This window comes from Eleutherodactylus coqui, chromosome 9, assembly GCF_035609145.1.
Source record: "Eleutherodactylus coqui strain aEleCoq1 chromosome 9, aEleCoq1.hap1, whole genome shotgun sequence".
Taxonomy (NCBI): Eukaryota; Metazoa; Chordata; class Amphibia; order Anura; family Eleutherodactylidae; genus Eleutherodactylus; species Eleutherodactylus coqui.
In genome coordinates, this window is record NC_089845.1 from 138,291,924 (window position 1) to 138,535,716 (window position 243,793).

General features: G+C 46.2%; 1 protein-coding gene and 2 pseudogenes across 1 annotated transcript; 2 read left to right on the forward strand and 1 right to left on the reverse strand.

The window, feature by feature from the left end:
• Window positions 1–55,804: 55,804 nt before the first annotated feature.
• Window positions 55,805–59,625, reverse strand: LOC136578709 (perilipin-2-like; annotated as a pseudogene).
• A 3,832-nt stretch (window positions 59,626–63,457) lies between these two features.
• On the forward strand, window positions 63,458–71,644 carry LOC136578859 (perilipin-2-like; annotated as a pseudogene).
• A 51,005-nt stretch (window positions 71,645–122,649) lies between these two features.
• Window positions 122,650–242,978, forward strand: SLCO5A1 (solute carrier organic anion transporter family member 5A1). Its single transcript, XM_066579040.1, has 10 exons — window positions 122,650–122,772; window positions 130,668–132,085; window positions 187,844–187,976; window positions 195,111–195,337; window positions 198,962–199,126; window positions 215,848–216,046; window positions 219,267–219,426; window positions 226,860–227,101; window positions 233,825–233,889; window positions 241,870–242,978. Exons 2-10 carry the CDS (start codon window positions 131,110–131,112, stop codon window positions 242,334–242,336), a joined length of 2,634 nt encoding a protein of 877 aa, XP_066435137.1. The 5' UTR covers window positions 122,650–122,772; window positions 130,668–131,109; the 3' UTR covers window positions 242,337–242,978.
• The last annotated feature ends 815 nt before the right edge of the window (window positions 242,979–243,793 follow it).

The following is a 243,793-nucleotide window of genomic DNA, read 5'->3' on the forward strand; positions in this document are numbered from 1 at the left end:
ATGGGATATATATGACTTTGACCTGATGATGGTCCAGCTCAACATCAAGGTGGAGAGATTTTGCTTCTTATACTAGGGGGACAGCCCCCTAGCAATCGATTCTCAGTCCATCCTTTGGAGATTCAGGTTGGCCTACATATTACCTTCAGTTTTCATGATGCCAAGGGTATTGAGGAAAGCAATGGTAATAACCATCATACCATTCTAGCCCAGGAGATTTTGGTTCTATCAGCTCATGCAAGAGTCAAGGGAGTTAGTGGAGGTGCAGCACCTGAACCAGATGGGCAAAGGATGGGAGAGCACGGGGACTGTAAGATGGATGCCACAGGTGGCTCTGTAATGTCTCCCAACAATGGCAGCAAGGTGCCTGCTCCGTCACCGCACAGTAGTGCAAATAATAGATGCAGTCTTAAAATAAATAAATCTTGGTATTTGTATAGCGCCAACTTATTCCGCAGCGCGTTCAGGTAATTATTATTTATTACCCCCCACCAAGCTGGGTTCTCATTTTTCTGACCTCGGAAGGATGGAAGGCACAGTGCAACCTTGAGCCGGCTACCTGAATCACCAGGGATCGAACTTGCAACCTTCAGGTCGTAGGCGAAAGCTTACACTCTGCACCAGACGAGGCTCAGAGCAGTAGTTTATGACGTGACGCCAGGACTTCACGCAGAACTGTAAGAGTCAGGTGTCAGGAAACGCAGGTCCTGGTAGCTTTTAGTAGTACATGTTAAGTGCACAGTTTAATGAAGCTTTTAAGTAATCAACAGAATAAAACAATGGCAGTCTTGAGCAGAGCAATTAATGTTGCAGTAGACAACACTGTGTAATACAATTGAATCCTGAACAAACAGTTCTATCTTCAATGTTCTCTCTATGAAAACTAGAAATTACAATAATTCCAACAGTGGGAATTTCTGTGTCAAGTTGTTGATGCATTTTTAAGATGAAGATTTTTGTGGACCTTTGAATATCCCTGGTTTTTACTTCACTGGTTGTTTGTGTAACTCACTGTTTAGGTGGACTGGGTCCCAGCTTTTCTCCTCCTCACTGCGGTCACGCTAGGGAACTGATGAATCCTAGATGATCGCTCTGCTGACCTCCTCTTACACGTCCTTCTCAGCAGACTCTTCTCCAACTCCTCCTTCACTTCCTGCACTCACTCTCCTCTCCCTCAGCATAGAGACTCATGGTGTAGTTTCCTGCTCTCAGCTCCACATACACCCCTTGACCAATCAGTAGGGGCATTACATACAGCCAATAAGCAGCCAGCTGATGCTAAGCTATTAAGCTTAAGGGTAAAAGAAGGTTTTTCCAACATAAAAGGTACTTTCTAGGTTTCCTGGAAGCATATAGGCAGGTGTGACAGGACCATTAATGTGTTGCTATTCTGGAGGAGCCTCTGGGCCACTCCAGAGGCTTACTCCAAGCAGAACCTGGTGTCTCTGGGAACACAGCTCTGCTCGCATCATGGTACCTATGAGGTAGAGGGATCTCTGAAGCAGTATTAAACAATACAGCATTCTACAGTAGATTCTACAAAGATTATATGCAAGACTCCATAAGGTTTTCCTAGCCTTGTACATAAGGACAGGGGTTTACCCTGAGGATTTATTATTTTGCAATTTTTGTAAAGTGGACTTGATAAGGTGCAGAGTATGACCATTTTGTATGCAAAAATTGCTGTGTAATTTTTGGTAGTGAAAATTCTGCATTATTTCCACATGTAAATGTGCCCTAAAGATGCAGCTTAAGCTGCAGATTCCTGCTTCATAGCCCATATGTATACATTCAGATTTTGGTGCAAAACTTTCTGCTCCTTTGAGTGTCCTGCAGAAATATTTCATCTTTGTGAAAGGTTTAACAAAGTTCATGGGTCTGTTCAATTTTTGCTTCTGCACACTGTTCTCTTTGACATGCAAGACGGCCCAAGTGATATTAGTCTTGTCACACCTAACAGAACTTTAAATGCACCCAAAAAAAACCACACATGCAACATGTATCATTAACACAATATATTTGGCTGAAAAAAATGCCCATCCAGTGAAGCCTATTAGCCCCCACCATGTTGATCCAGAGGAAGACAAAGCTAATGAGGTAGAAGCCAATTTTTCTCTTTGGAGGGAAAAATGTTTCCTTCACAAGTCCAAGTCTGGCAATCAAAATAATCCCTGAATCACCTATCTTTCTGAAGGGACATGTGAGAGAGATCTCTTGGGCTCTGAGATTTATAGTGTCATTTTTAGCATTTTACTAAACTAAATAACCATTTCCATAACCTCTTATAGTATATGCAAATGTACTACTCGGTCTGCCTTTGAACCCACTCAAGCTCTGATATGTCCTTGAGTACTGGTGCCCAAAATTGTAGAGAGGAAGAACAATGTTAGTCATGTGCCCTTAGATCTCTTTTGATGCACCCTACGATCCCCTTTGCCCTGGCAGCAGCTGCCTGACATTGTTTGCTCTAGTTAAGCTTAAGAGTTAACTGGAACCCCCATGTCCTTTTCCATGTCAGTGCTACCCAAATGGTTTCCCATTTAGTGTGTAATGGTGACATGTATTTCCTCTGCTCATGTGCCTAACCTTACCTTTATCAGTGTTACGCCTATTACTTTCTGTTCAAACCTCGAACTTATCCACATGCATTTACAACTGCAGTCTGTCTCTTACCACATTGTGTTAATTACTTTACATAGTTTTGTGCCATCTGCAAATATTTTACAGTGTAAATTGCTCTAACCAGTCAATATATTAAAGATAAAACCCAATATCTGCTTACAGGAAACTAGAGATGAGCGAACACCAAAATGTTCGGGTGTTCGTTATTCGGAACGAACTTCCCGCGATGTTCGAGGGTTCGTTTCGAACAACGAACCCCATTGAAGTCAATGGGCGACCAGAGCATTTTTGTATTTCGCCGATGCTCGCTAAGGTTTTCATGTGTGAAAATCTGGGCAATTCAAGAAAGTGATGGGAACGACACAGCAACGGATAGGGCAGGCGAGGGGCTACATGTTGGGCTGCATCTCAAGTTCACAGGTCCCACTATTAAGCCACAATACCGGCAAGAGTGGGCCCCCCCCCCCTCCCAACAACTTTTACTTCTGAAAAGCCCTCATTAGCATGGCATACCTTTGCTAAGCACCACACTACCTCCAACAAAGCACAATCACTGCCTGCATGACACTCCACTGACACTTCTCCTGGGTTACATGCTGCCCAACCCCCCCTCCCCCCCACAGCGCACACCAAAGTGTCCCTGGGCAGCCTTCAGCTGCCCTCATGCCACACCACGCTCATGTCTATTTAGAAGTGCGTCTGCCATGACGAGGGACCGCAGGCACACACTGCAGAGGTTGGCACGGCTAGGCAGCGACCCTCTTTAAAAGTGGCGGAGCGATAGCCCACAATGCTGTACAGAAGCAATGAGAAATAGAATCCTGTGCCACCGCCATCAGGAGCTGCACACGTGGGCATAGCAATGGGGAACCTATGTGCCACACACTGTTCATTCTGTCAAGGTGTCTGCATGCCCCAGTCAGACCGGGCTTTTTAATTCATAGACACAGGCAGGTACAACTCCCTATTGTGAAGTCCCTGTGGACCCACAGCATGGGTGGGTGCCAGGAAGCCACCGGCGGTACACAGAAATATCCCATTGCATTGCCCAACACAGCTGAGGTAGTAATGTCGTGCTTAATGCAGGTGGGCTTCGGCCCACACTGCATGCCCCAGTCTGACTGGGGTTCTTTTCAAGTGTACAGATGTAGTAAAAACTCCGTGTGCACCTACAGCATGGGTGGCTCCCTGGAACCCACCGGCGGTACACAGAAATATCCCATTGCATTGCCCAACACAGCTGAGGTAGTAATGTCGTGCTTAATGCAGGTGGGCTTCGGCCCACACTGCATGGCCCAGTCAGACTGGGGTTCTTTATAAGTGTACAGATGTAGTAAAAACTCCGTGTGCACCTACAGCATGGGTGGGTGCCAGGAAGCCACCGGCGGTACACAGAAATATCCCATTGCATTGCCCAACACAGCTGAGGTAGTAATGTTGTGCTTAACCCTTTCCAATCCAATTTGTATATGGTTTTCCTAGGGGGCTTACTCTTTTTCTGCCGTTATACAACGGCGCTATATGCTGCCAGTACTGCATGAGCTGACACGTAGGATAGGCTCCGACAGCAGAGAGGCTGGCAATATACAGTAAGAGAACCCCGACGGACGTCTACCAACAACGGAGCTGTACAGCCTTAAACCCTAATGTCTTCACAGGTCAGACAGTGGACTGGAAAGGGTTAATGCAGGTGGGTTTCGGCCCACACTGCATGCCCCAGTCAGACCGGGCTTTTTAATTCATAGACACAGGCAGGTACAACTCCCTATTGTGAAGTCCCTGTGGACCCACAGCATGGGTGGGTGCCAGGAAGCCACCGGCGGTACACAGAAATATCCCATTGCATTGCCCAACACAGCTGAGGTAGTAATGTCGTGCTTAATGCAGGTGGGCTTCGGCCCACACTGCATGCCCCAGTCTGACTGGGGTTCTTTTCAAGTGTACAGATGTAGTAAAAACTCCGTGTGCACCTACAGCATGGGTGGCTCCCTGGAACCCACCGGCGGTACACAGAAATATCCCATTGCATTGCCCAACACAGCTGAGGTAGTAATGTCGTGCTTAATGCAGGTGGGCTTCGGCCCACACTGCATGCCCCAGTCTGACTGGGGTTCTTTATAAGTGTACAGATGTAGTAAAAACTCCGTGTGCACCTACAGCATGGGTGGGTGCCAGGAAGCCACCGGCGGTACACAGAAATATCCCATTGCATTGCCCAACACAGCTGAGGTAGTAATGTTGTGCTTAACCCTTTCCAATCCAATTTGTATATGGTTTTCCTAGGGGGCTTACTCTTTTTCTGCCGTTATACAACGGCGCTATATGCTGCCAGTACTGCATGAGCTGACACGTAGGATAGGCTCCGACAGCAGAGAGGCTGGCAATATACAGTAAGAGAACCCCGACGGACGTCTACCAACAACGGAGCTGTGCAGCCTTAAACCCTAATGTCTTCACAGGTCAGACAGTGGACTGGAAAGGGTTAATGCAGGTGGGTTTCGGCCCACACTGCATGCCCCAGTCAGACTGGGTTTCTTTATAAGTGGAAACAGATGCATTTATAATTCCCTCTGGACCCACAGCATGGGTGGGTGCCAGGAAGCCACCGGCGGTACATAGAAATATCCCATTGCATTGCCCAACACAGCTGAGTTAGTAATGTCGCGCTTAATGCAGGTGGGCTAAAAATTAATTTGATTACACTGTAGGCGAGGGCCCACAAAAATTGCTGTATCAACAGTACTAATGTACATCAGAAAAATTGGCCATGGCCAGCCAAGAGGGCAGGTGAAACCCATTAATCGCTTTGGTTAATGTGGCTTAAGTGGTAACTAGGCCTGGAGGCAGCCCAGTGTAACGAAAAATTGGTTCAAGTTAAAGTTCCAACGATTTTAAGCGCATTGAAACTTATAAAAATTGTTCAGAAAAATTATTTGAGTGAGCCTTGTGGCCCTAAGAAAAATTGCCCGTTCAGCGTGATTACGTGAGGTTTCAGGAGGAGGAGCAGGAGGAGGAGGAGGAGGAATATTAGACACAGATTGATGAAGCAGAAATGTCCCCGTTTTGGATGGTGAGAGAGAACGTAGCTTCCATCCGCGGGTGCAGCCTACGTATTGCTTACGTATCGCTGCTGTCCGCTGGTGGAGAACAGAAGTCTGGGGAAATCCAGCCTTTGTTCATCTTGATGAGTGTTAGCCTGTCGGCACTGTCGGTTGACAGGCGGGTACGCTTATCTGTGATGATTCCCCCAGCCACACTAAACACCCTCTCCGACAAGACGCTAGCCGCAGGACAAGCAAGCACCTCCAGGGCATACAGCGCTAGTTCAGGCCACGTGTCCAGCTTTGACACCCAGTAGTTGTAGGGGGCAGAGGCGTCACCAAGGATGGTCGTGCGATCGGCTATGTACTCCCTCACCATCCTTTTACAGTGCTCCCGCCGACTCAGCCTTGACTGGGGAGCGGTGACACAGTCTTGGTGGGGAGCCATAAAGCTGGCCAGGCCCTTAAAGACTGTTGCACTGCCTGGGATGTACATGCTGCTCGATCTCCGCACCTCCCCTGCTACCTTGCCCTCGGTACTGCGCCTTCTGCCACTAGCGCTGTCGGCTGGGAATTTTACCATCAGCTTGTCCGCAAGGGTCCTGTGGTATAGCAACACTCTCGAACCCCTTTGCTCTTCGGGAATCAGAGTGGGCAGGTTCTCCTTATACCGTGGATCGAGCAGTGTGTACACCCAGTAATCCGTTGTGGCCAGAATGCGTGCAACGCGAGGGTCACGAGAAAGGCATCCTAACATGAAGTCAGCCATGTGTGCCAGGGTACCTGTACGCAACACATGGCTGTCTTCACTAGGAAGATCACTTTCAGGATCCTCCTCCTCCTCCTCCTCCTCCTCCTCAGGCCATACACGCTGAAAGGATGACAGGCAATCAGCCGGTGTACCGTCAGCAGCGGGCCAAGCTGTCTCTTCCCCCTCCTCCTCATCCTCCTCATGCTCCTCCTCCTCCTCCTGTACGCGCTGAGAAATAGACAGGAGGGTGCCCTGACTATCCAGCGGCATACTGTCTTCCCCCGCCCCCGTTTCCGAGCGCAAAGCAGCTGCCTTTATGGTTTGCAGGGAATTTCTCAAGATGCATAGCAGAGGAATGGTGACGCTAATGATTGTAGCATCGCCGCTCACCACCTGGGTAGACTCCTCAAAATTACCAAGGACATGGCAGATGGCTGCCAACCAGGCCCACTCTTCTGAAAGGAATTGAGGAGGCTGACTCCCACTGCGCCGCCCATGCTGGAGTTGGTATTCGACTATAGCTCTACGCTGTTCATAGAGCCTGGCCAACATGTGGAGCGTAGAGTTCCACCGTGTGGGCACGTCGCACAGCAGTCGGTGCACTGGCAGCTTAAAGTGATGTTGCAGGGTGCGCAGGGTGGCAGCATCCGTGTGGGACTTGCGGAAATGTGCGCAGAGCCGGCGCGCCTTTACGAGCAGGTCTGACAAGCGTGGGTAGCTTTTCAGAAAGCGCTGAACCACCAAATTAAAGACGTGGGCCAGGCATGGCACGTGCGTGAGGCTGCCGAGCTGCAGAGCCGCCACCAGCTTACGGCCGTTGTCACACACGACCATGCCCGGTTGGAGGCTCAGCGGCGCAAGCCAGCGGTCGGTCTGCTGTGTCAGACCCTGCAGCAGTTCGTGGGCCGTGTGCCTCTTATCGCCTAAGCTGAGTAGTGGGCTGACGCTTGCCCACCGCTGTGCTGCCACACCGCGCGACACCGACTGCTGGCGACATGCTGCTGCTAACACATCTTGATTGCGAGACAGAGGAGGAGGAGGAGGAGGAGGGTGCTTTAGTGGAGGAAGCATACACCTCCGCAGATACCACCACCGAGCTGGGGCCCGCAATTCTGGGGGTGGGTAGGACGTGAGCGGTCCCAGGCTCTGACTCTGTCCCAGCCTCCACTAAATTCACCCAATGTGCCGTCAGGGAGATGTAGTGGCCCTGCCCGCCTGTGCTTGTCCACGTGTCCGTAGTTAAGTGGACCGTGGCAGTAACCGCGTTGGTTAGGGCGTGTACAATGTTGCGGGAGACGTGGTCGTGCAGGGCTGGGACGGCACATCGGGAAAAGTAGTGGCGACTGGGAACTGAGTAGCGCGGGGCCGCCGCCTCCATGATACTTTTGAAGGACTCCGTTTCCACAACCCTATACGGCAGCATCTCAAGGCTGATGAATTTTGCTATGCGGACGGTTAACGTTTGAGCGTGCGGGTGCGTGGCGGCGTACTTGCGCTTGCGCTCCAACAGTTGCGCAAGCGACGGCTGGACGGTGCGCTGAACTACACTGCTGGATGGGGCCGAGGACAGCGGAGGTGAGGGTGTGGGTGCAGGCCAGGAGACGGTAGTGCCTGTGTCCTGAGAGGGGGGTTGCATCTCAGTGGCAGGTTGGGGCACAGGGGGAGAGGCAGGGGTGCAAACCGGAGGCGCTGAACGGCCTTCGTTCCACCTTGTGGGGTGCTTGGCCATCATATGTCTGTGCATGGTGGTGGTGGTGAGGCTGTTGATGTTGGCTCCCCGGCTGAGCTTTGCGCGACAAAGGTTGCACACCACTGTTCGTCGGTCGTCAGGCGTCTCTGTGAAAAACTGCCAGACCTTAGAGCACCTCGGCCTCTGCAGGGTGGCATGGCGCGAGGGGGCGCTTTGGGAAACAGTTGGTGGATTATTCGGTCTGGCCCTGCCTCTACCCCTGGCCACCGCACTGCCTCTTGCAACCTGCCCTGCTGATGCCCTTGACTCCCCCTCTGAAGACCTGTCCTCCTGAGTAAGCGTTGCACACCAGGTGGGGTCAGTCACCTCATCGTCCTGCTGCTCTTCCTCCGAATCCTCTGTGCGCTGCTCCCTCGGACTTACTGCCCTTACTACTACCTCACTGCAAGACAACTGTGTCTGATCGTCATCGTCCTCCTCACCCACAGAAAGTTGTTGAGACAGTTGGCGGAAGTCCCCAGCCTCTTCCCCCGGACCCCGGGAACTTTCGAATGGTTGGGCATCAGTGATGATAAACTCCTCTGGTGGGAGAGGAACCGCTGCTGCCCAATCTAAGCAGGGGCCCGAGAACAGTTCCTGGGAGTGTTCCCGCTCCTGAGCAGGTGTCATTGTAGTGGAGTGAGGAGGCTGGGAGGAAGGAGGAGCAGCAGACAGAGGATTCGGATTTGCAGCAGTGGACGGCGCAGAACTGCGGGTTGACGATAGGTTGCTCGAAGCACTTTCTGCCATCCAGGACAGGACCTGCTCACACTGCTCATTTTCTAATAACCGTCTCCCGCGTGGACCCATTAATTGGGCGATGAATGTGGGGACGCCAGAAACGTGCCTCTCTCCTAATCGCGCAGCAGTCGGCTGCGACACACCTGGATCAGGAGCTCGGCCTGTGCCCACACCCTGACTTGGCCCTCCGCGTCCTCGGCCGCGTCCACGTCCTCTAGGCCTACCCCTACCCCTCAGCATGCTGTTTTACCAGTGATTTGATTTCACAGGCAGCTAATAAATTGGCGCAAGACTGCAGGCCAAATATAATTTTTTCCCTTTTTTGAAAACGAAAGGCCCCACTGCCTCTAGTGAATGTATAATCTAAGTTTAATAACTGTGCTGTTTTCCTGCTAATGTGTCACAGAACGTGAGGGTAGCAGAGTTATTAACTGTGGCAGAGCAGGTATTTTTTTTCCCAATTAAGGAAAGCAAATGGCGAAGCCAGCAGTAAACCGTAGCTGGGTGCGTCTGATTTTTAAAGGTTGCACACGCAGCCGACACGTGTCCACCGCCCTTAGGACGGACAGAGGCAGGACAAATAGAAATATTTTCCGTTTTTTTGCACCAAAAGGCAGCACTGCGTATATTCAATGAACATGAGAAGTTTAATAACTGTGCTGTGTCCCTGCTACGGTGTCACAGAACGTGAGGGTAGCAGAGTTATTAACTGTGGCAGAGCAGGTATTTTTTTTCCCAATTAAGGAAAGCAAATGGCGAAGCCAGGAGTAAAACGTAGCTGGGTGCCTCTGATTTTTAAAGGTTGCACACGCAGCCGACACGTGTCCACCGCCCTTAGGACGGACAGAGGCAGGACAAATAGAAATATTTTCCGTTTTTTTGCACCAAAAGGCAGCACTGCGTATATTCAATGAACATGAGAAGTTTAATAACTGTGCTGTGTCCCTGCTAATGTGTCACAGAACGTGAGGGTAGCAGAGTTATTAACTGTGGCAGAGCAGGTATTTTTTTTCCCAATTAAGGAAAGCAAATGGCGAAGCCAGGAGTAAAACGTAGCTGGGTGCGTCTGATTTTTAAAGGTTGGACACGCAGCCGACACGTGTCCACCGCCCTTAGGACGGACAGAGGCAGGACAAATAGAAATATTTTCCGTTTTTTTCCACCAAAAGGCAGCACTGCGTATATTCTATGAATAATAACTGTGTTGTGGCCCTGCCTATACAATTCTTTCCCTGCAGTATCAATGGAGGGTGCAATGCTCTGCAGAGGCAATTTTGAGAAGTAAAAAAAAATGCAGCACAGCTAACAGCAGCCAGCACAGTACTGCACACGGATAAATATGGCCCTAGAAAGGACCGTTGAGGTTCTTGAAGGCTACACTCACTCCTATCACTCTCCCTGCCTATGCAGCACTTCTGTCCCTAATGCCGGGTGCAACGCTCTGCAGAGGCGATTTTGAGGGGAAAAAAATTGCCACTGCTAACAGCAGCCAACACACAGCTATCAGTGGCCCTAATAAGGACCTTTGGGGGGTCTTGAAGCCTACACTAACTACCAATTCTTTCCCTACAGCAGCTCCGGTACAAACAGCACTGTCCCTCATCTAACTCACACCGCATCTGAGGCGAACCGCGGGAGGGGCCGACTTTTATATTCGGCGGACACCTGATCTTCCCAGCCACTCACTGCAGGGGGGTGGTATAGGGCTTGAACGTCACAGGGGGAAGTTGTAATGCCTTCCCTGTCTTTCAATTGGCCAGAAAAGCGCGCTAACGTCTCAGGGAAGGAAGTGAAAGTAACCCGAACACCGCATGGTGTTCGTTACGAATAACGAACATCACGAACACCCTAATATTCGCACGAATATCAAGCTCGGAAGAACACGTTCGCTCATCTCTACAGGAAACTCATTTCTCCACCAGTTCAAACACCACGCTACCTACCCCCCCAGTATCCAAGATTTTATTCAGCAAACACGCCAACTAAAACTAAAGGTGTAACTATCTGCTTTAGCAGATCAGTTCCTTTCTCGCATTCCTCAACAACCGCGGACCCCGAAGGCTGTTACCTAATCTTAACGGGCTCTATTCAAGATGTACCAACAACTATAGTTTCCTATTACGCCCCAAACTCGAGGCAAATCCAATTTTTCACAAAACTATTCGAAATAGTGGAAAACATTAAAATAGCCATATGCACAAGAGAAATATTGCTAAAAGCCAGCTGTTCCTCACCACAGACATGCTAAAGACACTTGTGGTCGCCCTCATCTACTCCCGACTCGACTGCTGCAACTCGCTATTCATTGGCCTACCCTGCACCAGACTCGCTCCACTCCAATCCTTAGTAAATGCGGCAGCTAGGCTCATTTTTGTATTAGCCGTTACTCAGACACCTCTGCACTATGCCAGTCACTGCATTAGCTGCCCATTCACTGTAGAACTAAACTCCTCAATCTCACCCACAAAGCTCTCCACAGCGCCGCTCACTGTACATCACCTCCCTCCTGTCCGTACACCACCCAGCCCGCACGCTCCGATCCACTAACACACAGACGAAACACCCCTCTAATATGAGCCTCACATATTCACCTACAGGACTTCATCAGAGCAGCACCCATCCTCTCGAACGCTCTACCCCAAGGCATCCAGACAATTCCTGATGCACAAAATTTCAAATGTGCCTTAAAAACTCACCTCTACAGGGAGGAATACCAAATCCCCTGACCTAGTCCCCCTTTCCCTACCTATGGCTCTCCACACCTTCCACCCTGCCTATCACATACAACCTCTACCCTGCACCTCCTTACTGCCCCACCCAGTTTGCTCTCAAATAATTGATTTCCACATGAAATTCCCATACTGCCTGTGTTCCCCCATGCCTCATCCTTCCCTTGTACCTCCTGTACCACCACTACCCCATTTGTTTCAAACTGATTGTATATCACATGTAATTGTTGTAGTGTTTGGGTTTCCCCCATGTTTGAAAGCGCTGCAGAATAAATTAGCGCTATACAAATAAGAAATATTATTATTATTAAAAGCATTAAAAAAAAAAAAACAGTACATGAAGAAAATGAAGCATCAATACATAGGGAAATGCATCACCTAATATACATCTATATTACATCTACTGGTGGAATCTCTACCATCATACCTCAAAGATGATACTAATATTTTGAACAAACTTAATGGGTTGCAACTTGAAGATGACATGCTGATGGTGGTCTGTGACATTGAGTCCTTATATATATTTCTATCAATTCAACATCACCATTGCTTGAAAGCTGTGGAGTTCTTTCTTCAATGGTCCAATATTGATAATGGATTTGGTGAGTTTATCCTGTGTCTACTAGAGTTTATTCTTAAAGGGGTTGTCCCGCGCCGAAACAGGTTTTTTTTTTTTTTAAACCCCCCCCCCCCCCGTTCGGCGCGAGACAACCCCGATGCAGGGGTTAAAAAAACCACCCGCACAGCGCTTACCTGAATCCCGGCGGTCCGGCGTCTTCATACTCACCTGCTGAAGATGGCCGCCGGGATCCTCTGTCTTCATGGACCGCAGGGCTTCTGTGCGGTCCATTGCCGATTCCAGCCTCCTGATTGGCTGGAATCGGCACGTGACGGGGCGGAGCTACACGGAGCCCCATAGAGAAGAGGAGAAGACCCGGACTGCGCAAGCGCGGCTAATTTGGCCATCGGAGGGCGAAAATTAGTCGGCACCATGGAGACGAGGACGCCAGCAACGGAGCAGGTAAGTATAAAACTTTTTATAACTTCTGTATGGCTCATAATTAATGCACAATGTACATTACAAAGTGCATTATTATGGCCATGCAGAAGTGTATAGACCCACTTGCTGCCTCGGGACAACCCCTTTAAGCACATTTTTAAAAACATTTTTTGAGGGGCCTTTTACCTACAGCTCTAGGGTATTGTGCGCCTTCATATGTTAATTGGTTCCTGGTGCTGTTGGAGAGGGCCATTTTCATCGAGGAACCACTGCCATTAATATAACAAATCCATGTATGGGCTAGATTCATAGATGATGTGCTATTTATATGGCAGGGGACAGTGGAGGAATTGGATGGATTCATGTCGAGGCTTAAAGGGGTTGTCCCGCGCCGAAACAGGTTTTTTGTTTTTTTTCACCCCCCCCCCCTGTTCGGCGCGAGACAACCCCGATGCAGGGACTTAAAAAAAAAACCGCACAGCGCTTACCTTAATCCCCGCGCTCCGGTGACTTCTTACTTACCGGTTGAAGATGGCCGCCGGGATCTTCTCCCTCGGTGGACCGCAGGGCTTCTGTGCGGTCCATTGCCGATTCCAGCCTCCTGATTGGCTGGAATAGGCACGTGACGGGGCGGAGCTACACGGAGCTGATCTCCGGCACGAGCGGCCCCATTCAGAAAAGAAGAAGACCCGGACTGCGCAAGCGCGTCTAATTTGGAGCTTAGACGCTGAAAATTAGACGGCTCCATGGAAACGAGGACGCTAGCAACGGAGCAGGTAAGTGAAAAATTTCTTATAACTTCTGTATGGCTCATAATTAATGCACAATGTACATTACAAAGTGCATTAATATGGCCATACAGAAGTGTATAGACCCACTTGCTTTCGCGGGACAACCCCTTTAATACCCAGCTAAGCATTACAGCAGGCTTGCGCATAATTGTTTCCTGGCTCTGCTGTGTCCGTTACATGATCACCGTCATCCCGCCAGAGGGAAAGAGTATACATATATACGCTGCATACGGTGTCTGTCTGGTTTTTCACCTCACCATTTTAAAGAATTGAAGCAAAATACTTAAAGGAGATGTCCCGCGCCGAAACGGGTTTTTTTTTTTTTAAACCCCCCCCCCGTTCGGCGCGAGACAACCCCGATGCAGGGGTTAAAAAAACCACCCGCACAGCGCTTACCTGAATCCCGGCGGTCCGGCGTCTTCATACTCACCTGCTGAAGATGGCCGCCGGGATCCTCTGTCTTCGTGGACCGCAGCTCTTCTGTGCGGTCCACTGCCGATTCCAGCCTCCTGATTGGCTGGAATCGGCACGTGACGGGGCGGAGCTACACGGAGCCGCTCTCTGGCACGAGCGGCTCCATAGAAGACTGCTGAAGACCCGGACTGCGCAAGCGCGGCTAATTTGGCCATCGGAGGCCAAAAATTAGTCGGCTCCATGGAGACGAGGACGCTAGCAACGGAGCAGGTAAGTATAAAACTTTTTATAACTTCTGTATGGCTCATAATTAATGCACAATGTACATTACAAAGTGCATTATTATGGCCATACAGAAGTGTATAGACCCACTTGCTGCCTCGGGACATCTCCTTTAAGGCCTACCACTGGCTTTTGGCCACTTGACTGGTTCTTTGCTGTGAATTCCAGTAGCTCAGTCATACACACCTAGGTCTCACTACAGGCTTGCGCATAATTGTTTCCTGGCTCTGCTGTGTCCGTTACATGATCGCCGTCATCCCGCCAGAGGGAAAGAGTATACATATATACGCTGCATACGGTGTCTGTCTGGTTTTTCACCTCACCATTTAAAAAAATTGAAGCAAAATACTTAAGGCCTACCACTGGCCTTTGGCCACTTGACTGGTTCTTCGCTGTGAATTCCAGTAGCTCAGTTATACGCACCTAGGTCTCACTACAGGCTTGCGCATAATTGTTTCCTGGCTCTGCTGTGTCCGTTACATGATCGCTGTCATCCCGCTGTGAGGGAATATGTATATTTTGCCATATGTTTTTTATGCTTTTATACCTGTATGCAAGTTCTATTCAAAGTTAAAATGAGAAAAACTTATATGTCGCCTTACATCAGATATTCCAAAAGTTTGCAAGGCTGAGAGAGATGTGTCCAGAAATTCAGAGATGATACAGAACCGAACACGAAGGCCGTGTGCTTAGCTGTCTTCCCACATGCGCCGTATCAAGATAACGACTGTTTAACTACGTATATGACTATCAGTGCCTCAGCCAGAAATCCGGACTTAACATATATGGTTATGCGGTGAATTTGAGCCAATGAGCCCATCACCCATTCCTAGTGATGAGACCAAAGGGTATAAGATCCCATGTAATCTGTAATAAAGCGCGCAGTCATGTCCCCGTGTGAGGAACTATACCAGACCTCCGTGTGTGGTGTCTCTTCTTTACCGCTGGCAGCGGGGCATTGGGGTGGGCCTGATTGGTGCTGTACGCAGAAATTTCCCTGACAAATGGCGCCCAAAGGTGGGGCGGTAAAACCGGAGCCGTGCAGCGCAGTCCACCCGGATCCACGCCACGGGGAAGCCGTTCTGCTGCAAACAGAGCCTGATCAACTCACAGAACTCCAGGTAAGACCGGCATATATTTATGTTGTGTTTTACGCTGAGTGTCTTGCAGCAGGAGGGACTGTGTTTTGTGACCGGACGGGTTGGGTTAAGAGTTCTACACGGTAACTCGTGAGCTTCGGGTTTGCCGTCACGGACCACTGACCGTGATAAGCGCACCAATCGCTCACCCAGGAACTAGTCTGTAGTCTATTTGTACTCTGAAGTCCGTAGCGTTTTAACGATAGTGGAGATTGTTGTATCTGCAGAATTTTTTTTTCTCTTTTTCTTTTCATTTGGTCTCACAGACGAAGGAACCCTCTGTTTTGGTTTATTTAGTTGTTGATGGTTTAGCTGAGAGGGATGCACTCTGTGAGATAGGTCCCATAGACGAAGGAACCCTCCGTTTTGGTTTATTTAGTTGTTGATGGTTTAGCTGAGAGGGATGCACTCTGTGAGATAGGTCGCATAGACGAAGGAACCCTCCGTTTTGGTTTATTTAGTTGTTGATGGTTTAGCTGAGAGGGATGCACTCTATGGGACTGGTTCCATAGAAGGAGATGCCTTCGGTTGTTTTGCCATATATAAGGGGCTGACAATTCGGGTCAGAAGGATGCACTCTATGGAGCGTGTTATTATTATTGTTGTTCTAATATGCGTAAGACCTTATTAAAGAAGACGGAGCCCTTTATGGGCCGCCGCCGTGCGGATCAATTGATGGAGGAGAGACAGTAGGAGAGACAAGGGTCCCAATTTGTAAACTGTAAGAAAACTCTTATGAAAATGTGTGACATTGACCCGCATGGTAGATTACAATATAGGGACTGGGAGGAGGTCTTTACGACCAAGGAGGGCGCCTTGAAAGACCAAGGGTTGCTAGAAAGTGCTGAAGTGAGAAGCAGAGAGACAGTCAGAGAAAGTTAAGTATGTACACGTATTAAGAAAGTATCTGTAAGTGAAATGTTGGAAAGTACAGTAAGTGATCTGGAGGGTGTCGGGAGAGTGTCTATTGAAGGTTACATTGGCAGTTAGGTAGGGAGAGAAATATGGGAAACAAGCAAAGTCGAGAGGAAAGTTACAAAGCATGTGATTTGTTGGCAGAGAGAGAGAGAGGCAAAGGTGTATAATACTAGATAGATAATAGATATAGATGTATGTGTATATATGTATATATGTGTGCAAATGGTTAACTGAGCTTGCTTTTAGAGAAGGATTGTTTACTTGAAGCTGCAGTGTCTTAGTCTAGCTTCTCAAGGCAGAGAGATAACAGTTATTTTGCAAAGGTGAGGGCTTTCAGCTCAGGGTCAAATACTGAGAAAGAAAGACAAGGGGGGCTGAAAGATACCCACGTATTCTAAAATACTTCAGCGTTTAATATAGCATATAATAGCTTCAGTAAATAAGAAAGATAGAATGTCTCAGTCACTCAGCAAATTTTTTTTTTTACATAATTTGTCAAAAATAGCGCTCATTCACAATCTCATCTCAATAGAATCATATATTTTATAACATTATAGCACTCACCTCAATGTTTTTCAACTGATGTATGTATGTTTGTCACACTTTTTGTCTGTGCATCTGTATGTACTGGTACACCTTCAATGGGGGGTGATGGGGCAAACTTGAGCACATGGATGGATGAGAGTTAATGACCCATGTTCAGGCTGTGATGAATGTAAAATGTGTGATGCAGATATTGACTGGGGATAATAGCCCCCCCCCCCATGCATAAGACTTTACTTGGTTGTGATGTGGATGCTTAGACTGTGGAGCGTAAATTAAGTTGTGAAAAAATACGCAAGCAGCCAGTATCGAAGGGGTGGAGCTAGATGATGTAAAAGTACGTAATGTAGGTCATCCCTCTTGTCCACAAGGGAGGGGGTGAGAATCTTGAGCAGCTAGTAAAAGCTTTTTTGTTTTTTTTTCTCTCTCAAATTTGATAAGACATTGCAGGCAGGATCAGATTAATAATGAATTTGCTTAAAGGATATCACATTTCCAATATTAATAGATGTTTGTAGATTATTCTGCCCCGATGTAACTCATGTCTCTGTTATTGGTGCTAACATCTTACAGGCCTTATCTGCATCCATCAAATCTTTTTACAATGTTATACTACCTTGAACTCGGTTACTCTTGTTCCAATTGAGTACCCTGGTTCAAAGGGGGGGAGGAGAAGGCATAGGTTATCTAGGTATTGCAAATCAGCCATTTTTAAATTTTTTTTTGCAACAAGGTTCTGATCTTGTTGAAATAGAATATATCAGCCTGATTGTCTAGCATTGATGCAACAAGAAAATTTAAGTTTTAAAAAGTTACTGAAAGCCCTTGTTAACAATGCATATTTTGAGTTGTTTTTTATAGATGGTACCCAGGGTGATTGACAACTCCACACTGGATATGCAGTGGTCACACAACAAGATGTCCTAAAAGCAGAATGCCTCCGCATGTCGCAGCACAAGAAGCGGAACTGAAAGCCCTCACTGAGGCGTGTAGAGTGGCGAAAGGTAAGACGGCAACCATTTACACTGACTCCCGGTATGCATTTGGCATAGCTCATGATTACGGCCCAACATGGAAGGCCAGACAGTTTTTTACCTCAGCAGGACAGCCAATTAAGAATGGTGCAGCAGTGCAGAGTCTCACAGAGGCCCTACTTCTACCTAACAAAGTGGAAAGCTCACACCAATTCCTACACCGGAGAAGCAAGAGGCAACACCATCACAGACCACATAGCAAAGGCAGCGGCCCTCAAGCCATGGAAGAAAAGAAGAATTTAACAATAACTTTGGACTTTGACTAAACTTTGGACATTGACTAACAACTTTGGACTTTGATAAAAACTTGGACTTTGATATGCTAAAGACTTTACAGTTACAAGCCAGAAAGGAAGAAAAGGAAAAATGGACTAAAACGGGACAGCGTATGGCGAACAGTCAACAGCACTTGCCTACCACAGTTCCTGTGCCCCATGATGGCCCAGCTGATGCACGGAAAGACGCACCTCTCAAAGCAGCAATGATGTCGACGCTTGAATAAGGACGGGTGGCTCCTGGGTTTTCTGTAGCTGCTGCATCATTTGTCCAATTTTGCATGATCTTTGCCGTAAGCAACAGGGCAGAAGTAAATTTGCCACATAACACTTGCCTAGACCACTCTACCCATTTCAGGGATTGCAAATTGGCTACACTCAGCTCCCACCTGTTGGGAAGTATGAATATGTGCTTGTTGTTGATTTCTTTTCAGGTTGGAGAGACCTACTCTGTTACCAAAGTAAATAAGCAGGTAACCGCACAGAAGCTCATGAATGAGGTAATCTGCAGATATGGGGTACCGGAAGTGATTGAGTCAAACAAAGGTACACACTTCACAGGTGAAATAATGCAACACATCATGTCTGCTTTGGGTATATTCCAGGCTTTTCACACACCCTACCATCTACGGAGTAGTGGGAAAGTAGATCCAAAAGGCAATGGAGGAAACAGGCAAATTTTGAATTGAGTGTCTTTCATTAGTTTTTCTTTTTCTCCGGAGGATACATGCCACAGTAGCTGAGTTTGGGGAATGATTTTCTTGTTAATTTTGTCATAGGCCTCTCCAAGGAATTGTCAATAATGCATTCTGCAGTCTCTGCTTTTCTCCCAGGTCCTACAGATGAGTGTCACAATCTGAAACCAGGTGACAGGGTCTATGTAAAAAAGTTTAAGAGAGAAACCCGGTTTGAATGTCCCTACCAGATGTTGCTCACCACCCCAACTGCAGTCAAGCTCGAAGGAAAGCCCACTTGGATCCACACTTTGCACTGAAATAACTCATGATCCTGCATATCCTTTACATGCTATAATGTGGTACAATTCCTCTAACACACACCTTTGACTACTGTACACTAGCCCCCTGTTTCAGGGATCAGAACAAATTAATACAATCAAATGTGCAATATGAAGAGTATATTGAGGGTGAGAATCCAACACTGCATAGTGCTAAGAGAGAAGTTGACGCTCCAGGTGCTAACTTTGATCCACATGTATACATAAATGCAATAGGAGTGCCAAGGGGGGTGCCAGATGAATTTAAAGGAGATGTCCCGCGCCGAAACGGGTTTTTTTTTTTTTAACCCCCCCCCCCCCCGTTCGGCGCGAGACAACCCCGATGCAGGGGTTAAAAAAACCACCCGCACAGCGCTTACCTGAATCCCGGCGGTCCGGCGTCTTCATACTCACCTGCTGAAGATGGCCGCCGGGATCCTCTGTCTTCATGGACCGCAGGGCTTCTGTGCGGTCCATTGCCGATTCCAGCCTCCTGATTGGCTGGAATCGGCACGTGACGGGGCGGAGCTACACGGAGCTACACGGAGCCCCATAGAGAAGAGGAGAAGACCCGGACTGCGCAAGCGCGGCTAATTTGGCCATCGGAGGGCGAAAATTAGTCGGCACCATGGAGACGAGGACGCCAGCAACGGAGCAGGTAAGTATAAAACTTTTTATAACTTCTGTATGGCTCATAATTAATGCACAATGTACATTACAAAGTGCATTATTATGGCCATGCAGAAGTGTATAGACCCACTTGCTGCCTCGGGACAACCCCTTTAATTCTAGAAATCAGGTTAAAGCAGGTTTTGAGTCCTTATTTGCTATTGTCACTGTTAATCATAATGTAGATTGGATGAATTATATCTATTACAATCAGCAGAGGTTTGTAAACTACACCAGAGATGCTTTGCAAGGGTAAGCTGACCAGTTAGGGCCCACTGCATCCATGGCGTTCCAAAATAGAGTGGCCCTGGATATGATTTTAGCAGAAAGAGGTGGGGTATGTAATTTCCTGTATGTGTATTATCCCTTTGATCAAAAAGAATATGAGTAAGGGACTGGATAATGTGACACCAAAATTTCCCTTGTTTGAAAAAAGATGAAGAGCAAGTTCCGATAATGCCAACCACGTACATTACCAGAAAAATGGAGAAATGTACTAGTACTGCGCCTGCCCGGTCTCATAAGATGAATTGTCAGTAGAATTCCCATTTGCCTAGGGATAGTGCAGAAGACCTTAGGTTCGAGCGAGGGCACACCCTGTGGGGTGTTAACTTGTACAGATAGATGGTATGGATGCCCGGATATAAGCCCAGGGTGTGGGCACAGGTCGAGCTCCTGGTCCAGGTGTATCGCAGCCGACTGCTGCGGGATTAGGAGAGAGGCAAGTTTCTGGGGTCCCCAGATTCATCTCACAATTAATGGGTCCAAGGGCGTGGCCTAGCGGGCAGAGAGAGCAGAAGCACGGAGCCGTTGCTCCTGCAATCCGTGGCAGTTGGAGGGACTTTTCGGGTTCATCTAACTCTCGGACGCCCTGCTCAACACCAGCATTAGCTACTCTGACCGCTGGGGAGCAAAAAGAGACCTCCCGGTCCCCCACCGGGGGAAGCAATCCGCTGAGGCCTAGCTGCTGACCGGAAGCAGGGGCCTAAATTTTCGCGGCTGGAGCAGAGACGCGGGACGCAACCGGACGACCCGACCCCATTCAAGCAGCGCACCCGAGGAGGCATTCCGGGGAAGCTTATCAGCCTTGAACCGACAGGAGGGGGCAGGTGCAGACCGCCAGGAGAGCCAGATAAAAGACACTGCGGAGGACGGGAAGCGGGCGCAGGATAGGAGAGGCCGTAGCCTTCAGCAGCGGCTGCAAAGCACTTGGCGGACCGGATACATCCGGGGGGACCTAATTCGTTAAACAGCAAGTATTGCCTGATACTGCAGCACGGTCCCGTAGCCCCCCCCCCCAAACCCCCGCTACCACGACCTTCCCGCCATTCCCCGCTAACAAGAGGAGCGGCCCCCCCCCATACTCACACCAGAAAAGAGAGCACCGGCCCATCCCCCCAGCCTGATAACCAGAAGAGGACGGGTGCCACTTAACCCCTGACTCCCTGGGAGCTGATACGGTACAGAAGGGAGGGAGAAAACAGCTTCATCCATCCTGTGCTGGGGAAACATTAACTTACTGCCAAGTCATTACAGGCCCATCACAGGGAACCCCTGCATAACCCTGCAAAAAACGCCCCTCAAATCGCACTGATAGCGCATAGTGATAAGGCCAGTGCACACTCGAATCTGCAAGGGTGTAGCTATCTGATTCTAAGGACTTTCAACTACCTGCAGCTCACCCAGAGCAACCTGGTTGGCCCTCTCCACCTCCCAAACTCGGAAGACCAGCCCCCATTTTGCGCAACAGAACAATCTCGTCACAGGCCTAGCCTGAATTTTTTGCGGAACTCTCTGAACAGAGCTCTACAGCGGACTACAGATCGCTAACCCCCCTTTAAGGGCCAACAAGATTAACACTTTCCCCGACAAAAAGCCGGAGCATTAAAAACATACTACTGCTCCCCCCGATTTCTAGGAAAAAGGCGTCCCGAGGGCCGAATTAATCACCTAGTTAGCCCCTACGGGAAAAGCAAGCCCTCCCGGGAGCCCGGACGTACAAAATCGTCCATAAAGTGGTATTATACTGCGACCAAGTCACCCACATAGGACGCCGAGAATATTTTACCGCCAACAGCGAACAAAGTTCCAGACCGCAAACAACTTCCGCCCAAGCAGCGGCACAAGCCCCGCACAAATAATGTCCACCTAGTGGGAGTGCATCGCGTGAGGGGGCTCCATCGTATTACTCAAAATCACTTCTGACAAGCCAACCTCATAGCAGTATGGGGAAGAACAATAGAGACAGGAGCAGCGACATACTAGATACTCCTCGTCCAACCAAAAGCCAAACCGACATGCAAAGATTCCTGAAAGAAAGAACTTCAAGATCACCTCATCCGACTAGCAAAAAAGCGTTGAACCTCCCAACATCAACACCCCTCAGCACTGAGAGAGAGGAAGAAGCCTCTTCAGAGGGAGAGGAAGGCGAACAACTCTCACGAAGTTTCATGAGAGATCTTATTACAAATGCAGTAAGACCCATCATGTCCGACCTCTCAGACATTAAAGAAGATTTAAAGTCAATGAGCGGAAGAGTAGAGGCATTGGAGACTTCGGCAGCAAACATATCTACACACTCTACTGAACTGGCGCAGGTAGTAATAGAACAACACCACTACCTAAATCAAGCCCTTACTATGCAAGAAGACCTGGAAAATCGAAACAGGCGCAACAATATAAGAATAAAAGGCGTACCAGAAACATGGGCCGCTGAAGCGCTTCCGAGGGTCGCCATGGAAATATTTGTTCAGCTCCTTGGCCACGAGAGAGCCTCACGAATTTCAATTGAGAGGATCCACAGGTCCCTGAGACCCCCCCCCCAACTGGAGCGGATCCACCCAGAGACACAATTTGCAAGCTCCTGACCTTTCCGGACGCGCAAGCAATCCTGGAGGCGTCAAGAAACACTAAAGACCTGCTCTATGGGGGGGCAGCAATTCACCTATTCCAAGACCTAGCTCCATCTACTTTGGCCAAACGCCGCGCTTTGAGGCCCCTACTAGAAGCTTTAAGGGCAAGAGACATAAGATACTCGTGGCTGTTCCCATTTGGTCTAGGAATTAACCTCAGAGGACGCAGAATTAACATCCGTACACCTGATGACCTGCAGAGAAGCTGGCATATTCTTGAAATAGAACCGATTGAAGTTCCAAACTGGCTCCCTCTGCCGGAACTCCCGTCCTTTCCCTTGCTGACCCCCCCGGGTACGGGACTCCCCACGGCGAGCTCCAAATCCCCGAGGGGCAAAAGAAAGAAAAGTAAAGACGGAGTATCACAAGAAGACACCTGAAGTAGAGGACATTTCCACTCCCTTTGGGAGAATAGTTTAAACGACCTCTGACTCGCAGAGGATCGCCATCCCGAATATCTGAAGTTCGGTTACCTCATGGTTTGATATATATTGTTCGAAACAATGGAGACATTGTAATGTTTATAATCTCTTCCTAACACTCTCCTCCCCCTCTGCTAACCCTCTTTGGTACGGTGGAGTTCGCCCCTCACCTGGGCAGACCCCATCTGAACTTGTTAACCACTAACAAATACCCCACATCTCTATTACTGAATCGACTCAAAGAATTACCTTAGATACCTTCGTATCAATCCCTGAACCCATTACTGAAACCCTTGGGACCTCACGGGGGTTGCCCGGTACAGAATCGGTGCCCTAATACACCCCTCCCTCTAATTTTTCCACTTATTACCTTACCCCTCTTACCTTCCCCTTCCCTTGCGTTTAGGACGCATTCGCACTTGGAAACCAAAGACTGGTTGGGCTCGGTAGTGCTCTCACTCTCTCTGTCTTCTTTCGTTTCCCCAACAGGCAAAACTTCCACGTGAACATCTTGCGGGAGTATGGCATCGGTGCGCTTCGCGACCTTCAACGTCCGGGGTCTGAACTCCCCAGGTAAGAGACATAACATAGCGCACCTATTAAAACAAAAGAAGCCTAAGATTCTCCTACTCCAGGAGACACATTTTAAGGGAGACAGGCACTTCCCACTCCCGGGGTTGGGCTTCCAACAACACTTTCACAACAACCATCCAAACTCAGCCTCTAAAGGGGTGGCTATCCTTTTGCACAAATCTATCCCTTTCAAATTAGACAACAAATACATAGACGAGGAGGGAAGGGTTATAGTAGTTAAGGGCACAATAGGAAATACTAAACTAACTATCGCAAATCTCTACGCCCCTAATAACGATCAGGTACCCTGGCTGGTCAAACAGCTCGAGATCATCAAACAATTTGCGGAAGGCCATATAATTTTAGGGGGGGACCTAAATGTCACCTTAAATCCCCTTCTCGACTCCTCAACAGGACGCTCCCAGACCCCTCAGGCTAAGCTTAAAAAGTTACACCGGTCCCTACAAGACCTGGGAGTACTAGACACCTGGAGATACCTTAACCCCGCAGACAAAGATTTCTCCCACTTTTCATCAAAATACTCCTCCTATCAGAGATTAGACTATCTCTTTGTCTCTGCCAACCTGGTACCTCACCTGAAAAAAGCCCACATAGGACCGGTCACGGTCTCTGACCATGCTCCGGTCTACATAGACGTCCACATCCAACAGGTGACCCCCGGGGAGTGGAGATGGAGATTGAACGACTCACTTCTCACCCCAATAGAGGAGAAAACCAGACTAGGAGATTTACTAGAAGAGTATTTTATTAACAACATGGAGGGCAGCGTCGCGGCCCCTATGGTGTGGGAGGCGCACAAGGCCTACGTAAGAGGCCTGCTCATAGCGCTGGGCACAAGAGTTAAGCGACAAAAAGAAATAGACTCCCTATTATCGCAGATCGCAAGGTTAGAAAGTGTCGCAAAACTCTCCCAGTCCAAAAACAAACTCGAGGAATTAACTTCCTTGAGATACAACCTCCGCTCATGCCTCACTGAAAAATTCAACAAAAAACACATGTATCTTAAGCAGGCCTTCTACGCCCATGGGAACCGTGGGAGTAAAATAACAACAGCAATGCTGAAAAAAACTAAGACCCGTAATGCAATCCTCTCAATAAAGACAAGTAAAGGAACCAGAGTGACCACCACCAGCGACATAGCTAAAGAATTCACCCAATTCTACTCCCGACTGTATAATCTGGAAGATTCTGAGCCCTTCTCCTCTAGTCAGGGCTCCCCGGATAGAATAGACGCGTTCCTGAGGTCCTTGGACTTGAAGAATCTTAATGAGACAGACGCTATCACACTTTTGTCCCCGATCACGAGCAGGGAGGTAGAGGAAGTCATCGATTCCTTCTCGCAAGGGAAAAGCCCAGGTCCTGACGGTCTTTCTTTAAATTATTACAAAGTTTTCAAGCCACAATTATTACCCCGACTAACGGAGACTTTTAACGCTCTGTTGAGTGGGGCCCCTCTTGCCAGACAGACACAAGAGGCACATATTACCCTTATTCATAAGGAGGGTAAAGACCCCGAACAATGCAGTAGCTTTAGGCCAATATCGCTCATCAATCTGGACGTCAAGATCTGGGCCAAATTGTTAGCTAGAAGAATAGGAGACTTCATCCCAAATCTGATCAATCCAGAACAAACCGGCTTCGTGAAAGACAGGGAGGGTAAAGAAAACTGCCTGAGACTGCTCCATGCCTCCAAATACGCCCGTAGTCAGAAAATACCGATGGCCTTCGTCAGCACGGATGCCGAGAAGGCCTTTGATAGGGTGAGCTGGATCTTCATGGAAAGAGTTCTATTACGTCTTAAATTTCCCCCAGCATTTATTTCGGCTATTTTTTCCCTATATGCAGCTCCCCACGCCAGATTAAAAATTAATGAGACACTATCTCCCACGTTCGAGATCCGAAACGGGACAAGACAAGGGTGCCCGCTGTCTCCCACGCTTTTCATCCTCACGATGGAACCTCTCCTACAGTGGGTGAGACAAGACCCGAATATAGCAGGTCTCCGTATAAACTCGAATACATTGCATACGGCAGCATTTGCGGACGACGTGATGTTTGTAGTTACCAAACCCGAGAGGAGCATACCCAGACTCACCTCACTACTGCGTGATTTTGGTTCCCTGTCAAACTTTAAAGTAAATTTTGCCAAATCCATAATCTTAAACATCTCAATCCCGGAACCGCAGTGCTCCCAGTTGAGATCCAGCTCACCCTTCAAATGGTCAGAATCAGAAGTAGACTACCTGGGGATTAAACTGACCAAGAGAACAGAAAACCTTTATGCCCGTGACTTCCAGCCCCTAATTGACCAACTCAAAAGACTACTGAGAACGTGTGACCTACCCTCCCTCTCGTGGTTCGGGAGAAAGAATATCTTAAAATCATATATCCTCCCTGTAGCACTCTACAAAATGCGGATGATTCCAATACACCTCCCGACCTCGTTCTTCAAAACCCTGCGCTCACTATGCACGAGCTTCGTCTGGAAACAAAAAAAACCTAGGCTAGCATATAACCTACTGACCAAGAGGAGAACGGAGGGAGGTATAGACTTACCGAATTTCCAAGATTACTTCCACTCAGTACAGATTAATTACTGGCTAGAGCTGACACACCCTACCAGAGATCCCCTGCTTCAAGAATTAGCGTATGCCTCCTATGGGGAGTCGTTGGTGGTGGACCTATGGACTCCTAAGAAGCCCAAATACAGGGCAAAAAACTTTGACCCGCTTATAAGGGGACCATGCGAAACGTGGGACAAATTCAAAGGCGAACTAGCCCCAGACCCCTCCCCTTTAGCACCAATCGGTTGTCTGATTAGACTGCTGGGAAAGGAACCTGACCCGTGCTCTGTAAGCATCTGGAAGCAATTTAAGGGAACTAAAATAAAGGACATACAGCTACTGTCTCATAAATCCACAGAAGATATAATCACAACACTAGCCCCAAATAACAAGCTCTCCTTTCTACAGGTATCGCATGCTAAAAAAGCATTAAACGAATTTCTAGCTAAATTCAGTTCATCCAGACCAAAAACCGTATTCGAAAAAACTACTGAGGTAAATAACGCAAAACAAAAAATCTCTTATATCCGCAAGAACTACATAGCCCCTCCCCGAATATCTAAGCCCAGCTTTATAACCTCTTGGGAAAAAGAACTAAAGATCTCCCTTTCAACAAAAGAAACCCAACTCATCCTGAGAACGGCTTACGGACTAACCCCCTGTGTCCTAATGCAAGAAAGCCACTATAAGCTTCTCACAAGGTGGTACAAAACCCCCCAATGGCTTAAAGACTACAATTTAGCGCCCAACAACACATGCTGGAGATGCAACAACGACATCGGATCCTATCTCCACATCTGGTGGGAATGCCCGAAAATAACACCCTTTTGGGAGGGAGTAGAGGGTGACTTGAGAAAACTTTCTACCAATTTCAAAATTACCCCGGACATAATCTTTCTCTGGAGGCCCTCCGCAAGCTTCCATCCCCACAAGCACAAATTGTTAGCCCACCTACTTGACGCTGCAAAAGCATTAATCCCACTTCACTGGCTGCAACAAGTTCCCCCTTCTTTAAACCAATGGAGAGATAAGGTAGATTTGATATGCGATCTAGAAGAGCTGACAAGCTGGTCTAGGAACACGCAGGAGGACTTTATCCTCACATGGTACCCCTGGAGGGAGTTGAGGAGAGGCTGCCAGCAGACTTAAACCTCCCTGGGTTGGGAGACCTGAGAGGGGGCACAGCCCCGGGAGTGACAGGCCAAAAATGTCCCCATTGAGAGGATGGGAGATGATGTATAGGGTGTGCAGGGGAGGCTATCGGACCTCGGACGCTGGAAGCCGGTCGTAAGAGGGAAGCCGCGCTGATGTGGAGGACTCCGTAGACCCGTGGTAAGAGAGAGAGAGACAGCTAACGACACCAGGGCGGAGACTCAGCGCCAAAAACCCCTCTGCCCGGTGACCCGACACCCCTATCTCTACCCCCCCCCCCCTTTCCAACCCCTCTTTTCCGTCCCCCCCCCCCCCCTCTCCTGTCCACTATTATGCAGAATATGTTAGAGCACGTTTGGCTAAAGTTTTTCTAGAGTTTGTAGGATCTAAGTTTGAGCGGGGACCTAGTCCCCCTCGGGGGCCCCCCCTCCGCACCCGTAGGCGAGGGGGAGAATCCCGAGCATATTTTCTAGGAACCTGGTAATATGTACTGTTGCAATTGATCACGCAATTTGACTGCTTAACCACGTTTTCTTTTCCTTCTGTTACCATAACCCAGTATTTGCAAATACTTTATACATTTGTAGTGCTATTAAAAACCAAAAACTTAATAAACATGATTTAAAAAAAAAAACAATTAATGGGTCCACGCGGTAGATCTTTATTAGAAACTGAGCAGTGTGAGCAGGTCCTGCCGTGGATGGCAGAAAGTGCATCCAGCAAACTATCCACCGTCACCACCCAGTCTTCTACGCCGTCCACTGCTGCATCCCTGAATCCTCTCGCTGCTGCTCCTCCCTTCTCCCAAGCCTCCTCCCTCCCAGCAAATGACACATTCAGAAGAGTAGGCAGGCTCCCAGGAACTGTTCTCGGGTTCCGGCCTTGAGTGCGAAAAATGGATCCTCTATCACCTGAGGAGTTTTTCATGACCGTTACCCAACCTTTGGAAAGTTCCCGGGATCCGGGTGAGGAGACTGGGGACTTCCGGCAACTGTCTCAAGAGCTTTCAGTGGGTGAGGAGGAAGATGACGATGAGACACAGTTGTCTATCAGTGAGGCAGTAGTAAGGGCAGTAAGTCCGAGGGAGGAGCGCACAGGCATATGATGGCCAAGCACCCCACAAGGTGGGACGAAGGCCGTTCACCGCCTCCGGTTTGCACCACTGCCTCTCCCCCTGTGTCCCAACCTGCCACTGAGATCCAACCCCCCTCTCAGGACACAGGCACAACCGTCTCCCGGCCTGCACCCACACCCTCACCTCCGCTGTCCTCGGCCCCATCCAGCAATGTCACTCAGCGCAGCGTCCAGCCGTCGCTAGCGCAACTGTTTGAGCGCAAGCGCAAGTACGCCGCCATGCACCCGCACGCTCAAGCGTTAAACGTGCACATAGCCAAATTGATCAGCCTGGAGATGCTGCCGTATAGGGTTGTGGAAACGGAGGCTTTCAAAAACATGATGGCGGCGGCGGCCCCGTGCTACTCGGTTCCCAGTCGCCACTACTTTTCCCGATGTGTCGTCCCAGCCCTGCATGACCACGTCTCCCTCAACATTGTACACGACCTCACCAACGCGCTTACTGGCAAGGTCCACTTAACAACGGACACGTGGACAAGCACAGGTGGGCAGGGTCACTATATCTCCCTGACGGCACATTGGGTGAATTTAGTGGAGGCTGGGACCGAGTCAGAGCCTGGGACCGCTCACGTCCTACCCACCCCCAGAATTGCGGGCCCCAGCTCGGTGCTGGTATCTGGGGCGGTGTATGCTTCCTCCACTAAACCACCCTCCTCCTCCCCCTACGCAACCTCTGTCTCGCAATCAAGATGTGTCAGCAGCACATCGCCAGCAGTCGGTGTCGCGTGGCGTGGCAGCACAGCAGTGGGCAAGCGTCAGCAGGCCGTGCTGAAACTACTCAGCTTAGGAGAGAAGAGGCACACGGCCCACGAACTGCTGCAGCATCTGACAGAGCAGACCGACCGCTGGCTTGCGCCGCTGAGGCTCCAACCCGGCATGGTCGTGTGTGACAATGGCCGTAACCTGGTGGCGGCTCTGCAGCTCGGCAGCCTCACGCACATGCCATGCCTGACTCATGTCTTTAATTTGGTGGTTCAGCGCTTTCTGAAAAGCTACCCATGCTTGTCAGACCTGCTCAGAAAGGTGCGCCGGGTCAGTGCACATTTCCGCAAGTCCAACACGGACGCTGCCACCCTGCGGACCCTGCAACATTGGTTTAATCTGCCAGTGCACCGACTGCTGTGCGACGCACCCACACGGTGGAACTCTACGCTCCACATGTTGGCCAGGCTCTATGAGCAGCGTAGAACTATAGTGGAATACCAACTCCAACATGGGCGGCGTAGTGGGAGTCAGCCTCCTCAATTCTGTACAGAAGAGTGGGCCTGGTTGGCAGACATCTGCCAGGTCCTTGGAAACTTTGAGGAGTCTACCCAGATGGTGAACGGCGATGCTGCAATCATTAGCGTCACCATTCCTCTGCTATGCCTCTTGAGAAGTTCCCTGCAAAGCATAAAGGCAGACACTTTGCGCTCGGAAACGGAGGCGGGGGAAGACAGTATGTCGCCGGATAGTCCGAGCACCCTCATGTCTATATCTCAGCGCGTTGAGGAGGAGGAAGAGGAGGTGGAGAGGGAGGAGCCTGAGGAGGAGCAGGGGGTAGAGACAGCCGGGCCTACTGCTGAGGGTACCCATGCTGCTTGCCTGTCATCCTTTCAGCGTGTATGGCCTGAGGAGGAGGAGGAGGATCCTGAAAGTGATCTTCCGAGTGAGGACAGCCATGTGTTGCGTACAGGTACCCTGGCACACATGGCTGACTTCATGTTAGGATGCCTTTCTCGTGACCCTCGCGTTACACGCATTCTGGCCACTACGGATTACTGGGTGTACACATTGCTCAATCCACGGTATAAGGAGAACCTTTCCACTCATATACCCGAAGTGGAAAGGGGTTCGAGAGTGATGCTATACCACAGGACCCTGGTGGACAAACTGATGGTAAAATTCCCATCCGACAGCGCTAGTGGCAGAAGGCGCAGTTCCGAGGGCCAGGTAGCAGGGGAGGCGCAGGAGATCAGGCAGCATGTACAGCGCAGGCAGGGGAACACTCTCCAAGGCCTTTGCCAGCTTTATGGCTCCCCAGCAAGACTGTGTCACCACTCCCCAGTCAAGGCTGAGTCGGCGAGAGCACTGTAAAAGGATGGTGAGGGAGTACGTAGCCGATCGCACGACCGTCCTCGGTGACGCCTCTGCTCCGTACAACTACTGGGTGTCGAAGCTGGACACGTGGCCTGAACTCGCGCTGTATGCCCTGGAGGTGCTTGCTTGCTTGCCCTGCGAATAGCGTCTTGTCAGAGAGGGTGTTTAGTGCGGCTGTGGGATATCATCACGGATAAGCATACCCGCCTGTCAACTGACAGTGCCGAAAGGCTTACACTCATAAAGATGAACAAAGCCTGGATTTCCCCAGACGTCTCTTCTGCACCAGCGGACAGCAGCGGTACCTAAACAATACGTAGGCTGCACCCGCGGATGGAAGCATCGTTCTCTATTACCATAAAAATCGGGGACCTTTTAGCTTCATCAATCTGTGTATTATATTAATCCTCCTCCTCCTGAAACTTCACGTAATCACGCCGAACGGGCAATTTTTCTTAGGCCCACAAGGCTCAGTCATATTACTTTTGTAAACAATGTTTATATGTTTTAATTCTCATTAAAGCGTTGAAACTTGCACCTGAACCAATTTTTATTTTAACTGGGCTGCCTCCAGGCCTAGTTACAAATTAAGCCACAGTAACCAAAGCGATTAATGGGTTTCACCTGCCCTCTTGGTTGGGCATGGGCAATTTTTCTGAGGTACATTAGTACTGTTGGTACACCAATTTTTTGGGGCCCTCGTCTACAGTGTAATCCTAGTAATTTTTATGGGCTTCGCCTGCACTCATGGTACAGTAAGGTGTGTGGGGTTGGCCTACACTTTTGCTATATAAATGTAACTGGGGCCTTGTCTATACTGCAACTACTGAAATGTGAAAGAGACTGTTATCTCCCTAAACTGCTGCAACGGGAATGTTACTGTGGCCTGTCTTGACTGCTACTACTACTGAAATGGAACTAATACTGTGCTCCCCCTATACTGCTGCTTCGGAATTGTTATTGGGGCCTGTCTTGACTGCTACTATTACTGAAATGGAACTAATACTGTGCTCCCCTATACTGCTGCTAGTGATATGTTACTGGGGCCTGTCTTGACTGCTACTATTACTGAAATGGAACTAATACTGTGCTCCCCATATACTGCTGCTAGTGATATGTTACTGGGGCCTGCCCAGACTGCTACTACTACTACTACTACTGAAATGGAACTAATACTGTGCTCCCCCTATACTGCTGCTAGTGATATGTTACTGGGGCCTGTCTAGACTGCTACTACTACTGGAACTAATACTGTGCTCCCCCTATACTGCTGCTTTGGAATTGTTACTGGGGCCTGTCTTGACTGCTACTATTACTGAAATGGGCGGTTGGGCAGCATGTTACCCAGGAGAAGTGGCAGCGGAGTGTCATGCAGGCAGTGATTGTGCTTTGTTGGAGGTAGTGTGGTGCTTAGCTAAAGTATTCCTTGCTAATGAGGGTTTTTCAGAAGTAAAAATTGTTGGGGGGCCCACTCTTGCCGCTATTGTGGCTTAATAGTGGGACTTGGGAACTTGAGATGCAGCCCAACATGTAGCCCCTCGCCTGCCCTATCCGTTTCTGTGTCATTCCCATCACTTTCTTGAATTTCCCAGATTTTCACAAATGAAAACCTTAGCGGATCATAGGCCCCATACAAAAATGCTCGGGTCGCCCATTGACTTCAACGGGGTTCGTTACTCAAAACGAACCCTCGAGCATCGCGGGAAGTTCGACTCGAGTAACGAGCACCCGAGCATTTTGGTGCTCGCTCATCTCTAGTAAAGAACATTAGGAAACCAGCCAGGAACAAGAAAAATCAGCTAGGAACAAGTCTTTAAACGGGAAGTTTATTGGATACTCACATTAGACATTAGTTTCCTGAAGGGCTTAAATATGAAAACTGATTTACTTTATATTTGTTAGGATGAATCAATAATTTACTCTTTGTAAAAAAATAGATTTATTGATAAAAAGGTTTTTTTTGCTAATCAGTTATAGATATATTTTCTTATGTTATGGTAGTTTTATATCAATTTAATAGTGAATCTACTTATAGGTATGGTCTATGTATTATATATTATTTACCTATTTGCATCATTTGGTTGCTTTTGATCATGTAATCTAGATGATAAATATTGCCTTTTTGTTATGAATTTTCTTTTTAATATTTATAATGTGGTTTCTATGTACTTACATTTTACCTTTATATTTTTCATATCAGTCAGTTGAGAATATATTTGTCGTCTGATCCAAATGAAACAGCATGTGTTTCTGGATTTTTATATAGATCCCATCCATTAAACGTAATGGAGGCTAATACAAACTCATGATCAGGAGTGGATAGAAACAGGAAGGGTTAACTATCAGCTGTTTTTCTTGTTTTTAATCATATATGTCTTTAAAGAAGTTAAGCTCATTGTAGCAGTAAGGTGACCAAGGTCCGGGTTAGGAACAAACCGTGTCCGGATTTTACTCTGATAAATGTGGCACTAATACATTAAAGGCAATAGATTTTTTTTACTGGAATCAGCTCTTCTTTTCTATTTTGGATCATACGATTATTAATTAACTAAGGATTGGGCAGAGAAACTGAACACAGGAAGAAGCCTTGCCATTTTTTAAAAGGAATAACACAGAGAGTGTGGTGATGAGCTATATTTTCTCTTTGTTCACTATAGATGTGTGGGACTGACATTTTTGGTGGGACTAGAGTTGTCTTTATATAGTATTTACGTGATTTCTATGCAGCTGGTATCCTTTTATAACAAAATTGACACAAGCAAGATATACCTTGTTTCACAGACATATTGCAATAAAATTTGGCACCCAACGTGGGGCTCTGAGATGTATCCTTCATCCTGCTGACAACCTAGTGACACTCCGCCAAACAGCATAGACAGATTTCTCGGAGCTCTATTAAAAAGGTGAGAATGTATTTTTCTTACATTTACTATTTATCCCTCCTGAGAACTCCTTCACACTCACGTTTTTCTTGCATACATATAGTTATATTGTGCCGGCACCAGAGGTCTTACCCAATTACAACACAACACTGCCAAGAGCGGTGCAGTATAGGTATGTGGTGTAAGTTGTGCGGCTAGATGTTTTCCAATTGCAACCAACCTGAATCTTAAGTAGCAGGAAAACGTCAGATTGTTTGAAAGAAGGAAGGGGGACACAAAAATAACAATTGTAAGAATGTTTGGCAGTTGGTGGAAGAGATTGCAGAAAAATGTTGAAAAAGGCTGGTATGAAACCAGAAAGTTCTTTAGATGTATGGAAATGGCAAAAATTCAATTGTGAACAACGGGGGTGGCTGAGAGACAATAGCATTGCGGAAAAGTGGATGAACGTATCTGAGGAATTGACAAGGTGTGGATTTAGGGAGTATAATAACAACAATAAACTGTCTTATGAATGTTTAACAGTTCAGACAAAAACAGGAATAAACCCCTGTGCCCCTCACAGTTAGGTTTCAGTGTTGACACAGACAGACTCTACTGCACTTGCACTCATTGCAGCTAGCAGAAATACCCCGGCCAGAGAACAACCTGTCTAACCTGTGGGGGTGGGGGATAGAATACCTTTAAGCTATAATATGTATGGCCCAAAATACCCAAGGTAGGATTCTGATAAAAGTGGTTAAGATGGTTATTTGAAGCTTCCATTTTTTATGGGTTTCAGCTATGCATATATTTTCTATAAAGTATGCTTATTATGTAGGTTTGTTGTAGATTCCATAGGACCTTGAAAACATCTGGGCATAGTTCCATTCTTGTTTGAGGCTTAAGTCTTGTGATCTTGACTCCCTCGCAAATGGTAATTGGCGATTACCGGGAGCATTGAAGCATTGTACACCTCTAAATCAAGTTACATTGCTTCTGCTTGATTTTGAAGGGGGAGGTGGAGAAAAATTTTAAATCATAAGAGGAATCAGAACAGGATGCATAGCACCCACATAACTACATTTCCCTCATGTAAAAGAGGAGCCCATTGCTAACCCAGATTTTTTTTTTTTTTTTTTTTTTTTAGTAGATGGCTGAAGATAGCAGGAAAAGGGCAAGTTCTAGACTGAAAATTCAGTGGTCACGCAGAATGAGTTAACTAAAGCAGGACCACTTCCACGTCGTCTGTCTGCACAGGAGGTAGAATTGAAGGCACTGACCGAAGCATGTAGAGCGGCAGAGGGTAAAACGGCAAATATATACAGATTACAGGTATACTTTTGAAATCGCACATGATTATGGTTGAATGTGGAAAGCAAGGGCTTTCCTCACAAGTAGGAAATCCATTAAGAATGCTCAGACAGTGAAACAATTCATAGAAGCTCTTTTAACTACACAGCAGGAGATAATAAAAGGTAAGAGCACATACCAAAGAGGACAGACTAGAAGCAAAAGGGAAACTGTGTATATGATGCTGCCAAGTCAGTGGCAGTAAGATCTAGGGTAGATGGTTAAATCAACATCCAAGCTGTAACCCTGGCTCCTTCAGTGAGCTTTGATCTGCTCCAGTTTCTTGAAAACCAGGCTAAAGTCTGAAATGAGCAGCTGGACAAGGGCAGGGCAAGACAGACACTGGCCTGGGGGGGGGGGGGGGGGGGGAAATTAGTGATTGTCTCGCTCATGCCCTCTACTTGCTGATGGCCAACTGTGCAGACAGAAAAACAGTCAAAGACTGATGTGTGTAGCCTTCTGTCTCAACATTGGATTGCCTATGGATTCAACGCTGTTGCAGTCAGGTATACCCAAGCATATATGACCTGTGCTTTACACAACACTGGGAAAATAATGAGACACCACAAAGACGCACACATAGGCTGCTCTACCCCTTCTGAAGGTTGCAGAATATATCAGTATGTCCTTATCTGTATTGACATCTTTCTTGGGTAGGTCAAGGCCTGTCTGGTGTCCAGTGGCACTGCAAAATCAGCCAAGAAATTGTTGAACTAGGTATTTGCTGATGTAGGGTTCCAAAGACAATAGAAAGTGATGGTGATACCCACTTTACATGGGAGATCATGAAAAAAAGGGTTTTTTTTTGAGAATACAAGAGGCTTTTTACACTCCAAATACTCAAAGCAGTGGGAAGGTAGAGGATGAATGGAACCCTCAACCAAAATACAGAGCACAATGGCAGAATCAGGAAAGCCATGGATCGAGTGCCTTTCCATGACATTGGCATGTACCTGACCAGAAACAATCAGGATCAGCATTCAGAACAGGGCAAGCCTTTCTGCAGGTGTTGCAGATGCAGCACGATACCCACACTGGGTATGTCCAGGCCCTACAAAAAAAAAAAAAAAAAGTAGACAGGGATCCCTGGGGATATAGAATATGCTCAGATAGGAGGGGGGAGGGGGGAGAGAGGAGGAGGAGAGGAGAAGAATGCAGAAAACAGGTCTAAAAATTACAAGTACATATGTTTTGTTGCAGGCTAGATCAAAAGATACGGATTACTTACCGGTAGTCCCATTTCCAGGAGTCATCACGACGGCCCCATTACATATGGAGGTTGCCCTCTGACCCAGGTAGGGACAGGAAGAGTTTAAAAGCACCTCCCCCTCCACCATGCTTTAGTGACTTACAAATTATTACGGTGGACAATGTTTACTAAACCAAATTTTACCTTTATTCGGTCATATTTACATTGAAGAACATAAATTATTCTAAAAGGGAGGGAACTATGGGCCGTCGTGATGACTCCTGGAAATGGGACTACCGGTAAGTAATCCGTATCTTTCCAGAGCGTCATCCCGACAGCCCCATTACATATGGAGTATACCAAATTATACGTGGCTTTAGGGCGGGACTACTGCCTGAAGGACTTTTCGTCCATAGCCTAGGTCTTTGTCCGACTGGACGTTAACCCTGTAGTGTCGGATAAATGTATGTATGCTAGACCAGGTGGCTGCTTTGCAAATTTGCTCGGCAGACGCCTGGCCTTTTTCTGCCCAAGAGGAGGAGAGAGAGCGTGTGGAGTGGGCTCTAATTTTCCCCGGAGGATCGAGATCCCTGGCTTTATATGCCTCTTGGATGGCAGTCCTGATCCACCTTGCAATGGTGCTCTTAGATGCCATCTTTCCTTTTGCCGGCCCCTGAAATTGGATAAAGAGGGTATTATTTTTACGGAAAGAGCGGGTAGCCTCTAGATACGCTAGAACGGCTCTCCTAACGTCTAGGCTATGAAATTCTCGTTCTTTTTCATTGCTGGGATTTTGACAGAAGGAGGGCAGAGTGATCGTCTGCTCCCTATGAAAATTTGACACTACCTTCGGTAGGAAGGCTGGGTCCAATTTGAAGGTAATTCTGTCATCTTGTATTACCATGTATGGTTCAATACAGTATAATGCTTGTAATTCCCCTATTCTCCGAGCTGAAGTTATAGCGACTAAAAGGGTAACTTTTAGCGTGAGTAGTCCCAGGGAAAGTTGGGAGATGGGTTCAAAGGGGGGTTGGCAAAAACTATTTGGGACTATATTTAGGTCCCAGGTAGGGAAAGTTTCTCTAACAAAGGGTCGAAGTCATTCTGCCCCTTTGAGAAACCTTCGCACCCAGCGGTGTTCTGCCAAAGGGAAGTCTAGATAGGACCCTAGTGCTGCTGTATGAACTTTAAGGGTTCTAGGGCTAAGGCCTTTCTCTAGGCCTCCCTGTAAAAATTCCAGGATTACAGGTATGTCAATCCCTGGGATTTTCCCTGGCTCTATTTTGCAGAAGTCTGTGAACTTCCTCCAAATCCTATCATAGATGGCTGTAGTGATAGGTTTACAGCTTTTGTCAGGGTGGTAATTACTTTACGGGAGAGTCCCTTCCCACGCAGTATCATGCTTTCAGCATCCATGCTGCTAGATTCAATTTTTCGACCCCCCGGGTATGTTAGCGGGCCCTGGAGCAGGAGATCTTCCACAGCTGGTAGTAGGAGGGGACCCCGAATAGTCAAGGCTTTTAGCAGGGGATACCAGGGCCTTTTGTCCCACATAGGGGCAACTAGTATGACTGACACCCCACTGGTTTGGATTTTCCTGAGGGTGTGGGGGATCAGTAGGAAGGGGGGAAAGGCGTAGACTAGGTCCATGTCCCAGCTTTGGGACAGGGCATCTACCCCGCATGGATTGTCTCTTGGATTCAGCGAGTAAAAGTCCCGGCACTTTGAATTTTTCCTCGTGGCGAACAGGTCTATCTGCGGTTCTCCCCACTGGCAGATTAGTTGGTCGAAGACTCGCTGGTTCAGCCCCCATTCTCCTGGAAGGATGCTCTGTCTGCTCAGGAAGTCGGCAACGACGTTTGTGGACCCTTTTAGATGGATCGCTGAGAGAGACAGCACGTTGGATTCCGCCCAGCGGAGTATCTTTATCGCCAGTTGTTGCAGGTGTGGGTGTCGCGTTCCCCCCTGGTGACGAACAAACGACAGAGCTGTCATATCAGTCAAAATTTTGATATGCCTTCCTCTTACAAGGGGTTCTGCTGCCTGAAGGGCCTCCCAGATTGCCCTTAATTCTCTGAAATTTGATGAGCGCTTAGCTACTTGGGGTCCCAGATTCCCTGTAGATTTAGGTCGGCTACTTGCACTCCCCCTCCTGTTTTGCTGGCATCTGTTGTGATGGGTACAGTAGGTTCTTGCGACCAGGAGGTACCTTTGCTTAGGTTCCTCTGCGAGGTCCACCAGCGTAGGGACTCTGACGGACAGGCTCACCTTTTTATCCAGGGATGTCTGCCGTTTGTCCCAGTTGGCAAGGATGAATCCTTGTAGTTATTGAGTATGGGCTTGTGCCCATGGGACTATCTGAATGCAGGCTGTTAGAATGCCCAGCACGTTCATTGTTTCTCTGATAGAAACCGTCGTAGCCTGACAGAGGGAGGTTACTCTTTGGATGAGGTCTTCCTTCCTAGATGATGGAAGCTGAGATTCCTGGATGTGGGAGTCTAGTAATACCCCCAGGTATACCTTCTGTGTACCTGGGTTCCGGTCGGACTTTTGTTTGTTGACTATCCACCCTAGACTGTTTAGGGTAGACATGACCATGGATAGGTCTATACGTATAGTCTTTTCTGTCCTTGACACTAACAAGAAGTCATCCAGATATGGGAATATACAGATTTGGTTCCGTCTGAAATAGGCTACCATTAGAGATGAGCGAACGTACTCGTCCGAGCTTGATATTCGTGCGAATATTAGGGTGTTCGGGATGCTCATTACTCGTAACGAGTACCACGCGGTGTTCCGGTTACTTTCAGTTTCCTCTCTGAGACGTTAGCGCGCTTTTCTGGCCAATTGAAAGACAGGGAAGGCATTACAACTTCCCCCTGTGACGTTCAAGCCCTATACCACCCCCCTGCTGTGAGTGGCTGGGGCGATCAGATGTCACCCGAGTATAAAAATCGGCCCCTCCCGCGGCTCGGCTCAGATGCCTTGTGAGTTAGCTGAGGGACAGTGGTATCGTGCTGGAGCTGCTGTAGGGAGAGCGTTAGGAGTTAGTGTAGGCTTCAAGAACCCCAACGGTCCTTCTCAGGGCCACATCTAATAGTGTGCAGTACTGTGTTAGCACTGTATTTTTTTATTTTTTTTTCAAAATTGGATCTGCAGAGCATTGCGCCCTGCAATAGGGACAGAAGTGGTGGTTAGGCAGGGAGAGTGTTAGCAGTGAGTGTAGGCTTCAAGAACCCCAACGGTCCTTTCTAGGGCCACATCTATCCGTGTGCAGTACTGTCCAGGCTGCTGTTAGCAGTGTTGCATTTTTTTTTTTTTTTCTCAAAACCGGCTGTGCAGACCATTGCACCCGGCATTAATACTACAGGGATAGAATTGTGTAGGCAGGGCCAGAAGACATACATTATTCATTGAATAGCCGCAGTGTGGCTTTTCCTTTGAAAAACAAGGGAAAAAAATTCTATTTCACCTGCCTCTGACAGTCCTCAGGGCTCTGGGTACGTGTGTGCTGCGTGCAGAACGTTAAAAAAAAGCAGACGCAGCCAGCTACGTTTTACTGCAGGCTTGCGCCAATTTTTTTCCTGCATGGGAAATCCCTGATCTGCTGTAGCGAATAACTTTGCATCACTGCAGTTCTCTGACACATTTGCAGGGCCACAACACAGTTATTAAACTTAGTAGTATTCATTGAATACACGAAGTGTGGCTTGTCCTTTGAAAAACAAGGGAAAAAATTCTATTTTGGCTGCAGGCTTGCGCCAATTTTTTTCCTGCATGGGAAATCCCTGATCTGCTGTAGCGAATAACTTTGCATCACTGCAGTTCTCTGACACATTTGCAGGGCCACAACACAGTTATTAAACTTAGTAGTATTCATTGAATACACGCAGTGTGGCTTGTCCTTTGAAAAACAAGGGAAAAAAATTCTATTTTGGCTGCAGGCTTGCGCCAATTTCTTTCCTGCATGGGAAATCCCTGATCTGCTGGAGCGAATAACTTTGCATCACTGCAGTTCTCTGACACATTTGCAGGGCCACAACACAGTTATTAAACTTAGTAGTATTCATTGAATACACGCAGTGTGGCTTGTCCTTTGAAAAACAAGGGAAAAAATTCTATTTTGGCTGCAGGCTTGCGCCAATTTCTTTCCTGGCTTGGAAATCACTGGTAATACAGCATGCTGAGGGGTAGGGGTAGGCCTAGAGGACGTGGATGCGGCCGAGGACGCGTAGGCCCAAGTGAGGGTGTGGGCACAGGCCGAGCTCCTGATCCAGGAGTGTCGCAGCCGACTGCTGCGCGATTAGGAGAGAGGCACGTTTCTGGAGTCCCCACAATTATCGCCCAATTAATGGGTTCACGCGGGAGACCTTTATTAGAAAATGAGCAGTGTGAGCAGGTCCTGTCGTGGATGGCAGAAAGTGCTTCGAGCAAGCTATCATCCACCCAGAGTTCTGCGCCGTCCAGTGCTGCAAATCCGAATCCTCTGTCTGCTGCTCCTCCTTCCTCCCAGCCTCCTCACTCCACTACAATGACACATGCTCAGGAGCGGGAAGACTCCCAGGAACTGTTCTCGGGCCCCTGCTCAGATTGGGCAGCAGTGGTTCCTCTCCCACCAGAGGAGTTTATCGTCACTGATGCACAACCATTGGAAAGTTCCCGGGGTCCGGGGGATGAGGCTGGGGACTTCCGGCAACTGTCTCAAGACCTTTCAGTGGGTGAGGAGGACGATGACGATGAGACACAGTTGTCTTGCAGTGAGGTAGTAGTAAGGGCAGTAAGTCCGAGGGAGGAGCGCACAGAGGATTCGGAGGAAGAGCAGCAGGACGATGAGGTGACTGACCCCACCTGGTTTGCAACGCCTACTCAGGACAGGTCTTCAGAGGGGCAGGCAAGGGCAGCAGCAGGGCAGGTTGCAAGAGGCAGTACGGTGGCCAGGGGTGGAGGCAGGGCCAGACCGAATAATCCACCAACTGTTTCCCAAAGCGCACCCTCGCGCCATGCCACCCTGCAGAGGCCGAGGTGCTCTAAGGTCTGGCAGTTTTTCACAGGGACGCCTGACGACCGACGAACAGTGGTGTGCAACCTTTGTCGCGCCAAGATCAGCCGGGAAGCCACCACCACCAGCATGCGCAGACATATGATGGCCAAGCACCCCACAAGGTGGGACGAAGGCCGTTCACCGCCTCCGGTTTGCATCGCTGCCTCTTCCCCTGTGCCCCAACCTGCCACTGAGATCCAACCCCCCTCTCAGGACACAGGCACTACCGTCTCCTGGCCTGCACCCACACCCTCACCTCCGCTGTCCTCGGCCCCATCCACCAATGTCTCGCACCGCACAGTCCAGCCGTCGCTAGCGCAAGTGTTAGAGCGCAAGTACGCCGCAACGCACCCGCACGCTCAAGCGTTAACCGTCCACATAGCCAAATTTATCAGCCTTGAGATGCTGCCGTATAGGGTTGTGGAAACGGAGGCTTTCAAAGCTATGATGGCGGCGGCGGCCCCGCGCTACTCAGTTCCCAGTCGCCACTACTTTTCCCGATGTGCCGTCCCAGCCCTGCACGACCACATCTCCCGCAACATTGTACGCGCCCTCACCAATGCGGTTAGTGGCAAGGTCCACTTAACTACGGACACGTGGACAAGCACAGGCGGGCAGGGCCACTACATCTCCCTGACGGCACATTGGGTGAATTTAGTGGAGGCTGGGACAGAGTCAGAGCCTGGGACCGCTCACTTCCTACCCACCCCCAGAATTGCGGGCCCCAGCTCAGTGGTGATATGTTCGGCAGTGTATGCTTCCTCCACTAAAGCACCCTCCTCCTCCTCAACCTCTGTCTCGCAATCTAGATGTGTCAGCAGCAGCAGGACGTCGCCAGCAGTCGGTGTCGCGCGGCGTGGCAGCACAGCGGTGGGCAAGCGTCAACAGGCCGTGCTGAAACTACTCAGCTTAGGAGATAGGAGGCACACGGCCCACGAACTGCTGCAGGGTCTGACAGAGCAGGCCGACCGTTGGCTTGCGCCGCTGAGCCTCCAACCGGGCATGGTCGTGTGTGACAACGGCCGTAACCTGGTGGCGGCTCTGCAGCTCGGCAGCCTCACGCACGTGCCATGCCTGGCCCACGTCTTCAATTTGGTGGTTCAGCGCTTTCTGAAAAGCTACCCATGCTTGTCAGACCTGCACGGAAAGGTGCGCCGGCTCTGCGCAAATTTCCGCAAGTCCCACACGGACGCTGCCACCCTGCGCACCCTGCAACATCGGTTTAATCTGCCAGTGCACCGACTGCTGTGCGACGTGCCCACACGGTGGAACTCTACGCTCCACATGTTGGCTAGGCTCTATGAGCAGCGTAGAGCTATAGTGGAATACCAACTCCAACATGGGCGGCGCAGTGGGAGTCAGCCTCCTCAATTCTGTACAGAAGAGTGGGCCTGGTTGGCAGACATCTGCCAGGTCCTTCGAAACTTTGAGCAGTCTACCCAGGTGGTGAGTGGCGATGCTGCAATCATTAGCGTCACCATTCCTCTGCTATGCATCTTTTTTTAAACATTAGATTTTTTTATTAATTTTAACAAACATACAAGTCATTGGTACATAGTAGCATAAGAGATTTGCACATAATCAACGAATATTTAGTATCACATTCAGACTGTGCTATTTGTGTTAGTATTTTGATTAAGTTACTTTACTACAACAATTGGTAACATTCCACAACTTTACAATCAAAATATGTAACTGGTATGGTAACCACTCTGTGCTATATAGGATAGTACTCTATTGAGATTTTATTGCACATTCTTATATTGTGGTTATGGTATAGTCATGTACTATTTTCTATAACTTACACTTAGCGTAATCGTTGTGTTCCTCTAACAACCTGTATTCCACACATATTTTGCAACGAACATATAACATATGAACAAACTCAGTAACAAGGCTTCACGCATCTGTATGATTCAACTGTTACTTTTTTAAGGATATTCTCCAAGTCTCCCAGGTGTCATTAAATTTTTTGGTGTTCTTATTCCGGAACGCCAACCATTTTTCAAAAATATATTGTTCGTCCATACGTCTTTTAAATTCTTCTATGTCTGGGGGTAATGGATTTTTCCAGTGTCTTGCTATTATGGATTTGGCGGTCATTAGGGAGTGAGCAAGTACATATCTTATCTGTTTAGGAAACGTTTCCAAGCCCATCAGCAATATATACATTTTGGCGTCTTTAGGTATGTAGCACTTCAATGTGCTTTGTAAGAACATGGTTATGTTTTCCCAATATACTTTTAGTGTTGGGCAGGACCAAAAAATATGTGATAATGTGCCTTTTTGGCCGCAGCCTCTCCAGCACAAACCATCTCCCAGGTTCGATCTATTGTATAAAAGTGATGGGTTGTAGTACCATCTTAGGTTAATTTTGGTTTGTACTTCTAGTATGTTAAGTCCCATAGTGGATTTTGTCATTAACGTATTCGAGCTGGACCATTGATCCAGAGGTATCTTTTCTTTGAGTTCTAGTTCCCAGTTGGACATGTATGTTTTTTTTGCTATTGCTTTGTTGTTGGTTAGTATGTCATAATAGTCTCTTGTCTCCGATTTACCTTCGAGAGGGTTTGTGAGAATTTTCTTAATGATTGTGGTCGGGAGTTTTACTTTGTGTAAGGGTTTCTCTCTTAAGAGAGAGCAGATTCTAAAGTATGTAAATTTTTCGCTCTGCGGGAGGCCATAGACAGTACTTATTTCTGTAAAGCTTTTAATTTCTCTCTTGGATGTTAAGTCCTCTACGTATCTGACTTCTCTAACGCTCCACGGTTTCATATCACAGTTAGGTAAAAATAGATTGAGTGTCTCGATAGGTATGCGGGGAAATTCCGTTTCATCGGATATGCTTATTTTTTTAGTGAGTTCTTTCCATGTTTGGATCGCGGCTTGTAATGTAGGGGGAATGTTTTTAAGTTGGGTGTCTATGCTTTTTGGGAATATTAAACCGTCTATTGAAGTAGCAAGCATTAGTGCCTGTCCAGGTAGATCATTTATATAGCTTTTTTCTACATTGGGCCAGCCTACTGTGTTGTTGGTCCTGATTAATTGTCTAGTTTGGTTTAGTATATTAGCTTCGTAGTATGCCATTAGATTTGGTACTCCCGCTCCTCCCTTTTTCCGGTGGAGTGCTAATATTGACAGGGCTAAACGTGGTTTCTTTCCACTCCATAAAAAGTTATTTAGTTGTTTTTGGAGTTTAGAAATTGTAAGCTTGGAGATAATAAGTGGTAAGGTTCTAAAATGGTACAGGACTAGTGGGAGGACTTTCATTTTGTAGGATGTGATCTTGCCCATCCACGACAGTTTTAAACCTGATAAATGGTCAATTACTTTCTGGGTGGAGTTAAGCAGTTTGGGGTAATTTTCTAGTTCTATGTCTCTGGTGGATGGTGTCAACGTTATTCCCAAGTAGGGTATGCCTTTTTTTTTCCACTCAAAGGGAAATTCCGCCCGTATTGCATTTTCTAGGTTTGTAGATACCCCCAGACCTAGAATAAGAGACTTGTCTATATTCAACTTGTATAGAGATACATTACTAAATTGGTTGATTATTTTACATGCCATTCTTAAAGATTCTAGGGGGCGGGTCAGTGTCAAAATGACATCGTCAGCGAATAATCCTATTTTGTATTGTCTGTGATTTATTGGGATTCCCTTTATTTCAGAGGAGGTGCGAATTAGTTCTGCTAGTGGCTCTATAGCCAGCACGTACAAAATAGGAGACAATGGGCAACCCTGCCTTGTGCCATTCGAGATTGATAGGGGGACCGACAGGGTACCATCCACCAAAACAGTGGCTGTGGGAGCTGAATACAGGGCCCGGACGGCACTTATCGTGTTTTCTCCAAAACCAAATTTTTTCATTGTCTCAAAGATGTACTCCCAATGGACTCGGTCAAATGCCTTTTCGGCGTCCAGGGCCAGCATTATTGACGGCACCTTAGATGTTTCTATTGAATGTATTAGATTTAGAATTTTCCGTGTGCCGTCCGAGGCCTGTCTCCCCTTTACAAACCCCATTTGGTCAGAGTGTATTATGTCTGGGAGTATGTCCACCATTCTACGGGCCAACGTTTTAGCGTAGATCTTAGTATCGGTATTAAGTAATGATATAGGACGGAAGTTAGTTGGTGTATTTGGTTCCTTTCCAGGTTTTGGTAGGACTACAATTGTGGCCTGCAGCATCTCTTGTGGGAAGAAGCCTCTTTCCTTGATCTTGTTAAATGTGTTAGTGATATGGGTTGAAAGTTGGGGTAAGAAGTTTTTATAGTACTCTGCTGAATACCCGTCCGGCCCAGGGGCTTTCTGGTTCTTTAGGGATGCTATGGTGTCTATTATTTCCGAGACGGAGAACGGGGCGTCCAAGAGGTCCGTTTGTAAGGATGATAGCTTCGGTAGGTTAACCTTTTGCAAGAAAGCATTGATTGATTCCTTGTCTGGTTGTTTTGTTTGGGGATCATTTTTTAAGTTATAAAGTTTGCTGTAGAAAGAGCAAAAATTGTCTGCAATATGTTTGGGGTTCGATAGTTTTTGTTTTTTGTCCTGGAAATTCCAAATGTAGGGGATATTTGCTTTTATTGTTTTTCTTTTAATCAGATTTGCCATCCATTTGGATGGCCTATTAATTGCTGAATAGCTGTCCGCTCGCTGAGCAGTAATTTCTCTGTCAAAATCCCCTAGTAATGTTTTCCGTAGGGCCAGTCTCAATTTATGTAATTCGGTATGTGTGTTTTGGTCTGGGAAAACTTTTAAAAGGGATTCCTTCAGTTGTATTTGGGTTAGAATTTCATCTGTTTTTTTTGTTTTATCTCTTTTGTATTTGGAGCCTAGTTTTATTAAAATTCCTCTTATGTATGCCTTATGGGCGGTCCACACCATTGCTGGGTCTGTTTGTGGGATGGCATTGAATTTAAAGTATTCAGTTAATGCTTCTTGTATTTTTTCCCTGTATTTGGGAATGCTCATTAAATAAGTGTTATTCCTCCATGATTTAGTCGGTGCTCCAAGGCCCCTTACATTCAGTGTTGTTATGATTGGTGCGTGGTCGGACCAAGTAGCCGTCCCAACCTCCGCTTTTTGTATTGATGCTAAGAGTTTCCTCTCAACTAGACATAAGTCTATGCGCGAGAAGGATCTGTGTCTATTTGAATAGTGTGAGTATTCTTTTGCAGAGGCGTTGGAGCACCGGAACGTATCATAAAGCGCATTTTTGTGTAGCCATTCTCCCAGGGTGGCATTTCTTTTAAGTTTTGGGTTTGTAGTGTCGAGTTCTCTATCAGGTACTAGGTTGAAGTCACCATTTATCATTATTGGACCTTCCGCTACTTGGTTAATTTTTTTTTTGAGTTTGTTAAGAAAATTAATTTGCTTTGAATTTGTTACATATGTGTTTACTAAGGTTATTTTTGTATTCCTAAGGGAACCTACTAAGATTAAATAGCGACCCTTCGGGTCACCAATCTGTTTATCGATGGTGAACGGAGCTCTGTCTCGGAATGCCACCATCACACCCGCCTGTTTTTTTGGGGCACAAGCAAATAAGACCTGCGGAAACATTCTATGGGACATTCTGCTTTTATCTACTTCTAACAAGTGGGTCTCCTGGATACACATAATGTCAACATTTTGCATAATTGCCTCTTTCCACGCAGATCTTCTCTTGAATGGCGAGTTCAAGCCGTTGGCGTTAAGCGATAGGACTTTCACCGCCATGTGGATGGTGGGTGGCGGCAAAGTTGGAGACTTGGGAATTCCTGTGATGCGCGAATGCCTGAGGAAACAAAATAACAAAAAAAAGAGAACCAAACAATATCCTCATTTTGTATAGGGCCAGAACACACGGATGCGTTTGGCGTGAAAGTCAGAATGTTGAGGATTAAACTGACAAATACAGGGCAAGTTAGAACTTGCATTTTTCGGTGGGGGGAGAAAAAGTTCAGCCATCTTGAGCAGGCACTTCATGAGACGTTGTTTAGTATCTATTGGAGGTGAGGTCTTCTGAATCATTGCGGGGGTGAGGAGCTCCGGCTGGTGTGATGCTGGCGTCTGTTTTTTTCTGTGTTGGCGTTTGTATAGGATAAATTTTGCAGTGTAATTCCCCAAGAGTTTAGGGTGTCTGTCGCAGATTTAGGGTCTTGGAGGATATGGGTCCTTCCTTCTTTTGTAACTATAATTTTTGTGGGAAATCCCCATTTGTACTGGATATTGGCTTTTCTTAAGGAGGCAGTGATCGCTGCGAAGCTTCTCCTCGCTTCCAAGGTGGATTGCGATAGGTCAGCGAATATTCGCAATTCAGAGTATGGGTTTGGCAGGGGTTGGAGCTTTCTTGTTGCGTTCATTAGGGCTTCTTTTGCGCCAAAATAATGAATTCGAGCTATAACGTCTCTGGGGTATTCCTCTTTAAGGAATTTTGGGCGCGGTAATCTGTGGGCCCTATCTATCTTGAATTCTTGCATTGGCGTGTTGGGAAGCATGGTCTGCATAAATCGTGTAATGTAGTTTACGATTTCCGCATTGGAGACATTTTCGGGTATCCCTCTTATTTTGACGTTGTTGCGTCGATTTCTATCCTCTAAATCGGATAGTTTGAGTTGCAGTTTGTTAACTTTTTCTTCTAGATCGTAGTGGGAGTCGATTAATGAGTTATGCGAGCCCACCACTTCCTCCAGTTTTTTATCATGTTTTTCTATTTTGTTGTTAATGTCCCGAATGGAGGAGTTTACTGTCGAGGTTAACATTGAAATGTCTGCTTGTATGGTGTTTCTCAGCGCCAACACTATTTCCTTTATATACAGCTCAGTCACTGGTTTGTTTGATGCAGTGAGGTTATCTAATTCTTTGTCGGCTCCTTTTTCATGGAGATAATCAGCTCCTGAAACACTTTCAGCATTTTGAGACATCTTCTGCCTCTGTTTTTCTGGGCTGCTTGTGGGGGTTCTTAGTGTGTGTGTAAGAGCCCCCTTGGCATTGTTTTTCCCCCCATTCACTGCTCTGTCTTTTGAGCCTCCCATTGTGGCTGTGTTATACTGTGAGCCTCCCGCAGGGTTATCTGTTTCTCTCTCCTCCGCTATCACATATAAGTGTTCAGCCTCCGGATCACTCTCAGCAGTCTGAGATATTCTCAGCTTCTGCTTTTCTGGGCTGCTTGTGGGGGTTCTCATTATGTGTGGCAACGTGGTCAGCGCCATTTTGGGTGCAGGGGGTCCCTTGGCAATGTTTTTCCCCCCATTCACTGACCTTTCTCTTGTGCCTTTCGGTATAGCTGATGTGTGCTGAGAGCCTCCGGTCGCTCCGGCAGAGCTGTCAGATGCAGTCTCCTCCGCTGTGGTTTCTAGTGCAGAGCGGCTGTCAGTCACTTGCTCCCAGTCCCTGCGGGCTGCTGGCAGGATCTCCTGTGCGGCCATTGCAGAGGGGGACCCACGTGCCACAAAGAAGGACTCCAGCTTTGTCGGCACTGGTTTTGAGCCTCTCCTTCTTGCTGACATGCTGTCCTGGTAGGTTCGTTTATCTGCTTTTGCGGTTTTCCACCTCCAACAGTGCTTTTTATGGCTAGAAGTGCCTGTTTCCAAACGGAGCCTAAAGATTTGCTGCCGTTCCGGTGCCTCTCCAAGCCACGCCCTCTGCTATGCATCTTGAGAAGTTCCCTGCAAACCATAAAGGCAGCCGCTTTGCGCTCGGAAACAGAGCCGGGGGAAGACAGTATGTCGCTGGATAGTCAGAGCACCCTCCTGTCTATATCTCAGCGCGTTCAGGAGGAGGAGGAGGAGCATAAGGAGGAGGGGGAAGAGACAGCTTGTCCCACTGCTGACGGTACCCATGCTGCTTGCCTGTCATCATTTCAGCGTGTATGGCCTGAGGAGGAGGAGGAGGAGGAGGATCCTGAAAGTGATCTTCCTAGTGCGGATAGCCATGTGTTGCGTACAGGTACCCTGGCACACATGGCTGACTTCATGTTAGGATGCCTTTCTCGTGACCCTCGCGTTACACGCATTCTGGCCACTACGGATTACTGGGTGTACACACTGCTCGACCCACGCTATAAGGAGAACCTTCCCACTCTCATTCCCGAAGAGGAAAGGGGTTCGAGAGTGTTGCTATACCACAGGACCCTGGCGGACAAGCTGATGGTAAAATTCCCATCCGACAGCGCTAGTGGCAGAAGGCGCAGTTCCGAGGACGAGGTAGCAGGGGAGGTGCGGAGATCGAGCAGCATGTACAGCCCAGGCAGTGCAACAGTCTTTAAGGGCCTGGACAGCTTTATGGCTTCCCAGCAAGACTGTGTCACCGCTCCCCAGTCAAGGCTGAGTCGGCGGGAGCACTGTAAAAGGATGGTGAGGGAGTACGTAGCCGATCGCACGACCGTCCTCCGTGACGCCTCTGCCACCTACAACTACTGGGTGTCGAAGCTGGACACGTGGCCTGAACTAGCGCTGTATGCCCTGGAGGTGCTTGCTTGTCCTGCGGCTAGCGTCTTGTTGGAAAGGGTGTTTAGTGCGGCTGGGGGAATCATCACAGATAAGCGTACCCGCCTGTCAACCGACAGTGCCGACAGGCTAACACTCATCAAGATGAACAAAGCCTGGATTTCCCCAGACTTCTCTTCTCCACCAGCGGACAGCAGCGATACGTAAGCAATACGTAGGCTGCACCCGCGGATGGAAGCTACGTTCTCTCTCACCATCCAAAACGGGGACATTTCTGCTTCATCAATCTGTGTCTAATATTCCTCCTCCTCCTCCTCCTCCTGCTCCTCCTCCTGAAACCTCACGTAATCACGCTGAACAGGCAATTTTTCTTAGGGCCACAAGGCTCACTCATCTAATTTTTCTAAACAATTTTTAGATGTTTCAATGCTCTTAAAAGCGTTGAAACTTTAACTTGAACCAATTTTTAGTTAAACTGGGCTGCCTCCAGGCCTAGTTACCACTTAAGCCACATTAACCAAAGCGATTAATGGGTTTCACCTGCCATCTTGGTTGGGCATGGCCAATTTTTACTGAGGTACATTAGTACTGTTGGTACACCAATGTTTTGGGGCCCTCGCCTACAGTGTAATCATAGCAATGTGTATGTTCTTCGCCTGCACTCATGGTACAGAAGTGTGTGTGTGGTTGGCCTACACTTTAGCTACATAAATGTAACTTGGGCCTTGGCTATACTGCAGCTACTGAAATAGAACTAAGACTGCGCTCCCACTATACTGCTGCTTCGGAATTGTTCCTGGGGCCTGTGTAGGCTGCTACTATTACTGAAATGGAACGAAGACTGCGCTCCCACTATACTGCTGCTTCGGAATTGTTCCTGGGGCCTGTGTAGGCTGCTACTATTACTGAAATGGAACTAAGACTATGCTCCCCCTATAATGCTGCTAGTGATATGTTAGTGGGGCCTGTCGCTAATGCTACGGCTGAAATGTTACTAATTCTGGGCTCTGCCTATACCGCTGCTAATGGTATGTCTCTGGGGTGTGGAAACAGAGGCTTCCCAAAGACATGATGGCGGCGTGGCCATTTCCCACCAACGCTGTTACTGTTAAGGTGCATATAACCACGGACACGTGGAGAGGACACGTAGTGCCTCAAAAACATCCCCCGCCACGGCCCACTTAATCCTGCCCACATTCCGAAAACCAACAAAATAAAACCGCGCTACTAGGTCCGCAGTCACCACCACATTACCACCAACGCGGTTACTGTTAAGGTACATATTACCAGTCTGACTGGGGCATGCAGTGTTGGTCGGAGCCCATCTGCATTAAGCATGACATTACTACCTCAGCTATGTTGGGCAATGCAATATTTCTATGTACCGCCGGTGGCTTCCTGGCACCCACCCATGCTGTGGGTCCACAGGGAAATTATAAATGCATCTGTTTCCACTTGTAAAGAACCCCAGTCAGACTGGGGCATGCAGTGTGGGCCGAAGCCCACCTGCATTAAGCACGACATTACTACCTCAGCTGTGTTGGGCAATGCAATGGAATATTTTTGTGTACCGCCGGTGGGTTCCAGGGAGCCACCCATGCTGTCGGTCGACAGGGACTTCACAATAGGGAGTTGGACATGCCTGTGTCTATGAATTAAAAAGCCTGGTCTGACTGGGGCATGCAGACACCTTGACAGAATGAATAGTGTGTGGCACATAGGCTCCCCATTGCTATGCCCACGTGTGTAGCTCCTGATGGCGGTGGCACAGGATTCTATTTCTCATTGCTGCTGTACAGCATTGTGGGCTATCGCCCCACCCCTTTTAAAGAGGGTCGCTGCCTAGCCGTGCCAACCCTCTGCAGTGTGTGCCTGCGGTTCCTCCTCATGGCAGACGCACTTCTAAATAGACATGAGGGTGGTGTGGCATGAGGGCAGCTGAAGGCTGCGCAGGGACACTTTGGTGCGCTGTGGGGGGGGAGGGGGGGGGGGGGGGGGGTTGGGCAGCATGTAACCCAGGAGAAGTGGCAGTGGAGTGTCATGCAGGCAGTGATTGTGCTTTGTTGGAGGTAGTGTGGTGCTTAGCAAAAGGTATGCCATGCTAATGAGGGCTTTTCAGAAGTAAAAGTTTTTGGGAGGGGGGGGGGGGGGGGGGGGCCCACTCTTGCCGCTATTGTGGCTTAATAGTGGGACCTGTGAACTTGAGATGCAGCCCAACATGTAGCCCCTCGCCTGCCCTATCCGTTGCTGTGTCGTTCCCATCACTTTCTTGAATTGCCCAGATTTTCACACAAGGAAACCTTAGCGAGCATCGGCGAAATACAAAAATGCTCGGGTCGCCCGTTGACTTCAATGGGGTTCGTTACTCGAAATGAACCCTTGAGCATCGCGAAAAGTTCGTCCCGAGTAACGAGCACCCGAGCATTTTGGTGCTCGCTCATCTCTAGCTACCATCTCTATTACTATTTTTGTGAACACCCGAGGGGCGGTGGAGATTCCGAATGGAAGGGCTGTAAATTGATAATGCTGGATCCTGTCACCCTCCCGCAGAGCGAATCTCAAGTACTTGTGATGGACTGCAGCTATTGGGACATGGTAATATGCATCTTTGAGATCTATAGTGCACATTACACTATCCCGGTCCATTAGTGAGACGATAGATCTCACTGTTTCCATCTTAAATTTTTTGTATGAAATAAATTTATTTAGGGCTTTAAGGTTAAAGATAGTCCTAATGGAACAGTTTGGTTTTTTGATCAGAAATAGGAGGGGGGGGGGGGGGGGGCAGGGGAATAGAATGCCTCACCCCTTTTATGATCAGGGACTTGTGCAATGACCCCTAAGTCCTTGAGTTCCTGTACACCTTTTATGAGGTTCCCTTGTTCCTGTAGGGGCCCAGGGGAGGTTATGAGGAATCTCCTAGGGGGTAGAGAGTGGAACTCAATTCGGTACCCTGCTTCGATTATTTGGAGTACCCAGGGGTTAGATGTTATCCCCTGCCACTGGCTTAGATAGCACGCTAAACTGCCCCCGTTTGTTCAGGAGAGAGTTGAGCTTCCTTACCCTGACCTCCCTTGGGGTACGACCCTCTTCCAGTCTTCCCTTTAACTTCGGGAGGTGGCTGGCGTGTCCTCCTTGGAAAGGATGGTTTCCTGAAAGGTTGTCTGTTGGGAAGGGTCTTGCTCTTGTCGCCGACTTTCTCTAGGATTTTGTCCAGGACGGGCCCAAACATGTATTCCCCTTGGAAGGGGATGGCGCAGAGCTTGTTTTTAGATGTTATGTCTGTGGCCCATGTCTTCAGCCATAATGCCCTTTTTGCTGAATTACTAAGGACTCCGGTTTTTGCACCGTATCTCACTGTCTCCGCTGATGCGTCAGCCAGGAAAGCGGTAGCAATTTTTAGGAGGGGAAGACAACTGGCTAACTCCTCTCTTGGGGCCCGATCTTTGATGGAGGCTTCCAGCCTGTTTAGCCATAGCACCATGGATCTGGCCACAGAAGTTGAGGCTATGTTGGCCTCAATGGTAAAGGGTGTTGCCTCCCAGGCTCTCTTCATTAATCCGTTGATCTTTTTATCTATCGGATCAGACAGCTGAGAAGTGTCCTCAAAGGGCAAGAGGGTTTTCTTGGCCACTTTTGCAATTTGTATGTCCACCTTAGGGGTCTCCCTGTACAGGTGGACATCAGTGGCGAACGCGAGCCGGTTTCGGATTTCTCTTGAAACCGCTATTCTTTTTTCCGGCTCCTGCCATTCGTCTGCAATTACTTGTTGCAGGGTCTGATTGACCGGGAACATGGTCTTTCTCCTGGACCAGAGGCCACCGAACATCTCATCTTGGATTGTCCTAGGCGGGTTATCCTCTTCTATTTGCATTGTCTCACTCACCGCCTTGATGAGGTGCGCAATGTCGCTTGATGAGAAATAATATTTTCTCTCATCTTCTATAGGAACTGGTGGGTCCTCTAATTCTCCTTCAGACAGGAGCTCCAGTGATTCACCAGAGAGTGAGCTCACCGATTTGGTCTGCCTTGGCCTTTTAGGGACCCGTGACTGACCTGGCTGGGCCTGGGGAAGGGACGCCATGGAGGCCTGCAATTCTTCCCTGATCATACAGCAGGTGTCAGATTTAAACGCCGCTTTTTCTTCTGCAAGTATTTTCCCCATGCATTCCTCGCATAGGGGCCCTTTATAATTTTCCCTTGAGCCTTTTGCTGCAGAGGATGCATTTTTTTTACTTTTCTTGGGTCCGTTTTCTTTGGCCCTTCCTTATCCATCTACCCATGCAAAGTGGGGGAGAGGGGAGAGAAAAAAGGGGAACATATATGCATCCGACTTGGTACAAGTGGCAATTTTGTGCATTTCCTTTTGGCATATAGCCTACTTACAGTTTGTAGGGTATCAGTCTCTCCCTCTCGTGCTGAGCTGTTGCAGGTAGACACTCACATGCACTGTCTGGCAGTCAGCAGGATCCTCCATGGAGCTTAGCCTGCTTATATGGGGAGGATTTTTGAATTTGGCGCCCATTTCTGGGTTCTCGCCGGTAGCCACACCCCCTACGTTGAGTGCATGTCGTCACCACGCCAGGAGGAACTATCCCATTGCGGCAGCCCGAACATACGGACCCCGCAAGGGAGACCAGCGCTGCTGAGGCGACTTACGGCTCTGTCGGCGGCGCAGGGACTCGGAGTATGCGGCCCCGACCTCTACTCCTCCGGGAGGGGAAAAAAAAGGGGGGGGGGGTGAAAGCGCACAGTGAAACACGGTAAGTTTTCCTTCTTTCCTTTACAGCTTGTTTGGAGCTTGTTCATCTGTCCCACCGTAGGGACAGGAAGACACTAAAGCATGGTGGAAGGGGAGGTGCTTTTAAACTCTTCCTGTCCCTACCTGGGTCAGCGGGCAACCTCCATATGTAATGGGGCCGTCGGGATGACGCTCTGGAAAACACGTTGCTGTTATGAGCAATAAAAAGTGTCCTAAATATGGCTGAGCAAGCCATTAGTCACTGCTCAAATATATACACCACCACTATTAGTCTGAGTATCTACATGCTCTGGTGGCATATTTATATGCAACCTTCCCATTCCCATACTATTACAACCCTGTTTAGTTCTTAACGTTGATGACAAACACTTTAGTAGATACTAGTAACCTGATATGGACTTTTATTTGCAGGTGCCAGGAATTCGTAAGTGACAGAACAGTGAAGGCTCAGTCACAGGTGTTTTAACTTGGTTTTTTTGGGCGTAAAAAGATTGCATTACATAGAACCAGTGCTTTTCAATAGCCACACATGTACGAATTTTACATTTGGAAGATAGTCTGTGCCGCAAATTACAAAAAGAAAAAAAAAAAAAAAAAAAAAAAAATTGCTGCACAGACTATCTTCCAAATGTAAAATTCGTACATGTGAGTGTGGCTATTGAAAAGCACTGGTTCTATAGTGCAATCTTTTTACGCCCAGTAAGTGGACATCAGTGAAGAAATCTTTAAACATGTTATACCCAATGATGTTTGGGTAGCCCCCAGACCACAAAGTGTGAAAATGCCAAAAGAGCTACTGCACAGGGAAACTTGTGTACTTTATATAGGGAACAAACAAATTACCCGACAGCATTGTGGAATAAGTTGGCGCTATAACCCCCCTTACTTTCCCACTAGCACCCAAAAGTCATAAGCCTCCAAAGCGCCTAGGTCAGGTATTACCTATATGTAACCCTTGTCTCATTATCTGGTTTTGACTTAGCCTTTGTAAAAACATTCCCATAGAAGACAAATCCTCAATACATTACGATTATGTACACAAGGCAGTAACAAAGGCAAGTCAATCTAGGTGCTTTATTAATACAAAAGTGCATATAAATTGTGAGTGTACATATTGGTTACATATCAATGTAGTTCCATTTGGGTAGTTCTATAGAAAAGCAAACACCTAAAAATAAGACAAAGACCGCTTACCTGAATCCCGGCGGTCCGGCGTCTTCATACTTACCTGCTGAAGATGGCCGCCGGGATCCTCCGTCTCCGTGGACCGCAGGGCTTCTGTGCGGTCCATTGCCGATTCCAGCCTCCTGATTGGCTGGAATCGGCACGTGACGGGGCGGAGCTACACGGAGCCGGCATTCTACACGAGCGGCCCCATAGAAGACTGCAGAAGACCTGGACTGCGCAAGCGCGGCTAATTTGGCCATCGGAGGGCGAAAATTAGTCGGCTCCATGGAAACGAGGACGCCAGCAACGGAGCAGGTAAGTATAAAACTTTTTATAACTTCTGTATGGCTCATAATTAATGCACAATGTACATTACAAAGTGCATTATTATGGCCATACAGAAGTGTATAGACCCACTTGCTGCCACGGGACAACCCCTTTAAGTAAAGCATTCCTTCACCTGAAGCCTTTAATGCTCCTTAAATGGCAGAATGTCTGCCATCAGATTCTTGCTCCTCTTTTAGTCTACCAGCCAGTTGGGGGTTGAAGCCCCCTACCAGCCAGTTTAGGGGAGAGTTGTTCACCAAGAGATCCAGCACCTCCTCCAGAGATCCCTTAATGTTTGAGCTGCACCTTAGTGCTGGTTAAGAGGCAGCAAGGAAGGTCTGATAGACATCTGCAGCAGTGGTACTCACATCTTGAGCTTTCTTCTGAAGGGTTTGTGGCAGACCTTGGACACCGGTGACTAGAGACAGACATGTGGTTTGTAGCCAGTGACTACGATTGCGGGCAATAGCCAGAGTGCGAGATTCCGTGTGCGAGAGAGAAATATACATGTGAGATTTCCAGGGCTCAGATGATGCTGGCATACACTGTATGGGGATTGGCATTGCCTCAGTGGTTTCAGGTCCCCACTAGCTTATTGTCTTGTGACTTTACTCCACTCCAGCCACTTATTGTGGATCTTTTCCTGTGCATTCTGGATTTTCTGACTAGCATCATCCATGTTCTTTCTTGCATATTCAATCTAGAGAGAATAGGGTAATATTAAATTCACCATATGTTTAATGTATTGATGGCATCTTCCACAATCTCTCCCATAACTTCATATGGTTTATGCATCAGTTACACTAATATGTATTTATCCCCTCAATATGAATTGGAGCAAGCTGTTAAGTTAATTATACCTGCTATATGGTCACCTGTCCATGCCATCTATGCAAGTTATGGTGCCTGTTGAGACTGCTGCACTGCTTATAGAGTTAATTGATGCCCTATGTAATATGGCATATTTTAGTAACAGACTCAGTAGGCAAACCTATGAAAGAGCAACTCTTGACAAGACTAGAACTCCAGGGTATATTTAGGACTATTCAACAAAGGTTACTCTGCAACTTAATTTTATACCAGCACAACTAAAGCTTCTGCAAAAGCAGATTTCTCTTGAGTAGAAAAATGTAGCTTGGAAAGAACTTCACCAGACTGATATCTAGGACTACTAATTTTCATTACATGTTAACTGTTACATTGCAGGTTAGATTAAAATGCTTAAGGAGTTTGACAGATACTTTAGTCTTAGTAAAGCCATAACAGATCCCTCAAGCAGATTTACTCACCAAGTCACTGATCTGGAGCTGAGCAATGGCTTCCTGGCTTTTGCATTTGGCATCCTTGATCCAGGTCACAGCTTGTTGATAAGCACGTCTGCGGGCCTTGGTAGAGAGGGATCCCAGGCGGACATAGTAGCTGGCCTTATTTTGAGATAACTCAAAACCTTCTAGTTTAGAAGCTTCCTTAGCTGAAATTAAGAGACATTACAGTTATGTCTATATAGATTCTTCAAGGGCTCCATCACTATACAGATTATATAGTGTTCCCACTGTATAGGCCTTCCATAAAAGTGTGGGAGAGGCAGGTAACCTTTACTTCTTGCAGAGACTGGGTTTAAAAGAAAAAACAAACAAAAAAAAAAAAAATGCACCAGTGTTATGTTCACAATAATGAATTTCTCTTATGAAGTCCCCCCCAAAAAGGGAACCTGGACTAGAAGGCCTCCTGGGCTAAGGCGATGTGGCACTAAGGAGAATTCCACATTTAGCTCCAACAGAAGGTGTTGTACCCCTTGCAATACAACCATCAGTATTTCCCTTGTATTATGAAGTATGGTCTCCACTTGCAACAAAGCTCAAGGTCTTCCAACTGGGTTGGTTTCTCTTACCCAACTCTTCATCTGTCGGTGGCAGGCATTTCTCCAGAAGAGATTCAGACCTGGATAGTGCAGCATCCACATGATTGCTCATCAGCTCCACTACACTGCTTCCCAGGACTGTGCTAATGCTGCCATTTACTACAGCCTTAGTCCTCTCCACACCATCCTGAACAGCTCCCTTGGTTTTATCCACTACTCCTGTGATCCTCTGAAGAATGGCATCCTTGGCCCCAACAACTGCTTCTGAGGCATTAGCCACCACCTGCCAGAAGAGACATTAATACCCATGAGTGCCAACCCAGCAACCCACCCCATTATTGCTCACACTGCACTGCTATTACAGAGTAGGTTAGTTTATGGGACATTTATAAGGTCCCCAGGATTTAATAGCTCACCTTTCCAGAAGGCTGATGGAGAATAGGCAGCTTCTCTTCCATCTTATCCAGGCCAGCACAGGCCATGTTGTTAGCCAGAGCAACTGAAGAGAGAAAGACCATCAGTTTGAAGGATAAAGCCATGTATTGATGGGCTACAAGTCAACAGAAGTCCTGGAGAATAATGCTGGGACTGTTTTAGGACATTACATTTAGCTACTGAGGAAGGAGGGAACAAGCAGCATGTCTATTGCAAAGCCCCAATATGGCAGAAGTCAGAGAGTTAGCGGTTTCTTTCTAAGCTTCCCATCCAACACTTTCCCCATCACTCACAATTCTTAGAGAGCCATCATTGAATATTCCCTCTGCATGTAAATGCAAGAAAAATCTGTATTTCTGAATAGGTCATCTGAAGGCAGAGAAGCAGAGAAAGTCTAATCCAACATCTCAGTCATCAGCGATGAGACCCTTTTTCCATAGACCACCTACTTTGAGGCTCCAGTCGCTGTAGGAGGGGCTCAGCGCTGCTCATAGCCACAGAAGTGATGCTTCTCACACTTGTCTCTGCGACGTCACATACAGATTTCAGGTAGGGATGGTTGTCTTTGGTGGTCACATAGGTCTGGTGTCTACCAGATCATAAGTGGAGCTCACCAATGGGAGGTTCACCAACCTTACCAGCACATTCTACGGGGGAAACAACAAGACATACTAAAGTACAGGGAGGGGTTAAGAGCCTCAACCAGATCTTAATCAGACATTAGGAGGAGGTAGTTCTATCTTATACAGTTGAATAACCATTCAGATGAATTTTCTGAGAAATCTGAATAAAAGCCAGTGTGTGAATGGCAGAGCAGATCACCTGGGCATATGCCAATTGCTGCAGGCCTGAATACCCCTTTAACTCCTTCAGGACCAAAGGATTTCATTTTTCCATACATTAAATGATGCAACTAATTTTTTTTTTTGTAGCACATAGAATTAGCCACAGGTTACACCACAAACCACATAGAGTTGAAAGTGGCTTAAAAGCTTCCATTAGTCTAGCATCAAAACATTTAGCGGAATTCTACAACCTCTGACTTGCGCGAGTTCAGTGGTCTGATTCCAGAGACTAGTGCGCTGTGCAGTGTAACACAAGGCAGTGGTAGCAGATTATACACCTGGATGGAGAGCTCTACTCCAGGAGGTTAATGCTTTGTTCACAGGACAAAACTCCCTGTGCTGCATCTGCAGCCGACATTCCACAGCAGTCCCACCATTTGGGGCAAATATTGACATGAAATATTCCCCCATGTGAAGAGGTAGAATCTGCTGCTATAGTTAGAACACTGCAGATCCATAACCCCAAACTCACTCTGCCAGCCGAGTCTCACAAGGGTCAGTCAGATAACAGAAGTTGCATTTCCTCACATGGAGGTTTCTCAGCAGCTGAAGAAACTTCTACCTAGTGGATGTGCTCAGCTCCCCCCTATTATATAAAACAGCATGAGGACCATCACCAACAGTCAGTAATATCCCCATTACAGAACACTCAGTACTTACCTGTTGCTCCATCTCACCTGGAATCAGCTGCAAAATGGAAGTCAGTCAGGCAAGAGCTGATAACCCATTACTGGCAGCAGTAGCCACCCCATACCTCCATGTGCCACAAGAAGCTGCACCAGCCCATCCTGCACCAGCCCATCCTGCACCAGCCACATACCTCCCGATTCATGATGCCCAGGAGCTCCAGCAGAAGTAAGGAATGATGGCTCCTGTGGAGTCCGCGGACTTATATCTGCCTAGCCACGCCCACTGGGTAACGCCCCTGGTGGGTCTGATGTCACGGGAGGGGCGGAACCTCCCAGGATTATAGGACTCTGCACATAACAGGAAGGGCTTATTTAGACGACCGTATATGGGCTCGGTTTTCACGCCGAGCCGATATACAGTGTCCTTGTCTGCCGGGGGGGGGGAGGATGGAAGAGCGAGGAGCAGGAACTGAGCTCCCGCCCACTCTCCGCCCCTTGCGACTATTTGCAATAGGGGGGGGCTAGATGGGGGCGGAGCTAAGTCCTGACGCTGAGCTCTGCCCCATCCCACCCCTCCCATTGCAAATAGTGGAAAGGGGCGGGAGCTCAGTTCCTGCTCCTGGCTCTTCCATCCTCCCCCCCTGCAGATAAGGACACGTATATTGGCCAGCGGGAATATGCGGCCGATATACGGTCGTCTGAATAAGCCTGAAAGGTGAGGTTAAGGCTACATAGGACTCACTCTGTGAGGCTTTTTTTCCCCACAACCGTACATTGGCCTGCTGTTTTCATGGCCAGCCGATATACGCCAAGATCTGATACATTGGATTCCAATGTATCAGATCACATAGCCGTATTCTCGTGACGTAAAAGCTCCCAACCGGCCAATATAGCACCGGGCGTTTTTATGTCAGATCCTAAAGATAGTCCAGGAACTATCTTTTGGGCCGTAATATGTCGGCCGCTGTATGGGCTCCTATGGGAGCCCATGACATCAGCCAGAGGTATAAGGGAGTTTAGCAGCGTGGCTGCTAAACTCCCTCCCTCTGCTCTGCTCCCCACTCGCTCTCCGCCCCCTCCCCACCCCTTGTCTACAGCCAGCAATGGGAGGAGGCGGGACGGGACAGTGCTTAGCTCCAGCCCACCCTGTACCCTCCGTTTGCAAAGAGCGAGTGGGGAGGAGAGCAGAGGTGAACCTTCGAGGGGGAGGGAGGGGGAAAGGGGAGATGACATGGTAGCCTTGGCGTATAAGCGCCGAGGCCCATGCCGTGGAATGGGCGCATAAACGTTACATCTGTGCACCCGTTCAAGAGCTTTATTGCCACAGATGGTAGCATATATTGGCTGACCGATATACGCTCGTTGGAAAGAAGCCTAACACTGTGACTTCACAATGCCTTTGAACTGAATGAAGTCACAGTGCAAGTTGTAGGTTTCCAAAACCTCCATGTCACAATCGCAAGAAATCCATTCTCAATGCAGTCGCAACGTTTTAGCAACCTAGAACTTTTGAGTTATATAAAACGGACTTAGGCTAATTTCACCTGGGCAAGTGCGATATTGGGCCGTGAACCACGGCCTGATGTTGCATTCGCCAATCTGTGATTTCCCCACAAATAAGAGGCATTTTAGTATCAAAAACATCTCTCATGACTTCAGGGAGGTAGCGATCCACCGGCACGGGTGATATTTCCTATTGTTCCTCGCATTGCGTCACACTCACATGCACTTAGTATGTGGTGCGATTCTGTGCCGTCCCCATTGAAAACAGTAGATGATGCAATGTGAGGGCACGCCCAAAGGACATGAAGCGATTTTGCATGACTTATTTAAAAGAACAGGGTTTGTATGTGTGTGAGATATATGCATTTCGCAATGCACAAATCTCGCGTGAGAATCTTGGCCGTGTGAAACCGGCCTTACAACATATGACAGATATGTTTGGGGATGTGGAGTTACTTTGTACCTCACCAGCTACTGGAGGGAGATGAGACATGCTGGGACTTTTTCACTCCACTTAGAATTTTATAATTCTAAGTAGTACCATTGAAAAATACAACTTATCCCGCAAAAAGCAAACCATCAGACATCTACGTCAATGGATAAATAAAAAAGTTCATTTTTTAAATGGGAGGAAGCAAAGCCGAAAATGGAAAAAGGGGCCGCGCACTTAAGAGGTTAAGGATGCAACAGATTTAAAGCTTATTCAGACGACCGTATATCGGCCGGGTATTCACGACGGCCGATATACGGCATCCCTCTCTGCAGGGGGAGGAGGCTGGAAGGGCCGGGAGCAGTGCCCTGAGCTCCTGCCCCCTCTCCACCTCCTCTCCGCCCCGCGGCACTATTTGCATTAGGAGGGGCGAGACGGGGCGGAGCTAAGTCTCAGAACTTAGCCCTGCCCCGCCCCCTCTCCTTGCAAATAGTGCCGTGGGGCGGAGAGGAGACGGAAAGGGGGCGAGTGCTCAGTGCACTGCTCCCGCCTCTTCCAGCCTCCTCCCCCTACAGAGAGGGATGCCGTATATAGGCCGGCGTGAATACCCGGCCGATATACGGTCGTCTGAATAAGCCCTAAGGCTGCTTTCACACAGCTGTGAAAATCATGCAACATTTGTGCGTTGCAAGACAAATCTTGCACGGATATGTATAATTCTTTTGAATTGAGTCATATACATCAGTTTTCCCCAACTCCAATCCTCGGGGACCTCCAACAGGTCATGTTTTCAGGATATCCTATAGTAAGAACAGCTGCGGCAATGTCCGAGGCACCGACAATAATTACATCACCTGTGTAATACTGAAGAAATCCTTAAAACATGACCTGTAGGGGGTCCATGAGGACTGGGGTTGGGGAACACTGATATACATGAGTAATTTTGGGAAACAATGGTAAACACTTGCCGATCCTCTAACATGGCTGAAAGCCGCACCAAAGGATCACAACTGTACTGTGGTGATGGGAGGCATTTTTGACTCAAAAATGCCTTGTATCCATGGGTACATTGCACGTTCACAAGCGCGACATTGGGTCAACTTTCACACTCCAATGTTGCATTTGGCCGCGTGTATGTAGCCTTATCCACACCATGTGACATTGGATACATTTGGTGCATTTTAAACTGTAGAAGGGGGGAAAAAAAGTCTACCTAAGGGTGCATTTAGATGACCGTATATCGGCCGGATAGTCACGCCGGCCGATATACGACGTCTCTCTCTGCAGGGGGAGGAGGCTGGAAGAGCCAGGAGCAGTGCTCTGAGCTCCCACCCCCTCTCTGCCTTCTCTCCACCCCCTGCACTATTTTCAATGAGGCGAGGTGGGACGGGGCGGAGCTAATTCTCAAAACTTAGTCCCGCCCCGCACCCTCTCATTGCAAATAGTGCAGAGGGGCGGAGAGGGGGTGGAGAGGAGGCGGAGAGGGGGCGGGAGCTCAGAGCACTGCTCCCGGCTCTTCCAGCCTCCTGCCCCTCAGAGAGGGATGCTGTATATTGACCGGTGTGAATACCCGGCCGATATATGGTCGTCTGAATCCACCCTAAAAGTTGCATAAAATTCCTGTGATGATAAATTCCCTCTAGGGCCTTTTCACACAGAATGGAATATTCCGCCTCAGTCTTGTGGAATCTGCCCCCCTGAGGGATATTCAGCAGCAAAATTTGCATTGCTACTGTGCAGACTTTGGTGTGCAACTGAAAATGACAGAATTCTGCCTGCAACTCCACATGAAAATTAGCAGAATATGTAGATCAGTATTTTCTGTGTACCGCATGTTTTACACGCATGAAAAATAGACGGGACACGTACGCCCTTGTGCATGTACCCTTATCCTGGGAGACTCTTTGCCTTCCAATTGACTCCACCCATCTGGTGACATCACAACTACCTGGAGCATCACCTGGTGGGCGTGGTTAACTGCCTATAAGTCCACAGACTCCCTAGCAGCAGTGATTCTTTTCTTCTACAGCTTCTGGTTGGTGAGCGGCTTGTAACAAGTAAACAGGCCTTGGCTGAGTGCCTTGTAGGTTATTACTAATAGTATGGCAGAAATGGTGGAGCAGCAACAGGTAAATACTGACTTTCTGTAATGGGGATATTACTGATCGCTGTGGATATATTCCCTTCGGTGAGCATTTTGACATTTATGGTATGTTCCTATGCAGTGTATTATAATAGCAGCAAAGTGCATGAAGTTGAAGAAAACTCTTCACTGTGCTCCAGAAAAAAGTCTACACTTAGGCCTCATGTCCATGGAGAAAATCAGGCCCGCTACGGATTCTCCATGGAGAATCTGTAGCGGGTCCCTCCTGCCCCGCGGACATGAGGCATAAAAATAAGAATTAACTCCCCTCTCGCCCTCTCTGGATCTCCCCTTCGCCGCGGCTTCATCTTCTCTCCGTCGCGGCCGGATCTTCTTTCTGCGGCCCGGCGGATGCGCAGGGCACGTCGGTTGCGTGCCCCGCGCATGCGCCGGCCCGAAGAAAAAAGATCCGGCCGCGACGGAGAGAAGATGAAGCCGCGGCGAAGGGAAGATCTGGAGCAGGTGAGTAAATTCCGATTTTTGGTCTCCCGCGAATCCGGACAGCTTCCATAGGCTTCAATAGAAGCTTGAGGGAGCCGTCCCTGCGGGAGACCCGCACAAAAATGGAGCATGGTCCAGATTTTTCCATGGCCTTTTTTTTTTTTTTTTTTTTTTTTAATCACTTTTATTGACTATCCGCGGGTATTTATCTACCTGCGGGTGGTCAATGCATCCCTATGGGATGTGGATCCGCGGGCAGGAGAAGAGTTAAAATCCGCTGCGGATTTTAATTCTTATTTTGCCCGTGGACATGAGGCCTTATAGTACCCTGTGGTGCAGCCCTTCTATCTGTAGCACATCAATTTATGCTGTGGGCCTCACCTGTTCAGGTGAGCTGTGAAACTTGTAGTGACTCTGAAACCCACAGTGACTGTAGCTAAAGGCTTCTATACCGCAGTGCAAAAGTACAGTAATAGTTAATGCTTATGTAGCTGCCCAGAGCTGTAGGCCACTTCAAAATGTCTTGTTTGCCATATGCACTCATATTGACGGCAACTTCTGTATGAAGGATGTGTGGTGCACCTCTGCAGCACTGAATGTGTTAACCGTCTGATGTGAGGTGTCTAGCAATGTATGCTTTTTGGGATATGTGTTTTTGCAAGGTGTATGAGTAGAGTGAAGTCTGTCATTCTGCAAGTGGCTGTTGGCAAGTCAGTCAGTTCTTGGCCTAGTCTGAACCAGTCTGAGGGCCAGGACGCTTGGCATATCTGGTATCTTTGAAGTGCCATCCATAGAATTCCCCTGTGCCGTGGAAGTGAGAATAGAAGCCAAAAGGTATTACCGTCCATCCTGTATATCTCTTATCCTAGGAGCCTCCGGGGTAGCTGCAAGATCCTGTGAAAAGACCTTCCGCAGAGTTGAGTTTCTGCCGTCTTGTGAGGGAGAATGAGTTTCTGCATTATCCCAACTACGTTGTATTTGCACATGTGGTGACCCGAGTTGGAGGCCTGCCATGATGGGGGTGACCACGGGAAAACCATATGGAATGTGGCACTGCGATCTCTTCAATCAGCAGAGCCAGCCTGGCCTAGCCCAGTTGCTCGCAGTACATAAACATAGTATTAAAGAATATGAATGTCGTGACTCCAGCACCTCTTACGCTGCTATTCACATGGCATGAAATAACTGGTTCACAGTCCAATAATTTTTCCAGGAAATCAACCGGAGGTGCACTGTTGTGCTTCAATCACAACTTTTCAGCTCGGATTCTTCAAGTAGTAAATTGTGCAGATGTAGTCTTTACAGATATTCACTTCTTTCACGCCTTTAATATTGCAGGCTTTCTAGGACACTTTCTATGAGACCCCACCACCAATTGCAAAAATAAACAGTCAAAAATTCTCAACTGAGTGCTTCTGTTTAACAAATCTGGGTTTTCATGGCATGCATGGTGCTAGAAAAATGTGCTAAATTTATTCTGTGGGTAACTGCAGGTAAAGATTATTTTTGACACTACAGAAGGTATAGCACTGTCTAGTGGCCCCTTTAGACACAACCATTTGCTCAAAAGCCATCTTTTGAGCAATAATCATTCTGTCTGAATGCTCTGCCATTGTGCACGGTTCGTTCACCGCTCATTTCTAGCCAGCTAGAAATGAGTGAGCCTTATGACTTTCTCAGTGGGCGGCACTGATATTCTTTCAGCTGGTATCCCGCTGGGACTTCCAGCAGGATACCAACTGAATGCTTTGAGAGCAAAGGAGCTGTCAGTGCTCCTGATGTTTCTTGGAGCTAGCAGCTCAGCGGGACACTGCGAGAACAAAGCAGCTGTTAGCATATACAAACTAGCTGTATTGTTCTCTGGGCTAGCATGGCAGTCTCCCATTCCACCTGCACAACTCTTAGCTAATTAGCTGAGTTATGCAAACATGATCGCTCAAAACCGTCATTTAAACTGTCGTTTTGAGCGATCATCGCTCTGTGTAAATGGGCCTTTAGCTATAAAAGCCTTGCAATAACATTTTGTGCTATGGAGGGCTTTTATGGCTTTATACAGTGCTATACACAAGTGTTCAAGACTAGTGTTGAAGGAACTGAACCAGTAAAACGCTTTCAAGTCATAACTTACTAAAAGTTCAGGTTGGCAAAGCTCAACACAATAGTGTTCTACTGGTTTGGGGTGTTCAACACAAATTGGCTCACTATCTTTCTTAACAAAACCGCCTGTACCTAAGAACATTATTGTGTGCTAGTAGTCATACACATTATCTACAAGTCATCTGGCTGACGCTCTTAACCCTTCCCTGGTACTTCAGTGTGTCTTGTTCTCCCCTTAGAATGTGCTGGAAAGGTTGGTGAACCTCCCATTGGTGAGCTCCACTTATGATCTGGTGTCTTCTGCCTACGTGACCACCAAAGACAACCATCCCCTATCTGAAATCTGTATGTGACGTCGCAGAGACAAGTGTGAGAAGCATCACTTCTGTGGCTATGAGCAGCGCCGAGCCCCTCCTACAGCGACTGGAGCCTCAAAGTAGGTGGTCTATGGAAGGAGGGTCTCATTCAAGTTTTCACTTTCACTGATGGCATAGTCGCCCAACACCTGTGTTTATTATTCAAGGCACAGAATTAAATTTCATATCTATTAACCCACTAAGGAGCAAGCACTGTAAATATACAGCGCTTGGTCCCAGGCTTAAAGCCCAGCCGTATGCAACATTACAGCGGGGATTAAAGCCTCCTGCTACTGCAATCAATCAGCACAACAGGTTGTCAGCTGTTGGTCACAGCTTATAACACGGAGGAGGAGGGAGAAGTGGGTTTTAACACTTTCTGCCTCCTCCTTTCTTTAGTACACATCACTCAATGAGCGATATGTACTAAAAAGTAAAAGTGGAATTGTTCTATGGGAGCCAATGGCCACGTGACCACTGGGACTTTCCTGCTACAGCAGAGCTGCTGGGATGTAGAAGTCCCTGATCATCTGTGCCAGTGACTATTTTCACCACAAGGGATGCTTCTCCCTGTAACTGAGGCTGCTATGGATACCTCAGCTACACTGGAAAAATATCAAATTAAAAAAACAAAACATGTGAATGTCCCCCAACGGTCTAATGACATCATGGGGGACATAAATAGTAAAAAAATTGTATACAGAAGTAAAGAAACTACAGAATAAAACAATATATACATAAGGAAAATAACCAAAGCAGACTCCAACCAAAGGTCGTTGCTATATGTGCCCTGTAACTGAAAACGGCCTGTTCCCATACTTTTTTCTTTTTTAGTGGATTTATGCTGAAATAAACTGTAGCTGTCTAGTTTAGAATGGCAAGGCAACCTATCATACAGAAAGCTTAAAGAATGGCTGTAACACCTTAACTTATGCCATGATATTGGCCTTCCTTTAAGGCCTTTTCAATAGGGTGTATATCCTGTGTACTACATGAACACATTAGTCTAGAAGTTATTCACCTGGACAGTGGTCTGTATTAAAGGGGTTGTCTCGCGGCAGCAAGTGGGGTTATACACTTCTGTATGGCCATATTAATGCACTTTGTAATATACATCGTGCATTAAATATGAGCCATACAGAAGTTATTCACTTACCTGCTCTGTTGCTAGCGTCCTCGTCTCCATGGATCCGTCTAAAATCGCTGGCAGCTTGCTTTTTTTAGACGCGCTTGCGCAGTCCATTCTTCTCCTTTCAGCACGAGCCGCTTCAGTGTGCTCCCCGCTACAGCTCTTCTGCGCATGCGCAGACGAGCTGTCACTGCTCGGGAGCGCGCTGGAGCGGCCATTCTGTACCATCCTCTGTTAGAGGAAGGTGCAGAGCCGCCCAGCTGTCCCGCCGCCCTGCCGCCCAGGTAAGTGATGGGCCGGGAGGGGGGGGGGGCTGTCGCTGTGATGGGGGGGGGGGGGGCTGTCGCTGTGATGGGGGGGCCTGTGATATGGGGGGGGGCCTGTGATATGGGGGGGGGGGGCCTGTGATATGGGGGGGGGGGCGGCCTGTGATATGGGGGGGGGGGCGGCCTGTGATATGGGGGGGGGGGCGGCCTGTGATATGGGGGGGGGGGCGGCCTGTGATATGGGGGGGGGGCGGCCTGTGATATGGGGGGGGGGCGGCCTGTGATATGGGGGGGGGGGCGGCCTGTGATATGGGGGGGGGCGGCCTGTGATATGGGGGGGGGGAGGCCTGTGATATGGGGGGGGGGAGGCCTGTGATATGGGGGGGGGGAGGCCTGTGATATTGGGGGGGGGGAGGCCTGTGATATTGGGGGGGGGGAGGCCTGTGATATGGGGGGGGGGGGAGGCCTGTGATATGGGGGGGGGGGGAGGCCTGTGATATGGGGGGGGGGGGGAGGCCTGTGATATGGGGGGGGGGGGAGGCCTGTGATATGGGGGGGGGGGAGGCCTGTGATATGGGGGGGGGGGAGGCCTGTGATATGGGGGGGGGGGAGGCCTGTGATATGGGGGGGGGGAGGCCTGTGATATGGGGGGGGGGGAGGCCTGTGATATGGGGGGGGGGGAGGCCTGTGATATGGGGGGGGGGGAGGCCTGTGATATGGGGGGGGGGGAGGCCTGTGATATGGGGGGGGGGGAGGCCTGTGATATGGGGGGGGGGGAGGCCTGTGATATGGGGGGGGGGGAGGCCTGTGATATGGGGGGGGGGAGGCCTGTGATATGGGGGGGGGGAGGCCTGTGATATGGGGGGGGGGAGGCCTGTGATATGGGGGGGGGGAGGCCTGTGATATGGGGGGGGGGAGGCCTGTGATATGGGGGGGGGGAGGCCTGTGATATGGGGGGGGGGAGGCCTGTGATATGGGGGGGGGGCCTGTGATATGGGGGGGGGGCTTGGGATGGGGGGTGGGGGGGCTGCGCCGGTTACCTGCTGCCTGGCGGTGGGTGACTGGTCGGCTGTGTTCACTCCAGGGGTCCGGTTGGCGGCTGCGGGGCGTCTGGTTGTCAGGGAGACACAGCTGGTAGCGTCTCGGGAGCGCGCACGTCGGGCTACAGCAAGCGATGGGAAAAGAGCTGGCGGCCATCTTGGGAAAATTTTTATAAGTTGCTGGAACGGTAAGTACAAACCAGCTAGAAAAGTCATTTACAGGGGGGCTTAGTAATGTATGCTTAATTAGGGGGACTGGGCAATAAAAAAAAAATCCACTCCTGCCTCAAGACATCTCCTTTAAATTTGGTGGGGGAGGAATCACAGAATGTCCTAATTTGCTCCAGGTCACAGATGAGTAGAACATGCACTAGCCGCTGTTTCCACATAGACAGGGTGTCAGGGTGTTTTTAAATGGGAGTTGCACCTGTGAATCGTACTTGCATCTGAATGTGGCCTTAGATGAGCAGTTCCTTCCCTCTGCAGTTACTTGGCTATAAATGACTCATGTCCTTTAGACAGCAAATCACAAGTCCCTAAATGCTGTACTATGTAATAATATTGATGAGTTGTATCATAATAAAGGATACTCTTTCTCTTCAGTCGCTCTGGCTAACAACATGGCCTGTGCTGGCCTGGATAAGATAGAAGAGAAGGCCTGGATAAGATAGAAGAGAAGCTGCCTATTCTCCATCAGCCTTCTGGAAAGGTGAGCTACTAAATCCTGGAACCCTATAAATGTCCCATAAACTAACCTCTGTAATAGTGGTGTGGGGTGGGTTGCTGGGTTGGCGCTCACGGGTATAAATGCCTCTCCTGGCAGGTGGTGGCTAATGCCTCAGAAGCAGTTGTTGGGGCCAAGGATGCCGTTCTTCAGAGGATCACAGGAGTAGTGGATAAAACCCAGGGAGCTGTGCAGGATGGTGTGGAGAGGACTAAGGCTGTAGTAAATGGCAGCATTAGCACAGTCCTGGGAAGCGGTGTAGTGGAGATGATGAGCGATCGTGTGGACGCTGCACTATCCAAGTCTGAATCTCTTCTGGAGAAATACCTGCCGCCGACAGATGAAGAGTTGGGTAAGCAGAAGGGCGCTCTCTGAAGCGCACTTGGAGATGCTGGTGCTGTCATTGCAGGAGGTACAATACCTCTATGCATAGAGGTGCAGTGTTGAGTTCCATATCGAACCAGCCTCTGTCCATGAGGTCTTCATGTGTTACATTTGAAAACCTTATAGGATAATCATTAGGCTAGCAGGGCATTTGCCACCCAGGCTGTCAGACCCCTGATGAATGGCTGTCCTATGGCTAGGTGTTCATTTCAAGAACTAAAGAGCCTTAACAACCCCTACTCTGGCAAACTTGACAGCAAGCTAATTTACTGCTGCTCTTTAAATGGCTTTAACATGGTCACTAAAGTTATACCATCCTCACTGCCACCACTAGTACCAAATACTTGTATTGAAAGCATGGATCTGTATAGTGATGGAGCGTTCGAAGAATCTATACAGACATAACTAATGTCTTGTTTTAGCTGAGGAAGCAACTAAACCAGAAGGCCTTAAGTTGTCCCAAGATAAGGCCAGCTACTATGTCCGCCTGGGATCCCTCTCTACCAAGGCCCGCAGACGTGCTTATCAACAAGCTGTGACCCGGATCAAGGATGCCAAATGCAGAAGCCAGGAAGCCATTGCTCAGCTCCAGATCACAGTTGAACTGGTGAGTAAATCTCTTTGAGGGATCTGTTATGGTTTGACTAAGCTTCAAACATCCATCAAAAGTTTCTTTTATCATCTGTAATATCGCTTAGTTTGCAGATTAGACTAGGTATATATTTAAGACTAGTCATTTTTGTTTGAAATGCAAGATATACCAAGAGTTCCACTTATCTATATTCAGTTCATAAATTTGCCATCTTCACTATCTAGTGGTAAATGCTTTTTATGCAGAAACTTCAACTGAGAAATGCTGCAGTAGTTTCAAGATGTTCCTCCCTAGATGGCATTTTTAGGGCACCATATGGGGGGGATGTAATATCACATATAGAACTTTAATAGATGTTCCTTTAAAGGCGTCTATCCAGGAGAAAGCTTCTATAACTTGTATTGTAAAGGGAAAAATGCACACTAGTGTAACTAATATAAACAATATGAGGTCCATGTATCAATGGCATCCTCCGCAATATCTCCCATGAACACATGGTGAATATAACGTTACCCTATACTCAAGGTGGAATATGCAAAAAAGAACATGGATGGTGCCAGTCAGAAAATCCAGAATGCCCTGGAGAAGATGCATAAGAAGTGGCTGGAGTGGAGTAAAGGCACAGGACAAAATGCTGGTGGGGACCCTGAAAGCACTGAGGTAATGCCAATCCCCTATAGTGTATGTTGGAATCATCTGGACCCTGGGAATCTCACATGTCTATTTCTCTCTCTAGCACATGGAATCCCACACTCTGTCTATTGCCCACAATCTCAGTCACCAGCTACAAACCACATGCCTGTCTCTGGTCACCAGTGTCCAAGGTCTGCCACAAACCCTTCAGAAGAAAGCTCAAGATGTGAGTGCCATGGCTGCAGATGTCTATCAGACCTTCCATGATGCCTCTTCCTTCAGAGAAATGTCTACTGGCCTCTTAACCACCACTAAGGAGCAGCTCACAAACATGAAGGGGTCTCTGGAGGAGGTGCTGGATCTCTTGGTGAACAACTCTCCCCTAAACTGGTTGATAGGGGGCTTCTACCCTCAACTGGCTGGTAGTGAAGAAAAGGAGCAAGAATCTGATGGGGGAGACTCTGCCAAGAAGGAGTATTAAAAGCTTCAGGTGAAGAAATGTTGTCCTTAAAGGTACAAAATCCAACCGCACATCGCCATTCCACTTCCAACTCCTCCTCCACTTCATCTGAGGGCTGGTAACAGCAGGAGCAGAACACATGACAGTGGAGGGGATATGTCTGTAACATTGTCTTTCCACAAATGTAGCAATCAATATTTATAACCACTATGTAGACCTACTGTTCTTGTGCACTTTTGTATTAAAATATCTGCATCAACTCTTCAGTGTTGCTGATTTGTCCATACTGCTGCTTGGTGACAAAGCAAGGTATAAACTAACTTTGTGCTCAATGTGGTTCTAACTGAGAACTTGCAGTAGTATTCCTACAGGAATACTGGTAAATGAAGCAGGTTAGATATATGGGTATTATCTAAACCCAACAGCCTCAGATGCCAGTGACCTACTGTATGGCCACTTACATGCTAGTGACTATCTTGTCTTACCCTGACTTGAGGTCTTGTGGTGACACTAACCATTTCAATCATTTTTAGAATTTGATGTTTCTTGGGGGCTTACAGTTTCTGCCATAATACCACAGCAATGCAGATATTGCCCATTGATGGGGAAAATTCCCCTAAGGTGAATTCTACCATGATAATATAACTTCCTTGTGATGCTTACTATGTTTACATAGTAAAGACTTGCACCTATAAAAGACTAAATCACTTGAGCTGTTGTATAATACACCGCAGTACTTGGTAATTTCTTTTATTTTTATTTTTTTCTTGTGGCTAACTATTACAGCAAACTTTCAAGACTACTTAAGCCTCTTCATTAAGCTGCTATGACAAACTGGCTGAAGAAACAAACCAAGAACAGATGTGTCCAGATTCCTTTACATTAATAAAAGGACTAGCTAAGGACTCGCACATAAGGGCACTTTGGTCCATAAAATGCTCTTTGCTACTTGTGCATGTTCATACACTGTGTACATTGACAAAAATGCATCTGTCTTCCACATGCAGGAAGGCCTGAGTGATATTAGCCTTGCCATAATCCTACAGAAAACAGTGTACAAAAGAGAAACTGCAGTAAATGCACCCATGGACGTGAAGGGACCTTTCAGAAAAGCAGAAGATTCCTGTGGGATACATAAAATTCTGCATGTGTGCTACGAAGCAGAAATGTGTAAATTAAGCGACATGTTTTAACATAATAGAAATGCTGTGAAAACCGTTGCCGCTATTTCCACATACAAAGTCACAATCTACACAATCGCTATGGAATTTGACTGGAAATCAGCTGTGCATCTGACATGCATATGGTACAAGATAGTGCTAGATCTTGGATCTAGCACTATCTAAGGAATAGTGACTTTCCTCTGGCCCCCTTTAAGAACTTGGTTTACTGGGAGCCACAACTACTTCTTACTAATCTTCCTTGACCTCGCCACTGCGTTTAACACTGTCCATGACTTCCTTTTTGCTATAGCGGCCTAAAGGACACTACTCTTTTCTGGTTATCCTCCTACCTCTCTGACTGCGCTTTCAGGGTCTGCTTTGTGGGCTCTACCCCCCCCCCCCCCCCCCCCCCCCTCTCGCTGTTTTTTTTTTTTCTCACAGCCCCAATCAGACAAACCATCTGCAGATTTGGCCTCCAATACCATATCAATACCATATCTATACCGCTCTTACCCAACTCTGCACTATTCCTCCAAACCTCACCAGCTTTGTCTGCTGTCTCTAATACAGTGTCCTCCCCCCTTTTTCTCAGACAAAGCCTCTCAAATTGACTACCTTGCTTTTCTGCCTTCTGGCAGAAGCATACCAAACCTGATCTAATCCCACACACATGCTCCCTATGGTTCCCAACACTTTCTATTTTGCCTATTGTATACATCTCCTGTATCACCCTACCATGTTCTAACTGTATACAATATGTAATTGTCATATTGTTTTTGCGCCCCCCCCCCCCCCCCATGTGCTCTGAGAGCCCTGCTGAATAAGTTGGCACAATATAAGATTATTCTGTTGTCCATAATCAAATGTAAACCTAGAGCCCCAGTGCTGCAAGGCAGTAGTGCTAGCCATTGAGTTACCAAGCTTCATCATAAAAGTCCCCTTTTGGTACCCTTCTATGTAAATTGACATACTGGATCATAGGAACTTTTTTTTTTAAATCTCTTCTGATCAACTTATTTCTTTGCTTGTTCATTTTATATTGCACCTGTGGAAATTCCATAGAGACTTTCCACTTCGTGGATATCCAGTAAAGATGGGGGACTTTTGGCACTAGCTCACAATGAGACTTAAAGCAAACCTGGATGATGGGTGTGACTGCTTATGCCAGATGAGTAGTCTCTAATCTAAAAAAATATTTTTTTTTTCACTAGACCATTTTGGAGTCCTGCTCTTGCTTTAATTGTTCAGCAGAAAGGCTGCTAATAACTGACTTGGAAATCTAACTTGGCACTTTGTAAGGAGACAAATTTGTGTTTGCTATTCTATAACAGGGTTTACCCCCTCCTGTTTAAGTCTTGATTTGCTATTGTAAGTTTTATGCTGGTTTGAGTAATGTTGCTTTAAAAGGGGAGGGATCGCTGGGGCACCAGAGGTAGACGTCCCAATGGCCATTTTGTAACGGCGTAGTGTGTAAGAAGCTGGGCTGAAGAGCAGCTGGATTTGTGAGGAGCTCCTTTGTTCTTGCAGTGAAGAGGTCTGGGTTGGATGGCTCTTACACCATGGCCACTTCACAGCTTATCTAGAGAAAACCCCAGACGTGTAACCAGGAATGATAAATGTGCTGACGTTCCAATACTGGAGGTTCCAAACTCCTGCTATTGAGCATGCTCTCATGCTGGGACAAGTACGAAGAGTCCTATGAGCCAGGCCAGATGCTTGGTTATGCAGCGTGGCATGTTTCTAAAGCCAATTATACTGTTATACAAGTTGCTCACTCATGAAGATTATTACTGTATCATACAAACTAATCAGATTGTTCCGATGTTCAATAAAACACACTTCTGTTTAAGCCCCAGGGCGAACAGACATGCATTACTTGCTGCCTCAACCAATCAAAACCCATGAGACCAATGGTTCTTTGATGGTCTAGCAGCTGTTCACTGGACCTGCGCAGAGTGGAGATGTCCTGCTCTGACTCCAGAGACCCCCAGTGGCTGATACCCTAAGATGAGAGGGTGACAAGTGGCTCCAGACTAGTCCCAATTCTACAACCTGGAAATTACAGTGCACATTGAAGTGGAAGGAAACTTGCCTACATATTTTGGTGTCCATCATGCAAAGTGATAGAATAATAGTCTACAGCATCACCTATTGGAATGTTAGCTACCCTATGTATCAATATCTGACCTTTTAACAGGCCTTGCAATAGAAGTAGGGATACAAGGCTTTTTCTGGCTTCCTCCCATACTCCAAAAATATAATAGGTGGCTTTAGAGAGTGAGCGTCATGGAGATGACCTCTGTACAGTGCTGCAGACAGGTGCGTAACTGCAGAGGATGTGGTTGCACCTGGACCTAGTAGCCCTCGGCCTCATGTCCACAGGCGGGTCTGATTCCGCATGAGGGAGCTGTCCCTACTAGCGGCTGTACGTACATGCTGATGTGTGGAAATGCTGGCCGTCGCACATGCACAGTACTTTCTCACCCCCCCCCCCCCCCCTTTGTTTTAAACTCCTGCTTTCCCACGGATCGGATAACTTCAATGAAAGCCACCCACGTGGAATCCACACTAAAATAGAGCATGCTGTGATTTGTTTTCCACGAGCAGAATTCGGAAAACCTATCCACATGTCTAAATTCAAGTGCGGACACCCATTATTCCCTATAGGCAGCTTGAACTGCGGATCTTCCATGCAGATTCTACAATTCAAATCTGCCTGTGGACATTGGGTCTTAGGGGGCCCATAAGGCCTCTCTTCTACATTTAAGGATCCTGGTACTATGAATAAATCATTATAGTTGTGGGCCCTGTTACACATCTTGCATTGGAGCCCAGAAGCTTCAAGTTACGCCTCTGGCTGTAGAATACATATGCACCAAATGAATAAGGATGTTTTTAAGGGAACCTGTCAGCACTTTTATGCCTATGAAATTGCCTACTTTAAACTACTAAGTTACAGCTCTTTCCAAAGACCAGTTTGCAAAGGAAAGCATGCCTGCAGAAAATCAGTTTTGAAAACTCCCACACCAGATTCTAATGTATGCAGTCCGGTGAGCAGAGTTTTTGCCATAAACCCCACATCTCCATTATATACAATCTCACATCTGCACTGGAAGTTCGCAGACTGACACAAGGGCAGATCATTTATCGCTTTTCTGAGCAGATTTGTCACTCCTAGAGATGTGAAAGCCCGGAGAAAAAAAGAAAAATTACATTTTTTTCCAAAGCCATTTCTTTCTTGGAAAAATGTTTTTTTAAAAAGTGTTCTTTTCCAATGATGATAATATTCAAACTATATAACATAAAAAATATTGTTTTGGAAAAAAAACTCCACATCACAGCAGCAGAGTTGGGTGTGTTCATGGCAAAGGTGGTATTATTGTATCTTGTCACCACCGGAAGTAGTGGTGGAGACAAGATTGACAGGCTAGTGAAGCCCCCTGTTCCTAATTGGCTGCACGTCTGGCTCTCCTTCCTCGGCCTCACAGTTCCTGGCACTCACCAGTCCAGTCTAAGTTGAGAGTGTCCCGCTGCCTTTCACACAAGCTGCAGATGTGAGTGTGCCGCTGCCATCAGCTGCTGCTGTGGTGGGGCTGTTCCTGCCCCCGCTCTGACTGCAGCCACCAGCTGTGCCCTCCTAGCAGCACTGCTGTGGCTGCATCTCCCCTTACTGGCGTCGCTAATTTTATCTTCCACCTCTGCTCCCCTTACCTGCCCGCTGTCCCTCTCGTGGTTCCTGGCGGCAGTCTCCCACCATCGCTACCCTTTTAACTTTTCTATTCACCTAAATCTGCCATAGACTGCAAGTATTCAGTCAGGAGGATGAGCTGTGATCTCCTCTATTATAGTAGCATAGTATATTAGGCTGAATTACTATTATAGTAACATACTATGTTAGGCTAAATGAAGACAATGTCCATCTAGTTCAGCCTGTTTCAACCCCCCCCCCCCCCCCCACACACACACACACACACACACCTTGTTGATCCAGAGGAAGGCAAAAAAAAAAAACCAATGAGGCAGATGCCAATTTAGCTCATTTGGAGGAAGAAAATTCCTTCCCAACTCCATAATGGCAGTCAGAATAATCCCTGAATCAATGTTGGAGATCTACCTAACTGCAAGACCCGGATCGACCCCGCTGGTGACCTAATGCCTATATCCTGTAATATCATAGCACAGTTCCACTGTCTCACTGCTCTTACAGTAAAGAACTCCCTTCTGTGTTGGTGATGAAACCTGCTTTTTTTCTAGCCGTAGCGGATGCCTTCTTGTTACCATCGCAGTCCTAGGTATAAACAGATCATGGGAGAGATCCTTGTATTGCCCCCTAATATATTTATACATAGTTATTTGGTTGCCTCTTAACCATCTTTTTTCCATGGTAAATAATCCCAATTTTGATAGCCTGTGTGGGTATTCCAGTCCTCTCATTCCGTTTATTAATTTAATTGCCCGTCTTTGAACCCCCTCCAGCACTGTAACATGTTTCCTGAGCACCACTGACCAGAACTGTACTCAGTATTCCATGTGAGGCCTGACTAGTGCCTTATATAATGGAAGAATAATGTTCTTGTCCTTCGCCCCTATACCTCTTTTAATGCACCCAAAGACTTTATTGGCTTTTGCAGCAGCTGACTGGCATTGATTGCTGCAATTAAGTCTACAGTCAACTAGTACCCCCAGGTCTTTTTCCATCTCACTTTTCCCTAGCAGTACCCCATTTAGTGTATATTGGTGACATCCGTTTCTCCTGCCCATGTGCATAACCTTACATTTATCAGTATTGAACTTCATTTGCCATTTCTCAACCCAAGCCCCCAGCTTATCCAGGTCCAGTTGTAGCCGCATATTGTCCTCCTTTGTATTATCTTGTATAGTTTAGTATTGTCTGCAAATATTGATATTTTACTGTGTAGTCCTTCTATCGGGTCATTAATAAATATATTGAACAGAATAGGATCGAGTCAGTTTTTTACACAGATACACACGTTTTCTCCCCATCTGAGCTGCCTCAATTTATATATCAACCTATTATGCGGCACGGTGTCAAATGCTTTAGAGAAATCCAGATATATAAGATTAATAGACTCTCCCAGGTCCAACCTAGAACTTACTTCATCGTAGAAGCTGATCAAATTGGTCTGACATGATCGACCCCTCATGAACCCATGCTGGTGAGGAGTTATACCATTGTTTGCCTTGAGGTATTCTAGGATGGCATCTCTCAGGAACCCCTCAAATATTTTTTTCAATTATTGAAGTGGCACTTACCGGCCTGTAGTTACTAGGTTCACTTTTAGACCCCTTTTGTATATTGGGACCACACTGGCAATGCGTCAATCTAGTGGTACAACCCCCGTCTCAATGGTGTCCCTAAATATAAGAAATAGCGGTCTAGCTATCATGTCACTTAGTTCCCTTAGAACCCTTGGGTGTATTCCATCTGGGACCTGTGATTTATCGATTTTGATCCTTCTTAACCGGCTTTGCACTTTCTCCTGTGTTAGGCATGCAATACTTAGCGGGGGGTTCGTTTTATTCCTTTGCATCTCATGACACAGTTCTTTTTTATTTGTGAATACACTTGAGAAAAAGCTATTTAATAGGTTTGCCTTTCCCCAATCGTCTTCTATGGTTTCTCCTGCAATATTTCTTAAAGGGCCAGTGCAAATCCTTTTACCATTTATATAATTGAAGAATAGTTTAGGGTTATTTTTGCTCTCTTTGGAGATCAGTCTCTCTGTCTCCTCCTTGGCAGTTTTAATCTTTTCTTTACATAATTTGTGTTTTTCCCTGTATGTTTTTAGCGCTTTTTTTTGCTGCCTTCTTGTTTTAGTAATTTAAACACTTTCTTTTTTTCGTTTATTGCCCCCCTTACAGTCTTGTTGAGCCACATTGGTTTCCTTCTATTGTAGTTCTTTTATTTTTAAAGGGTATGAACTGCTCACATGAGGTGATTAGGATGTTTTTAAACTTTTCCCATTTGTCGTCTGTACAGTTATTTTTGAGGACGTTGTGGCAATTAATGTCCCCAAGAGTAATTCTGAGCTCATCAAATTTTAGGGTAAAGAAACGAGATTGCTAACCTTCACTGCATCCAAGTGGTGTCCGTTTTGTACAGGCATGTGTCCACGGAGCTCTGGCTTTACTGCTAAGTCACAGTGGTATAACGAACAAGAAAGAGTTGAAGTCGGCTTTATTTGGTGCTTTACGCTGATTTTTTTGGCCTTAAGCACTGAATAAAGCAAGTTCTTTTGTCACATGAAGCCAACTTCAACTTCAATTTTTTTCTTAAACAAATTTTGTTTTACTGAAGTTTAGTTTTTTTGTCGCTCACTGATAAGGCTTCTTATTGAATGACAGCTGGAATTTAATTATATTGTGGTCCCTATTTCCCAAGTGTCCCTCAACCTGCACCCCCGTCATCTGCCATCTTTGCAAACTTGTCGGGGTGTACCAGTTTAGAACTACCTGTTTCTCTTTGCTCTACCCCTTCTAACTATCACTCAGCAAGCTGCCTGCTCCCCCTGCTCTTCTGAACTACGACCCTCCCCTGCATCTACCCCGGTGAGTGCCTGCTCAGTGAGCAGCAAACTCCTTTACATGTTGTCAATGGATCTCAGTGTTGCCAATTCATTTAGATCCAGGATTTGGGCTTCCAAATGTGTGACAACCATTCACTGGTGCAGCCATTGCCACATTGCCATCATTGGCTCTCCACCTGTCTCCTGTCTTCCACCCTCAGAAATCCTTCCAATCTGCCCGCAGTGACATAATGTCAACCGCCTTTTGGCCATGGAGAGACCACTGGGGGACAGCAGCCGCCTTCAGCCCGCCTTCCTGGAACTCTAACCCGGCATGGGGGCCCTGGATTTTCCACATCCCGCTTCTCACAACCTGCATTTTCACTTGGCTAAGCCCCAGCTCCTGGAGCCTCACACTAACATGACCAGCTGGGTCCGTCCCCATGGCCAGCACCTGGAGTGTTTGAACTTAGAAACAATTTCAAGATTTTTCTTTGAAAGCTCCAGGGGACGTCAGCGGGGGTAGCTGCGAGTTCTCCCCAGCCTCCTGATACTGCTCCCGGCCACTGGTGCAGCCATAACCCCATTGCCATCACTGGCTCTTCACCCGTCTCCTCTCTTCCAGCCCCAGTAGTCCTTCCAATCTGCTTGCAGTGACATTTCGTCAGCCCCCCTTTTGGAAATGGAGAGACCACTGTGGGACAGCAGCCGCCTTCAGCCCACCTTCCTAGAACTCTAACCCGGCATGGGGGCCCTGGATCTTCAACATCCTGGTTCTCACAACCTGCATTTTTACTCAGCTCTGCCCCAGCTCCTGGAGCTCCCACTGGCATGACCAGCCGGGTCCATCCCCATAGCCAGCACCTGTTGTTCTTGGACTTAGAAAAAGTTTCAAGATTTTTCTTTGTCAGCTTCAGGGGACGTCAGTGGGGGCAGCTGTGAGCTCTTCCCGGCCTACTGATATTGCTCCCGGCCACTGGTGCAACCATCACCCCATTGCCATCACTGGCTCTCCCCCTGTCTCCTCTCTTCCACCCCAAGTAGTCCTGCCAATCTGCCCATTGTGACGTTTCGTCAGCCCCCCTTTTAGACGCGGACAGACCACTAGAGGACAGCAGCTGCCTTCAGCCTGCCTCCCTGGTACTGCAACCCGGCATGGGGGCCATGGATTTTACCTATGCCCGTTCTCAGAACCTGCATTTTCATTCGGCTCAGCCCCAGCTTCTGGAGCTCTCACTGGCATGACCAGCCAGGTTTGTCCCCATGGCCAGCACCTGGAGTGTTTGAATTTAGAAACAATTTCAAGGGTTTTTTTTTGTCAGCTCCAGGGATGTCAGCGGGCGCAGCTACGAGCTCTCCCCAACCTCCTGATACTGCTCCCAGCCACTGGTGCAGCCATAACCCCATTGCCATCACTGGCTCTCCCCCTGTCTCCTCTCTTCCACCCGCAGTAGTCCTGCCAATCTGCCTGCAGTGACGTTTTGTCAGCCCCCCTTTTGGGCATGGAAAGACCACTGGGGGACAGCAGCCGCCTTCAGCCCACCTTCCTAGAACTCTAACCCGGCATGGGGGCCCTGGATCTTCAACATCCTGGTTCTCACAACCTGCATTTTTACTCAGCTCTGCCCCAGCTCCTGGAGCTCCCTCTGGCATGACCAGCCAGGTCCGTCCCCATAGCCAGCGCCTGGAGAGTTGGGACTTAGAAAAAATGTCAAGATTTTTCTTTGCCAGCTCCAGTGGATGTCAGCAGGGGTAGCTGCGAGTTCTCCCCGGCCTCCTGATACTGCCCCCGGCCACTGGTGTAGGCATAACCCCATTGCCATCGCTGGCTCTCCCCCTGTCTCCTCTCTTCCACCCCCAGTAGTCCTTCCAATCTGCTTGCAGTAACATTTTGTCAGCCCCCCTTTTGGAAATGGAGAGACCACTGTGGGACAGCAGCTGCCTTCAGCCCACCTTCCTAGAACTCTAACCTGGCATGGGGGCCCTTGGATTTTCCCCATCCCCGTTCTCACAACCTGCTTTTTCACTTGGCTCTGCCCCAGCTCCTGGAGCTTCCACTGGCATGACCAGCCGGGTTTGTCCCCATAGCCAGTGCCTGGAGTGTTTGGACGTAGAAAAAATTTCCAAATTATAATATATTAATATTAAAATTGCAACTTTTTGACATTATAGTTCTGGAGCAAGCCAGATAAATGTGCCCCATTAAGAAGAATTACATGAGAAATAGGTGGACTTTATTTTGGACTTTGCTCCACTTATGCCATTATTTTAGTTCTTTTTTAACTGTATGACACGAATAAGGATTTTAGGCCTTATTCACAAAGGTGTATGCAATTTTGGTCTGTTCTTGAACAAGAATAGGACATGCAGCAACTTTTCTAAGTCGGACTGTCTGTCCGAAAGTAAAATCAGTCTTGTAAATTAGCCTATTCAAGTAAATGGGTCTTTTTCCCGTGCGCGTTCTGTCCATCTTAGAATCAGACAGAATTTATACGGGAAAATCGCCCTTACATAGGGACTTGTATCACATAAACTACTCCATTATTCTGGATCAACAGTAAAGTCATAACAAGTAATTGTAGAAAGTAATAAGCTGAAAAAGATGATGGTCTTGTGTCTATTTGCAACAACAGGTTTTATGCATAGAAGTGTATCAGGCCATCCTAAACCTTTGTAGGTACTAGTGTAGCATATATCGACTGGAAATATGGGTTGGCCGGCCTCAGCTACAGGTATACCCAAGTCACGCAAATCGGGAGCTTTTGAGTGTGACCTGGGTGTTATCTGTAGCTGAGCTCGGCCAGCCCATACGTCCGGTGGAGACATACTACACCAGTACCACCTTTGCACACCTCTGTTTTAATATGTTTGCATAAAATGTTTTTGTTCTGTCAGATTACAATGGAAAATGTGTAGAATGCTCCATCTGATGCCATATTACAGAGAGAATCTCCCATAAAAGCATTTATGTACAAAAACAATATATAGCGGTATAGCCTCCCTATAAGCTTCATGCATATTGTTCTGCTTCAAACATGCCACCTTACAAAAAGTTCTACAGGATTTGTCTTACAAGTCTCTTAAAAATGAGAACAGTTGTATTACTTGTATGACAAAATATGTCCTGTATATTTAGAATATTGTCTTTTTTTTTTCCAGTTAAGCTTTATCAGTTTAACTTCGACTCAGTGAACTAAATAGCAGAGAGCGAGCACGCAGTCAACTCAATGAGAAATCCCTGCTATTGCGTGACATTCTCCACGAATACATGATTCTAAGAGCCCTGATTCTTAATCTGCATCTACTGACCACCTCTCCCAATGTTTAATCTAGCCCTTTCCAGCTAAATTGTAAGTCAAATAAGGACACAGCCTCCATTAAATATGAATCATCAGAAGCACATCTGTTAAATGAAGCATAGACCTTATATAAATGATAAACTAGCAGCTGTGTCTTCACTACTTGGGTATAAAATTGTGTTGAATAAGAATAGCCAAAGTACTTACAGAGGGAGCCGAACTTCTGGATAAAAAACTATGGCAATTTTTTTCAGTTCTAAGAAGATATTTGTAATTGAAAGTATATTTTAATAACATATAATGTCTATGCAAAAAAAGTCCAGCTATATACAATATTAATCAACTGATTAACTGTACTCGCAGAAAATCCTCAACAGTCGGGCAAGGCATCTTTCTCTACTCAAAACACTAAATTAAAATATTTAACTTTATTCAGTATATGAAACCAAATGTCCAATGATGGTATTACAGGGGTTTTTGCCATCAAATACATTTCTCAGCTTTCCACATACTGTGTAAGTGGAGGTTTAGTCCATAGTTGGAGGGCAAATACAGACATCTTGGAATTCAAAAGTTGGTAAGAATTCAGAAGTTGGTAAGAATACTCATACTGCTGTCATTCTCAAACATTCAATTAAGCCTACATCAATATAATCGTTGAATCCCTAGGGAATGAAGCAATTCAGGTGACAATATTCTTTTTTTTTTTTTTTTGTAAATCAGATTTTATTAAGATTTTTTAACAATACAAGGTTATGTCCCCTGACAGGGGGTAGATTTTCATTAGACAATAAACATAATATGATGCACATATTTGTGGATCTCCGATCGTCGGAAAGTTGGACTGTTTTAGCAAGGAGATCTTCCCTTATGTCTAATCCTTATATATTAACTGTTGAATTAAACCTTTTGAAAGAGAGAAAAAGAGGGGGGGAAGAGGGAGGGGGGGTATGTCCGAGGGGAAGAGGGGGAGGGAAGGAAAAGGAGGGGGAGGGGGATATAGAAGCCGACGACATCTGCTCACCCCACTGATGTCCACCATAGAAGGCCCGTCGGAGTCGGGTTGACGTTACCAGGAGCGATCAAGCCAGTCCCAATGTCCGAGGTCTCAACCAGCCTTGGTCCCCATTCCACCCCATAGGGCTGGAGGGGGATGCGTCTATCCTCTTAGTTTCCTCCATGGGTCCCATGTGATAATAAAGTCCTCTTGTGTGCCTCTATTCCAGCTAGAGAGTTCCTCCAGGTTGCAGATTGAGTCCACCTTCATTTGCCACTGTTTTAGTGTAGGGGGTTCTCTTTGGAGCCATTTAGTGGGTATTAATGCTTTTGCTGCGTCAAGTAGAAAAGCGATTAATTTATCTTTTCTGGGATGAAAATCCTGGGATGGCTTCCAGAGGAAAATCATTTCCGCTGAGATTGTCAAATCTGTTTTGAGGGACCGTAGAACTTTTTCAATGTCTTTCCAGAAGGGGGCTATCCTGGTGCATTCCCACCATATGTGCTTAAATGAGCCTTCCTCAGTGTTGCATCTCCAACACCTGTTGTGTGGAGCAAGCTTATAGGCGAAGAGCCATTGAGGGGTCTTATACCAACGTACAAGGAGCTTGTAATGGCTTTCCTGTAAGAGTATGCACTGAGATAGGCCGAGTGATGTTTGTAGGATCACTTTTATGTCTGTTGGGGATAGGGATATGTTTAATTCTTTTTCCCACGAATTTAGGAAGTTTGGTTTGTATTCTACTGGTGTCGAGATAAAGTTTCTCCTTATGAAGGAGATTGTCTTGTTCCTCGGGTAGTTCCCCGTTACTGATTTCTCGAAGGGAGTAGCAGGTCTAGTAGATCTGTATTTCTCCTTGAAACCATCCAGAACCTTGACGATATGAATTCTTTGTAGGAAGGATAGGGATGTTTGTGGAATTAATTCCTGTATAATTTCGGGCGTTTTTTTGTGTGCTAAAGCTTGTAGGTCTGATATTCGCAGGTCCCTGAATTTTGCCCACAGGCTCCTAGTTGCTGAATCTGTGGGTATGTTAAAGGAGATGTCTCGAGGAAGCAGTTAATTTTTTTTTTTGCCCAGTCCCCCCCATTAAACATACATTACAAAGCCCCCCTGTAAATGACATTTCTAGCTGGTTCGTACTTACCGTTCCAGCGTTTCAGCAAGTTATAAAAGTTTCCTCAAGATGGCCGCCGGCTCTTTCCCCGTCGCTCGCTGCAGCCCGACGTGCGCGCTCCCGAGACGCTACCAGCTGTGTCTCCATGGCAACCGGACGCATCGCAGCCGCCGACCAGACGCCCCGCAGCCGCCGACCAGACAGCAGGTAACCGGCGCTAGCCCCCGGCTCCCCAGCGCTAGCTCCCCCGGCGCAGCGACAGCCCCCCCCATCGCAGCGACAGCCCCCCCGGCCTAGCGCTAGCTCCCCCGGCGCAGCGACAGCCCCCCCGGCCTAGCGCTAGCTCCCCCGGCCTAGCGACAGCCCCCCCCGGCCTAGCGACAGCCCCCCCCGGCGCAGCGACAGCCCCCCCGGCCTAGCGCTAGCTCCCCCGGCCTAGCGACAGCCCCCCCCGGCCTAGCGACAGCCCCCCCCGGCCTAGCGACAGCCCCCCCGGCCTAGCGACAGCCCCCCCGGCCTAGCGACAGCTCCCCCGGCCTAGCGCTAGCTCCCCCGGCCTAGCGACAGCTCCCCCGGCGCAGCGACAGCTCCCCCGGCCTAGCGACAGCCCCCCCCGGCCTAGCGACAGCCCCCCCCGGCCTAGCGACAGCCCCCCCCGGCGCAGCGACAGCCCCCCCGGCCTAGCGCTAGCTCCCCCGGCCTAGCGACAGCTCCCCCGGCGCAGCGACAGCCCCCCCGGCCTAGCGACAGCCCCCCCCATCGCAGCGACAGCCCCCCCGGCCTAGCGCTAGCTCCCCCGGCGCAGCGACAGCCCCCCCCCCGGCGCAGCGACAGCCCCCCCCGGCGCAGCGGCAGCCCCCCCCGACCCATCACTTACCTGGGAGGCTTCTCGGGGCGGCTGGGCTGGTCTTCTCCGCTGGGCAGCTCCAGTTTCTGCACCTTCCTCTAACAGAGGATGGTGCAGAATGGCCGCTTCAGCGCGCTCCCGAGCAGTGACAGCTCGTCTGCGCATGCGCAGAAGAGCTGTAGCGGGGAGCACACTGAAGCGGCTCGTGCTGAATGGAGAAGACCGGACTGCGCAAGCGCGTCTAAAAAAGCAAGCTGCCAGCGAATTTAGACGGAACCATGGAGACGAGGACGCTAGCAACGGAACAGGTAAGTGGAATAACTTCTGTATGGCTCATATTTAATGCACGATGTATATTACAAAGTGCATTAATATGGCCATACGGAAGTGTATAACCCCACTTGGTTTCGCGAGACCACCCCTTTAAGTAATTTTTGGGCCAATCTCAGTGGAATAATGGGAGAGGGTCCGGGGGCCAAAGATGTTTTCAGTTTATCCCACGTTTCGCAGGGCCCTCTAATAATTGGTTAAAAGCTTTTGGACCTGTACAAGAGTCTGCGGGGGAACCATAATTCCTCTAGGAGAGACCTACCATGTGAGAATATTGCTAAAGAGAATAACATTTTGTCTTTTGTTGGATGAGTCAGGTCCATCCAGTATTGAATTTGGGTGGCCTGGTAGAAGTCGTGGACGCACGGCAACCCGATCCCCCCCCCCCCCTCTTCACGTCTTTTAATCATAAGGCTGTATGCCAGGCGGGGTCTTTTTTGCTTCCAAACAAAGTTGGAAAAAGTCGCTCTTAATGTTTTGAAAAATGTTTGAGGTAATGCAATTGGGAGCATTCGGATTTTATATAGTATTATAGGCAAAATGTTGGATTTTATAATATTTTTTCTTCCGAACCATGAAAGAAATGGTATATCGTACTTTTGTAACAGGTTTCTTATATGCGTCAGGAGCGGTTGGAAATTAGCATTATATAGGTTTTCTGTTCTCCTTGTAAACTTAACCCCAAGGTATTCTATGTAGGAATCTGACCATTTGAAGGGTGAACTGGCTTTCAGGGAGTCGCAACTTGTTGGGGGAACTGAGATATTGAGCATAGTTGACTTAGAGAAATTAATTTTGAAATTTGATAGTTCTCCAAAGAGATTCAAGACTGAAACCAGGTTAGCTATTCCTTTTTCTGGGTCCGAGATGATGAACATAATGTCATCTGCGAATGCAGCAGTTGTTAGAGTGTTGGATCCAGCTTTGAGACAGTTTATATCTGGGTTCAGTCTTACCTCCTGCAGAAGTGGTTCCAGGGCCAATACAAAGAGGGTGGGTGATAACGGGCATCTCTGGCGTGTTCCATTGCGAATATTAAAGGGTGGGGATAGAATATTATTAATTTTTAGTCCTGCATGGGGGTCTTGATATAGTGAAAAGATTGCCGAGATAAACTTGGGAGGGAAGTTAAATTGGGCTAGGACCCTCTCCATGTAAAGCCAGCTCACCCTGTCAAAAGCCTTTTCGGCGTCAGTCCCAATCAGGGGGACAGGAATGCCGTGGGCTTGGGTGCCTCTGATTGCGTGTAATATTCTGAGGCAATTGTCCCTCCCCTCTCTCCCTTTTATAAAGCCTGCTTGTTCTGTTTATTAAGTGGGGGACTAGACTTTCCATTCTGTTGGCTAGGAGTTTTGCCCAGAACTTTACATCCACATTGATAAGAGATATGGGTCTGTAATTGCCACACATCTCCGGATCCTTTCCCTCTTTGTGCAGTAGAGTAATGTGGGCCTCTTGAGCCTGTTTGGGTAGTGTGTCGCCCATAAGGAGAGCATTGAATAGGTCTTTTAATTTTGGGGCTAGAATTGGCTTAAAGATTTTGTAATAGTCGATCGATAGACCATCCGGGCCAGATGACAATATTCTAAGATAATAACGCCTTTCTCATGGCTGACTTTGGTTAAAGAACTCAACTGGACCCATAAATTCAGGCACACTAAGCAACTCTGGTATTAGATTGCCTGGATAACACTTAGTGTAGGTGGAACCAGAATACATGAGGAGGTACAGTTGGTAGGGGCAACAACAACAAAAAGTCAATAGTTATATTTAGGGTCTGAATGAGTTTTAAGCTATAGTCTAGAGTCTGATTGGAGGGTCTGGCCTGGTTTTCCCACTAGTAATCATAAAGCTTGATGTAAATGGTTATACAAAGTTTGAGAAACCTTAACAAGCTGAAGTCTTTACTGTTTATATTCACTTCTTTTTCTTTGAACTTTTTTCATTCAGAATTTTCTAACTTGTAAAGAATATGAATAATAACTCTAAGGGCTCCCACACACTTGCGTTTGCGTTTTTTGTTAACGCGATTGTCAATGGGACTTTCTAATGTTAAAAAGGCAACGCAATGCACCAAAAACGCAGTTGCGTTGCATTGCGTTTTTTACAATAGAAAGTCCCATTGACAATTGCATTAACAAAAAACACAATCGCAAGTGTGTGGGAGCCCTAATTTAGAGTAACAGAGGTGGTGTTTGTAGTGATGGGTAGAAGGAGAAAGAGGAGGAGGAGGAGAAGGGAATGACATTGGATAGGATATATCAACTATCTTGAGTAATGTAGTGGGTGAACAACCAAGAGTCCTCTTAGTATGAAATCCATGGTGAGGACGAAATATCTTCTTATAGATATCCCGCAGTGGAATTTTATTAGTAACACCAAACTTCCATTAATGGAGGATAAAAGAAATGAAGTCCTGTCTCTTAGGAGGCAAGGGAAGTCCCCAACTGTGATAGTAATGAAGGGGGCAATGAGTAATAAATAGAAGTTCAGTTTATTACTACCAAATTTTGATCCAGAGGAAGGCAAAAAAAAACCCAGAGAGGTAAAAGACAGTTTCCTCATTTAAGGGAAAAAATGCCATTCTGACCCTAAATCAGAATAAACCCCTGAATCAACATCCCTTCAGAAGTAATTAGTGACTCTAACTTGTAATTGTAATGCTCAAGAAAGGCATCCAGGCCCCTCTTAAACTATGTTAGCATTTTTTTTCATCACCGCATCCTCGGACAGAGAGTTCCATAGTCTCACTGCCCTTACAATAAGGAACCCCCTTCTATGTTGGTGTGAAAACCTTTTTTCTTCTAGACATACAATAGGGCCTAATACTGTCTCCTGTGAAACCCCACTAGTAACTGTGACCCAATAAGTGTATGCACTATTAAAAATCACCCTCTACTCTGAGCCAGTTACTTACCCACTTACACACATTCTGATCCAGACCAAACATTCTCATCTTATATAACTTTTATGCAGCACAGTATCAAATGCTTTGGAACAGTCAAGATATACAAGATACGGTAGTGGCCCAGCACATGTTTCCTGGCCCCCTCCATAATGTCATACATGTATGTCTTATGTAGGAGCTCTGTGTAAAACTGTCTTGTCATTTTGTAATGTGTATTGCGCAGCTTCAGCAAGTGAAAGGTTCAGTGGAAAAGTCTGCAGATTGCATGTGAATGTATCAATCTATGTCCTGTCAAGTAGTATGAGTAAGATGATAAATGTGAGTGCTTGAGAGAGGGAAAAGGAGTGGTGTTCCATTTCTTCTGGGTTCCTGATAAAGAGTGCCAGCTACATGGGGGTACCTTTAACCCTCATGTAGTGAAGAATGGAAGAGGAGAAGAGGTTCCCTGTATGGACTATTCCAGCATGAGAGAAGAGTGAGCCCCAAGTGGAGAGAGAGCATGAGCAAACAGTGAGTGTGTTCTTCCCAAGGCCCAGTGCAGAGGTACTCGTCTTTAATTCACACAGCCGAGCGTCCTTAAGTCTGGGACCGCCGGGTAGAGCTACTTGTCTTCAATTGTTCATGCCAAAGCGTCTTGAAGTCTGGGACCGCTTGGTGGAGGTACTCCTAATCAAGTCTGTCTTACTACCTGCACTTGGAACACTGTTTATTCTGATCTGTATTGTGCAGTTTTATTCAAGTAAAGTTTTGCCAGGCCCTGACAGTTCCCAGGGACTTGAGGTACGTTATATCTATCTGCGGCTCATTTATTCTCTGCCGAAGGTCATTCTGGTGTGTAACGGAACGGTGGCGTTACCTGTGTCAACTATCATCCCTGTTTGCATGTTTATTGGGCATTCCTTTCCGAGGGGTGTTCGGAAGATGCCCAGCGCTGCCCTGCCCGAGGCTACATGCATCCCTCCGGGAGGGAGTGTGGTAAGTGCCGCCATGACAATCCAGCCCCTTGCCCTCCCTGCTCCTCAATGTATGCCCTAGTGTCCGGGGTCACCCTATGGAACAATGACTCCTCCTGGTCCAGTCTAGAACTTATCTCCTTGTAGAAACTGATCAGATTGGTTTGACAGGAGTGATCCCTCATAAACCCATGCTGATATGGAATTATACAGGTATTGTCCTTGAGGTACTCCATGATAGCATCTCTTAGAAACCCTTCAAACGTATTTAAGATGTTTTTAAACATTTACTATTCATTATCTGAACTATTTTTGTGGACATTGTCCCAGTCGATAAAGTTAAAGGGGTTGTCTCACGCCGAAACGGGTTTTTTTTTTTTTCCATAGGCCCCCCGTTCGGCGCAGGACAACCCCAAAGGATGTGTTAAAAGAAAAAAAAAATTATTACTTACCCGAATCCCCGCTCTGCGACGTCTGCCTTCTTCCTTCTTCTTCCTTCACCAAGATGGCCGCCGGGATCTTCACCCACGATGCACCGCGGGTCTTCTCCCATGGTGCACCGTGGGCTCTGTGCGGTCCATTGCCGATTCCAGCCTCCTGATTGGCTGGAATCGGCACACGTGACGGGGCGGAGCTACAAGGACCAGCTCTCCGGCACGTGAAGAAGACCGCACAGCGCAAGCGCGTCTAAAAAAGCAAGAAGAGGACAGAATTAGACGGATCCATGGTGACGGGGACGCTAGCAACGGAGCAGGTAAGTGAATAACTTCTGTATGGCTCACATTTAATGCACGATGTACATTACAAAGTGCATTAATATGGCCATACAGAAGTGCTGAACCCCACTTGCTGCCGCGAGACAACCCCTTTAAGGGCATCTCTGAGCTGATCAAACTTTACCTTCCTAAAGTTTAGTATTTTTGTAGATCCCCGATAAAACTCTCTATTGAAAGACAAGTGAAAATTTATTACACTATGGTCACTATTTCTCAGGTGCAGCTCAACCTGCACATTTGTTGTTCTGTAAGGTCTGTTGGTTAATATTAAGTCCAAAATGGCCATCCCTCTAGATGGGTCCTGTACACGTTGGGAAAGGTAATTATCTTTAGTTAGTGACAGAAACTTGTTACAGGCTTCAGTTTCCCAGTTTATATCTGGATACTTGAAGTCTCCCATTATAATAACGTCGTTGTGATTTGCCTCTTCATCTCTTTGCCTTAGTGATAGATTTTCATAGGGAAAACCCCTATGAGAATTTTAATATTGTTTTTCCCTCCATGTACTTCCACATGCTCACCTCCCTCCCATATATCTTCCTATAGATAACTGTAAGTCTGCATGATGCGGGCAGGGAGTGGTTAGTGTGGCCAGCCTCTTTGACTTAAAGCTCTGTTCCAGCTCCCTACCAAGTCAGACTTCAAAGCATGTTTCAGATTAAAACAATCAAACTACCAATGACCATTTGTCTGTGAGTATGTATGTTTGTGTGTTTCTCATGCTCCGCCCTTGGGGACATCATTGCAGGTTCTACAATATATATAAAACACAGAGCCTGACAGACAGAAGAACAGCAAATTTAGGGCTCTTGGAAAGGAAGGACAAAAATAACAAAATAAGAATACAACTAAGCTGTTATTATCACCAACCTAACACAACCACAGAGATCCGGTGGGCTGAAGGACCTGCAATGACATAACTGCTGTGGGAGGAGCCATTGTGCAATTTGGTAAAAGAGATCCAGTGGGATGAAAGACCTGCGGTGGGAGGAGCCATTGTGCAGTTTGGTAAAAAGGATTTGGTGGGCTGAAGGACCTGCGTTGACATTACTGCTGTGGGAGGAACCTTTGTGCAGTTTGGTAGAAAGTACTATATACTGGATAAGCTGACAGCAGCTACCAGGACCTGTGATAACGTAACCATTATGTGATCACCTGTGTAGGTGGAGTCAGGGACCACATGACCAGGAGCTGATCACCGTATTCTGCAGTCTGCTTAGCTGGTGATGTCTGGAAATCATCATGAATGTACCATAGCTGTGTGTGTGATGTGTGTGAATCAGGATGGATGTAGTAGAGCTGTGTGTGTGATGTGTGGGGATCATAATGGATGTACCATGGAGCACAGCTGTGTGGCGCATTGCGCCACCAGAAACACTGGTGCTATAATTTCCTAATAATTACTAGTAAGCTGATTACATAGTGCTACCCTGCTGGAACCCCAGCAACCAACTGTTATCTTTGGGGAAAACTGTTAGTGTGTATTCAGCTTCCCTGTTGCATCAAAACAGGGAGATTTAAAAAGGTTGTCAGAGTTGTAGGTTTTAAATAAAGCAAGTTTCCTATGCAGTAAAATAACTAGCAGGAATATAATCTGGGTCTCTCCTGCGATGTCACGATGACAACCTCTTTAAAGTGAATCTGTCACCATGTTTTTGCAGTCCTCACAGAGCACCATAAAATAGTGCCTGTCACATTGATTGCAGTGTAAATCTGTGCAGTGGTTTTGGAGAAACTTGCATTTTATTAGTAGCAGCCAGGCACAGAAGTAGTCCTGCATATTCATGAGCTGCAGGGTATCCAATCCCACCCCGCCCTCCAGCCAATGATTAGCAACTCTATCTCTATGACCAGTAATAAGCAGAGAGATTTCAATCAATGGCTGGTGGGCGTGGCTAGCCTTTAGTTCATGAATATGCAGGACTACTTTAAGTAGTCCTCTATGAATTTGCTGATGCTAATAAAATGTAATTTTCTCCAAAACTACTGCACAGATCCTCACAGCAGACATATCACTGCAATCAGTGTGCCTGTCATTACCAGATAGGGGTTTTCAAAAGTTGGTGACAAAATCTCCTAAAGCATTACTTTGTTATCATTGAAATCAATGCATAATGCAGGACAGAACCTATGGAGACAGAGACACTTTTAGTAACCACTCCATTATGGCCAAGGCATGAGGATGCTGAATACATGACCCCCTATATCAACTCACTACTTCATAATATGTTAGATAAAATAGATTTTGTAAACTAGACTCCCCATTAATGATTCATTACAACAAGGAACCCCTCCTTCTGTTATCTCCTTATACGTTTGGAGTCAGAAAAGCAAGAAAATGGCACTGAAAGTGCAGCGTCCGAGGAGCTGGCCCTGGCCTAGGAAACAGTGAGGATTAGATGTAGGCCTTATCACGGTGGCACTACTGTCTCCCACCTGGAGGGTAACCAGGGACACGCAAATGGACTAAGGGCAGGCTATTAAATAGAGGGTAACCGGAAACTGTAGGGCAAGTGTCAGCAAAGCTAAAGCTAACAATGAATTGAGGCCAAAAGCAATAAAAAAGGATTTGGGGGGTATGTCAAAAGCAAAAGAAAAGTCAAAGATGCTATTGGATGCTTACAAGATAAAAATGGTGAATTGGCTAAGAATGATGTTGAGAAGGCTTTTAAAGGACTTTTAAATTCCTATTATATATCTGTTTTCTCTAAGAAAGTAGATGGAACATTAACTGATCTTCCCTGTGCTATTGGGGGAATAAAATAATGCAGGCTATCTGTAAGCAGAAAGATGGTTAGGGAACATTTAGCTAACTTAAATGAATTCAAGTCTCAAGGTCCAGAGGAATTACATGCTGGGATACTAAAGGAAGCAGCAGAGGTAATTGCTGAACCACTCGCCATAATTTTTGAAAATTCCTGGAGAACAGGAGAAGTCCTAGAAGATTGGAAACGGGCAAATGTTGTCCCTATCTTCAAAAAAGGGAAGAAGGTGGATCCAGGAAACTACAGGCCTGTGAGCCTGACTTCTATACTGGGAAAGATCTTTGAACAAATTATTAAACAGCATGTATGCAAGTACTTGGATAAAAATGGAGTAATTAACCAGAGCCAGCATGGGTTTGTAACAAACAAGTCATGCCAGACTAATCTAATTTCCCTCTATGATAGTATAATTGACTGGGTTGATCAGGGAAATGCGGTGGATATAGTTTTTCTTGACCTAAGTAAAGCATTTGACAAAGTATCTCATACTATACTTATTGAAAAAATGACCAAATATGGGATTGACAAGGCAACTGTTAGGTGGATTCAGAACTGGCTGAGTGATCGTACTCAAAGAGTGGTCATAAATGGCTGCATATTCAAGTGGAAGAATGTATCAAGTGGAGTACCACAAGGCTCTGTTCTAGTCCTAGTGTTGTTCAACATTTTTATAAATGATCTGGAGGAGGGAATTTATGGGAAACTGATCAAATTTGCTGATGACACAAAGCTAGAAGGGATAGCTAACACTAGGGAAGAGAGAGAGTATTCAAAAAGATCTAGAAAAGCTTGCACAGTGGGCAGCGACTAACAGAATGGTATTTAACAAGGCGAAATGCAAAGTCCTACATCTGGGCAAGAAAAATGAAAAAAGCACAAACAGAATGGGAGGAATTGAGCTAAGCAGCAGCACATGTGAAAAAGACAGGTATACTAATAAATCATAGACTGAACATGAGTCAACAATGTGACGCAGCAGCAAAAAGGCAAACACAATTCTGAGATGTTTTAAGAGAAGCATAGAGATCATGTGAGGTCATTATCCCCCTCTACTCTTCCGTAGTCAGACCTCATCTGGAATACTGTGTCTAGTTCTGGGCACCCCACTTTAAAAAAGACATAGACAAACCTGGAGCAAGTTCAGAGAAGAGTTACCAGGCTGGTGAGCAGTAAGCAAATCATGTCCTACGAGGAACGGTTAAAGGATCTGGGAATGTTTAGCTTGCAAAAAAGAAGGCTGAGCGAAGACTTAATAGCAGTCTACAAATATCCGAAGGGTTGTCACAGTGCAGAGGGATCAGCCCTATTCTCATCTGCACAAGGAAAGACCAGAAGCAATGGGATGAAACTGAAAGGGAGGAGACACAAATTAGATATTAGAAAAACTTTCTGACAGAAAGGGGTTCACGAAACCAATGGTCTATCCATTCAGCCTCTTCCATCTCTTCTTGCAGTTAGACTATAGGTGTCTGTGTGCAGGCCCACTTCAGTCCTGTGAAGACTCCAACAGACTAGCTCACTCTTCACTCAGCAACTCTCACACTGTGCCCCTTCAAACCACATATATCAAACCAGGTCACATGACAGACAAATAGATACTTTTCCAGACATAACCCAGACTGTAACTTATTCAGTGCTGCAGCTATGCAATACACATCATATTCACTCACATGAAACACATTGACAATACATAAACACAAGACTACATAGGCCATTCAGAAACATCCAGAAACTTCCATACATTAAACTCTGTACACTAAAAAATAAATTCCCTTTTATATATGCTACCTACATAATGCCACGTAAGCTGATTTTCTGCACTCCAGCAACAGGCTGAGGCAGAAATGTTCTTCAGGAGCTTTCAGTGAGGACACTGTAGAAATGCAGGTTGCTTAAGCTCATGTCCTCAAGTGTCACTGCGGAGGTTTTCTTCACATCATGTTTGTGAACTACAGTACATTTAGCTTCTGCACTTGGAAGGCTCCTGGCATATAAACCCAATGCATCTCTAGGGCTCCATTTACCCCGCATATGCCAAAAACGGGGGCATATTTTGGGATGATAAGTGGAGTCAACCCTTTTATTTAGCTGTATAGAACAGTGTACAAGATGATGTTGGCCTTTTGAAAGGAGCACAGTAAAAAAAAAGTACATGTGTGCTAGGTTTCACTTTACAAAGCTGATTATTGGCAACCTCCTTGGCAATGCATGTGCTTATATGTTTACAAGGTGGCACATGATGGCGCTATAGCAGTATATGTCTGGAAATCATGCAGACTTGCCCTGACCTGCAGAATACCTGGGATGTATGACCAAAAACTGACTGATGACCTGAAAACTTCATAGATATCATCCACCCATTCTACAGATTATCTGACATCTATTACCTTCTGTAACCCTTACGTTTATATCATTTACATAAGAAATGCTCATGAAGAGACTCTGTCACCTACTTTTAGCCCCATGAGCTAAGCTTATGGGCTGTAAATAGGTGACCCACTGAGTCCAGGGGTGTAAATGTTATACTTACCTTTCCCGTCGTGAGCACTGAAAGCCACCTCTGCAATGCATTGAGCGCCGCTGCTAAGCGTCCATTATAAAACTAGAACAGGCCGACTGCATAGCACGCAACTCAATGCATTGAGCGGAAGCTGTCAGTGCTGACACCGGGGGAACGACAGGGAAGGTAAATATAACGCCTACAATCCCGTACTCTGGGTCACCTACTTTTAGCCCATAAGCTTAGTTTACAGGACTAAAAGTAGGTGCCAGATTCTATTTAAGCAGGTGCTTTCCCCCCTTTTCTTGGGGGCATAGGATATTGTAGTCAAATTTATTAACAATATTTAGAAGTACCGAGTCATTGCAGTGAATATACCACAGTGACCTCTCAAAATGTAGTTTATTAAGTCACTAAGCCTAAAAAATAGGCTCCAGGACTGCAGTCATAAATACATACACTTTTTTGCAAAGAAAGATAAATAACAGTGGAAGATCAATTTTATTTTGCACATTAGGCTGCCTGTTCACGGGCGACTTGGCATTGTGAGATCCGTGGCGATAAATCGCCTGTGGAGCTTGCATGACACGCTTTCTATAGGCTAACTATGGAAAGTGCAGCCCGACGTCCACGAGTGGAGAACAATAGCGATTCTCCACTCGCAGGATTCAAATTGCGGCATGTTGCAGTGAGCCTATCTATTAGATAAACTCACTGCGGAGACCTGTCAGTGCTCCTCCTTCCTCCCCCGCGGCGGAATATCGCTAGGGATATTCCGTCATGGCCGTGGACAGGCAGCCTTAATATTGTTAAGTGAGATGATTCTTAAAGATTAGTTAAATCAGAAGTTCCCAAAGTGGTCCATATGGACCCCAGGGGTTGATTTTGACTGCATGGGGTCCATTTTAGCAAGAAAAACATTTGGGGGGTGCACGAGATGTAAATGGGGATCCACATGAGCGGACTCCATTTAGGCAGGTCGTCATCATTAACATTTAGGCGTTCTGTAAATGACATAATCCACCTCCCACAGATTGTACATAATACTTATAATAGACATAGAAGTTACTTACCTCTTTGAGATTTCATAAAATTGTTTATGTAGAGTTCACGCAAAACTTCCTGCGTCCTGGCGATGGACACAACAGACCCGCGCAGTAGATATTTACCTATAAGGTTTCTAATGCGTATCGCTTTCACCTGATCCGCCAGAACCCAAGACATTTTGCGCGAACTATACCTATCAGCTTTGTGGTGTGCTATCTTCATGTGCGAGTTTTTACAAGTTTTCATACCAGCAGCAACGCATCGCGCCGTACCTGTGGCTTATCCTGCATTATGGACTATCACAAGAAAGTTTTTGATAACTTTTTCATCTTCATACCTCGTGGAAAGGGGTTTTAGCGCGGTCGCTAATCTTATGAAAAAAAGAAATCAATTGCGAATCATTGGACGTGCAGATGTGAGACTAAACCTCACTAATGTGAAGCCAAATATTGACCAATTGCTCTCGGAGCATCCGGCTCATCCCTCCCATTAACAGCATTATTTGTGTACTGATTTTACTAGGTTCTGATTTGTTTCGTCCCAAACCCAAATATTTTCAATAAAGATCTGTATACAAATTGTACATGTTGTTCCTTTATTACAATTGTCCACTCTATCTAAGTGAGCCGCTCTGTGTCAGCTGGGAAAAACCTATTTGACTTTAATAAGTTAAGGAAAATTCACTATTAGGATGGTAGGGGGTCTATGGAAAACAAAAAAAGTGGGGCAAAAAAGTTTAGGAACCTCTGGTCTAAATCATAGGAATGAAAGACTATTATAATACCAATTATTGCCATGAGATGGCGATATAGAGACACTGGATTTATAATTCTTGTTTATGAGATTGTTGTAGACTTTTATTGCTATCTCTGGACAGCTCCTTTAAATCAGGGCATCTAACCTTGCGGCATGGGAAATGTATGACCAACCGCAGTGCTTCATGTCATAGCTTCAGGTCTCACTAAGGTGGATCCTACTAGAGAGAAGAACATGGCTATGAAAACCAAAGACTAATAGGGTTGTATGCAAGCTTAATGTCAACAGGGAAATTAAATTTAAAAAATCTGCACGGGTCTCCCACATGCGTGATCCACACCCATAGGGAATCATTGGGCACCTGCAGGTAATAAAATACCTGTGGATGTCATTTTACCCCGGTGTGTGGATCACATGCGCGGGAAAGCACCCGCAGCATGCTCCATTTCCTGCAGATCTCCCACACGGACGGCTTCCGCAGGCCTCCATTAAAGCCTATGGAAACTGTCCAGATCCGTGGCATGTCTGCAGCTGTCACTGCGTCTGTGCCGCAGACCGCGGGAAAGCAGGGGATATTTTTTAAAAGCACAGTGCATGCGTGTGGCATGTCAGCCGGCGCACCGAGCTCATCCACCGTGCAGAAGAAAGAAGATCCGTCCGCAACAGAGGAGAACTCCGCAGTGTTCGGACAGGTGAGTATAATGTATTTAAAGGCCTCATGTCTGTGGGCCGTGTGGAATCCGCTGCGGGCCCAAATTTCTTCATGGACATGACGCCTAAGAGTGGCTTTGCAGAACAATACAAAACATTGCAGTTGAGCAAATAGGTTTATTAATCCCATGTATGTCATGGAAAGGGGGTGATTAAGGCAAAAATACTGTATATTTTTGGCTTTTAGATGGCTTAACTGACAGCCAAACTCCTGCTGCGACGGTGGGGATCCGTAAGAACACAGATCAAAATCAAAAAAATCATTATGTTCTTAGGTCTAAAAAAAGACCACACCCTTAACCCCTTCCCGCTGCAGGGCGTAAGTTTACGTCCTGGCAGAGGGGTACTTCCCGCAACAGGGCGTAAACTTACGTCCTGGAGATAGCGCGGGATCACATAAGATCCTGCGCTCTCTCGCAGCGGGAGCCGGCTGTCAGTCACAGCCGGCATCCCGCTGCAACAGCGGGGGGGCATCGGAGATGCGCCCCCCGCTATTAACCCCTTCCCTGCCGCGATCTAAGTAGATCGCGGCAGGGAAAGAGTTCACAGAGGGAGCGCGGCTCCCTCTGTGTCTCTGGCCGGAACTCGCGATGTCATCGCGAGAGCCCGGCCTGTCACCATGGCAACAGGATGCCAGACACTGGCGTCCTGTATTGCCTGTGCCTATAATCGCTGTACAAGCGATAAGGCATGGCAGAGCAGTAGCTCTGCCATGCCTTATACCAGCGATCATCAGGGCAGTGGTTAAAGTCCCTCAGAGGGACTCAAACAGTGTAAAAAAAAAGAAAGATTAAAAAAAAGAATTTAAAAAAATGTAAAAAAAAGAGTTAAAAAAACCATTTTTTAATGCCTTTTCTCAGATTAGCATAAAAAAAGGTTAAAAAAAAATAAAACCCCACATATTTGGTATTGTCGCGTCCGTAACGACGTGTACAATAAGTTGCACATGCTTTTGACTGTGCACAGAAAAAAACGCAAAAAAAAACGCTAAAAAACTGAGGCAAAATGCTAATTTTTAGCATTTTGCCTCACTAAAAACGCAATAAAAGTGATCAAAAAAGCCGTATGTACCCCAAAATGGTACCAATAAAATCTACAGCTCGCCTTGCAAAAAATAAGCCCTCATAGAGTGCCGTACATCAAAAAATAAAAAAGTTACAGGACTTTGAATGCAGTAATTTAGAAAAAAAAAAAAGATTACCCAGAAAAAGGGTTTTTATTGCAGAAAAGCAGGAAAACTTAAAAAAAATGTAAGAATTTTGGTATCGTTGTAACCGTACCGGTCCGCAGAAAAAATGGAATGTCTCATTTATGCTGCATGAGTACCGCTGTAAAAAAAAAAAAAAAAATCTATGGCAGAATTGATGCGTTTTCTCTCCCTGCTATCATTAAAAAAAAAAAAAAAGTTTTACAATATAGTCTATGTACCCAAGAGTGGCACCGATAAAAACTACAGTTCGCCACGCAAAAAACAAGCCCTCATACGGCCGCGTCGACGGAAAAATAAAAAAGTTATGACTTTTGATAAACGGAGAAGAAAATCCGCCAAAAATTGTTGCGTCCTTAAGCCCAAAATAGGCCATGTCATGAAGGGGTTAAAGGGGTTTTGTCATTTAAAAAAAATAAAATAAAAAAAATCAGTCCTTAGCTATTCCTTCCCCATCAGTCTTCTTACTGCATCTTCTCCTCGCTGATCTTCTCCAGTACCCCGGGTCACCTCACCGCAAGCCATCCGAATCCTCTCCCTCTTGTTATGATTCATCCATTCTCTGCATTCTCTTTCCTGCAGGTCAGTGTAGGTTGTGTCACTAGTTCACTGCCTAGCAAAGAATGCCGATCTATTGCCGAGACTGTGCATGTGCGCCTTCTCGCCGCAAGTGTCTATATACTATTACAGTGAGAAAGCACACATGTGCAGTCTAGGCAATAGCTCGGCACTCCCTGCTAGGCTGTGAACACTACGTCACTAGTGACCAGGTACATTGCCCTGCAGGAAGGAGGTTGCCTGTGAATGGACGTTTGTCACCAGAAGAAGAAGAATCAATTGACTGGAGGTGAGGTGACCCGGGGGCCTGCAGGAGCCAGGAGAAGATCGGAATAAGTTATAAGGAGATTGACGGGGAAGGAATAGGTAAGTTTAGAAATTTTTTCTAATTACAGTATCCTTTTAGGTACTAGGGCTTTTAGTAGAAGCATCTCTCTCTGTTTCTTCTTTCTCAATATGCAACTCCTTCCTCTTCCTCCCCATAGAGTTCTATGGGAAGCATGTCACCCAACCCACAGTGATGCTGGTAACATAGTATGTTAGGCTGAAGGGAGACAATGTCCATCTAGTTAAGCCTGTTTCCAACCCCCCTTGTTGATCCAGAGGAAGGCAAAAAAAGAAAACAATGAGGCAGACATCTGTTTCTCCTACCCCTGTGCATAACCTTACATTTATAAACATTAAACTTGATTTGCCATTGGTCTGCAAATATTGATATTTTACTGTGCAGTCCCTCTATCAGGTCGTTGATAAATATATTGAACAGAATGAATTAGAAGGCCATTGTGGCAGTACTGTACTGGCCAGGACTTTCTCTCCCACACTTCCCATGCTGCCTTGCGTAGCCCTCCTCCAATCAGCTGAGAGGCAGAATCTGAATGCTCGTCACTATGTCACATATAGTAACTCGAAAAGAGTGTGGAAAAATACTGGTGTGAAGGTGCAATACTCTAAGATACTAGAAGATTAAGGTCCAATGTGTGATAGTGAAAGCACTTCTTTTTTATTATTTAACAAAATAAAACCAGAAATTGAAAATGCGTTTCGGAGACGAACCCCTTCGTCAGTTTGGCTGGATTGAACACTGAGTGATATGTACAAATAAATAGTAGAGGAGTGATTAACAAGGAAAGGGAAGTGAAGGTAAAAAAAAGAAGAGGGGAAGGGTAAAAAAAAACAAAATTCATATGCATGATGAAATCTTACGAATGTATCAATAAATATGATAAATATATAAGAAGAACATAGATATGATAAGTGATAAAATATCCACCCTCCTTTTTCAACTCTTTTACTCACATGTAGAAACTAGCCATGCCCCCAAGTCACTGTAACTAGAGAAGCTAAATGCCTAATGACAGGCAAAGGGTTAAGAGGGGTTACTGGTGCCCCATTCCTCTCTTACTAAAGCAGTTTATAGTATTCATAATGCCTAGAGATGAGCGAGCACCAAAATGCTCGGGTGCTCGTTACTCGAGTCGAACTTCCCGCGATGCTTGAGGGTTCGTTTTGAGTAACGAACCCCATTGAAGTCAATGGGCGACCCGAGCATTTTTGCATGGGACCTATGCTCCGCTAAGGTTTTCATTTGTGAAAATCTGGGAAATTCAAGAAAGTGATGGGAACGACACAGAAACGGATAGGGCAGGCAAGGGGTTACATGTTGGGCTGCATCTCAAGTTCCTAGGTCCCACTATTAAGCCACAATAGCGGCAAGAGTGCCCCCCCCCCCCAGCAATTTTTACTTCTGAAAAACCCTTATTAGCAAGGCATACCTTAGCTAAGCACCACACTACCTCCAACAAAGCACAATCACTGCCTGCATGACACTCCGCTGCCACTTCTACTGGGTAACATGCTGCCCAACCGCCCATTTCAGTAATAGTAGCAGTCAAGACAGGCCCCAGTAACAATTCCAAAGCAGCAGTATAGGAGGAGCACAGTATTAGTTCCATTTCAGTAATAGTAGCAGTCTAGACAGGCCCCAGTAACATATCACTAGCAGCAGTATAGGGGGAGCACAGTATTAGTTCCATTTGAGTAGTAGTAGCAGTCTAGGCAGGCCCCAGTAACATATCACTAGCAGCAGTATAGGGGGAGCACAGTCTTAGTTCCATTTCAGTAGTAGTAGCAGTCAAGACAGGCCACAGTAACATTCCCGTTGCAGCAGTTTAGGGAGATAACAGTATCTTTCACATTTCAGTAGTTGCAGTATAGACAAGGCCCCAGTTACAGTTATGTAGCAAAAGTGTAGGGCAACCCCACACACCTTGCTGTACCATGAGTGCAGGTGAAGCCCATAAAAATTACTAGGATTACACTGTAGGCGAGGGCCCAAAAAAATTGGTGTACCAACAGTACTAATGTACCTCAAAAAAATTGCCCATGCCCAACCAAGAGGGCAGGTGAAACCCATTAATCGCTTTGGTTAATGTGGCTTAATTGGTAACTAGGCCTGGAGGCAGCCCAGTTAAAATAAAAATTGGTTCAGGTGCAAGTTTCAACGCTTTAATGAGAATTGAAATGTATAAACATTGTTTACAAAAGTAATATGACTGAGCCTTGTGGGCCTAAGAAAAATTGTCCGTTCGGTGTGATTACGTGACGTTTCAGGAGGAGGAGGATGAATATAATACACAGATTGATGAAGCTGAAAGGTCCCCGTTTTTTATGGTGATAGAGAACGATGCTTCCATCCGCAGGTGCAGCCTACGTATTGTTTTGGTACCGCTGCTGTCCGCTGCTGGAGAAGAGAAGTCCGGGGAAATCCAGGCTTTGTTCATCTTTATGAGTGTAAGTCTGTCGGCACTGTCGGTTGACAGGCGGGTACGCTTGTCCGTGATGATTCCCCCAGCCGTACTAAACACCCTCTCTGACAAGACACTAGCCGAAGGACAAGCAAGCACCTCCAGGGCATACAGCGCGAGTTCAGGCCACGTGTCCAGCTTCGACACCCAGTAGTTGTACGGAGCAGAGGCGTCACGGAGGACGGTCGTGCCATCGGCAACGTACTCCCTCACCATCCTTTTACAGTGCTCCCGCCGACTCAGCCTTGACTGGGGAGTGGTGACACAGTCTTGCTGGGGAGCCATAAAGCTGGCAAAGGCCTTGGAGAGTGTTCCCCTGCCTGCGCTGTACATGCTGCCTGATCTCCGCGCCTCCCCTGCTACCTGGCCCTCGGAACTGCGCCTTCTGCCACTAGCGCTGTCGGATGGGAATTTTACCATCAGTTTGTCCGCCAGGGTCCTGTGGTATAGCATCACTCTCGAACCCCTTTCCTCTTCGGGTATGAGAGTGGAAAGCGTCTGCCTTTATGCTTTGAAGGGAACTTCTCAAGAGGCATAGCAAAGGAATGGTGACGCTAATGATTGCAGCATCGCCACTCACCATCTCGGTAGACTCCTCAAAGTTTCCAAGGACCTGGCAGATGTCTGCCAACCAGGCCCACTCTACTGTAAAGAATTGAAGAGGCTGACTCCCACTATGCCGCCCATGTTGGAGTTGGTATTCCACTATAGCTCTACGCTGCTCATAGAGCCTGGCCAACATGTGGAGCGTAGAGTTCCACCGTGTGGGCACGTCGCACAGCAGTCGGTGCACTGGCAGATTAAACCGATGTTGCAGGGTCCGCAGGGTGGCAGCATCCGTGTTGGACTTGCGGAAATGTGCGCTGAGCCGGTGCACCTTTACGAGCTGGTCTGACAAGCGTGGGTAGCTTTTCAGAAACCGCTGAACCACCAAATTAAAGACGTGGGCCAGGCATGGCACGTGCGTGAGGCTGCCGAGCTGCAGAGCCGCCACCAGGTTATGGCTGTTCTCACACACGACCATGCCCGGTTGGAGGCTCAGCGGCGAAAGCCAGCGGTCGGTCTGCTCTGTCAGACCCTGCAGCAGTTCGTGGGCCGTGTGCCTCTTCTCTACTAGCTGAGTAGTTTCAGCACGGCCTGCTGACGCTTGCCCACCGCTGTGCTGCCACGCCGCGCGACACCGACTGCTGGCGACGTGCTGCTGCTGACACATCTTGATTGCGAGACAAAGGTTGCGGAGGAGGAGGAGGGAGAGGAGGGTGGTTTAGTGGAGGAAGCATTCACCGCCGCAGATACCAGCACCGAGCTGGGGCCCGCAATTCTGGGGGTGGATGGGACGTGAGCGGTCCCAGGCTCTGACTCTGTCCCAGCCTCCACTAAATTCACCCAATGTGCCGTCAGGGAGATATAGTGGCCCAGCCCGCCTGTGCATGTCCACGTGTCCGTTGTTAAGTGGACCTTGGCAGTAACCACGTTGGTGAGGGTGCGTACAATGTTGTGGGAGACGTGGTCGTGCAGGGCTGGGACGGCACATCGGGAAAAGTAGTGGCGACTGGGAACCGAGTAGCGCGGGGCCGCCGCCGCCATCATGTTTTTGAAAGCCTCCGTTTCCACAAGCCTATATGGCAGCATCTCCTGGCTGATCAATTTGGCTATGTGCACGTTTAACGCTTGAGCGTGCGGGTGCGTGGCGGCGTACTTGCGCTTGCGCTCAAACAGTTGCGCTAGCGATGGCTGGACGCTGCGCTGAGAGACATTGCTGGATGGGGCCGAGGACAGCGGAGGTGAGCATGTGGGTGCAGGCCTGTGTCCTTAGAGGGGGGTTGGATCTCAGTGGCAGGTTGGGGCACAGGGGGAGAGGCAGTGGTGCAAACCAGAGGCGGTGAACGGTCTTCGTCCCACCTTGTGGGGTGCTTGGCCATCATATGCCTGCGCATGCTGGTGGTGGTGAGGCTGGTGGTGGTGGCTCCCCGGCTGATCTTGGCACGACAAACCTTGCACACCACAGTTCGTCGGTCGTCTGCACTCTCAGTGAAAAACTGCCACACCTTTGAGCACCTCGGCCTCTGCAGGGTGGCATGGCGCGAGGGGGCGCTTTGGGAAACAGTTGGTGGATTATTCGGTCTGGCCCTGCCTCTACCCCTGGCCACCGCACTGCCTCTTCCAACCTGCCCTGCTGCTGCACTTGCCTCCCCCTCTGAAGACCTGTCCACAGTAGGCTTAGCAAACCAGGTGGGGTCGGTCACCTCATCGTCCAGCTGCTCTTCCTCCGAATCTTCTGTGCGCTCCTCCCTCGGACTTACTGAAATTACTACTACCTCACTGATAGACAACTGTGTCTCATCGTCATCGTACTCCTCACCCACTGAAAGCTCTTGAGACAGTTGCCGGAAGTCCCCAGCCTCAGCCCCCGGACCCCGGGAACTTTCCAAAGGTTGGGCATCGGTCACAACAAACTCCTCCGGTGGGAGAGGAACCATTGCTGCCCAATCTGGGCAGGGGCCCGAGAACAGTTCCTGGGAGTCTGCCTGCTCCTCAGAATGTGTCATTTTCATGGAGTGAGGAGGCTGGGAGGAAGGAGGAGCAGCAGCCAGAGGATTCAGAGTTGCAGCTGTGGACGGCGTAGAAGACTGGGTGGTCGATAGATTGCTGGATGCACTTTCTGCCATCCACGACAGGACTTGCTCACACTGCTCAGTTTCTAATAAGGGTCTACCGCGTGGACCCATTAATTCTGAGATGAATCTGGGGACCCCAGAAACTTGCCTCTCTCCTAATTCCGCAGCAGTCAGCTGCGATACACCTGGACCAGGAGCTCGGCCTGTGCCCACACCCTGACTTGGGCCTCCGCGTCCTCGCCCGCGTCCACGTCCTCTAGGCCTACCCCTACCCCTCAGCATGGTGTATTATGAGTAGAGCAGAAACTGAACGCTGTAATTAAATGTTCCGCTTATTGGCCTGTGGTTGGAGGCTGACTTCACTTACGGAACACACAGCAGAGCCAGGAAACAATTATGCGCAAGGCTGGGTATTAGTGAGCGACTACTAGTACCCCCAGCAGACACGCAGTAAACTGAAGACGGTCATAGGCAGCCCAAATATAGTATTTTTTCCCAATTTTTGGGAAAAAGCCCACTGCCTATATAGCCTGTATATGGATTTCCCTGTTGGAGGATGACTGTGGTTATTGAAAGCACAGTGCAGCCAGAAAAAATTATTCACAAGGCTGGGTATTAATGAGCAACTCCTAGTACCCCCAGCAGACACGCAGTAAACTGAAGACGGTCACAGGCAGCCCAAATATTGTATTTTTTCCCAATTTTTGGGAAAGAGCCCACTGCCTACATAGCCTGTATATGGATTTCCCTGTTGGAGGATGACTGTGGTTATTGAAAGCACAGTGCAGCCAGAAAAAATTATGCGCAAGGCTGGGTATTAATGAGCGACTACTAGTACCCCCAGCAGACACGCAGTAAACTGAAGATGGTCACAGGCAGCCCAAATATAGTATTTTTACCCAATTTTTGGGAAAAAGCCCACTGCCTATATAGCCTGTAAATGGATTTCCCTGTTGGAGGATGACTGTGGTTATTGAAAGCACAGTGCGGCCAGAAAAAATTATGCGCAAGGCTGCAGTAACACCCACCTGGGTAATAAGTGAGCGACTACTACCCCCAGCAGACACGCAGTAAACTGAACACGGTCACAGGCAGCCCAAAGATTTTTTTTTCCAATTTTTTTGAAAAAGCCCACTGCTTATATAGCCAGTATACCTCTTTCCCTGTACTGCTGTCCCTGCCTCACCAATACTGCCCCTATACTGAGTAAAATGACTGCAGACTGAGGACACTATGGTCTGCACGCCTGATATACAAAAAAAAAATTTGCTAAACTGCTAAAACCAGCCTCAACAGTACTGCACACGGTCAGATATGGCCCTAAGAAGGACCGTTGGGGTTCTTGAAGACGAATATAACAGCCTAACACTCTCCCTATAGCAGCTACAGCAAGACGGCACTTTCCCTAATGTCTCTCAGTGTGCATCTGTGGCGAGCCGCGGGCGGGCCCAGTTTATTTACTCGGGTGGCACCTGATCTCCCCAGCCACTCACTGCAGGGGGGTGGGATAGGGCTGGAACTTCACAGGAGGAAGTTGTAATGCCTTCCCTGTGTTACTATTGGGCAGAAAACGGCGCAAAATTTTCTGGGAAGAAAATGGAAGTGACTCGAACACCGCGTGGTGCTCGTCTCGAGTAACGAGCATCTCGAGTACCCTAATACTCGAACGAGTATCAAGCTCGGACGAGTACGCTTGCTCATCTCTAATAATGCCCCATACAATAAACTAAATGCACTTTTTCATCCTCACTGCAAAAGCTAATTAAAGAAAAAACAAAGCCAAAATACTTTTTTTGTTCATTTTGCCTTGCAAAAAAATGCAATAAAAGTGTTGAAGAAGGTCATATGTACCCCAAAATTGTACTAATAAAAACTGCAGCTTGTCAGGCAAAAAAACTATTAAAAAAATATGGGTCTTTGGATATATATTTTCAAAAAAGGGCTTTTATTGTGCGAAAGTTTAAAAAAAATAATATATATATATATATAATTAGATAGATAAAAACAAAAAACAGTTGCAGAACTGATGCGTTTTTTTTCACCCTGCTCTTCCACAAAAATGTAATAAAAGTTATACAATACATTATAAGTACTCCAAAGTGGTAAAAATCCAAACTTCAGCTTGCCAGGCAAAGAACAAGCCCACATATGGCCATGTAGATGTAAAAATAAAAAAGTTATGGCTTTTGAAAAGTGGAGATGAAAATCCCCAAAAATTGGCAAGTCTCTCTTTCTCTCTCTTTCTTTCTACCATTCTCTGTCTCACCTTCTACCACTTAGTCTCTCTCTCTCTCTCTCACGTTCAAACACTCTCTCCTCTTCCCCCCAAATTCCGGCTTTTGGGTCTGCTCTCCTAACAAGTTGAGAGAAAATCCGCACGCATACACAATGTTATGCATGTACTGCTGATCACACATAGAAATAGAGCAGGTATACACAGAATCTGTACTTCCTACTCACACATCTGAGCAAACCGGTAAAAGTCCATGCCTTTCAATGCCAGCCTATTATTGCATATCATCTGCTTTTTTTTCCATGACATATTGGACTATTTTTTTAATTTCTTTTTTTCTCTGACTTTTTCCCCCCATTTTTTAGTTTTATTACAAAAAAATAAAAAGATAATTTTTGTTTTTACAGTTATTTATAAAATTAGTATATTCACCTGAAAATAAAGTATGGGAATGGGTTCCTCATTTTGTTTAGGACATTTTGATATATAATTTGTAAAGTTTTGGATTACGCATGCGGCGATGGTTTTGGTTGCCGTCGGTGGTGGGTCATTTCCTTTTTTACATATATATTTTTATTTTATTCTGTCATTTTTTTTTTAATTATATTTGTAACAATTTTTTACAATCTACGCCACGCCACCCCTCCCACCCCCCTTCCATGACATCATATAAGACCTCTGGGGGTCATATTTTTTTTACACTTTCCACTGTAACTGTGGCATCCATAGGAGCCCCAGGTACAGGGGAAAACATCCCCCTGTAGTGACAATAGTCACTGGCAGAGCTGATCAGCGTCTGCTAAGACCCTGTAGCTCTGCTGTGACAGGGAACACCTGGCGGTCACATGATCGCCGGGCTGAATAGTGGAAGTAAAACTTCCGCTTTTTCTCTTTTGTACATAGCACTCATTGAGTACTATGCAGATGATAAATTAGTAGTGTGGATTGGACGATGTGGCATGGTCAGGGTACCATGTTTCAATGTAATTAGCAGCACACAATTTGCCATAGCTTAAATGACTGAGATCAAGAATGTTTGAGCTTGACAAAAACCTCACAGGTCGAAATGTCACACTGTTTTATGGAGGAATAAAGGATATTTCACTTTTGCACTACTTATGCTGCCACCTTCTTGGATTATTGGTGATTGAGGGTCCTAAGTAACATGACAAAGAATTTGTTGAGTCAAACATAAGGACAATCATTTTAGTCTCTGTCTTCTCTGGTTGTGGTAACTCATCTTTTGATTCTGGAATTTTTGTCGGGATCTGGTCTAAATAACATGGCTTAGGCCTTTAGTGACCACCTCATTGGCTTTTTATGTCCTAGCCTGCTGGGCTTTTATCCCTAGGGAGGTAAAAAAAATGCTCCCTGCGTGGATTAAAACCCTGCAGTCTCTGGACATGACAGTTCCATGCTGCCAGCTCCCTGAAGTAGCTGATAACCAAGAGCTGTCATCTTGGGCCGCGGGACCCTCCCCTCCGGTCATGCGATCAGCGCTATCGAATTGATAGCGCAATCACATAAAAGTAAATACAGAGCTAAAAAAATTTAGATTTTCAGCTTCCCTCGTGGATCGCATCGATGAGGGGAGCTGAAACTACTCACCCCCATCCTCCGCAATGTCCCGCGTTTATCTGGTCCAGAACAGAGCCCATTCTGTCTTCTGCGCATGAGCACCAAAGGAAAAATAGCAGCGCATGTACAGAAACCCAGGTTGGTGTGAGACATTTAAAATCTCCTGGCCCCTGGCTACGGAACATAGTTGTGAGGCAGGAGATATCACTGGGGACCGCGGTCTCGGAAAAGTGAAAAAAAAGTTAAAGTTTCAGCTGCCCTCGTGGATTGGATCATTAATGGCAGCTAAAAATACTCAACCCAGTCCTCCGTGATGTCCCACATCGGTCTGCAACTGCCACTGGCTTCTGCGCATGCCGATGTGGCTTTCAGTACCACAAAACCCAAACGGAGTTATTCTATATTAAAGTGACACATCGGATTTCCAAATTTTGGCTTGTTCATTAAGGCGCAAACAGGCTTCGTCACTAAGGGGTTAGGTCTGTTTCTGTGGACTAGTTTTGTTCCTCCATTTTCTTGGGCTATGCAGTATAAGTCCTTGTCAGGAAATGGTAAGTCCAGAATAGTATAAGGGCTCCTGCACACTTGCGTTTTTTTCACGTGATATAGCTGCCTTTTTTTCATGAATATCGCTGCTTTTTTTTCCACGCAATTGTCAATGGGACCTTCTAATGTTTAAAACTCTTTGCAAGTTGGTGCGTTTTTAATATTAGAAAGTCCCATTGACAATCGCATGAAAAAAAAGCAGCGATTTTTTTTAACCAAACTTTGGATCCTTTGTGCAGTGGCTCTGCTTTGGTATGATGGTTAAAGTCTGTTTCCTGATTTTGTCGCACATCTTCCATGCAATGGCCAACTATTGTTTGGACTTCTTGCAAGTGTCTTTGGTAGTCATGCACCTAGTCTGTGGTTGGAAATGGGTTGATATCATCTGTTATTTGTATTCCCAAAGATAAGTCTGTGGGTAATTTTCCTTGTCTCCCGAACATGAGGTAATAAGGAGTATATCCAGTTGAGCAATGTACTGTGTTGTTACATGTGTATATTAACTCGGGCAGTATAATAGGCCAATCTGCTTTCTTGTGTGCTGGTATGATCCTGAGGTTTAATATGGCTTGATTCATCTTCTCGCACAATCCATTTACTTGTAGGTGACAAGTACCTGTTTTTAATTTTGTACACTAATATAAATTGCATAGTTTATAAAGGAGTTGAGATTCAAAGGCTGGTCCTTGAACTGTTCAGATCTTCTCTAGGCATCCATATGGAAGTAAGAAATTTTTCCACAGTATATTCGCAGCGGTTTTAGCTGTCGGTTCTCTAACTAGGACTGCCACAGTGAATTTCGTATAATGATCGATAATGGTCAACACGTAGGTACAACCAGTCCTACTCGGCTCAATCCGAAGGTGATCTAGAGCTATAAATTCTAGAGGTTGCTTAGTCACTATTGGATGTAGTGGAGCTTTTTGATCAGGCTTGTTCAATCTTCTTTTTGTGCACGTTTCACATTCTAGGCACCATGTTTCTATATCCTGTCTCATTCGTATCCTGTAGAACCTTCTGTGGATAGTACATTCTGTTTCATGCACTCCAAAATGTCTGGACTGATCATGATTGGCTGTTAGAATGAAGTGTGCATCTCTTCTAGGGATTAGGATCTGGTGCACTCTGTTTCTTGTCATAGGGTCGATTATTCCTCGGTATATGAGACCTCTTTTTACAAACCTCTTCCGTTGTCTCACCAATCTATGGAATTCAGGATCAGTCTTTCTTCTTTTGAACCTTGAGAGAAGGGTGCCATGTACCATGAATTTGTGGATCTCTCCCATTGTTCTGCTATCTGTTTGAACGTTGTTTAATTGTTTCTCTTCAACGGATCGATTGTTGGTGGTGTTGGTGGCTCAGATGGCATTTTGTTGGACATTAGTGTTGCAGAAATTAGGCATTTCAATCTCTTCTCATTTATCTTCTTTAGGAGTAGAATCTGTAGCAATGTGCAATTTGGATAAGGAATCAGCATTTCCATTTTTCTTGCCTGATCTAAATTTAATGGTGAAATTGAAATTGGACAGCCTTGAGGTCCACCTCTGCTCAGGTGCTACCAATTTAACAGAATTCTAGTGAGCCAAGGTTTTTTTATTGGTGTAAGACACAAAAGAAGAAGCAGCTAGATAGTCCCTACATTTTCCAGCTTGAAGGAGCTGTAGTTTTGATCATTTCTCTCTGCTCCTTTCAGTAAGTGACTTGTGAAGGAAATGACTCTCTCTTTGTCATCTTGTACTTGCCTTAAGATTGCTCCTAATCCCTTTAGGCTTGCATCCATGTATAGCCAAAAAGGTTTACTATAAGCTGAAATGCATCGTCCTGTTCTTGTTCCCAATTAACATAAATGGCTTTTTTCATCTATTCTTTGGAGCATCCCCTAATCAAATCCCATAGGGGCTCTGCCATTCTTGCAAAATTTGGGATAAACCCTCTATAGTATCCTGCCAATCCAAAGAAGCTTTTCACATCCTTTATAGTTTTAGGTGTTGGCCAATTCTGTCTTTTCAGGTTCAGGTCTAATGCCTTCAGAGCTCCCTATGTGGTCTAAATAGCGCACTTGCGTTTTGAGTAGGTGGCACTTGGAAGGTTTGATTTTCAACCCGTGTTTGATTAGGATCTCAAACACTTCTGCCGGGTGTTCCAAATGTTCCTCGTATGTTTGGAGTAAATTATGACATTGTCCAAATAAAGAAGCACTGTTTCGAAATTTTTATGCCCAAAGCATCTTTCCATGAGGCATTGAAATGTGCCAGGAGCATTACAAAGTCCAAAGGGCATTTTATTAAACTTGAAAAGTCCCATAGGGGTAGTGAAGGCCGTTTTCTCTCTGTTGTATTGAGCCAATGGCGCTTGCCAATAACCACTTGTTAAGTCCAGGTTATAGAAATATGCAGCAGAGCCTAAGGCTGCCTATGACTCTTCAATTCTAGGCAGAGGATAAGCATCCTTGTGTGCAATATTAAGCTTTCGGTAATCTACACAAAATCTGATGCTGCCATCTTTCTTTTTACTAACACGGTGGGTGCTGCCCATGGGCTATCACTCTCTTGTATCACTTTAGTCTTTCATTTTCTTTATTAATTTTTTAACTAGCTGGTGGAATTGGCCAGTATCTTTCTTTTATCGGGAGATAACGATCAATTGGTATGGTATGGCATATATCCTTGGCTCTCCTGAAGTCTAATGGATACTTACTGAAGGTGGAATGAAATTTTTGAGCTACTTGAAGTACCACTTTGACCTTTTGAGTAGGAGTATCATCATCGCCAACCTGTAAATCTGACCACCAGGGGGTGTGGCGTTCAGAAGGTGATCTCTGTTGATATTGTGTGGCTTGTTGCACTTCTACACTAGATAAAGTAGGAATATCTTCCTCGAAATTATCGCCACTGGACAATAATTTTTAAGTTGGACTGGTGATTCTCCCGTATTTAGTATGCAAACGGGTATTCTTCCAGCTGAGACAGTCGCTACACTTCTAGCCGCCATGATGAAAGGATGTTCTTCAAGGGTTTGATAATCTTTTCCTTGAAGGCCTGGTCTGGTTTGACACCAGATTAAGGTTTCAGTTCCTGGTTGTATGGTAACGGGTCTCAGGTCGCTTATGAGTGCACGCCCGACTTGTCCTTTCATTAGTAAACCCCAGTTGAGTGGATAGGGCTTTTATGGCTCTTTTCAGGACTCTGCTGAGCTTGGGAAGCGGATGGCATTTAATTCTGGAGAGCCACCAGCATCGTATTATAACAATTTCGTAATATATTCATGCCCAGAATCATAGTGGGGCGTTTCTGTCTTCTACATCGATAACTAGAATCCCTTGCTGTAGCAATTCTGCTCTTCCTGCCAGTAAAGTTGCCTCCTAGTAACCTACCAAGGGTACAACTTGTCCATTGGTGGCAATGACATCTAAAACATGTTCTGGGGGTTGTATCAGGGTTTCAGTATTCCAGTACTGCTTTAATGCTGCTCTTCTTATCATAGTGACCTGTGACCCAGTATCTATCTAGGCTGGAAGTGGTATGCCATTAAAATAGATGGTCACTTCAGGATAGGGTCCCACATATTTAGAGAGCCATTTTGGATGTTCAGGACCTGATCCTCTTCCACCTGAGGAATGGTCCTTGACCTCAGGGGCTGTCCATTTAACTGACAGCAGCTTTTCAACACTGTCCTCTATGACAGAGTTTGCCAATGACAGGTCCCAGTCTATCTTGTCGAGGTTCAGCCCGTCTTTCAGCTGAAAGGTGTGTGGTCTTAGAGGGCTATTATGTGCCACTTTTTCTGGCCTTGTGTTGAATTTGGCTTCCAACTTTTCAATTCTCTGACAGAGCATAGACACACTATGGGCCATTTCTGCCATGATCTTTTGCATTTCGCTGAGCAGATTTCAGCTGTACCGATCTTAGAGTCCTCTGCCTGTGATGCAAGGACATGCTTTAAGGGCTTGACCCGCAGATTATCTACTTTGGGAAGGAAGGTGGTTTCATAGATCTCTTCAGAATTACTCAGTTTCTTGACCTAGTACTTGAAAGGCAAGCTCCTGAAAGTCAAGGAAGGAGGTACCGTGTTTCCCCGAAAATAAGACACTGTCTTATATAAATTTTTGCCTCAAAAGAGGCAGTGTCTAATTTTCAGGGGGTGTCTTATAATACTTACCAAGTAGCCGGTGTTCAGGTCCCTCGCACTGATCTCCAATGCTGCTGCAGGCTTCCGTGTCCTGCCCGCCGACAGAGCAGTTCCTCCTGGTAGCAGGGCTTGAATACCCCTGCCTCCAGCAAGCTAAATTAATCGAGCGCTACATCAGCCAATGAGAACCGGCGCTCGATTAACCGATCACAGCCATTCATTGAATGACATCAATGAATGGCTGTGGTTGGTAATCAAGCGCCGGCTTTCATTAACTGATACGGCACTCGATTAACCAATCAGAGCATTAGCTTGCTGGAGGCAGGGTATTTATGCCCCGCTATCAGGAAGAGCTGCTCTGTCGGCGTGCAGGGACCAAACGCCGGCTGCTAAGTGGGTATTGTTGTGGGGTTTTTTTACATATTATGTAGCTAGGGCTTACTTTCAGGGGGGGGGGGGGGGGATTATTTTTTAAAGCCACCTTCCCTCACCAACTGAAAATCATGGGAGGGCTTATCAGTGGGGTAGGGCTTATTAGCGAAGAAACACAGTATTTGTGTCCTGAACAGATAGCATCTTTAGCTGTCTTCCCATATTCTCTTCCGCTGCCCCTTCAATAAATTGCTCGCAAAGCAAAGGATCACTGCCTTCATGCTTTCCTGTAATGACATGGCATACTCTCTCAGGGACTTACCTGTTTTCTGCTTCTTGTTGAAAAATTGTTTTTTACTCCAGAGGTCGTTCTGATCTCAAAAATGTTCTGCAATCTCTCAAAGACCTGCTCCACTGTTTTCTTCTGGTCTTTGGAGCACAATTTAACTTTTCGGGCCGCAGCTCCCTCCAATTGACCCACCAGAATTTCCAACCTCTGTTCGTTGGTAATGGGACATAGGCGATACATAGCTTTCATTTCATTGCATTTCACCACTATACCGTGGCAGCCATGGTGCTCCCAGTAAGGCATAGTGAAGGGTATCGTGGCAGCTGGAGTGGTAGTGGAGGATCCAGCATCATTGGTTTGTTCATTGTTGCTGGAGTCAGACATGTTGTTAGGCACTCACAGACCTATTCAATATGCACAAAAAATGGCAGCTGCAGATTTTTTTTTTAAGCTGAAGTGGCAGTTACAAGGTCACAGAGACTCTATATCCTGTTCGTGAGGCAGCTGCTTAGGTGCTCTGAGGCAACTCCCTGTCATCTGCGACAGAGCCACAACAGCCTCTTCGTGGCATTATTGCACTGGCATGCAAATATATTCTGAAAGGCAACTCCTTTACCGCGAATGCTACAGGCAAACAGTATGAAATACGTGATTTCATCAATTGCCTGTCAACCAATGTAGTATATTTGATCACATGCAGCTGTAAAAAACAGTATATCGGAAAAACGCGTCAACAACTGCGACGGAGAATACTGGGTCATATTGGCAATATAGGGAGGAAAGAGATCACCTCCGTAGCAACCCATGTGTGGGAACACCATAATGGAAATGCTGAATGCTTGGCTTTCCAAGGGATTGAAGCAATTAGATCGGATGATAGAGGCGGCAACCCTGACAGCCTGCTACTTCGTAAAGAGGCCAATTGGATTTTCCGGTGCGGAACCACACAACCAGTTGGCCTAAATGAAATTCTGTCATTTAATTGCTTCATCTAACAGATAACCTTCTAGCACCTTTTCTGTTTTTGGGCCTAAAAACTATAATTCTGAATCAACCTCCATCCATGGTCGTCATGCGACACTATAAATAAGACCACAAGTGATGGTCCATCATTCACCCTTACCAAATCTTACCATTTTACCATATTATCCGCCGCTATCTTTATGTTTTGGATCAAGATCGTATTATACTTACCTTAAATTTCTGGGTCACAAATATAAAACTAACTAAATGAATCCTGTAATATCTATTACTGTATTATCAAAGAGGACCTATTAAATACAAACAACACCCAACACGGGGTCTTTTCCCATGGAGCATCTGCAATAAAAAGAAAAAACCTTGTTGACAAACATCTTTATTTACACACTTCAAACTCTGGATAATATAGTGAATATTGTGAAGTCCATCACTCGCCCTGAACATACTGATCCTATTATCCCTCACGGACCCGTCAGACTATTCTTGGTCTTTTCGGGGTATCCATCACGGATCAGATGCATTCTTTGCATCTCACCGTGAGCGCCCGTAGGTGGCCACACCCCCCCATCGATAACGCTATGACAGCACGCCAATTAGAGTCCTGAGAAACGGCCCCACACTGAGCCGCTTGTCCCGATGATGCGGCACGTGTGGTGACGTCACTACGCGCTACATCGTGACGTCACGTCACCAGGACATGAGGTCTCGCTGCTATGAGACGCAGATGCGTCCCACGAGACGCCGCGCGTCATGACGTCCCCCCACGTCTCTGCAGCGCTGTGCGTCGGGGGGCGGTATGTAGGACGCGATCCACGGCCCACCTGAGTGCACGGACCTATACGAGCGCCGTGACTGATAATAACAGACCCAGTCCGGCCCTGTGTCCGCTACACTGCGCAATACACATGCCTGATGTTACGGAGGGAGGTTGGATCCAGCGTCGCTCAGGTTGTCATGGCACCACGACACACGTCACGGGAGTACACACCCCCTGACGTTAAGCCGGACTCGGATTGGCCAGCAAATACCAAGGAGGCGGGGACAAAATAACGGGCCCCCTCTGATCTTTCCTATAGACCACATCAGTAGAGGCATAGCCCGCACCGATCGTCACACTGGGGGCTCCTTTCCACTGGCGAGATAATTGTGCGTTTTCAGTGCGATGCGAGAGTGCGGGCTCTCGGGGGGAGGTCCTGCACGTGTGGTTCTGTGACAGCCTTTCCATTGGCGATGCTTGGGGGCAGGCTGCGATGCGAGGATTTAAAATCGCAGCAGGGGGATTGTTTCAGCGTTTTGCGTTTTTCTCTCGCACACACAGCGTAATGGCGGGGCGGATGTCGCGTCGCATCGCAGCGCAATCGCAAACTTGCGGTTTTGCGATCTTGGCATTGCGATTTTCTCGCAGCGATTATCGCCGTCGCCAGTGGAGAGGAGCCCTGAGGGACGATCGTTTCCACAACATCAGAGGACCCACACTCCAGTAACCATTGAGGACTCCCGATCCAGTGCTGGGTTTACATGGAGTCTAATAATAACAAATGAGCCCTTCCCATCCACATGATGTGTACACAAGGGGGCGTAGTCTATCTTGATAGGTGGACAAATTGATCACACCCTCTTGAAGGAGGGCACTGCACTATATAAGGCAAGCACCTTGCATCCAGAGCTCATTCCCTAGCCTACCATCTGGGCTATGGACACCAACGTTTGTTATTTTCATCTTGTATCCATCCTTTTCTTCTGTCAATTCTGACACTCTGGGAAAAGAAACTCGGGCGGGTTCTGTTAGATAAGCTCCTACACGTAACAGGCTAGTAAATCACTAGTCTGTTTATGTGATAGCTAAAGAAGCAGCAGATTGGTGAACGGGGTGTTCTCTATAGAGAAGCAGGGGGCTAGTGCTTCTCTCCTTTTCCTCACCTGGGGATATGTGTCCTGAATAAGCACAGGCACAAAAACCCTTGCGATACCGGCTTAGCGTCCCAGTATGCATATTGCATAGGACGAACCGGCTATCCAATCTCTGGACAGAGACGGATTGCTCCAATACTACTTTACTCACAGCATAATACTGCATCCCTATGGTATGTTTCTGTGAGTAGTAGCAGCTTGAACATTCCCGTATCAGCCCTGAACACCCCACGCCAGACATTCGCATTCAAGGCTGATTTGGGTCATTAGGATACGCTATCTCTGGCAAATCTCAAATTATTGCTTTTGTCAATAAGAGAAATTTGAGTATCGAACTTTCTACCCAGGCTAGACCCGATCCTTTGAGAAACCTGCTGCATGAACAGGCCCTCCAAAAATTAAGATATTCGTTTCTTTATCAATTGGTCTATTGGTGACCTCATGATATCATCTATACTGTCTCTACTCAATCCCGATTTATAATGCTCCTGATGATCCACGAGAATTGAAGTGGTGAAATGCGTCGAGCAATTAAATACGAGAATCAGCATACTAAAAAGGGAAATTCGAATACGCTTGGGTCAAGTATTTACACTACGACCCTTATCTATAGAGGCGAGGCCGTCCTATACTAACCGGGAGACTCTCTCTGGAGGTTGGCATCATACATATCTAGCAACCTCGGGAGATGATCCCTACGGCCAAGGCCAATTCCGACTATCCATTTAGGAATTGGTCAGGTACCTCTACCCTCCTTTGAAAAAAAAGGGGGGGGGGGGGCAAAAAAGAATTGTGAAGAAACGAACGTTCAAATCACTAAAAATTGCATCCATCTACGGTGTGTGGGCTTTATAAATAAAAAAGACCAAAACAACTGGCGATAATCTTACAAACCCCAAGTACCAATATACCCCTGCCTCATACATTACCGGCTTTAAGCAGGACAAAAAAACTTCGTGGTCGCCGGTGACCAGATCACACAAACACCCACACACACAGCACAATTGGATGCCCATCTTTAGTGACGGTGTGGTTGGATGGTATTTACCACGCCCCTTACTTACTTTTTTTGTTTTTGTTGTTTTATGTGTTGTGCCCCTATATGTGCATTTTTAAAAAAGTTCAAAACAAAAATTATATTTTTTAATTCAAGTCACCACTGTGAAAGGGCTACTCAAGTTAAATTTGGAGACTTTTTGCTCTGCCTACTCTGTGAAATATAATAACTTTCTTGATGGACACCCGAAGATTTTACTATCTAACTCCCTCACTTATCTAACTCCTCTCACTATACAAATGATCACACAGACTAACTATATGGTCGACTTAACAACTGACTAACAACATATAGGAGTACACCGCGGATTTCTGCCACAGCTGTGGCAGGAGTTTCCTTCATCCCCGTGGGGACTGCAGAGATGAAGGAATCCTCTGCCATAGCTGTGGCAGAAGTCCAGGATGCTATCCCATCGCTGCTGCCAGCCCCAATGAAAGCAGTGGTTTTGTGGCAACCCCTGCAGCATGATTTTCAGGGAAGGGTTTGAAATACAAGCCCTTCCCTGAAAATCATCCCTAGCTGGTTGAAAAAAACAAAAAATAATCTTTACTCACCTCTCCACCGCTTAGACGCCTCCTCCGGCTGGCTCCCCTGCACTGCTGTCCAGCACTTTCAACAGGCGGGCATTTAAAAATCCCCACCTCCTGAAAGGGCTGTGCTGATTGGCTCATCCCTTAATCAATTACAGGCAGCCCTTAGCTATTCATCAATTGAAAGCAATGGGATAGCATCCTGGACTTCTGCCACAGCTGTGACAGCAGTCCGCGGTATACTCCTATGTTTTCAATGGGGCTAGCGCTGCTGCCGCTGGCCCCATTGAAAACACTGGCGATATCGCAACGTTTTTCTTGCGCTGTGAGGCGAGTGTTTTCACTCGCTCTCACAGCGCAAGACATAAAAACGCCAGTGGGTGTCCACCCTTACTGACAAACTCTCTGCACACTTTACTGTTCTGATCTGACTGAAATCTCACTGATTATCTTCTCACTATACCTATGACATGACTCCTCTCCTATCTCTCTGTCTCTCCTCACTCCCAACACATGCACGATTAACTGCTTCCCAACTGTCACTCCACTGACTTGCAGCCAATCAGAGTTCAATCTGCCGGCAACCAATCAAAATTAACTCTCCACCTGGCAGATTATTAATAGCTCTGTTGTAGAGCAAATTAAGTAGTGGGTAACCTGTGCTGGTTATACATCAACTGACCACCGCCATTTAAAAGCAAGGCGCTTTTGTAGGACCCATTTAGACCACTGCAATAGGTTTACCAGCATAAAAACATGTAGCACAACAGTAAATGCAGTGAGAACGCCGCCTAACTGCCCCCTCACTGTCTGGGCTTCATAATGATATCCCTGTTGTCTGTGAAGGTAAGTGCACCACTCAATCCTCTCCCAGCCACCTCACTCCCCTCAGTCTTCCCCCTGTCACCTCACTCCCTTCAGTCCTCTCCCCGCCAACTCACTCCCCTCAGTCTTCTCCCCGCCAACTCACTCCCCTCAGTCTTCTCCCCGCCAACACACTCCCCTCAGTCCTCTCCCCATCACCTCACTAGTTGTCTCCCCACCACCTCACTAGTCATCTCCCCGCCACCTCACTCCCCTCAGTCCTCTCCCCGCCACCTCACTCCCCTCAGTCCTTTTCCCGCCACCTCACTAGTCGTCTTCCTGCCACCTCACTCCCCTCAGTCTTCTCCCTGCCACCTCAATCCCCTCGGTCCTCTACCCGCCACCTCACTCCCCTCGGTCCTCTTCTGCCACCTCACTCCCCTCGGTCCTCTCCCTGTCACCTCACTCCCCTCGGTCCTTTTTCTGCCACCTCACTCCCCTCAATCCTCTTCCGGCCACCTCATTCCCCTTGGGCTTCTTCAAGCCACCTCATTCCCCTCGGTTTTTCCCCTGCCACCTCACTTCCCTTGGTCCTCTCCCTGCCGCCTCACTTCCCTTAGTCCTGTCCTGCCGCCTCACTTCCCTCGGTCCTCTCCCCGCCGCCTCACTCCCCTCGGTCCTCTCCCCGCCACCTCACTCCTCTCCCCGCCACCTCTCTCCCCTCAGTCCTCTCTCGGCCACCTCATTTCCCTCAGGCTTCTCTCGGCCACCTCATTCCCCTGGAACTTCTCCCGGCCACCTCATTCCCCTCGGTTTTTCCCCCATCACCTCACTCCCCTCGGTCCTCTCCCTTCCACCTCACTCTCCTCGGTCCTCTCCCCTCTACCTCACTCCCCTCGGTCCTCTCCCGGCCACCACACATCCCTTGGTCCTCTCCCAGCCACCTCACATCCCTTGGACCTCTCCTGCCGCCTCACTCTGCTCTGTCCTCTCCCGGCGTCCTCACTCCCCTTCAGTCCTCTGCCAGTCACCTCACTCCCCTCAGTCCTCTACCGGCCACCTCACAACCCTTCGTCCTCTCCCGCCACCTCACTCCCCTTCAGTCCTCTCCCAGCCACCTCACTCCCCTCGGTCCACCTCACTCCCCTCGGTCCCCTACCGGCCACCTCACAACCCTTCGTCCTCTACCGCCACCTCACTCCCCTTCAGTCCTCTCCCAGCCACCTCACTCCCCTCGGTCTTTTCCCCGCCACCTCATTCCCCTTCAGTCTTCTCCCCACCACTTCACTCCCCTTGGTCCTTTCCCAGCCACCTTACTCTCCTTCGGTCCTCTCCCGGCGACCTCACTCCCTTTCAGTCCTCTGCCAGTCACTTCACTCCCCTTCAATCCTCTCCCGGCCACCTAACATCCCTTTGTCCTCTCCCGCTGCCTCACTCCCCTCGGTACACTCTCCTACACCTCACTCCCCTCGGACCTCGCCCCTCTACCTCACATCCCTTGGTCTTCTCCCGCCGACTCACTCCCCTCGCTTCTCTCCTGCTGCCTCACTCCCCGCGGTCCTCTCTCCACCGCCTTACTCCCTTTGGTCCTCTCCCCGCCACGTCACTCATCTCCCTGCCGCCTCACTACCCTCAATCTTCTCCTCGCCGCCTCACTCTCCTCGGTCCTCTCCCGGCCACCTCACTCCCCTCGGCCTTTTCCCCACCACCAATACTCCACTTCAGTCCTCTCCCCACCACTTCAATCCCCTTGATCCTCTCCCGGCGACCTCACTCCCCTTCAGTCCTCTGCCAGTCACCTCACTCCCCTTCAGTCCTCTGCCAGCCACCTCACTCCGCTCGGTCCTCTCCCCTCCACCTCATTCCCCTCAGCCTTTTCCCCACCACCAATACTCCCCTTCAGTCCTCTCCCCACCACTTCACTCCCCTCGGTCCTCTCCCGCTGCCTCACTCCCCTTGGTCCTCTCTCCTCCACCTCACTCCCCTCGGTCCTCTCTCCTCCACCTCACTCCCCTCGGTCCTCTCCCTTCTACCTCATTCCCCTTGGTCCTCTCCCAGCCACCTCACATCGCTTGGTCCTCTCCCACCGCCTCACTCCTCTCCCTGCCGCCTTACCCCCCGCCGCCTAACTCTCCTCGGTCCTTTTCCCACCACCTCACTCTCCTCGGTCCTCTCCCGGCCACCTCACTCCGCTCAGTCTTTTCCCGGCCTCCTCACTCCCCTTTAGTCCTCTCCCCACCACTTCAATCCCCTTGGTCCTCTCCCAGCCACCTTACACCCCTTCGGTCCTCTCCCGGCGACCTCTTTCCCCTTCAGTCCACTGCTAGTCACCTCACTCCCCTTCAGTCCTCTCCCAGCCACCTCACTCGCCCTCGGTCCTCTCCCAGCCACCTCACTCCCCTTCGGTCCTCTCCCAGCCACCTCATTCCTCTCCCCACCACATCACTCTCCTCAGTCCTCTCCCGGCCACCTTACTCCCCTTCTGTCCTCTGCCTGCCACCTCACTCCCCTCAGCCCTGAGCACCAGCGGCGGGCGGAGCTCCTGACAGCAGGTGGGAGGAGCTAGGAGAGAACAGACGGGCAGTGGGAATGCAGCGGGCTGATTGGTTGCCTGTCTCTGCTCTCTTCTCTGTGATTGGCTGCGGCCGCTGCGCTTGCCCCTTCCATCCTACTAGAGCAGATTGTGAGGCAGAGCGGAGTGGCAGTGTGGCCGGAGAGCCGGGGAGCAGCGGCGGCACTCGGCAGCTCGGGGCATCTTCTGCTGCCCAGAGGACGAGCCTGTGCCCGGCGGAGCCCGCATGGTGACCAGGCACACACAGCGCGCACTGGCTCCCACGGTGAGTAGTTGAGCTCTGCTACATGTCGGCTTCCTTCACTTTAGTGTAACTCCATTCTAAAGTGCAGCGCTCCATCATTGTGCTGCTCCAGAGACAAAGGCACCAGCTGAGGATGGGATTACAGAGAGCATGGAACAAAGGGGCAATGCCTGCTACTGGTCGGGCACTTCACAGTAAGTGTGCTGAGGACAGATGGTGCATGCAGGAGCAAGGCAAGTATTTAACCCTTGCATGCCTGCAGCATGCTGCCCTGACATAGCAGAGCTGGCTGCAGCCCCCCTGAATACATTCTGTGCATTGTCGCCCCTATTAGATTACCGGCTCCTTCTCGCCATGTCCCATCCTAAAGCTTGCCAAGACACTTAATATGATCTCCTTGGAGAAAAGGAAAAGCAGTCAGAGCTATTTAAAATCAAGAACACTTGCAAGTCATAACTGCAGCTTAAAGGCGTGCGGAGTATTGTGCCGCCTGATAGTGAGCTCCGGGCTCTCCTCTGACAACGGCCCAGTGACCAAGTACGAGTCATTCATTGTGCCCAGCTCCGGGCATGGCATTTGGTTTCATTGTCTCTTCATTGGATCTTGCACGGTCCATCTGAAAAGTATAGTTGCAAACCGGCTGCGAATAACGAATATTGCTACTTGCGTGTTGGGATGCTGTGGGACATGGATGTGCTTAAAGGAAGTCCGACATGTTGTTTTTGACCCATTAATGCAATATAACTACGCATGTGCGTCTCAGCGAGGAATGCAGCAGTACCCTTCTTTTTTTTCAGCTGAGACTCCCATCTTGAGAGTCGTCTCCAAAGTTTTTCCCACGCTGTATGCAAATTAGCGGTTGATCATGCAATGGGTGGTCCACCTCTGTGATCACGCCGGGCTCTCTCCATGCCTACGATCATAGTACTAGCGATAGGTGTTGTAATAAGGATTCTGTTTCTTTAAGGCTGGGTCCACGCGGGGTCTGATTTGCAGTGGACTGACCGCGGCGGGCATTCTGCTGCAGATCAGACGCGGAATTCCACAGCGGAAACGGCGCTTAAAATTGATATGCTGTGGAATTGAATTCTCCACCGCATGTTAATTTCCGCACGGGCTTTGTGTGTGTTATTTCCGCAGCTTGTGAACAAGATTTTCAAAATCTCGCCCACTTTGCTACTACTGTAAATGCCAGCGGAATTCCCTTGCCGAAGGTCTACACGTAAATTCTGTGGCAAATCCACCCCATGTGTACCCCACCTTGGGAAACCTAAGGGGAGGAGGGATGATGCTGCTGTGACCGCTTGTTCCCGTGAGATGTCTCCTGGATGAAAGGTGGCCTCTTACAAGTTTTTGCCTGCTTCCTGGAAGTTGACAAGCAGAGTTGGTCAGGGAATTTTTTTTTTTAAAGGGGGGTTCCTGCACCCCAGGTTCATACCCAAGTTGTTGCTTCAGAAGCAGGACACGGTTACCACTTTCCCGCGGTCACAACAGGGCCCTCTTCTCACCCACATTCATGCCTTCAGTTGACTACGAGTCCTTTTAAACCAAGCGATTATCGTTTGAACGAGCCAACGGTGTCAGAGTTCATTGTTAGCTCGTTCAAACGAGAAGTCGTCCACATTCGCCATATAAGTCAATGAGAAGGACTGAACAAGCGCCGTTTGAACTGAAGGGTAAGCGAACGAGCCAACGATGATTTTTAGTCCTTCATTAAATGTCGTTGGATCACGTTTAAACTGAACGATCATCATTCACTTTCACTCTTTTGACCGCTTTACCGGTCCGTCCACGAACCACCATGTACCATACTGTGAAAAGGGATGGCACCTGGAGGACATCCCACATTGTACCCATGCCCTGCCACATGTTGTTCCCACTATCGCCCTTGCCCAATCAGTGTGTCCTTGGACTTTCCTTCAGCATGACTCTTCCAGCTCTGCTTGCTAGAGATGTCATGAGTTCCACCAAATGCGGCCTAACTGCACTCAGGAATCAGGTCGTGTGTGTTGTCATCCATGGGTCACAACGCATGCGCCAATCCCTCAGTGTGGTGCAGGCGCATTTGGTGGAACACTTGACGTCTCCAGCGGGCAGAGCTGGGGGTGTCATTCTGTAAAGAAGGAGCATATTCGATTGAGAGGCAGGCAGAGAGTCCGGGCCACCCTCAGAGCTGGAACATCATACGACCAATCACTAATTTGCAGATGGAGTGGAAAGAACTTTGGAGGCAATTTCTCAAGATGGGAGCAAAAAAATAAAGGTAGCGGCGCTGCATTCCTCTTTCAGTTCAAAAATAACATGACGGTCTTGGATGGAGATGTGACGTGTGTGTATGTATAGAAATATATATAAGAAATACATGGTTGCCGGAAGGTAAAGGGATTCTTAATGAAGATCCCAAGATGTAATATTTTTGTAGTCCACTCCTTTATTCTGACATCATGGTACGCTGGACATTATAATCATGTGTATTAGAGTAGGATATTCGCTTATTAAAGGGCTTCTCCAACAAGGAATTAGAACATCAAAGCCCTAAGAAAACAGAACCTTCATTTTCAAAGTAATATGAGAAGAAGCACGAGAGTGACGCAAACTCCACATGTATTGTGCAGGGCTGGTACACAGCCGGGCATTGTGCCCCTAGATTGCCCTTGGTGGATTGTATATTTTCAGCATGTAATATCTAGAAGTCTTAAGTGATCTGCTTTACGATGTCCTTGAAATGAACTTTCCTATACATGTAGGCAGATTGCCATGGTAACTTTTACGTGTAAAATACATATATGTCAGCTTCTTCAGCATATGATATATTCTAAGCAGCTATGGAAAATAATACTGATTTGCTGATAGACCTGGATTCCATATTATTGCTTCACTGTGAGGATTCTGTGTCTCTGAAATATAACCTTTATTGAGATTATAATCTAAAGTTCTTTATTTATAGATCTGACATGCACACGAAAAAAGTTCCTAAACAATAAGAACAGATAGAAATTAGCGGCAATGGGACCTGGGATGCAGCCCTTAGATAGCTTAGTCAGGTACCCTTGTGGCAATAATGATAAGATGCCACCTATAATATAGAGTACTAACTAGCTAGGTCCCGTATAGCACTATTTCCATACTATATTGTTTCTGGTGATTATCTTAAAAACGAGCGTTCCACTAAAGTGGTCAATATACTAGGTTGAAACATTCCAGTTTAAAATATAAGTTCCAGGTTCAACGCGTTTCCACTACAGTAAGGTAGTTTCATCAGGAACCTATCTACTTAATAGTGGAAAAACAGATTATGGATAAACCATCCTTCAATTTAGTAGATAGGCTTGATAATGCCGTCCAAACTGATAAAGAGTGAGGAGCACACTTCAGTACTATAAGGTTGAAGCTTGTATCCCAAAATACCCAACCCCCACCTCAAACCCTATCGGGAACAAAAATGACAAACTGGTAGCATCACCGGCCTTAGTGGTAGGCTATATTTTAGAGACACACAATCCTTACAGGGAAGAAACTTTAAAGCGATCTAGTTGATTCTTCTGCCCCAGTGAAATGGATTCCATATTAGGTGCCACTTCTCCATGTAGATAAGCATATGTCCCTAGGAGTATTCCTCCGTCATTATCTTACATACTTGCTATATTTAGAGCACCGTTTTCATATGCAGAACATTTTGTATCATAAAGCAAGTAGACTCCTCTATATGTCCGGTTTATCACGTTAAGAGAAAATGACTAGAGATGAGCGAGTATACTCGCTAAAGGCAATTGCTCGAGCGAGCATTGCCTTTAGCGAGTACCTGCCCGCTCGAGAGGAAAGGTTCGGGTGCCGGAGCGGTGAGTAGTGGCAGTCAGCAGGAGGGAGCGGGGGGAGAGGGAGAGAGAGATCTCCCCTCTGTTCCGCCCCGCTCTCCCCCGCAGCTCCGTGCCCGCCGCCGGCAGCCGAACCTTTTGCCTTGAGCGGGCAGGTACTCGCTAAGGGCAATGCTCGCTCGAGCAATTGCCTTTAGCGAGTATACTCGCTCATCTCTAAAAATGACCTGTTGTATAAATTTTAACTTTTATGTTAGATACATTGTTTAAGACTTTTGAGTGATTACTTTTTTTTTTTTTTTAATGGCACGATCCACATTTAAACAAAAAAATAATAAAAAATTTAGCTGTTTTCATATTGATCTCTAAGGATGGGTTCACTTGACCGTAATACATGCTGCGATTTTTTTTATTTATTTATTTTATATATATATATATATATATATATATATATATATATATGTATGTATGTATGAAGAATTCGTGCGTGAAAAACCGCTGGTGGGGGCTATTGGCGTCTCGTGTCTTTTACAGGAAAATGGCAAGCGCAACACAATGACAATACACTCGTGTGAGAACGGCCTAAATCTTCTAAAGGATGCTAAATAGAGATGAGCGAACCTACTCGGCCACGCCCCTTTTTCGCCCGAGCGCCGCGATTTTTGAGTACTTCCGTACTCGGGCGAAAAGATTCGGGGGGCGCCGTGGGTGAGTAGGGGGTTGCAGCGGGGAGTGGGGGGGGGGGGGGGGGGGAGAGAGGGCTCCCCCCCTGTTCCCCGCTGCTACCCCCCTGCTCCGCCACGCCTCCCCCCGGCACCCCCTGAATCTTTTCACCCGAGTACGGAAGTACTCGAAAATCGCGGCGCTTGATCGAGTAATTACTCAAAACGAGTATATTCGCTCATCTCTAATGCTAAAGGATCTTCTAAAGGATGCTAACTGCAGTTCATGTACAGGCAACAGAATGAAAAAAGATCTGGAAAAAACCCCAACTAGTATTGGAAAATGTTTACTATCTTATTTTAATGACTAAAAATATTCTAGGTGAGGCATTCCCTTTAAATTGAAGCTTGGGTCAAAAGCTGCTCTTTCTGCCCCCAATTTTTTTTTTTACTTGGGGAGGGAGGTTCCCTATTCAGCATCTTCCAGATCATAAACTACTATAAAGAAAGTATGCCGCACCAGAAATACCAAAAAAATGGAAAAAAGTTCATTGTAGATAAAAAGCACATACAATTGATCTCTTCTCTCTTCTCTCTCTTTCACCCCCGTTGCCCCCCGGATCTTTTCGGAGGAGTAGGCCGTTACTCGAAAAGACCGATGCTTGCTCGAGTAATTGCCTTAACCGAGCATGCTCGCTCATAACTAGAGCTTATCCAGGCTGTCCTCTGTAGAGAAGCTATCCTGTGGTGTCTATGAGAGGGAGGGGGTGAGGTCATAAACTAAGTTGCTTTTTTTTTTTTTTGCCTAAATTTACACTTTAAAGTTTTGATGATGTTAATGCGATTGACAAGTGTCCCGGTTTCCAGAGACTGGAGAAGACTTTGAAGCTAAATCCCTTGAACATTGTACGCCCACACAGTTCTGTGGATCTGAACCTGTTTCCGAAGAGGAAGATGCCAAATAGACCGAATAGATAATGGAAAGGCGCTGTCGGTTATACCTGTATCTCACATTTTGGGGTTCTGTCATTTATTAGAGGCTGTTGCAGTTATTGCTGGAATGCTAAGTATAATACTGTTATATACTGTGGTTTTCTGTAATGTATTTAAACTCCTGTTCAGCAACCAGAAATTAACACTTTAAAATTTTAATATATTAGTGGCCTCTTACATAACGTGGTTTCATACCAAGTACACCCCTTCATGACAATGGTGTTTGCTAATAGCAGCGTCCTCTTTAAGCAGGATAAAGAGCCCTGATACACTGCAAAAATTGGTCGGCAATGGTTGGAGGAACATGACCAAGAGTTCGTGGTTATGACTCGTCTTCCAACTTCCCCAGATTTCAATCCCGACTGAGCGTCTGTGGGATGTACTGGTAAAATACATCTGATCCACGGAGGACCCAAACTCACAGCTTGGTGAAATGACATTCTCTACTGAAAGGATGGAGCTATACTTTCCATTGTAAAATTGGAGATGCAGGCTAATGAGGTCTCCATCTCAAATATTCACCCTTATGATTCCATCCTGGTTTGCGGCCTTATACAGCTTTTTGCATACAAGTCAGAAAACGGTGGATCCAGCACTGAAGAGGAAAAATGACGTGTGAATAGAGCCTAATAATTCAAAGGTTCTGCTTTGTTGTCAAGAGTATGGAAGGTCATTCCCGAACAAATCGCCCAAGGGGTGACCAACACCCTGATTTCTACACCTGCACAATTATTCATTACTAGAGTTGAGCGAACATACTCTGCCGAGCTTGATGCTCGTTCGACTATTAGCGTACTCGATGGTGCTCCGTTACTCGAACGAGCATCAAGCCGTGTTCGACCCCAGCCCCGTTTTTGACTCTTCCCCCGCTGTGACGTGCCTGTTTTGGCCCCTCCCTGCTGCAACGCAGCGCGTGTCATTGGCAAATTTTTTGTCTGGTAGGCGAGAGAGAGAAGAGAGAGAGACGGACGAACCTAAGAAAGCAAAAAAAAAAAGCTCGGCACCCGGCGTCCCACATACAAAAATGCTTGAGTCTCCCATTGTAGTCAATGGGGTTCGTTACTGGAGTAGAGCTTTCGAATTTTACGAATAACGCGGACCCGCCCATTTGGGTGCTCGCTCATCTCTATTCATTACTAAAGTGTATATAAAATTTTCAATTTTCAGACTTACAGGGTCAAAAAGTACAGAGGGGCAGTTTTTCAAAGGTCACTGAGAACCATAATATTTCATAATTCACATGTTGAAAACTATTGGGTGTGGGACGTTGTGCACTGTGTCATTTAATATGTACATTTATGCCGTATTTTCACTAACACTATAATTCCACTATAATTGAAGAAAAATGATAGGGTTTTTTTTTGCAATTGAGCCATTCCAGAGAGTAAGGCGTGTGTGTGTGTGTTTTATTTATATATATATATATATATATATATATATATATATATAATCATACATTGAGGTTCCTTGCCACAAAATGTTAGGAAGGTTTTCTTTGTAGTATTTGAGAGGAAAAAAAAAACATTTTAAGGGTAACAAATATGACAAAATACCCCTGAATATGCTTCATATCATCAATTGGGTGAGAAATCACCTTTTGGACCTGTAATTTGTTCAGCTAAACCATAATTAAATAATGACATTTCTTAATTATTTATTGTCAATTCTGTCTACATAATTTGACGCTTTGCACATCCCAATAGTTTCTAAGATATGAATGATCAAAAATTGTCGTTTTCATTGACCTTTGAAAATTGACCCCGTAACCCAATGAGTCTCAAAATTGAAATTTGTGTAGACATTGAAGTACTGAACAAATATTCAAAGTTTTGTAAAAATCGGAGATGGTTGGGTGTTACCTCTTGGGTGCTTTGTCCTGCAATGACCCTGAAATAAAGAATGTTTAGAAGTAAATTTGCATGAGACAAGTCACTGTGAATTAGGTTTGTCATGTTAAATTACTCTCACAACACGATTTTATCTCCAGCTTTGGCTCGGTCTCCGTTTCCATCTTCTAGGTAGATCATTGCTTAGTCACAAAAACCTTGATGGAACCGTAATGTTTGATTCGTGAGAGGGAGACCTCTTCGGTCTCTGTTTCGCTAGGTTTCCATCCCTTATGCACTGGATAGAAAATTGCCTTCCAGCTACTTGCAACTACGGTAATTTATATATATTACAAAGCTTCAGCTACTAGGAAGTCTGAAGGCATTCCCTATAGAGACATTTGCCCCACAGTGGACAAATCAAACAAATGGCTATCATTCCTCATTGTGTTCTGCATGAAAAACTTTCCTTGTAGTCGTGCTTTTTTTTAAAAAAAAAATTTTGAGCAATAAAGAAGAGTTAGCACATATAGCACTTAAGATTCCCATAAGCCTTGGCCGTGTTTTGCTGACGGAAGCACAGTGCTGACCTTCTTTACTCTTTTCCCTCTGCATTACAGATCAGCACAATTGCCAGTGGAGACATTTACTGGAGACAATGGGAACGAAAGAACTGCTGTCTGCGGTGGAACCCGAGAAGTGAAAGATGACAGTGATTGCGGAATGGCAACGTATTGTATCACAGCTTGAGGCCTCGTCTTTTGTAATGCCTCTTCTTCGTTGAGCATCATCTTATCCGGATGGAACAGTTTACAGGAAATCGGAGCAGGGACAGCTGCCTGGCTGTTTTTCTGTTAATCCTGAGGACATCTATTCTAAAGACTATCAAGTTCATCATAACACCTTTATGGATAATAGAAGCCCAGTGTCGAATCACTGTTGTTCTATAGGATGGCGAACCGTGAAGTTCTGTGAAATGGTTTGGATTATAACATTAGTGCTTTAATACATTTTTCTATCATTTCACATTTTAGTTGTTGTAACAAGGAATATTTTCTGGCCATGGCCTTGCAAGATCCGAGTCCTCGATTCAGTGTCACCTATCACTCTAGCGATGGTCATAATGATGAACAAGCGGGACCTTTAGAAAAAAATGACACTTATAGATCACTGAGTTTGCCCGTCTTGAATGGGTTTTGTAAGACAAACTTTCAAGAATTTCAGCCGATGGTAGTCGATACGTCGCAGACGGCAGTTATTGGAAAAAAAAGTTTTTTACATAGTCAAAGAGAATCGAACTTGAAACCTGGCCATCACAGGACCCTATCATCTCAAAGCAGCGCACCTTCTTCTAGGACAATCTTTTCTTTCGCAGCGTCTGGCTTCTTAGCTTCAGAGAGGGCAGAATGCAGTAGCAGCATTAACAATAAAAAAGGCATTTCTCCATCAGTAACCCTCTCTACAATAAAAAGCAGCCAGGGTCTTCGCATAGCGCTGACGGATTCTCGATGCTTTCTTGTCTGTATGTGCTTCTTGACCTTCATCCAGTCATTGATGGTTTCTGGTTACTTAAGTAGTGTGATTACGACTATTGAAAGGAGGTATAGTCTAAAGAGCTCGGAGTCTGGTCTTTTGGTGAGCTGTTTTGATATTGGTAGCCTTGTAGTGGTGGTTTTCATCAGTTACTTTGGTGGACGAGGACGTAGACCACGTTGGCTCGCCATTGGTGGCTTACTTATCGCTGTTGGAGCAGCTCTGTTTTCCTTACCTCATTTCATCTCTCCACCATATCAAATTCAGGAGCTGAACTCTTCTGTTTCAAATGAAGGGTTGTGCACAAGTGGCAATACGACTGCCAAAGATCCTTTAGAGTTATCAATGTGTCCTGGAAACTCGGGTGGAAAAGACCATTCTCTCTATGTAGCTTTATTCATCTGTGCGCAGATTCTCATTGGCATGGGATCCACTCCAATCTATACTCTGGGCCCAACCTACTTAGATGACAATGTTAAGAAGGACAATGCTTCCCTTTACTTAGGTAAGTGTTATAAAGCGCTGGTTTGCTTTTGAAATACTATTGTTTTGGGCATTACAATTGCAATAACCATTATTGAGGCGCAGTCAGAGGGGAACAAGAAAGTCACGTGATCCAGGGGGTATTTGATTGCCATTGTATGGTCAAGAGGGATATTTTTACCCTATAAGGCAAAACTAGAAACTATTGCCAAATGTCATTTTTTTTTTTTTATCTCTCTGTGGATTAAATTGCTCGGTATGAGAGAGGCTGAATTTGATGGACTTATGTCTGGATGTGTAACTATTGAGTACTTGTTATCTTAGGGCCTATTCTCATGACTGTATATTCGGTTCATGTGCTGTCTGAGTCTACAGAAGCCTAGACCTGGACAGCACACTGATTCATAATGGCCAGTGAGGCTGTTCAGATGTATGTTGGTTTTCTTTTTCTTTTCTTTTTTTCACATAGGACATTGGGCTCTGTGAAAACATTGCTGCATGTCCTTTCTTGGTCTGTTTTCATGCACAAGAATAGAGCATGCAACATTAAAGGGCCAATCCAGCGAAAACACATTTTTCCATCCCTTGCGTCCTGCTGGGGAGACAGGTTTTTATTGCCATTACCTTCTATATTCACCTAAATAAGCTACAGGCCATAAGTATACAGCCAGGAGGTTGAGCTGTGATCTCCTCTATTATCACTGTGTGATAGGCATCTCTATTCATCATCAGTAACTGCGATGGGAGTTCCTGTGTCCACCTCTAGGTAGTTTCTGTAGTAGCATCTATGTAACAGCATAGAAGACTGAGAAACTAATTTCAGACAGCATAACCCAAAGTAAATCTAAGCTGGTCAGAATTGAGATCACATGACCATCTGAGAAAATGGAGACCAGAAGTTTCAGATACAAAGGAAAAACTAACCACGGTAACCGTAACTCACTTATATATATTGTGGGGGTAGCTAAATAACAAGTGAAAAAAAAAATCATTGGAGTGGCCCTTTAAAGGCTCTGTGAACATCAAGCAGCACACAGATAGCATCCGTTTGCTGTTCGATGTGTTTTGCATCTGGTTTGGGGACAGCATGAGGCTTTATGATTGGGCAAGAACATCTCTAGGAACTTTAGATTGCCTGATCATTGGGACTTGTTAAGGTTCTGCTGATCAGCTGATAAATGGGAGAATGCTAGTTTCTTGTGTGATCGCATCTTTGATCATTGTTGGTGGTACATAAAGAGAGATTGTGTTGCCAATGATGATGGAACTCTGTAGGGGATGAATGATCGTATGAAGGATTATTTGTTCTCCTGAGAGTCTGAATCGGCCTCTGTAAAAATCAGGTAAATGAGCATCGATCCTGTTAATCAGCGCTTGTTTCATGACCCAGATTTGGTTCTTTCAGAAGCCAATATGACTTTCTAATGTTAAAATCGCATTGCACGATAATCGCACTGCGTTTTTACATTAGAAAGTCCAATTAACCTCTGTGTTAAACACAGCAAAATTTTTTTTATTTTTTTTTATTTATTTTTTTTTTAACATTTGAAAGTCCTGTTGACTTTCCCTGAAATAATTGCACAACAAAAATCGCGAGTGGCGGCAATGATTTTGCAAGAAAAAGCAGCACTGGCGCTCAAACATCGTGGGGAAAAAAAGACACGATTTTTGCTGCCATTTTCTCGTGGCAAAATGCCGATCGCCCCGCATGGAGCGAAGTCTTTTTATTTGTCCATTGATCGCATGCGATTTACATTCCAAGATTACTGCTTGAATTGTGTGTATTGGGGCAGATGAGCCAACATGTAGGAGGGCTCTGATACAATGTTGCAGATAACTTGGGCTGCAGTATCTAACGATTTGTCATCAGTATTTGTAAACCAAAATCAGGATTTAGTCCAAAACATGGAAAAGGGACAAACCTTTTCATTCTATTAGTTTATGTTCCGCTGCTGGCGTGGGCTCGCAAATACAGACGCCGAATACTGAACCAATAGGGGATCCATTTATTTAAAGGGAACCTGTCCTCAATATCCAGCCTATTCAACTGCCCACAGTGGCAGAATACTGACATACACCAAAACAGATATATGTCAGTTTATTGCATAACCGCAGAGCTATTATTTTTACATTTTCCGTGTCATACGCCAATGGTTGCAGACCGCCCACTAGGTGGGCCAGACCATGGCGTCTATGGGCAAGAATTGACTCTGTTGATGTCTATTACATCTCCATTATGTCACACCAGCAGAGAGGCGGCGGGTTAAGTGAGAAACTCCAGATTGGTCAGCAGCCCTATGTATATAGTGCAAAAAAATTTGAAAGCTGTATTTTCGAAGGTATGCAATTTTCAATATAAAAAAAAAAGTAAGGCTGCCTGCACGTGGGCGGATTTGCATTGAGGAATCCGGAGCGGATGGGGTTTTCTGAGATTGCATAGGGCGAAAAAGTGTGTGTGTGTGTGCGCGTGGGGGTTGCCCTTTAATACTATATGAAGGCTATTAGACCGGCTGTTCTGCTATTTATAATCCAGGACACATTGGAATTTGCAGGCGCTTGCCGCTGGTATAGCTCATGCAAATCAGATATCCCATGCCATTCATTTTTAGTTTTAACGCTAGCCTTAAAGGAAGTAAAATATCACATTTCCTTTGTTCTTCCTTGACATCTATCTGATACATCCCATTACCTCAAACGCATTGATCCTGAATTTTTAAGATTCTGGTGTAAAAGCGGCAGCAAGGTCATGTGCTGAGGCTGCAGGGATTAAAGTTGCATTAGTAAAACTAGGAATGATAAAAGTGTCACATGATAGTCTAGCGGCTGGGGAAAATCAATAATAGAATAAATAAGAAAATCTAATAAATGTATGGCAACCATTCCCCAAATATGTCAAGAGTTATAATGCTTTTCTCCCTTCTGACCCTGTAATACCCGACCCTGCGGACTGAGGGGGGGATCCTTACATCCAATAAAAAGAAATGCAAAAGTTTAGAAAGCTTTTGGATTTAATCGCTTAATCCCTAATAAAGCCAAGATGGGATAAACAAAGCTACAATTTACCAGGTAAAGGTAAAGTCTCGTGATGCAAGCACCTTGTGACGTTTTCTCTGCAGCCTGCTTTTACGGGGTTTCCCATTGCCTTCCCCAGTCATCTTTTTACTGCCTGAGCAAGCTGGGTACTCATTTTACCAATCACGGAAGGATGCAAGGCGAACTGTGAGCCAGCTACCTGGACCCTGCAGTGTTTGAACCTGCAACCTTCATGTCGTCGGAGAGAGCTTGGGACTGCATTTCTGCTGCCTTAACACTCTTGTGTCCACTTGCAAACTTACGACTAAGGGCGCCCACCCACTGGCGATTTTTTTTTTTTTTTTTTTTTTTTTTTTTTTTTTTCCCTGCGAAATTCGCAGCATTTTTTTCTCTGCAGGGGTCTATGGGACTTGTAATGTTAAAATCGCGATCGCGCAAAATCGCAATTTCGCGGTAAATTGCGATTTTGCGCGATCGCGATTTTAACATTACAAGTCCCATAGACCCCTGCAGAGAAAAAAATGCTGCGAATTTCGCAGGGAAAAAAATCGCCAGTGGGTGGGCGCCCTAAGGGTGGACACCCACTGGCGTTTTTTTCTCCACTGCTCTGCGAGAGTATAGTTAAAGTCTCGCAGCTCAGTGCGAGAAAAAAAACGGCATGACGCCGAGATGGAGAATGCCGGGGACCGCGGGGATGAAGGAATCCTCTGCCACAGCTGTCACAGCTGTGGCAGAAGTCCCCGACATTCTATCCCATTGCTTTCAATGGGATCGGCACTGCTGCCGATCCCATTGAAAGCAATGGTTCAGCCAAGCCCTGCAGTAAGATTATCGGGGAAGGGCTTGAAATTTAAGCCCTTCACCGATAATCAGCAAAAAGTGTTTAAAAAAAAATATTACTCACCTCTCCGGCGCTCAGACGCGTCCTCCTGCTGGCTTAAATATAGCTATTCATGAATGAATAGCTAAGTAGATGCTATTGGCTGAGCCCTCAGCCAATCTGCACAGCCCTTTCAGGAGGCGGGGATTTTTAAATCCCCGACTGCTGAAAGGGCTTAATAGCAGTGCAGGGGAGCCAGCAGGAGGACGCGTCTGAGCGCCGGAGAGGTGAGTAATAATTTTTTTTTTTTTTTTTTACTACTTATTGATGATTATCGGGAAGGGCTTATATTTCAAGCCCTTCCCCGATAATCATTCCGCGGGGCTTGACAAAGCAGTGCTTTCAATGGGATCGCAGCAGTGCCAATCCCAATGAAAGCAATGGGATAGAATGCCGCAGACTTCTGCCACAGCTGTGGCAGAGGGTTCCTTCAAAGGAAACTCCTGCCACAGCTGTCACAGCTGTGGCAGAAGTCCGCGGCATTCTCCCTATGTTTTCAAAGGGGCTAGCGCTGCTGCCGCTGGCCCCATTGAAACCACTTGCGATATGCCGGTTCTATACCGGCGTCTTTTCTGCGCTGCGAGGCAAGAGTTTTCTCCTGCTCTCGCAGTGCTAGAAAGAGAAAATCGCAAGTGAGCGTCCACCCTAACTCTGTTGCAGACCACAGTTATTCCAGTTAAATAGACAAGGGAATCTGGTGGCTGAGCCATGTACAGGGATGTCCATAGGAATGCTGTATAAATAAGTCATTTTTATGAAATACAGGGAGAACCTACAAACAGAAGATGTCAGATTTGAACCTGGGGACCCTTGTACTGCAAGGCAACTGCAGGTATGCACAGATGTCGGCTCGGCAAAGGGTCGGACTCCTGTATGTGGAATCCGACCCGGTTGTGTGCAGCCGGCCTTGGGGTCCTTTTACACATTCCCATGATCGTCTAGATTTTCGCTGGGTCATGGGAATCTGGTTGATTTATCGCTCATTGTCAATGCTTGCAGTGACTGAACTAATTCATTCAGTTTCTATGTGTACAGTAACTGAATGACGATCGGCCCGTTTAAATAGTCGGTTGTTCACCCGTGAACGACTGCCTGTTTACTGTGAATAGAGGCGGATGGGCTTCAATTCACGGAGCACAAATCGCTCCTGATTTAAATTGCTGGGATGACTTATTCCATTTGAAAGGACTATTAAAGGGGTTTTGTCATTAGAAAACAAAAAATCTATACTCCCCTATTCCTCCCCCGTCATTCTTCTTACTGCATCTTCTTCTCACCGATCTTCTCCTGTCTCCTGCAGTCCCCCCGGGTCACCTCACCTTCAGACGGCCAATGATTCTTCTTCTTCCGGTGACGAGGGGCCCATTCACAGGCATTCTCCTATCTGCAGGGCAATGTACCCAGTCACTAGTGATGTAACATTCACAGCCTAGCAGGGAGTGCCGAGCTATTGCTGAGACTGCGCATGCACGGGGTCTAGCAACAATAGTATAGGAACACTTTTGGCAAGACAGTGCAGCCTTGGCAATAGCTCGGCATTCCTTCCGAGGCAGTGAACGTTACGTCACTAGTGACGTAACCTACACTGACCTGCCTGAAGGAGAATAAAGAGAATGGACGCTCCAAAAAAGGAAGAAGTGGATCCGGCCGGCTGGAGGTGAGGTAACCCGAGGACTGGAGGAGACCGGAGAAGATCGGGGAGTAGAAGATGCGGTAAGAAGGCTGGCTGGGGAGGAATAGGTAAGTATAGATTATTATTATTTTTTTTTTAAATGACAGAACCACTTTAATGTTAGAAATTCTTATTCAACTTAAATAGTTTTCCTTCGGTTATTGTAGCACTGGAACAAGCATTCTCCATACCTTTGTGCAACGCTGGAAAGATCTCTTTTGCCCCTGAATAGGCTTTGCTGTGTACACCCTGGATATAAATACAATATATGTATAGCCTGACACCATATAGCAGCAGTCTGGCACTTTTCATCACTATATTGCGCATCTATTTTACCGCCTATTTGTGAGCTTTATGTCAATGAGCAATTTTACTTCCAGCAAGATGGCGCACCGCCTACCACCTGCCATCTCCATGACTTCCTGCCAGGACGTTGGTGCTTTTGAATTCTCTTCTCATTCCTCTTACTAAATACCCCTTGACTTCTACCTATGGGGACCATAAAGGATATGATATGCTGGAAAAACCCGCTACACTGTATGCACTATAGGGAGAAATTGAAATGTAGTCCAGACGTTCACTGATATCGGAAGTGACTGGATGTTAATGGTGGCCACTTTGAGCACCTAATGTGATTGCAGAAGTCAAACGTGACTTACAGCCTTTCATGTCTGTATAAATCTAGTAACAAAGCTTCTGTGCAGATACTTTTCATGTTATATTGGGCTACCCTGTATATATAAATATGAATGTAATCACAATGGAAAATCCCCATCTAGACAGATGGCCTAAACACCAGTGCTTGGGCTAAACGAGCTCATGATAAAAAGATCTTGGCAAAAACTACATTGGGTATGGCGAATGAACCAAGATCTATGTATCCTGGGATTCTTCAGCCCCAGCGCTGGTGTATAGTCAAGTTGTGCATTCATTATTATATACAGTCATTGTAAAAATAAAAACAAGAACCTAGAAGTCAAATAAACCTTTCTCTGTGTGATTGTAACATTGATATAAGTAAGTGAGTACAATATCAGCGCAAAAGCATCATTTATTGCGAAAAGCTGACCCCTTGTAGGGAGGCTCCAGTACCCTGTTGTACCACTTGTAGCTTGGATACAATATGTGATAAGGGGGGGAGCGGGCATGGAGGCTCCAGTACCCTGTTGTACCGCCTCTAGCTTGGATACAAGATGTGATACGGTCAGGCATGGAGGCTCCAGTACCCTATTGTACCGCCTCTAGCTTGGATACAATATGTGATAGGGGGGGGGGAAGCAGGCATGGAGGCTCCAGTACCCTGTTGTACCGCCTCTAGCTTGGATACAAGATGTGATACGGTCAGGCATGGAGGCTCCAGTACCCTATTGTACCGCCTCTAGCTTGGATACAATATGTGATAGGGGGGAGCAGGCATGGAGGCTCCAGTACCCTGTTGTACCGCCTCTAGCTTGGATAGAAAATGTGATATTGGTACAGGTTCTGTATGGTATCCTGCGGCTTATTGCTCCATATTTGCTGTAATTGAGCCTCTAGATCATAGGCTGTCTAAGTTGGCATACCAGATGGCCACCACATGTTCTATTGACAATACATCTGGCGACTGGGCGGCCACGTAAGTGTGACAATGTTGTGGGGACATTCCTGTGACCCTATAATTGTATGTGGCCGAGCATTATCCTGCTGGAAGCTCCCCTGAGAGGAACACATGTGGCTGCATGATATCCTGAACATATTGCTGAGCTGTCATTGTCCCTCGTACCACTATTAGGGGTGACCAGCTGTGGTATGCGATTCTCCCCCCCCCCCCCCCTCCCGCCAGATGATCACACCAGTGGGGGCAGTGTGCCGCTCCAGAGCAAAGGCAGGATTAATGCACTCATCCTGAGGTCTCCAGACACAAACATGTCCGTCGTCAGTGCCCAAACTAAAACATGAATTTGTTGCTGGAGACAGCCTGGTTCCACTCTGTAGCAGTGCTGTTTTGCTCTTCACAAGATCACTGTTAAAGGATGTGATGGGTGGTGTCAAAGGCAATACAAGTAATGAAAGACATGAGACCAAATGTCCTTCAACCAAGCGCCTGGAAATAGTTCCAACAGACACAGGGGTGTAACGATGGCGCCACCTGTCTCTGGATGGTGGACAACCAAATGGAGCTGCTTGTGCCTATAGGACGATAAGATGATCCTCTCTACTGTTCTATCGATGGCGTCCTGAGCTGGTCACTTGTGTGCCCGCAAGCCTCCACCGGTCCTACATCTCCTAGCAGTCTGGTCAGAACGGCCCAAGTATTGAGATTTTTTTTTTTGTATACAAGCATCCAGCTTCTCCAATAATGCGCCCCTCTCAGACTCTGGTAACTGGGCAGAATCTTTTCGATTGCATAGAGGTGTCTAGTGGTCAACAAGCTCTACACAAGCGGAAAAGAGAAGTCCACTACACACAAGGATCCTCCGAGAGGCTTCTTATAGGCAAACGGGTCTCAGATGGCAAGACCATTCATCTAATTACACCACAACTGTAATCATTTGTTACTGTATGCTCCTTGAAGATGCTGGTTTTGTCTTGTGATAAAGAGTATAATGCTGCCGAGTTGAAGTGAAGGTATAGTGCTGATAATAAGTGCCAGGTTGCTGCCATACTTTTTAGAGACTATACTTCGTGTATTTTGTATGTGGTTCAGCCACTGTTTTTATTCTGTGTCTTTTTTACATATATCTATTTTTATGGAGTGAATTCTGAATTAAGATATGATTTTGGAATAATTGTGGTCTGGCATAAAGTTGATTGTAGATCCTTTATTTACTGATTACCGTATATGTCGGCGTATAAGGCAACTAGGTATATAAGACGACCCCCCCCCCCCCCCCCAACTGTCGCCTTATACGCTGGGAATACGTTGTCAAAAAAAAAAAGCAGTACTCGCCTCCCCCGGCGTTCTGCGGCGCTGCTGCAGGCTGTCGCTCTCTCCTCGTCCCCAACAGAGCATTGCTTTCTGGATGCGGGGCTTGAAATCCCCGCCTTCCGAAAGCTAATGCTGTGATAGGCTAACTCATGCGGCGTCAGCCAATCGTAGCCATTCAATGACATCATTGATTGGCTAACTCACGCGGCGTCAGCCAATCACAGCCATTCAATGACATCATTGATTGGCTAACTCACGCGGTGTCAGCCAATCACAGCCATTCAATGACATCATTGATTGGCTTACTCACGCGGCGTCAGCCAATCACTGCCATTCAATGATGTCATTGAATGGCTGTGATTGGCTGACGTCGCGTGAGTTAGCCAATCACAGCATTAGCTTTCTGGAGGCAGGGATCTCGTCGGGGACGAGGAGGGAGTGACAGCCTGCAGCAGCGCCGCAGAACGCCGGGGGAGGTATTGCCTTTTTTTTTTTTTTTTTTTTGACACCTTTTTTTTTGTATACCCGGCGTATAAGACGACCCCCCCCCCCCCCCCCCACTACAGAGCAGATTTTTTTTGGGTTAAAAGGTCTTTTTATACGCCGGAATATACAGTAATTTAATCATTAATTAAAGCATCACCTGGGCTGTAAATGTGTAAAATGGGATTACTCCTTTTAAATTCTACAATAGATTGGTTATAGTCCAATTTTTGTTTCGGCATGATTTAACACAGCAAATGAATCATTGCATTATATGTGTCTTTAATGACGAGCGTGCAGATGATAAGAAAAAAATCATATTGCTAATTATATTCCGGGCATATAATGAACATGTACTGTATATAGTCGGCTTTACAAGGCACTGACCATATATATATGCTATCGTTTATGTTCTTTATAAATGAAGGGGCAATTCCAGAGCTAATTCTCCATGTGCTTCCGCAAGTAGCTGTGTAATCGCCTCGCAGCTATCGTCCTGGAATGCTGACCTGCAGTGACTCACGTTCCATTTTTGCCTGCATGTTACATTGACCAGGTTTGATGAGTCAGATCTGCATTTTGACTACTCTTGAAAGTGGTAGCCTAGAAATGCAAAGCCCTGGAGGATTCGGCCTGATGCCGCTAGTCACGCTATGGCCTCTGCTGTGCATTGGGTTCTGCGCTGCACACTTTTCGCTACATTATTATGATTCTATGATAAACACTCTTTGGTTATTTTGTATCTGTTGTTCTATCCGACAATTGTACGCCAGTCTTTTATATCTCTGCTCGGCCTATTTGTAACAAGGTGTGTGCCACGTATTTATTTGTAAAAGGATGTAGTAGAATGTCTTTGTTAGAAGGAGTCGTGTTCTGTATTGTTACTATCTGATCTTGGCTCACCGGCTTATGTGAAAACCAGCAGTTTGAGGCGTGTGTGGGTGGGATGCAGGCAACCGAAAATAGATTATTTAGCTCGCATTTTGGCCCCCACAGATGAGTCCTACCCAGCAGTCTGCAGGAATAAAATTCTGTTACTATTGCCTTTCCTGCCAAAATTAAAGTAAGAGCCGGTTTATTGTTACTCCATGCAATCCATCAATCAATGCAGAACACCCAGTTTGAGCATCCCCCACCTACACAGCTAGTTTGTCAGCATTACTATTATTCATCTAATTGCATCTAGTAAGCTCACTAGAAAGCGGCAGCGATGTACTTTTCCGAATGCTAAAGGGTTTCTTCTAACCTATTCCCCTTTTTGTCTTCATTTAAACTAAGTTGTTTTTTTTTTTTTTCAAAAAAGTACACTGAATGGCCAGTGTATTAAGATCCATTTACACACACAGATCAGCGCTGAAAATCATCAGAAACTGACCTTTTTGAGCGATCATTTTGCATTAGCTACTAATGCGTTAAGCAGCCCATTCGATTCTAACTAGCTTCATTTGCATGTATTTAGAGAACAGCGGGTGGTCTGTTCTCTAAATACACCGCTATTGTTCTTCAGCGGGATAGCTGATGAAAGAATCTTATCAACGCTGTCCACGGAGAATTTAGCGTGCGGTTCATCTTATCAGGGATGATGGATGTTAAGCTGAGCTGAACTCCGCGATGGATAAAAATTGCACAATGGGCACATATTTACACACAATGATGATCATTCAAAAGATGGCTTTTGAGCGCTCATCGTTGTGTGTAAATGTACCATTAGAGACACCCATCTGGTAGCGTGTTGGGCCTCCTTTGACCTTTAGAACCGCAGCAATTTGGCTTGGCACAGATTGGTGCTAAAATCGTTCTGCAGTAAATTTGGCTTATTTGGACAGAAAACTTCTTGTAGTTACTGCAAATTAGATGAAGGTACTGACATGCTCTGAACAGGAAAGGTTCACTGATTCATGCTGCTTGCACCAAATTCTGACCCTCCCATCAGCATAGTGCCACTGAAATTTGAATTCATCTGACCATTCGATGTTTTTCCACTGCTCAATGATCAGTTTTTGCTTTCGGTTGCTCACTGAAGTCTTGTCTTTGGCTGCCTGCACACGGGCGGATTAGCTTGCGGAAGCCAGAGCGGGCGTCCACTTCCGGATGCCGCAGCAAATACTGCCCATAAACATGCTATTGAAAATCACTATTTCCTCTACTCGAGCGTAAATCAGTTGCGATTTTCCGCTCACGGAGGAAAAAGAACAGCATGTTCTATTTTTGCGCGGATTGCGCAAGAACTGCTTTCATTGAAGTCAATAGAAGCTGTTTGTTCCGCGGTCCTTCCACAATGACATTGCGGAAAAGGTTGTGGATTCTGCGTCATTGCTAGGCGATGATGCGGGAAAGGCAAAGGTTTTAAAAAATAAAATAAAATTCTACTGCAGATGTCCGACTGCTCCGTGCAGACCATTCGCAGTACAAAAGAGAAGAAAAAAGGCAGCTACGTGCAGACGCTGGCTGGGCACAGGTTTGGATTCCGCTGTGGGATTTCGCATGCAAAATCCCCCCGACCCGTGTGCAGCCGGCCTTACTGTTTCTCTTAGCATAATGAAAAAAGTTTGGTACCGTCTTAGTAGAGCAAAATCTAATTATTCCCAGCAAGAGAAACCAAGTAATCTTGTAGATATGATACCTTTTAATGGCCAACAAAAATACATGATGTTAATGCAAGCTTTCGAACCAACACAGGATTCTTCTTCAGGCTTAAATGAAATAGATCTGAAGAGGCATGCATATTTATATACACATACTTAGGCACAGACATAGATATAAAAAAATTGCACTTAAAAGAATACTACAACAGACATACAAACATCTTCAAATAGTCACTGGTAAGGGTGTAAAGGTTTTACTGTCCCTGAATTAGTGTTAGGAGGTCACCAGGCCAGCAGTGTTATCTGTGTTATAGATTTCTAATACTTTTCACTCACACATGAATCCTCATGAAGAATTTAGCCCTCTATTGAAAGTGTCAAAAGTTGTTATAAATGTATATTCCCAAGTTCTTCTATGGCTTTGTGACTTGAAATTGCCTTTCAATACCATAACTTTCATATCTTCTATGTTGTGCCCATGACTAGAACAGTGCTCGGCCGCAGGGAATTCTGTCTTTCTCTGTTTAATTGTGAGATCTCATACTTGCTGTAAGTTTTTGTCCCGTTTCTCCAACATGAAGGCCCCCAACAGGACATTTACTACACGGGATCAGGTACACAATATTCAACATGGAATATGTGACTGTCCACGGGATCTTATAGTCCTGCTATGTGTTAGGGGTTTGTATCCTGTCCGCGGTCAGTACGGGTGAGCAGGTCTTGCAGCTCCTTACATTGCAGGGATAACTACCTTTTTGTGTGTCAGAGGGCAATATGCACTCATGACTATAAAGATCCTCAAATTTGGAAGTTGCCTATAACACAGAAGCGGAGGGTCTGGGAATATGGTTTTCAGACGGTCATCCGTGTGTAGGGTATGGTGGAGTTCCTTTGCAGTCTTTCTTGTTGAATTGTAGGTCACTACTAGAGGTACACGATCGTTTCCTTTCTTCTTTATCTGTTGGAGTAGTTGATTTCTGGGTATCCTGGTGGCTCTGGTGATTTGGTCACCAATTGAGGTGAGATGGTAGCCCTGGTTTAAAAATGTCCTTTTAAGATGGTATAGATTTTCCTCTCTGTCTGTTGGGTTGGAGTAGGTCCGGTTGTATCTGATGGCCTGGCTGTAGTCGATGGACTTTTTGATGTGTTTTAAGGTGGAAGCTGTCCCATCTGACCCAAAACAGGTTTCTACTGGTTTAGTGCTCTCCACACTATCAGGGCTTTGACAGACTGGTGTGCTTTGCAATATACTCACTCCTGCGCAACGAGTGTGTTTCACAAGCATGCCTGCGCAAATACTGTACACAATTGCGCAGGCACCGTTCATTCCCCACCCTGATTTAAATAGCTAATTAGCCTAACGAAGGGTACGCGCAGTGTTTAGTGCAGATGTGCATGTTTGCACATCTCCCATCGAACTCTATGGGTTCTTTGGTGTGCAAATATGCACAAAATAGAGCAGGTCCTATTTTTTTTCTTTTTGTACCTGCGAAAACAGTGAGCGCAAAAAAAAGTAGGAAAAATGAACCCATTGCAGTCAAACGCACTTGTCTGTCAAAGCCCTTAGACAGTTTCAGGATGGAGCAGACACCTTGGGACTTATCGTCACAGAAACAGGAATGGAACTTACAACTCAAAATCATGAGTGAGGATTAGACACAAATGTTAGTCCATACACATACCGACAATGTTTCAGTGTCTTCTGCACTACTACCAGCTGTCTTATGTAGCAGACTGTGTGGATAAAAGGAATTCAGACAGACAACAGCTCGGCTATGAAGAATTTTAGCAGTTGAGTTCTCCTGGTTTCAGGTTCGAACACCTGCAGGAACATGACCCTTCCATGGTTATTTCCTCTCTGTACCATCACTAATCTTGTTGGAAGCTCCTAATTTAAGTTGGCCACACACATTAGACCAGGGGTGCACAATTTGTGACCTGGTGGCCACCCGCGACCTGCAGTGCCATTCTGTGTGGGACCCAACCATCATTACCTCCATCGAATTTGTGAGAACTACAAAAAAATGTGTTTCTGCGTGGATGTTCACATGCATCTTCCATGTCCGAGAGAAGAGTACACAACTCAGGACAGGAATTAGCAACTACTAATTGTCAAGGACTGGGGTCCGGGTATGGGAAATCCCTGAGAAACTGCCCGTAACCCCTGTCCCTACCTACTTGCCTCCCTACGCTCACTAGAAATGCGGGGCAGGAGTCAGACGAACGAACAACGAGGAAACAGACACAGAACAGGTCAGGCAATCTAGGTTGGCAACTGGAGAGAATGCAGTACAAAGGGGGCAGGTGAAAGTCGGGTCCAAGCAGTAGTCAAAAAACAGCGCATCAAATACAGGATACGCGGGGGTAGCAGGAAGACCAAGCATGCACTGGAGGAAAGAACACTGAACGTTTAAATGCTGTCAAAACTCCTGCCCCTGCAGCTGATTGGGGCAGAGAGCCTGACAGCAACAGGAGCCAATCCCAGGGTGCTGGGAGAACAGCCCCCAATGCCTGCAAATGACAGGCAGAGAGTCCAGAGCAAGGATCCAGACATAGTGCAGAGAGTGCAGATCAGAGATCCACACAACAAGCAACGAATACGGAGCAGGCGTGCCAGAGTGTCATTGTAACGGGAACGCGGCGCAGGGCAGTAACCCGCCACGTCCCCAGAACCTGGCTAACTAGGCACATGCCCCTTGCGCACGGGTGCGCACCCGGAGCCGGCGCTCCGGATCTTGGTGGCCAGAGGATGTCACTAAAACCAGGGCTCCCCTGCGCCGCAACCCCGCAGCTCGGGAACTAGGACCGGTGGTGCGGGCATGGAGACCCCGAGAGCCGCCGCACCTGACACTAATGGTGCTATATGTCGCCAGCTCTTAGTTCCCCCAAATATTAGAAAAAAGGTGGCCCCCTGACCACTGTTTGATACTCTAGAAAGGAGTATATGAGTTGGAGGTTGCCGTCTAGGAACCTAGGGGGCTAGTCTGTCCCTAGATAGAGGATAGGGAAGATGTTCAAGGCCTCCGGATTCTGCAGCAAATACTGCCCGTAGCATGCAATGGAAAAGCAATTTTATTTTTCTCCTGCACACAATTACGATTTTCCGCTCGCGGAGGAAAAAAAAAAAATCGCAGCTTACTTTATTTTTAGGCGGATTCCGTGTGGACGGCTTTCCACCCGTGGTCCTTCATCAATCATCATTGCAGAAAGGTTGCAGAATCCGTGTCATCGCCTAGTGATGGCCGGACCAACCGCAGTACAGATTATGAAGATTCCGGACAGGTACGCGCGGTCACCATCCGGTCACAGGGTCGGATTCCGTGTGGGATCCCGCATGCGTAATCTGACCAATTCGTGTGCAAGTGGCCTTATGCAGATGGAAAGCAATGTATACAACACAGTATTTGGTAGAGGTGAATAAGTCCCACACAGAATAAATAGCCACAGATACTTGGCTGACAGGTGAGGCAGCGACTCCTAACACCCTGGCAGGCCAATAACCAGCGCCCATTTAGAGGCAGGCCCGGAATAAATACACTTCCATTATGGCTGATTGGCCAGCTAAGGGAAACACCTCTCTGTTGGCCAATCAGCCAGTACACTACAGGAGATGTAGCAGGGTTGTTAACAAGGGCACACATTACACTGAGCCCACTTAGAGATTTCTGACCTGATATCCGAGGGATCTTCTGCAGTGGCAGGAAGAAGGTGCTCATCGGCACTCCATGCCGAATAACAGGGCACATGAGCCGATTGCGTTGCAACAGTAATGCTGGGTTGTTACCACAACATCCATAATCTACAAAGGAAAGAGCCACATGCATTGGAGGGCCCTTGCTTCTCCAGTGTTCTGGAGGGATGCTCTCATATTCATGGAATCTCACCTTGGGGCCCCGAGGATCATGCACCCTGGGTGTGCATCTTTGGCCTTGTTGGAGACCTACCACTGGCTGCGGCAACCTGTACCCGGTACTGATGTATTTTGTCTCCACCCGAAGAATGGTTGAAGACATGCTGTATGCCCACAATTTGATTGGCTGGGGCGGAGAATGGGTCAAGGCTGTCTCCACTGGCACCCTGCCGATGTCCCATGTGTGCTCGGAGTTCCGCTGTCATACTTCCTCTGGCGACCTTCTTCCTTTGCAGCTTCGCGGCACAGTGAGTGTCCCTTGCAACCCCTGAAGGCACCACTCTGGCCTCCTTGCTCCGCTCTTATACTTTCCCTGGCAACCTTTTCCCCTGTCGCTGTCAGCGCTGTCATTCCCCCACTGTCACTGCCCCCGAGTGCAGTGCAGAGACTCAGACTAGTGAGTGCAGAGCAAGCGCGCCCGGGTGTCATTCCAACGGGGATGCGACGCGGCACACGCCCAAGACCTGGGCTCCCTTACGCCGCAGCCCGGGAGATAGGACCAGCGGTGCGGGAACGGGGCCCCTGAGAGTCGCTGGTCCTGAGAGAATTCCACAATTCCAATGTAGAAGCTGACATATGACTAGCAAATGCCCAGAGCAATTTGACAAAATTTGTGGAGGCTGGGTGAACTGTCCTGCAAAGGCAATGGAGATGCCCGCCTAGGCGCTAGAAAGAGATATATTAAGGGATACCCACCTAAACTAAACTAATTTGACCTACTGCCTAGAGTAATCTTTCTTTTTTTTGTTAAGAGTCACGCTGGGTTTCTGGGTTTTTTTTTTTGGGGGGGGGGGGGGGGGGTTGGTGGTACTTTTTGTTTTTTCTGTTACTCATGGACTCCAAGATTAGGAGCCCTTTATGGTTCTCTATACTACGGATCACGAATAAAGTGAAAATAAAAAGGAAAAACCAATATTATGTTTTGAAAGAAATGTACACACGTATACAAGAAATGTATGTTTTCTCTTTCCTTGCCGTTCTCATCCGGAGATGTACCAGCAAAATCTGTATTTCTTGATGTTTGCTGGTTTTGTTCACTTGTCTTTTTTGTCTAAATAAGTGTTCCTTTAGAATAAAATATATTTCTACTGAACCATTAGAAAAAAGACAAAGTATAAAAAAAATCCTGCGCTCATAAGAGAAAGGAGGGAGGTACGGATCCAACACACAAAAGCCCCCTCCTATTAGTAATAACCAGTGTCAATGGATGGAGCGTCAGGTCTGCAGTAGGAATTTAATTATGGCATACAAACATATTCATGATAAAAGCAACGCGTTTCTGTGCTCTACAAAAGCACCTTTTTCAAGCCTGCATACAAGGTTACACATAAGAACATTTATAGAGGATACAGATGATTACCAGCCTTCAGATTGTAGATGTGGGGCGGTTCATCCTGCCACTGTTGGAACGCACAGCATCCGCTTCACCGATAGCAGCTGGTCACATTGTGACACGGAGAGCGTTGCGGCCGGGACCACAGCGGCTCTCCTAAAGGCCCTTCTACACACATCGAGCCATCTTTTGAGCAATAATCATTGTGCGTAAATGTGTCCCTATTGTGCACTTTTCGCCCATCGCTGAGTGCAGATCAACTTAAAATCTGTCATCCCTGATAAGATGGACAGCACGCTGAGTTCTCCACAGGAAGCGCTAATAACATTCTTTCAGCTGCTGTCCCACTGGATAACAATAGTGACATATTTAGAGAACAGACCACCCGCTGTTCTCCAAATACATGCAAATGAAGTCAGTTAGCTTCTAATGGGCTGATTAACCCATTAGTAGCTAATGCAAAATGATCGCTCAAAACTGTCAGTTTCTGAGGAATTTTGAGCGATCATCTGTATGTGTAAATGGGGCTTAAGGGTCCATTTAGGCGGGACAAATCTTGGGGAAACTATGCCCAACACTCGTCCCTGTGTGTCCTCGCTCTCGTGCTGTTGCACGGGAGCCTGTATCGCTACCTTGCTCACAGTGGGCTGGGAAGTGCAGGAGATTTCCCTCCTTGCTCTCTCCCGCCCCTCTCCATTGACGTAACATAGCGGCGGTTCTAAACTGAACAGCTGCTAGTTACAGTGAGCAATCAGCTCATCGTCCATCGTTTATGCTGCATAAACGATGGACAATGAGCTAATCACTCAGTATAAAAAGCAGCCCTTCAGTACTGAACAGCCGCTATGTTAAGCCAATGGAGAATGGCGGGGGAGCGCGAGGAGAGAAATCTCCTCCAGCCTCCCCACTGTAAGCCAGCGATACTAGCTCCCGTCCAGCAGCACGAGAGCTAGTATGTGCGGTAACAAGTGTCAGGCATCGTTTGCCCGACATTCGTCCCGTCTAAAAGGGCCTTTAGAGTGCCTGCACTTTGAATAACTTTATTTATGTCTACAGAATGGGCAAACAGAAAACATGTACTCACTAATGAGCCGTACGCATCTAGAGAGAAGATAGACGTTTAGGCAGTAGGCTTATGAAAACCATTAGTCATAGATAATATATTAAGAACCCTTTCTATAAAGTTCACATACATGATCATTAACATACAGGGATATAGTACACCACAATAACAATACAAAGAATATAATTAAAGTAAAGGAAAATGTACTATTCAGTTAGTAGAATGGGATTCGATAACAGGAAATTAATACAATGTTTCCCCAAAAATAAGACCCTGTCTTATAATAATTTTTGCCCTAAAAGAGGTGCTAGATCTTATTTTTGGGGGATGTATTATTATACTTACCTAGTAGGCTCGATCCAGAACCCTCCCTCTGTTCACCGGAGCTCCAGCGCGCTTCCTGCAGTCCTCGTCCGCCCACAGAAGATCACTTCCTGGTTACGGGATTCATAAATCCCCCCCTCCAGGAAGCATTGGTTCTCGAGTGCTACTCAGCCGATCAATGCAGCGCTCGATGAACCAATGCAATGGCTGTGGTTGGTTCATGTAGCGCTGCATTGATTGACTGAGCAGCGGTCGCAGAACCAATCACAGCCATCGCGTTGGGGAGGCGGGTTTTATAAATTGGCCGAGCCATGGCATTGATTGGCCAATTCATAAATCCCGTTTCCACAATGGGATGGCCATGATTGGCTCTTGGACCGCTGCTCAGCCATTCAATGCAGTGCTTGATGAACCAATCACAGCCATTGCATTGATTCATTGATCACTGCATTGATTTGCTGAGTAGTGCTCGAGAACCAATCAGTGCAATCGCTTCCCAGAGGTGTGATTTTTGAATCCCGTAACCAGAAAGTGATGTTGTATGAGTGGCCGAGGACTGCGGCTTTCCGACAACCAACGCTTCCAGGAGGCGGGGATTTTTCAATCCCCGGCCAGAAGAGATGAAGAAGACTGGTGCCGGGGACCAGCAAGAAGCTGGAGCAGAGCCCCGGACAGACCTAGGTGAAGAATACTTTTTTTCCCCCTGCAGTTAGGGCTTATTTTCAGGATAGGGCTTTTTCAGGATTTTTTTAATTTCTGCAGAACCGTTAGAGGTCTTTTTTGGTTTTACAATAAAATAATACATTAGGAAAATAAAAGCAGGACATTCAGTTACTAGACATTAAATGAGCAAAACCCGAGGAATCCAATGAGGATATGTTTCATACAGACCTCTACAGAGCAGATCCTATTTTAGGAAGGTCTCTGACTGCGGCTGCTTCACGCTTCTTTGTTCTACTCTGCGTTTGATTTGCTCTTGCAGATCACTGACTGTGAAGTTCTTTCCATCCTCTGCTAAGTAAGCCTCTTGTATGATAGAAGTCATGTAAGGACATTTTTCTCTCACTTGCAGGATTTTTGTAATTTCAGAAGCTTTATAAAGCCCGGAGAACATTTGTACTCTTATCTCTACAAGGTCATATACCGCGGTTAGATATTGCGCATCGCTTTTCGACATTCTTTTATTGGATTGAACCTATTATACAAACTAAAAGGTCCCGTATCTTGTGGTTGTCCTTTTAAGCCCCTCATGGCTGGTTGACACTTTGCTGTAACGATACAACTACATATATACTCTTGGTGTATATGAAGCAGGATAATAATGCACATGCGATTTAATTACTATTGTTGCCACTGCTTGTAAAGAATGCAGTTTGTGCACTTCCCTTTAGGCTGGGTTTACATCGGGCGGAATTTCCGTGCGCGCATTCTGCCTGCAATCGTAAGCCTGAGACTAAGCCGCAAAGTGGATGAGATTTGCAAAAATCTCGTCCACGTGTTGCGGACAGTCTGTTGCGGCCAAGCCACGCGGAATTCAAAGCTGCGGCATGTCAATTGTATCGCCGTTTCTGCTGCGGGCTCTCTCCTCTCTATGGCCGCTGCTTTCAAAACCCGCGCTCAGGACTTCAGCTGCAGAAATGGCACAGAATTTCCATGCGGTCCCGCTGTGGACATTTTGCGAGATTTCCGCCCCTTGTGAACCCAGCCTGGCTCTTTCCACAATGCGTTACCTATGCCATGAAAAGCTCAGGGGTCAGAAACGCTCTTTTCTCCTTAGGGAGAGCAACTATATACTATAAATAAGTGAGGAGACTCAAATGGCCACGCACGCTCCTCTGGGTAATATGCAAATAAGGGAGATGGAATAAATCCTCCACAGTGCCACCTACTGAAAGGCAGCATTCCTTCGAGTCAAAGTGGGACTTTTTATACAAGTCTTGCTACAATGACTGGGAATCAAAAGCAAAGCCAGACCCCATGTACATACAGCTGTTTCCGGGTTATTGCCCATTTATTCCATCTCCCTTATTTGCATATTACCCAGAGGAGCGTGCGTGGCCATTTGAGTCTCCTCACTTATTTATAGTATATAGTTGCTCTCCCTAAGGAGAAAAGAGCGTTTCTGACCCCTGTCCCAGGCCTCTCACTAGCAAAAGCCAGACTCCTACTGTACACTGATGATGGGCAATAACCCGGAAACAGCTGTATGTACATGGGGTCTGGCTTTGCTTTTGATTCCCAGTCATTGTAGCAAGACTTGTATAAAAAGTCCCACTTTGACTCGAAGGAATGCTGCCTTTCAGTAGGTGGCACTGTGGAGGATTTATTCCATCTCCCTTATTTGCTTATGAAAAGCTCATAACTGGGGCATATCATTATATATGATTTTACATCCATTATTTCAGTGGCCATAGTAGTAATAGTGCCCACTCTGTGCCCTCAATAGTAATAGTATCCCCCTCTATTGCCCCCTTAGTAATAGCACTCTCTCTCAGTGGCCCCTTGTAATAGTACCCTCTTTCAGTGACTCCTGTAGTAAAAGTGCCCCCTCTCAGCCCTTTAGCAGCACCAGTAATGTTTGGTGCCCGCTTTATTGGCCTTAGTAGTAATGAGGCTCCCTTTAGTGGTTCCAGGAGTAATAGGACCCCTTTAGTAGCCGCCGTAGTAATAGGACCCCCTTTAGTAGCCGCAGTAGTAATAGGGCCCCCTTTAGTAGCCGTAGTAGTAATAGAGCCCCTTTTTTTTGGTTCCAGTAGTAATAGGGCCCCCTTTAGTGGTTCCAGCAATAATAGAGCCCCATTTAGTAGCCACAGTAGTAATAGGGCCCCCTTTAGTGGTTCCAGCAATAATAGAGCCCCATTTACTAGCCACAGTAGTAATAGGACCCCCTTTAGTGGTTCCAGTAGTAATAGGGCACCCTATAAGTTCCCTCCCCACTTCTGAATCTAATCCCAAGCAACAAGCATAATATCAAGTGATACTCCTCACTTTGAAGTATCGTCAGTAAGCCATAGTCAGCCATGTTAGAAAAAAAAATAAAAGTGTACTAGGTTTTTTTGCCGGATGCCACTGTGTGGAATAGTGCCGTCTACTGTGCTATTCCAGAGACTAAAAAAAAATGTTATGCCTAACATGGGCAGCGCGACTGAGGCCAAAAGAACACTCTTTTTACCTTCCTTGGTATACTAGGAGCCTATGGACACATTTAAAGTATGCGTCTGGAGCTTTCCCGACACATGCGACAAACTTGCCAGGAACTTTCAGTGTGAAGGGAGTGTAATTCTGTAGTCATTCTGTCTTCCATCTGTTCCAGACATGATGCTAGCAGACATTCGGTAGGTTAGAAAGACGTAGGGAAGGGAGCGAAGAGAGGGTGATTGCAGGATCAGACTACGCAGGACTTGTTTGTTGTCTGTTACCATGGAAACACATCGATCCGTACAGGAGCTGTTTATAAACAAATGAATAGGATATTTTTAATAAAAACAATTTGCTGCATTGGGGCAATAAAAATGTTGGTCGTGAAGTTGGATATAGCTTTTAAGAGCTAGGATATAAACTTATGCCATAGCGTGGTTGGCACGTTACGTGATATGAAGGTTGGTGGGAAGCATGACTAAACTGAACCAGTGGCAATATTTAGAAAATGTCATTATGAGTGATCCAGGGAACGCCGAAGGGCATGAAGAGCGCTGTCTGTGCCTGCTCAAGTTTCTTTTTTCAGATGCCAAATCAAGTAGCTGCACCCGGCTTAATGCGTAGCGACGGGAACACGCCGTCCATCCGATCTGGGCATGAGGGAAGCGTGTCAGAAGGGACATAAAAATACATGAGCTGATTTTCCCTGTCCGATCGTTGGCATGAAGGCAAGTGGGCTGGAACGGTGAGTGCTTGCACATGCCAAGAACTACTGCTGTGGGTACAAGTCTAGCAGCCTCTGTCATCACATCCTGGTGTTTTTGTGGTTTTCCATGTAATCTGGCATTCATGAAAAAGCATGGTGACTCTATCGCATCTAAAAGACGGTCACACGTTTTTGTAATTGACATTTGCGCCTTTCCTTGTCTCGCAGTAGCGTTTTTCTGGGCGCTGTCCATCACTGTGATACTGGTGAGGTACGAGCACTTCACATATGGCTTTCATCAAAATTATAGTCCATAAGTGCTTCAGAAGGGTTACTGATCCCGGGATTTATCTGGATTGCCAGATTATAGTCCGGACGGAATTTTTTATCCTTAAAGGGGTTCTGTCTTAGAAAACAAAAATTCTATACTTACCTATTCCTCCCCCCATTAGTCTTCTTACCTCATCTTCTTCCCGATGATCTTCCTGCAGTCTCCCCGGGTCAACTCACCTACAGCCGGCCGATTCCTCTTCTTCCGGTCACGAAGGGTCCATTACCGGTATTCTCCTTCCTGCAGGTCAATGTACCCGGTCACTAGTAACAGCATTCACTGCCTGGCAGGGAGTGCCGAGCTATCACAGAGACTACTTTGCAATAGTATCTGAACACTCGCGGTGAGATAGCACGCATGCGCAGTCTTGGCAATAGATCGGCATTAATTACTAGGCAGTGAATGTTACATTACTAGTGACTGGGTATACTGACCTGCAGGAAGAAGAATGCAGAGAATGGACACATCATAACAAGAAGAGGAACCGGCCGGCTTGCGGTGAGGTGACCCGGGGACTGGAGAAGATCGACAAGGAGAATGTGCGGTGAGCAGACTGACAGGTGAGGAATAGGCAAGTATTTATTTTTTAGGGGGGACCGCTGGGGGGGGGAGGGCATTATCACCACTGGGGGTGGGGGCATTATCACTGCTGGGGGACCGCTGGGATGGGGGGGGGGGCATTATCACTGCTGGGGGACCGCTGGAGGGGGGGCATTATCACTGCTGGGGCACCGCTGGGGGGGGGGATTATCACTGCTGGGGCACCTCTGGGGAAGGGGGGGGGGGCATTATTACTGCTGGGGCACCGCTGGAGGGGGGGCATTATCACTGCTGGGGCACCGCTGGGGGCGGGGGGGGATTATCACTGCTGGGGCACCTCTGGGGAAGGGGGGGGGCACTATTTTAACTGCTGGGGGGTGTCACTATTATTACTGCTGGAGGCCGCTGGGGGGTTTCACTATTATAACTACTGGGGGCTGCTGGGGTGTGTCACTATTATTACTGCTGAGGGGTGTTACTATTATTACTGCTGGGAGGTGTCACTAATACTGCTGGGGGGGGATGTCACTAATATTACTGCTGGGTCTGCTCTGGGGGGGTGTCACTATTATTACTGCTGGGGGGCCACTATTATACTGAGAGCTGCTGTGGGATGTCAATATTATTGCTGGGGGATCACTATTATCGCTGCGGAGGTGTCACTATTACCGCCGTGGGGTGTCGCTATTATCGCTGGGGTATGTTTACATGTGGTGGCAATGGGCGGGCTGTTTCAAAATAGACCAGGTACAGATTCTGACTGCTTTTTGGATGCGGAAATACTGCAGAATTTTCCACAGAAATTCCCGCTGAGGACGTTCTGCAGTATTTTCGCATCCAAAAAGCAGTTAAAATCTGCACACTGTCTATTTTGAAGCGGCCCTGTCCTTTTTAGAATGACGGGGGTAAAATCATACATTGTGATAAGCCCCCCGCCCCCCCCCCCCCCCTTCTGACGTGTTGGCACTTTGCGATAAATAAGTGGGTTTTAGGTTGCAGTTTGGGCACTCGGTCTCTAAAAGCTTCGCCATCATTGCCCTATAACGTCTGTATACCCTAATGACTTCAGTATGTGTTGGAAGTTTCCATTCACTGACAATTTACAGGTGTCTTGAAAACGGTGATTCGGACAAGTTATATATGTGGTGGAAATTTTCATTACACTGTAATTTAAGCGTTATTGATTTATTGAATGACAATGTTCTATTTTACAGTAAGGCCATTCTCAGACACACCGTCAGTAAAACGCAGTGTTTTACTGCAATTTTGAACTACGTTTTCGAACACATTCAACGGCTTTTTTAACACACCCCATAATTGTAATGGGTGATGAGGTTAAAAAGTGCTTAGATGCTTGAAAATCACACTAGTCAATGGAGGCGTTATACAGTATTTACTGCTGTGGGGTGTCGTGTCTCCTTAAGGAGAGCACTCGAAAAGTGTGTAAAGACACTTAGGGGGTGAGTGGGTCAGGGGATGGTATAGTCTTTCCCCAAGGAGAGCACCCAAAAGGGGTGTGGGACACCTAAAAGGTAAGTAAAGAGACTTATAAGGCAATGCTAGCTCCTCTGGGAAATTTATGCAAATAGGGAAGATGGAAAAATACCTCTGCAGCGCCACCTATTGGATGGCAGCATTCCTTCAAATCAAAGTGACTTTATAACAAGTCTTAGCAATGATTGGGAAACGCTGTCATAAACACTGTAGAAAGTGTTGTGCGCGGCCCAAGAGGAGGAACTGTTTCAAAAGTCCTATATTATTGTGTTAATGTTGCATCACTTCTTATTATACTATGTTGACAGTGAATGTGTCGGTAGTACACTATACCAGTGACACATTGACACCCCTCTCCTGTTACTCACACTACTTCATTCTAACATTACCATATGCTGTATTAATGGTCGTATATACAGACTCTTAAAAGGGCTGTCCCAGAATATGGGCATCTGTCCACGGATGGAATTGCATTGCGAAGTCCAGTGTGGGATTCCGCCTCCTAACTCCGCAGCAAATCCATCCCATAGTATGCGATGTAAAAATGCAATTTCCTTCCCACGAGCGGAAATCGATTGCGGTTTTCCGCTCGCGGAGAAGAAATCGCAGCATGTCGTGATTTTGTATGGGATACACACTGACTGCTTCCATTCAAGTCAATGGAAGCCATTTGTCCTGCGGCCATTCTGCAATCATCATTGCAGAATAGCAGTAGGAGCCATTAGTCATCGCCATAGCGATAGCGTGGCGTCCTCTGTACTGAATCCTCTGTACGTCAGACAGGTACGCTAGGGTCACCGGCCGGGCATCAGGTCGAACTGCGCTGCCGGGATCCCACATGCAGGGTCTGACCCGCCTGTGGACAGGAGCCCTAATTTGCTGATCACTGGGGGGGTCTCACCGCTTGCGAACGGGACTCCCGTGTCATGTTCCTCCTATCACTGTGGTGTCTGCTTCTTCCCTCGCAGTGTCATCACTATAAATGGAGCACTGGCTCAGTATGTGCGGTCAGCGCTCCATTAATTTCAATGGGAGTGTGGGAAGTACCTGAGTGGGTGCCGCTCGGGTATCTCAGCCCATTGATAGACTCAGATCAGCAAGTTATCCTCTGCCCTGTTTATAGGATCCTATTACCCACTGTGGCAAGCGGGGTACACTTACCTGGGATCGTTGACCTCTCTTATATGGAAATGGCGCACCACACGTGTAGAAACTGCTCAGGAGATGTAGATTTCTTTATATGGCTCCTGACAGCCTTTATTCATCACAGCACATCATATAACAACGAAATACACAGTTCATGTGAGCACCCCACCTGGGTGTAGAGTTTAGGGTCGTCTTCCCTCTCAAACTCCTGGTCTGCACTAGACCCTTGGCTAGCAGGCCTTGCAGCTCCGCTGCGCTGGTCCTCTCTCTGCTTGGGTGAGTCCAGGGTTGTCGTCCCTGTCGGACTCTGGCCTTTTCTAGGCCACCAGCCTGCAGCACCTCAGCTCTGCTGTGCTGGTCCTCTCCCTCTCTCTCCTGATTCTGGCAGGAACTGGTCCTTTTCAAGTTCCTGCTCCACCCCTTTGTGTTAACCCTTGCACCAGAAGTCCTGTCTGCAGCCCTCTAAAGGCCCTTCTGTGTACTGCACTACTACACCACTCTATGGTCTCTAAGCCCTGAGGACCTTAGTGTCCTGGCTGATAAAAAAAAATAAAAAATTTAAATCTGCTTAAGGCGGATTCCGCATATGGATTTCCACAGCGAAAGCCCTGCGAATTAATGCGAAAATGATTTTTAAGTGCTTACAGGAGAACGCAGATTCAGTATTTTTTTTCCGTGCGGATGTACATGTATGTACAGCGGATCATCTGTGCAGAAAAAAGATCACAAGCCCAATGGTGCCTTCCCCCAGCTCCCTGCTGTTCTCCAAGCAACCTAAGAAGTATCCACCTACAAAATCCACAGTGCATCCGCAAATGTATTTGCGGATGCATTGTGGATCGTACACTTCCATAAAGATCAATGGAGACCTCCTGCATTGAGTCCGCTCTAAAATGGAGCATTCTTCAATTTATTTTCCACACGCTAAATCCGCAAAACAAATCTGCATGTGTGCATGGAGGTGTGGACGCCCCATGCTTTCCTGTGGGTGGCTCGAACTGCGGATCCATTAATTTCAATGGGAGTGTGGGAAGTACCTGAGCGGGTGCCGCTCGGGTATCTCAGCCCATTGATAGGCTCAAATCAGCAAGTTATCCTCTGCCCTGTTTATAGGATCCTATTACCCACTATATGGTCTCTAAGCCCTGAGGACCTTAGTGTCCTGGCTGATAAAAAAAAACATTTTTCCATCTGCTTAAGGCCTCATGTCCCCGGCATGCGTGGATTGGCATGGAGGTGTGGACGCCCCATGCTTTCCTGTGGGTGGCTTGAACTGCGGATCGTCCCCAAATCATATACGCCCGTGGACATGAGGCCTAAAGTTGCATTTAGAATCTTCGGCACAGCTTGCATGCATTAGACAGCACCACTTTTGTATTTCATGTCCTACTCTCGTCCCTGAATCGGACATGCTGCAATCTTTTTACATAGACCATCAGTCCATGAAAATAATCACTGGTCTGAAAAGGGGGGGAAATGGACCTATTTGTATAGCACCAACTTATTCCACAGCGCTTTCGGGTAATGTGTATTCAGCTTTATTACCTGAAGCTGGGTACTCATTTTACTAACCTCAGAAGGATGGAAGGCTGAGTCATTTGAAAAATTGAACTTGCAACCTTCAGGTCATGATCAAGAGCTTAGGACTTCATACTGCTGCCTTAACACTCAGCACCACATTTAGCCCAACTAATTATAATGGGTCTAAGTTTTGTCCAAGTTTACTCAATTATAAACTCGGATCTAAAGCTCGCCCCTGTGAATAGGGCCTAATAATTTGGCTACAGCAACATAGGACATTGGCATATCTTCCAAGAGTGTGAATAGGAGATAGTGGAACCCCTTGATGCATCTAGATAGTGAGGGGTTGGCCGCTCTCGGGCTCCCTGGGCTCATCTACATGGGACATAATTGTAGGAAACATTTGGTTGCCATTATTGTGACCAACCTAGTAATAGGGGATGTCGCCATAAATATGTCCTCCCTCCTCCGATCTATTTCTTTTCCTTCTGCTTAGTATCTCGCGCAGTCCTGTAGCTGCTTATTATGCTGGGTGGATCTTTTTGCCTCTGATCTCTGGAGACCTGACTTGTTGACATTGTTTTTGGTATGCTTACGTAATGTAAAAATACTAAATGTTCCGTCCGTGGCGTTCCTCAGATGTATTTGGTCGAGTCATTTCAGAATGTTTCTTCTACTAGTCACAATGAATGGGGTTTGCCGCGATTGAAAACCAAACCTCAGCGAGTCCTAAAGACCATTATGTTTCCAGGAGTAACGTGGTCATTTTTCACTTGTTGTATTCACATAATGTAACGTCCAGCTGCAGCAAAAAGCAGGAAAAACCCGAAATACAACGGTGTGAAAAGTATTTGTCCTCTTTCCAATCTCTTCTATTATTTCAGATTTGACACACTTGAATTTTCAGATGATCAAACTACTTTTACTATTAGTCGCAGGTAACCCGAGGCCTTCTAAAATGCTGGTTTTAAATTACTTCATTTATTGAAATCAAAATGAGGTTCGGCTCAAAAAATTATTCAAACAAGCAAAAGTGACTGATTCTAATCCTCCAGTCTAAATGCAGCCAATAGCGAATGATAACACTGCGCAACTGAGTTTTTGTAACAGATAAGCAGATATGCGGCTCATAGTAACTTTAGCCTGCGGAATTCAAATATATCAGTTTTTTTCTACCATGTAAGGTTTTCCGGTTATAATGTAATCCAGTCGGCTCGCCATTAACCTGCTTAATAAAAAGAATAACAAAAGTGATTGTGCAACTATTTCGCAATCGCTGTTACACACCACGTGCTGACTGACGCTATAAGGGTAGGTTTATGTAACATATAGGGTATGTTTCCACGTGGTGGAAACACTGCGGATCATCCACCAGTAAGTTGTAATTAATGAACTGTGTTTTTACAGGTCATTGATTGAACTGCAGCTATTTTTTTCAAAATGTAATAACAATATGGCTGAGCAGCGCAGATGTCCGAACAACACAGACAATTTCTGCTATGTCTGCGGACAGTTCACAATAAAGACACAGCGAGGGAAAATAACATCCTTAGTAAAGTGGGCCTATCACAAGTATTTGGGAGTAAAGCTTGGTGACCAAGATAAGAAGTGGCACCGCACAACATCAGTGTGTCATGTAACACTCATCCCACACAGGCAAGAGTAAAACACCATTCACCATTCCAATGGTATGGCGAGAACAAAGACCACCATACTGACTGGTATTTCTGCATGACAAATACCAAAGGTTTCTCCAGTAAACAGAAAGGTAACATTCTGTCTCCAGATATACCTTCTGCAATAGAACCTCATGACGCCAGATTACCTATTCCTGATCCAATGGGAGGGTTGCTATTGGCCTCTGGCTGGGCAGCATCCCTGGGACGACTATGATGGTCAGGCAGCACCTCCACCATTCAAGATGCCACTCCACTCTCTTCACCACGTATGTAATATCATTGTTCGCAACAAACACGACTGTACAGGTTTTGATGCACCCCTCTCTTTCTTCCTCGTCCACAACACCATAATTTAATCTCACAAGTATTTATCAAGGAATGCAACAGTCACATTGCAACATTTTTTTTTGTAATGAAAGAATACATTATAGCAATTTTTTAAAATAAAAATAAAAGAATTCATAATTTTAGCTAAATCAATGAAGAAAGATTTCAGATGACAGCTCAGTGCTCTACACATTTCAGCACTAGAGCTGTCCACGGAAATCTTCCGGGGTTTAATTGCATTGTCGGTGCAGCAAGCCCTGGAGATTTTCCGGGTATGCCACTAAAGGGGTTAATTTATGCAGGATTGAAAATCATTGTTTGCTCATTGAGTTTAAATAGCATTCGTTCAGTCTCATTCACTAATACAGTGAATGAGAATGACTGAATGATTCCTTGTTTGAACAAGCCAACGATGTATCTGCTTGTATAAACAGGCTGCACGAATGAACAAGCAAACTCTGAAGGCATTCTCTCGGTCAAACGAGAAATTGGCTCGTCTAAACGGACCCTTTGAACCTGTCTGGTAATGTGAAGCCAGCTAGAAGATCTCAAACAACAGCACATGATGCTACATTCTTAAGAGACTCAAATACAGATGTGAAACAGTCATTGAAATCTACCACTATGGAAAGGAATAGAGACCATTGTGAGGGCTCTGGGTTTCCAGCGAACCACAATGAGTATCATTGTAAATGGAAAAAAAACTTGGGAAACTGATGAACCTCCTAGGAGCGGCCTGACAAAAGTTGACTAAAAGCTCATCGACGACTCATCCAGGAGGTCACAAAAAAATCCAAAGGAACATTTAAAGAACTGCAGGCCTCACTTGCCTTAGTCAATGTACACGACTACACAATAAGAAAGACGCTGGGCAAAAATGGGAAAGTTGCAAGGTGCAAACTACTGCTGACCAAAAAGAACACAAAGACGTATCTCGCATTTGCCGAAAAAAACTTCTAGTTGACGTTTGGGATCATTTTCTGTGGACTGATGAGTCAAAGGTGTAACTGGAAGGCTTTGGTGTCGTTACATCGGATGAAAAGCTAACATTGCATTCCACAGTAAGAATATCATACCACCAGTCAAACATGGTGGTAGTGTCATGGTCTGGCGTGCTTTTACTTCTGTGGGATCCGGACAACTTGTCAGAATTGATGGAACTATGAGTTCTGCCCTCAATCAGAAAATTCTGAAGGAGATTATACAGCAGAACAATGATCCAAAAGACATAAGCAGTTCCACCTCTGAGTGGCTCAGAAGAAACAAAAATAAGGTTTTGGAGTAGCTGAGTTAAAGTCTTGACTTGAATCCCCTGGCATGTGGATCGCACACGTGGAAAAGATCGCAGTATTCTCCATTTTTCTGCAGATCCCTTGGACGGCTTCCATTGAAGTCAATGGAAGCTGTACAATCCGCGGCACAGCCACAGCTGTCACTGCGCATGTGTCTGGCGCGTCGTACGCATGTCTGTACACATCTGTCGTGCTGCAGAAAGAAGATCCGGCTGGCACGGAGGAGACCAGCGCTGGAGCTGGACAGGTAAGAAAATGTCTTTTCCTGTACATGTCTGCGGGCACAGATGGATTCCACTGCGGGATTCAGCAGTGGAATCCGTGCGTGCCCGTGGACATTGGGCCTTAGTGTCTTTATCTTGTAAAGGGGCAAATACTTTTTCACAGCATTTTGCATGACCTCACATTTACATTATTATGTGTACTTCTTTTGGTACACTGGGTATTTTGCATTATGTGCAAAGCAAAAATAAAGCAAAAGATAATAGGGTTGTGATGGAACCCTGTAAGCCCAGGGGAACGCCTCGGTGTGTTTGTGTTATCTTGCTCAGGCTCTTCCTACACATTGCAGCTAAATACAGAGGAAGGAAAATAAATACAGAACACAAGTGTCCCCTGTCCTCATCGTACATCCCACTCTTATTATAGCTACCGCTGGCTTCATATAATCATTTTGCTTTCCGTTCTTCTATTCCTTTATAGGAACAGAAAAAAAACAAACCGCGGCAGACAGACCCGTTGGTCTGCAAATCATGTCCTATGAGGAACGGTTAAAGGATGTGGGAATGTTTAGCTTGCAAAAAAGAAGTCTGAGAGGAGACTTAAAGGGGTTGTCCCGCGGCAGCAAGTGGGTCTATACACTTCTGTATGGCCATATTAATGCACTTTGTAATGTACATTGTGCATTAATTATGAGCCATACAGAAGTTATAAGAAGTTTTTCACTTACCTGCTCCGTTGCTAGCGTCCTCGTTTCCATGGAGCCGACTAATTTTCGGTGTCTAATGGCCAAATTAGCCGCGCTTGCGCAGTCCGGGTCTTCTTGTTTTCTCAATGGGGCCGCTCGTGCAGGATGCCGGCTCCGTGTAGCTCCGCCCCGTCACGTGCCGATTCCAGCCAATCAGGAGGCTGGAATCGGCAATGGACCGCACAGAAGCCCTGCGGTCCACCGAGGGAGAAGATCCCGGCGGCCATCTTCAACCGGTAAGTAAGAAGTCACCGGAGCGCGGGGATTCAGGTAAGCGCTGTGCGGTTTTTTTTTTAAGTCCCTGCATCGGGGTTGTCTCGCGCCAAACGGGGGGGGGTTGAAAAAAAAAAAAACGTTTCGGCGCGGGACAACCCCTTTAATAGCTGTCTACAAATATCTAAAGGGCTGTCACACTGCAGAGGGATCAGCCCTATTCTCATCTGTACAAGGGAAGACTAGAAGCAGTGGGATGAAACTGAAAGGGAGGAGACACAGATTAGACATTGGAAAAAACTTTCTGACAGTGAGGGTGATCAATGAGTGGAACAGGTTACCACAGGAGGTGGTGAGTTTTCCTTCAATGGAAGAGTTCAAACAAAGGCTGGACAAATATCTCTCTGGGATGATTTAGTGATCCTGCACTGAGCAGGGGGTTGGACCAGATGACCCTGGAGGTCCTTCCAACTCTACCATTCTATGATTCTAGGAATATAATGGGGTCCATCCAGCTGCAGTCACGCCCTCTGGCACTTTCCCCGATGAAAGAGTGCAGCATGCTGCACTATTTTGTCAAGATATTTGGCTAGATCTGGGCTAGAGGATCTGAATGGAGGTCCTAAACAGTCACTAGCAGAACGGAAAGAGTGAGCTGCAATGAAAGGTGCTGTCTGAAAGAGGGACCAGAGACATTAAGACCTGCAGAGTCTGATTGCTGCCCGGAGGCAGACAGCAGGGTGGAGCTCCAGGAGAAAAGGAAGCCTAGTCACCAGTAGAGAGGGACCTGGGACGCTGCTCGGAGAAAACTGTGTGACTATGAATATGCTGTTAGGAAGCTCCAAGCTGCAGGAAAGACAGTCACTGTCAGTTCTTTACTTAAGAAACCAGTGCGAAACTGGACTAAGATGCTGGAGATCATCTATGGAGGACATCGGCACAAGTGACTTACTGTCAGTGTTGTTGACCTCCATATAAGTATTGGGTGGGTGCACTCATAGGGAGTGAATCAGGGTACAGGCCTGTTCTGTATATTTTTGACTACATCAGAGTCTATGGTTGCCCAAAGTGTATACCCTCAGATCAGGGGGCCAGCTTCCTGGAGATGGTTATAAAGGAGCTAAACCAATTATACGGAATTGAGAAGTCCCACACTACGTATCAGGGCAATGGAGCATGGAGTATTTCAACCCGACTCTGTTGCGGATGTTATGTACTCTAGAGAGGAACAAGAAAATAAGATGACCTAAATATTTACCCAAACTTGTGTGGACCTTCAGCAACCGAGTCCATTCCACCCCGGGCTTACCTCGCTTATATACTGCTCTCTGGGAGGGCTGGCAGAGAAATTATGGGATTGAATCTGTAAAAACCTGAAGATACCACTGCATGGTCTACTGCTTCCTGGGTATGTGAATATTGGCACCGACTTCAGACTATTCAGAGAATAGTAGGTCAGCGCTTGCAAGAGAAAACATACGCAGCAAAGACCCTTGTCCAAAAAACACCTCTACAACCTTGTGACCGTGTGCTAGTCAGAGAGAAAAGGCCAAAAGGGAAGCTGAGTAGGTGGTGGGAAATAGAGCCCTACAGAGTTGTGAAACAAGTCTTTCCCTATGGCCCTGTGTATGAAGTGCAAGCTAAAATTCCCATCTGTGGATCATGCACAGAAACATGTTGAAGCCTTGCAGGTTTAAAGAAACATATCAGTCGACAGAAGCACCATAGCCGCCCAAAATGCCGCAGTCTAACCCTGTGAATTCCACTAAGTATGAAGTGACAGAAGAGTGGTAGACACAACCAAGAGCATCCATAAGCCCCAGAGCTACAGACACAGGAGTCTCCGACAGCAGGTCATCCCCAGAAACGAGAGAAGTGCCAGATAGGCCAACACTTGCCCAACCGAAGGAAGATAGCTAAACCCCCTCCGCACAGTCACCAGGCCTAATGCAGGGGTTCCACCACAAAGGTTCCTTTATGAATAATGTGTTCAGCAGATGTACACTATATGGACAAAAGTATCTGGACACTGAAGAAAATAAGCAAATATGCAAATACTGAGTTTACCGAACGGCATGCTAGGAAGGGCATGGGTAAAATAAAAAGCTGCTCATTTTGTAATAACTATTTATTCATCCAATCAAGCACTTGTGGGACGAACTGGAGCGACGGGTAAGACACCGCCACCCACACGTTGTGAACTGGGACATTGTCTTGCAGAAGGCAGACAACTTTTTGGTGAGCATGTTGAGTATCTTGGTTTTGATGGCCTCCTGCAATTTCCGTGGCAGTGAAGAATAGTTTGCCCCGGTAATCGGCGTACCCTTTGTTAGGAAATCCATCAAGACCATCTGGTCTCAAAAGACTGTGGGCATGACCTTGCCTGCCGAGGGCTGGGCACATGTGCCTTCTTTGGAGGCGGTGAGTCCGGATGCTTCCATTGCATAAACTGGACTTTAGTCTCTGGATCACAGTGATAGACCCAGCTTTTTTATCCTGTGTAATCAGTCTGTTGAAAAATTCCTCCTGGTTTCCATGGCAAATCGTCAGAAGAGCCTGGGAGCATTCGCCTCGTTCCTGCTTCAGGAAAGGTGTGAGCAGCCGGGGAACCCAGCAAGTTGATGCCTTATACATATGAAGATGGTCTTGGATGATTTTTTTCCACGGACCCCACACTAATCTTGACATTTTAAGCAGGTAACGAATGCTTACATGACGATTTTCCAATATACTGGCCTCCATTTGCTAGATGGTGTGTTCATCGAAAGCAGAGTGGGGTTGCCCTGGAATTAGATCCATTTCCACCGAAGTCCGACCACATTTCAATTGACTATGCCAGTTCTTGACTGCTTCATAGGATGGGGAATCTTCCCCACAAACCTCTTTCATCTCGTCGATTGACTCCCTTGGGATGCGGCATTTCAAGAAACTTGATGACTGCTCTGTATTCCACTGGGTCCATTATCAGACCTCGTAACACTTCAGCACCTGTAAAAGAAAGACCGTTAGAAGTTCAGAGTTGCAAATTGGCAGGTAACCTAGAGACTTATATCATTACACATGAGCAGCTTCAGCATCCTGTGATAAATAGAAGTGGGTCAGAGGAAATCTTTAATGAACACCCTTTATATTATAGCCCATTTCCTTGCCATCAGACTGACAACTTTTTGGTGTGTGGGAATGTAAAGGGCTGCCCACTAGGGGTTAACACAGTCTCTATGATGTCCCCAGCCCAGAGTCATCCCCTAGGCATAGGGGATCGTGGATAGGGCTAAGCCTGCCCCACCCTTGATAGCTTGCTGTAACATCATTTCTTTTTGTTAGCCCTTAAAAAGTATCATATCTACAAGATTCTTTTGTTTCTCTTATTGAGAACTGTTACATTTTACCCATTTTAGACTTTATGATGCAACATTTGTGAGGTTTATAAGGTTTCGGAGCGCATACTGTAACACTAAGGACATGTTCGTTTCTGTGGAATCAATGGCAGAAAGTTGAGGCTTACACTTGGATTTCTGTCACTGATTTGCATATAGAAATGCCATTGATCTGCACATCCAATGGATAACGACAATCGCATGAAAGTAAATAGAAGGTGGAAAAAATTTAAGTTTCAGCTCCCCTCACGGATTGGATTCATGAGGGCAGCTGAAACTGCTCACCTCCGTCCTTCATGATGTCCCGCGGCGTCTTGGTCCTTCCAGGACCGTAAGCCATCTTCTAGGCATGCGTGCCAGACATCAAACGTCACGGGCTCTGGAAATTTAAAGACTCCCTGCTTCCAGCTAGCTTGAGTGGCCGAGAGCAGGCAGATGTCACCAGGCAATGCTATATGCGGTTCCCCATCACATGATCGCTGTTATCCACTGGATAATGGCGATCAAGTACAGTAAAAAGAAGGTTTAAGTCTCATCTTCCCTCACTGATCATATCCATGAGGGAAGATGAAATTACGTACCTAAGGCCCCCTTACCCTGCGGATTGCCAGGGAAATTTAAAATCTCCCTGCTCCTAGCTACCAAGCATAGCCGAGAGTCTGCAGATTTCATGGGGGTCACAGTGCGCAATCCTTGGTCACGTGGTCACCGCTATCGAATGGATAATGACGATCACGTAAAAGTTCAAAAAATGTTTACATTTCACCTCCCGTCACGGATATGATCAGTGATGGGAGGTGTAATTACTTACCTAAGTCCTCCGCTGATGTCCCTGGATGAGATCCTCATCCGTGGACCTTTCCCCAGCTTCGGCACATGTGCCCGTCGGCAAGATGGCGGACGCAAGTCCAGAAGATGGGGAGGGCACATTCTAGGGATGATTTTCAGGGAAGGGTTTATATTTAAAGCCCTTCCCCGAGAATCACTGCATGGCTTGCCGGCAACCTATTACTTTCAATGGGGCTGCAGAAGTGTCGGCTGCATTGGAAGCAATGGGAGAACATTGCGCTCCTGTGCCACAGCTGTGACAGGGGAATTCTTCATCCCTGCGGGCAGTCCCCTCGTTACTGGACACTGTGACAATGCTGTCACAGTGTTCAGTGATGAGGGGACTCCCCACGGAGATGAAGAATTCCTCTGCCACAGCTGTGCCAGAGGATCGTGATCTTCACTGTATGTTCTCAATGGGGTTGTCGCTGCTGCCGTTGGCCCCATTGAGCACAAGGTGAAACCCCTGGATGTGATAGCATCCAGGGGTTCACATCCAAAAAATCCTGAATGCCGCAGTTATTTGCGTTTTGAAATCCGCTGCCCTATTTTTACTAATGGAAATTTTTGTGTGCAGGTAAAAAACGAACATGTGACCGCTGCCATTGAAAAGTATTGGTTCTGATAGATGCAGATCGCAAACGCAAAAAACATGTGCAGGAAAAAAATGCCCGTCTAACTGCGCCCTAAATGAAGTACAACATGTCGCGAAAAAACAATGTTAGAATCACTTGGATGTGCAAAACCTTTACGGAGTTATTCTGTGTTAGGGCGCCCACCCACTGGCGTTTTTTTACCTGCGTTTTGCGTTTTTCCTGCACAGGCATAGAGATAACATGTGTTCCTGTCCACTGGCGTTTTTTTTTGCGTTGCGTTTGCGTTTTTAACATAGGAACTGTCAGTTGCATATGTGTCCTTATTTTTCTCCTAATGCACCCATGAATGTCAATGGAAATTAACAGAAAAATCGCGGAAAACGCCGCGAAAAACGCGCGAAAAAATCGCAGAAAACGCTGCGTTTTTTTCCCGCGGAAAACGCAAACGCCAGTGGGTGGGCGCCCTTAAAGTGACACATGTCAGATTTCCAAAATTTGGCTCCGTCATTAAGGTACATACAGGCTTGGTCACTAAGGGGTTAAGTCATATACACCATTTTATCCAGCTTTGTTATAAGCGAGCTGGACACTTCCCATTTAAGCACTTTGAGGGATATTACTTAGTATATCATGGTGATTCTGAAGGTCTCTGACTTTGTGAGTCAGCGAGATGCCATGGCAACCAGATCTGGCATTTTAAATCATTTCCATATTATTAGGAGTTTAGACCGGAGAGTGAACACATTGCAGCCGGTAATGCTCCCCGCGTTCCTTCGGCAAACATCTCATTACAAGCAGGCTTTTACTTTAACCTTTAGAGACGCGACAGAAGCTGCTGTTAGTAAATAGGAAATCAAAGCTAACAGTCTGAATGCCGCTGCTGTCGCTCCTCTATTGTGTGGAGATCTTCATTCCAGCAGTAGCTTAAAAGACTATTCCGCTTACAGGAGTATATGGCATATCCTCCCCATCCATCCTCTGATTGGACAAATGTGTGGGTCCCACAGGTGGGAAACAAACTTTTTCAATATTAACCCCTTAAGAACACGGCCAATTTTGGCGTTGAGGACGAAACGATTTTTAGTATTTTTTTCATCTCAATTTTTCAACAGCCCTAACTTTTTTATTTTTCCGTCGACGCGGCCGTATAAAGGCTTGTTTTTTGCGTGGCGAACTGTAGTTTTTATTGGTACCATTTTTGGTTACATAGACTACATTGTACAACTTTTATTATTTTTTTTATGATCGTAGGGAGAGAAAACGCATCAGTTCTGCCATAGATTTTTTTTTTTTTAAAGTGTTAATTATGCAGCATAAATGACACACTACATTTTTTTCTGCGGGCCAGTACGGTTACAACGATACCAAAATTTTTATATTTTTTTAGGTTTTTCCACTTTTCCACAATAAAAACCCTTTTTTGGAATTTTTTTTTTTTTCTAAATCGCTGCATTCAAAGTGCTATGTTTTTATTTTTCCATGGACGGAGCTCTCTGAGGGCTTATTGTTTGCGAGACGAGCTGTAGTTTTTATTGGTACCATTTTGGGGTACGCATGTTTTTTTTAAATCACTTTTATTGTTTTTTTTTTTGCATTTTTTTAACACTTTTTGCCATGCAGGATAATAAGCACATTCAATTTTATTGTACACGTTGTTACAGACTCGTCGATACCAAATATGTGGGATTTTTAATTTTTTTATGCTAATATGAAAAAAAGCATAAAAAAGGGTTTTTAACTTTTTTTTACATTTTTATTTTTTGTACTTTAGTTTTCTCTTTTTCTCACACAGTCTGTGTCCCTCTGAGGGACTTCTACTGCTGATTGCTACGATAAGGCATGGCAGGACTTCTCTCCTGCTTACTATAGCGATCACAGACTATGGCAATACAGGACGCCGGTATCCGGCATCCAGTTGCTATAGAAACCAGCCGGGCTCTCACGATGTTATCGCGAGAGCCGGCTGGAGTCAGAGAGGGAGCACGCTCCCTCTGTGAACCCGCTATCCCCATGACGTAAGGGTATGTCATTTTGCGGAAAGTACCCCGCTCCCATGACGTACCCTTACGTCATGGGGCAGGAAGGGGTTAATAGAATATTCTGTGGCTACAAATGCCATAAATATCAAAGATGGAAACACCCCTTTAAAGAAACTGTCACCTCTGACTACTCCCATAAGTAATGAGTGGATACTGATTTTAACCCCTTAAGGACCAGGCTGTTTTGAACATTTAGGACCAGACACTTTTTTTTAGGGATTTTACCCATGTGGTAGTTTTATTGCCCTATTCGTTTTTCTTCAGCTATCACAATTATATTCGTTGTTTTTTTTCCCGTGACATATAAGGCTATTTTTTAAAATATTTTTTCACTGTCTTTTTTTTTCCAGTTGTTTAGTTTTATTGGGGGTAAAAAGCTAAAAAACATGTTTTAACATTTATTTATTTATTTAAAATTAGTATGTTTACGCTAAATTGAAGAAGGGGAGTGGGTTCCTCTATTTGTTTTGGACGTTTTGATATATAGTATGTATGGTTTGGGATTACAGGGTCCATATAGCAGCGGTTTTGGTGACGTCAGCTTTGGGTTATTTTTTATGTATATATTGTTGTTTTATTCTGTAATTTTGTTTTACTTATTTATGTAATTATTCTTTTTAGGCTGGCTGTCCACAGGTGTTGCGGACGGATCTCCGCTGTGAGCCTATCTGACAGATAGGCTGACCACGGAGAATCGCGTCAATTCGCAGCACGCTGCGATTTGCCGGCCACGAGCCGAGAATCCTACTGCAGGAGTGATTAAAGCATCTCAAATTGTTGTGCCCTCCGGGACTTAAAAGAAGAAGTTAAAATAAGATTAATAACATTTTACTAATTATTTTTAAAAAAAAGTAATACAAGTTTAAAAAAAACCCAAAAAAAAAACCCCTTTGCTATATTTATAATAAAAGAATCTAAATAATCAAAAATACATATTTGTCATCGCTGCCTCCATAAAAGTCCGATCTATCAAAGTAACGCATTATTTACCCCGCACAGTGAACGTCGTCAGGAGAAAACAAAGGCCAGAATTGAGCTTTTTTTGGTCACCCAGTTTCCAAGAAAAAAATGGAACAAAAAGCAATCAAAAGGTCGTATGTATTCAAACTACGGAAACTACAGGATGTACCGCAAAAAATGAGCTCTCGCACCGCTATGTCGAAGGGAAAATAAAAAAGATATTGTGGTCAGAAGTTGGCGGCAGAAAATAATTTTAAAAAGTTAAATATCCTTGGAAAAAGAATAAAAGTGATACAACAAAAAAAACATTTAAGGCTTCTACCCACTAGCTTTTTTTTTAACGCTATATCGCTGCAATTTTTTCAATTGGACTTTCTAATGTTAAAATCGCATTGCACAAAAATCGCAAATTTGTGCTGTTGCAATTGCGATGTGCGATGCGATTGTAACATTAGAAAGTCCCATTGAATAAAACGCAGTGATATCGCAGCGTTAAAAAAAAAACGCTCGTGGGTAAAAGCCCTAAGATTGGTGTCATAGTAATCGTACTGACCCATAGAATAAAATTGTCATTTTTGTTGTACGCCGTACAAACAAGACGCACTCAGAGATGGCGGGATTTCAGTTTTTTTGAGAATTCTGTAAATGTTTTTCAGTACATTAAATAGTACCAATAAAAAAATACAACTCGTTCTGCAAAAAACAAGTCTCCGGACATCTACGTCGATGGATAAATAAAAAGGTTATAATTTTTTTAAAAGGCGGGAAAAAAAACTGAAACTGGTAAAAACTGATGGGTCATGTCCTTAAGGGGTTAAAGAATAACCACAGAACAATGTCCTGAGAGCAGGGTCTAGACAATCTTAGCGAATCGTTGCGTGTAAATGTGCCCATCTTTCAGTTTTCTGTCAAACGATGGATTTCAGTTCTGCATGAAATCCATTGTACAGCTGATAGACGGGACCGCACGCTGTGCTCTGCCCGGGAAGCACTGATAACAGCTGATTACATTGTCTCAGCTGTCACCCCTGCTGGCAGAACAAAGGGAATTTATTCAGAGAACAGCGGGTGGTCCTCTGCATAAATTCAGCTCCTGGGGGCTCACAGGCTACTAATTGGTACTAATAGGCATTGGTACCAATTAGTAGATTATGCAAAATGATCGCTCAAAAGGGAATCTTTTGAGCGATCATGTTTGTGTCTAAATGCACCTTAACAAATCAAAATAGGCCATAGTGCACACAGAATGCCTTTATACTAATGATTGTGGGGGTCTTACTACACACACCAGCAAGTAATGGCATAGTCTAACAATATACTTCCACATGGGTATTTTTTGCCCTAGTTTTGACTTATCAAATAGCAGTGCCTGCAAAAATTTGATCAGAAAGGCATATTTGCAAATGCTGAATTACAGGACTATGTCTAGCACTTTTATTTGTAGTGTCTCCATATACAACCCATTTTTCTTCTCTGAAGGGCTTATTCAGACGACCGTATATTGGCCCGGTATTCACGTCGGCCGATATACGGCGTCTGTCTCTGTAGGGGGAGGAGGCTGGAAGAGCCGGGAGCAGTGCTCTGAACTCCAACCCCCTCTCCGCCCCTCTGAACTATTTGCAATGAGAGGAGGCAGGCTAAGTTCTGGGAATTAGCTCCGCCTTCCCCCATTGCAAATAGTGCAGAGGGGTAGAGAGTTGGCGGAGAGGGGGCAGGAGCTCAGAGCACTGCTCCCGGCTCTTCCAGCCTCCTCCCCCTGCAGAGAGGGACGCCGTATATCAGCCGTCGTGAATACGCAGCCGATATACGGTCGTCTAAATAAGCCCGAAAGCTGTATTTACACGAGTGAATGTGATATTTAGAAACTGGGCCCGATATCACATTGATATCGTAACCTGCAATTTTATAACTGATTGCAAAATGCATCGCTATACGTGCGATTTTCAGACGCGTTTTTCACACGTGTGAGAACCGCATGTTGTTCCCATAGTAAAAATAGAAATAAATGCACTGGACTTGTGTAACAATCGTTTTTACATGCGAGTGTGATGTGATTTTTTTTTTTTTATTGCCATAGGAAGTAATGGGCGATTCTCGCAGCGGCATCGCCCATATATAGGGCATGCTGCAATTTTCAATTCTTGCGCTATCGGTGCGACCAAAGAATCGCTCATCTAAACTGACCCATTGAAATCAATAGGTTATTTTCCATGCAAGTTCTGTCCATATCACAGTTGGATGGAGTTCGCGCGGGAAAATCTCTTGTGTACATACACCCAAAGCCCTGCAGTTATCCCTGCTCCACTAAGGGGAACATATGTTTTACCTTCCAATCCTCAGCTGCTGTTATGTGGTGCCCTATCCTAGATCTATGATTGATTTCTAGCGATAGATATGAGATAGATAGATAGATAGATAGATAGATATGAGATAGATAGATATGAGATAGATAGAGAGATAGATATGAGAGGGATAGATATGAGAGAGATAGATATGAGAGAGACAGATGTGGGATAGATAGATAGATATCAGATAGATTGATTGATAGATATGAGATAGATAGGGATGGATAGGTATGAGATAGACAGATAGATATGGGATAGATAGATATGAGATAGACAGATAGATATGGGATAGATAGATATGAGATAGACAGATAGATATGGGATAGATAGATATGAGATATACAGATATGGGATAGATAGATATGAGATAGACAGATAGATATGGGATAGATAGATATGAGATAGACAGATATGGGATAGATAGATATGAGATAGACAGATATGGGATAGATAGATATGAGATAGACAGATATGGGATAGATAGATATTAGATAAAGAAATTGATTGAAATGTGATAGAGAGATATGAGATAGATACCATGTTCCCCCAAAAATAAGACCTTGTCTTTTATTAATTTTTGCCCCAAAAGAGGCCCAGTGTCTTATTTTTGTGAAGGGGGGTCTTATACTCACCTGGCCCGCAGCGTCTCAGTCCCTCACACTGGCCTCATGCGCTGCGGCAGGCTGCGGTGTAATCCTCAGTGTTGACACAGCACTCTCTTTGTGGTGACGGGGCTTTGAATACCCCGCCTCCAGCAAGCGAGTGCTGTGATTGCATCACAAGCGCCGTTGCCCAGCCAATGAGAGCCGGCGCTTGAAGAACCAATCACAGCCATTCAGGGATATTATTCACTGAATGGCTGTGAATGATCTTGCTCAAACTCTGATTGGCTGAGCCAGCGGTGCTCGTGATCCAATCACAGCACTCGTTTGCTGGAGGCGGGATATTCAAAGCCCTGTTACCAGGAAGAAAGTACTGTGTCAACACTGAGGACACGGCAGCCTGCCACAGCGCCGGAGACCAGCGCGAGGGACACAGATGCCGCCGGCTAGGTGAGTATTGCTGTTCTTTTTTCTGCCATGTAGTTTTTTGGGGGGAAGGCTTATATTTCGACCCCCCCCCCCCACACACACACACCTGGATATAGGGGTAGGGCTTATTATCGAGTGGGGCTTATTTTTTGGGAAATACGGTAGATAGATATGAGATAGAGAGCGGTATATGAGATAAAGAAAGATATGAGATAGATCTGAGATATAGAGAGATATGAGATAGATATGAAATATAGAGAGATAGATAGATATGAGATAGATAGATTGATAGATAGATTAGATTACATTAGACTAGACACAGGTAGATATGGGATAGATAATTATGCAATACTGTGTAGTTCACGATATGACATTTTTAATTTTTCTGTATCGGCAGTTTATTCTTCAAGGTCACACCAGGATGAGATTTCATTTCAGATGCCTTTGGGTGCAGCTGCCAGATTTCTGCAAGCCAACTAAGTGGCTCAGTGAATAAACGTGCATCAGCAATGTACTGACAATCTTAGCAAGAAAAGTACCCTTGGTATCTGAAAATTAATTACTACTTTAATATTATTTTGGGACCTTTGAAATTAGATTCTTGGAAGATATAAGATTTGTGCACTGACACAATCCAAAAGCCTACACCACTTGTACTAATCCTTCCAACTATTCTGTTTTACTGACACAACATTAAAGGGCCACACCGGAAAAAACACATTTTTCAATCCCTGACCCTGACCTGATTGCCTCTCACACTATGGAGGTCTCCTCTGTGTATTCCAGCCACTTCCATTCCCTGTCAAGATGTAATCCTCCATTTTGAGGCATCATTTTTTACTTTCAGTCTCACATCTATCCCATGATGCATCAGCACAGCATTATCTGATGCTATACCATTTCTGCCTGCTGGGGGGGGGGGGGGGGCAGTTTAATTATTATTTACTCCTGTAGTCATCTACATAAGCTACAGCCAGGAGGATGAGCTGGGATCTCCTCTACTATAACTGTGAGACTTTGTGGATAGAATTGAGTTCACATGAGCATCTGAGGAGAAGGAGGCTGGGAGATTCAGACAGAAAGAAATAACTAACCAAGGTAACACTAACCCACTTATATATACTGGGGGGAGATAGCTACATAATGAATAAATGAAAAAATATCAGGTGGCCCTTTAAGATCCATATACGTTTACCAGAAAATAATTTCTTGTGCTTTTTAAGCTTTTCAGATGCCTTTTAGTCATAACACAAAAGAATACTAAAACAGAACTTGTTACCATGCTGGTCCTACCGGGGCAGCGGTATGCGGGGTCCCGCGGTCAGAGCGCATCCCCCCGGCTTGTTGTCTGGCTGCCGGGGGTGTGGGTGCCCGGACGGCGTGGCGCCATGCGCGCTCCTGTGAGTGCAGCTGCCGAGCACAAGCTCCCTCTTATTATGCTCTGTTGAGAGTTGGCTGTCTCCCTCTCTCCACCCCTGGGCGGAGGCTTTTGTTTAAAGGTCAGGCAGAGACTGGCAATCACTGCCAGTTATTGGTTTCCCTAGTCTGCCTCTATTGCTAGCTAGTCTGCCTCTGTTGGTCTCCTGCCTCTGTCAGCTTGTCTGCTATACTTTGCTATTATCCGCCAGGTTTTTCTATCTGCCTCAGTTCTGCTTAGTATTGTTCATGTTGGTTATTTACATCTGCCTTTTCTGTCGGTATTCTACCCTTTCCATCCAGGTACGCCAGCGTCCCTTTTCAGTCCCTAGTGAGAGTAGGGACCACCTCCCAGGTGCCTGCCTGGGGTTAGCCAGGAGTGGAGGAAAGTAGGCAGGAACAGGGGTTGTGGGTGAGATCTAGGGCACCTCAAGGGTAGTATACCGTAACAGAACAAGATAAAACAGATAGCACTATGTAGGGTACATACTGTTGGAAGAATAGGGGCCAAAGACCCGAAAATAAATGCAGACTAGCCTTTCATTCAGGGGCGTAGCTAAAGGCTCATGGGCCCGCGTGCAAAAGCTTATCTTGGGGCCCCCCTACTTCTCTTAATTTCATTGTTGTATTGTACAATTGGTAAACTCTTAACCAAAAAATGCAGTCTGCCTCAACGGAGGGAAGGACAGAAAGCAGGATAATGTAGAACCGATCCACAACAAGGCGCAAACCATGGGTTAAAATTAAGTTATTCAATATCCCCTTAAAGAGACAACGCATTTCAGGAACACAAGCCCCCTGTCTCAAGTAAGGCCTCATGTCAATGGGAGGATCTGATTCCATATGCGGGAGCCCGCAGTGGAATCCAGCCCTGCCCGCGGCCGAGGACACTGCGATACCTGTCCAGGTGTTGTCCGGGTCTACTTTTAATTCACAGCGTACGTGTGCAGAAGTGCCGTCCGGCAGTAAACTCCTGCTTTCCTGCGGTATCTGCGGCCCATCTGCAATATCAACTTTCGAGCATTTTCATGCGATGCAACACAAAGGAAGGCTGATCTGATTTACTAAGCTAAATATCTTAATGTTAGTTATGACTCCGGGACAAAGTGGAAGGAGGAGGAGTTTTATTACCTGGTACCTTCTTTATTCTCATAGCCACTGTTCCCCCAGTTTCTGGGACCCTGCTCTGGTGATCCAAGATGACGGTGTCACTCCTTAGACTACCCAATGCACACTGAGCCTCGATCACACATCGGTAGTCTAAGGACTCATGCACTCCAATGTTAAGTGGCAGTGTTAAGGCAGTAGAAATGCAGGCCTAAGCTCATGACCAGAAGGTTGCAAATTCAATCCCTGTATGGTCCAGGTAGCTGGCTCAAGGTTGAATCAGCCTTCCATCCTTCCGAGGTCAGTAGAATGAGTACCCAGCTTCCTTGGGGGTAATAATTAAGTTACCTGAAAGCGCTGCAGAATAAGTTGGCGCTATACAAATAACGAGATTTATTTCTTTAATAAGGCTATACACATGGGCATTTTTCATGCAAAACCGATGGTCTGTGTGAAAAAAATCACCGCATTTGTAGGATGCTTCCAACAATAAGGGAATGTTTAAAGAGACAACTCGTTTAATATTGAGTGAACCCCATGGACAGGGCTTTGAATGCAATGTTTTTCATAGACTTGTATATTAGAGGGAATGAATGAATTGTTTGTGTAGATGCAATTTAGAGGACGTGTTGCAATGTTTTCTTAAGTACAATCTGATTTGCCAGGGACTTTGGGATTGAATATTTCCATTATCATATAGCGTGGCGATGTATAGTGATGCTTTGTCTTGTTTGGCCAGGTCTCAGCATTTACTGTAATGAGTGGATATGTCTATTCAGCAAGTCTACAATGTATCTGCACCTGGCTCTGCTATGTAGATACAAGTCTGCCCTTGTGAGACGCTGCAGCCGTACACCCATGACGTTCTCAATGCAAATACATGAAGACCCTTATATATGCTGCTTCCTTACCCCAGGGGCGTCCGTGCCTCTGAGCATTACCTCTGTTCCCGACTACATCATTGTCCAGTTAATTCTTAAGAATGTGGATTCATTAATTTCCCAAAGGATAACGTCTGATTGATGGTGATGTGAAGTAACCAATTAAATACCCTGTAATACTTAGGAACTGTCTATGGCAACCAGCCGTTAGTAGGGTCATAATAAAGGTCTTCTCATTGCACACATCTCAGTATAATTACACGGTTGGTTAAAGGAGGGGATATTGAAGTCTATGGGAGCTTCCTGCATATGGCTGCCTGCACACGGGCGGATTTGCATTGCGGAATCCAGAGGCGTCCACCTCCGGGTTCTGCAGCAAATACTGCCCATAGCATGCTACGGCAAAATGCTTTTTTTCTCTACACGAGCGAAAATCAATTACAATTTTCTGCTCATGGAGGAAAAATCGCAGAATTCCCTATTTCTGTGCGGATTCCGCACAGACAGCTTCCAGTGAAGTCAATGGAAGCCATCTGACTCACGGCCATTCTGCAATCACATTGCAGAAAGGTCACGGATTCCACATCATCTCCTAGCAATGATGCAGGAAGAGCCGGGATTTTAAAAAAGTTAAAAAAATACACGGACTGCGCATGTCCGATGTCTCGCCATGCGGAGCATCCGCAGTACAGAAAGAAGAAAGAAAAGGATGCCGGGTCGGATTCTGCTGCGGGCTACCGCATGCGAACTCTGACCTGGCCGTGTGCAACCGGCCTGACTTGGCAAAGATAGGGCAAGACCAGCTTTTGACGCAGCGCATAAAATCAGCAACCGAAAACGTCCGCCGAAGTGCTATTTTTCCTTGCATGATTTTCTTACGTGCCAATAAAACGTTCATCGGAATGAATACATTGGAATTCAAAGCTTCAGATGGTCGCAGTTTTTTTTCATGCGGTCCCCAGAGTAACCTGCATGTAAAACACATCAGGTCGTGCTCACACAAGCGGATTTGTATTACGGATTCCACAATCGCTGTCTGCGGTAAAACCCAGGCATTGGAAGGCATGTATTTTCGATTTTTTATTCACATTTGTGGATACAAAATGCATATTCTGCGATCATATGAAAAATCGTTACCTGCTCTGTTTTGCCGCGGAATCCGTGCGGATGGCCTCCATTGATGTCAATGGAGGCGTCTGACCTGCAGCCCATACGCAATTAACAGTGTGCATGGGCTGCGGGTACCACTGTCATCGCTAAGCAACAGCGTGGGAAAGACAATCAAACAACTGTACTGCGCATGACCGCCTGCGAGTCTCCGCGGTCATCCACAGTACAGTTAAGCGAGGTACACAGAGTCACCAGATGGGGTCACAGTCAGATTCCGAGTATTCCCTCAGTGCTTCCTGGTCAGATGTTTGAAAAAACCCGCCTTTAGGAGGAGCTGGCTGTGATTGGTCCTTGAGTGTCGTGGCTCAGCCAATCAAAGCCAGTGCTGGATGAACCAATCACAGCCGCAGGTCGACTTCACTGGAAGCCGCCCATGCGGAATCCATATAGCAATAGAACATGCTGCAATTTTTCCTCCGTGAACGGAAGCCGCAATTGATTTCCACTCATGTAGAGGAAAACATGTTTATTCATAGCATGCTATGGGCGGTATATTCTGCAGGATCCAGAGGCGGACGCACACTCCGGATTCCGCAATGCAAATTCGGCCGTCTGCAGGCGGCCTAAGGAGTGCATAGGTGGCGGTTACACCCGCAGCTGCAAGCTGAAGTCTGCCACTGGAGACAGTACCGTAAATTACATGTTGGGCCCCAGATACAATCCCAGCTGGGCCTCTGATAGCAGATCTCCATTCTGCCCATAGAGGAGGGTCCCAAGGGGCCTAATAGAGCTTATAGAGAGGGGTTGTCATATTTTTGAGAGATGACCCCTTTAAGTACAATTTTCTGATGGGAGATACAATTCTGCTACTTTGACAGGTCTGTAAATGCCGTAGCCTGAGTCATGATATATCTGCTCATGAGATGATGGAAGACTCCCGTCAGACCTCCATTCTTTAACCTTCTTTTCTGCCTAGTTGTAATATAAAGAATTGCTATGGATCGTTATTTCAGAATGTCCTCAGAGGCCTCTCAGGTTCGGGAGCGAAAAGCTGATTTGTTAAATTTGATTCCGCACCTTCATGACGTATAAATGAATCTCAGATGAAGCTTTCCTGCCTTCGGTTTCAGTCGTACATTATATTGTGTGCACCAATTTAACCATGGCTGTCCATGGGACCTTGTCATGTCCAATAAGATCCATAAACTAAGGCTCCAAGGACAGGAGCCTCAGAGTTCAGGGGTTTGCTGTCTATGGCTCCTCGTTTCTTCGCTGTCCTGCCAGGATGCCAGCAGTCGGTGTATTGGCTCATTTCTGCATACAGAGTACAATAAATGTAGGCATGAGCCCCTCAATGCACCGAGCGGGGGCTTCCTGGGTAGACACCAAAGAAGCCGGGAGTTTGGTCAATATAAAAAGCGCAGCCCCAAACTTTGCTGTCCTATCAGCCGTTATACTTAGTGGTGGTCCTCAGGACATGATAGACTCCTCTTAGACTGCTTTATATGCAGTTAAGTATTAAAGATACAATTAGAGATGAGCGAACACCAAAATGTTCGGGTGTTCGTTATTCGGAACGAACTTCCCGTGATGCTCGAGGGTTCGTTTCGAACAACGAACCCCATTGAAGTCAATGGGCGACCAGAACATTTTTGTATTTCGCCGATGCTCGCTAAGGTTTTCATGTGTGAAAATCTGGGCAATTCAAGAAAGTGATGGGAATGACACAGTGACGGATAGGGCAGGCGAGGGGCTACATGGTGGGCTGCATCTCAAGTTCACAGGTCCCACTATTAAGCCACAATACCGGCAAGAGTGGGCCCCCCCCCCCTCCCAACAACTTTTACTTCTGAAAAGCCCTCATTAGCATGGCATACCTTTGCTAAGCACCACACTACCTCCAACAAAGCACAATCACTGCCTGCATGACACTCCACTGACACTTCTCCTGGGTTACATGCTGACCAACCGCCCCCCCTCCCCCCCACAGCGCACACCAAAGTGTCCCTGGGCAGCCTTCAGCTGCCCTCATGCCACACCACGCTCATGTCTATTTAGAATTGCGTCTGCCATGACGAGGGACCGCAGGCACACACTGCAGAGGTTGGCACGGCTAGGCAGCGACCCTCTTTAAAAGTGGCGGAGCGATAGCCCACAATGCTGTACAGAAGCAATGAGAAATAGAATCCTGTGCCACCGCCATCAGGAGCTGCACACGTGGGCATAGCAATGGGGAACCTATGTGCCACACACTATTCATTCTGTCAAGGTGTCTGCATGCCCCAGTCAGACCGGGCTTTTTAATTCATAGACACAGGCAGGTACAACTCCCTATTGTGAAGTCCCTGTCGACCCACAGCATGGGTGGCTCCCTGGAACCCACCGGCGGTACACAGAAATATCCCATTGCATTGCCCAACACAGCTGAGGTAGTAATGTCGTGCTTAATGCAGGTGGGCTTCGGCCCACACTGCATGCCCCAGTCTGACTGGGGTTCTTTATAAGTGTACAGATGTAGTAAAAACTCCGTGTGCACCTACAGCATGGGTGGGTGCCAGGAAGCCACCGGCGGTACATAGAAATATCCCATTGCATTGCCCAACACAGCTGAGGTAGTAATGTTGTGCTTAACCCTTTCCAATCCAATTTGTATATGGTTTTCCTAGGGGGCTTACTCTTTTTCTGCCGTTATACAACGGCGCTATATGCTGGCTAAAGCCAGTACTGCATGAGCTGACATGTAGGATAGGCTCCGACAGCAGAGAGGCTGGCAATATACAGTAAGAGAACCCCGACGGACGTCTACCAACAACGGAGCTGTACAGCCTTAAACCCTAATGTCTTCACAGGTCACACAGTGGACTGGAAAGGGTTAATGCAGGTGGGCTTCGGCCCACACTGCATGCCCCAGTCAGACTGGGGTTCTTTACAAGTGGACACATGTAGGTTAAACTCCCTGTGGACCCACTGCCTGGGTGGGTGCCAGGAAGCCACCGGCGGTACATAGAAATATCCCATTGCATTGCCCAACACAGCTGAGGTAGTAATGTCGTGCGTAATACAGGTGGGCTTCGGCCCACACTGCATGCCCCGGTCAGACGGGTTCTTTAGAAGTGTACAGATGTATTAAAAACTCAGTGTGCACCTACAGCATGGGTGGCTCCCTGGAACCCACCGGCGGTACACAAAAATATCCCATTGCATTGCCCAACACAGCTGAGGTAACGTCAGCTGTAATGCAGGTGGGCTAAAAATTAATTTGATTACACTGTAGGCGAGGGCCCACACAAATTGCTGTATCAACAGTACTAATGTACATCCCAAAAATTGGCCATGGCCAGCCAAGAGGGCAGGTGAAACCCATTAATCGCTTTGGTTAATGTGGCTTAAGTGGTAACTAGGCCTGGAGGCAGCCCAGTGTAACGAAAAATTGGTTCAAGTTAAAGTTCCAATGCTTTTAAGCGCATTGAAACTTATAAAAATTGTTCTGAAAAATTATTTGAGTGAGCCTTGTGGCCCTAAGAAAAATTGCCCGTTCAGCGTGATTACGTGAGGTTTCAGGAGGAGGAGCAGGAGGAGGAGGAATATTAAACACAGATTGATGAAGCAGAAATGTCCCCGTTTTGGATGGTGAGAGAGAACGTAGCTTCCATCCGCGGGTGCAGCCTACGTATTGCTTACGTATCGCTGCTGTCCGCTGGTGGAGAACAGAAGTCTGGGGAAATCCAGCCTTTGTTCATCTTGATGAGTGTTAGCCTGTCGGCACTGTCGGTTGACAAGCGGCTACGCTTATCTGTGATGATTCCCCCAGCCGCACTAAACACCCTTTCCGACAAGACGCTAGCCGCAGGACAAGCAAGCACCTCCAGGGCATACAGCGCGAGTTCAGGCCACGTGTCCAGCTTCGACACCCAGTAGTTGTAGGGGGCAGAGGCGTCACCAAGGATGGTCGTGCGATCCGCTACGTACTCCCTCACCATCCTTTTACAGTGCTCCCGCCGACTCAGCCGTGACTGGGGAGCGGTGACACAGTCTTGGTGGGGAGCCATAAAGCTGGCCAGGCCCTTAAAGACTGTTGCACTGCCTGGGATGTACATGCTGCTCGATCTACGCACATCCCCTGCTACCTTGCCCTCGGTACTGCGCCTTCTGCCACTAGCGCTGTCGGCTGGGAATTTTACCATCAGCTTGTCCGCAAGGTTCCTGTGGTATAGCAACACTCTCGAACCCCTTTCCTCTTCGGGAATCAGAGTGGGCAGGTTCTCCTTATACCGTGGATCGAGCAGTGTGTACACCCAGTAATCCGTCGTGGCCAGAATGCGTGCAACGCGAGGGTCACGAGAAAGGCATCCTAACATGAAGTCAGCCATGTGTGCCAGGGTACCTGTACGCAACACATGGCTGTCCTCACTAGGAAGATCACTTTCAGGATCCTCCTCCTCCTCCTCCTCCTCCTCAGGCCATACACGCTGAAAGGATGACAGGCAATCAGCCGGTGTACCGTCAGCAGCGGCCCAAGCTGTCTCTTCCCCCTCCTCCTCATCCTCCTCCTCCTCCTCCTGTACGCGCTGAGAAATAGACAGGAGGGTGCCCTGACTATCCAGCGGCATACTGTCTTCCCCCGCCCCCGTTTCCGAGCGCAAAGCAGCTGCCTTTATGGTTTGCAGGGAATTTCTCAAGATGCATAGCAGAGGAATGGTGACGCTAATGATTGTAGCATCGCCGCTCACCACCTGGGTAGACTCCTCAAAATTACCAAGGACATGGCAGATGTCTGCCAACCAGGCCCACTCTTCTGAAAGGAATTGAGGAGGCTGACTCCCACTGCGCCGCCCATGTTGGAGTTGGTATTCGACTATAGCTCTCCGTTGTTCATAGAGCCTGGCCAACATGTGGAGCGTAGAGTTCCACCGTGTGGGCACGTCGCACAGCAGTCGGTGCACTGGCAGCTTAAAGTGATGTTGCAGGGTGCGCAGGGTGGCAGCGTCCGTGTGGGACTTGCGGAAATGTGCGCAGAGCCGGCGCGCCTTTACGAGCAGGTCTGACAAGCGTGGGTAGCTTTTCAGAAACCGCTGAACCACCAAATTAAAGACGTGGGCCAGGCATGGCACGTGCGTGAGGCTGCCGAGCTGCAGAGCCGCCACCAGGTTACGGCCGTTGTCACACACGACCATGCCCGGTTGGAGGCTCAGCGGCGCAAGCCAGCGGTCGGTCTGCTGTGTCAGACCCTGCAGCAGTTCGTGGGCCGTGTGCCTCTTATCGCCTAAGCTGAGTAGTTTCAGCACGGCCTGCTGACGCTTGCCCACCGCTGTGCTGCCACACCGCGCGACACCGACTGCTGGCGACATGCTGCTGCTAACACATCTTGATTGCGAGACAGAGGAGGAGGAGGAGGAGGAGGAGGAGGGTGCTTTAGTGGAGGAAGCATACACCTCCGCAGATACCAGCACCGAGCTGGGGCCCGCAATTCTGGGGGTGGGTAGGACGTGAGCGGTCCCAGGCTCTGACTCGGTCCCAGCCTCCACTAAATTCACCCAATGTGCCGTCAGGGAGATGTAGTGGCCCTGCCCGCCTGTGCTTGTCCACGTGTCCGTAGTTAAGTGGACCGTGGCAGTAACCGCGTTGGTGAGGGCGCGTACAATGTTGCGGGAGACGTGGTCGTGCAGGGCTGGGACGGCACATCGGGAAAAGTAGTGGCGACTGGGAACTGAGTAGCGCGGGGCCGCCGCCTCCATGATACTTTTGAAGGACTCCGTTTCCACAACCCTATACGGCAGCATCTCAAGGCTGATGAATTTTGCGATGCGGACGGTTAACGTTTGAGCGTGCGGGTGCGTGGCGGCGTACTTGCGCTTGCGCTCGAACACTTGCGCAAGCGACGGCTGGACGGTGCGCTGAACTACACTGCTGGATGGGGCCGAGGACAGCGGAGATGAGGGTGTGGGTGCAGGCCATGAGGCGGTAGTGCCTGTGTCCTGAGAGGGGGGTTGCATCTCAGTGGCAGGTTGGGGCACAGGGGGAGAGGCAGGGGTGCAAACCGGAGGCGCTGAACGGCCTTCGTCCCACCTTGTGGGGTGCTTGGCCATCATATGCCTGCGCATGGTGGTGGTGGTGAGGCTGTTGGTGTTGGCTCCCCGGCTGAGCTTTGCGCAACAAAGGTTGCACACCACTGTTCGTCGGTCGTCAGGCGTCTCGGTGAAAAACTGCCAGACCTTAGAGCACCTCGGCCTCTGCAGGGTGGCATGGCGCGAGGGGGCGCTTTGGGAAACACTTGGTGGATTATTCGGTCTGGCCCTGCCTCTACCCCTGGCCCTGGCCACCGCACTGCCTCTTGCAACCTGCCCTGCTGATGCCCTTGACTCCCCCTCTGAAGACCTGTCCTCCTGAGTAAGCGTTGCACACCAGGTGGGGTCAGTCACCTCATCGTCCTGCTGCTCTTCCTCCGAATCCTCTGTGCGCTGCTCCCTCGGACTTACTGCCCTTACTACTACCTCACTGCAAGACAACTGTGTCTGATCGTCATCGTCCTCCTCACCCACAGAAAGTTGTTGAGACAGTTGGCGGAAGTCCCCAGCCTCATCCCCCGGACCCCGGGAACTTTCGAATGGTTGGGCATCAGTGACTATAAACTCCTCTGGTGGGAGAGGAACCGCTGCTGCCCAATCTGAGCAGGGGCCCGAGAACAGTTCCTGGGAGTCTTCCCGCTCCTGAGCAGGTGTCATTGTAGTGGAGTGAGGAGGCTGGGAGGAAGGAGGAGCAGCAGACAGAGGATTCGGATTTGCAGCAGTGGACGGCGCAGAACTGCGTGTTGACGATAGGTTGCTCGAAGCACTTTCTGCCATCCAGGACAGGACCTGCTCACACTGCTCATTTTCTAATAACCGTCTCCCGCGTGGACCCATTAATTGGGCGATGAATGTGGGGACGCCAGAAACGTGCCTCTCTCCTAATCGCGCAGCAGTCGGCTGCGACACACCGGGATCAGGAGCTCGGCCTGTGCCCACACCCTGACTTGTCCCTCCGCGTCCTCGGCCGCGTCCACGTCCTCTAGGCCTACCCCTACCCCTCAGCATGCTGTATTACCAGTGATTTGATTTCACAGGCAGGAAATAAATTGGCGCAAGACTGCAGGCCAAATATAATTTTTGCACTTTTTGGAAAACGAACGGCCCCACTGCCTTTAGTGAATGAATAATCTAAGTTTAATAACTGTGCTGTGTCCCTGCTTATGTGTCACAGAACGTGAGGGTAGCAGAGTTATTATAACTCTGGCAGAGCAGGTATTTTTTTTCCCAATTAAGGAAAGCAAATGGCGAAGCCAGCAGTAAAGCGTAGCTGGGTGCGTATGATTTAGCAATGTTTTTCACGCAGCTCACACGTGTCCACAGGCGTTAGGACGGACAGAGGCTGGACAAATAGATTTGTTTTCAGTTTTTTCCCACCAAAAGGCAGCACTGCGTATATTCAATGAACATGAGAAGTTTAATAACTGTGCTGTGTCCCTGCTTATGTGTCACAGAACGTGAGGGTAGCAGAGTTATTATAACTCTGGCAGAGCAGGTATTTTTTTTCCCAATTAAGGAAAGCAAATGGCGAAGCCAGCAGTAAAGCGTAGCTGGGTGCGTATGATTTAGCAATGTTTTTCACGCAGCTCACACGTGTCCACAGGCGTTAGGACGGACAGAGGCAGGACAAATAGAATTATTTTCACTTGTTTTACAAGCAAAAGGCAGCACTGCGTATATTCTATGAATAATAACTGTGTTGTGGCCCTGCCTATACAATTCTTTCCCTGCAGTATCAATGGAGGGTGGAATGCTCTGCAGAGGCGATTTTAAGAAGCCCAAAAAAAATGCAGCACAGCTAACAGCAGCCTGAACAGAACTGCACACGGATAAATATGGCCCTAGAAAGGACCGTTGAGGTTCTTGAAGGCTACACTCACTCCTAACACTCTCCCTGCCTATGCAGCACTTCTGTCCCTAATGCCAGGTGCAACGCTCTGCAGAGCCGATTTTGAGAAGAAAAAAAAATGCCACTGCTAACAGCAGCCAACACACAGCTATCAGTGGCCCTAATAAGGACCTTTGGGGGGTCTTGAAGCCTACACTAACTACCAATTCTTTCCCTACAGCAGCTCCGGTACAAACAGCACTGTCCCTCATCTAACTCACCAGGCATCTGAAGCGAGCCGCGGGAGGGGCCGACTTTTATATTAGGCGAACACCTGATCTTCCCAGCCACTCACAGCAGGGGGGTGGTATAGGGCTTGAACGTCACAGGGGGAAGTTGTAATGCCTTCCCTGTCTTTCAATTGGCCAGAAAAGCGCGCAAACGTCTCAGGGAAGTAAGTGAAAGTAACCAGAACACCGCATGGTGTTCGTTACGAATAACGAACATCCCGAACACCCTAATATTCGCACGAATATCAAGCTCGGACGAACGCGTTCGCTCATCTCTAGATACAATGTTTCCATTTCCTGCTGCAGTACTTCATATGGCGTTGCATTTTCTTATACAGTGTCTCTGATTTATGTTTTTACAGCAATCATGTATGTGATGGGTGCGCTGGGCCCGGCAGCAGGCTACTTGTTAGGTGGAGTACTTATTGGATTTTACGTTGATCCCCACACCATTGTCAACATTGAGCAGAGCGACCCACGATTCATTGGCAACTGGTAAGATTGTGCCCATTTTAAAAACTAAGCAAGACTTCATTGCTGAGTAACAGAAACTCAGCTTCCACTTGTCATATACATAATGCAGCCCCCAGTCGTCATGTACATAGTGCAGCCTCCAGTCGTCATGTACATAATGCAGCCTCCAATCGTCATGTACATAATGCAGCCTCCAGTCGTCATGTACATAGTGCAGCCTTCAGTCATCATGTACATAATGCAGCCTCCAGTCGTCATGTACATAGTTCAGCCTCCAGTCGTCATGTACATAGTTCAGCCTCCAGTCGTCATGTACATAGTGCAGCCTGCAGTCGTCATGTACGTAGTGCAGCCCCCAGTCATCATATACATAGTGCAGCCTCCAGTCGTCATGTACATAGTGCAGCCTCCAGTCGTCATGTACATAGTACAGCCTCCAGTCGTCATGTACATAATGCAGCCTCCAGTCGTCATGTACATAGTGCAGCCTCCAGTCATCATATACATAGTGCAACCTCCATCCATCATATACATAGTACAGCCTCCAGTCGTCATGTACATAGCACAGCCTCCAGTCGTCATGTACATAGTGCAGCCCCCAGTCGTCATGTACATAGTGCAGCCTTCAGTCGTCATGTACGTAGTGCAGCCTCCAGTCATCATGTACGTAGTGCAGCCTCCAGTCGTCATGCACATAAAAACAATCACAGAAGAATGGCCGTTACTTACTGACTGAGGAGCGCATATAGATGCATCCTCCACTCACCATGCAGGTAGCTGACTATCCCCTTCTTGGATGCATTTATATTAGTGTAGGGACCCACTACAACGCAAGGAACCGTGAAGTGGTTAGTGGGCTCATGTATCTTGCCCAACATCCAACCAATGCCTTGCATTTATTATCTATCATTCACATGCAGTGTGGCATTAAGACTCCAGAGGGAGCCCAGGGTGGCAGTACCAATGTGGTTCACTGATGAATATGCAGGGCAACCCGCCGAATTATCATGGCGTCATTAATAGGTTGCTGGTCTGCATGGTGAACTACATATATCAGAATGGTCTGACACCCTGTATCCACTATGTGTGGGAGTATACACCAAGCATCGACCCCCCTCATTATCAGGAGGCAGTGTGAGTGGGTGTTTTATTGGTGCCCTCACAGGTGTTATTGGCTCTTCCATTTGGTAGTCAGCTACCTGCATGGTGAGAGGAGGATGCATCTATATGCACTCCTCAGTCAGTAAGTAACGGCCATTTTTCTGTGATTGTTTTTAATTCTTGATTTCCCCTTCTGTGATGCAGTCGTCATGCACATAGTGCAGACTACAGTCGTCATGCACATAGTGCAGCCCCCAGTCGTCATGTACATAGAGCAGCCTCCAGTCGGCATGTACATAGCGCAGCCTCCAGTCATCATATACATAGCGCAGCCTCCAGTCATCATGTACATAATGCAGCCTCCAGTCATCATATACATAATGCAGCCTCCAGTCATCATGTACATAGTGCAGCCTCCAGTCATCATATACATAATGCAGCCTCCAGTCATCATGTACATAGTGCAGCCTCCAGTCATCATGCACATAGTGCAGCCTCCAGTCGTCATGTACATAGCGCAGCCTCCAGTCGTCATGTACATAGCGCAGCCTCCAGTCGTCATGTACATAGCGCAGCCTCCAGTCGTCATGTACATAGCGCAGCCTCCAGTCGTCATGTACATAGTGCAGCCTCCAGTCGTCATTTACATAGCGCAGCCTCCAGTCGTCATGTACATAGCGCAGCCTCCAGTCATCATATACATAATGCAGCCTCCAGTCGTCATGTACATAGCGCAGCCTCCAGTCATCATATACATAATGCAGTCTCCAGTCATCATATACATAATGCAGCCTCCAGTCATCATGCACATAGCCCAGCCTCCAGTCATCATGTACATAGTGCAGCCTCCAGTCATCATATACATAATGCAGCCTCCAGTCGTCATATACATAATGCAGCCCCCAGTCGTCATATACATAGTGCAGCCTCCAGTCATCATGTACATAGTGCAGTCATCATATACATAGCGCAGCCTCCAGTCATGTATATAATGCAGCCTCCAGTCATCATGTACATAATGCAGCCTCCAGTCATCATATACATAATGCAGCCTCCAGTCGTCATGTACCTAGTGCAGCCTCCAGTCATCATGTACATAGTGCAGCCTCCAGTCGTCATGTACATAGTGCAGCCTCCAGTCGTCATGTACCTAGTGCAGCCTCCAGTCATCATGTACATAGCGCAGCCTTCAGTCGTCATATACATAGTGCAGCCTCCATTTGTCATATACATAATGCAGCCTCCAGTCGTCATGTACATAGTGCAGCCTCCAGTCATCATGTACATAGCACAGCCTTTAGTCATCATGTACATAGCGCAGCCTTCAGTTATTATGTACATAGTGCAGCCTCCATCCATCATATACATATTGCAGCCTCCAGTCATCATGTACATAGTGCAGCCCCCAGTCATCATATACATAGTGCAGCCTCCATCCATCAAATACATATTGCAGCCTCCAGTCATCATGCACATAGTGCAGCCTCCAGTCATCATATACATAGTGCAACCTCCATCCATCATATACATAGCGCAGCCTCCAGTCGTCATGTACATAGCGCAGCCTCCAGTCATCATGTACATAGTGCAGCCTCCAGTCGTCATGTACATAGTGCAGCCTCCAGTCATCATGTACATAGCACAGCCTTTAGTCATCATGTACATAGCGCAGCCTTCAGTCATTATGTACATAGTGCAGCCTCCAGTCATCATGTACATAGCGCAGCCTCCAGTCATCATATACATAGTGCAGCCTCCAGTCATCATGTACATAGTGCAGCCTCCAGTCATCATGTACATAGCGCAGCCTCCAGTCATCATGTACATAGCGCAGCCTCCAGTCGTCATGTACATAGTGCAGCCTCCAGTCATCATGTACATAGCGCAGCCTCCAGTCATCATGTACATAGCGCAGCCTCCAGTCGACATGTGCATAGTGCAGCCTCCAGTCATCATATACATAGCGCAGCCTCCAGTCATTATGTACATAGTACAGCCTCCATCCATCATGTACATAGCGCAGCCTCCAGTCATCATGTACATAGTGCAGCCTCCAGTCATCATATACATAGTGCAGCCTCCAGTCATCATGTACATAGTGCAGCCTCCAGTCATCATGTACATAGTGCAGCCTCCAGTCATCATGTACATAGTGCAGCCTCCAGTCATCATATACATAGTGCAGCCTCCAGTCATGTACGTAGTGCAGCCTCCAGTCATGTACGTAGTGCAGCCTCCAGTCATGTACATAATGCAGCCTTGAGGTGTCTGATACCGCTCTAACTCTTACCAATTTACACTTGCTGGAATAAGCAGGCGTTAGTCTTTAGTACTATTGACATATAAACTCCGCAGTTGCTCCATTGTTTCTTTTAGATGCATCTTCTATCCTGTTGGATTTATTACCGGTTCTCAACCCAATGACCTCTTTTGCTCTGTTGTTGAATATGTCCAGCTCTTTCATAACTATATATCATTCTCATTGTCTATTTCCCACGTGGCAGTAGAACACAGCAGCTCTCACCTGGGCATTCCTGTGTTTTCCAGACTTGTCTAGTTATACAGTCATATCGGTTCTCTCCCGTCCAAAGTTCCAGAATATCTATCAGCATTATCCTTTTTCTCCTGCTTTTTAAAAGTTAACATGGAGAAAATCGAATTCATTACCTCTCCTTCCTCTCATTGAACCTCCCACTGTCAGAGCTGTCAATCACAGTTAATTGCTCCACACTGTTCCTCGGTCCCACAGATCTGCAGTTCTGGGATTATCATTGATTATCACCACCTGCTGCCACCTCCACCTCAAAAGCATCTCGCGAATCAGCCATTTCCTCAAATTTGAGTTAAGCAATATGCCAGTGCATGCCTTCATCATTTGCCGCCTAGACTACTGCAATATCTCTTCTTCAAAACTCAGTACTTGCTGGGGTAATACTATAGAAAACATACCTATATAGCGTCAAAATAGAATAAAAAGGGGGTCAGGAACGCTATCTTTTTTTCCTTGCGGTGAGCACCTAGAAGGTGGCTTTCAATTTCCAGTCATTGTTACAAGGCTTGTATAAAGAGTTTAACATTGACTTGCAGGAATTCTGCTTTCCAATAGGTGGCGCTGCAGAGGTATTGTTCCATCTTCCTTATTAGAATAAAAAGTGACACAGACAGTAGTTGATGGGACGGATCCCGAAAAGCAGGAAGGAAAAAAACTAAAATGAAAAATGTATGGTCTTCAAGGGGTTAAAATAAATAATGATCATGATCTTAATGATGTAAGAGTTGTCAATTTTTCAGCCTGGAGAATCCAGCCTTGAACATTTTGGTGACTACCGCTGTGGGAGCTGTAACAATGATCATTTTCGGTTTCTGACTCGGTTTTTTCCAGAAACAGATATAACTAGCATTGTGCTGAATAGAAGTTTCAGCAACTTATATCATCCTCTAGTAAGTGACGAACTAGAAGCCTGAGCTTTAAATGGCTGTAACTGAAAATTACATATCAGCTACTAAAGTGCGGCCCCTCCGGCCCTGTCATCTTACTTTAGTGTAGTGCCAGCATCCCTTCAGAGGCTTTTACTCTTCCACCGAGTCAGCAGTTGCAGGCATTGGCAGAACTTTAGGTTTCATTGGCTATAACTTTGTAGTCAACATTTTATTTTTAGTGTAACTTATTTCCATTCTTGAGATGTTTAATCTCAAAAACATTTCAGTACAAGGTATTCCCTAATCCTGGGTGACGCCTGGTGAATTTCAAGTTATGGGATCACAACCATGGAAGGAGCAAGAAGCAAAATGTTATGTTGCACTTGTCCTTAGAGAAAAGTGTGTCAATGTGTTGAATAAATGCTGTAGACTGTAGGAACGTAAAGGAATAAGGATATTCCAACCCAAAACATTTATCGCCTATCCACTGAGTAGGTGATAGATGTTACAGTAAATTGGTTAAGTGTCTGACTGCAGTGGGTTAACTAACTTCATTTGAACCCCTCTTCCCCAATCACATCTTTGGTTCATCCTTCTCAGCCAACCATTTTCTTTAAGTGAGCTCTATAAAAGTAGAGAGATGATCTCAAAGATGTAGCTGACTGGAGATGATTGCAATCTTTTTACGTTGTCAATGGACCTGCAGATCTTCTGGATATAGATGAATTTTCAACAACACTTTTATGGAGCCTAAAAGCTTTCTTGCACTTTGGATTGTACCTACACATGTGCTATGTAGCTGATTTTTAAAGATCTGTAAATTCAGTTGGTTACATTTAAGCGCCCTGCCTCTATTATTGATATTTGCGTATGCTAAGATAGTAAGCTTCCTGTTCGCTCTCACTGTCTGCTTCCTGATCATGAGCAATATTTGCTTCCTATTCACTCTCACTGTCTGCTTCCTGTTCACAGTCACTATATGTTTCCAGTTCACCATCACTGCTTCCTGTTCAACTCTTGCTTTATGTTTTCTGTTTACCATCACTGTCTGCTTCCTGTTCACCATTACTATATGCTTCCTGTTCACTATCACAATCTGCCCTCCTGTTCACCATCACTATCTATTTCCTGGTCACCATCACTATATGATTTCTGTTCACCAACGCTATCTACTTCCTGTTCACTATCATTATCTTCTTCCTGTTCACTCTCACAGTCTGCTTTCTGTTCACAATCACTATATGCTTCCAGTTCACCATCACTGCTTCTTGTTCACTCTTGCTGTATGTTTTCCGTTTATCATCACTGTCTGCTTCCTGTTCACCATCACAATATGCTTCCTGTTCACAATCAGTATATGTTTCCTGTTCATCCTCCCTATCTACTTCATGTCCACTCTCACTGTCTGCTTCCTGTTCACAGTCACTATATGCTTCCAGTTCACCATCACTGCCCACTCTTGCTATATGTTTTCTGTTTATCATCACTGTCTGCTTCTTGTTCACCATAACTAGATGCTTCCTGTTCCCCATCACAATTTGCTTCCTGTTCACAATCACTATATGCTTCCTGTTCACCTTCACTGTCTACTCCCTGTTCACCATCACTGTCTACTTCCTGTTCACATCACTATATGCTTCCTGTTCACCATCACTATCCATTTTCTGTTCACAATCACTAACCGCTTCCTATTCAGAATCACTATCCGCTTCCTGTTCAAAATCATTATCTGCTTCCTTTTCACCATCACTATCTGCTTGCTGTTTGCCATCACTAACTGCTTCCTGTTCACCATCACTATATGTTTCCTGTTCACCATCACTATATGCTTACTGTTCACCATCACTATCCATTTCCTGTTCGCCATTATATCAATTTCCTGTTCACCATCACTATCTGCTTCCTGTTCACCATCACTATCTGTTTCCTGTTCACCATCACTAACTGCTTCCTGTTTACCATCACTATATGCTTACTGTTCACCATCACTATCCATTTCCTGTTCGCCATCATATCAATTTCCTGTTCACCATCACTATCCATTTCCTGTTCACCATCACTATCTGTTTCCTGTTCACCATCACTATCTGCTTCCTGTTCACCATCACTATCTGTTTCCTGTTCACCATCACTAACTGCTTCCTGTTCACCATCACTATCCATTTCCTGTTCACCATCACTATCAATTTCCTGTTCACATCACTATTTGCTCCCTGTTCACCATCACTATTTGCTTCCTGTTCACCATCACTATTTGCTTCCTGTTCACCATCACTATCTGCTTCCTGTTTACCATCACTATCCATTTCCTGTTCACCATCACTATCTAGAACAATGTTTGTCAAAATTTATATGCCAAGTACTCCCTACTCAAATTAGCACTCCCAAGGCCGTGATCATACATAGTGATGCAACTACTAAAACCACAGTTTGAGAACAGTACAAGTTTACCTCTGGCAATGCTAGGTACACATACCATAGGCTGCGAACCAAGACTTTAGATTATAAAACTCTTAGTTAACATTCATGCATACTGGGAGATTTGAAAATTGGTCTTTGAATCTGTCTATGTGATAGTATTTAACTGACCAAAAATAAAGCTCGAGTTATACCTCTCTCACTCTCTACTTTCAGGTGGAGTGGGTTTCTACTTTGTGCTATGGCAATGTTACTTGTCATCTTCCCAATGTTCACCTTCCCAAAGAAGCTTCCCCCTAGATATAAGAAGAAAAAGAAGAAAAAGAAAAGTAACTCCTACGATGTTTCCAGTGATGATGATGTCATGAAAGAGAAAACTGGCAACAAAATGAAAGCAGATACCGGCGTCGGCCCATCCATTGGGTTTGGAAAGAATTTTCGAGGTAAAATAACAGCAATGATGTCATTATATGTAAGTTATACAACATCAGCAACTCCTCTTTGTCTTCAATTAAGGAGAATCTTTGATAGTCCTGCCCAGGAGTTCCTAAGTGACCTCTTGTCCTGCTTACTAATGTGATTGTCTCTTGTCTTATTATAACATGGCTACTTGAGATAACTCCCACAAGATTCCCCTCTTTGATTTACTTCAGTGTTAGCTGTCTTGGTTGGACTTCCTGATTAGGGGGGACATTGGAGCAATCCATTTTCTTTTACAGATAAAAGAGTTGTCAAAATATTTATTTTTAAATACACTTTTTGGAAATTTTATGTTCATAGAGGAAAGTCTTCCATTCTATTAGCCAGATATAGTGGTAGAAAAAGAAAGGAGGTGGAGCTACTCTGTTGAAGATCCGGTATGGAAAAGAGCAAAGTGTTAATTCCAGTGGGTAATTCCTTTAGGGTACAGAGAGGAAACCATTTACATATATAATGCCGGTGCTGCCAGATCAGTGGCTGTGCAACCTGTTGAGGTTGACCAGTGAAGAGAAAATAAATAGAAAACCACTGTTGCGGTGGCACGACCCCTCGGATAGATGTTCACGAGCTCGAAGTTCTGAAGAAAAAATTTTCTTCAGATAAATCCCAGCAGAAAATGTACAGTGTTTAGAAATGGAACTCGCCTATTCTTTATACGCAAAATGTTTCGCGGCAGAAACACCCCTTCTTCAGTCCCGCTGGCGGCACACTCGCTCTTGTATCCACCCAGACAGCGCACACTTACTGAAGTCTAAATCAGATCCAGTGGTTCTAAACCTGCAGTGCTTGGAGATTCAGTGCCGGCTGTCACGTCCGAGGTCACCGGTTAGCGGAAAAACTTCATGTTGGTCACCATCTTGGATTTCCAGAAAGTTTTAGAACCCCTGGATCTGGTTTCTGTCTCAAAACGTTTTCCGTATAAAGAATAGGTGTGTTCCGCCTCTAAATGCTCTACGTTTTCTGCTGACATTTATAAAGAAAATACATGTTTCCTTCACAACTTCAAGCTGGTGTACATCTAGCTGAAAGTGTTTTTTTATTTTTTCCTCTCTATTAGCAGAGATCAGCTACAAAGAATATGCTGTGCCCTGCAGGACTGGCATATCCATACATCACAGACAGGCCATTCATTTCACTGTGTAATGCCTTATTTCTGCCTTCAGAGCACTGCAGGGGAATTGGACAATTGCTGCTAGATTTCCCCCCAGATTTCAGTCCATTGCTGCCGATCCCAGCAGTGGGGCGCTCTGTGACCTGCTTATTCTTGCAAAACTCTTCCAACAAAATGGGATTTTTCAAAGCAGGCAATTATTTTAACCCCTTCATGACATGGCCTATTTTCGCGTTGAGGACCAAGCGATTTTTTGGTATTTTTCCATCTCCATTTTTCAAAAGCCATAACTTTTTTATTTTTCCGTGGACGCGGCCGTATGAGGGCTTGTTTTTTGCGTGGCGAACTGTAGTTTTTATCGATGCCAATTTTGGGTACATAGACTATATTGTAAATTTTTTTTAATTTTTTTTAATGATAGCAGAGAGAGAAAACGCATCAATTCTGCCATAGATTTTTTTATTTTTTTTTTACACCGTTAATCATGCAGCATAAATGAGACTTTCCATTTTTTTCTGCAGACCGGTACGGTTACAACAATACCAAAATTCTAACATTTTTTAAAGGTTTTCCCACTTTTCTGCAATAAAAACCCTTTTTTTTGGAAATCTTTTTTCTATTCTAAATTGCTGCATTCAAAGTCACGTAACTTTTTTATTTTTTGATGTACAGAGCTCTATGAGGGCTTATTGTTTGCGAGACGAGCTGTAGATTTTATTGGTACCATTTTAGCGTACATACGACTTTTTTGATCACTTTTATTGCGTTTTTAGTGAGGCAAAATGCTAAAAATGAGCATTTTGCCTCAGTTTTTTAGCTTTTTTTTTAGCGTTTTTTTAGGTGCACAATCAAAAGCATGTGCAACTTATTGTACGCATCGTTACGGACGCGACAATACCAAATATGTGGGGTTTTATTTTTTTTTTACCTTTTTTTATGCTAATCTGAGAAAAAGCATAAAAAATGGTTTTTTTACTCTTTTTTTTTACATTTTTTTTAATTCATTTTTTAAATCTTTCTTTTTTTCACACTGTTTGTGTCCCTCTGAGGGACTTTAACCACTGCCCTGATGATCGCTGGTATAAGGCATGGCAGAGCTACTGCTCTCCCATGCCTTATCGCTCATACAGCGATCTCAGGCATAGGCAATACAGGACGCCAGTGTCTGGCGTCCTGTTGCCATGGTGACAGGCCGGGCTCTCGCGATGACATCGCGAGTTCCGGCCGGAGACACAGAGGGAGCCGCGCTCCCTCTGCGAACTCTTTCCCTGCCGCGATCTACTTAGATTGCGGCAGGGAAGGGGTTAAAAGTGGCGGGCGCATCTCCGATGTCCCCCCGCTGCTGCAGCGAGACGCCGGCTGTGACTGACAGCCGGCTCCCGCTGCGGGATAGCGCGGGATCATATGTGATCCCGCGCTATCTCCAGGACGTAAGTTTACGCCCTGTTGCGGGAAGTACCCCGCTCCCAGGACGTAAACTTACGCCCTGCAGCGGGAAGGGGTTAATGTTTTTTTTGCCAGCAGTTGATTGTGGATAGAAATGTCTGGTCAGCCCTCTGATAATACCCAATGGTTTAGCACTGATCATTGGCGCCTGCAGGTATCTCATAGAATCATAGAATGGTAGAGTTGGAAGGGACCTCCAGGGTCATCGGGTCCAACCCCCTGCTCAGTGCAGGATTCACTAAGTCATCCCAGACAGATATTTGTCCAGCCTTTGTTTGAAGACTTCCATAGAAGGAGAACTCACCACGTCCCGTGGCAACCTGTTCCAGTCACTGATCACCCTCATTGTCTAATATCTAATCTGTGTCTCTTCCCTTTCAGTTTCATCCCATTGCTTCTAGTTTTTCCTTGTGCAAATGCGAATAGGGCTGATCCCTCTGCAGGGTGACAACCCTTCAGATATTTGTAGACAGCTATTAAGTCTCCTCTCAGCCTTCTTTTTTGAAAGCTACACATTCCCAGATCCTTTAACCGTTCCTCATAGGACATGATTTGCAGACCACTTACAATCTTGGTAACTCTTCTCTGAACTCGCTCCATCATATTATCTGATGATGCATTCTTTAATTTGCATTGGTGTTTACATGATCTGGGTAACGTTGGCCATACTATCGATTCCATGAACAAGGTCCCTTTTTCTGAAGGGGATCATGGGACTTTAGTTGAGAATATTTGGCGTATTGAACTTTACGCATTGCAGTTTGTTAGTTGTAGGGTTCAGAGTGTAACAAATGCTTCTGATTATTGTTAAAATGTATGTTGTTATTAGTGTGTTATTTACAATTAGTAAAATTGTGGTTTTTGATAATTATGTTTCCCCCCCAAAATGTACAGAATAAATGATACGCAACCTGTTAGCGGCAAATCTCTTCCAGGAAACCCATTACATGCTCTTCATTTCAGGAATCCTACATATCTGGTTTTATTTTTCCATTCATTCTTTATAAACTTCATCTCTTGTCATTTTTAGACCTTCCAAGAGCAGCAGTCAGAATTTTAAGCAACATGACATTCCTTTTTGTGAGTTTGTCATATACAGCTGAGAGTGCCATTGTCACCGCTTTTATTACCTTCATTCCCAAGTTCATCGAGTCTCAGTTTGGCATCCCCGCTTCCAGTGCCAGCATCTACACTGGTAAGATCACGCTAACGGTGCATAAAAATGACAATAGCAAATGGGCTGTTTTAATGATAAGGACATCATTTATCTAATGGCTGCAAAGAAATGCTATAAAATGGTAAGTAACTTGTTAAAAGGTTTCTAACTACTTTAGGTCATTCGGCCCTCATTTACACAAGCGTGAAATTCACGGCTAACTGACCTGCGCAAAAAAAAAAATCACGGCTAAGGGCGTGAAAAATAGCATGAATGGACGATTTCCCGTAATCAAGCCACAAGCTTATTAACCGGTGAAATTGCCCATTCACACGATCTGGAGATGCTTGTTGGTGAAAACGAGCGCTGCAGCTCTGAAAAGGGAGATAGAGATGAAGGAAACCCCTGAGGACACCCACTTCTCTGCAGGGCTTCCCTTCATCTCAGATGGGCTGGAGGGATATCCCCAATTGGGTGATGTCAGGGTTCGACTGCAGGGGAGAATAATTTCCTTATTCTTCCTGCAGGCAAACCCCGACATCGCGCTGCTGGAGATTTCCTTATTCTCAACTGCAGGCAAACCCTGGCTCTTCGGGATTCCCCCATAGCAAGAAGAGAGCTGGAGCGAGGCTAGAGAGAGGGTGGGGCTAGAAAGAGGGCAGGGCTAGAGAGGTTCTCCCAAGGTTTCCTCCATAGCAAGAAGAGAAAGGGAGGGGCAGGGCTAGATGGTGGTTCCCTCTGCCCCCACACTCAAGGAAGGCCTCTAGCCCCGCTACCCCTCTCTCAACCGCTACAGGGAGAGAGAGGTTCCCCTGCAGCGAAATACCTTCTATCCCCGCTATTGAGAATTCCTCAACAGTTAAACAGCACATTATAAATGTCTCGCTGTAAACTCCCGTTTGAACGTTTTCCTAGGATTCCATTGGTTCTACTAGCTGCGATTTTTATTTTTTTGCACAGGTAATACGGTGTGTGTTTCACGTTCGTGTGAATGAGGCCTCAGGCATCCTGTACTGGTTCACTAGCTTATAAGTATTAGATTATTGAGGCCATGGATGGATGCTGGTTTCCCTCATTAATCTCCTAACAATCATATTCAAATCGGAAAAACCCTCCTAAAATGTCCTTTTTTTTACTATTAAGGATTTATTATGTTTTGCTACTTTTGCACAATATAAACACTTTTTGTATGTCGCCATATTCCAAGACCAAAGCAGCTTTATTGTTACTTTGACAGAACTCTATAAGGGTTTGTTCTTGACTTGTAGTTTTTATTGGTACCATTTTAAGGTATATACAACTTTTTAATTACTTTTTAATTCTGTTTTGGGAAAGTGACATGAACATGAGATGGCTATTCTTTTTCTGTTTAATTTACCACGCTAGATAGATAATGTAATATTTTATAGTACGGGTTGTTATGGATGTGGCGATACGGATTATGTGTACTATTTCTTTGTTCTTTTTATGTTTTCAATATTTAAAGCATTGCGTAAGGGGGAAAAACTTTTTAAAGACTTTTTTTCTGTAAAAACATTTAGATTTTGTTGTCAGCAATGCCTGTGGCATCTGTGGGTTTAAACAGCGTAGAAGAATGATTAGGTTAGTAAGTGCTCATCTTCTCAAAAAGACAATCAGAGAGCAAATATGCTCTCTGATTGATAAGGGATAGACCATGAGAGAGGGGAACACGCAAGAGGATCAGAGATGGTTTCATGCTGTCTGCTCCTCCCTTGCTGCTCCCCCCTACTCTGCACAAAGACAGAAGTGACAGTTAAAAATGCAGTATTCCCAACTCCACTTCACACGGCTATAGCTCTGTTTGTCTCACTTTGGGGACAAGCTTTTTGTGTCCTTTTTTAGCAAGAATCTTGGCTTTAAAATGGCATGAAAAACATGTTGGTAGCACAGATAGAACTGGAGCTGCATCAAGTTGAAATGCCGCCTTCTGGAAACGATGGCTGTGATTGGTTCTACGATCACTGCTCAGCCAATTAATGCAGCGCTGGATGAACTGATGTAATGGCTGTGATTGGCCGTGCCTCAGCCAATTCATGAATCCTGCCTCTGCAACGCGATGGCTGTTGATTGCCTGAGTAGCGGTGGAAGAACCTATCAATGCAGCGCTGGATAAACTAATGACCGCCATTGCATTGGTTCATCCAGCGCTGCATTGATTGGCTGATCAGCGGTCGAAGAACCAATCACAGCCATTGCTTCCTGGAGGCGGGATTTATGAATCCTGTAACCAGCAAGTGATGTATGAGCAGCCAAGGACTGCGGGAAGTGCATCGGAGCTGTGGAGAGCAGTGGGAGCATGATAAGACATCCCCGAATATAAGACACTGTGCCTCTTTTGGGGCAAAAATTAATATGACAGGGTCCTATTTTCGGGGAAACACGGTATCTATGAACCAGAAGGAAGCGCTGCTCGGTAAAAATGTCTGCCATTCTATCAGATTTTCAACCGTCCTTATATTACAGAATGGCCATTCATCTCCCCTGAAGTGGCTGCTGCAGAGGGAAGGTCTGGCCGGCTGCAGCCTCCCCAACAAAGTCAGCTATTTGCGGAGGATGTTGGAAGCAGGAGTTGCGGTGATCAGCCGTTGCATTCTGGATGTGGTTGTGTCTGGTGGCACAACCCCTTTAAAGAGAATTCCTCAAAGAATAAAAAAAAAACTACTGTAAAATGCCACAAATTTATTCTCTAAAAACCTTCCAATTTCATTTTTTTTAGTTATTTTTCCTTCTCTATGCCACTCGGAGTTTGGGAACATTAGGTGACAGCCTTTGTAAAAAAGTTATAATGTCAGCCAAATTGGTTATCATCCAGCTGTTGCAAAAACACAGAAATAAATCAATTTGACAGAAGAGGGCAAATTAAGAACTTTTCTGACTTTAACGGCGTTTTCAGGTGTCCTTATTTCTAACACTTTTAAGGGAAAGGAATAGAGAGGCTCTGAAATGGCCGTCTAGGAGAGGAACGTCTATGTGCAAAAAAAAATTCCAATTTTCTTCCCATGCAGTATGCTATTTGCTATCAGATGGGGAGTTCCACCACCAGACTCTCTCCTCCTCCCTCTGTTCATCCATGCTGATGGTTGACGTGTCCCCACTAAGCTGGAGATGCTGTGTGTTCCAGAGAGACAAACATTTCACTTCCAGCCTCTGCCCATGTGCTAGTAATGTCTTGTAGTTTTTGTCTCATGCGTGGCCCCAATGACGTCTTAGTGGTGCTCTACGGGCGCAGTCTCTCTGGAATACATGGCATCTCCAGCTCACGGGCGCTGCAGACGTCCGGCACCAGCATGATGGGTGTGGTTGCACGGATGGAGGGGGAATGAACAATGGACGAATTCAGCAGTGAGAGCAGTAAATATACCGCGCTGAATATCTGATTTTCGGCATTGGAAAATATCGAGGAAGGTAAAAAAGTGTAGTTACAGTTTTTTGTTATCCACACACAGTATGTTAGGATTATTTTGATATGGTAAATGGATGAGACAAAGTACTTTTACTTTCCTGTCCACTGCTCACTCTGTCCCAGTCTACACAGCAAAGCTAAACATTGATCAGCAGAAAATAGGAAGTGCGTAGTCACATTGAAAAAAAAAACTAAAAGTGTATGTTATTTCCTGATCAGCGTTATTATTATGATAGAATATGCACAATATTACTTTTTTGCTCCCTGATTTTAGGTTCTCCACTAGAGAGTCTAGGATAGGCTGCTGTGAGAATAATGTACGGGTCTGTTGTGAGTCCCCTTAGTGAGCAGATTATCCAGCTTTGATTACCCTATAGATGTATACATCTAGTCTCTTCTGTCGAAAGTGAAAATTGCCAGCGCAGACAACTTCATTCTGAAGCAGTAATCACAGAAGAATGCAGGCTGTAATCTCCCAGAGCGTTGTATTTATGCATTAACCGAGGTGCTGTCACACATGGCACAGCAATTGTTTTAGCCTATCTTTAATTTGGAATTATTAGGATAGTGTCTAAAACACCGAACGCCTATAATAAATGTTGGAAATGGCTATCAGCATACAATATGCAGGCAGTGCATTAAAGCAGAACTCCAGACGGCCCCCTTAACGAGGCTCAGGTGGCAACAATCTGGCTGTTTCCACTGGTGGCCTAGCTGCTTGGAGTGTATAATACTTCTGTTCTTGCTGTAAAGGAAATCATATTAACATACTTAGTTCCCTATTATAAGGGCCGAGAATGTCACATTTCGTGTTGCCCGAGTGAACGAGCTGATGACGTCATCACGCGCTCATCCCCGCTCGGGCGTCCTGTTTGGACAACTTGATGCCTGTTGAGAATCGTGCAGTTGTCGTTTACTTATCGTTCCGTGTTTCATATTCCTATGTACAAATAAGGGATATGGAACAATACCTCTGCAGCCTATTGGGAGGGAGCATTCCTGCAAGTCAATGTTAGACCATTTACACGCAACGATTATGGCACAAAATTCATTCAAACTATGGCATATGAGCGATAATCGTCGCATGTAAACGCTGCCATCGTTCACTCTTTGGCTGAATGATGATTTTAAGGTGAGCTTAAAATCTATCCTTCTTCTGGAGAGATATAACAGGGACTGCACGCTGTTTTCTGCATGAGAGTTGGAGATTACATTGTAATCTGCTGACAGCTGTGCGATAACAATAGAGCTGTGTGCTGTGCAAACAGTTCCTTGAGGCCCTTTTACATGCAAATTAAGCTAAAAACTGTTAATGGACATTAGTGTAAATGCAGCATTAATGATTGTTTTGGGTGTGTACTTATATGTAGCAGCCAAGCTATGCATACTGTCACAAGTCTAGCACAGGACTGAAGTCTCATGCTGTAGCCACTTACTGGCGGGTAGTGTGGTCCAGGAGTACCCGGTGTCTGGTACATGAGATGATGGTGCAGTACAAAGGGTTGGAGCAATAATGTAGTCAGGAGGTATAGCCGAGGTCTGGTACATGAGATGGACAATCAATTGTAGAGGAGCAGGTATGAGGGAGAGACGCATGATTAGAGGCACAGGGCACAATAAGACGCAAGGAAGGAGAGAACAGGGCAGGTTTATATAGGAGACTAATTGGGGAAGGAACAAGATATGAGGTGGACTAGACAAGTAAAACGTGGAACCAGGAACAAGGAAGACAGGACTAAAGCCCCATTTACACGCAAAAATGATTGCTCAAAATTTTTTCAAAAGATAGGGAGAATGACAGTTTAAGCGGTCATTTTGCATAAGCTGCTAATGGTCTCTAACACCCATTAGCAGCTTATTAGCTTCATTTGCATGTAAATGAGCTTCCATGTGCTGTATGCAGAGAACAGCAGGTGGTCTGTTATCTGCATGCAGCCCCTTTGTTCTGCCTTGGGACTGCAGCTGAATACAATGTTATCAGTGATCCAGTGGAGAATCATAGCTTGCAGTCTCTGCTCTCAACTGTCCGGCCAAAGAATGGATTTTAAACTCAATTGTAATTGTAACGTTGATATAAGTGATTACACTATCAGAGCAAAAGGAAAACTGACCCCTGGTATGGAGGCTCTAGTGCCCTGTTGTACCACCTGTAGCTTGGATACAAGATGTGATACGGGCCGGCATGAAAGCACACAGGTTCTGTATGGTATCCTTCAGCATATTGCTCCACATATACTGTAAGTGAATCTCTAGTGCAATCTCATAGACTGTTGGCGCCCCATGTATATACTATTGGTGATAAATCTGGTGACCGGGCAGCCACGGAAGTGTGACAATGTTGTGAGGGCTTCCTGTGACCTCCTTGTGTGTGCAGCTGAGCATTATCCTACTGCCTCTTGGAAGCCACTATGAGAAGAACACATGTGGTTGCAGGATGTCCTGAACGTCAGTGCCTCTCGTACCACTACTTGGAGGACTGACTGTCATATGTGACGACCCCCAGACCATCACACCAGCAAAGGCAGGATTGAGGAGCTCACCCCGAGGTCTCCAGAAATGAATACAGCCAAGTAATGGCCGCCGTGAGACAAAATGTCCTTTAGCCAAGCGCCTAGAAATGGTTCCAACTGACACAGGGGTGAAACGATGGCGCCACCTGTCTCTGGATGGCAGACAATGAAACAGTTGGAGCTGCTTATCAGATGATCCTCTCTACTAGTGGTCTGTCAAGAGTGTCCTGAGCCCCATCGCCTTGTGTGTGTGCCCTCACATATCCACTGGCTGCAACACCCCCTAACAGTCTGATGAGAATGGCCCAGTGGGGACAATTTATGGATAAGGCCATCCAGCTTCTCACATCTCAATAATGCGCCCCACTCAGACTCTGGTAATGAGGTGAAATCTCTTCTCTGCGTTGTAGAGGCGTCTAGTGGTCAACAAGCTCTACACAAGCTTAAGAAGAGGTCACTGCACACAAGGAGCCTCCGAGAGCCTCTTATAGGCCAAGGGGGGAACCACTTTTAGGGCCTCCGGTGACAAGACCGTCCATCTAATCACCACAACTCTCATAATATACATATTGGCCTGAGATGGAACTGCAGGACAAGGTTTACAGCAAAACGACAACTTCTTCTAAGGAGCCTAACCCTTTGCAATCCAATCTTGGATTCAGGGTTTCCTAGGGTGTTTTCTCTTTTTGCCATTATACAATGGTACCATCTGCTGGCTAGAGCCAGTACTGCAGTATGGGACATGCTAGAGAGGCCCCTGACAACAGAGCAGCCAGTAATATACAGTAAGAATACCCTGCCGGACGTCTTTCGACATTGGAGCTGTACAGCCTTCAATCAGAATGTCTTCAGACATCAGACAGTGGATTGGAAAGGGTTAATATTTTTTGACAAAGAGTATAATAAACAGAAATGGAAACTTTGTATGTAGAGCAGTAGTTGTCAAAGGCTGCCGCCGCTCAAAGCCTGCATAGGAGTGCATTACAATACGCACTCCTATGCAGACGGCCGCGGTTTGGCCGCGCGAAATCTCGCGCGGCAAACAAGCCGCGGCATGTCCTATTTTTGTGCAGGGCTCGCAGATGAATGAGCCGGGGCCGTCGGGCGCGGGTGAGTACGCGCTCGTCTCTGCAGGCGCTCGGGTCGGGTCTCGCGGCGAGAATTCTCGCCGCCGGATCCGACCCGCTTGTCTGCAGGCGGCCATAAGGATATATAAGATTGACATTTGGTACTGAGCTGTCAGCGCCTCTTGCATTGGCACAGTAGTGACTCATATACATCCCTATTGAATAATACAATGAGCCACACATATCCTGCAAATAGAATTAGTAAAATTATGCAAATCTCTGCTGATGGATCCCCCAAGGGAGCAGATAAGAGGGCCAGAAAGGAAGGGATGAGTCGACAGGTTGACAACACAGAACTAGGCTCTTATTGTGCATTATAGTGCAGTTGCAGGCCAATTAACACATGCCGCTATTCCTAGGTTGAGCGGTGAAGTACATTGCACTTTATGTGCCTTTTACCTAGGAGTGTAATAACTGGGTTGCTGTATTCCATTTGTATATCTGTTCCGCTTGGATTGAGATTGCATTAAGGTAAATGGCTGAGAAGTGTCAGTAACCACCCGGCGTGTCTAGTTGTGTGCGATGGCAGTGCCGCTTCACGCTGACAGCCTGTGATAAAGCTCTTCACCCATCCTGTTTAATAGATGGGGTCAAATTTGCAGCCGCAGCGTTTTGTACGGTTATACTTCATCTACGCAGATATGCAAAACAGGAGTACTTTGCACATAGAAAAAGGCAGAAACTGCAGAAGAAGTGTGAATTATTGACTAATATGACTTGTTACATGCCCCCTGGTATAACAGTACATCTATTGTCATTGAGTTATGGTAAATCAATGATCTTTATTTTACGTTGCGGTTTCTGTGCCAGGGAGGTAAGCCTCTTAATGCATTAAGCAACAATGGAAGCTTTTAGTGGATTTCATATTATGGCTATAAATAATCAGCGTTTCTAGAAAGTAGATATTGAGCAGGGATGACGCCTGAAGCTGCCCTGTAGAAGCAGCTTCACCATGGGATGTTTTTAGCATAAGGCCACTTTTTGTCTTCCTGTTATTACAGCGTCCGGCGTCAATGTGAACGCCGCGTCCTTGAGAGATATCGCTAATCCGACTGTATTATCACGTCACAGTATAGAGGTTCCTCTATTTATAAGTCAAGTATGTCTTAGATCGCTGGCACACTGGCGGGTCGGAATCCCACAGCAGGATCTGGCCCTGGCAGCAGCGGCGTCCGCACGTACCTACTTTTCTTTACTTCAATCTGTACGTTGCGCCGTCTGCGCATTACAGATTTTTTTTTTAAACTCCTGCTTTTCTGATGACACGGAATGCCAATTGCAGAAGAGCCGCGGATCAGGATGGCTTCCATTGACTTCAATGGAAGCCGTCCATGTGGAATCTGCGCAAAAATAGAGCATGCTATGATTTTTCCTCGCAATTGGTTTCCGCTCGTGTGCAGGAAGAATCACTTTTCCATAGTATGCCTGGGCGGTATTTGCTGCGGACGACCGCTTCGGATTCCACAATGCAAATCCTCCCTGTGTGCATGAGGCCTAAATTGGGGTTGGCTACTAGACCGCATAGCTGGTAGGAGACATGATCACGTGACACTGTGCCCATTCAAGTGAGAACAGACATAGCTTCAGATTAAGGTATTTTCATATGTCTTTGGTTGGATTCACACAAACCTATTTAGTCAGTTTTAGGCCTTATGTCCAGGGGCGGGCCGGTTTATGCATGCGGGAGACTGTAGCGGAATCTGACCCTGCCTGCGGCCGGCGACCGCACGTACCTGTCCTGTCTTCTCTCTCTTTTTTTTTTTTTTTAAAGAATTTTTATTTTATGTTTTTAGAATTATTTTTATAGGCAGGATGATGGGCCAAGGCCATTGCAGGGAAGCAGTACAGTCAACTGCAGACGGGCCCCGGATCGGATGGCTTGCATTGACTTCAATGAAAGCTGTCTGCATGGAATCTGCCCTAAAATGGAGCATGCTGTGATTTTTTTAAATTCAGGTACTGATGCCCATGCTTCCTCATGAGCGGCTTGAATTGTGGATCTTCCGTGTGGGTGCTCCATGCTGATTCCGCTAAATCAAATCCGCCCGTGGACAGTGGGCCTTACATCAGCATTCCTGAGTCTAAATCAGGAGAACTTACACAGAGAAAAAGTTTCTGCCGCTCTTCAGAGTTATTGATCTACTCCTGGCAAATGCTGATGCAACATATTAAAGCAAACCCTGCGGACCGGGAGGAACAAAGATGGCCGAACCGCCCCCTCGACTGCCTGAGGCACGCCGTGCGTTAGAACGCATCTGTAGTCTACAAGCCCTTTTACACGGAACGGTTAGCGTTCAGAAAAATCGTACAAACGAAAAGCAATGCTAATCATTCAGTGTAAACGCGGCCAACCGCGAACAAGAAATTGTTCACCTCCCACTCATTATTAGCCCTAGAGGCGTATTCACACGGTCGTGTTTACGCACGCATTTGCTCGTTCAGAATCTGTGCAAAGGATAGAACCCATTGTTTTCAATCGGTTTGTTCACTGTTCTTTTTTGCATGCGCATTTCCATTTATTTTTGTGCACACCAACGTACCCCATAGGAGTCTATGGGTGTGCGCAAATATGTACTCGCAGTTATGCGACAAACACTGCGCAGCACCTAATTTGGCTTAATAGCCATTTAAATCAGGGAGGCTATGTCAACGAGGGGTGCCTGCGTAGATGCGCACAATATTTGCACAGGAACGCGCGCAAAAAAGACTCCTTCACTGCGCAGGAGCGAGCGTTTTTGTGCCTACGCTCGTCTGCAGGAGCCCTAAGACACTATGTGCTGCTTGGAGCGGGCAGCGCGGCTCATGTGGGCAGCACTGGTTAATACAAGAAGGTGTAGCGTCTTAGACTAATGATGTATACTACGGTAATACAACATGGAGTCAGAGAAGCGGTTCGGCCATCTTTATTTCTCCAGACCCAGAAGGCCGCTTTAGCTGCAGCATAGAATCAAGTGTGCATCTGTTTCAGTGTGAGTCCACATTAGAATGGTAAAACCAAGCGATCTCCACTAGTTGGGTCCAGTATTTCGAAAATTGCCTTGTCAGGTTTTCTTGTACAATCGTGTGAAGAGTATATAAAGAAGGGATCGGTTGAGGAACGACATCCAGTGGAAAGTGGTCCCGTTGACAAAAAGAACTCGTTGAAGAAAGGGGGCAGAGAAGGATGTCAAGAATCGTTCAACAGCATTGCATCAAACAAATTGCAGCTGAATACAATGCTGGTGTGCCAACGTACGCACAACTCATCGTTCCCGAGCATGGATGGGCCATAACTGCACTATAAAATAGGCTGATACGTGCGCAAAAAAAAAAACTTTACGCTTAGGCGTGCTCAACAGCGCATACGCCTTTATGTAGGGGCCCTAAGGTTGATAAAAAGAGACAAGCCCAGTCTATTAGCATGCAGCATTGATTCGGAGGCAGGTGGAAACTACCCTATGAGGTTAGTGGTCTGTATTCTTAAAGGAAATATGGCAATTATAATAAATTCCAGGACCACTGACCCATCCCAAGCGTTCCAGTACAGAGAAGACGTGATATTATTTCTTTCAAGGAAGGCATTCAAATCCCTTTTAAATTAATTTAAACCTTTCAACACCAGGAATTTGGACGCTGTCTACTCGCCGTAGACATACTTGTTGGCAGATCCTTCTCAATAGTCTTTGGCAACAGCCGTGATCAGGTGTAGATACAAGTTTTTGTCTCCCTTGCCTTGTTTTAGTGTGTAATGTCTTACTGATCCCAAGATGGTACATATTGGAATCAGGAGACCGGCATAGTATATGGTTGTGCTTGGTCCTCTGGATCGGGAGACTTTGTATAGAAATCATAACTGGTGCGGCACAACTTGGTGGTTCTCTTGCTCTGTCTCTTGCCCGATACTGCCATATACATTCACCCTTCCGCTTGTTTCTCCCACTACTGGGAGACATTACTCTCATGATTGGAATTGTACGCTTGGCGGCCTTCATATTAGGTGCCGCCTTTTTAAATGTTTTGGCCCCCACTCTGTCTGAAGTCAGAACAACATCAAGTTTAGAAAAGTATTCGGGCATCTACTCAGAATAGAAATGCTTCCTTGGAAACGCCTTGGATATCTTCCATGGAAACATTTTGGATATAAGTGACACAGCGAAGCAAATACAGCTGATAAACTGAGCAAGCGGGACAAGATGGCTAAACAGGTACTAACATCAAAGAACACATTGAGCTCACGACTGGTCATGACTGTGGTCCACCGGATGCATGGTGACCTTGTGGTTCAAATTGGTGAGTTGCAGTTGTAGGTTTTATTTGCTCAGGTTAGAATTTATTGGTGGTTCAACACATAGCATTTCTAGAAAAAATGTTGCATAATTTTGGGGTTCTTTTCCTGGCATGTTTTACAGAATTTGAACAAAAAAAATGCTGCAACCAGATGTTTGTTTAACCCCTTGAGTGGCACGCACGGAAATTTTCCGAGACTAGCTCCACTGCCAATAGTGATATAGCCCGGAAATCCTCCGGGCTATGTATCACTATGGGAGCTGCAGAGCACAATGCCACAAACTGTGACAGTGTGCTCTGCCTGCACAGACCCACAGAGAACAAAGCAGGACATTGAGAAGCAGGAAGATATTGCCGATCTGCCGGCAGTCTCCTGCTTCTAAGTTTCCTGCTTTGTTTATAGGTTGCCATTGAGACCATCGGCTTGTCAGAAGCAAGCTGATGGTCTCTGTGGCAGGGAGAGCTTGGTGCTTGGCTGTGAGAGGACAAGCAGGCACCAGCTCTTACATCAGAGATCAGAGAAAACCTCTGATCTCTGCTGTGTTAACTAGAGATGAGCGAACGTACTCGGATAGGCACTACTCGTCCGAGTAATGTGCCTTATCCGAGTACCGCTGTACTCGTGCAGAAAGATTCGGGGCGCTCCGCTGCTGACAGGTGAGTCGCAGCGGGGAGCGGGGCAGAGCGGCCGGGAGAGAAGGAGAGAAAGATCTCCCCTCCGTTCCTCCCCGCTCTCCCCTGCAGCTCCCCGCTCCGCAGCGCGTCCCAAATCTTTCTGCACGAGTACAGCGGTACTCGGATAAGGCACATTACTCGGACGAGTAGTGCCTATCCGAGTACGTTCGCTCATCTCTAGTGTTAACCCTTTACATGCTGCAGTCTATGTGACTGCAGCATGTAAAGGGCTGTCACTGCAGCATGTAAAGGGCTGTCACCATCGGACACCCGGAATGTGATCAGGGGGTCCTGATGGGTCCCTGTGGAAGTCCCCTAAAGGGACAAAAAAAAAAAAAAAAAAAAAAAAAAACAAAAGTAAAAAAATTATAAAAAAGAATAAAAATAAAAACACTTGTCTCCCTTTACTTTGTAAAAAATGTACAATACAATCACACATGTGGTATCCGTGCGTCGTAATGACCCAGAGAAGGAAGTTGGTACATTATTTAACCCCTTAATGACATGGCCCCTTTTTTCTTTTTTCCCCATTTCTTTTTTTCCTCCCCGAAACATAAAAACTGTATAAACTTGGTATCGCCGGAATCGTGTGACTCAGAGAATAACGATATCACTTTATTTATTCTGCATGTTGAACGCCGTAAAAATGAAATCCAAAAAACAAATGGCAGAATTTATTTATTTTTTCCCAATCTCCCTACAAATGTTTTTACAAAAGTTATGCAATACATTATATATACCCAAAAATGATGCCATCAAAAAGTACAACTTGTCCCGCAAAAAACAAGCCCCCATATGGCCTGGTCAATGGAAAAATGAAAAAGTTATGGCTCTTGGAACGCAACTGCAAAATTAGTTGAAATTCAATGATTAGACCATTTAAAAAACCTGCCCTGGTGGGCACGACAGGGTGGTAGGAAACCCGCCACTCAAGGGGTTAAAGCCATTAGAGAAATATTACACTCACAATGAATAGCATGTTTTTTTGTTCTGTTTAAAGGAGATGTCCCGCGCCGAAACGGGTTTTTTTTTTTTTAAACCCCCCCCCCCGTTCGGCGCGAGACAACCCCGATGCAGGGGTTAAAAAAACCACCCGCACAGCGCTTACCTGAATCCCGGCGGTCCGGCGTCTTCATACTCACCTGCTGAAGATGGCCGCCGGGATCCTCTGTCTTCGTGGACCGCAGCTCTTCTGTGCGGTCCACTGCCGATTCCAGCCTCCTGATTGGCTGGAATCGGCACGTGACGGGGCGGAGCTACACGGAGCCGCTCTCTGGCACGAGCGGCTCCATAGAAGACTGCTGAAGACCCGGACTGCGCAAGCGCGGCTAATTTGGCCATCGGAGGCCAAAAATTAGTCGGCTCCATGGGAACGAGGACGCTAGCAACGGAGCAGGTAAGTAAAAAACTTTTGATAACTTCTGTATGGCTCATAATTAATGCACAATGTATATTACAAAGTGCATTATTATGGCCATACAGAAGTGTATAGACCCACTTGCTGCCTCGGGACATCTCCTTTAAGCTCACTTTTGGTGTGTTTTTTGGGTCAGTGGAATTTTTTCAAAACACAGCATGCTCTAGCTAGATTATTTTTATCATGCATTTTCCGATAGGATTCTCTGTAGGACTGGAAAAATGTAAAATTTGATGAATAAAAAAGTAATAATAAGGAAGTGGTCACATCCATTCAGTCCTGTCAATTTAGCTAAAGGACCAGATCAGGAGACGGAGGGCAAAGCATGCTGCACAACTTTGTACAGCACAAGAGGTAACCAGGGAACTAGACGTTTGTCATTATACGTGAGTAAGGCTTGAGAGGAGAGTCAGGGGTCTGACCCTAGATCTGCCCTAAGTGAACTAGACAGGAAAGTGAAGCACCTGCCCCGAAAAGGGCAACCCCACTGTAATACCTCAACTAGATCCACTGAACATCCCTAGATACAATTTGGCAGAGTTGGAATGTCGAAAAAGACAAAACACAATACTAAAAGAAATAAAGAGAAGAGTAGCGGACAAAGTTAAAAGAGATAACCTGAAAGGATGGGAAATTCCATGGACTAACTTACCTAACTTTACTCAGGATGCTGGATGATCTATATATTGGACACACAAGAGAGACTCAAGGGAGGGGGGGGGGGGTGTTGCAATGCTTTTTCTCTTGTTTTTTATTTATGTTTTTGTTAAATAAGAAAAATGATGAAAATCCAAATAACAAAAATATTTAGTATATGAAAAGAAAGAAGAGTGGCCAAAAACCAAGTTCACAGTCAAGAGTCGAGGAGAGCGTAAAGGCAGTACCAGAGGGGAGAGCAAGAGGCACAGTCAGAAATCCAAAGCCACACACAAGAGTCATATACCACAGCACTAGCTCAAAAACCGCCATCCACCTATTAGAAAACTGTATACAAAAGAGGCGCCAGAATAAATACCCTCAAAGAGATTCTAATAAGCTGGAGAGAATTGACAGCTCAACCAGACCATCAGTTCAAGTGGAGTAGGGAGATGTGTCTCCCTTGGCATCCATGGCAGAATGGCATTGCATGCATCATTGGATGCATTATGCTATCCAAGGCTGAAGCTGTGACATCACCATGGACCTGCGCATGTGCGGCGAGTGTATCAGCACTGGCTGCGCATGTGGTTTTTATCTTCACTAAATCCATGTCTTGTCCTTGCTTGGTGCTACTGTTTTTGACTTGCACTTCAAAAGCCTTGTTTGCACCACAGAATTTAATATGGAATCCACGTGGAATCTGTGCCAATTTTGCATCCCATTTGATTGGGATTTTACACTGTAGTTTATACGAAGCTCTTGCTCATGACCTGAAAGTTGCAGGTTCAATCCCTGCTTGGGTCAGGTATCTGGCTCAAGGTTGAGTCAGCCTTCTGTGGTTGGTAAAATGTGTACCCAGCTTGCTGAGGGATAAAAGATGACTGGGGAAGGCAATGGCAAACCACCCCACAAAAAAGCAGTCTGCTAAGAAAACGTCACAAGAGTCAGTCATGCACCAGGGAGTTTACTTTTACCTTGTACGAAGCATATATTTCTGCACAGATTTGAAATCCATCATGGTGGAAAAAAAAATGGCGTGTCACTTCTTGATGCATAGTCAATCCAAAATCCACATAGAATGCGTGTTGGGTTAACCACATGTTAATTAGCACGAGTGAATGGGGCTAATCTGCGTACAAGTTGATTGCAGAACCCAACGCAAAAAAGTGCTGGGTGAACATGTCCCCAGCGTCGACATCTGAAGTCTAGAGAATTGGGAGGCCCCTTTACACAGCTGTCCGAAATCCTGGAGCTATTTAAGATGTATATAGTTGGTATTGGTAAAGAAGATGAGAATAGAAGGCTGTCCATACTCAACTACTTATTGCTGAGGTTGCTGGAAGACTGCTTAGAGGGGGTTTTCACATAAGCATTATTCTTATCTCTCTTACCATTCCCTACGCATGTTAAATAGAAGGAAACTTGTAGGTTAACATAGAGATCATTGATCTTTATGGAGAGGCATGCAGGGTACATCACTCTCATTGAATTGGTTATGAGACCGCAGACATTTAGGCGGAACAGAAAAGATATTACAATGGATGGCTGCATAACAATGCAGATCTGCTATTCCGGAGTCTAGCTTAGCGGGGTTCTAGCGGTCTCTGAGCTGTAATGGCAGCCATAATGGTCTTCAGCCTGCTTTACAAAAATAAAATTAATTATGAAACTGTCCATTAGAATTTTGGAAAACCTCTGACAACACAAATGATGATATTTAGTGAATTGTGGATTAATGGGGGAATCTGCTTTCCTTTATTTCTCAACGGATTCATTTTCATTACTTTTAACTCGGTCAACCTAAGCAGCATCCTGATGTATGATTACCGCTCTTCCGTCGTTTAGAAAATCATGCATCTATGCCCCAAATCATGAAAGTATTCATTATAGATAGAAATATATTGGAAGTGATTGATCGCTGTATGAGCTTAAAGTGTATCTGAATTTTCAGCAAGTTTTGTAAAATTTGACAGGTCCTCCCTTCCCTCTCATTTGCTGCTGTTTGCACCCTGTTTCATGTCTGCAAGTTCTAATTTTCAGGTGATCTTCCCCATTTTTCTGCTGTTTGCAATCCACTTGCAGGCTGGGGCTGTGTAACAAGCCTTGCATTTGGCCAGTAGTTCACTGTCCTGACTTCCCTGCCCTTACTTCCCACGTTGTATTAGAGAGTCTCTGGTCCAATCAGCAGGGAGGCAGTATTTGAATGCCCACCCTCTGCTTTCCCAGGATGATCTTGCATTTAGAGACATTCTGACAAAATGGTTAGTGAATCCACTTTAATGTGAGCATAGTTTGTGCACACACAGACACACACCTACACGCTGTAACAGCAGGACAGTCAGAGACTGTGGAGATCATTATCACAGTGTCTGCAGATCTGTCAGCCTGCAATTTGTCAGTGTACAGGAGCCACTTTTAAAGATAGCCCCTCCCTCTGTTGCTATGGAAATGTACTTGTTACTAAGGAAGCTCTGTACCTAACAACAGAGAGTGGATTGCAGAAAAGCTGGAAGGGAGACCCCTAGTGGCAGCCACAGTGGAAAAGCAACAACATTGTTAATGCAAATATATTACAGAAATAAAGAGACTAACGCAAGCTAATAAATGAGCAGAAGTTGTTAGTGCCCCTTTAATGCATACAACTGTAAACAAGGTGATAATAACTGAAGATGATCATGTTATTATTATTTTTATGTTTTTAGGCCTGATCATTGTCCCAAGTGCCGGTGTGGGTATTGTGCTTGGTGGTTACATCATAAAGAAGCTGAAACTGAGTGCAAGGGAATCAGCAAAACTTGCTATGATCTGTAGTGGAGTTTCCTTGCTCTGCTTTTCCACGCTTTTCATTGTGGGATGTGAAAGTATCAATCTTGGAGGAATCAATATACCTTATACTACTGGGTAGGTATGCACCAAATTAAATTATACCAGGGGTAGTAATTCATTGTGGTCACAGCCAGTGCTGTCCATTTATACTGGCCCTTTTCCTAAATCAACTGCTCAACGCTGTCTAATGTAGAAGCAAGGGGCTGCGTACAGCTCGGACCACGGTCCTTATGACAGGTGTATTTTATTCAGCTGTTGGAATGCTTGCATGCAACAGAATACAGGTATTGTAAAGTGGCAAACAGGGACATGAACGAATATCACCTTATCTGTGTACATGTGTATTCTGTAACATCAAACTGGGACAAGAACACTCTGCAGAGTCTTCCTGGCACGTGAACTGCGAACTGGACATGAAACCCGCCGGCAGGCGAACTCAGACTGAACTGCAGACTGCACATGAAACTCGTAGACATGACTGATAAACAGACATAAACGTTACACCATTCACACTCACGAACTGGCGAAACCAGACTGAATAGCAGAACTGTGAAACTTCATAGTTTTGGGCAGGCACAAACCAACAGCTGATAAACGCTCAAAACATGCACAAGCATACCCGCGTGTATAAACAGATGGGATAGATACAATTAGCTTGTATTTTGGCCAAGATACTTAAGCCCGCAAGCCCACCTCACGGGTCCTCGTTGACTCATGGGTCTAACAAGACTACTAACCCCAGGGAACCTGCCTGCAATGTGGGGCGATCGTCCTGAAAGGGACAACCCCGCACTGTGACCCAGGGACATTTTATCGTTCTATATTATAAAGGACCCACGGCAAGACACAGTTCACACCACACGTACCGAGGGCCGCAGACATTGAGGAGCATGACACTGTTCACCATGAACACACGAAACAAACAGAGAAAAGGCCAGCAGCCTCTAGCAGAGGAGCTAGTATATATGGGCAGCAGACCTTCGGCATTGTCTAGCTGGAGCATTCCACACCCAGCCAGCTCAATCAGCACCACCTGTGAAGCTATGCTGCTGAAAACCCATGTAGTACAACAGATCCCAGCAGTGAACCCTACCAGGTATGGTAATAGGAAAACTGAGCTCTGATCCCTGTAAAGATGTTCAGTGAAACTTCTTTGAGAAGACCACCTAAAATTGCATTGGAAGGTGCTCTTCTAGTTGGCAGGCCCTCTCTAAGAAGATAACCAGAAGGCATATGCATGATGGAAATGAAAGTCTGTAACAGGCAATCTGGATAAAGGCCGGCTGCACCTGAACCAGTCGGACTCCGCATGCTGGAACCCTCAGCGGAATCCGGCCCTGACCGCAGCTGGTGTCCATGCGTACCTGTCACTTTTCTTCTTTATCTGTACAGAGGTTGGCTGCGGTGAGCCGCCATTGGTCATGCGCAGTACAGATTTAGTTTTTTAAATGTTTCTTTTCCCTGTGCCATCGCTGGGCGATGACGGGAGTACTTGTAACCTATTTGCAATGTCAATGGCAGATGGGCCGCGGGTCGGACGGCTTCCATTGACTTCAATGGAAGCTGTCTGTGCGGAATCCGCACTAAAATAGAACATGCTACGATTTTTCCTCCAGTTGCGGAAATTGCAATTGGTTTCCGTTTGTAGGAGTCTGTAAGAATAAACAATTATACATAACATTTACAAACAGTATTTGCTACGAATCCGCAGTGCAGACGCCGACCGCAGATTCCGCGATGCAAATCCATTTATGTACAACCGGCCAAAGGGGAAATCTTCTCAAAAAGTAGTCTTTTGCTCTGGCAGAATCAGCCCATCTGTGTGTTAAATGGTCTGTCATTCTTTTGAATGGCTGGCTGTTAATACTACATTCTGCCCGTATGGTCAGAAGCCGCATCTGCAGTGATCGGCTGATTCTAGAGAAGGGTGTATATTGATGGGATGTTTCATAGGTAGAAGAGATAGAGGTTGAGATGTGCTGCAGTATAGGCTCGACTTGGTAGTCCATACGACATAGGACCACTTGTACGACAGACTAGTCAAACACTTATCCACGGCACTATCGATTTAGGCCTCATGCACAGAGGTGGATTTTTGCTGTGGAATCCAGATTGGCTGTCTTCCCTTTCGGATTCCGCAGTAAATACCGCCTACAGCAATATTCCATTGAAGACAATGGAAGCCGTCCGACCCGCGGCCCGGGCTGCGGATTCCGCGGAAGTTTAAAAAAAAAAATCTGTACTGCGCATGTCCGACGTGTCTTATAGGAGCCCATGCAGCGGCCGACGTATTCCCGGCCCAAAATATAGTTCCAGGACTATCTTTTGGGCTCGACGTAAAAATGCCCAGTGCTATATTGGCTTGATTGGGCGTTTTTACATCCCAGAAATACGCCCATGTGATCTGATGCATTGGAATCCAATGCATCAGATCACAGTGCATATGCTCTCATGTGAAAGAAGCCTTAGGGTGTATCCACACAAGCGATTTTCCTATGCAAGTTCTGTCCAATTCCGGGAGGGATAACCCTTGCACGGAAAATGGTCAGATCCAAAGACCCCATACTCACCTCTCCAGATCCGCTGTGCGCGTCTCGCCTGGCAAGCCGGCACGCATGCGCAGTACAGCGTGTGACGCGCCGGCAGTGAAGGATGACGTGGCTGGCGGTGGGAGGGAACGCGTAACCACGGGATACTTCCACTGTGCTACAGCGTAATGTAGAGGGTGACGTCTGGCTTCCATTGACTACAATGACTTCAATAGAACCTAATAGCTGCGAAATAACGCCGCGGATTTCCGCCGCGTGAAACATGGCAGAAATCCGACTGTGGGCATTAGCCTTGATAGTCCAAGTTAGAAAAATTGCTTTATGTCCTATTTTAGTGCGATTCTACTTTAGGAATCACCCATTATTTTCTATGGGAGGTTGAAAAAAACACTTTGCAGTCTGTTTTTTATGTAGGTTACTAATGGAACCCCGCGAAAAAAAGGACCAGGAAGTGCAGAGCAGAGAAAAACCTGTGATAAAAGTGCGCTATTTTCATGTGCGTGAAAATCGCATGGAAAACGGTCTGTTTATCACTGGACTTGCCCGTGTAAATAGTGTTATAGTGATGTATTTGTTTTCCTGTAGGCCCGTGAAGTATTACTGTAAGAGGTCATTACTTTTGCGCGTGACAGTGAAGAGTAGAAGGACTTGCAGCTTTGCAGTTGATGGAATTGTTAAGAGCCTCAATGCAACATGTTAAGTAACTTTGTATCTCTTCTGTATTTAACCCCCTGGCACCCGTGTAGTCCCACGCTAACGATGACCCACCGGAATCTAACAGGTGGCTGTAATGTGAACTGCGGTTGTAAGATTCATGAATACGAGCCAGTGTGCGGATCAGATGGAATTACATACTTCAATCCGTGTCTCGCTGGATGCATCAATGTGGGAAATCAAAGCATTGCTGTAAGTACAAAGTATCAGCTACCGGCTGCTTAAAGTTATTAGTTAAGACGGAGGCATTTATGTCATTGTCACCGAGGCTCTTCCTGTCTCCTCTATTAATGACACTGAAAATGTGCTTACCATACAAACTATCTGTATCCTGTATATTGTAACATGTGGCACTTAGAGGGTTTATCAAGCCGTTAACCATTGATGACCTCAGGATAGACCATCAATATCTGATCAGTGGGGCTCAGGATCAGCTGATTGGAGAGGCCGCAGCGCTTTTTCAAATCTGAGCATAATCCCCCCTCGGCTGCCCATATAGGATCAATTCCTGGTTATGGGATTCATAAATCCCGCCTCCGGGAAGCAATGGCTGTGATTGGTTCATTGAGCGCTGCATTGATTGGCTGAGCCGCAGTGCTCGAAGTACCTATCACAGCCATCATGTTCTGGAGACAGGATATATGAATTGGGTGAGAATGAAGATTTTCAGTGATCGAGTCCCAATCTTTAGTCGCGTATTTCATGCCATTCACACGAGCGGCTGCTGCATATAGCCAAAAAAATACGCTGAAGCGTTGAAAATCAGCGATCAGCAGAAATCCTCGGAATGACCAATAATGATTTAATAGGACCAGCTGTCTTTTTTCCCTGTTGTAAACCAAGTAACTCCCTCCCCCTCCCTTTTTTCCAGCTTTCATAGAAGTCTATAGGAACTTGCTGTATATTTCAGCAAAAGCTAGGGCAAAACCTATCTTTTTACGCGGCGTATAAAACCTGAGTCTGAAAACGGTCGCATATGTGCTTTTTTCCCTTTGCGATTATTTTTATCATCTGAAATGAAGGAATTGAAATCCATTGCTTCTCATGGTCGCGTTTTTTCAAAAAATTGTTTAAAGCGGCTGAATGCCTGCGTAAATACGGTCGTATGAAGAAGCTGAAGTTTTCTCGAACATATAGTCTCAAAACTAAGCAATGACCAACTTTGTAACAGGAACATCTGTGTATCCTGAAAGCGGCTCTGGGACTCCGGCCTGTCCAGAGGATATATCCGTCATACAATCTATGGCATGCCAGCAATCCCGTCTCTCACATCGCAGCCAAGGCAACTTGAGCTGCCTGTGAGGCAGCGAGTTATTGTGTCTTCCTATGTCTGAAGGTCACGCTGGAGGCTTAGGAGAAATGTTCTTCTTCTGCTTGACTTATTTTTATGTGTCTGGTCTCTGAATGATCCAATGTGTCACGCTCTGTCCGTTGTATGTATCTACATAATGTATCGGGGGCCGGTGGTTACCGCCAGCAATTGGGAATTAACATGGATTAAAAGAAACTCTAGAACTTTAGTAGAATTCTAATCATAATCTGTGGGGTTAGGGGTGTAATTGGGGTCCTGGGCCGATTCTGTTCCGGGGCGACCTCCTCCCCAACTTGTTTTTGCTCATAGGATTTATGTAGATTATAAAGTAATCATTGTATAGTAAAATAGTTCTGTCTTAGACTGGTTTTACACGGGTGACAGCGATATCATTGTGAGAAAATTGCAGCGATATCGCACCTGTGTTCTGTGTGATATCGCTGCGTTATCGCAATTTTGTGTTGCTAGCGCTGTTTTGCCTGGATTTGGGGGGGAGGAGGGGGGAATAAACCCCATGTGCATGAAAACAAAAAACAGTACATTACCTAACAGGTGCTGTCCTATTCGCCGTACGTCTGCACGCTGCAGCTCCGGTGCTTGGTTTGTAGTCTTCAGGGAGTGCTTCCTGGTCAGGGGTTTTAAAAACCTTACCTCCAGGATGCGCTGCCTCTGATTGGTTCTCGAGCGCTGCAGCTCAGCCAATTAGAGCAAGTGCTCAATGAACTAATCAGAGCCATTCAATGCGATGCCTGTGATTGGTTTATCAAGCGCTGTAGTGATTGGCTGAGCGGCGCTTGAGAACCAATCAGGGCTAGCTGGCTGAAAACTACAGACAAGTGTGATGAAGTTGCAGAGAAGACACGCAGTTGGGCGGACAGCGACTGTTAGGTGATGCATTGTGTTTTTTCATGCAGATAGGGCTTATTTTGGGGAAAACAATAACAATAGGATTTCCTGCTGTAAAAGTTGCATCGCAGCGCACGAAAACCTCAGCCAGCTGCTCACCAGGATAGTGTATGCCGGCTGAGGTGCTGCGGCTTCCCTGTCGACATTCATTCAGCAGCGCCGCTAGCTGCGCTGATCCCCGCTCACACTGTGACGTCAGTGTGCAGCCGGAATCCTCCTCCCCTGACGTCTCCTCTTAGGCTCCGTGAGAGCAGAGGGGAGGAGGCGTCTGGGAGGACACTGACGCCACAGTATGCACCGGGATCAGCGCCGCTAGCAGCGCACAGGCAGAGGAACGGCGGAGCTTCCACGAAGAGGAGGGAGTAAGTAGATGGGTCTCAGGGGGGCACTGTCAGCTGCGGGCCGCTGTGGGATGTCCTTATTATACTGGAGGCCGCTGTGGGATGTCATAATTATACTGGGGGTCTCTGTTGGATGTCACTATTATACTAGGGGCCACTGTGGGATGTCACTATTATACTGGAGGCCGCTGTGGGATGTCACTATTATACTGGGGCCACTGTGGGAGGTCACTATTATACTGGAGGCCTCTGTTGGATGTCACTATTATACTGGGGGGCTGCTGTCGTATGTCACTATTATACTGGAGGCCGCTGTGGGATGTCACTATTATACTGGGGGCTGCTGTGGGATGTCACTATTATACTGGGGGCTGCTGTGGGATGTCACTATTATACTGGGGGCTGCTGTGGGATGTCACTATTATACTGGGGGCTGCTGTGGGATGTCACTATTATACTGGGGCCACTGTGGGAGGTCAATTAAAAAATTGCATCCCACCTGCATGTAGAAGTAGAGTACGAGGTCCTTTCTAACTTGCCCACTGCAAATAATGGATGAGTTTTCTGCAGAAAAAGAGGACCTGCTGCATTTTTTCTGTCTTGCAGCATTGCTACCGGAGGAAAAACACACCTGTAAACAGACCCATTAAAACAAGGGTTTATATTTCTGCGCACGTTTTATTTGTATGGCAACACAAAATTTGCATTGGAACAATATAATATGTGATACCCATTGTCCCACGGCATTGCCGCCTCCATGGAGCCAATACGGGGCACACAAAGCCCCTCTTAACCAAACTCCATGTATTAACCCCTAGGGCTGCTAGGGGAGGATATCTGCATAAGAAGACTATGCAGCAACTTATGGTTCTTGGTGAAATTGAGCATCGTGTACAGTATGAGACCTTTGAAGGCTAAATCCTTACCGTCCCCATACTTTAAGAGTAATAAGATAAAGTCCCACTGGTGCAAGCACCGAGTCATGACTGACTGCTTGGGTAATTTTGTAGGTTTTTGTGTGGTGGTTTGCCATTCTACAGTCATCTTTTTACCCTCCAGCAAGCTCGTTTTACCTCGGGAGGATGGAGGGATGAGTCAATCTTGAGCTGGCTACCTGAACCACACAGGGATTGAACCTGCAACCTTCAGAGCGAGAGCTTAGGACTGCATTTCTGCTGCTTTAACGCTCTGTGCCACAGGAGGCTCGTTAAAGACTTGCTTAAACCATTATTTAGAACCCTGCTAGTGTTTCATTATATGGGTTTTACTAAGGCAATGTAGTACTATAGGGACTGCATATACAGCTACAAGAAAAAGTCAGCTCAAGCACAATGAAACTAAACTAATAACACACAAACAGTTGTACAGCTCATGTCTTTTATTGAGCACATTGAGTAAACATGCACACTGCAGTTAATAATGTTATCCTCTGTGTTAATGACTTCTCCAAGAGCTAATTAGCAAACAGATTGTAAAGAGATGAGATTAGAAGTGTGAATGTCACAGTAGCTTTGCCTATAAATAAAGACACCCAAAGCCTGGTTACTGATAAATCAGATCTTTTCAAGAAAGATTAGTTAGTGTGGACCCTACCTCGCTGCAAACAACTGTCGGAAAAATTGTTATATAGATACATGAAGCTGGAAAAGACTACAATACCTGGTGGCACATCTATTCAAGGTTAAAGAGACCCTGTCACCGTCTTTTTGCCCTACAAGCTAAGCTTATGGGCTGAAAGTAGGTGACCCGTGGAGTCCAGGAATGTAATTGTTAGACTTACCTCTCGCGTCGTTCCCCCGTTGTCAGCGCTGAAGGCTGCAGTGCGTTGGGCTGCGCTGCTAAGTAGTCCGCCCATTATAAAATTTGAACAGGTAGACTACTTAGCGCACCACTCAATGTATTGAGCAGCATCTTTCAGCGCTGACACCAGTGGTACGACAGGGGAGGTAAGTATGACACTTACACCCCTGCACCGCACAGTTCACCTACTTTCATCCCATAAACTTAGTTTATAGGGCTACGGCCGCCTGCACACGGGTGGATTTGCATTGCGCAATCCAGAGCAGGCGTCTTGTTTCCACAGCAAATACCGCCCATAGCATACTATAGGAAAGGGATTCTTCATGGACGCAAGCGGAAACCAATTGCAGTTTCCGCTCGTGGATGAAAAATCGCATCTATTTTTACGTGGATTCCACGGGGACGGCTTCCATTGAATTGACATTGCTGAAAGGTTGTGGATTCCGCGTCATCGGAAAAGCAGGAGTTTGAAAAAAGAATCTGTACTGCACATGTCTGACGGCTCGCGGTATTTGCGCGGAATCCGAAGGCAGCCTAAGGGCTCCCACCCACTGGCGATATTTTCTTTCTTGCGCTGCGAGAGCACGAGAAAAATCTTGCATCGCAGCGCAAGAAAGAGGCCGGTATAGAACCGGCATATCGCAAATGGTTTCAACGGGGCTAGCGACAGCAGCGCTAGCCCCATTGAAAACATAGGGAGAATAGAATAGAATACCGCAGACTTCTGCCATAGCTGTGACAGCTGTGGCAGGAGTTTCCTTCATCCGCGTGGGGACCGCGGGGATGAAGGAATCCTCTGCCACAGCTGTGGCAGAAGTCTGCGGCATTCTATTCTATTGCTTTCAATGGGATCGGCACTGCTGCCGATCCCATTGAAATCAATGGTTTCAGCAAGCCCTGCGGAATGATTATCGGGGAAGGGCTTGAAATATAAGCCCTTCCCCAATAATCATCAATAAGTGTGAAAATTTTTTTTTTTTAATTATACTCACCTCTCCTGCTCACAGCCACGTCCTCCTGCTGGCTCCCCGGCACTGCTACTGAGCTCTTTCAGTAGTCGGGGATTTAAAAATCCCCGCCTCCTGAAAAGGCTGTGCAGATTTGCTGAGCGCTCAGCCAATCACACATAGCTCTTAGCTATTCATTCATTCAGCTTAAGATATAGCTATTCTTGAATGAATAGCTAAGGGCTATCAGTGATTGGCTGAGCGCTCAGCCAATAGCTAAGCAGTAGCCCTTTTTTTTCACACTGCGATGCGAGACTTTAACTTTAGAATCGCATCGCAGTGGAGAAAATATCACCGGTGGGTGGAAGCCCTAAGGCTTATTCACACATCAATATTTTTTAAGCCAAAACCAGGAGTGAAGTGTACTTAGAGAAAGTATAATGGACAGATTTGCATTTCTTCCATATTTTGGACCCGCTGGTGATTTTCACTTGCGATATCTGACCAACCGATTTTTCTCTTGGACTGATGGTCTGAGATAGAAAAATGTATTGCATGTCCTATTTTTGGGTGATTCTTAAGGTTTGCCTATTTTTTTCTATGGCAGTCAAAAAAAAAAATCACATTGCACTTGCATATAAATGTGAGTTTTTTGCGAGTGCAATGCTATTTTTTTCTCATCACTATTAAAAAGAAGCATGCGATCTTCACGTGAAGGAGTTTACAGAAGGAAATAAGGGCAACAGTCCATGAGCTTAAAGGGGTTGTCCCGCGGCAGCAAGTGGGTCTATACACTTCTGTATGGCCATATTAATGCACTTTGTAATGTACATTGTGCATTAATTATGAGCCATACAGAAGTTATCAAAAGTTTTATACTTACCTGCTCCGTTGCTGGCGTCCTCGTCTCCGTGGTGCCGACTAATTTTCGGCCTCCGATGGCCAAATTAGCCGCGCTTGCGCAGTCCGGGTCTTCTGCTGTCTTCAATGGGGCCGCTCGTGCAGAATGCCGGCTCCGTGTAGCTCCGCCCCGTCACGTGCCGATTCCAGCCAATCAGGAGGCTGGAATCGGCAATGGACCGCACAGAAGAGCTGCGGTCCACGGAGGGAGCAGACCCCGGCGGCCATCTTCAGCAGGTGAGTATGAAGACGCCGGACCGCCGGGATTCAGGTAAGCACTCTCCGGTTTGTTTTTTTAACCCCTGCATCGGGGTTGTCTCGCGCCGAACGGGGGGGGGGGAGGTTAAAAAAAAAAAGAAAAACGTTTCGGCGCGGGACAACCCCTTTAAGCTGAAGAGACATCGGGTGGTGCTCAAAGTACACAAGTAAACCAGCAAAAAAGTAGTTGAAAAAGATTTGTGTTTTGGAATGGCCAAGCCAGTGTCTGACCTTCACCCTAGCAAGATAATGTGTCATGAGATGACCTGTAGAGGCATCCCAGAAATATTGATGAAATGAAACATATTAACATTGAAGAATGGTCCAGACTTTGGGCCCATTTAGAACTGCTGTGTTCTTGGAATGCTCAGCTGGTATACAGCCGAGCGCTCTGAGCAGGGTATGCAGAACACAGCTGGAGCGCTGTCTTCTTCATACTCCTGCTGTGTTCACGGAATGCTCAGCTGGTATACAGCTGGGCACTCCAGGCGGGGTATACAGAACACAGTTGGAGCGCTGTCTTCTGTATATAGCTATTGTGTTCAAGGAGCGCTCGGCTGGTATACAGCTGAGCGCTCCGAGCGGGGTATGCAGAACACAGCTGGAGCACTGTCTTCTGCATGATTCTGCTTTTGAAGCGAATTTTGAGCGATAATTGTTGTGTCTAAATGGGGTATGTCTCAATGTAGTTCAAATCTTATTTGCATCTACAGGAAATGTTTGGTCGAGGTGATTTCTGATAGTGGTATCAAAAGGGTAATAAATTTAGGGGTTAACTTACTCCTGAACCCGTTCCCATACTTCATTTTTCAAATATACTTATTTACAAAAAAAAATAAGTATAAATGTTAAAAAAAAATCATTTTTATCTTTTTACCCCCAATAAACCTGAAAAACGGAAAATAGTCAGTAAAAAAAGATATTTTAAAAAATCGCCCTATATGTCATGGGAAAAAATGCAGCAAAAACAATTTTGGTAGCTGAAGGCAAAAAAGGGTCTGGTCCTTAAGGTACAAAACAGCCTTAAGGGGTTAATTGCTATTGTAACACTTGATTGCTTCGATCTTATACTGTTTCGATGTTTTAATGTTTCAGAATGGCAGTTTGTGTCTGACATATGTACGGTGTATCCGGAAATAATACCGTGTGCTTCTCTCGCAGGTGAAAAATTATACTGAATGTGCCTGCGTCCAGAGCCGACAGGTCATCACCACACCCACAGTCGGCCAGCGCAGCCAACTCCGAGTGGTCATTGTTAAGACGTATCTGCATGAAAATGGCTATGCTGTATCAGGAAAATGTGATCGAACCTGCAACACACTCATCCCATTCCTGATCTTCCTGTTCATTGTTACTCTTATCACAGCATGTGCTCAACCCTCTGCGATCATAGTGACTCTCAGGTCAGGAGCTGATTGGCATCACTGTTCTATTTTTGTGAACATTCATTTAGTTGCAGCCACACGTTGTAATTCTTATTGCAGTTTTGCCATTCTAAACCTTTGCAGCACATGAAAACAGCCTTTCAGTTCTTTTAGGCCGCTTTCACATGGGCGACAGCAATATCACCGCAAGAAAATTGCAGAGATATTGTATCTGTGTTCCGTGCGATATCGCTGCGTTTTCTCGCAGTGATATCACGAATTGGTGTCACTCTTTTGCCAGGATTTTTGGGATGGTGGGGCTTGAAATATAAGGTCTACCCCAAAAATAAGCTCTGGCTTCAGTAAAAAAAAAAACACAGTACACCACCTAAGAGGCGCTGTCCAGCTCCGCCGCTCGCCTCCTCTGCAGCTTCGGCAGACTTGTTTGTAGTTTTCAGCTTGCGCTTTCTGGTTTGGAGGTTCAAAATCCCTGCTTCCAGGAAAAGCTGGCTCTGATTGGCTGAGCCACGGCACTCGAGAACCAATCAGAGCCAGCGCTCGATGAACCAATCATAGACAATGCAGTGAATGGCTGTGATTGGTTCATTGAGCGCTGCAGTGATTGGCTGAGCCACAGTGCCTGAGGACCAGCCAGTGCTTCCTGGAAGTGGAGATTTTGAACCCGCAAACAGGAAGCGCTGGCTGAAAACTGCAAGCAAGTGTGCTGGAGCTGCAGAGGAGATGCGCGGCAGAGCTGGACAGTGCCTCTTAGGTGGTGTACTGTGTTTTTTTATGCAGATAGGGCTTATTTTAGGGTTTTTACAGAAGGATTTCCTACTGTAAAAGTTGCATTGCACCGCACGAAAAAACGCGTTTTCATGCGATGCCACTGAAAAGAAGGCTCGATATGAAAACATGGACTACAAAACATAGCGGTAATATTAACATCGCTAATGTGAAGGAAGCCATTGGAAAGCATGGCCTTCACATACATGTGATTTGCAGCGCTGCGTTGTGAGAAAATTGCATGATATTGTCGCCCGTGTGAAAACGGCCTCATACAAGCGTACGGTATCGGTCAGATGAATAGATTCTCAGATGTTTCACACTTTCTATCCATTACATTTTGAGATCCCCAAATACTTTCTTTTTGCAATGATTGACACCAGACAACAAAATTTTGCAAAATCTAAACCGTTACGCTAGGGCTACATGCTGACTTTCGCTGTCACACAGTCACAGTGTTGCGATGCCTTCTTCGTATGCAATTTAACTAGGTTATATTGCGATTTGCAAATTGTCGTGACATTGCAATTTGAAAAAAATCCAGCAGCTTTGTTTTTTTGTAACTGTAGGGTCACAACAGCTTGTGAGTCACAATATTACCGCATTTACTTTCACATCTTCCCCCTTTTGACTATATATTGGGTACCCTATTGATCAATCTGTCATAGAGAATAAACAACACCACGTCAGACTTATTAGACCTGGAACTGTGGAAAAGCCTGCCCAGTTTTCATGACACATTCTTATGTGTCTAATACATATAAGCCTTGAATCATTTTTTCTATCAGCCATAACATTAAAGAACTTACTATTTATGTAGGTCCCCAACTCAGTTCTGGCACACAGAAGCATGGACTCCACAAGACTTCTGAAGGTGTCCTTTGGCATCTGGAATGTTAACAACAGATCCCTTAGGTCCTGTATGTTGTGAGATGGGGGCCTCCATGAAGTGTTTTTCTAGGACGGCCCACAGATCTCAATCGGATTGAAATCTGTGGAATTTGAAGGCCGAGTCATCACCTTGATCTCTTTGTCAGGTTCTCAATCCATTCTTGGCCAATTTTTACAGTTAAAGGGACATTATTCTCTTGACTGTTGGAGTAATCCCCTTATTTAGATCATACTCAAGGAGTATCAAAGCCTCATCAACCAGGTATACCCACTAGTCCGTTTGGTGCACCAGAAAAGAACACAACATGGAGCGATTAGTTTAGTTCCAAAGCCCTTCTGAAGGATGTAGCCCACTCACAAGAGTTTTTATAGCAAAACATAGAACAAAGAAAGATATAATAGTCCAATCACGGTGGAAAACAACTCTTTGCAGTAGTAAAATAACAAATCATTATAAACGTTTGATAATACGTAATATGACACTTGTAAACTTACTACTTTCATAAGGAGGACAAAAATTCAGATATAACGACTAAATATGGTCTCCAAGAAATGCTCCAGCACCTCCGGAGTTTCAAGGACCTTTTATTCCAGCTTACATCGTTTCATGAGCTTCGGACTGATCTGTATTAACAATTGAATAGCACGTGTAATACAAATTATCTTAATGCTTTCACATCTTACCCCTTTTGACTCCACTTTTATTCCCAAATTAGGTATATTCCATAGGCTAGTCCCACAGGGAAGACTTTGGTGCTTCACCTCCCTAGAGCTAGCCTCCAGGGAGGACTTGTCTTCACTCCGTTACCCATTTTGAGAACTCCTTTGGGTTAGAGAAACCCTAAGCGCTGGTTGACACAGATAATAATTGTAAGCATCTTCACATGGACATTCCCTAGGGCACACAACTTTGCTAACTCGTTTGGATTGTTTCTTAGACATTTTAAGCAAATAAGGTATACAAACCATTAAGGTTTTAGATGCAACATCAACAGTTAGGCATAGCAATAATATTTAGGATAAGGCCGGCAGCACACGAACGAGACATTTTAGCATGCGAGAGCCTGCAGCGGAATACGGCCCTGACCCATGACCTTTTCTTGTTGCATTACGGATGACCACAGAGGCTCGCCGTTGGTCATATGTTTTTCCTGGGACGTTGCTATGCGATGACGCAGGTACCCGCAGCCTAGCCGTAATGTCAATTGGGCTGCAGGATGGACACCTTCCATTGACTTCAATGGAAGCCGACTGTGCGGATTCCGCACAAAAATGGTACCAGTTGCAATTTTAAATCTGCTTGAGGAAATCACAATTGCTATCGGCTCATCTGAGCAGACATGCGGATGTTCTATTATTTCAATAGACGGGGAATACCATGTATCGTCCGCACGGGTGACGATCGCGGATTCCGCATTTGAAATCCAGTCGTGTGAAGCTGGCCTAAAGTTTGAAGTATATGCATAATCAATACTTTCACATGATCATCTTGGATGCTTTTGGCAGTGGTCAGCATGGGCACTTGGGCTTTGTAGTTATGCTGACACACATGTAGCAAGCTATGATGGCCTGTGTGTTCCGACACCTTTCTATCATAGCTATGGTAACATTTTTTGTGGGATCAGATCAGCCGGGCAGCTTTCAGGCCTCCCTCAGATGGGGATTTTCTGCAGCAAAAAGTTACATGCGTCAAAAACTCCTGTCTAAGGGTGCCTACTCACTGGCTATTTTTTTTCCTGCGATGCTAAATTGCGTTTTGCATTTTTTCTGAAGAGCAATTAGCATAGAATGTGTTCTTGTCCATTTGAGGTTTTTTTTTCGTTTTGTTGCAATTTTTCACATAGGAACTGTCAGTTGCATATGTCTCCTTATTTTTTTTTAATGCACCCATGATTGTCAATGGAAATTAACGAAAAAGGCGCGAAAAACGCCACGAAAAAGGTGCGGAAAACACATAAAAAACGCTGCGTTTTTCACCCACGAAAATCGGCAACGCCAGTGGGTAGGCGCCCTAATAGAACCAATGGTTTCCTATATAACCCGTCAGATGAACGATTTGTAGCCGCGTTAAAAAAAAAAAAATCGCACCAAAAAAGCTAGGACATCAGCGGCGAAATTCAGCGACTGAAATTCCTTGCTGCATGAAAAAATAGGTCTTGACGTATCTTGTTGCAGAAAATCACAGAAGCCTCCATAGACTCCTATAGATGATTATGCGAGCCAGACAACAAAAGGAGATGAGGAGATTTCCCCGCAGCGGGGAGAGAGAGAGAGAACAATGAACAGAAGCCCCAGGGGAACCCCCTTCATCACTGGGGTTTCCCTTCATCTCAGTGAGGCTGAAGGAATTTCCCAGCAACTGAGCTGGAGGGATATCCCTGTTGCGGAGCGAGAGGGATTCCGTTGTAGGGGAGAAGGAGGAATTGCCCTGTAGTGGGAAGAGGAGGGTTCCCCTGCACGGGAAAAGAAGCGTTTCCCTACTACGGGGGAATCCTCCTCCTCCACTACAGAGAAATCACTCCATCCCAACAGCGGGGATATCCCTCCAGCTCCCCTGCAGGGGAACCCCTCTCTCCCCACTGAGATGAAGGAAAGCCCCACAGGGATTTCCTTCATCTCTCTCCTCCCGGAGCAGCAGCACTTTTTTAATGCAACATTCAGCTCCCAATCGTGTGAATGGGCAATTTCACCTCTAATTAAGCTCGGGGCTTGATAGTGGGAAATCGTCCATTCATGCGATTTTCTCGCGAGTCAGCCATGATTTTTTCGCACGGCCAACTTCTGCTCATGTAAAGGAGCCCCGGCTCTCAGACTGCCTCAGTGAGCCTTGGATGCCCATGAGCCTGTTTCCAGTTGACTCATTATCCTGATAGGTAATAGCTACTACATACCAGAAACCCCCCCAATACTTGTTTTTTGGAGATGCTCTGACCAAGTCGTGTAGCCATTACAATTTTGGGCCTCGTGAAAACCGCTCGAATCTGTACACTTGCCCATAATTCCTGCTTCTGTCACATCAACCTCAAAAATTGACTCTTCATTTGCTGCCTAATATATCTCACCCCTTGACAGGTGTCCTTGTTACTAGGTAATTAATGTGATTCACTTCACCAGTCAGTAGCCTTAAAGTTATGGCTGATCAGTGGAGATATAGGGTTTTTTCTGAACACTGTATTTACACCGGAACAATTATTAATAGTGACATTTTCCATGTATCGCTGGAGAATAGTAATATAACTATGGCATGCCATCCCTTAGGATTAACGTCAATTATTAATTGGGCAGTCGGAGCATTAACTCGGAAACTGTAAAATGCCCGAAATTTGACATTTGTGATTGTAGCTTTAGAGGCACACACAGAACGTTACTTTCAGCTACACATGATACAAGTCACATAGCCTGCAAACACATTACATTACCATTCTGCATCATTTCTTTTGTCACCAGCGTCCTGGAATGAACTCTACCAAATATCACAGGCTTTTAGTTTATGTAGCTTCAGGCTGAGGCCCATTTCGCACTGAAATGTTCACTTTAGAAAGTAACTTAAACCACTTTTTCATAATTATTGATTAATCAGAATAAGACTTTATATATTTTTACAAGACATGTTAACACTGTCATTTATTGGCCGTGTCTGCTATTGAAACGTAGCAGCCCTTTCATTCAATGGGTCTGAACTGCAGTACTAGACACAATACAGTGAAAAGAGGGGCGCTTTATTTGGTAAAACTAAGGGGTTATGACTCTCAGTAAAAATGTCTTTGGGAATTAAAGGATTGTCCAGTTCTAGACTATTGATGACATATCTTCAGGATGGATTATCAGTAGTAGATCGTCAGGGGTCTGTCACCAGGGTCCCTGGCCGATCAGCTGATTTTTGCAGGAAGCAGACAGATCTGACCCCATTGCAGTGGCCAAACTTAGTATTGCAGGCTAAGTTCTTATTTATTTCAATGGAAACTTAGGCCAGTGTCACACAGATGTCAGCGAATTTAAGTGCATTTTTGCATGCGAATTTGCGAAATGGGCATTGCATAATTGCTTGCATGTATGTGCTTTACTGTACTTGTTATAAGTGCAAGTCGTGTGCATTTGCAAGCATAAAAACACGCATCCATTCTCCCATTCATTGAAATGGGCAGTTGGTGTAATTAGTTTAACTACAGTGATGCGATATTTGCTTAGCGATTCTATGCAGGGAAAAGATCGCAGCATGTCCTTTCCTTTTGTGATATCGCCCATTGTCTTCAATGGGAGAAAATCGTGATCCCCTGCTGCACCTGTGACAGCCGCGCCGCAGAATTCCTTCAGCCCCGCAGTGATGTGAGGCTATTTCCATGTGAATACGTCTCGCATCCAGGGGTTTCCACATGAATTGTGAGGGCGATATCGGGCCATGATGTTGCGACTGCCAGTATAAAAGAGCCCTGACTCTTCCTAGCGGTTCTGTTGGCTGAAGCACAACAGTGCCGCTAGACTTAACCTAGGAACTTTGACCTGGTCTGACACGTCACTCAATGTATCAAACTCAAATTTTATGATTTTACGGTGGTGGTGAGGATGGCACAAATCTGATGACACCAAAATCATCCACCAAAGGTCACGCAAAGGGGTCAAAGTGTGGTGCACGAAAAAGCCTGTAGGCTTTTTTATATTAGATACGTGCCAATACACAGAAAATAGAGCATGCTGCATTATTTTTGCGCAAACAAAATGCTTATGAAGGAACTTATTGAAATCAGTGCAATCTATTCACTGCATATTGTGTCCGCAAATTGTTCATGTGTAATATGCTGCACAAATACGTTTGTGTAAATCCGGCCTACGTCTGCAATACCAAGCCTCTCCAGTGCCATGTGAATGTAGCTGTCTGCTTCCTGCCGAAATCAGCTTAGTGCTGGAGTGCACCAGGCAGGCAAACAGCGGATCAGCTGGGATCCTGGGTAACTGACCCTTGTTTGTCGTAAAAATAGGCAAGCGATAATTTCCAACTAGTCACCCTTTTTCACATCTCTTGTAGTTTATTATATAGTGGGTGAATTAGTAACATCTCATGTGTTACCTTCTTGTTTTGTTTTGCAGGTCAGTAGATGAAGGAGAGCGGCCGTTTGCATTAGGAATGCAGTTTGTTTTGTTAAGAACTCTTGGTGAGTACTAACGGTATGCTACTACATTTAGGGCCCCTTCACATTGGTGGGAAAAAAACTGTACAATTTGTGTGCGATGCGAGAGTGAGTGAAAAGGCAGAATTATGAAACCAATGATTTTCAATGGTTTCCTTCACACTTGCGATGTTTTCACTGATGCAATCTTGCAAGAGAAAAAAAATCGAGGCGTGTCCTTTCTTTCTGCGATGTCCGATTTTTTTTTCTTTTATTTCCCATGCTTTTCTACGGAGCCTCTTTTTTATCGCACAGCACAAACTTGCGATTTTCATGTGATGCGTTTTTAACATTAGAAAGTCTCATTGACTTTCGTGCTAAAAAAATTGCAGCAAAATTGCATGCGAAAAATTGCGAGCGGCAGCAAAAAAATAAGACCTGCTGTATCTTGTGTGTATTTGCGCACCAAGGAGCCCCATAGAGGTTTATGAGAGGTGCGCAAACACGCATATCTGTCTGCACAGTTATGCGCTAAACGCTGTGCATGCCCGCAAAATGTGAAGAAAATGCAAAGAGACGTTTCTCCACTTTATTTGCAGTATTTGATGTATTGGTCATTTATCAAAATTTGATGTGTAGTGGCAAAACGGTTGGGCTGGACAGTTTATATACCAGTAGCGGCTCGTTTCACACGAGCATTTTATCGCAGCAATTTTGCCACAATAAGACACTGGTCGAAAATCAGGTGAAAGGCAGTGAGCGTCGCTCTTCACCAAGGCAGGAACGGGGATAAATATCTTTAATTGCTTCTCTTAAATACTCACTGTAACTAAAAGGCTGAAATCTGCTGCGGATCGGCAGCTGAATCCGAATGAAATTCCGGATTTTGACTTGTTTTTCAACGCAGAAATGCTGTGGATTTCGTTGTGGATTCATAGCATTTCCGCTACATGTGAATGCACCCTAGACAGCTTTCATAAGAGTGTGGTGCCGGGCTACTTTTCCATGGCCCACCCTGTGTATTTGTCACTTTTTGTGCACATTCAGGGCTGGGGTGCGACTTTACCTTCTGCAGCCCCTTTAGTGATGCCCCAACGCCCTGTACATCCATTTCGTGAAAGTACTTGTCTAGTTACCCCCAGTCCGGAGCTGGTAGTAATGATATCCTTGCTTGCTCATTGGTGCAGGTTTTACTAATGTAAGCCAAGAGCAGCGCTGCACTACTGACGGTGATCTATTTTCTGAAGTCCATTTGATTGGCCTCATAAGAATGGCATTTGTCAAGAATTGGACCTCAAAGTTCGTGCATGTGCGCCGTATGTAAATGAGGCAGAGCGGCGCACGTGCAGATGAACTGTCCCTTTTGTGGGAAGTTTTGCATATGCGCCAGCTAATGACTCTGCTTGCGTGAGACTTGTCAGCGCTACGTGGGTCTGAGGAGGTGAGCAGGGCGGACTTCAGGGACAAACAAGCTGCTAGCAGAGACAGTCCAGCACACCCATCGGACCGCTCTGCCTCATTTACAGTGCGGGAGAACTTTGAGCTCCAATTACTGATATATGCTTTATCAGACCAACCAAAAGGACGTCAGAAAACAGAGTACTGTCAGTATTGCAGCGCTGCTCTTGGCTTACCTTAACATAAACTGCTGACAAGTCTCCTTTAAAGCGATCCTGGATTATAAAAATGGCCACACCAGCTTCTCTTACTACCTGATGTACACTGAGTATTAGTTTGCATCATTAGTCTAAGACACTACACCCCATTGGCTAGTGCTGCCTACATGAGCAGTGCTGTCCAGTCAGAGCAGCTTGCAGTGTCTTAAACTAGAAATGTATGCTATGCGCAGTGTTCATCAGGGAGTAAGAGAAGCGGTTTGGCCATCTCTGTTTCTGCAGGGTCACTTTAAGGTCCTGCACCAAAGATGAAGCAAGAGGGTTATTACTCCCAGCTCCGGACTAGACAAGCGTTCTCACTAATGGCACAGCTACAGTAAATGGATGTGTGAGTGTAAAGCCTGCTGACAGATTCCCAGAGCTTGTTGACATTTATGCCATAAATGTCTGATCGGTGAGGGTTTAATCATCTGAACCCCCACTAATTAGGGGAATGAGGGTCCTCTCTTCCAGATTGCCTCTGTAAACCCTTGCAAAAGTGGAGGAAGTCTGAAGGTCTCTCTACAGAAAATGTACAAATTAATATTTCAGATTTTTCCTAGAAGTTCCATTTCAAGAGCATGTACAAGATTAGAAAAGAAATAGCTGCTTTCTTTCAAAAACAGCGCCTCACCCCTCCACAGGTTGTGCGTGGTATTGCAACTCACCTCCATTCACTTCAGTGTAGCTGAGTTGCCATGCCAGACACAGATTATAAACCGGTGTGGCACAGATTTTTTTTTTCAATCCTGGAAAATTTAAAGATTGTGTCAAGATGCACAACAGCACTATGAGAATGTGGGGCTCAGGGCGATTAGCCGATCACCACGACTACTTGCATCCCTGGCAAGCAGCGGATTTTGCTGGAGGAAGCCATGGCTAGCCTTAAACTTTCACTAGCATGTTGTATTACAGGACAGCCATTCACATGATAGACATAGAGGGGTCCTCAGCAGAAGATGAAGGGGATGCCATCTTGGCTTAACCTCTTTATGTAGTAGTCTGAGTATCCATAGCTGCCGTCCCCTTCATCAGGACATAGTTATGATGGAAGAGCTGAAAGGTGGCAAAGCAACAGACATGGAAGAAATAACGTAGCAGGTGGGCATCGCCCAAGAGTTATGGCTCAAGTAGCATTTTTTAGACTGCAATGAGAATATTGCTCGAGAGTCAATCCCCATATTGCCCATGTGGAAAGGTAACCGAGTAATCCCAAAATGTCGAACGAACTCTGCGCTATTCTGTTCAGTAAAATGCCAGCAAGCATGACGGAAGCTCAATGACCTCATTATAGTCAATGGACTCTACCCAGCGCCACTTCGTTCTATCACAGGGTGGATCCGTTCTTTTCCCAGGATTACCGTAATAAAAAATCCAAATGCAGATTTCCCTCAAAAGTCTTTAAAAATTTATTTTACTGCATTTCCTTAAAAGATTTCTTACCGACATATCATGTATGTTTCCCAAAAAAATTGCACGTAAAGAAAGTACAACTTGTTTGGCGCAACGCAGGGCCTCAGACCATAGCGTCACTGCATGGTTATAACAGCTGAAGGACAAGCGGCAAGGAGACAAAAACAATGAAAAAAGTCAGGCCATTGCATGGTTATCAAAGGGTTAAAAAAAATCTATACTGTATTTGAGTAGATACGCATCTCTAGCTTCTATATGGATTATTGTCATTGTAGATTTCATCCACTAGGAGGTGCTGTTAAGCTGTTGATTTGTCAAAAAAAAAGAGACCCTGTAGATTCTGTTTAATTCTACCAATTGGTAACAATCGTGAATACATGATCGGACCATCCGTATAAAGAAATACGAATCCTAAAACACTGAGACATATTAATACTCAGTAACGGTCTATATAGTGCATGGGGATTTTTCTTCTGCCCGTATTCCACCATGTAAGATAACAGATGTAATTGTGGTCAGCGTGGTATATGTGGACATTCAGTATCTAATCCGTTTGCACTAAGGCTGCTCTCACACATGCATTCAGAAAACGCAGCGCGAAACCGCGGCATTTCTGCTGTGATTTTGTGCAGCATTTTCTCAAAAGCATGTTACAGTGTTTTGGGTAATGAGGTGCATTAAAAAGCGCTGTGTGATTGTTCTCAGTGAGAGAAACCAAGCAATCTTGTAGGTATGATACCTTTTAATGGCTAACAAAAATACATGATGTTACAGCGAGCTTTCAGGGATATCTCACCCCCTTCGTCAGGCTATTGAATCGATATCCCCGAAAGCTTGCTGAAACATCATGCATTTTTGTTAGCCATTAAAAGGTATCATATCTACAAGATTACTTGGTTTCTCTTACTGAGAACAATCACACATTGCTCTACTGGCTAATATGGTACCAAACTTCATTTTAACCCATTAAGGACCAGCTGCGGTAAATATACGGCGCCTGGTCCTGGGCTTAAAACCCCACCGATAGTAAAATTATGGTGCCGCTTTAAACCTCCTGCTTTGCAATCAATTAGAGGCAGGACTGGTTATCAGCTGTTAGTGACAGCTGATAACCCAGAGGAGAAGGCAGGAGGGATATTTAACACTTCCTGCCTTTTCCTTCCCCGAGTACACAGCGCTCATTGAGCACTGTGTACTAGAAAGTGGAAGTTGAAGGGTTTCTTCCACTGCAGGAGCTGGGGGGTCATGTGACCGCCGGGGTTCCCTGCTACAGCAGAGCTGGATGGTCATACTAGACCCTGGCCAGCTCTGCCAGTGACTAATGTCACTACAGGGGATGTTTTCCTCTGTAACTGGGGCATGCTGCGAATTGCCCCGATTCTCCGTGGCCAGCCTGTCAGATAGGACTGACCGGCGGAGAATCGGCAGCGGTTCCCGCGGCGGAGATCTGCCGCGGGACTTCACATCGCCCGTGGACAGGGGGCCTAAGTTGTAAGAATCTGATGATGATTCACACAGTGGAAGGTGTTACAGGAGGTGTAGCAGGGGGTTGTCTAAAACAAAGCTTTTTCCTAAAAATAGATTCCCCATGGCAAAAAAATCTAAGGGCTTATACTCACCTCTACTGGCTCCCCGCACGGCCCCCATCGGCACCTGCAGGTATTTGTTTACAGGCTGCAGCAGCCTGTATATGGGATGTCACAGGCTGCCGCAGCCAATCTCATGTCTCTGCAGTTGTCTCATGCCCACTGGCATAGAGCAGGCGCGATTCCTTTAGTATGAAGCCGTACAGCCTCTATGCACTTCATAGATGAAGTGTGATAAGATTTCACAATATGAACATGCTGTATACCACTGTATGATATCGGAGGCATACAGAGGTAGAGTATAGGGCTCATGGACCTCTATGGGAAATGGCCAGGTACATGAGCCTAATAGCAGATTTATCCGTGTGAGTTTTTAGGACACCCTTTCTGTTATTCCAACTTTTTTGTCCCTTTATTTACTTTTATGATCTGTAAATGAGATAAATCATAGGAATAGAAAGGGTGGGGGTTTGACCTCTGTTGTCACATCATGCATGTGTGTCCCCGAAATAGATTGTCGTGGTCTTATGAACGCACACCAGGGTGATAGCTCTTCTTCTTGATGGTTCGGTTCATGTTCATGTATACAGCCAACTTTCCGAACAAGAACAGGGACCTGAGATCTCCTCAAGCTCAACAATGGTCAGGATCCCAGAAGTTCCATGCCCACCTACCAATCCTGCTTGAGAAGGGAATAGTCTTAATATTGCTGCAGCCAATGAGAATCTAGAAACGGCATAGAGCAGTTCTTTGTGTGTTTTCGTAGTCCCAGCTAGCAGTGGCCACTACGGTGAGCCAGGATGGGGTCGGAGGGACCACCATCTATCAGACATTTATGGCATATCCTGTGGATATACCATGAATGTCTGCAATGAGAAAGTCCAGCCTATTTTGGGTCTTGCCCCAAGGAATTGCCAAGGAATTTTTTTTTCACCGTTTCAAGAGTGATAACTTTTTCATTTCTTCACCTGGATACTTAGATTATTCTTTAGTCTGCCTTAAACCACCAGTGATTTTGGCATTGACCTGTTGAGCACACTTGACCACCAAGGATGCTAGCATTAGCTTTTTAAGTCCCTGACCCACCATGGAAGCTGACATGTTTCAGTAGACCACAAGGGATATTAGAAAATAAGAATGAAGCCTTGCCCTCCAAAATTACACCAATTTTTTATCTAACTACTAATTTTGGTGGCAAAGGTGGCAGCTCTTGTCCGCAGACATGTTTGATGGAGGCCCTATTCACACTTGTGAGTTTAACATCCAGTTTCTATCCAAGATTGCAACTGATATAAATTGGACAGAAGTTGTACCCATTAAAGCGATTACGCTCATTCGTGTACGATTTTTTTCAAGCCTCATGTTAAAAAATCACAGCATGTCCTAATTTGGTTTGTTTTTACACAGCAGTATCACCCATTACGCCTCTAGCACCTTACCATATTGTGGGCCATTTGCTGTCCATGTTAATTGATGGACAACACACGGCCTCATTATAGGCCAATGTGTCCATGCATATGGCCGTTTTTTTTTCACGCACCCTTTGACTTCAATGGGCCTTTAAATGGCATTAGTTGGGCCGCCTTCCTTTTTTTTTTACACACATGAAAAATGGATCACACCTGCATGACACTCATGCGTTAAAACCACAAAAATGTAACAAAAGCTGATGTAAGATGGACATACCGCATTTCCTCAAAAATAAGACCCGTCATATAAATTTCTGCCCAAAAAGAGGCGCTTATTTTCAGGGGATGTCTTATTATATTTACCTAGTAGGCTCGGTCCAGGTCTCTCCCATTGCTCTCCAGAGCTCCGACGCAGTTCTTGCAGTCTTTGGCCACCAACAAAAGATCACTTCCTGGTTACGGGATTCATAAATCCCACCTCCAGGAAGCGATGGCTCTGATTAGCTGAGCAGTGCTCAAGAACCAATCAATGCAGCGATCGATGAACCAATGCGATGGCTGTGATTGGTTCATCGAGCGTTGCATTGACTGGCTGAGCAGCAGTCGAAGCACTGATCACAGCCATCACATTGTGGAGGCGGGATTTATGAATTGTCTGAGCCGCGGCATTGATTGGCCAATTCATAAATCTCGCTTCCACAACGCGATGCCTGTGATCGGTTCTTCAACCGCTGCTCAGCCAATCAATGCAGCGCTCGATGAACCAATTACAGCCATCTCATTGGTTCATCGATTGCTGCATTGATTGGTTCTTGAGTGCTGCTCAGCCAATCAGAGCCATCGCTTACTGGAGGTGGAATTTATGAATCCCGTAACCAGGAAGTGATCTTTTGTTGGTGGCCGAAGACTGCAAGAATTGCATCAGGGCTTCGGAGAGCAGCAGGAGGGATCTGGACTGAACCTGCTAGGTAATGTATTCCTTTTTTTAATGTAATGCAGCTAGAACTTATTCTTAGGGTAGGGCTGATATTTCAAGCCTCTCTGAAAATCCTGTAAAATCAGTGTAGGACATATTTTCAGGGTAGGTCTTATTTTCAGGGAAGCAGGGTACTCTCGCAGTGACATCAGTCAGTTCTTCACTGACCATAATCCACTCACCCGCATGAATAAGGCCTAAGTCTATGTATGCAGAATGGGAAACATGAACAGGGCTCACTGACCAGGGTTTGTTTTACTCATCAGATATATGTCAGGTAGACAAAAATGTATGATACTTTTTTTTACTAGAAAAGGATTAGATTTCAAAAATTTGGATTTATAACGATGTAGTCACAGGCTGTACACTTTGCACCAGTGCCAAGACTCATTACTGGATACCTAAGTATTAGAGATGAGCAAGTATACTCGCTAAAGGCAATTGCTCGAGCGAGCATTGCCTTTAGCGAGTACCTGCCCGCTCGAGACTGAAGGTTCGGGTGCCGGCGGCGGGCAGGGAGCTGCGGGGGAGAGCGAGGCGGAACGGAGGGAAGATCTCTCTCTCCCTCTCTCCCCCCCGCTCCCTCCTGCTGACTGCCGCTACTCACAGCTCCCCCGCGCCGGCACCCGAACCTTTCGTCTCGAGCGGGCAGGTACTCGCTAAGGGCAATGCTCGCTCGAGCAATTGCCTTTAGCGAGTATACTTGCTCATCTCTAGTAAGTATCAACCTGAAGACTGTACTTGGGGGTCTAACTTATATGATAGTTTTGCTTAGTGATTTGTGTTTTTCGTATATATTATAACCATATAAGTAATGACACCAGTGATCTATAATATATGGGCATAACGGTATGTGAACTAGAACCGTGCAAATAGCTCTACATATCCCAGTGATTACATTGGCAGCGCACATCGGTTTAGCAAGTCGTTTATTGTGTAAAAAGATGCAGATTTCTAAATGTTCCAATGTTTTTTTGTTGTTGCAGCTTACATTCCTACACCAATCTACTTTGGGGCTGTTATTGATACTACTTGCATGCTTTGGCAACAGGACTGTGGCGTCCAAGGTTCCTGCTGGGAATATAACGTGACATCATTTCGCTTTGTTTATTTTGGACTGGCAGCTGGTCTGAAATTCTTAGGATTCATTTTTATATTTTTGGCTTGGTATTCCATAAAACACAAAGAAGATCAGTTGCAGAGACGAAGGTGGCGGGCGTCCCCAATAAGCACAGTCAGCGAGATGATCGGCGGTGCTAGAGCAGAGCCAAATTACGAGCGAGCCAGATCTTGTCCTGCCTTTGGCGCCAAGGAGGACACAAATGAAGACGGTAATATGGACAAAGGAATCCAACACTTAGCACAAACCTACCCCGGGCCTTTCCCGGAAGCAATAAATTCATCCTTTGAAATTTGTCCAGAAGAGAGCCGAGTTGAGGCGGAAACAGGATAATCAAATTCAATATGGCGCCTTGTGCAACACGTGCCTTTTACTGAACTGCGTGCATATGAAATAAGTGAAATCACATTTTGACCTGCAGCTACAGGGTTATTGAGGGCTGGTTACCTCAACTGTTCTTTTACCCACTCCACTCTAATTATGGAGGGTTTTTTAAATTGTTAGTGATGTATCTTTGCTCCACTTACGCTTCACTTCCGTCACAGAATAATGTCAGCATGAAACAGCACAGTTAGAAATCCTCATGGATCCGCTTTAGTGAATGAGGCAGCGGTATATGTAGAAGATAGGGGCGCCCATAGCAAAGATTAAAATGGGCCTCATTATAATATTTTTTCACCCAGGACAGAAGGGCCTGTTGTTTGATTACTCTCCATGCCCCAACAATAATCATTCAACCATCGTTTTGTAGCTAACAGTGGAGGAAGAAGTGCTAAAGAGGTTATTGCCACCCAATAGCAAAAGGGTTGGCATCTTCTCTTCCAGGTCCCCGTAGCGCCCAAATGGTCTACCTCTGTTATATGGACACATGCAATGGCTTGCTGCTAGTTATCTTTTCACATTGCTCTTTGGTCTGAAGACCAACTTCTTGAAGGTTCTAGTAAAATGGTTTTCACAATGGAATGGTTGAACTTAATGGACTTTTGCCATTTTGTCAACCTTTCTGTGTAACCGTGTTTACATGCTGGAAGATGCAGTTGTTCCGTATCGGCTTTCAAGCAACCTCTAAGTTTCTGGTTGGAGGTTTTCAGTATATACAGGATCGTAGTAGCTAATTTGTGTCAAAGTGCTGCTTCTTTCTTACTGTAAAGATTCTCAGTCCTGATTCATCTCCGAATCATCCATGAGTGAATATCTTCATGTATTAGAAAGCTCTACGGTGCAGCAATAGGAAGCAGTAGAGAGCTTGTAAAGTATGCAAATAAGATTTCATCCAGGAGGAAGAACGTTGGCTCTCTAGTGCAATGTCTTGGATAACAACTCTGTAAGTCAATGCCCAACCCTTTAACAGGTCTTCGAACATGGCTGGTAAAGGGTCATACATTGACTTAAAGTATGCTCTCCAATAGGTAGCACTAGAGAGCCAATTTTCTTCCTCCTGGATGAAAGCTTATTTGCATACCCATTGTCTACCTTTAAGGCTACGGAGGCTAACTTGGCGGTTTCCACGAGGAGTAACATTATCGCCCTAGAGCATGTAACCAGCTATGAGCACTTCTAAGTGTGCAGTTTCATATTTGATTTGTATTATGGACATTTCGGAAAAACTCTTCATTGAAGTTCAGGGAACATTCAATTAATACTAATCATGCTATTGGCCAGCCTGCTAATGGCAATGATCTGTGACTTTCATTAGGTTCTGTAACTACGAGTCTCTTTATGGCCACTGGCTGGCATGGTAGGCTATGTTTTTGAAATTATGAAGACCCTTGGGTTGCTTAAAGGAGAAT

What these genes read in the sequence shown, in the direction of transcription:
- SLCO5A1 (XM_066579040.1), top strand. Translation starts at nt 131,110, where the DNA reads ATGGCCTTGCAAGATCCGAGTCCTCGATTCAGTGTCACCTATCACTCT. An exon ending in CAGTGCCAGCATCTACACTG is followed by an intron (nt 199,127 to 215,847) that starts GTAAGATCACGC and finishes TTATGTTTTTAG; the next exon opens with GCCTGATCATTGTCCCAAGT. An exon ending in TGGGAAATCAAAGCATTGCT is followed by an intron (nt 219,427 to 226,859) that starts GTAAGTACAAAG and finishes CTTCTCTCGCAG; the next exon opens with GTGAAAAATTATACTGAATG.